Raw genomic sequence first — 288,358 nt, 5'->3', positions numbered from 1 at the left:
CAATACAAAACGGGCTTTCACAAAGAGACGGGTTGGGCGGAGGGGGAGGGGGGTGTTAGAGGGACACAAATAGAAACTTTTGGGCCTTCAACCAAGCAAAAACAGAGCCAGAGAAGAAACAGAGCATAGCCATCAAAGTACGCTTCATTAAAATAACATAATACACCTGATAAAACAACCTTTCATGTATTAAAATACAAGAATGCAGACCGACAGTGGTGAATCCAGCCACCTGAAGTCCTCAAACAGCCAAATTAACCAATCCTACTATTATAATGAAACTATATTCATAGGATACATATAGTAAGTATATAGGCTGCTGCCTTGGCCAGGTCTCCCTTGTATAAAAGAGATTTTTGATCTCAATGGGACTTCCTGGTACAAAAAAAGGTAAAATAAACAAACAAGTAAAATTTAGTAGCAGGCTGAAAAACTTGGGAAGTTGTTAAAAATTTCAGTTTCTCTTTTATGTAATTGCATTAAATCTATTAAACCCATGAAATTACTACTTATTGTTTTAGCTGTTAAATTAATCTAGCTTAACATTCAGTTGATTTTCTTTTCGAAGAAATGGTTTGATTTGAGTTACCCAAACTTTACAATGTTTAATTACTTTGCACTAATAAAAATGTCCCTTTTGTTTAGGGTCATTAGCAGCTGTAAGTAATCACCAGCTATTTTATCATTTAGCTGACTCGTTGTTATTATTCACATGGAGGTTTCCATTACCTAAAATGGGATTTCAGATTTCTTGTTAATTGCATATACGGTCTTTGCCAGACACGCTAACTACCATCCTCACATGTCAGCTGGGTCTAAATAGTCCCAAAATGTGGTTCTTGGCATGTGATTACTTTGGATTAATCACCTGCTAAAACAAACCTGTTTTGACCTTTTCCAAACTTCCAGCTTTAACACAAGCCAAAGCCTATTTTTTTTTTGCTATGGATGGGATGGAATATTACTTTCAACTAACACCAAAAGTAAAAAGTAAGTTATACACAAAAGTAAGTTATACACAAATAGAAAAACCATAGAAGTACTGTAAAATCATCCAAATGCCAAACACAGCACCAAAAAGCACCTCCGGCTACATTTACTTGACTTTTCTTTTGAGACGCATCATACATCATCTCTGCCCCGTCACTTCATCCATCTCTGAGGCTCATATAAACAGGAACCACTCCGTTGTGTTGACAGTGGAAGAAGGGCTCTGTATACATCTGTCAGGCTACAGTTCTCCATCCTGCCACCAATGTTTAGATCTTCTCAGAAACGGATGGACCAGCCAAGAAATGGGACCCCGATGACGCCCATTTCCTCCAACCACACAACTCCTGACAATCTGCAAATGACCTGCTGCAAGAGCACACGGACATAAATACACCAAATTAATAGCTTTAAGTATCACTTGCTCGATGAGAATGTTATAAATATTGAAGAAATGTCAAGAGGATTGTACTTTTACTGCCACTCAAGTTTTTAACAGCTAGTTTAATGGCTTTGTTAAAAGGTTAGGGATTGCGCAATCATAGCTCTCTCGCACTTACACTCTACAAAAGACTGTTCAAAAAGGGAACCACTGAAATCTAGACATGAAATAATGTTCTTAATCATCTTAACAACAACAAAGCAAGGAATTATCTCTCAATTCTGCTGTAAAAATATAGCTCACATATTCTGACAATGACGGCACTGTAATGTTGAGCAAATATAAAATTAATAATTTAATATTTATTTCATTCCTCATCTTAGTTTTGTGTGACAGCAAGCTAACATTTGCTAATAGACAAAACACAACAGATGCTAATGGGAGTGACAAACTATTGGACAAATACATTTTTTTTAACCCGGTGATGTCACATGAGGAAAAGTTAGGTGATAATCAAAGTGGTTACAATTTATCCTAAGGAGGGCATGATTGTGTCGGCTGAATTTTATGGTGATCCAACCAACACAACCACAAATATCAACCTCATGTAGGTTCCAAACACATGTCACTACCATTATTCTGGTGCTTTTACAGGGACATTTTGCATGTGGGAGATGTGGAGATATTTCACAGGAAGTGAACATCTTGACCTGCTGGATATGCTTTATGGAAATTCGGAGCTTCATCAAAGTCATTGGGGGCCATGAATGTTCGTGAAAAATTGAACTGCAGAACAACAGACTGATTGAGCAACTGACTGAACAATCGTGGAGCTGCAGCACCTTGATAATAGAGAGCTTCTGTATCCTGTGAACAGCTCTACATCTTCACTCTCATCATCACATGGGTTTCAAAGTGAAAATCTGGCTCCACTTGCCATAATTAGGTTCAGTTGAAGTTATGCGAGCATTATGTGAAGACCTTGCTGTGTGGATAAAAAAAAAAAAACTAGTTTGTATTTACACTCATTTCTGGAATTCTGGTTGTTTGGTTTCCCAGCTTGTCAGACACAGCCATGCAGCATGGCATGGTGAATGTGAGCCAAAGTGTTCAGTGGCACTCGGGACTTAAATTGGAGTTCAAGTTGATGAAAAAAAGAGGGGCCGATGGAGAGGAAATTCGTGGAAGAATATCGCAAATGGGAGGCATCTCCAAGTCAGTGAAACAGCTGAAATTGCTTCGAAAGAAAGAAAAAAACTAGACAGAGGAGAGAAGATGAGTCAAACCAGAGCTGTAATCAAACAGCACTCCACCTCAGTCATCGCTCATCTACCCGTCTCTTCTCTCCCACCTCAGTACCGATGCCTCCCACATACACCATCTTCCACTTCCTCCCAAAAAGAGTAAAATGGAAGATGAGAGGAGAGAAGATGGAAGAAATACAATGCAGTCTTGATACAATTACTCCATTACTCTCACCCCTCCCATCATTCATCACCCTCTCCCTCCCCCCCTATAGCTGCTTGTTTAGACTGGGCTGAGACAAATGGGAGAGAATGAATACACAGGGAGTGTGGGGGTCAAGGAGGGCTGAGTGTGAGGGACGGAGAGAGGAGAGGGGAGGCAGGGGAGGGGAGGTAACTTGAACTGGCCGTGACTGGCTTGTAGGGAAAAATAAAACCCTGCCGATGGTGACCTGTTATGAATGGCAGTCATTGTGAATGGTGTGCAGAGAAGGGATATCTGGGAACAAAACTGAGGTGGGGGCAACGGTGGGATGACAAAGGAAGAGCAAATGATGATGGCGGTTTCACCGAGTGGGCAATATCTACGGTGCAGTGGAAGAGTAATGTTCAGTGTACTTCAAATCTGATGCCTTTAAGTAATCCCTTTAATGTTTTGCAGTTTGTTTGTTTCAGTTTTTTTTTTTTTTTATTTTTTTTATTTTTATTGCACCAAAAACAAATTGTTCTCAAAACCTGAGCTAAGTTTTGCAACCAATTTTTGTAGCTCGTCAACACATTGCAGGACGCAAGTTATGCAGGAAGTTGAGTCTGTTTGTGTAACTTTTTTTTGCCTTGAATTTAGTCGAGATAGGTTAAACTGCCTGCTTCCTACTATGCCATATAGCACTGGTAATATATTAGAAAATAGACACATTTTGGCGACGTAAGTTTGAGAACTTTCTGTAAATCAGTAAGCATTTATGGGGAAACAAAGTAGGAAACATATTAGTGGAGTTTTAAGCTGCATTCTTACCTGACTTATCCTTGTAAAAACAGTTATGATAATTGATAAATCGCATGCAGTGTTGGCAAATTCACTAACATTCTTCTACATTCTTCGACCATTTTTATATGGATTTTTAAAACGTTCACAATCCCAACATCAAACTTGGATTGGTAAAATTCCCAGAAATATGCAAACACACATTTCTCAAGGGAACTGGCAGTGATTTTACAATAAACGTGGGACTGAAACTGGAAAATTGAGAGACATAAGGAAAGGGCTTCATTATTTCGGGAAGTACACCCTGTGTGTGTCACATATGCATGTACGGTTTGATATTTCTCCTCTGGAAGCGGGAGGAGCACACCACTAACCGAGCGATGGCAGCAGAACAGAAAGACGAGCGGGGGAAAGTTGGCCTTTGCCTGGCTTCAGTCAAATTGGTCCATTTTCTTCTTAATCAAATGCAGACTGGCATGTGCGGTGCAGACACATGTGGCTTTTACATGGTAATACTCTGCAATGTGCTTATGCAATCTGGAACCATCACACTGTTTTCCATGGCTTTTACTCGTATGATTTGCAAGCAGGATGTTGTGGTTGTACATAGCACATGTACAGTTACATATGAATATGCACAGTTTTTGTAAGATGATGCCATGATGATTGGAGGATTTCCATTTGAGGTAAAGTGAGAGGAGAATCAAAGAACCAAAAAGCTCTTAACAACAGGATGATAAAAACATACAACCTAAACACAATTGCAGACAAGAGTTCAAAGTCAAACTGAGTGCATTTGATCTCAGGCTATAAAATAAAGCTTTTTAAAATCAAAGGCTGAAAAAAAAATCAAGAGGCGGAATGTAAAATTGAAGAAAGTGAGAGTGAGGAAGACCATGAAAACATTTCATTGGATTATTATTTTAATCTCGGATCAATCAGTCCTCTATATATATATATATATATATATTTTTTTTTTTTACATTTCAGAAGCTGGAGGATAGAATAGATAACACAAATTCTTAACTAAAATCTGGTTGCCGTGGAAACAGTTGATAAATTATCGTCGGCAAACTCTGCATCCATGTTGAATTTCATGAACCTGATCAGTTTCTATGCGAGCTAATAATTGTCCCTTCATCTGGAGTGATCTTTGTGTGTGCATGCGTATCAAACCTGAGTTGAGGTCTCGTCCGGGGTTGAATGCTCGGCTGTTGACGGTGGGGGAAAGTCTGTCACAGCAGATGGTCTTGGAGACGTTGGTATTGAAGTTACCATCAAACCTAAAAACACACAAACAGGCAAGATTTGAGAATTTACAGAGCGTGTCCAACTCATTTGTTGGTGCAGCAGCGCTGGCTTTTCTCTCAGCACTAACAGATTTACTACTCCACTGCTTTATTTCCTGTAAAACCAAACTCACAGGTTTACACATACCTCTGACTTTACAGCAACGGTCACGTTTTAACTAGAAAGCTATTGACTGCGCTCTGCACGACTTACACAATTATTTGAAAAAAGTGAAACCATGAAGTTAATGAAATAACATGAAACATCTGCTGAAACTAATAGACCGCGGTTGTTTCATTTGAGCTACAATGTATCACTAACTATATCATCTGTTGCCCAGACCTCATATTAAAGCCGAAGTTACAGCGGGTGAATAATACTTTCCATGGAAAACTGCTCGAATTCTGCTTTTCTCTGAACAAAGCTAATACCGAATTCCCAGAATACATATAAATGTGATTGTAAGAAGGACTGTCAGTGTAATTTGATGATTCAAAATCATCTGTCCCAACTTGTATCATCTGTCTCTATGTCAAACTTTTTATTATTTCCCTCATTCCTACTTTGTCATTTAAAAAAAAAAAAATTGACAGACAACAGAGGTTGTACAGTTGATGTGCACAGCGACCTTTACACTAATATTGCCTCTGGTTGTTCCCTTCCTGAACAGAATTCTCATGAAAGGACAATGATACGGTTGAGGTGGTTTAAACTGAGAAACTGAGAGGAGACACAGCATGTGTGAAGTCCCCTCCTTAAATGATTCCATGGATTAAGTTACCCATAATGCACCCTTGAAAATGTCTTCATGTAATTTATCAGAATTTCTTTGATATTGCAAAAGTTAGCTATTCTCATGTGTCAAAGCAGTTTACATAATTTTTGAGAATCGTTGCTGTCCATCAGTTTCTTATGAAACCTCGGTCACAATTCCAAATTTAAATAACCTAGACTCTTCACATGGTCCTCCTACATACAATAACAATTGAGCCATGATTACATGGAACAGATTGAACTCTTTTAGAAAACAGGACCCAAAAGACCACTGGCTGACATGCAGAGGCTCTTCTACGGCCGAGTTTAGGGTTACTTTAAACATATGGCATACGAGGAGATGAAAGTGGATGGAGAATAAAGGGTGGGCTCATAGAAAAATGGAAGATAATTGCTTTAAACATTTACATTGCCAACCTCTAAACAAACACACAATGGAGGCTGACGAAGAGGAAATGTTTGCTTTCTCTATTGTACTCAAACTTGTGTGGCATTTTCATGTATTCCTTCATTTCATAAGACTAAAGAAGAATTTAAGAACTTGATGAAACAGTTCTTTCTCCACAACCGGACTGAGAGGCTGATTAAGAGAAATGTAATTAAACAGAACAAGCAGATACTCATATGTGGGTAAGGGCATCTGCAGGATGCATACTGTCTGATCTCTTATCTGTGAAAGGCCTTAAGGAAGTCAGACAGAGTGGACACACAGAGACAGAGGAGAAGTTTAAGGACAAAGTGTGGGGGCTTCAAGCTCTAACTTGGATTTGTAAGTCCAACAGGTTACAATAGAAAAAAAAAAAGGATTAATCAAGGTTTATGCAAGAAAAATAATAGTGACCTGCTTTTGAAGTTCTGTACGCAGGACGGATGGTTGTAGTTACAATAAACTGTTTTGTCTGAGATGTTTAGATGTGCGTTTACTGCAAAGCACCATAGGGCAAATTCAGGTCAGCTGATTTGAGATACTTTACTCCATAATAAATCCATGGATCACTGTGAAGGAAGTAATTTTACACATATTCCAGGACATACTTTATTATCTGTGGCAAATAAAATGAGCATCAATTTACAGTATTTTTTTTTTTTTATATATATATACTACTATGTCAGTGACACAAATGTATCACAAAATTGGGTGGAATTTCTGCTGGTGGTTGAAAACCATCCTGTACGTTTGTGCTTTAGATAGTGAATGCTTTTGTAATTTAAAACCATTACACAAAAGCACAAGCATACATACATACATATGTGTCTCCTGGTATGATTAGAAATTTTATTTCCCCCTTAACAAAACAATGATGATTCCTGACTGTCAGCATTCAGGATACATCCCCGATGTCAGTTACACTCTGGCAACGCTCTGACAAAGAAGAAGATGGGCAGTATTTCCGTTATCTGTAATGAGCTTTAAATGAACAAATTAAAAACTCTTGTTAGTCATTGTTCCTCGCTTGCATTGGCTGGCGAGGCTGGCTGTTTTAACTGGTCTCCACAAGGAGCTCTGGTGTGATATGAAAGATGTGGCTGCAGTGTTGTCCTTGAGCATACACACACCCAAAAGTGTTAAAGAAGTGTCAAGACAACGAGACACGTATCACAATCAGCACATCTTTAACACGCTGGTGTTCCTACAAATATCACGCATGACATAGCCGATCATTTTTCAGTACTTCATTCTGGTGTTCAGCAAAAGCATAAGCAGCGTTATTTTAAAATGTGTGTGTTGATGGTGAAACCTGGTTTCCAAAACCCACAAAACAAATAGAGGGAGGTATGCAGAGGAGCCGGCTGCTCTGCACTGCACCAAGCCTGAGAGCTTTGATCCTTCCATTCCTGGACTCCCCCCACCCCCTCTGGCTCAGCAACATACAGGCACACATGTGCACACCTAAACACATGCACACGCTACACACTCTTTGGCTCTCTCTGCTTGCAGACCTGGCCCTGGCCAGTTTGATTGACGGGTGCTGTGATGTGCAGGCTGCATTTGAACTTCACTCATTTAGAGTCCCAAAAGGCCAAAGTCATTACTATTCTCCTTCAACACACTCTGCATAGAAGTCTTGGGCAGGACGCTCAGCAAAATGTGTGCTAGATAAAAAATACATTTGCAGCCGCTTTGAATTTCACATCAAAAAACATATGAGGGAGAGAGACAGAGAGAGCGAGGGAGAGCGAGAGAGAGCGAGGGAGAGAGAGCTTCGAGTCTGATCAGACATCTTAATAAGGGCACCAAAAATCTGGTTTACAAAAAGGCAGGACTCAACAGACACAAAAAGTATATATATATACGAGCTGGATTTGATAACTGAATATAAAAATAATAGTAGAAATTCTAATTATCCATAAATGTTGCAAAAAGCTCTGTACAATTCTTCCAATTATTCTTACAGAATATGCATATTAATAATGTATGGAAGGAATGCTCGCATCATTACCATACCTCCCAAAAGGGGAGTGTTCTGCAGTAATCAGGAGTGAATCCGAAGATAATTCAACAAATAGTTAACCCCAAAGACTATAATTTGTCAAAATCCCTCATCTGCTGTTGATTAAATCCATCTTTGTTCATAACAATTACTTATTTTAAAGTTTATTTAAGGAAATGCCTTAAAGTGGCTTAAAGTGACACCTTTGCCTTCATTCAGTACACACAGATCTATAAACATGCAAATAGCCCTGGCCTCTGTCTCCACCCACGCAACACGAGCTGGAGGTTTCATTGACGTGGAAAGCCCCGCCCCTGCAACTTGATGTGATTGGTTCCCCAGGTGTGTGATGTATGAAACCCTGGCTGTCCAAATCTGTGTCTTTGAGATTCTCATCAGTGCAATGCAGTTTCAAAGTGGAAATGTTGAGTCATGACACTGACAGCTCATTTCACTCATGATATGTCTTGTAGCATATTAAAAACACCACATTGTATTTACCCAAGTTAAAACTTGATTTTCATTTGAGGGTCTTTAAAAGTCTTTGAATTTTGACATTTTTGTCTTTGCTTTTAGCCCAGAATGAAACCGAGATTCATCATTTTTGAAAAACCAAAGGGGAAAAAAACCAGTTCCTTTGAATTTTAGAAATATAAATGTTTGTGAGGACACGAAGAGAACGGACAGGAAGCCCAGAGCCTTGAAGCACAGAGAGTAACAGAAAGACTCTTCTAAATAAGGCAGCACCCGATGCTTTCAGCAGTTTCTCGCCATCCAATGTTTATAAAATCCTCTTACATCAAGTTGCACCCAGCTGCAGGAACCATGTATATCCACAGAGGATGTAGTCCTACACCGTTCAGAAACCCCAGTGAGAACAATTACCTTGAAGAGGCCTGGTGTTGTGTGAACTCAAACGTCAATAATAATATAATTTCTAATGTGTTTGCAATCCCTCAGCGGTAGAAGTGGTAAAGCAGACAACATGCTAGCTGGAGAATCGAGAGTGCCTGAAGAAGGCCTTTCATGTATCTGGCTCTGGATGACAGCCCTACCCAGACAGATCTGACTGTAATATCAATATGCAGAATTAAAAACAAGTTCAACTGAGAGGTGTCTTTAATATTCTGGTCTCTCACTGGTATGAAAATAGTGGTGGACACAATATTGGCAACACCTTTCAAATTAGTACCCCTCCAAGTCCTCCTAAATTTCTGACACAGTGACAACAAAATATAAATATTTTTCTAAAATAATCAGGGTTTAATTGCTCAGCCAACTGTATTAGACTGTACAGATGTATATAGTCAATTTATGACAGTCAATAATGTTATAGATGTAGGGCAATGTTGCCTGCAGATATACAAAAATAGCAGGGTGAATGAAATTAGCAGAGCAGGTTAAAAAATAAAGCTGAGATTTATTTTAAATTCATGGAAATATTTTCTGAAAACATGGATACTGCTGCACATCTTATCCAGGTTTCTGAATACTGAGTGACACGTGATGTACAAGAAGCAGAAACAATAGCTGCAGTAAAAAAAAAAAATTCACTTTTGGAGCAATGGAGAAAGTCAATTTAGTCATTCAGTATTGAATAAGTTAAATATACTCCATCATTTTGAAGATTTAAGTCTGTAGAAAAAGGTTACAGGTTACCGGAAAGATTAATTATTTCAAATTTGCAGCTTTTTGTTTGTGAACACAGCAGGCATGTATGATTCAGTAACTAGGATTTATCACAATAACAAGATGCAAAACCACATTTCTCCGTGTTTCACGGAAATGTCATATCCCAAATATGATCAAAACCAGGATTAGTCTCTTAACCTGGATACTCATCTCGATGTGAACACACTGTTGCATAATTTAATTTGTTCTCAACACCGTGTTCACAGCTTCACTATTGCTTCCAGTGAAAACTTCAAAGGCCAACTGCTGTCTTCAACATTTAATGAGACAGCGGTTTAGCTCGCTGCATAGCTGTGCACCTACACGTATAGTGATGACATACAACCACTGCTAACACTTTAATGTTGATCAGTTTTTAGATTGTTTTTCTTTTTGGAGAGAGTGGCACTTTTAATGGAGATGATGAATACAAATTTACCACTATTGTTTTTAGTTCTGGATCGTGACCAGCCATGATGAGGAAATGGGGTTCTGGCTTCTAGTCATATCAGTCCTGCCCACTTTCAGTCTACTGGCACACTAATTGGCTTTTTGTTGGACATGCACAGTTTTACTGGATAAATTAATTTTATTGTGAATGAGGTATTGGTTAATATACATGTATGACTCATTATAACTCATATTAGTTTGTAAATAAGCACTGGTGTTTAAGTCATCTCACTTAATGGCTGCGTTGATATGCTGGGGGAGAGTAACACTGGGGACACTTCTGTATTTACTGGTTCAATTTGTAGGCTACTGATACTACTACTACTACTACTACTACTACTACTACTACTACTGATGCTACTAACCGATTTATTGGTGTGTTTGCTCAAGTGAGGTCTAAATCCCACTATTATTGTTTGACTAAAAGCATATTTAGGTTATTGATTTGATGTTTAATATGTGTTTGAAAGTACAGTCTTGTGAGGAAAATAAGTAAAGACTACATATTTGAATGTATTTTATTGTTATTAGTGTGAAGGTTGTGTTTGGGATGCTGAATTCTAATGATTGAAGTTTGAATGGGTTAAAAAAAAAAAAAAAGAATAGAAAGAGGCCATATAGTTGAGCCCATGTGACCTCCCTGAATATGAGTAAAGGATGGGAGGAGGGCCAAAGGCTGAAAGGAAGGTGAAGATGAAGGAGGATAAAAGATGAAGATGAAACGAAGATGAAATAAATGTAAGCAGGTTAAAAAAATTGGAAAGTTGAAGGGAAGCAAGGACAGAAGGACAAAGAGGAGAAGAGCCAAGGAGGAGGAAAATTGACATTAACAGAGGCTTAACAGAGTTCTGAACGTGGCCCAGCATATACACCTGCTGGGGTCACTTAAACAAACCCCCTCACAACCTGCCATCTCCTCTTCTGATATGCAAACACAGATATCATCATCTTGCTGACTGAGCAACGAGGACACCAGAAGATCAGCTTGATCTGAAGCACGAAAGACTGAGCAGCATCTCACCGGTGCAACATATACCCTTGAATTGACCTGTAGCTCTGCCAACAGCTCAGATAGTGAGAATTCCTCTTTAGAAACACGAGCTAGGCACTAGCACTATGCTACCGTTAATCTTTATGTTTAATTTATGAGGGTAGATATTGAACTTCTGCAATATCACCCCTCATATGATATTGCTGCATATTGTGAAGCACTCCTGTGATCACAAGGAGTCAATCTGGGCATTTGAAGTTGTGTTCAGCAACCAAATAACATTGAAAACAAATATATTTTGTCATGTACGGTGTTTGCAAAAAAGAGCTTGAAACCCAGTGTGTGTACACATTTAACTGAGCCACCTGCAGTTAATGCACTAGAAATTCTGTACTAACAGTTGAACTTTTAGGAAAACAAATGGACACAAGCAGAAGATTGACGTTTGATGGATGCAGCAGCAATGAAAAAAGATCAACGAGTTTGCACACGCACATCTTCTGGACCAAATTTGATGAAGCAGTTGGCATAAATTGGACGAACTATTTATGTTTGATTCCATAAAAACAAAATCCCTCTTAATCACATAAGGTACATTTCAAGCCTGTAGTGTTGGAAGATCAAATCCTGATCAATGAAGATGGATCCGTATCTGTCAGAGTTAAGAGCCAGGTTAAAAACAGTATTTCTTAAAGCTACAGCTGAAGTAGCAAATGGTCAAAGTGCATAAGTATCACGAATAGTTCTGCTCCAAGTGGAAGCATTACCGTGAAGTTTGGTGCAAACACAGATTTTTCCACCTAGTTCTCTAAATGAAGCACTGATGTTTAACACGCCGCTGAGATGTGGGCATGCCTGAAGGCATCAGTCGTCTTTAGGCACACCTTGCCACATTTAGCTTTTTTTCTGTCTTTCTCTTCTCATATTTTAGTGAGACATTTGTTTGTTTCCCTCATAAAAGAACTTTTCTGGTTGATATTAAAAGTATTTCCCTTTAACAGCCCATTTATTAGTTTACCTCTTCAAGATCTACTGGTGAAAAGAGACTATTAAGTGCCATGTGGGCTGCTGCCAAGCACACTTCTCACTTTTACAAGTGCATAGCAGAGGAACTGTTGAAATGAGCACCTGGAGATCGCATGTTAAAAAATATAAACATACAGACCGATGTGCACCCACACCGGTTCTACGAGCCACATACACTTGCTATTTTCAGGTCCGGCCTGCCGTTGATGCAGAGTAGTGATTAAAGCATACCACTGAGCACTAAGCACTGCCCTCGGTGGCCTCCCTGTGAAATGATAGCCTGCCAGCTTGACGGCTAGCAGACATGGACACGCTGTGAATCACCTGATCCCCCATTAAACTGGCTGACCTGACTGAGACCCCCACAAGCAGCTGATGCCCGAGACCAGTGAAGGACATTCTGAAGTGGACGACACGGAGCGGAAGTCCAGTCACAATGCCGGGCTAACTCCCGTCCAACCAGCCGGAAAGCACGATGTAATTTTTCCAACGTGATACTGTACGATACAACACCCACTTCAAGGCTTGATGTTAAGCTGATTGCCCTTTTCTTGCAGAGTTTGATAAGAAGATGGATACTATTCTTATATATGTCTGTTTAGTATGTAGCTGGAGACAGCAGCCCGTTAGCTTAGCCGTGCATAAAGCCAGGTAACGGGGGCGGGGGGGGGGGGGGGGGGACCAACTAGCCTGGCTCTGTCCAAAGGTAACAAAATCTGCTACAAGCATAGCTAAAGCTCAGGCATTTTCATATGCTGTTCCTTTATTCACTACAAAAACTTAAGTGTATTGACAAGTTGCAAATTTGTGGGATGTTATATACTCAGACTATTTTTGGACAAACACCCTTGTGTCAAAACAAGTAACTGCATTTCCCAAAATGTCAAACTATTCCTACAAGTTTGAAGTTCTGTCCTGTTGTCTATGAACAACAATAATTTTGTTACATCCAAGAAATAGAGCCCAACCTAGCTTTGCATGCAACTTATCAGATCCTGATTTTAATGGGAAGGAAAAGTTGTTTTTGATATTTTCTCATGCAGCACTCTCAGGAGGGGAGACCTAAATTCTTTAGAGTACAGTCCTTAAAAATATCTCGCGATCCTGTATGAACCCAAAAAATGAAAGCGAGAAAACTCTTTGCCTTTTGCCTCCCCTGAGGAAGATCCTTTGAAGTTCAGGGATCTATCAGACTCCGCTTCAGTTTGGTATGTCCTCCACCACCACCACCACCACCCTTGTGACTCCTCCTGCATCATTCCATCTCTCATGCCCAGGTCTTATATAATCTTTTTCCTCGGGAATCTTTTTTTTTTTTCTTTTCGCCTCGACTGTCTCTCAAAGCTGTAAATCCGGGGTTTTAGAGATGGCTTTACAGGGCACATGTTGGGACAAAAATACAGCGTGTCTGTGCGTGAACGAGTGTTGAATGTATGTGCAATATGTCATGCACATGATTCAGCTACAGGTGGCCGGTGGCCCTGAGCCAGACAGCCTGGCCCTCTGCATGACAGGAGCAAAGACAGGTGACCTTGCAGCCTGTGAAGTCTGCAGTGCAAAAAAAACCTTCAGAGACCAGTAACTGGCCTCATCGGCTGATAAAGGGGAGGAAGATAGACAGAAATGGAGAGAGCAGGGATGAGGGGTAGAGGCAGCTGCTGCTCTGTAGATTAGAACTGAAAGCACCTCTCTCTCTCTCTCTCTCTCTCTCTCTCTCTTTCTCTCCTCTTTCTCTCCTCTTTCTCCCCCCCCCCTCTCTCTCTCAGCTTTGAACTGTGTTTTTGCCTGCTGCAGTCGGTGATTGGCTGAAAAGCTGGGTCTACACTGCAGGCTGGGCCAATTTTAAACTCTCTCAGCATAGGACTTAAATCTGACATTTTCAATCCCACACCCAGTTTGATAAAAGAAATAGACACAATTGTCATGTGGGCACCCTTTTCACAAAGCCCCATTGCCTATTTACACTCTATTCATAAGAAGCATAATGAAGATAATCGTGACACTGAATTTTGTGTCAATAATATTAGCCTTTATGCTACAAAAGGTTTAAATATCATGATGAAAAATCCAGTGAATATATCTATGCCAACACAACCATCACATCCCGGCTTTTCAATAAACTTTATAACCTATGAAAACACCAATATCGTTATGCCATCCTGGGCTCCAAGTCCCATAAAACTTATAATTGTTGAGGTACACTGCAGCAAAGCAACAACAAACATTTTAATAGGTTCTGAAATGAGGGAAGAGTTTAAAAAGGCGGCCAAGTATCAAGAGCATGCTAGTATTGCTCATGGCTGTAAATGATGGGATTTACACACAGCTATAAGTCATCCAAGGATGATCAAAACATGTTTAAACACGGACAAATGGGGATTTGTGCATGTAGTTTGAGCATAAAGCAATGTATAGAGAGCTGAGTGCAGGTGCTAACAGTGGGTGGTGGGTTTTCAGTCAGAAACCTCCTGCAGAGATTTTTGTGCAAGCATTATGATACAAAGAAAGAGAGAAAAGTGTGATTTTGCATGCGTGTTAAAAGGTCCCACATTGCATAAATTGAGGTTTCTTTTTTTATTCTTTAGTATACAGCAGGTTTAGCAGCTATGTGTCAAAACACTTAGTCCATGGAGAAAGTCACACAACCCATATGTAGCAACTTCACTGTTGGGACTTCTGTAAGCTTGTGATGTCACAAACCCACTCATGTCATATTTCCACCCTCAGGGCTTTTATGTGGAACAAAATACCAAGCAATCATTGCATCGTGGAGCTAGCAAATGAAAGTAACAAATAAAACCTGTGATTGGCCTGAATGTGCGTCATGCAGAAAACATTCAGCCAATCAGATGATAGGATCATTAATATCAATGCACCTTAAAGGCACAGACACAAATCAGCCTGTTCATGGTAGAGCTCTAGAGAAAAGCTTAAGATGGGAGATGTAAAACTATGTAGAGATTTTTTTGGTGCTTAAAACCACAACATTTTCTTTTTATGGAAATCAAATCAAATAAATATAATACATGAAAAGTGCGGCTTATGGGACCTTTAAAGACAAAAGTTACTCACTCCATCATAGACACTGGTATGGAGCAGCAGTCCTGTATTGCAGTGAGTGGAGAGGTGAGGTGGGCCGTGTACGAGGCCTCCACCACCTGTTTGTTCCTGTTCACCACATCCAGGTACCGGTTAAACTTCTCCCGGATCTTCTTGGCCAACTGCAGAAATGACACATAGACATGGAAATAAGATAACAAGTAATGGAGACAGTTAAATTCATCACATACCTTTATACAGCTTGAAGCATTTCAGCTACGTTTTTCAGTCATCCATGTCACATATCTGATGGAACAGCTACATTCCTATTTTAATCACTCATACCATCTACACAGGACACATAATGCTTTTCATTTAGAGATGACTTCTAACACAAGCAGCAATGACAAGTATTCTTTTGTATAATACAGTCGTAAAACGTTGCACATCAGTGTTATGTGTCTGAGGCCAAATGTTGGAGCAAAGAAGGGATCAATTCATGTAGTTCTGTAACATGATGGGCTACTTTTGCTTGTATTACACAGATAAATATGTCTTTACGACAGCTGAAGTTGTATTTAAGTCTTTATAATGGTCTCAGTTAGACAGTTGGAGAGAAATTTCAAATTAAAACTATATTATTGCGGATCTCTTACAAAAACAAATGTAGACACGCACAAACATCTTATATAATGTTCACTAAAATGTTATAATATGTCGTGTTTATATGTGCATGTAAATACAGTTAATCTATGAAGCTATCCTAATCAAAATGTTCTCTAATATCAAAGCCAAGTAAAACAAACACTGCTGATCTCAGAGTGACACAAAATGAACTTACTTTATCACCCATTTGCAACCCAATTTGTCCAGAAAACTGCAAATATGTCAACACTGGTTGGAAGTGTTGGTGTAAACTGATATTTAAATGTGTCCATGTAAACATAGAGTGACACTTCAAGGCAAATGTGTCCATACTCCCTCCTGCATGCATCTGTAGAACCTAAAATAAACAATGTCCTTAAATATACGCGTGTACAAACACACACAACTTAATATTCACAAAGGAAGCTGAGCAATATCAAAGATGCCCGGACTGCGGGCTCCACTAAGTGTGAAATCCATCACTGTTAAAGCAGAGCAGAATGATGGATGTCTGCGGCTCAAACCCTCTCCACTCCCACATGGAACATTCTTCATCATTTAATATGAAAATCCATCCAAAAACACAGCACCGGGCCAATCGAAAGTCAAACTGTGGAGCCGCTGGGGCAGAGTAAATATTTGTGGTGAAGAACAGCCCTTGTTTAAATACACTGTATTCTACCACTCATATGCAGTGTATTTATTATGTGCTATTTCTTGAGATGATTACCTTGGAAAATATACTACTTACTATTGAACTTTTTGGGCAATAAATGTTTTCTGTGTTCACTTTATTAAAAAGGAGAAGAAAAAAAGATTAATTTAAGGTCCCAAAATGTCCTAGGTGAGATAGAAATTCTGTTTTCGGGTGTGATTTACCTTGAGAAAAAAAAGAGTGAAAACCAGCAAGCAGGATTAAGAAAATGGTGTTTCTGAACAAAGGCAGCAACAACAGCAAATTCAGCTATGTTTACTGGGGCCCTTCATGCTGCCCCCTGAACAAGCATACATTCTACTTTGTCTTTGTCTCTGAGGAACCACGTTCTGGTTGAGCACACATATCACAGTGCTCTTTCAAAACGGGGATCCAGATCTTTGGTGAAACTAATAGCCAGCTCTGCAGCAGCCTCCTGGGGGACATTAATAACCAACGCACCAGCAGCTCTTCATAATGAACTCCTGTTCTTGCTGTTGTTTGCCAAAATGCCTTGAAAATGTTTTATGGAGAACGGTGTGGAACTCGCATCCATTTAATCTGAGATATAACGTGTGTAATCTGTCCCAGATTATCCTGTTAATTTGAAAACTGTCATAATCCACTGCATCTGTTAAAGTACTAATCATGTCCAATTACTTTAAGATTGGCTTTTCATCTAATATTTGTACAATACTTAAAAAGGTAGGTTCTAAACCTTAAAACCATTGTCATTTACTGAAGTGAACACCAAAATCTTTACTTGCTGAAACCTTTCCTCTTGTTCATATTGGCTAGAGTCCATCCCAACACTCCGTGAATTAGATTTACACATTCTATAGTCCTTCCTGTGACAAAACATAAAGATAAGAAGGATATTTACTTGAATTGACTAAATCAATTTGCTGATGCATTATATTAAACTTGGAATATAGTTTTACACTAATCTAGGACCTTGATTTTTGTCCCTCAATACCTACAATGGAAGCACCATAGGACAGGATGTCTTAATGGCCTTTATGAATAGGGGCAATTATTATACCAAGTGAAAACCGTGACCTATTGTTCTTAACAAATTATCATCAAGCAGTGAAACATGTGTATTAACTGATGACGAGCCAAGCAAGCCTGCTTGTATGACACATTTAACGGCTGTTTCAGTGGTTGTATATATGGCGGGACAATGAGAGCACTTCAGTGAAGTATGAACTACTACGAGCAGTTTATTCACATATTTTTTGTTGTATTTGTGTGGAGTTGGCCTTTGTTCACCAAATGTTAATAATCTGCTTCAATTATTTTTCAGGGGTATAAACTAGGGTTGGGCATTTCAAGCAAAAACTGGGAACTATTGAACTATTGCTCATAGATCACCCCAACAAGCTCACCAAATACCATCAAACTTTAAAAACCTTCAACTTGGACAAAGCTGATGAGAGGCATGTCTTTAGATATCATCTTTGCTCTACAACTCTAACATAAAATTTATGATTCAAACTTTTGACTGCTGATCTGTGGATGGACCCTCTACTTGGTGCTTCACTGTCTAATGATAATATCTGTGGTAGACTTATATACTAGCTGTACCGAGCAGAGTTTTCACTGCACACTAACAAATTCACTAACAAATTTTTTAATAAGTTCCACAAAGAACTTTTTGATGGCTTTAGTCATGTTTTCTGTTTGTAATGAAGCATCTAATCTCAGTGTCACACGTTTTACCTGAGCCAGGTGGTAACATGTCATTTGGCAAAAAGCTTTTAGGTGGTGTACCGCCACCTACTGGTGGTAATAACACGCTACTAACAAGCACGAGTAAAATCAAGGGAAGTCAATCGGTGGGTTCCAATCAACTTCTATATCAAAGTGATTAAACACGTGCAAACTAAGTTTCTTCATTTTTAGATTTAAAACGGTAGAAAACGGCAACAATGACAAAAAATGGTGGTCTGAATACTTTCCGAGGCCATTGTGAGTCACCTCCTCAGCCTTTGTTGGATACAGAAAAAGGCTTATTTCCACAGTAACTGGACCCCCTTTGTTCCCATCCCATAATTACCGCTGCCTGCAAAAAGGCTGTGATTGAAGCCAGGAACAGGGAAATGTACCGCGACCCACTGACCGCTGGTACACCTAATCAGCCCGCCGCCATTCCTATTAGGGTTTGAACAGGGACCTGAGGCACAGCCCACAATTACGGCTACTCCACCACATGGAACGTACACACCAAGACACTAACATGTCCGCCCTCACACAGGGACATACTTTAAAGTTAAACACACAAATGTTGTACACACACTACTGTCCATGCGTGGCAATTAGCTGTGGTAAACTTTGTATTAAAAAGGGAAAAATGGGCCAGTGTTCAGCTGGGGAGTGTTTCCATAGCTGGGGGAGGGACGGAAAGGAAGAGCGAAAGTACGGCTGGAGTTTTAACAGAGTGACTTAAGAGAAACCAGAAACTTCTAACTGCAAGTTAAAGCTTAGGGTTACAGTCTGCCACAGAGCAGCCAAAACCAACCTGTGCTCTGCAGATTAACCACACTCTCCAAAACACACGGACCCATCGGACCAGTCTGGAGGGTTTGCAGCACCCAGTAGGGCTTCTTCAGCCACAGAACTGGGCCGAGCAACACGGGTGCTTTCTGAAGTCTAGTGTGAAAGTTTTAAGGTTTGCCAGCCAACCTTGAACCACAGTCACTGGCAGCAGAGTTTATGGCACGACCAAGACTTACTTTGGAGTGCAGAGATGACGTTAATACATAGAATACATTGATGCATAGAAGAGCGATACCAGTCTGCTCTGCTTTCTTGTACTCTGGTGTAGAAACTGCACCGTGCATGTTTTGCTTCTCCCTGTATTGACTTATTTTGTTATTGAATTACTGCATTTGCACTGATCTGAAAAACGGACGTGTTGCTTCCAATGACGGTCAGAAGTTTACTTCGCTTTTACACTGCTGACTTTGTTCACTGTAGAGATGGTGACGTAACTATTCAGCATGATTTGATAAACTAAGGAAACGTCTTTTAATGAAAATATGAAACATGATGCAGATTACAGGAGAACATCATAATTTGACATTATTAGCTTGTGGAAAGAACTAAGACCAACCCACAACTACATTAATTACTGAACCTACATAACATATAACATTATCTGATATCAAGCTGAGATTGTGGATTGTTTGCTACCCATTTATTTTTACAAGCCAACAAAACAAAAAATTTGACATGAATTTGGACTCGTATGGCAACATCATAAACTCCAAAGAGAACTGAGCTGCCATCGTCTAAATATCAATGGTGTTACTATCTTGACTTGTTCTACTCAGTGTAGGAACACATGCAGTAAGCCCAGAAAATGTCAGCAGTAGAGAACTCAAAAAATGAGAGGACAGTCCAAATCTAATATTTGACTTCAATAAAAAACATTTCTGGTTGTCCTTTTACTTCCATTTCCTAAATGTCACCATGTGAAGGAGACTCCACCTGGGCTGAGAGTGACAGATGTAACTGTCAGAAAGCCAGAGTGGCACACTGAACTGTATAAACCACTGGAAATCCTCTGTGGGTAAGTACTTAGGTAACCAGTTTTTTTAAGCTCAATTGTGTGTGCATTTGTGTGACAAGTAATTTTCTGATTTTTCTGATTTATATTAAACTTCTGGAATTTGGCTACATGTCACACCAAACCACGACATCAGGTGCTTAAAGTCTTGTTGAAAATATAAATAAGCTGAAGTGTAGTACTTTCAGATCATGTATAATTTGCACTGTTGAAGCTAATGAGCTTCAATATTTCTCTTAGAAGTTAACACACCGTTATAAAACTAATGAGATACAGTTCAGTTTAGATTATTAACTTAATGGTATTGGCCGTTGGGGCCCGTCAGTGCATACTTCATCGATCAAAGTAGGCTATTTAAAGACAGTTCGTAACTACACTCCAAAGTTCTCAATGTAGGCAACAATAAAAACACTCCACTGCTCTGTTTAAACAATGGAGTCTCTTGTTAATGCAGTGTCCTGCACATCCGGCTGGTCCAGAATAAAAACAGTAATAGCAGCCAGCAGTTTTAAATTAATGATTACCACTCTGACAGTGAGTGAAACAAGGAGAATACACTCCTAGGACAGATTCAAAGACAAACAGAGGCAGACAGAGGGGGGCCTGTGTCATTAGAGAGGGACAGATGTCTGCGTGTCTCTCTGAATAATGAATTTCCAGAGGAGAAACTTGTTGAAGAAGCTGGGGGCTGCTCTCACGTCCTCTGCAGATACCCTCCTAATTGAGCCTCGCCTTGGCTCGGGGACACAGCCCCTCTGCCCAGAGAGAACAAGTGAGCCAACTGTACCAAAGCTGTCATCTCAATGAGTTGGAGCCTGCCTCAAGAGGCTTCTGGTTAAAATACATGGGCACTCTTTGAGCTGGCCAAGGAAATAAAATATCTGCAACACTGACCCAAAATGAGCAACTTTACTCTGGGATTGGTGTTCATTAAAATACTCCTACAGCTGATGCTGGTTTGCAAAGAAAAGACTTGTTTTTGTTTAGTTTGGATTTCTGTGAAAAAACCTACATCCTTTTGGTGTGAAATGCATAACGGGTTATGACTGATTCTCTTCAGTAAGAAAACACCAGATTGAACACTTTCTGTTTGCAAGATGTTTTGGACAACAACATGTCTATGGAGAACATCAAACAGAGGAATGCTTCAAGGCCAATTTGAACTGTCGCTGGAATTATAAATATCTGCAAGGTGAGAGATACTATAAATTTCACACACACACACACACACGGAAATACGCATGCACTGACACAGATGGATACACCAGTGCACACACAGAAACACGGTCACGGGAGAAATGCAAACAAACATCAACCTGTCTGTTCTTGCTGGTGGCTGTTTATCAGTCTGGTGTTTACTGTCACTTTTCCAAGATACTTGACGCAGGGGTGCAAACACACACACACACACACACACACACACACACACACACACACACACACACACACACACACACACACACACACACACACACACACACACACACACGCGCGCACACACAGGCATGTTTGACTTGACACAGGATCCGGCTTCAATCTAGGGCCAAAATGCCGCATGTAACTGACTTGTGCATTGGCGGCCATTTAAAACAAATCTCGCATTTTCCGGCTGTGGTCTGTTCATCTCTCCTTCGAGCCTTCTTATTCCCTCTGACTGAAGCTTTGCGCTCATATTGTGAGCAGAGGGAGGGAGAGAGACGAGAGAAGAAAAAAAAACAGACAGAGAACTTCAAAGCCAATGAGATAGCAACTGTAGAATTTTAATGAACCCCCTTTTTCCTCTGATGGCTGGTGCATGTGTCGGTGCCGCTGAATTGAACACTACATGACACCAGACAGACAGCGTCCAAGGCACATGCATGCACAAACAGGTAGGCGCGCACACGTACACACAGGACAGCAGAAGCCTTTGTTACTCACCTGCTGCACTTCTGTCTCTCCGTTTGATGTCTTCTCGGTATACACAAACGAGTTGAAAATCCTCTGTAGAGAGAGAGAGAGAGAATGAAGCAGTGAGGTTAGATCAGGAGGAACGAATGACTGGAAACCATCACCTAAAGAAGTGTCTGTGGAAACATTATAATTTCAGGTGTTGTCGAGAGGAAACATTTGTCATTAACATGCTGGGTTCAATACATCTACAAAAAGTCTTTCAGATTTGGGAAAGGAGGGTGATTTCAGAACTTTCCCCGAGTGAATTAGCAAACTAACGCTTCATTACCACATGGCTACTGAATAGTTCAACCATCCACACCTTTTTATGCACGTGCCATGACTCCACCTCCTCACATTCGTAATGAATCCAGTCACACTTGTAATTAGGCCTGCCAACTCTAATGAGGCTGCCACTGTGGCTGAGCACTGAACTTTGAGTGCAGAACAAAGAGCAGTCAGAGGTAAAAAAACAAAAAAACAAAACAAAGAGAATTTGGCACCAAACTCTTGGTCAAAATCCCCCTCTTATTAACATCTTCTTTGATCACTAATTTCCTCAGTGAAGTTACAATTTTGTAAATGCGATTCTGCATTTTATTGCGACTTTATTTTGCGTGTTGTTTGAGTTTAAACGTAACAATCAAATTGAATACCGTAATGCGTTACATGATAATCAAGGTAAAAAAAAAAAAAAGTTTAAAAAAGTAAAAAAAAAAAAAAAAAAGGAATCATATTCTCTGAATAATTTTTTATTTATTTTATTTTTATATACTCTATTAATCCCCGAGGGGAAATTTATTCGCTACAGCAGGGGGGCTCTCAGGGGGGAGCTGCTGCAACAGGCTGCCACTAGCGCGGCACCAGGTAACCTGACCTGAGGTGCATGTTTTTTGGATGATGGGAGGAAGCCGGAGAACCCGGAGAGAACCCAGGCAAGCACAGGGAGAACATGCAAACTCCGCACAGAAAGGCCCAGGACCGGATTCGAACCCGGAACCTTTTTGGTGTGAGGCGACAGTGCTAACCACTGCACCACCGTGCCGCCCTAAGGAATCAGAAATGTATAATTTTCACAAACGTCCCCACAATAACCAAAATCCTGACTTCAAGCAGGTAATTCAGTCTTGCTGTTGAACAAGTAAGGAGTAACATGAAAGTAAATCTTAAACCTTCAGTGCACACCTTTTGTATGCCCTTTCTGCCAATGAGAGGAATTACAAAAACATGCTGACATCGTAGGCTTATGCTGTAAACGACTCCATCAATACTGCTGCGGCTGTAAAATGGTGGATAAATTGTTCGAAGCGTCATAACACCTCCGCCACAATACCACTCGTTTTACGATCACAGTTTCACCCATTTGGTCCGATTACATTTGGAAAGTCTAGAGGAGAATTACCTTACACCTATTCAGGTTATCATGCGGATAACCAGACCTTAGACAGCTCAGTTGGAAGGAGTCTCTGGTGCTCATGCTCTGTCCAGAGATCATGCTCAATATGAATTAATTCGGCCAGTGCAGAAATGTCACTCCAGACGCCAATTGAAAAAAACTGTACACTGTGAAATACAGACAGATCTACCTGGCACTGAAAGGCTTCATCAGCATTGTGTGAACTCGTTTTTCAAGGGCTTAAATGTAACGGACGTTCATTCATACATGTGCACACTATCTAAGTAATAGCCACACTCCACTCAGGTGTTTCAGTGCCGGGGCTCTCGTACGGTGTTGTGTATTTTGGCTCACTGGCACATCTGAATGTGGTGAAAGCCATTAATGTTATTTTTGTCCAGCTGTGCTTTTACAATCAAAAGTCAGAATGAAGTTAAATAGTTTCAAAAATAAAATTAAGTTATATATTCACAATACTCTGGTATAACACACATTATGAAACTAATCAGATGTAACAAAGTTAGAGGTGATGTTTAGATTTTTGATCCAAGGAGTGAGGCAGAGACATCAGTAGTACTGCTGAGTAGTAGAAGTGCATCTGGAGGCATTTTATTAGTGGTCCATAGAGAATGATAAACCTGACTATCTGCCAAAATAGACTCAGACAGCCTGGTCCTGTCATTTACATCAGTTTGTTGGTAGGCAGGGAAAATGTGTCATCTCTCCGAGTCTGGAAGTGCACCATAACACAACATTTATGGACTTCCTTGAAGTGCAATCACAGGCTCCTGCTCAATTTCCCAGTTCACCTAACTGCCCGAAACTTTTTAATAGTCCCTGATTTACATTGTTAAGTGAATAGGAAGTGGAGGGGGTGCATTAAGGCATGGAGAAAGTGAGTCCTGGTGTGACCTCAGCGCTCAGAGAGCCACAGAAAAACACGGTAATATGGACCTGCTCAAACACACGTTTATTCAGACGTCTCTTGAGTCCCATCAGCTGAATATTCTCTCTTTCTTTTATACCCACTTACACACACAGACCTCTCAAACACAGGCAACCTATTATGTGGGAGCAACAAACAGAGTAAAGCTAATGTTTGTGTTGAGGGAGCAGGTAGGCAGGTGTTTCACTGTATGCTGCCCCACCGCACATAAAGCCTTAAATGACCTGGTTTTCTACCCTGCAACCATTTCCTGCTGCCTGTCCACACCTTTTGTCAGGCACATTCCAGAGGGCACATATTACCCAGAATGCACCAGACAACAACAACACAACAAACCTGGAGATACCTGCCAAAGCGATACCTTTCTACTTTTCAACAGATCTTGGGACAAAACAAGGTTTTATTGGTGTCACATAGTTACAGGCCAATGTGAGCTTTAAGACATTGTAGCTCCCTGAACATCAGAAGAACCTGCATTTTCCTGTCATGTTACAAAAATGATGCAACTTTTCCCCCAATTCTGGCACTTTACTGAAGAGGACTACAATTAATAATTATATTCAGTTTTTATTAATCTCCCACATATTTTCTTAATTAACTGATAACTCATTTGGTCCATAATTTACCAGAAAATGCACAATTTAACAATTTCCTAGAACCCTAAATGACATCATAAAATGTCTTATTTTGCTTGGCTAAACCAAATATATTCACTTTTTTTCTAATTGACAGCACTAATACACAATTGGATGAAGAGCACACCGTTTTTGATTTAACGCGTTGATTAATCAACTACTTGTTGTGGCTCAAATTGAAAGATATCTTCATTGAACAAAAGGAAAAACAGAAATATATTGTCAGGCAGTGACAGACGCAAACAAACAGATGCTACTGTTCACTGAAATCGTTCCACAATGCCCTCTTCGGGATCATAATTAGTCCTTTCTGCTCACACTCTGGTAGATTAAAATTAAATTTCTGCCAATCTAATTATGTCTAATGTGACAAATAAAGACAGGCTGGCAAACACAAACAATGTCTTTAAAAAAAAAAAAGAATTAACTAAGTGCTCAGTTTTAATCCTGATTGTCTCGATAGAGAGAGCAGTCCAAGTTATGACTGAGAGTTTTTGCTCATATTCATTTCATTTTACAGGCCACGTGACTAACAGTGCTACACAAACAGTTTCATTATGTTATTACTACACACACACATACACACAGCTGCATATTTCACTACTGAGTTATTTGCAAAACCAAGCCCAGACAGTCTACTGTTCCACACCCTTCGGAGTGGAAAAAAAGCAGCTCTAAGATGTCGAACTGTCAAATAAACACGAACAAGCACACACAAACAGAGCTGCCACTACTTAGTGGGAATCATGTGCTTTTTAAAACTTAAAACTACACTAAAAAAAAAAGAGAAGGAATAAAGGGGGGAGAAACAGGCACTGAAAAGGGGGAGAGATTACATTGTTCCATTAAGCCAGCAATCTGGAAAAATTGGGAACAAATCCTGAGGTGAGCGAGAACTCCTGTTGTTGATTAGACACAGGTTAGCTGTCTTTCCCCCAGTGCCTTGAGTGTTTGTTGTTGGAGCTGCTTTGCGGTTTTCACAGCTATGGAGCAGCCGGGGAGGAATGCTCGGGTCTGAAACCTGAGAGGCCTGAGGGCTGCCGGGGCCACCGTGGGCCTGTGGCCTCCCGTGACCCATAATCAAACACTAAGCACACACAAAACTACATAGTGTCGGGCATCCTCAGACTTCCCTATACACCTGCTTACCTCTTCTGAGTAAAGCTTGGCATTATGGGAAAATAAATACCGGAAAGTGTAGGATGTCCGACTGATGTCCAACACACGAACGGGAGGTTAAACAAAACCTTTTCAGAAAGCACGGAGGAAATTTTACTAATGTGTTTCATTGTATATTTATGATTGTATTGTTGCACATTAAATGTTAGGTTTAATGGGGACAAGCAGCAACCAACCTTGACGTCACCCAGTGGTTCTATGAACTGCTGTTCTGAAGCTTCGAGTTCGGTATCGAGGCCAACTTGCGATTTTGGAGCCAGAAGTGACTGTATTTCATGAGAAAAGTTGAATACGAGTTTATGGACCTAGAAGCTTTTTGGAGCCGAACCCTAGTGGCCCTCCGTGGTATTGCACTTTAAGGCACTTCTGTAGTTTCCTCACTTTTCAGACCCGAAAGCTACATCCATGGGACAAATACATGGCATGAACCAGTGACATTTAGTTAAAGCAGATTTAGCTTAAGATAGTTTGTAATGGCATATAAAGTGCATAAAATGTATATATTTTCCTATTCTTGGCAAACAAAACCATCTGTCTAAACTCCAACATATGTGGGGAAACAAGCATATTGTCCTGAATCACCATCGCTAAATTTTAGACTGCAATATTATGAACCTTTGGCCTTATTTATGAAGCTGTGGAATAAAATCAACATGTCAAGTGCACAAACAGTAGCAATCTTTTCGGTTAACTGATAAAGAGAACAGATAAACAAACCAGCTTCAATAATGCCCAATATCCGTTTAGTCTTTAATGTCAAAAGGAGCGCCATAAAATGCTCACTTAAAAAGATCCTGGCTCTAAATAGGGAGCTTTCTGACAACTAAGCTCTCAAGAAATGCATTCAAACTGCTGTCCATTGATCACAGAGCACCAGCCTTTTGTCTCATTAGGCCAGTTTTTAAATCCATCCACCTTGGGGTTAATCCTGACCACAGTCGAGTGGGTCGCAGGAATGGCTAAACCTCAGTGAAGCTCAAACTGAGTTACAAAGGTAAATACTAGTTTTTCAATCTGGGGATTATTTTATTTTTTTGGTGTTGAGATACCATATATATGGTTGTTTGTTGGTTGGTTGTTGAGATATGCAGAGAAATGAATGACTTATCATTTGAACTTTTTATAAGCCTGAGAATTTAACCTGCTATCCTCTCAGTTGAGGGAAAAGAGGAGGATTAAGACCAATTAGACTTAAAACGTCACAGGAAAACCTTTGCAATCCTGTCAGTTTTAGAGTACTTAACTACATGCTATTAGACCGTATACTGATAAGGTGCTGAGTCTTATGACAAAACCAAACCTTCCTTTATCGTTTTGTTTCTCCTCTTTGCCTCCACCGTCCTTTTTGCACCCCCGTTACAGCAGCTTATATCAACAGTTAAACCACGGAAACCTTCTATGTATACAGCATCCATTTAATTGGGCCCTGCCACTTCAGCTCTTCTGTCAGGCTCTCTTGGGGATGCCATAAACCACCCCAAGAGCCTCTTCTCCTCTAAAGTGACTCTTTTGTTCTCCGTGGAGCAGTGAACAAAATCCAGATGGATGACGGATGACTGAAGACACCAGCCACAGGATGGAGACACTCATAGTCGCTCGTGTAGGTTTTTAGGGGAAACAAATGGAGAAACAGGCACAGAGATGTAGAATAACAAAGAGAGAAATTGAAGGGAAATAGGGAGCAGACTGAGGGAAGATGGCGGTAGGAAGATAGGAAAGAGCAAGACAGGAAGTGGGAGGTTGGACTGAATTGGGAATACACCTATTAGCAATTCGCCCATCTTCAAAGGCCAGAGTGGAGCGGTGAGGCACACTAATTTGTAATTGGAGAAAAGAGCCTGCACACGCACACCTACACACACACACACACACACACACACACACACACACACACACACACACACACACACACACACACACACACACACACACACACACACACACACACACACACACACACACACACACGTTAATCCTGTCTTCAAGGCTTCAGTTGTCCAATGATCATCTGTGAACGCACTGGAGGGCAAAAGGGGAGCATCCCTCGGGTGGAGCCAAATTCAAAGCCTCTATGTGTCAACTGTGAATCAAACACACACCACGGCTATGCATTAGAAAACCTGTACAGGCCTAATGCATGTGTCATCGGCTGCTCATTGTGAGAACTGCATATGAAGGTGAACATCCACACATTATAGGCTATAGATGTTTTGGAGCTGATGTCCCTGAGAGATTTGTTTCCATGCAACTGACTGATGAAAGTCTGAAGTCCAAGGGACAGTAACTGCTACTTCTTCCATACTGCTGCTATAAAAACCCAGCCTCTCTCCTTCCTTCAGTACTTTAGCCCCCACCCCCCTTGGCTTTTCCTCCCCCTCCCTCCCTCCCCCAGCCAACTCTCCGCTCATTGCACTACAAAGGGCTGGAAGCCAAGGATGCGGCATTAGAGCTCGGCCTCTGATGTGCAAGCGTGTGTTGTTTTTCCTTTTCTTTTTTTTCCTAGACTCTTGCCATGTCTTCATCCCCAACCTCGCCTCTCATCTCAATTTTTTTTCTGAACGTTTCAAAGCAGAGACAGGAAACAGGCACCTGGGAGGGGAAAACTGAGGGCGAGAGAGGGAGCACAGTTGCTGTATTTTCGCAACACAACAAAAAAGGACTGAAATAATTGCACCTGTTGTTTACAGCTCTGAATACACAGGTCAGAACAGTGGAGGAGAAAAAAACCATTTGTATTTATTCATTTTTCTATGGGGATAACCTTGGTGCACTTACCTAAAAAACACAGAAATGTTTTATAGGATGTATTTAATGTGTTTCCTATCAATTATAACTGTGCAGCACAACTACTGGTCAGTTAGAAGCCAAGTAAATGAAAGCATGGCTTCTGATTCTCTTTTTAATGAGTGACACAAAATGGACGTGGCAATAGTGTAAGGTTACAGTTTTTCAAAAGGAGACTGATAACACTGTTCAGGCCTCAAGCTTAAACGATTGAACCAGTCAGCAGTTTAGCACCAGTGAGAACCTTCAAAAGAGCTTCAAAGCTGCAGCAATTAAATTGCTTATATAACAGATACTTCAAATGACTGTTTAATGTGGAAAAAAAAAACTAACTCTGCAATGCCCTTCAGCTCTATGGAGCATTTTAGCAACTTTCAGCTCAATGTTCTGGTTTTGTGGCAGCTTTGGGGTTTTACTGGTTATTACTCCGTGTTACCAGTAATGTGAAACAACAATCAGACAAAGTTGGCATCAAGCTGGAGACCAAAGTGCGACATGTGGCAGCCAAAGAGCAAGATATTTCCCTCGTCGGTGGAGACCAAAATAAAGCCAAAATGAAAAGTACTACATTTACGTCCATCAAGTAGACAGAAACACAGCTTCAGAAAAATGCAAATGTTGCTGTTTTTTTGCTGTATGTGTAAATGCCATAAGGTAACATGTCAATAATGGGGTAATAGCTTGTTGCACGGCACCTGTGGCCAAAAAACAATCCATCCCATCCATATATGATGGGAATAAAAACTGGATTGAAGGACACCAACATCAGCCGATGGAAGAGTATCAGTTCAGTGCCTTGTACTTCAAAAGCAGATGTTGAGCCTGGCAAAGGTTTAAGTTTTCTTTACTCTTTGAATGCATTTCTCTGTCGCTGGATAAAAATCAGGGCACCATAAGTGCCAAAACTGAGAGAAGAATTTCTTCATGCAGAAATCGCAGGGAGAACCTTAGGGAGGGATACTGGCCAGTCCCTTCGTGGAAAAGTTACTTCGACATATCTTCATTGTTAACTATAGATTTGGTGAAAAACATGGCTCTAAAATATTTTGTCCTACCATGAATTCAAAAAATCTCACCTATGCTGACACTTCCTTAGCATACAAATAACTGACAAATAATTGTTGTCAGCTTTCCAAAGTGTGCTGAAGCTTCTATGAAAGGAATCCAAACTCATCAAGGTTTTGACCATGGCACAGTAATAAAGAAGGGATAAAGAGGAAGGGGTTGAGTAGAAAGAGGCATGTCAAAGCTGGATCTCAAAATGTCACTATAATGGCCATATAGAAACCAAACCCTTGCTAATTAAGTGCGTCTCTATTTCAACCCTGTGGAGCAGGTTGGCTAATTAAATGACTGGCCGTCAGTGTCTGCCAACTGCTTGCTGCTGCATTCGGAGGGTCAATTTAATTTTCTTGAATCTAACTAACGGACAACTTGAGGCAATGGCTCCAAAGCCCCAGCCCACACACTGCGCTAGTGTGGGGAGTGCATGTTTGTGTGTAGCCTGCCAGTCAAAGGCTTTACCGTAGTTATTTCACATTCACTATGCTCCACTTTGTATTCTTCTATATGTGTGTTTGTGAATGTCTATGTGCAGTTGGAAAAAAAACTGAAATGATTGCTGCCACATGCAGAAATGATTCCCAACCTTTATATGTTCAAAAAAACAGAATTTGGTTGTCATGGGAAAGCTGTAATGGATAAAACAGTTCAATGGGCTTTTTAAGGCAAACACTAAACCCCAAACGGCACTGGGTGCTCCATAGAAAAACTGAATGATCACACATTTAGGCCTGATGTCTATTGTGAATCCTCCACTTTCATACCTCACTCTCAAACTGCTAGAGCTAGAGTTCAATCATGGTTTAAGCAGAGACAGAAAAGTTTGGATCTTGTGTAAGCAATCACAGACTTTAAAGAAGTAACTTTAAATCCTGATGTCCCCACTTTGATATGTCCAAAGTGATCAATGGATACCTGCTCTAGAAATACCAGATCTGCAAATTATTTGAAATTTCTGAAAAAAGGTACACTTTATTAGACCCGGATTCAAGCAGTAAGGGTGTGGTGGTGGTTTCAGTCTGCTGTCGAGAGAATCGGGCTTTGGGGACTTAAAGTGAAGACTGGGAACCTGTTCAACGTCTGACAAGTCTTAAGCCACGTATGATGGCTTTTCATTGTGGAGCAACTTTAAAAAAGCATTGCACAACAATGGTTTTCAAACATTTTCCACCAGAGACCCTGAATCCAGTTCTCATGAACTGTCAGCACTCAGAATGATGTGGCATCTTGCTAGCAACTCATATCATTTAAAAAAAAGAACAGTAACTTGTTTTGTTTTTTTACCCCCTCAACAGTATTCATTTAATTCATCGAATGGCAACAATATACTGATCAGTACCTTCAGCATTTTAAAAGAAAAAGCCTTGATATGATAGTAAGGAACGTTGTGACTCCACCATATGTTACCTACTGTAACGTCGTTTTAACACACATTTACAGATGCTACAGAAATGTAGATATGAATTGTACTGGTGTGCAAAATGAGCCAGTGGCTGTACTTTGGTGAACTCTAACTGGACTTTCTTTATCTCCCTCCACCTCATTCAACCAATGCGGTGGGAGGGTGAAGCCTGTCAGCTACTGGTTGCTGTGGTTCTGAAATAACAAGACCCCCTTTTGTCCAAACAGCGTAAGGGCCGAGAGAGAGAAAGAGAGAGAGAGAGAGAGGGACACCACCATGCAGATCCAAAAATCCCCTCCTCCTCCTCCACCACCACCACCACCACCACCGCCCCCCACGCCTCCCCGAGAGGCTCTCAGTCTCGGCCTGGGATGTTTGCTCTCCCTCTCCACCAGACAGGATATAATGCTTTCCACATGTGAGAAAAAAAAAAAAGGGAGGGAATGGAGGGTGGAGAAGAGAAGGGAGTAAAAAGGGGGATGAGAGAAGTGTGGAGAAGTGGGGTGGGGTCAAATGAGACCAGCAAGGAGACAAGAAAGAAAGATAGCAGAAGCGTAGTTTGATAGAAACTTTTACATCCCAAAGCCAGGCTTGATGTTTACTAAAAGTTATGTCTATAAATAAAGATGCAGACTCTAAACATTTAGTAGGATTGAGCCTCTGGTAGTTACCGATGAAGAGACACTTAACATATAGAGGGCTCGTGGAATGGGTCTCATTTCAGTTTATTTTGGTCATGCAACCAAATAGCTTTGACCGTATTCAAAAAGATGTGTACTTTCATTTTATGTTGTCTTTATTTTTCTTTTCTTTCATCCTGTTGCAAGTTAAAGGTTCCGCTTTGCAGTCAGATCTGAATGTTGCCAATTTAAGGAAATAAAGTGCAGTGAATCAACAGTAAACATGACTGTAGTGGAGCCCTGTTGGACATAATTTACTTTACTTTCTTTCTTTACTTACTGTCTGAGCTGCAGTCCAAAAATGAAGCATTGTGACTCAAACCAGAGTCATAATCTAGCAGCGTAATGGAAGTGAATGAGGTTTCTGCCTCTTTGTCTGTCACTGGGTGTTAAGTGACGATGACACGAGTGTTATGGATGCTCAGCATCACATAGCATAAATGAGAGCGCAGGACAACAGGCAAACGGACAGATAGTCTTCCAAAAACTCTTACAGGTTCTTGTCAGGAGTCCGGTTTTCCTCCGTTTTGCCCCCGATCACCTCTCCTCCTGTGTCCCCTCAGTCCCCTGTCTGCTTTTTCTGTGTCCTCCTCTTCTCACCTCCCGTGGCCACTCACCCCTGATCACCACCTGCAAGTGTGCTGCATCTCCCTGATCACCTCCCCGGACTAAATGTACCCTGCCCCTGCACTCCTCTGGTTGTCGGTTCATTTGTTAGTCGCCCATCCGTCCTCCATCTGTTCTCCGTCCGTCCTGTTCCCGTTCCCCCGGCTTCTGTTCCTCCTGCGGAGCTCCCTGTCGAAGTCACCAGTCGGTGGAGTTGCCCTGCCGACTCGGAGGATTATTGACTCCGTTTCTTCCAGCGGTCCTGTCCGCTGGTCTGCCGGCTGCCCTGCCAGCTGTGTCTCCCCGGATCTGTTGGTTGAGTTGCCCTCCCGACTGGAAGCAAGTGGACACGATAGGTGCCACCTTTTGGTTTGTTTGTTTGTTTTTGTGTTGATTGGAATAAAGACTGTATTTTGGAACCGATACCCAAGTCTGTGAGCCTGCATTTGGGTCCTGGTAAACACCACCTCATGACAGTTCTGACAAAAACACAGGGCTCAGAGTTTCAACGCTCTGACGGCATCCTAACGGATCATTCAAAGACCATAAATCTGTCTTGATTATCCAGGTTCCTCCTCTTAGTATGAACTGCGGGGTGTGCCTGTAAGAGCATATGTCAAGTGCATGTGGTAAGAGGCACTGGGCACAAGGTAATGACCTTATGGTTTCCACCACACAAGGTCTTTGAAGTCCAGGCAATCGAGTCATTAAAACAAGGCCTCAGGCCACAATAACCACATACTAATCATGTCTGACTAATTGGACATAAAACTTCACAAAAAACAAATTCTTAATGGTGACCTTCCTAATATTCCAATACAATTATAATTATATTTGTCTGAATAAATTGTACAAGGCTCTAATAGGACATCTGCCTGACTTTCTTTACTTTCTGGATTTAATCCTGAGAGCAGCTATACTTATAGGCTACTATGTATTTGCAGTAGTGCCTGGCCTGCAGTGCATTATAGGAATAACAACTTGCTGCTAAAGTGGAGCCAATGTGAAAATGTTCCAAAGACTGATCAAGGCTGCATACCTGAGCGCCTCCATTAAGGTGATAAAAATCTAGGAGTGAAAGAGGACGAAAACAAAACCTCACATGCGGCGGTCAAATTAGTTCAACAAAGGAATGCACAATGAGAAAATTCTGTATTTTTATAGGGGCTTTGAATGTTTCTACATGGCAAACAGCCCATAAATGATGGAGTTTGTGTTCACTTAACATGCCTAGGACTGATTGTAGTTAAAACCAGCGAGCACTGTGCAGCCATGCACTAAAAGTCGTCAATGATTTGCACATCTTGTAAATAAACGGTCGATTAGTTGGGAATTGAATTAAGTACGGTGCTCATTTCACATGACCAACTTCATGACAAGAATGCAAGTGAATTACTATGGGGATCAGGGTGTTGAAGTTTTGAAAAATAAATAAATAAATAAAAACCTCTGCTGCAGTCTCTAGTGTCTAGTGTGGCTGCAGTGTCTTATACATTCTTTTAACTGTGAGTTGAGATCTAGATGTGTTTTCAGTAGATACCTGTAATAAAAGACAAAGATACTGACACTTTCAGGTGAATATTTCATGTTTGCTGCTTCTTCTGACACTTAAAACTAATGACAGACCTGAGGGAGGGAAAAATATTTCATATCCTTAAGTGCGTGCATGATATTGACTCCATGCTTTGTGCCTGATATACTTTTTCAGCTGGATTTTATCACAAACTAAAAATGAACTCTTTAAGATGACCCGTTACACAGCCGACAGCTCCGAGTGGAATGACAAACGACACATCTGAAGCAAACCGGGGGCTCAGCCGTGGAAACCAAGCAACGTCTCCAAAACACTTCACCTCTGGACGCCGTTTCAGCCACCTCGGGCCTAACGCCAGCCTGCCAGCCGCCTCTGGCACCACATGTCCCAGTCACACTCTGGTGGTACACCCTGCCAGGGCCAAAACTTCATAGTGGCTCCTTTAGCAGGATTTACAGATATCAAAAGGATCAGAACGAGTGTGTGAAAGTGCTGAGACTGATAAACTGGAAGTTACAGAAAAACAGACTTAAGTGAGGAGCAAAGGACTCGTCACCCAACACCAATAAAGTTCAAACTTTGATATATGCTTCCGGCTGAGGAAACCCTTCTCTTGGCCAACTGAATGGATGTTCAGATGGGGCGTCAACACTGTCTGCACAAACTAGCCTGGATTATCTTCACATTCCTCTGCTGTGGACTCATCTGTAAGGGCTATCACTCGCAGTTTTCAAACATTAGTATTCATGAAGACAAGTCACATTGGAGAGAAAATATTGTATCCATAATAACAAAATGTTTTTTGTTTTTTTTAATTTGCACCAGTATTATCTTAAATATTCCTTAGTCTTGTTTTAACAAAAAAATAAATGGGATTAGAATAACCCATAAAAGGAATCAAATTGGATAATGACCAGATAACAACAAAGGTAATAGAAAGGTCTTGAATGTGTTTGAAGCAGGTGAATGTGGGGGAGAAGCAGAAAGAAAGCAGGCAGGCAGAGGAACGGAGAGGAGAGATGGTAAAGAGATAAAGAAGAATAAAGGACAGTGGGGGGGGGGGGGGGGAATGTTCCTGGGGTGGTCTTCGTCTCAGGTTTCTGAGCACGATGTGAGATCATGTCTGGCCACTGTTATAAGGTCTCTCCATAGACAGGGTGCTTTGTTCTAATTCATGTACTCTTAGGGCAGTTACACGCACTGATTAATAGAAGCAGGGGTCGCTCTGAAGAGAGGATTAAACTACATATGATACTGGTTTTGACTCTGCCAAGCTAGACTAATGCAGCCTAGTCCTGCTGACCCTTGTTGGCGTGGCCTATACACAAAAACTCTCAGATATTTGAACATGGTGTCATGAGTTGACCGAACAGGAACAAATATCCTATGCAACATTACACTTTACTCACATCTAGGCAGACTGCTAGTGTAAATATTCCATTGGTCGCTATTGTTTAGAAGTTCTGTGTATGAAACTACAGTTGCAAAGCTTGATCTTGTGGTGCCACTAATAATCTAAAATTACCTTGTAAAAGTGTGTCATGGTGCAAGTAAGTTTCCAGTTCATTGGGTGCCAACTTAAATTTAAAGCAGTCAAAAATTAAGAAAGAATTGACTTTATGGGAAATTTTCAATGTTGAACTGTACAGCCACATTATACTGTCAGGTGTTTCATATTATTTATGGCAGAGCAAAATATTTGAAGCATTTCTAACTATAATGCAGTATAATTCAATACACAGCACCTGTAGCCACCAAAACGACCATTAAACTGTTTCCACACAAACTAAGCAAAGCTAAGCCTTGGATGTATTGCAGAGCTATTGTATTAATCTGCATTGGTTTTATAGACATACATGCACCAACTAAAATGGTAACTCTACTCATTTACCATTTTATTTGGAGTTAAAGGAGTGAAGATCAGTTTCAGTATGACTACACTCTACCAAATAGATGCCTCCTCAAATCCATTGCTTATTCACATTGTTCCTTTAAACGAGATTGGGACAAACTGGAACAAAATATACCCTTCATTCATCCACAACAATATAACTTGGCCACATCATGACAATGCAGGATGCAAAACTGACATCCGGGGTAAAGGGAGTATCATTTCAGAAATTTGCACCATTTACAAATTACAGCCAAATAGTTTGAATCAGTGCAGCCGCTGCTTTTACACTCTTATTTCCTCACATTTCATCACCTGTCGCATCACACGTTTTATGAAAAACACACCGACTGGCCAAGAAATATGTTCGGGCTGTGAGAGGAGAAATGCTTTTTGTCAGAGAGGCTCTTTCTTACAGGACAGATGAAGAGCAGGGTTTTTTTTGTTTGTTTTTTACAGGTAATTCTGGTACGAGCCCAAATAAAATTGTTAATAAAATGTCACCTATTCCCTTCCTGTTTCAGCACCAGACAAAAACAAAAACAACACGGTTTGAGTTAAGTTGGGTTTTCTGTTCACACATCTGTCCAAAGTGTTTGGGCTTGTAGGGCCTTATAACTCCTACTGGTAGATTCAGGAAGCAGCACATTCCCCAGGCATATGATCAGGGCAACAGGTATCAACCATAACATATAAATGACAACATGGCAAAAGGAATTTTCCAAATATGCTATTACTAATATAAAATGTCGTTACTGCGCAGAGTAATGCCTGCCATAGCGTAACACAGCGCAGCACAACATTAATCTTTATGTCATGAGGTGATTAACTGGATGCAGGATTTGAGTTGGCTCTTCAGCGTGCCAAGGGGACGCAACCTGGGAGCTGTGGTGAGGAAGGAAAACATAAGTCCATGCTTGGCTAAATTACAGAAATATCCATACAAGCACATTTATGGAGCGTCATATAGACGTACACATAAAGATGGAACAAATAACCGCTTGAGACATCACGCATTGAAAAAGCTTTTTCGTTCTAGTTTGACACCTGACCTGTCTACATGGGCACGGCTCTGCAGCTGCACACAAGTGCATTCAAAAGGCGCACCGTTTTTGAGTTGCGACCCTCATTTGCAGCAGGAAACCACAATACCAAAGTACACGCGTAAAATACACGCAAATACACAAATCTCCTTTTTTCTGTCCAATCACAGAAAACTGTGAAGAGAGCAAAGCAGCCCAAGACGAAAATATAAATATTATAAGTAGACAAGGAGGAGAGACTGAGGCGAAGTACATATAAAAAGGAAGAGAGGATCAAAGTAGGAAGAGGAAGAGGAAGAAATAAATGATGATCAAACAGCTGATGACCGAACCTTTTCATAAACTGACTTATCAGTTTGAGAAAAGAGAGAGCTGGTGTTTGGGGTTGAGGGCCTCTGGAGAGATCAAACGCAAGGAGGGACAAAGACGGAGGGGAAAAAAGAAATGCAAACCAAAAGAGATTAGAAATGTGCACCTGTTGGTTTTGGCTCAGGTGAAGCTCAGACAATATTGCAAGACAAACTCCCATGTGGAGCTTTTGCTAGAAACACAAATCAACAGCAAGAACACGGACGACACTTTGGGAGAACCTTCTGCTTCAACCTCAACTGAGCAGTGCTGCTAAAGTAAATTCACTCCAATGTTTCTGTCCCTTCTGTCTGCTGCTCCGAGTTTGTCTCCTCTTTTAACTGCAGCTCTGCTTTTGCCAACAGATTCATTTCCTCTAATTAATTTTCCAGGACCACGCTTTCTAGATGTTAGGCAATAAATGACATCGAATAACTCCTGCACATTATTAGGTGCAATCTTCTCAGGCAGAGGCAAGAACTTAAGCGGATGGACTTTAAATGCAAAACAATCCAGCTGTTGGATTTACATCAAGAGAATTTAATAAATACAGAAAATTAAGCAGCTGCTGTACGTGCTGGATAAAGCTTACCAGTTAAAAACAGCCTTTAGAAACCTGTTGTGAACGAGTCCTGCTGCCATTATTCAGGTCTTTGACAGGACAATGAATTGCCCTGCAGCTTTTTGTTTGAAGTCTCCTGCAATATGTTTTCTTATATAAGTTACAGTGTGCAGTATTATATTTTTCATCAGAAATGTAGTCTGCATGTGCCCCCCCCCCCTATTATTCCAAAATAACTAAAGAAATGCCTCCTGAACCAGCTGAATGAAGAGAAACTTGAGCCACTGGCAGATCTCCATGTGTGACTGTTTCGACAGTTTTCCCACTACAACCCAGATATGGTAATTGTCAAGCCCACTGTTTGTGACATAATTAAAAAGAAGATGGTTACTAAGGTCAGGTTATTTTCTGAGGGTGTTTGCAGCTGTCACACATCAACGCGGGAGGAAAAAAAGAGTGAACCAGATGCATCAGTCTAAGTTTCAGCATCACTCAAACTGCAGCATCACTCAAACTGCAGGCCTGCGGTGAACAGAGGCTGGGTTTGAATTCACAGATTATAGCGTCCGTGTCGTTCTCTCTCCCTCGTTAAACATTACACTGTTAAGTACACGGTTCACACAGTAAAGCACAGAAACACAACGTTCGGGTACTCTACAAGGAGCAAAAGAATATGAGAATATATATAGTTTGCATTCATTAATACACACACACACACACACACACACACACACACACACACACACACACACACACACAGTGTCTGTGTTTCATGTCAACTGTGGGGGATGTCAGCTGCATATGCATCAGGTTTTTTTTCTCCCTGTGCTGTCTAAACATCGGAAACCTCTCCTATTCAGATTCATGAGTCGATCATTGCTGTGTTGAAGAAGCTGGAGCGCGAGTGCTTTCAAAACAGAGAGCCAGAGAAAGAGAGGGAGAGAGTCCCCCAAGGACAATCACAAGTTTCTGGTATGTAAATGACGAGTGGCTTTGCTGTTGTGAATGTGAGGAGGGGGAGAGTGCTTCTTTAATGATGTATGCGGGAGACACATGACAGCTCCCCTCAAAAGAGGAATCTCCCATTTGACAGTCCTGCTGTGGCGGTCAATCAAACTGCTCGGTTTGGCGCCTCATTAAACAGCAAAACAATATTCACATTCTGATATGACAGCATGCCATTTTATATATTGATATACTATATAAATATATATAGTATGGAGTTTCCCGTTTCTTTTTTACTGTAGCAACCCACGGGACTTAATTTTCTGAGAAAAGGCTGACCGGCATCCTGAAATATTGTGGGCCACAGATAAATCTCAAAGGCCTCAGAAAAAAAAAGAAAAAAAAAGGCTACATGGACTCTTTAACTAATATTTACTATGTAGTAAATGCTTTACCAGAGTTATGAATTTTGCTGTAGACAATTAAGATCTCATGTTTAGATTGTTAAAGGTTATAGTGTTTGTTTTCGCTTTGAAAAGTGTAAACGCAACTGTTTCGTTTACAGAAATCTCTGGGCACCGTGCATGACTAGGGATGTACAGGACGTGTCTTATAGGGCGGCACGGTGGTGCAGTGGTTAGCACCGTCACCTCACAGCAAAAAAGGTTCTGGGTTCGAATCCGGTCCTGGGCCTTTCTGTGCGGAGATTGCATGTTCTCCCTGTGCTTGCGTGGGTTCTCTCCGGGTTCTCCGGCTTCCTCCCATCATCCAAAAACATGCACCTCAGGTCAGGTTACCTGGCGCCGCGCTAGTGGCAGCCTGCTGCAGCATCTCCCCCCTGAGAGCCCCCTTGCTGTAGTAAAGAAATTTCCCCTCGGGGATTAATAAAGTGTATAAAATCCTAAAAAATAAAAATTCATCACAACCTGTTTGGTATGTGACATTAGGTTCAGGATGAGACTGGTACAAGCTGATAATCTAACACCATGTCAGAAATTATAATTTACGTTAATTTACACTCCCAAGTAAATGGGCACTGAACATGAACACCAAGCTCCTGCTGACTTCGTCCATTAATAGTACCAATAAAGTTTATTCAAAACTAGATGCCTGTGTCTTCCAAAAAGAGATAAAAGCAGCATTACCTTATGCAGTTCTAAAGCTAAAATTGCACACCAGATTTAATGGTTCATTTAAGTTAAATATGTCCTGTCTTAGTGAACATTTTTTGCTTGATTTTATACTTGATAGCATTGATAGCAGCAGTTAAGCACCTTTACTTACTTACTACTTAAATCAAAATTATGGAACTTTTATGCCACTTTTAATGCTAAAACGATTATTTTGGGGAGTTCGCCTTGATTAGATAGAAGGAATAGAGATGGACAGGAAATGTGGAAGAATAGATCAGGGGAATGACATGCAGTAAAGGTCCAGCCATTCGGGAATCAAACCAAGGGTTCACTGCTGATGACATTTGCGCGCATGTGGTATTCACCCTATCTACTCAGCTATAAGGTCACCCCATTGCTTTCATTTTTTTATATTAAAAATGACAAAAATAATATCTTATGCGTGTCTTTTGTTTTCTGTATTTGTACCGAAAACGTACAGAACAGTGACTATATTGTAATATATTTACTTTCTATTTCTAAATTTGATGGGAGGACCATTTGTGTTGACTTTTCTGCCCCTGAAATAAATTCCAGACAGATCAAAGCGCGTCATCGCACTGGTGCAAAAAATTCTGCAGATCTATTAAACGGAGATCTGGAAGAACAAAGCAAAATCACTGCCACTTGATTAATTTCTGTTGTTTTACAATATACAGTATATCGTGACATTGCTCAACCTAATCCCACGGACATGCAAAGGAACGTAAATCAACACACCACTACCTGTACACACATGGGCACGAGTGCACACAAAGGCACACACAACACCAAAAATGAGCACAGGCTTCTGTTCCCACAGAGCTCAGTATCAGTCTAACAGCCCTTTCACACATAGACTGAGTAACACTGACGGATTAACGTTTCCGGAAGAGGGAAGAGATCTGGCTGAACCCGTGTGACTGGCAGTTGTTAAAACAGAGCAAGTTTTGAGACTGCTACGTGCTTCACTTAAAAGGACAACACAGGCCAACACCATCTGAGACTTTCGGACAGTCACATTTGAGAGTTTTGCACCCAAGTGTTTTTTTCTGAACAACCTGACTGCCCAAATGTGTGTTTTGTCACAAATCCAGATAGAATTTTCAAAGTCTAGACTGCAAAAAAAAAAAAAACTACAGGAAATGCAATTTTTGCAAATTGGATTCAAATCAGATTTCTACAGGTGCACCTCAGTCCGGATTTCTTGCGTCACTTGCAATGTCACACACAATGACGACGTAACTTCCTGAGTGGCAGAGCGAGCAGAAACTATGCTGCTAGTAGCAGAGCGCGATCACAGTGTGGAGATTTTAGCGCTGTGGAGGACAAACGGAGACCAACAATCCGCGGACAGACGTTCAATTCGATTATCCGCTAGCAAGACGATGGACCTCCATTTGTCATGCTTCCGTGTTGGAAAGCAGTGTCACTAGCCTAGATATGCGCATGTCGTTACCACAGTAACACACGCAGATGGGTTGGCGACACCGAATTCATTCCGCTCACTTGCAGATAACAGTGCGGACAGTCTGTCCTAAAGATCTGATTTGAGAAACTAATCAAATTTGCCTGCAGTCTGAACAAAACCATTGTGTTCCAAGTGGCTCAGTCTCTGTGCTTTTTTGATTATTAACTCAATGATTGTTTCACATAAACAGCTTCAGTCAGAACATTTTTTCCTGAAATCATGTGAACATGAGCCAGAGACAACTGTGCATAAGACCGTTGAAGACCGTTGCAAATTCACACAAATCTTACTTTGTTTCGCTACATATGCAGTAAAAATTGTAAGATTACAAGAAAAGTGTGCAAATTGCATTCTCAGACCAGTTTATGATTGCACAGATGTTGATGTTATCTCAAAGAAGTTACATATTCATACATTACTAAGTCAAAAATGCCAACAGGGCAGCACAGCCACTGCTATCGTAAACAGGAATTTCAATTGCAGATAAGTGCTACAGGCTGCCACGCAGTCAATGGAGAACCATCTTGATGCAGCACGTAGCCCGAGCAGATTTTCTGGAAACATGTATTTACATATCAGTGTTTGAAAACTAAGTCCCATGAAATGTTCAAAAAAGCTGCACATTGTCTCCTGTTCAGCTGCGAAGAGCTGCCAGCAGAAACCCCAGCTGGTTGATGGTGCAAACGCCTGGGCTAGACAGACTGAGAAGAGCTGGCGCGCCACCAGCCAGCCAAACCTGGCAACAAGCTGCTCTTCTGGAAAGAAAAGGTCTCCGAGATAAAAAAAAAAAAAAAAAAAAAAAAAAAAAAAGTTTGGAAAGACCCAAAAAGACTGGCTAAAATGAGAATGTAGTGTTCTTGTAGAAGGAGTTAACCGGGCTACTGCCTGAGGTAAATACAAATGAATGCTTGAGTAACGAGACACACCAGCTTGCGAGGCTCAACATTAAGACCTCTCAGCTCGACTGCCAGTGACCGATTTTACAAATGTAGACGGTCAGTTTCTGCTAGACAGGAAATTCAACACCAGGTCAACAGCACAGCCATCTTCACGGAAAATCATCACGTTGTTTTAACGCACAGTACGTCAATTTCTCTCAATCAAAATAACAACACAAGATGGATGATTTTGTCAAATGGTGTGGGATCATGGGAGTCGTTGTGTAAGACAAAAGAGTGGCTCGCAAACGTTAGCCAATTCATCGAGTCTCCTGCTCACGCTGTGACGTGTTATCTGGTCTTGCACGAGTTTCCCCGTCAGTTATAGCAAGTATAGGGGGCAAAGTAGATATGATGCCTTTGAAAGGGGCCGTACCTTTGAACATTGTCAGAAACATTTGAGATAATGTACAAAATATATTACATACGACTGCATGTTTCTGACATTTTCACATAGAACAATTTTTTTCAATTTTTTTTTATGGTTTAAGCAGGCACTACTGTGGTGTTTCAGAAATCAAACATCCCTTTCAAATGATGACAGCGGTGATGCTTAAACTACTGTCAGAAGTTCATTTAAAAGGGTCACATACGGATCCCAAAAAAAAGTTCTCCGCAAGTAAGACATTCGATTTTAGTAAACAAGTTTTTGATTAAATTTCAAATGACAGGGGCTTCATGCATGATATAATGAAATGAAAATTGGGTAACAGTATACCTGTCTACTTGACTGGAAAGAAAATAAATGTGGTTAACTGGGTGTTGAGTTTACCAGATTATGGCTCATCAGAGGATACAAACTCTTTGTCTTGCATGACACATTTTCCATTGATGTTCTGTTAATATATTTTTTTCCATTTGGCTGATTCCGCCACGCTGTCTGTCTGTCACAGTTTACCCCACCCCCCCTCAGTTCTATGAAACACTCAAACCAAATCGATGCTGCTGCCAAAAACCTCTATCTTTTCAAAGTGCACCAAAAAATCTTAACAATAACTGGTTTGAGAGAAAGAGAAGAGTGCAGTCCATGAACCAACGAGGTAATGCACACAGACCAGATGATCCTATCTGCCCGATACACAAAACAATCAACTGTTAGTTCTAACTAGGCAGTGAAATCAAACCAGGGGAGCCCACAAAGAGAACCTGGACAGGTACGCTAAAACAACCAGGGACAAAACAGAGACATTTTAAAGATGGTACCTATGCAAATAAGAGCAACATGTTTTTATGAGTTAGAGACCTTCTGCGAGACACGGTTGTCATTTGGGCACTGAGCATGGCCCAGTTATAATATCTCACTTAAATGAGCTCTGATCTCTGCTACAACGACATCCCATTGGGAATGAAATGTAATGTAATACTGAGTGAAAAGCTGTGAAAAAAACCCGTCATTCTGTACTGACACATCTACAGAAAGGGCATATACCTGGATCTCTGCATTATTTAATCAGAATAGCAAAATAAAATGGATGTCGGTAATTCAAAGAGTTGCATTCTTTGGTGATCTTGAGTAATGTTGACATGCCAGCAGAACAAATGTCCATTTCAGTGTTCAACCCCGAGGCCTGTTGGCGTTCCTGAAGCTCATCTTCCATTACTTTTGCCCAGATCAAATAAGCTACTCGTTTGGCAGACACATATCTGAGCTCAAAGACACTGATAGTTAAACACGGTAGATGTAGCTTTATATGCGTTTGTGTTTATAGGTAGACATAACAACAGCGTAAGAGTCTGACTTGAGGTGCTTGCATTCGCTTGGAACGTTGTGCTTGTCGTTTCAGAGTCTACCCGTGTTTCATCTCGCACTCAAAGCGCTGACACTCCTCCCTGCCTCCTAATTAGCAAGCTGTATCCCATTTTCCCCTTCGCCATTTTCTCCGCGAGAATAAAAAAAACAACAACACTGCATCCCTTTTCATCTTCCGACCAGTCTTGTCTTACAGGGACGGAGGCCAGAGAGGCCAAAGTTCAACTCATTAGCCCAGGTCACTTCCTGACTCATCTTCAAAGGCGGAGAACCAGCAGCCGACAAAAGGGACTGGACAGGGTTTCACAAAGCACCACCCGCAGACACAATTACAGCGAGAGGCAGGAGAAGATGAAGATGGTGGAGATAGACAAAGAAGAAACGAGGTACAGCGAGGCAGACAGCGTCTTGTCAGACTGCAGATGAGACACAAAGAGTTTAACTGTTCCAGCAATGTTGAAACCAAAATGTAACAATAACTAAAATATGAACCCATTTCCCCAAGATTTTGTTTCATTTCCTTTAACACAGAACAAAAGCTGAAGACAGTACAGTAAAACCACTGGCAGCTGTGTCAGAGAGCATCGTCATCAGTCAGGGATAAAACGTTTTCCCAAAGACCACATTCATGCTTGTAAAAGTTGCCCTGATACCAATGGATCGTATTCTTACATATAATCACCAGAGCAAAGACAATTCTTCCTTTAACCACGAACGATGCCATGCCAAGTGACATCAAACCTGCTTCTCGGAGCTCTCAAAAACCTCCCACACTCCCAGTGGGGTAGTCCTAGTTTGACAGGAATTCAGCTGTATTCCCTAGCTCAGAAGTCTGAACTTTCCCTCATTCCAGTTTTTCATGAACGCACCACTCGTCATGTGACCAGAACTCTGATATTACTCAGCATTTGCTGTATATGTTTTTTGGTAGCAGCACATAAGCCACAACAACTTTATGAGGTGATAATATGTCACAGTTTTTGAACAGTTTGTGGCCACAAATTCAATTATTTCTGTTTAAATAAGATAAAAGCAGATGTAACCTGATCTTTTGCTTTTTCGATTCATGTGTACGGCATTGGATGCTTACCTGTGAATTCGCACTATTTCTTACATTTATATTGGTGCACACATGTTCACTCTTTTGCTGTTGTTGTTTTTTTTTTAAATAATCCACAATTCAGAGAAGTCACTGTCAGAGAAAGTTGAAGGAGTAGCTGAAATGGGTTTTTTTTGCAATTTTGCCTGAATGGGTCTTCAAATTTCTGATGATACAAGACCTGTATGTTGCAGCAGCAGTTATGACTGGCTGTGAAGAAAGAAGTTAGACTAACCCCAAAGCTTGCCGTTACATATGCAGTCAGATCATCGTCGTCCAACACCCCCCACCCCCCCACCCCCAACAAAACCCGCACCTATCCAAATACTTAAATACTGCAAACAGGCATAAAAACACAGCTGGAAACTCAAGGCAACATCGGAAACAGTGCTTCTCAACAACTGTGAAGTTTGGGTTTACTGTGAGTTTATGTATGCAACACAGAGCCCTGGGAGAGAGGTGTAAGCAGGGAAAGAGAAAAGAGGAAGAAAAAAAAAGAAAAAAGAAGTCTGATCTGCTTCTCCACAATAGGAGCTCCAACTCTGCTCATCGAGAATGCAAAGCCTCTTCTGCAGGAGTGTGTGCATGCATGTGTGCATACTGAGGGGGATGGGGGCCTTACAAATGCATGTTGTCTGGGGGAGGGAGCTGGTCCCTATATTCTCCTTGCCCTCCCAAAAGGGTGTTTTGCTCACTGCCCCCTTTTGGCCTTCCCCACATGCCCCCGCCCCCTTTCCTTTCCCTCCTCCTGCCTTTCAGGCAGAGTTCATTTTGAGTTTTTCCCATTGTGGCGAGTGAAGGGACTGACTTGCTAAAGGGTGGCCCGGGGTCCCTTGGCTCACACTGCCAGGTCAGCCCTGTTGGAGCTAACCAAGAAACATTGGCAGGAATCTGGAAGAAAACACAAAGCTTGGATCACCAATAAAGATCCTTTCTCCCTCTCATTGAGAGCATTTGTTATCGCTTTTTGTGTATGAGCGAGAGAGAGGCTGTGTGGGCAAGACAAGGCAGAGGGGATGATAGTGAGGGAGATAAAGAGCGAGAGGGGTACTAGAGAAAGACCGAATCATTAAGAAAAAGTGAGAATGAGCCGATTAAACACAGCCAGTTAATTAGTTCTCCGCTTTAATAAGCAGTGGACAGAATTAGCTACTTTTACTGAAAACCTGGAGGGCTTTGTCTCCACGAAGACAGGACTCAGATTAATACACAGAAAATGATTGCTTAAATGGGTAATCGGTTGACAGAAAACTCATTACTAGCAATTTTCATGATCAATTAATCATAAGGGTGATTTGTCAAACAAAAACCCTAAATATTTTCTGGATTCAGCTTCACAAGTAAGAAGATTTTCAACTTTTCTCCCCAATACGTCACTGGTAAGGAATTATATCAATATTTTTTTTTTAAATACATGAAGGGTGATTTTATTTAGCATTTTATAGGATGGATGGTTAATCAGTCAGTAAAAAAAGAAAAGAAAATCATCTGTGAATTGATGAGACAAATGAGCCAGAAAGAGAACATTATCAAAACATATCAAAAAAGGGAGCACGTATACAATAATTATATCCTAAATTAAAGGGAGGTGAACAAAAACTTGAATTGTGATATTTAAAATAATTCATAAATCATTAAACAACAATTAGCAGTTTTGCCTTTGTTTGCCTGCAGTCAACTTGCGGTTACATCGATGTCTGTCCAGACTCATATTAATTATGATAGAACACAAAGTCGTAGCCATGACAGCATCCAAATATGGATGTTGCTGAAAAAAAAAGATACAAATTCTAAAACATAATTGCTTTACACAGTCCCCGCAGATTCGTGACACCAATCCAGTGTCCCATCAAATGTGAAACACGGTCACGATCTCGCGGAACGTTTTATCCAATTGAAGCTGACCTTTAACCATTTAGGATATCAAGTGTCAACACTTCATATTAAGAGAGAAACTGGAAACTGGTGAATGTTTGAAAAAATGATCACAAAACAGACACGAACATGTGCGTCTTCTGCCTGCAGAAGTGCCATTCTGAAGCTTGCATCAGGAAAAAGCGATAAAGACAGAATGTTTACAGCTGGAAAAGATTTTTTTCTCCCCGATCTGACCGTGTTTGTCTTTTTTGCCCTCGATGGCAGCCACTCTAGATTCTTAACAGTAGCCTGGCAATTTAGGGCAGGTCAGTACGAGAAGCACGCAGGGAAAGATAGAGAGTGAGCAAAAGCAGACACAAAAATCTGGAGGCTGAGGTGGCAGCAAACACACTGCAAAACCAATTTCAGTCAAGGCCCAACAGAGAGAGGCCCTTCTTCAACTGAGAAATGCGGGAATCGGATCAAAAAGCGGTCAGATAAATGATCTGGCCACGACAGTACAGACAGATTTAAACCACAACAGCTGGTGCAGAAGGGGAAGAACATCAGTTTCATGCTCCGTCCTCACCGCAGTCCAGCAGGAGCCAAGAGACGGTGCACTGGGCTGTACTTACACTGGCAGAAAAATTAAAGGGATTTGATTGAAATGAATGAGAGCTGAATCGTCCTAACGCTCTGAAGGAAAATCTTTGAAAATATTTCTCCCCGTATCTTTCTTCCAACAAACTTCTGGCACAAAGTTAAATGACTGCCGGTGGATTCAGACAAAAATCTGACAAAATGATGCATGATATTTTCAGCTCTCTGTAGATTTAAAAAGAAAAATATTACAAATGAACATGGCCAGGTGAAAACCAAATCTGTTGCGTAGAAAAGTTCACAGATGTTGTGGGAGTCTTTTTCTTCTTCTCAGTTTTTACGATGATGTAATATTCAGTTATTATTGGCACTTGAGTGAGATAGGTGCTGGATTAAAAAATGATGAATGTTTAACCTTCACATTGCAGAACAATGTGCAGTTTGACTCTTTATATATTAAATATTTGCACAATGTAATCTTTCATCTTTTTTGTAGAAAAAAAACATCTGAAGGAATTTATTATTCCAAGTATTTTTATAGGTTTTAAAACATGGCTTAAGAGAATAATGATGTTTCAGCCGAGTCTTTGATCCACTGAAGACCAGTACAGGGTCAAAATGTCACTAATGGAGCTCTGGTTCCAGATTGCCAGTATCTTTTTAATGTATTCAGTCATCCGCATACAAACTATGAGCAACTTGGGCAGCAACAATACAAGGATCACCTGACGTTTCCATTTCTACAGCCATCGTGTGGCTGAAAGATATAATATTTACACAACAGATAAGAAAGCATGGGCTTTTCAGTCTTGATTACATTTATTATAGATGTAATGCCAGAGTCCATGAGGCCAACCAGAGACCCCATGTCCAAATTTAAAAAAAAAAAAATTAAAGATTTGACAACTTGAAAATAAGATTGTTTTTCTTAAATCCAGAAGCAACAAGGTTTCCATCTGACAGCAGCACTTAATTCCAAGTCTTGTCCAACAAGTCTGGGGACTTCAGCGTGTCTAGCATATGTTGGGTTTGCAGGTCGGAGACACTGCGGTTCTAGGCGGTTGGATATAACGGGCGCCACAGGCTCTCAGTGCCTGGATTTGGGCCAAAGCATACAAGCAGTCCTACATTTAATAAAAATGTGGCCCTTTGCTCTGTTCTCTCCTGCATTGTGACGGGAAGATAAAGGTACGGTCGACAGAACTGGGCTGTTTCCCTGGGTTTTGGACAAGCCAAGAATTTCGAAGACTGATATGGAAGTCATTCCAAGTTTTGAAACACTGCAGACGTCGCTGTTGGCAGAGAACCTGTATTTTTCCAGAAAGATGAACAGAAGAAATAAAATTCTTAATTTCAAAGTTGGAGTGTAACTTTTAAATTATAGAAAAGTTTAGCTTGGAAAAAAAGTAATATAGACACAACAGTGTATCATATCGGTCCCTATGTTCATTTCCAATTCAGCCAGAATAGAAATGAAAAATAAAAAGACATTACACTAAAGCACATGCGCAAACAAAACAGTGGAGCTTAGAGTTATAAAGTATTCATGTACCAGTGGCAACTTGGGAGCAAGAATCCAATAACTGTGTTTGAAAGCAAAGAAGTTTAAAAAACCCAGAAGAACTCCCCTTGCAATAACAGTTTGGAAAAACAGCAAGAGTTAAAATGGAAAAAGAACAGAGGTGCAGATAGTTCAGCAGAGCCTCCAAAGGCTCATAAACTGCTGAGGCTCATCACGATTTATGGTTGGTGTAAAAAAGAAGATTTCTGCCCTCGCAATGCAATGCAGGGCTGACTAATGCAAAGCACCTGTGGGTCCGTCAACATGAACATCCCATACATGCAAAGAGGTGAAGAGTGTGAAGAGGTTAAAACCCAATTTGGTACCAAATCCTGAACACAATTAGGGTTAAACACATCTGATCTCATTTCTGTTTGGTAAGAAAATCTAAACACAGGTGGCTATGATCCAACAGAAACCCCACAGTAGATACGACTTTCAGTTCAGTCACTCATAAATCTTACTTGTCTGGGCAGCAAAGATTTTTGAACATTTTTTTTTTTTTTTTTTTTAAAGAACATTTCAGCAGACCAAATCACACTGCAGAACATGTAGAAAATGTGCAACATCTATTCTTGTTGTGCTTTTGGGGGGGTAAATCGTAAAATCTATCTCAATCCGCACTTTCCATCGGCTTATCTGCAAACTAGGATATTGATAAAAGGCCCATTTTATATATGACAATAAATTTAGCCTTGGTAAAATACTGCCGCCTTACAGTAACACCTGGTAGCGCTGCAGTAACTAGAGGCTTGTCTGCGCGTAGCTAGCATCTACTGATAGCATGTGAGGCATTTGTCATTGGTAAATTGTAGCACCAAGCGATACCTTCATTGTGAGGCGTTTAGGGAACATCTGTCAATTGTAGCAAGAGAAAATATCCTGGGTAAAACTTAAAAATAAAAAAGTATCATTCAGGAACTGGTACCGGTCTCAAACATTTTGAACAATACCCAGCCCTATTTATTATATAACGTAGTTTAGGCTATGTGAATTTAATTAATTTGGGGGAAAAATTAGGAATAGCTATCATTCATTTAAAAATTAAAATTTTAGATAAGTAACTGCCCTTGTATCAGCCACTTGAGCTACCGTTATAAAAGTTTCAGATTCCGTAGTTTTTCCTGAATAGGAGTTTTGATGGATCAAACACAAAACGAGTTTAGTCAGATAAAATGTCAGTATCTGAAAATCATATGCATACCGTGAGATGAACAGACTCGGTGTTTAAAAATAGTATAATAAACATGATTAGAGGGGATAAAATCCTCTTCCATTAACGTTTACATATTCTATCGTATGCAACAGTGTACGACCTGACGGAGAAAAGCTGGTTATATTATGTAACCTCTGTGCCCTCAAGAAAGGGAAGGGGAAGACAAGCAGAAAGAGCCACATTATAGCCACAGCAAGGCAAGTGCAAGAATGTGCTTAGAGATACATATGACACCCACGTGTTCATTTGCCCTTTAGATGAGCTCTATTGTAAAGAAAAATGTTGCACATGTCCTCTTTTTTGGCGGAAAAAAGAGGTTATATCGACTATAACATATCCAACTAAACATTACAAGGCTGTTCAGTTGTTTATAAACAAATTTGTATCATGTTCTTCATTAAAAGATATGCTTGGACATGCACACGCGGAGGAAAACGTAGACCCAAAAGTCAAAAGAGAGAAGGGATGAGAAGCAGTAATAGTGCCAGATGAAGCAGTGGGCCTGCGAGGCTCATAGTAACCTTGACTGTTTGAGCACACAGCCATGCAAGCAATGCAGTAAGAGGCAAGAAGGCTTTGAAGCTGTACTGCAGAGAGCCTAGCAGGAATTCTGATGTCCTGCTGTATATCCTCAAACTCTCCCCCCTCTACCTCCTCGCTGTCTCGGCAACTGATTCAGTATAAAGTGAGGAGAAGAGGAAAAAAACACAGCATGTGCAGCCGAAGGCCGATAAAAGAGAATGTAGAAAAAGGTGAATAAGGAGAATAAAATAGAGGCAGGTGGAAACAAAAAGAGACAGGGGAGTGTATGTATGCTCAAACTGCCTAGTCCAAGTTAATGGAAACAACAAAGCATCACTCTGAGCTCTGTTGCCATTGGAACAAACCCAAACCAGAAAATCACGGGCTAAAGACAGAGCCAGAGCTACCCCAATTTTCTCTTTAACTACACAAACCTCCACCGCCCTCAAAATATTGTCAATATTCAATTAGGGGGCCAGGGATCCTGGATGGGCTATCCTCAATAACAAACCACACTTCTCTGTGGATTGAGGCCCTTAAAACTAACAGTGAAATTTCCTTTATGAATATAATCAGCCAATAGGGTGTAAATACTCTCAGTAAGATTGGGTCATGGACCTTTAACATACGAGTTTTCTCTTTTGGCTGCAGTAAAAGTCTCTGCATGCTTTTACACATTTCTGTTAAAGAGTGTAGCCACAACTGTGGGTGGAAACATGTAACATGGTCCCGGCTCTGGAGAGCACCCACATGGCGAGGGTAACACCAAAGCCTATATTTCAATAACATGAAAAAGGGGAAAGAGATTAAATTTCATATTTAGATCCAAGTCTGAATCCAAATTGCCATGTAAAACCTCCAGCTTTAAGCCGCAGAAAATCGAAGTGAAATGCTCATTAGTTACATATATCAGTGAAGACTGTCTCCATTCAAAACAGCCACAGAGTCGCATGGTAGAAATCTGTGTCATACATTATCCACAATGATATGAAATTATTTCTTGAAGTAAAGATTGTCCCTAAATTTCTGATTTACACTTTGTGAACCAGCAAAGTCTGAGATAACAAGCCAGACAGAAACAAACCAATGATGCAAAAAAAAAAAATGATGTATGATAAACAGCCTATTTGGGGCTGTTTGAAATAAAATAAAAAAACAGACCAAAGCAAAGAAAATGTCCTCTGTAAATTTAGAAAAAGTAATGGAAATAGAATGTAACAGTAGGATGAATGGCGCTTGAGGCTATACTGTTCAAGATACATTATGTAAAGGATAAAAATCACCTCAAACTAAAAATTAAAATGAAACCAAAAGTAATTGTGCGGGGCTACAACTAACAATTAATGTGCTGATTGTTTTCTCAATAAATTTCTCAATTTCGTGCAAAAGATTGTGAGCAAATATTAACATATGCTCACAACAATTTCTCAGAGCAGGAAGCTACAGTATGTACAATAATATTCAAAAATAAACTACAACTCTTCACTACATGTGAGGAAATAACAGCGTTGGTGTCGTGTCAATGATGTTTATATATTGTGTTGCACAGATGTCTACCGAGTTTAGCATGCCCGCCTCGTCTCGTATTACCACACCGCACCTAAAGGGGCGATAGCGAGTTGCTGTAGTGTCCAGTCTGCCCCTCCGTCCAACATGAGACGCTTTTGGTAAAACGGAAGCTGAACAACAGCTAACATCGGCGTTTCTTTCCACCTCCAGACACAGCACATGATGTTGTACAACAACATTACTCTAGCTATCTACCAAGCTGAGGCAATCCGATGCAGCAAACAAACCAGGCGGGCTGAACTTTTTAGAACCATTCAAAATGGGTCACTAGTGCAGCCAATGACAAAACAAACCATACAGAAAGAAAAAAAAATGCAAATGCCGTTTATATATGGGTTTGCTTTGACTGTTTTCTGGTCATGCAAAAAAATGGAATTAGGAAAGCTATAATGTAAATTTTATGCTTAACCGATCACCTTTTTTTAGTCGACCCACCACTGGATCCATACAGTGTTACTTTCCAATCATCAGCAAGTTAACTATGATTGATAAAACAAGTCAACTGCTAACCAACGGCGGGGCAAGAATACGCAAAATTGGACGCCGACATTATGTAAAGGGCTGCTACGTTATGGACCCTAATCAATTATGAGATTAAAAGCAGCTGTACATAACTGGAGCAGAATAATATCTTTGACAATAATAAAAAAAACTTTGCACGAGAACTAGGTTCTACAATATAAATCTGAAAAAACAGCTTTGGAAACTTGACCTTTCAACTTAAAGTGTCAACTGTAGACCCTCATGTCCCCTGATGATTGAGTAACTCAATGACAGATTGAACAAGGTTGACCCAGTGACTCGGCGAGCCTCAAATTACACATCTGCCAGAGAATGAGGGGTGGAGTGGAGCGGGGTAGAATTACATTTTAAATGGGGATGCAGGGATGTTCACTTGATAACAAAACCCTCAGATCTTTTCCGAAGGATGCGTTGAGTGTTGATGCCCTGAAAAGAAAACACAGGATTCCTCTGAAAGATAATGGATGCCAGCTGTGACCCTCAAAATAAAACGTTTGGATAAAAGCGTGGTGGGGGGGGGGGGGACAAAAATCCCAAAGTATGAAAAATCACAGCTCCCCAGGAAGGAAAATGCCAAAGACAAAAAGATCCAGTTCAACTGGCACACATGCAGATTTCAAGTCAGGCTTCATCCGAGCACCAGAGCACATGTCCACACAACCAGCATGGCAGACAGATTCCTGCAGTTTGTTTCCACAGACCGATCCGGAGTGTTTCATTGGATGCACATTTTTTACACTTGTGAAAACCAGTCTGACAAACCCATGAAATCTACCACTTCAATCGACTTACATTAGCTTCATAACAAGTCAGATTTTCCCAGCTTATACAACAACTTGAGAATTCAAAACGGTTTTCCCACGATACACAGAAATGATGCTGAATGCTGTATTTTGTCTGCTGCGGCATGAATTTGAAATTAGGCATGAAAATTTAAGTGAGATTGACAAAAGCCGGAAATTATAATTACATCTTTGTAGCTGATGTGAGACATTTTATTGTCATTGGAGAAAAACAGTCATTAATTCAGAGCATTTACACCACCAGGAGAAGAAAACAAGAATAATACAGATAAGAAAAATGACTGGGGAAAAAAAAACAGCTGAGAAAATGATGGAAAGAACCAAAAATAAGACAGCGAGAGCACAAACTGGAGCTCGGGGAGGGATGAGCAGTGACAACGACGGATCCGGTGGGATCAGACGGAGCCCTCAAAGCCGATTCCCAGATCCGGGATGAAGGCAGCTCAGTGTGGAAGCAGAGAAGATGAAACACCATTTGGGGCCTGGGCTCCCCCGCTGCCTTGCCTGAGTTCAGGGTCTGTGAGCTCCTCTGCCTCTGAAGTGCTAAACACCCTGAGCACCCGCCACCACTGCACTCCCTGCACCTCCTGCCATTTGGTGGCTCAATGCAGCTCTGCACAGATGGATATGGTTGCTGTGTTCATTGTGTATTTACAATCAATTAGGACTGCAACACTAATTTCAAAAAAACATGTGTTCGGTCAATACAACATGCGGATACACTAAAAAATGTCCAATAATGTCACATTGAACCAAGGTGACATCTTTGATTTGCTTGTTTTGTCCCAGCAATAGTCCAAAAGCCCAAAAACACTCAGTTCAATATCACATATGACAAACAAAAACAGCAAATCCTGTCAAATTGGAGGCTTAAGTAAAGAAATGTTTAATATTTTTGCACGAATAAGACTTAAATGTAATGATCTTAGCTTTCAAAACACATTTTTTTTCAATGTAATTTCCGCTCTGATCGATTCACTTGTCAGAGCAAAAGTCGATTAAGACACACAGCATTTAGTTGTGTCTTTTAATCGTTGTACTTAAAAAGTAACAATAAATTCAACCGTTAAAACAACTAACCAATCAGTCTTCTAATAGTTACAGCTTTAAAATAAATAATGGGTGTCCTGTCTGATATAGAGCAGGAATAGAAAACACATAATGAACCACCACAAAAACAGTTGCAGTGAAATCTGAAAGGATGAACTGATTTATTGATGTGATTGATAACTGACAGAAAATGAACCGAAAACTATTTAAGCAAGAATACTCTCCTTTTTGTCAGACTTAAGCAATCTGCAGATGTGACCTTGAGCTCTGGGAACATGTGGAAGGACATGTTTCACCATTTTGTGGCATTTTATTAACTGAACGATGAATCCATTCATCCCAAATTAATTGAGACTATTCAATCATGAAAACAAGCACTATGGTTGCAGCCATGGTTGCAGACATTTAGGATCTAACGGCTGCTGAGACCGTGTGTTTCTATCCACATGATATGCAGGAAAAATATGATTGTTTGCATTTAATCATCAACAGTATCGGCTGTAGACGTTCCTCCAGTGAAAAGGAAAACCGATTTGGTGAATGGGCCTTCCTGCTGCAGTGAGAACGGACAATAAGTCTGCGGATAACTGTGCAGGATATCTTAAAGAGTTTAGAGACAGACTGGAAGGTACACCACCCATTTTGATGTGCACGTTGACATGTCCTCATCTGTGTAAACCAGACATAAACCATATGACATAAATCAGTCTTCAGATGCATCTATCCGATATTAGTCGTGATTATTGGGGACATTCATTTGTAAGAAATCTGCTCTGGGTTCTTATTGAAGGACAGTTTATGCCGCTTTTCAGGACACAGACGAACACGCACTATAAAAAAAAAAAATAAAAAAAAAAATGTGTGAGATGTACAATCAAATGTGTCTAGATTAGAAGACTTTAAACCATCAGCCGCCCAGAACACCAAACCTCCAGCGTGTTGATGTCCCAGATAAATGCGTCCCAACTTCAAAGCGCCTGTTGTTGCACTGCAACACTGGCACCATACGAGCTTAGTTTCGAAACCCTCGAATCATTCTGTCCACAAGTTTCTCTCTGTGGTTATTAGATTATTTTAGTGTGTAGGCCTATTTTTTTTTTATTTTTTTTTTTTTTTTTTTTATGTTTGTGCCATAAAGGATCTGTAAACCCGTTCCAACTCCGAGTGACACGAATCATACAAATCTAAAAAATTTACGCCAAAACAAATTAAAAAGGCACCACATCTGGCTTTTACCTGCATAGTGAAGACTCCCAGCTCCTGAGAGGACAGCTTTTTCATCTGCTCGGCCAAAACTTGCGCTTCTTCCAGGATGGAAAACTCCGTCTCAGCTGAGCAATATCCACAAGAAAGAGCCGAGCACATTAACACGAAGCTCCACGAAAAAGCCGACAAGCAGCCCCTGTGAAAGCGAAGGTGTTTATCCCGAAAAGCGGCATGCGTACTCGGCGTCAACCCCAGAGGTTTCTCCCTTGCCCGCCTCGCCATGATGGCTGTGGGTTCACAGGCTGGAGAAACACCGAGTGTGAACTGGTGGCGGAAAAAAAAAAAAAAAAAAAAAAAACTTCAAGGGAAACTACTTTTTACAACTTTGCAGCGTAGAGTACGTGTGCCCTTTCTCCCCGGTACAAGTCTCCAAGATTTCCTGCAACGCAAACCATCGCACCTCCTTGAAATCCCTGAAGAGTAGAAAGCAGATCCATGCGGGAATGAGGATACGCTTTTTCTTTTCTTTTTTTTTTTTACGTTGTCGGTGTTCCCTCCTCGATTGGTCGCTCCAACTCCTGGAAGTCTGGCAAAGTGAGTGTGAGCCGGAGAGTCACCACAATGGGGGTGAAAGTAGGAGGCGTGGAAACTCAAGGAGTCCAACCGGCGCCTGGATCTCTCGATCAATGGATCAGGGATTCGTGATGCCTTCAGAGGCTGCAGGGAAAAAAAAAAAGGTCCGGTGGGGAACGACCCTCCCAATCGCCAAATACGACGAGGACAGTTTTTTATTTTTAATCGAGCTCATAAGTAGCCCACTACAGCGGGGTTTTTTTTGTTTTTTTTTGTAAAGCAACCACCATATTCATAGCGAGGAAAGTAGAAATGCAGATAACTGCCATTTCTCCGAGTTCTTGTGAACGACCCATCCACCACGATCCCCTTCAAAAGATTTCTGAACAGACACCAAAAAGAAAATCTCTTGGAAATGTTCATCATATATTATCTTAACTGTAAATTTGGTTTCCCAATCTTGAGGGCTCTATACTGCAACAGGGAATATAATAATGGTGGGGAAATAATAAATCATTTTAAGTTCAAAATCACAAATTTGTTTCAAAGGGCATTGCACTGCAAAATGTAGTACCATTTATCCTTAGAACAGTTTGGATATGAAAAAAAAACTCTATGGAGGAAAAAGGGGAAACCTAAACTCAATATTCCTCTTGCAATTTACATTTAAAGTAAATATGGCGTCTAAAATACTGCAATCAGCCTTTCGGTGTCAGATGGTAAAATAGTGTATTTGCTTTTATTGCAGGTATTTAATTCTTCACAATGTTTGTTCTTTTGAACAGGGATGTGGTGGTTGTGGAACAAAGGTAACAGGAACGCAATGGTAAGGTGGTTTTAAAAGATCGGCTTGGCAGCCAAATTGTCCTAAAAATTATTTGATAATTTGACCCACTATTATCTTGTTTTTTTTTTTAGTTCTGTCTTGAAGTGGAAAAAAACAGCTAAAAGAGAGTTAATATGTAATTAATATTCATCAGGTTCCTCCAACAAGTTGGCCTTCTTAATTTTTTTCTGCAGGTTAAAGTAAACCTTTCCTTTGGTTACAACCAACAGTGTAGTGGATGTAAAAATCCACAAGCAGACGCTGTGCTTTTAGGCATGACACTAATAAACTTGTGATTTTATGTGCTCTCACATCTCTGTGAAGATTGTTAATTTCTCACCATATAATAATTGCAGGTATATAAACTACAGAAGAACATGAATGAAAGCCGTACAGGGTAAAAACCCACCGATCCTCAACTCCTGTAAAGCTCCAGTTCTTGTTTTCACTACAACCTTAATTTGACTTTGGCTGGACTACTCTGAAAAAGAGCAGAAGCTTGGTGCATTTGGCCAATTCACATTTGGATTGCTGACTGCAAAATAAAGAAGTATGACAGATAAATGGATCGTTAGGGAATCTTGTAGTCAAAGCTGATGATGTGAGGCTTTGAAGTGTAACAGCACTCCAACCCATTCAACAGCTGACCTCTAATCAGTGCTCTCTCTCTCTCTTTGTCTCTCTCTACTTCACTGGATTGCAGAGTGGATTTGATCTGCAGCTGCACAGCTGGCTTCTTCTCTTCCATCTCACTGCTTCTTGGGACTTTTTTTTTTTTTTTTTTTTTTTTTTAGATATTCTGGTTATCCAACATTTAATTCCGGCACAAAAAGTCAGTTTCACGGCTGTTGGATGGGGAAAAGTACACATTCGTTGGGATACTCAAAGTAAGCTCACTCAGTAGGCTCATTTCAAAGGCCATTTTTTTCCATTTTGTTTTGTAAATTTGAGACTTAAATAGCCTGCAAACACCCTGCCTAAATGACATTTCACGAAAGAAAGCCTTTACCATCAGTCGAGTAATAGACAGCGTTGGAAATTTTGGCTTGATAGTCCTACTGAATATACCTCACATACACCTTACAAGTTGATTTTAGTAACTAGTAGCTGTAAGTAGCTGTAACACTATGTACATCCAGTCTTGTCCATCAAAGTGCTTGCTAGCACCTTGAAACAAAAATTTGCTGAGAGACCCAGAATAAATGATATTAGAAAATATCAGAAAGGTTTTCACTATTGGACAACTGAAAGAGAAAGTGAGTGGGTGAGGCGGGAATTTCTGCTTGATGGAGTTATTTGTAAAATAATTAACTCACAAAATATTGCTCAACCATAACAATATATTGCACTCAACATGTTCCTCCATAATGTCAGAGAGAAAGACAGAGTACAGCTCAGTGTCTCGATATGTCCTTCCACATTTCAGATTTCCACCGGGGGTAATTTAGCTCTTTCTGCTAAATCAATCCCTAACTTTTAGAGATAGCCTGCAGAGACAGAGGGGATGGCATAAAACATACCTTCTGTCCAGCTCTGTTGGTCACGTAATGAGGCCCTCGGTGGCATTGTACTGCTTTTTGCTACTGTATGTCATTCACGCAAGAATTCGTTTCTTTTCAGTCTTGATCCCACACGTACTCGTACAGATTATCATGAGTTACTGTTGAATCAATGTTGTGCTGCAAGAATAACCAAACATGACAGCCCTGTTACAAAAGAGTACTGAAACAACTGGGTGTTTTTCTCCATCTGCAGAAGGTTTGGTCTAAGTCCTCCAAAAGTAACTAACACCGGTGCATTGTAAGTCTGTTTAGCATCAGCTGTCTCAGGATTATTTTTTATTTCTTCATGATGTGTCCCTTGCTGGAGAGTTGGCATATTTAAATATGATCGATACATTCTATGTTTCAATGAGTCAGTCAGTCAACCATATTTAGTTATGGCTTTGATCATAATGAGGACAGACAAGCTTCCGCGCTATGATTCACATTGAAGCCAAAATAACTCAACAAAATTACTTTCAGTGTTTGTCAAATGAAGAAATATTTGTAGTTTTCAGTTTTCCGTTTAGAGACAGAAAAATCTATAATCTCTTATTGTTACGTGAGTGGCAATGAGTAATTGCATTGGAACAAGTCATTTTACTAAATGTTCAAATCCTAAAGTGAAGGTGATGTGCATTTAAGAAAAATATTGATGGTGTGGCTTCTGATGCTGCCTCTTCAGGACATATATTCATTATTGGGGCACTTTCTTTCATTTTTGGAACTTTTCTTTTGCTTCCAATTGTCCTCTGAAGACTTCATTCACAAGAATTGCTCTGCTTGTAAAATGCAAGTGTGAAACACAGCTTTGCAGTCTGCAGTCTGCAGCAAAACAGTTCCCAACTCCAGACATTGCTGCGCTCTTGAATGGGTCGCCTGTGTATGTCTTTGGCCGCAGACTCCATCAGATGTTTGAATGGCCGTCAGATGCTTTTGGACACTTGTGAACACAAGGATTTTTGTTGAGAGGACAGATGTTAGTGTGTGCACCACATACATTATCAGTTCCCTAGAAAATCCCTGTTTTCTAGGGAGTGTTTTGTTGCACCGTCAACTCTCAGTTCCACAGGCGAGTGTTATTTATTTGCAGATTGTGTTTGAATCCAGCATTTATACAGGCAACAAATAAAAAAATTTTTTTTAGGGAATTCATTTCCTGAATCAGTAGCTATATTTGCAGAGTAGAAAATATATGAAAATCCTTGTGCAAATATTGGAAAGAAATGTATAAATTTAAATAATTTGATGCAGACTTAAATAACTCAGAGTAAAATTTAAATGCCACAACTTTTTTACGCAGTCAATTTCACTTCTACTCTCCTCTCAGCCACAGGCAGAGCTGACCTCATCAAAGCTCTTGTGGTGGCGGAAGAAATGTTTATGAGTTGGGAGGATTTTTAAAACAACTCTCTCTGCTCCACACCTGTTATGTTGCAGGTGTGTGTGTGTGTGTGTGTGTGTGTGTGTGTGTGTGTGTGTGTGTGTGTGTGTGTGTGTGTGTGTGTGTGTGTGTATATGCTCATGTTCGTGTGCGTACTGCTACAAGCAGGTGCATTCACAGCAATGACGCAGAGATGTTCAGAGAGATGGGTCAGGGTCACGGTCCTGTCTGGACTTAAATGAGACGAGGGATTGGTTATTTAAGGACTTGGTTGGTGAAGTGTTGATACGTTAATTCTTCAATTTTACACATGTCGGAAAGTTTAAAAGCCTTCCCAAAGCATAGAAAAGTGAGTTTTATTTCTGTGACATCATCCTGGTGTAAAAATCTATGAACTGAGCTGGAACCATAACCCTCCCACAACGTAACGACTAAACAAAGTTAAAGCATTCTTCCCACTGATCTAATCTAGCACCAGCCATGTCATGTTCAATTTCTTACCAATGTTATTGTACACTAGAGGCACACATCTGTCCTGGTAAGGTAATGGTGACTGAGTCACTCTGTGCTACATTACTTATAATAAATAATAAATTTATTTTCACAGCATCACAAATTACAGCCTCCAAAATAACAAAGTTGAATCAAACATGGTCTTAAAGCCTGAACACACCAAGATTCATACATGCTGGAATTATTACAGGACTGTTGTGTTGGATTACATTAGCTTCAGCGACAGGTCCGTCATAAAACAGCAAGATAATGTAAATAGGAGAAGACAGAGACAGGGGGGGATTATTCAGGATTCTGGTGGCATTTAATTTTGATTTTTCAAGTCTATGTTGGTACTACAATGATATGTGGCAGTAAACAAGTTTGTAATTAATTGTAATTTTGTACATTTTGATTGGGCAATAGAAACGTCATGTTTCATTTAAGATTGCTCTGGTGTTAATTTCATGTGTACAATTCTTGCTCGATTCCAATAAAAATACAGGTAAGGAGAAATGTCTTTTAATGTATCCTTCACTACAGAGATCTTTTGCTTATAAAGCAGAAAAATGTGGTGTGAACTGTCACGCAAACAGGAACCGCAACACCAACTTCATTTGCTCTCCCTTGTTTTTTCAACTTTATCTCTTGGATCATTTTCAGACTGCAGCTCAGCCAAAGAGTCTTACAGTAAAACTACTAATCTGAGTGGCTGTGTGACTAGCATATCTCTGTGGAGAGACCGATGCTGGTTTATTCAGAGACAAATATTTAATTACACAAGAAAGCAGTCAGGGGTCTTCATTAACAGAGACAGTAGGATTTGTTTTACAGGATTTACCCCATTTGCATTTTTTTAATTACAGCGCAGACGCACAAGGCAACCTGGTTTGGGATGATAAAGGGGAGAAGAGGAGAAAGTGAGGCTGATTAGTGCACGATTCAAGATTTATGAATACATTAAATGACATTTGGGGTGAGATGCAGTGAGGTCTTAATCAAAGACAGACAAGAAGACACTGGTGTTTTTAACATCTTGCTGCAAGACTGTAGGATTTGTTTTTGTTTTTGGTGTGTAAACAGGAAAAAATTGGCTGAAAATTCAATATTACCTGTTATCTGTGGAAGTGGTAATCTACAATCAAATTTGGAACCAGATTCTGTGCGGTTACACTGCTCTTAATATAAAAACAGTGTTCTGTTAGGGTAGGTGTCTCTGTGTGTGGGAAGTAGACAATGCTACAATTGGATTTTCCCGTGCTGTGTAAATAAAGCCAACGCCAAATGCAACTGACTGAGCATGACAATCCCCCACTGCAATAATCACTGCATACGGAGGTTGATAGTGACACTTAGAGGCTTGTTAGACTTTTACAGCCACACGCTTCCTGAAAAAAATAAGGCTTTACCTAACATTGTAAGCATGGTACACAAGTAAGAAATGGCAGGTGAAAATAAACACAGACACTCAAGAATCACACAGATCATCTGTTGTGTAGTGTATAGACTTAGTCAGAGGAAATATATGCTCACATACAAGGCAGTATAATTTAGATCAGTCCTTTAAGTATAGGACTTGTACACAAATGGAAAGGACTGTTTGATCACATCTTTTGACACAGGCAGGCCATTAAAAGGTAGGCTTGTCTGTTGTAATTTGTAGGATGGGGGCACAGCAGAGATTCATATTTACAAACAGCAGACACCAATAAAGTGATGTGATGAAAATTGGATTCAAACTTTTTAACATTTTGGGAAATGCACTTAGTCACCTTCTTGGCTAGAGCTAGAAGAGAAGATCGTCTAGGCCAACCTGTTTTCATCCCAAGGTGTCAAATACTGTGGGTTTTATTACAGGCCGCTGGCATTTCACAGACACACACAAGGTGCCTCAGGTTCAGGCGACAAAAAACACATGGTTAGGTTAAAGAAAAGATCATGATTTGGGGTAAACGTGGTGGCAGTATGGTTGGGTTAGCGCACCAAAAATATTTGGTTTACATACTTGTGTTACTTTTTAGAACTCATGCTTTCCCATGAGCTCAAACACTGGCCCACTGGGTAAAGGTCCAGTGTTTCACACCATTCAACCACCCTTGAGCTTTAGAGGAGCTGGTAGGCAGCTTTTTGAATTGAATTGAATTGAATTGAATAGATTGATTAAATCTGATGGGTATTGCTTGTTCTGTACCATGATGTTTCAGTTTTACTCCATACTGCTTGTTGTTTATTGGTCCGTATCTTGCAGATTCAGTAGTCCTCTTTCTTGGTGCATGTACTGCATGCAACAGTGGACTGGCTGCAGCTCCACAAAGAACCCTTTGATGAGTAAAGTCTGGTCACGTTTCATGTTGAAACAGATTAATAACATAGGGACACACTACAAGTATCGGCTGTAAAAATAACCGATTGCCGCTCCATCCGAGCATAAAAAATGTCTGTAAACATCAAAATCAACCCGCTATCATTAATTATGGTAAGGTGACTAACTGAAGGTATGAAGTTGCCTGACCCTGATCCCCCACCACAGCTCTTTCTTCCCACACGGTCTTCGGTCAGCCTCAAACCACTTGGAGGAAATGCTTTGGGTACAGCTGCTCCTAATGCTGCTCTCTGGTTGAAACAACAACACCATCGTGTTAATGAAGATCATCATCCGTCCTCTCTTTACGTCCCGTCAGGGAGAGAAACAGCCAATAATAAGCACAGGAGGACCATAGCAAAACCATATGTGACTTATGACCCACTCAAGCGCTCTAAACACCGCTTACATACAAGTACAGAGAGTGATCCTGACTGACTAACCTGATTTCCTTTGTTGATGACCAGGACAACAGTGACCACCCCGTGATATAAACAGAAATGACTTCAGAAGTAAACAACTTCCTAGTTCCCAGCTGACGTGAACTGACTGGGTACCCGTCCATCTGCAGACAGGAAACGTTCCAGGAACAAACTAGCTAGACCCAGTTCTTCTTAACGCATGACAGACCCCTGCGCTTCACAAGGCCATGAAAAGAGGACGGAGCCACAACAAAAGAAGAAAGGAATGGATCAACTAAGCAGAAAGGATCACTTTGTTCTGGGGTCACAGACGGACATGAAAACATTATGTTTGGGTGATCTTGGAACCTCAGTGAATCATAAGCATTGACCTTTTGAACAATAATAAAAGAAAAAGCCCCAAAAGCACTTTGGTTCAGGATAAGGAAAGACTGTGTTTTGGTTGAACATTGACACGATGGATCTCAATGTAAGTCACCGTGGACTCTTTCTAAACCCTTCTCTTCGATCTTTTTAATGCAGTACTCTCAAGGAGCATATTGTATTGCAATATTGGACTTTTCTAGTGGAAAATTATAGAATATGCCACTTCTTAAAGTTTGGTGTCAACATTTTCATGAACATACAGGTGGCCTGATGATTCCTTCATTTGGCTTTGCAAATTGGTTGTATATAAATGGAATTCCAAGGACAAAAGGTTACTTTGATTCCAAAATCAAAGTATTAGACCTATTAAATTGTTGACTGTCACTAATATGAATGAGAATTCATGGCAATGAATCTGTTCTTTGTTGAGATATTGCTATCTGTATCAATTCACAGACCAAGAGAGACAGAAATTCATAAAATTACAAAATTATCATGTGAAAATAGTTGTATCAAAGCAGATCAGGAAAACTTTAATAAAATGTAAGCGGTCCGTACAACAAGTTCCGTCTCTTAGCACTTTGAAAGAATAAAGATTATAGTGTTTAAAAATCAACTCAACAGCCAATGACAGCAGCACAGCAAAACTTGGTCTGCACAAATGTGAAAATAGTTTTTTTTTTTTTTAAAACAGACAGAGTGGGAGATGGATCTGATTACAAATGGAATTTAGATCCACTGGTGATGAAGTGATAGCATTTCATAATTATAGGGCACAAGACCCAAACATCAGTATAGAAGAACGTGAAGAAGCAACTCCAGAGCTGCCAGATAAGAGAGAATCAAACATTTTTCACAGGGTAACTGTGCTAACTGCATTAGCTGCTAACCCTATTGGGTTTTAATTAGCTGCAGCCGTACCCATCACTAAAAACATCAATATAATCTCTGCTGAAGATGGAGAGCAACAGTATCCATGAAAGAGAAGAGAGGGGATGGAGATGGAAAAATAAGTGATTAGGGAGCGAGTCTGCCCCCTCACCGTGCTTCACTCCTCAGCTGCCATCAATTTTTAAGAATACATTTGCTACATGTATGTGTGTTGGGGGGATGGGGGGGGGGATGGGGCTTTAAAGCAGGCACCATACAGTTACCATGGCAACGAGAGTCTTTGAAGTTTTTTTTGCCCCCCCCCCCCCCCCTTTTTTTTTTTTTTTTTTTTTTTTTTTTACAGCTGGATATAACAACCAGATCTGCTCTGTTCTCCGTTCAGCTTCTGGCCCCCTCTCTCACCCCTCTCCCACCATCTCCCTCTCACTCCTTTTGCTGCATCAAAAAAAATTCTCTTTGAAGACTTAAGCCGATTCCAAGTCAAACCCAATGCTATTTCTGGCTCTATTCAAGACTGAGGCGGTGGCTTTGTGCAGTGCTGTGTTTGACATCTGTGTGGATAAGAGATGTAAAAAAAAAAAAATATGACTCAGTGTGCTCGTGTATGAGAGGTGTGTGGAAACCTGAAGATATATGTATGTGTGCAGCACAACAAACACAAACAAACAGTAGCCTATGAGTACAAAGCTGCCTGCTGCTCAGGACAGATAATGAGACATGTTTCATGTATTTGACTGTGTGTGTGTGTGTGTGTGTGTGTGTGTGTGTGTGTGTGTGTGTGTGTGTGTGTGTGTGTGTGTGTGTGTGTGTGTGTGTGTGTGTGTGTGTGTGTGTGAGGATACTTGCTGCATGCAAGTAGAGACACAGATGTAAAAAAAAAAAAAAAAAAAAAAAAAAAAAAAAAGAAGATATCAAAAAGAGTAGGAGGGGAGAGAGACGGAATGAAAAGAGAACGGTGGGAGCAGAGATGAAAGGAGGACAGGAAGAGGAGAGAGACAGGAAGAGGTGGATGGGAGGAGGTAAATAAAAACATGCTATGTTGTGTCATGTTTCCAAATCTGTGCCCCACATATGGGTAAAGATAAAATATTAATTACAACATCCACTTCCTGCTCACACCAAACTTTCGAAGCACAGGAGCAGATCTGAAAGGAGTTTGCTTGAATGCCTAAGTGACCTGCAAGAAAAGACCAGATGACTTTAAAGATTGAAAGGGATTATTTTCCTCATTCGCTTTTCTTGCGAGATTGATACCACTTTCTCAAGAAAACACATATAGGTAATCAAATCTGCATACTGTGTATATCACACATTACTATGCTTTGTCTTGTTCGTTTTACACACACAAAAACTGAAGTGTCAAAATGCTGAGTTGTAGCTTTCTGAGGTCAATGAACTTGACAATTTTTCATCTTTGGAGAGACTTAGCTGCCAGCTGCTTTCCCCTGTTTCCAGTTCATAAATTTCTTACCATAAAGACTATAAATGGTGAAATAGCTAGCCTGGCTCTATCCATAGGTTTACTCTTCCACTTTCCACGGACTGACGGACTGATGAAGATAAACAGTGTTACTTTGAGCTTTAGAAATAGGCAAATTATTTCACCTTTGAATGAAGCTAGGCTGTTTCCAGTCTTTAATCTTTGTGCTAAGCTATGCTAACTATCTGCTGCCAATAGTTTATTATTTTTAATTTTTAAATTTGTCATTTTAACAATCACATGTATAATTATGTTTTGTAGGTAATAGACTAGCCTACAATTTTTTTTTTTCTGATTTCATGAAGTGTTTCCAGTCTTTATTGTCGGCTAAATTAACTATCTGCTGGCTGTAGTTTCTCATATTCACAGTTCTGACATTAGAGCAGCATTAAATTCCTAAAATGTCAAACTATTTCTTTAAGAATACAGGACAGACGTTCATTCACTCAGGATCATCAGGATAAGGGAGAGCGATGATAATCACAAATATGATCTCAACAGTTCTGCACAGTGAAGTTGAAAGAGGCCTTGAGCCTTATGCACACAGCACACTCACTGCTTTTAATCCAAATCAGGACTTTTCTACAAAGGCGGTTTTGTTGAGACGGCAGTATTGCGTTGGTCACAGTGTGAGGAGGAAGATAAAAGAGGGAACATTTCTCAGAGCACAGAGCTGTATGGATGTCTCACTGCTGTTCCACAGAGCAAAATCTCCCTCAAACCATTTCTTCCATTAATTTGCTAAAACCAATGACTTTTGTTACCACAGAATTCCACCCAAAAACATAACTTTTACTTCATACATCCTTACAAATGAAAGCTAACGTTGCAATAAATATGTAGTTTTACTCATCATGTCTTCTTACTCTCATATAACCGAATTCAATTTCACTAACTTAAAGTTTCCTTAAACAGTCTAAGATCTGAGGAACAATGGAGGCCGCATGCAGTTTTAGGGTGGACATTCCCTTTGATGGCACAAGTGCATTCCTCCACCATGACAAGATGTCATTACACTGTAAAATCTCCTGCAGAGACTGGGCTGCTCGCTATACAATTAGTCTGTCTTTAAACATCATTGTCCACATGCCACACGTAGCTTTGCTGGGTGGTCTGTATCACGCTCAAATCATTTATCTTTAAAAGAAATGAAAATTCAAAAGTGTAAAGTAGTTTCCTAATGCAGTTTATTATGAATTTATTATTATAAATGTGTCTTATTTTGATTTATCGATAAACTACTTGGGGCTTAAATTGTCATAAAACATTTAAAAAAAAAAAAGCTCTAATCACCATATTGCTATGGTCCACTCTTCTTCAAATTGACTGATCAACAAGTCAACACCTAAAGATACTTGATTTACTATAATTAATAATAGTGAAAAGCAGTAAATCATAACAGTTGACAAGCTGGATAAAGGGAATAACATTTGACATTTTAACTTTTTGCGTAAAGAGGTTAAAAGATAATAACAGGCACACAAGCAACACTGAAGACAGCTGCATGAGATAAAAGCAGAGAAGAACTGCACACACAATCAAACAAAATTATAACAAACTTGAGTAAAACCGAAAAGAAAAAAAAAGTGTTTATCAGAGAAAGGCATTTTGGAAAAACTGTTTCAATGGTGAAATTTAAAAGACTGAAATGATCAACTATAAAACCATTATCCAAATTATTTTCAATCAACTATCTGTGGATTTTTTTTTTTTAATTTTTATTTTCACTGAAGTAGAAGGATGCAGGACGTGACAATATTTCTGCCAAACACCCGATTAATGCATTTGTTCATTCAAGTAAATGAGAACAATGTTTCAAAGGGAGGACTTAAAACACATGCAAAACACGATGTTCTGAATCCTCAGAACCCAAATAAGACCTGGCACAGAGTCACAGAAACACAGAATCCCAGAACGAGACAGAACATGTGTGATCTGCATGGAAATGAGATTTGCTCCTTTTGTCTTTTATTTTAATCAAGTCAAATCATAGATGGTGCCTATGTGGTGTATAAAATGAGTTCCATTTTTTGTGTGGATATTTCTTATTCATATCTCTTTAATAAGATAAAACATGAATAGCCCCATAGATCACATTTGATACTAAGGCCAGGTATACAGGCATTAACTGTGTTCAAATAGTCCTAGTGTGGATATAAGACACGAGCTGATTACTATCTGATCTGCAGCCCCACCATCTGTGTCTAATAAACTAATTTCACCATTTAATTAATATTAGGGTGAATTCAAATGCATTATTTAATTCTATTTTAAATGTGAAGATCCTAATGTGCAGATAATGAAAAATCTTCTTGTTTTGAGTGTTCTTAATTTAAGTGTTAATTTCTTATAAATTCTTGTAAATTATTCTAGTTGGGAGTAGTGACAAACTGACTCACTGATTCAGAGTGACCCAGATCCAGGATCCAGGATCCAGGATCCAGGATCCAGGGAGAACAGATCCCGGGGCCTGGCCGACCTCCCCCTATTGCCTCAGGCCAGGAGGGGCCCCAGCGTGGAGTGAGATCTTAGACTTTAGAGCTGAGTGGAACCAGACTCTGGGTTTTGTCGGAAAGGAGTTGAAGTGGAGACGGGGGGAGTGAATAAAGAGTGGCAGACCTTGCCCTGGGAGCCCCACTACTGATGCACACAGATGGAAAGCATTAGACCTCCATTCCAGCACAAAGATGGATGGATTATTAGATAGAGAGTCTGAGTGGAGTGGGAGGAGAGAGACGGAGGGAGAGGGGAGGGAGTGGAGGCTAGACGAGACTAAGAGAAGGGGAGATGACGAGTGATGGAAGAGTGAAGGGGGAGGAAGAAAAGGAGTGTATTTACTGATTCAATTTTAACAACCAAAATACACATACAGGACATGAGAATATTCTGAAAATAATGTACGTTAGAAGGTCGAGGACCATATGAAATCTGCTCTTTGTATAAATATCTTCTATAGGCAAAACACTACAAGTGTAAAGATTTTAACTAACAAACATCACCATGAAATATACTTGATCACCTATATTAAGACAATATTTTTTTTCTATTGCAAGTTTTCTTAAATTTTTTATTTCAATAATCAAATTAGATATTATCTAAATAAATATGCACAAATGTGTTGTCCAATTTTATTTACATATTGAAGTCAAAGGTTTTTACTGAAGAGATTGTTGATTTTGTATTATTCCATCAATAAGAAAATACAGCCAAATGTCTACAGCCATAAAATAATACATTTTTGCCATGTTTTTAGGAGTAAGAGGTTAAACATACAGGCCATTAGTGATATATAAATGACCCAACGCTCTTAAAACCTTCAGAATATAGATGAGAATAAAACTGGTGAGTCTGATAAGTGCTGCTGAAGTGGAAATTTCTGGCTCAGAGTAGAAGAAAAAAACCTCATTCTGTGAAACATGTTGAGTAGAATTAAAGGCCATTTTCTCAAAATGACTCTTTTCTTGTACTTTGAGCCAGAAAGTTCCACTTCAGTAGCACTTACACACACCAAACCCCAGTTTAATGACTATATATATTCTGAAGGTTTTTACAGAGGGGTTGTTTTTTTTTCCTTTTAGAAATGGACATTTTCTAGATGTTTGTTGCATTATTGTGTAAACATTTGAAATGAATCTCATCTAGTCTGAACTGTAATAGGTTTATAATCAATGCCCCCAAAACAAGAGAGGGATTAATGCCAGACTAAAACATATCTTGTCCTACTTATAGATGCTTTATCGACTATCACTGCTTTTATCCGTCACGACTGAACTGCACAGCCAGGTCCTGCTAGCAGGTACAGCGTGTGCACATTGTTGAGAACACGCAGCGATGTTTGCTTTTTGAAAAATCTTGTGGGGGAATATATGCACACATACGTCTTTGTGCACATGCATCATTTATAGTTGAGGTACATGCTAAAGGCTATTTATGGTCTTAATCCCAGAGCTATTTATACACTTCCTCTCTGTACACAAACACACGCATTCACCTTACTATTAAATGTCTTAAGATCTCCATCTCTTCACCTCTAACAGAGGTTTGTTTTCTGAATCTGAGTGCAGCATTTCACACACACACACACACACACACACACACACACACACACACACACACACACACACACACACACACACACACACACACACACACACACACACACACACACACACACACACACACACACACACACACACACAAACTGAGAATCCATGCGGTCGCTGCAGTCATTCAAATCTCATTAGGTTGTGCCGTGTATTCAAGATACACGTACTGCTCTCTATTTATGTTTGAATAAACAATCACACATAGGCTACTGAAAACCCTTTAAGTTTAAGGTAAAGCTGTTGAGACAATTATAATGACGTTACTAGAATGGATGAATGAATATGTTAGTGAATACACATCTGCATGAAATGGGTTGCTCTATTTAACTGACACCGACACCGTTTTTCTATCTAATAACATGATGTACACCATGTAAACTATTTTTTTTTTTTTTTAAAGGACAAAGCTGGTAGTACTCACGACAGAGAGCTTTTGTGCCCTGGCTGCTGCCTCAAGGAAAGACAAAGCATTTAGCTTTTGTTGGCTGCCTGTTTGAAAGGAAGATCAGAATCAGGAAGACTATATGTATGCATCATTCACTCACAATTCTTTCTTCCCGCTTCTTCTAATCAGCTGACTGAAGCCCACAATCTCGGTTATTTAAGCAATGGCTTTTGCACATCACTACTCACACTCACCCACACACTGCATTCATTACTGACGTATCATATTTACACAATAAATTAAACTTTTGAACCCTTATTCATTTTGACAACAATTTGTCTCTGACCTACTTCTTTTTAATTCATTATTACAGATGACATCTGCTATAATATGCAGCTCTGGTGCTGCCATTGCTTCAGTACAGACCCTAAAAACTTTTAGCATTTCATTGCAGTATTAGAATGAACAGCCTGACCTCATTAGTCACAGGGTCCCTTATGAAATGAAACTTGTAAAATCTTTTCAACATTTGGGCCATTTAAGGGTCTTACACTCCTGTCTAATCAAAGGATGTTGGATGATCTGCAGTGCGACTTATTCACATCAACTCCAAGTGTCAGAGGTCTCAAAAGCTTAAAATAATAGTGGAAAAAGTGGAATCATCATTCTTGACTCTTCATTTTTTGAGAAATCTAGAAGTCAGATTTTTCTGTCAGTTTCCACAGTATCAAAAATGTTTTGTCTTGAGATTATAGTGATAAAACTAAATATTTTGCTTTGCTTCTTATTCTAACACTCATATGACAGGATTCATTTTCAAGACAAGCTGACGTGGCAAATTTGATCACAGTGCAGTTGACATTTTTGAGAGAGGTCATGAGATGTCGGACCCATCAGACAGGAGAAGGAATGTGGATTCATCTTTCACTCTATTGTTCCCTTCCCGTCTTTCTAACTCTGCAGGCATTCGAGTATCTGTTTGACAATGAAGAGGACTGTTTTGGTTAAAACTGCAGAATGGTTTCGAACCTCAACAATGAGTTTCAGTTGTCAAGGACACAGTTTGCACAGCGCTTCAGCACTTCACCAGGTAATGTTACAAACAGGAGGTCAGGTATTAAATACAAGCAGCCATGTGTGATTAGGATTTGGTTGGATGGATGGTAATATTGGTTTGTTGGTCGGCCCAACACTTTGTTCCAGATTCAGATATCTCAACAATTGATAGATGGATTGCAATTAAATTTGGTTTATTTCTCTAAATGATGTTAGTTTGGAGATCACCTGACATTTTATCTAAAATAAAGATCTCCTAGGCTGCTGTTGCACACTCCAACACACAAATGGGATTTCTAAATGATTCCTTTACATCTGTTCTTTCTGGAAGTACAGAAACACGGGCACATCAGCTTAGAATGGCTGAACACGGTGGGCTGTCAGTCTGCTGACTGATGTATTAACAACATACTTGCCCTCCCGTGGTTTGACCGAAGGAACCAGAAACTGTCCGTAGTGCCTGTGTGCACTTTACTCACGCAGTTTACGGGCCAGACTGTATGCTCGGTAACTATAAATTCACCTACTAAAATATGGCATTAGCTTTTGCAATGAACATATATCAGATTACGAATGAACAAAGAAATAAAACTAAATTAAAACTGCAAGCAGTGGTATGCGGGCCCTCGCACGCTGCACGTCAGGGATCCAGCGGGTCGGGGCCGCCGGCTCCCCGACGTGCAGCACGCAAGGGTCGGCATATTCCCGCTTGCAGTTTAAATTTTTTCCTCGAACTCGTTCCTTATTCTACTTTTAAAAAATTGACTTTTTTTTGGCGGCTTTAACATCTTCAAAAACTCATGAAAGTTGGTGCCTGACTCATATGCAAAGTTTCGTGAGGTTTGGAGCATCGTTTGACCTTAAACATCAACTTCCTGTCTCACTGCGAAACATCAAACTTGGCCGCATCGCCCTGGCTATACTATATACTATATGCAATACTATATACTATATACTATACACAAAAAAATATTTTGGGTCACTTTTTGGGCGACATACTTCAGTATGACTTTTCTTTCAATATTTTGGACGACATACTTTGGATATTTTGGATGACTTTTTTTTTTTTATCACTTTTTGGAGTATGACCTTTTCTGAACTCACAAGGATGCCTCAAGTTACTTCTCACTGTGAGGCAACTGCTCTAACCAGTGCACCACTGTGTTGTCCGAAATATGAAAAAAAAAGTCTCTTTTATTTTGTATTGTTGTTGACCTTTGGTTTGGTATTAGTATGACTGCATGTACAAACCCAAACCTGTGTGACTTACCCTTAGAGGGGACTCACCCTCTGTGAACCATGTGGCTTCTTAAGGGGACTCAACCTCCATGAACCATGTGGCTTACCCTTAGAGGGACTCACCTTCTGTGAACCATGTGGCTCACCCTTAGAGGGACTCACCCTCTGTGAACCATGTGGCTTCTTAAGGGGACTCAACCTCCATGAACCATGTGGCTTACCCTTAGAGGGACTCACCCTCCATGAACCATGTGGCTTACCCTTAGAGGGACTCACCCTCTGTGAACCATGTGGCTCACCCTTAGAGGGACTCACCCTACGTGAACCATGCGGCTTATTAAGGGGACTTGCCCTCTGTGAACCATGTGTGTAATACTTTGAGCGGGGCATGGACCCTTGTCTTCATGAGGTCCTTTCCGGCTCTGAAGCAGTGTTGTAGACTGTTGGCCTATCTTTGGCCAGGTTCTTTTTTGACTACACCAAGGTTGCTATTAATGGTTCAGATTCCACCTTGGCCTGTTTATTTGTTTGTCACAATGCTGTCTAACTCTTTGGAAAATAGGTGGTGCAGTGGTTAGCACTGCTGCCTCTCAGCTAGTAGGTTTGAGGTTCCATTCCCCCCTTTGTCATAACTTTAAAAAAAAAATAATCCTTTTTGGGTCACTTTTTGGCCACCACACCACGGGCACACCGATTGCTGAAAAAAAATTATTTTGATAACGTTTAATTCCAAACATGTTAAGAGTGCACAGACTAAGTTTCAAGTTGGTCCGACAAAATCTGTGGATTTTGAGGAGTTCGTTAAAGTACAACATGTGAATCGCCAAAAATGGTGGCTAAATTAAAAATGGTGGACTTCCTGTTGAGTTGATGTAATGGTGCGTTGGAACTTTTTTGTACATCTTGGTGTGATACACATGTACGCCGAATTTCGTGCAGAGGTAAATGTAGCCACCAGGGCATCTGTTTAGGGGGCGCTTGCAACTCCACTAAAATAAGAGATTTTTAGCCATCGTGTACCAACTTTCATGAGTTTTTGAATATGATAAAGCCTCCAAAAATGCAGTTGTTTACAGAGAATAATAATGACACGGAATGATAATTCCTTGAAGAGCAATAGGGCTTTCGCACCATCAGTGCTCGGGTCCTAAAACCAAAATAATACATGAGTATGGGTGGTGTCCATTGTCCATTACACCCCACATTATTTTTGGCTCTTATACAAAACACTGCAGCATCTTAGCTTGCTGACTCTGTGCACGGCTTTGTAGAGCTGCTACATGAAAGTAAACTCATAGTTTTGTTAAAATACAAAATATTATTATCATACTAATAAATCAGCATTCATTGTAAGTTCTGGCGTGAAGGCTCTTGAGACTTCATCATAACTACAGCATATCCGGTTATGGTCCCTTTTCCTTAAACCTTCGGTTGTGGTATACACAATGGCCATTTTCCATTTCTTTTTTGCAAGCTCTTTTAGATCAAACACCTCAGGGTCAGAATTTTGCAAATAAACACAGAATAAACCAACAGTTTGCAGTTGCAAGGAAAACATTTTAAAAATGTGTCTCTATAAAAAAATATTTAGCAGAACTAGGCAGATGACTTCTACAGTCTTCATGATCTATCCCAGCTCTGTCCAGGCCCCCGGGGGAAATTAAACCGGTCAGTGATAGTTCACTTGACAGCGTTCAAAGGCTTCACTTCACTTCCTCTCTCCAAGGTCAGTATGTGGCTGCGCGGACAGCGGAGGTCAAGTGCCTGTCAGCCCCTCAACAAAAACAGCTCATGTTTCCCAACAATCAAGGGCTTGTTAGACGCTTCCAGCGTTGCCATGGCGGAGTGAGAGGACGGGGAAACTGTATCCCTCTAACTTCTCCCTCCCTCACCCTGGTTTCTGCAACCCATCCTCTCAGTCATCCTATTGTCAAACCAGCAGCTTTTCATTTCACCAGGAGTCTGTTGATGTGAGCTGCATCTTTTATTTATCTGCATCAAAGGGAAACTCTCCCACCTCATGTAATGTCCTGCTGAGGTAAGGGTTAATGGTGGACTATGTTTTCTTTTTGTGGATTCATATCAGCAAGGTTTATTTTCATTTTTCAAAACACATTTGTTTGACCTTGGGGAGACATCCTGTGAGAAAACTGCATGTGAACACAATTGTTTTTAAACTAATCTCCACTGAACTTTACCTGTATCCCTCTCTTTCCACCCATTATTCATCTGCCTTTCTTCTCAAGCCAAATTCCCCCCTCAATCTCTTCTTCAGCCCTGCCTCTACCTTCAAAGCCCATTACTGCCCATTACATCCTGAACTCAGGGGGCTAAATGAGGCTTCTCTAGCAGAGAGCTCCCTCAGAGCTGGTCTGTCATTGATGAGGAGGGAGTGGTCGTCCTCAGTTACACTGTCTGGCTGCAGGAAGTTGCCACTCTGGCTTTGAGGGGATTTGAGCCACGGGACAGGACACACCCATCGCCACTCCACCTATCAATCAGAGGCTCAGAGCCTGGCATGATTATTTCCATTTAGTGCTGGTGGAAAGTAACTATATGTGCAAATATATCCTCTTTGCCTAAGCTTAAGTTTGAGGTATTTTGTACTTCTATTCGACAACATTTCACACAAAAATATTGCATTTGTAATATTGCCTTTGTCATTTACCTGACCGCTATAAATAATAAATATAAATATAGATGAACGGCTTTTATGAACAAGGTTTCAGTGTGTAAAATACAATGAAATTTAAAGATCAATTGATTTGTGACCTCATAAAATGGCAGTGCCTTGAGTGCTGCAGCAAAGCAGGCAGACACAGTCAGTGACAAGTGAATATGTGGAGTATTTAGCAGCTAAACAGCCTGATGTTTCCCTCAAAAACAATAACAGAGCAAAAATAGTGTGATTATTACAGTAAACTCCCCAGATGGCCAGAAACACAACTTCAAATGTATGACATGTTGTTTCAAGGGCCAAAAAGTGGACAGAAATATCATTCATTGCAGGTTTGGGTCTAAATACTTGTGGCAACTCTGTCATTTAGTCTGCTTTTTGGCATCTCAGGAAAACACGTAACACTGATAAATCATCAGCATCACAGAAATGAATCACTTCACTACATTTTATGGAGCTCTAGTGGAACAATTTGTGCACATTTGTTGCCAAAGGTCTGATTTGTAGTGTGTTGCTGGCCCACAGTGCTGCTCCCATTGTATCACAATCAGCAATAATAGTAAGTTATTCCCAATAACACACAGGATGACTGCAGTTTTTGCCCTCATCACTTTTAATTTCACTTTTTATGATATGGATGTCCTGTCCATAGTGATGGTGATTGCAAGTCAAATGATGTTTAACTATTTCATTTGAGGATAGCGATTCATTTTGGACCACGGGGCCACATGCCCGTGATGAAATATTCAAACTCAAGGTAAACTGATTTTTTTTTTTTTTTTTTTTTCTTTGCAAACAGCTGAAGAAGTTTGAAAAATATAGCCTAAATCTCCAGAAGAAGCTAATAGGTGCAAATGACTATCAATTACAACCCGGATTAAAATTGTTCTGAAGCTGTAAATTCAATCTCTAAAAACCTCATCAGCTTCAACAAAATTTTGGTCCCCTTTTAACCCAAATTCTTGTAAAATTCCCAAATCTTCTTGGCCAACACAATGCAGCAGCACACACACAGCATCAGTACTAAATGTCACAGTCCAAAATGCCTCCCATGATGTCAGTGACTCAGAGTCTCTGACGGGATTCTGGCATGTCACATCAGACAGATGTTGGTTTCTATCAACTACAGATGCCTCCTTTCTTCTCTTCTGTCTCCTTCGCCCTCCTCCTCTCTCGCTCTCTCTGGCAACACTTGCAAGCATAACGAAGGATTTTAATTCTTGCCTTGGGAGAAATTACATCCAGTAGTTTCAGAGGGCCAAGCCTCTGAGGAAGAGGTCATGAGGGTTTACTATCCTGCCACTGTTCCTGCAAGAACACATCCAGGAAACATCAAATGTTTTCCGAAGTTTGTATTACTGCGAATAGCTGTCTTTTTCTTCTTACTCGCACACAGATTCCCTTTGAGAGGGTGAGAAGGAATGAAAGGCTTCGACTTCTGTACTGCGATGTCTTAGTCAGTATTTAGTAGTCTATTGGTATCTGCTCTGGGAGACAGTTTTGGTTATATTTGTCAAATGAACAGTCAAATAAAAAATTTCCTTCTGACAGTGTTTTCTGCTTGAATTAAAAAAAAAAAAAAAAAAAAGTCAGACTATTAATGCAATCTGAGAAAGAAAATACTTCTGTTTGGTAAACTCATAAATATAGAAAAACAGATGAGTTCACTATGACAGACAGCTTAATTCTAAGGTTCAAATTCTGTGTTCTGATCTATTTCTTAAAAGTAAGTGCAATTATCGCAAAACCAAACTATGTGCATTGCAAGATCCCTGCACAACGAATACACTTTTTGTAATTCAGGTAAAACCAAAACCAGAATACTTCAGGGGTCAGGATCTCAACAATTACCGTCTAATTATTTCTATATATGTACAGCATTACATCTTTGTCTGGCATGTATATATGCAAGGTCACAGCCAGTCTGCTTCATTTGTAACCTTTTTTGGATTCATTCAATGTGCAAAGTGCGAGTTTGAGCAGGAAATGAGAGGAAACACACACAAGCACACGGTAATACACACAAGTAAGCACAAAGCAACACTATACCCGAGTCAGTTTTCCACCTTTGGCAACATTCTAGCAGGACTGATATTATTTCCAGCTGTTTTCAATCTGACGTCAACACTAATCAAACGGCTAAAGGGCACCACCACGTGGTCAACAATGGTCACTGCGATTACGAGGCAAACAAATTCAAGGCTAGCCACAGAAAAGGAAATTTGGCGGCACCCAGTGGATGATAATACAATCGACAGCAAGATTAACCAAACAACATCATTTAATAAATGATTTTGCAATACAAAACATCTGTGCAAAAATATTCAGACAAAATACAAAGACAAGGCCTCTCTTGGTCATTATGCATGTAAACCTTCTGTAATGGGTACACAGTTATTGAAATATAAATTTATTTGCATGTTGTTTCTAAAAAATAAAAAAGGACCTAGAATGAAACAAAAAAGGCACAATAATGATTTTTTTTTTTTTTTTTTTTTTTTTTTGCCAAATACATAAAATACCAGGACTTGATTAAGATTCACAGTCTTGTGTACAAGTGGTTTTTGCACTGCTATATTAGTACTCATACACCCTTTACATGCTGGAGGTCACATGTACAAACTTAGATGACTAGGTAGCTCAGTTTGATTCAGAAAAAAACAAAGAACAAAAAAAACCCACTTGAGGCAAAGAAAAAAAGAGTTGTGAAATACAAACTCAACGGGAAAACTTCAAATGATTAAAATAACTGGAACGAATCCTTTCCAAAGATGAAAACGAGAGCATCCCCTTCATTAATAACAGACAATGAGCCTTTCTGTTGACCATATCTGGCTTGAATTTTTTTTTATCTAGCCACAGACTAAATACAAGCAGATCTATAAAGTGGATTCATTTCGATTTTGGGTTAATTTAGTAGTTGCTGTGTTCTTGTAGTAAAAACACATCTTCGGCATGTCGTTAAAAGGGGATGAACTAAACACTTAAATGAACAGATTACAGCCTCTTCCATCTATATTCCACAAATGTCAAATTCAAACTTTACCATTAAAAAAAATGCACTTCAGGCAAAAAGCCGTCCTCACCATCCTTTTAATTGCTGCATGTCCACAGTGAAAAATAGACGCCATACCCTGATGTCATGCTAGGTGTGCTCGATAAGCAAACACAGCTGACTGACAGTGTGGTAGTCTGTAAACAACAGGATAGAGCAGCCGAGAACACTCGTTTAAAAACTGGTGATTGTCACCTACTCGGGTACTGAGGGGGGATTTTACATGAATAATCAATACGAAGATCACAAACTGTTCTGTTACTGCTGGTTTCATGACCCAAAGCTTCATACTTTGCCTCTAATCAACCATCATCATCAAATATTAACAGATAGCTGCGACATTGTTTGTGTGGTTACAGGGCTGAGAGTTAATCATTTACCAAACACACACTTCTTCATATCACAAAAGGACATTAGCGTAAATGCCTTTAACCCATACAGACTACCTGCTGCTCGACGATGGACATGTATATAAAATGCAGCTGTAATTAGAGAGACTCAGTGGACAAAATGGTCAGATTATTTTCGTTCCTTTTCATTTAAAACCCGCACCTGCTGGGCAACCTGCTGGGATCCCCTGCATGTCAATACAGTTGGCGCCGAGCAGTCTAAAAACATCTCCATTTACTGATAAAGAGCCAAGTAAAGACAACATACTGTACACGAACCTCTCAGCACACGTGATTACAATCTGTCTCCCAGCTAATCAAATAAATCCTTATTTAGGTAAAACATTCTTCTGTTCAGGCATTAGGTGGGTGCACATTTTAGCACATCAAACAGGACATTTGTACATTTGTCTATGTACACGGCTGAAACCTTAGAAAGTACTATAGTAACATCTTCTATAAGCACTGAAGCCTGCTATCATTCTCCATATTTTAAATGGTATTTTTTGCACAATCCAGATGCAAAAAAAACAAAACAGGCGAAGACAAAGACATATGAAGACAAGCACGGGCAATAAAATCTTTACAAATTTGTCTTGAAAATCAAACACTGTAAAAACTCGCCTGAAAATTAAAACATCTTATCCAATCAATAGCGACATTTCTTTCAGGTTGAAATTTTTGACATTAAAATGGGTCCCAGATTTTGTGTGGTGAATGAAATGTTTTCCCAGATTAGCTGTGGAGGATATGAGCGCTGTGTGATTTCATTTGTAGATCTGTAGCAGGTCCTCTGCAGCCAACTTGAAGTTAAATGATGACAAAGGAAGGGAGTAAGGGGAAATATTGATGAAAATCATCATAGAAGGGAAATTGAAAGGCTGTCCAATCAGATAAACTCTCAGCTTCTTTGTTTCTCTGCCGGGGCAACTTTAAGGACAGTTTGTGGACATGTGGAAAAGGCCTGTGTCCAAGTTACAGAAGTCTCTGATAGTCATGTTGAGGTTGAAGAAGAAAAACATTCAGCTGTCATTTTTAAAAGGTTATTTTGTGTGAAAATAAAGATGCAGCATCCTGCTTTCCATGTATTTTAGCCAACGTATCACCTGCAGCCCATCTGTATTTATTTGAATTCCAGCTGCTTCATTGGGGGTCGGTCAGAAAGCCTTTTACTATCTGGCTGAAGGTTTCAGGGTCCAAAGAGCAGAATATGTCACATGTATGCTTTGTATATTGTTGTATTTGAGCAGGTCAGTGTTGGTCTTCTCAATAAAAGCCACCTGCTGCTCCCATTCTTGATCGCTCGGCTATTTGATTTTTGTGTTAATACTTCCATTGACATGTAAGTCCCAGTACTGCTAAAAGGCACCTAAAGGTCATCCCATGAATGTCTCCTTGAATCATGCATGAAACAGTCCATTGACTGCGTTGTCAGCACAGGAACTTTTTGACAGATTGTAATACAAACCATTTCGTGAGGACAGAAGATGGACTCGCTACGTTTTCACCTTTAAAGTGTTTTACTTAATAAAAAGTTCTTTTGAATATATATCTTTGTATTTCATTCATTCATTCAGGACGTATGTACCGTATTTACAGAGAGGTTAAAAATAACAACACAACATTTTCAAACCATGATAGTAAGTACACTTGCTATAAACAGTAAGGCATTACAAAGTCAGACAGCTGTTTGTATACTTGTGTAACTGTGGCAGTGTTTCTTGCACACACATGTGCGTACAAGCCTGTTTCTGTTGGGTCTCAGTATGACCAGAGTAGAACTGTGAAAGCGGGTCCCTGGGCGAGAGACTAAACTTCTCATATCTGGGTTCCGAGCAGAAAGAGAGCGAGCATCCGTCTGTCTATCTACAGGTCTGCTGTGATGACCGAGTCGTTGTACATCAGTACCTCACAGTCAGGGGCGAGCAGCGCTGATGTGTGTGACATGTGGTCCAGCTGCCCCATGCCCTTCTGGGAAACTTGTCCGTACACGTGAGTCGGCCCTCCGCCGCTCCCCGGCATGATGCAGTGGGAAAGCAGCGGCGTGTTGGCGTCGTGGTTGGAGCCTGTGGTGGACGGCACACCGCTGACGTGACCCGTGCTGGTGGAGCCGCTGGCGCTGCTTGGTGAGCGGCTTTTGGGAGGGGGCAGGTGGTGCTGGATTACTCTGGTTGGCGGAGCAGGGGGCGCAAAGTGAGCTGGGAAGGCTGCGTATCCTGGTGGGATGGGGTATCCATTGACGGGGATAAAGCGCTGGTGGGTTTGGGGCACAGCCATGGGTGTCCAGGCTGGCATTGGAGCCATCTGCCCTGGTGTTGGAATAGCCTGGGCTGGGTAGAGGTACCCTGCAGTGGCGGCAGCAGCATAACGAGGATTGCTGAGGTTGCTAACGGGGCTAGCGCTGAGCGAGGTGGTCTGAGTGGTGGCGTTGCCTCCTCCACCAGAGGGCGTGCTGGAGCTGGCATGGGACGACAGCCCCTCCCAGGCTCGCAGGCGGGCGTGGATGTCTTTGAAGCGGGTCCGACGTGCAGGTCCTTCCTGCCAGCATTCAGTCATCAAACCATAAAACCTAAAAGATAACACAGTTACTTTGTTACTATTTAAAATAATTGTCAGATTGAGTGAGTGAGTGAGTGAGTGAGTGAGTGAGTGAGTGAGTACTAAAGATAAAGCATTTGTTGGGTAAATGCTGTGACTTCCTGTTGCCATTTCAAATGAAAAGCCCCCGTTTCAATTTAAAACCCCTTCAGCATTTTATACATGGTCTAGCCAGGTACTGTGTTTTGACCTAGTCTAGTTAAGTTTGAGATGGAGAATTATGTCTATATGATAAAGAGACTGAATAGCTGTAGAAACACAGCATGTAGTGGGGATTAACAATTGAGCTGAACTGGTGGCCTCGCTAACCAAACATTCAAAGTTGTCCTAAATTTAAGTACAGAGCGAGGATACAGTTGGTTGTGTGATTTGTAACACAAGATGAGGATATAGAGATGTTTCACTACGGGTTATCTGTACTCCCTTCTGAAACAGTCTTCTCATATCTGCAACGTACCTCGGAGGACAGTCCTCTGGGCAGGGCAGCAGCTGCCTCTTTCTCACCATCTCCATCACTTCCTGGTTGGAGAAGCCATAGTAGGGCTGCAGGCCGTAGCTGAAAACTTCCCACAACACGACTCCAAACGACCAGATGTCCGAGTCTGTTGTGAACTTGCCATAGGCGATGGATTCAGGGGGCATCCATCGGATGGGCAGCAGAGTTTTAGGCTGGATGCAGTAGTAGTCTGAGGAGTAGATCTCTCTGGAGAGACCCAGGTCAGAAATCTTGATGTGGAGCTGTTCACCGACTAAAATGTTCCGAGCTGCAAGGTCTTTATGGATGTAGAAGTGACTGGCCAAGTACTCCATCCCAGCAGCCACCTGAATCAGAGTATTTAGAAGAAATTAGTCAAAAATGAATGACATGCAAACTCAGTGGTGAAAAGTGCCATGAGAGGGCAAAACGTCATGACTAATCAAACAGCGACTTAGAATTGAAGTGATTACATTCTCTACAACTTGCATACATCAACATGTTCTAATAATAAGAACAAATATGTGTAACATTCATAGCAGTTACAGTCTAAACTGGCAAGAAATTTGCAACTTGAGAGTCTCTTTGGTAATTTGAAAGACTGTAGGTTTATGTTTTCAGGAAATGGATGCAAATTTTCTAACTTTTTCCCCCCATCAGTTTCATATGGGACTATTAAAGTGTATTTGTCAACCTCTGCTGTATTAAAATAGACCTGGAGATGCTTCATTGTTGCAATTGGGAACAATATAGTTGCTGAGTTCCTCTAACATTGACACACTAAACAAATCCTCTATTAAAATTACTGAATGTTTTGCCAGGTTTTTTACATTTACTTATTTTTTTCAAAATGTATTTCGTTAACACTTGCCATTATTAGCACATACAAGCTCAGTATCCAAATGTTTGTTGTTGAACTGGTCCTCAGGAATTTAGTTTAGGTACACAGCTTGTATCTTCACTTTCTAACATAGTTGCTTTTGTTATGCTAATTTAACCAGGAGATTATGACACAATAAAGCTAATATGAGCAGGCACTTTATTTCCTGAAACAACTCCTTCCACTTTCTTTCTCTATAGAGGGACAATGCACATAATTCACAAGATCTATATGGGCTGATGTAACCCGTTACCTATATCACATTCCTGCATGGGGAAAAAAAAAACGTGACTTTCTTCTTTTAGCTGTATTTTAGATTTAGATTTGAGTGTTTCAAATCCTACCTGTATGGACATATGCAGAAAGTCGCCGTGATCCAGGCTGGATTTCACCGTGCCGTCCTCATCACTGCTGCAGCCAACGTCAGAGTGTGGTGAACGCATGATGAGGAACTCGTGGAGGTCCCCTTGTGGCAGAAACTCAAACAGCATACAGACCGGCTGCTCCTGGATGACCACACCCAACAGGCACACCACGTTGGGGTGCTGCAGCTCAGTCAGCACTGCAGCCTCCTTTGATGGAAGTCAGATAAATGATGGTGAATTTCAAGCAAAGTTTTCTTTTATACAAAAATTTACTGAGGATTATTTTACATATTTACTGAACACTCAAGACTTGAAGTGCTAAAATGAAGCTGTAATCAATCTGAGTTTGAAACATTGTGGCCTCAATAAGTAGTTGTAAGAAGTTTGTTGAAACTGGTTTCATAATGGCTCTTTATTGGTTTTCTACCAATTATAAAAGAAAAAGATTTGGGCTATAATGTCACTTTAAAGGCAGACAGTTCAGGTCTGCCTGGTATTCTGTAAATGGAAAGTGAGGATTATGTTTTACACATGTCATCTGTTTCAGTCATCCATAACTTCTAAATTTATCTGGACAACCTGCCATTTTTTACCGTTTATTTTTGGAACTATTTCCATCAAACTCGTCTACAGCTCAGTGACTTTTTAGCCATAAACAGTCCAGTCGCCCACCACATCTACCTCCTGTGGAAATATAACAAGACACGCCACACATCTTGTGGGTCCACGGACAAAGTAGTCTCTTGTACCTTTTGAAAGTAGATTATTTTAGTAACCAAGTTGACACAAGTGTGGCTTCTAAAATTACTATTTAACATCAGAGCTGCTGTACAGGTTGTCATTTTCTTCTTTTTTTTTTAACATATGTATATAGAACGGAACTCCCTTATTTAAAGGGAATTATCAATCTATCAATTATGGATATGTTTACTACAATCATGGATCCGTTCCGCACCTGTTGGAATTCCCCCCAGTGCTGGGCGCTGGAAATGTCTTTCAGAGTCTTGATGGCCACAAGCTGTGCCTGGTCCATGCCAGGCAGGTACAGGTGACCCTTGTAGATCTTCCCCAAATTGCACTCTCCTAGCTCCTCCATGAAGCGCACAGCCGACAGGGGAAGCTCTTTGGCTTTACTCTGGAGAGAGAAGAGGAGGAGGAGGGGAAAGAAAAAGAGTACCATGACATCAGTGGGTAGAAGAGATGTGACAGAAAAATGTGATAATTATTTTCTTTGTCAGGCCAGTGCTCTCTCCTCACTATTATCCTTGTATGGGAAAGAGAGATGATGACATGCAGTTTACATTGCTGCTTCTAATTTGATGCAGGCGAACTGCCTAATATAACACCAATGTTGTAAAAAAAAAATTAAACTATAGCCCAGAGAGTTGATAATTGTCATAATCAGACTCAACCCATTACATCAGCTCCTAATGGTTCCCCTTACGCCTTTGGAAAGCGATGTGGGAAAATCATGAAATCTGGCAGCACGTCCACAGCTTAAACATGTCTTTTAGCTGACAGATTAAGCTGCATTTAGGAGGACTATGCAATTAATTTTCTTGCCAGTAAACTGTAGAAATAACAGAAAACACGACAGCGCTCTTTGTGAGGGATGACTTTGCCTTTCTAGCCTCTTATGTCCTCTGAGGATGACTCACACCAGTGGTCTCCAACGGGACTGAGCTGAACTGTGGGGTCTCAAATGTTCTATAATTAATTTGGAGTTAATCATATCTACTTCCTAGTTAAAGGTAAGGACAACTTAGTTTTAGTTTTAAGGTTTGCCCTTTTACAAATTTAGCAAATGCAGTTAAACCCAGACAGCTGATTTCTATATCTATTTATGTGTGTTACAATGAACACCAGTGCATAGACCGAGTGTAACTGACACCGTAATTATTGTTTAAAATTATACATGGAAAGCTTTTTACTTGGTTATGATGTAATTTAAATTATGAGGTGGTGTGAAAGCAAACAATGCCGGACTGAAGTCAGACACAAGAACAATATAATTAGTGTATAATGATTAGAAAAAAATAAAAGATTGAACGTCTTTTTAATAACCTCTGCAACTGAGGCGAAACCAAAGTAAATATAAAAAAATAATAAATATTCACAAATCAATGACACACTGTGGAGCATTTAGTGTCAAACCGCCTCTGTGTGTGTGTGTGTGTGTGTGTGTGTGTGTGAATGAGATGGAGCTGCTCTAGGTGTGTGTGTGGATATACTTGGGAGGAGATAAAAGGTGAAGAGAGGTTGGCAGAGATTTTCAGATTCCAGGAACTCTTGAGATGAATAATGAAATTCTTCTGAGGACAGACAGATAGACACACACACACACACACACACACACACACACACACACACACACACACACACACACACACACACACACACACACACACACACACACACACACACACACACACACACACACACACACACACACACACACACACACACACACACACACAGATCTGTTTGAGCTCTGAGGGGGGTGGTGAGTGTGTGTTGTACACTCTGAGAGACAGATGTTTTTAGTTATGGGTTTGTTTCACCCTTTCTCTCCTCCCCACACCCTAAACCTCAGATCCTCTTCACACCACTGTACATTTGTGTGTTTGCGTGTGTGTGTGTGTGTGTGTGTGTGTGTGTGTGTGTGTGTGTGTGTGTGTGTGTGTGTGTGTGTGTGTGTGTGTGTGTGTGCGCGCGAGTGTGTGTCTAAATGGATTGTCACAGGCAGTGGCCTCTGGGTGACCCTGCAGCAAAGCCTTCTGGGTAGGAGCCTAACCCTAACCAAAGATAAAGTTGTAGATAATGAGAGCAGGAATGAAAGACACTTAATTTAGCACTTATCAAAGTTGTTTTAAAAGACAGAAATCATACAGAAATCCTCATTTAGTTCAAATGGTCTTGTAGTTTATTAGTATTTAGCTAGGTAATTAGATGTATGTACTGGAAAATAGGTGAGAACTGCACTTCTGTAAAAGGTTTTTCAGTCTTACAGAAAATGGTTATGCAGTCTGATGTGTGGACTCTATTTCAGATCCTTGTTGTCCACAAAGACCATTTCAAATCAACTGTATAATTCCGTAACTGCATGGTTGTCCCCCTAAAAAAACATTCCTTGATCTCCTCTTAAGCTGGCTCTGTGCGCATATACAAGGTTGTCATCTAAACACAGCGAGGAGAGACTCCCTTTTTAGGTCAGTGAAACATTTGTTCCAATCCAAAAAAACAAAATAAACCACAGATATTAATGGCTTCTGACGCTCCTGTGACATTTTGCAGCTCTCTCTACAGCTGTTGATATTATACACATTACCTTGAGCATCAGCTCCAGTTTGCCAAGGCAGACACACTGTCTCGATAACCACACACCCACCACCTCGACCACAAAACTTATGTGGAAAAAGACAAACAGACGTGCTATAATTGAGTGTGCAACCTTGAAAGAAACACGATACAGATCCTAATGTGAGCTATGTGTTGGCTGCAAGAGCGAGGAGCTTGATGATCTACATTACAAAGAGGTTCTGTGAAAGAGGGAGAGGAGGAGGACAAGGGGGGAAAAATAGATCCGGAGGTAAAGAGAAGGAGGGAGAGAGACAGAATAAGGGCAACAAAGTGAGAGCAGGAGGGAGAGGGGAGAGGAGGAGTGTGAGGGAGAGGTGTGGAAAAAGAGACAGTGGGGGAGAAATAAACAGAGAGGGAAAGGAGCTGCAGTCGAACATTCCTGGACCCGCTGAGCTCTGATGATAGAGATCTGAAGCTTTGCCTGACACAGGTCATTTCCACAAAACTCAACCCAGTAACCCAAGCATGCTGTGACATATGCACAAAATGCTTTAAGTATACAACTAGTTGCCAGTTTATTGGGTAGACGGAGCTAAACCTAATGCAGTGTAAAACCGCAACAGCCCTGCAATGAATCCTACCTTCATCAAGGTTATGATGTTCAGTTTTTGTTGTTTAAAACAAATAGAGCAACCTGATATCACATCAGTTTGTAATACAGCTGTCAGTCCACTAGCAGATACCGTGTCACGTTTACCTCACCTAGACGTGAAAAGGCAGGTGCCTTCAGTTTGGGCATCACAAACCACATCGTTAGGTTAAAGAAGACATCATGGTTTGGGTTCAAATAATCATTTTTAAGTAAGTAGCATTGGATAAATTACGTAAGCTATCTAAAGTATGTTATGCAAGTTAAATACATCACACTACGTCAGTAACTTTCTAACGTTACTTAAAATCAACTTTTGACTTTGGCTTTGTCGGAGACGTGACACCGGTTGTCCGGGTGAAAGCCCTGTTTTTTTCCAACACAGACTTTTCTTGCTCTTTGTATTTCATCATATGACCTCCAACACATGACCTCTTTATTCTCCCCTGGTCATGCCTACGTATACTTTTAACGCCTATGTGAGGCAAATGATACTGACACAGTATCCTCTAGTGGACTGACGGGTGTATTGCATGCTTTGGTGTGATTCCAGGCTGGATCAAGTGTTCCGTTATACTTCCAGGTGTTTCTATTATTTTGTCCACCCTATTGACATGAATGAGGGTACGCTTCGTACAGGCACAGAGAAACCATCCATCGTTTTGTTTTTTCCCCATCCACAGTGTCCCGTGCTGTGACTGTGCTGCTCTCTACCTTCGGCTTGTACACAGTCGTGAGCATGGACATCTCAACGTTTTGTCCTCGGACAGGTTTGGGCTGCCGTGGCGCAGGAGGCCTGGCGGACTTCTGGTTGTTGCGGCACACACAAATGAAGAAGAAGAGCAAGGCGATGGCTAAGGGGAACGCCACGCTGGGAACCAGGATGTACAAGATCTCCATGTTGCTGCCGCCTGACTTGTCCTTATGGTCTGTATAAATGGATGGAGAGAGAGCAATCATGTTATATCAGTAACATAGGCTACATCACAAACTCTCTCAGTATAGACTTTATCGCATTCCAGTGTCTCACCACAGATGGGTATTTCGCAGAGCTCCATGCGGACCCCCTCGTCCAGCGTGAAGCACCAGGGGGCCTCGTGTTTGTTCCCCGGGTTGCGGCAGTAGGAGTGTCCACCGTTCAGCTCTGGGTAGCGGACTGCCAGGTAGGTGTGGCTGTGAGGATACTGGGAGTTCCACGGCTGACACTGACGCCCCGACTTGGTCATGCTGACCGTTCCTCTGTAGTCCGCCCCGCTGTTGTTGTAACACTTGTGATCTGGGGGGACAGAAAGATGAGGAGCATACTACCTGTGCAGCACCAAACATCACACAGACCAAGTTAATGACTAACTAAGGGGAACAAAGTGGATCATTTAGCAGCCCAGGAACCAGATATTTCCCTCAGGAGTTAAAATATTGAAAGAAGTCGCATTTGATTCCAAATAAATGATAATCTTGCTCTGTGTCTACCAACTGTAATAATAATAATAGTATCAGCAGTAGTAACACAGTAATTCATACATTTAGCAGGAGAACGCTTCTTACTCTTGTTAATGGGCTCGCTCATAGGGATCCCAATCCTCAGACAATTGCCGGCCGCAGGGCTGTCGGAGGCAGCCAGGTCCTCACAGTTTGGCAGTTTCAGTCTCTTTAGAATAATTGGATTCGAGCGGGCAATGATGTACTCCGTCTTACACAAGTCATTCTCCAGGATCTCACATTCGTCCTTACAAAGGTCCCGGGGTTTGTCGGTCCCTGTGCTGCGGTCACATGTCGGGAATGCAAAGTGGCAGAGAGAAGGGATGGCAAACTGGGAGCATCGATCGGATAAATGGTTGGATGTGCCGATCATGGTGAAGGCAGCTGGGAACGAGAAAGAAAAATGAGTTTTAATCATTTGAAACAACATGATCAGATATCAGAATGTATCAATAAATTTAGCATCAAAATCATATTTAAAAGAAAGAAGACTGAATAAAAACAGAATATATTACACAATTTTTAACTGATCCTTGTTTGATTCCATTGATGGAGACAAAAAGAGTCATCAGACAAGAAGAGTTTACAAATCAATCCTGCTCTGTATTTATATTGATTTTTGAGAATAAAAGAAAATAAATACACAATCACATATCCGCTGGGCTCTTTTAGCATTTACACACATGACAGATCAAAGAGGAAGACTGATGATGAGTGTTGCATTATTTTTAATGTATAACTTAAAGTGATAATGTTCCATTATTGCAAACATATGCTTTTCTGTGGTTGTCATTATCACTAAGGCAGTTGTCTGCATGTTGGATAGTGAAGTTAACTACAATCCAAATGTTCCGACAGCACATGTTGCTTGAATAAAATGATCATAAAGATCAACACAGGTGACATTAAATTTAAAATCCTGAATGTGGACTCTTTGGCAATAACATTTTGATTTACAGTCCTACTGCAGGCTTATTACGACTCTGTGGCTTCATAAATCGCAATTATCGCTCGTCCTAGATGTTTCAGATTAGAGTCCGGGTTCATGGGCCCCTTCGTCCCCGAACTGTTTCAGAGGGAAAAAACTGACAGCTGCATGGATGTAATCAATAACGTACACATTAAACTGACCTCTGAGGACACATGAACGCCAACACGCAAAACAAAAACACAGAGGCTGAGACACAGACACGTGTAACAGTATGAAACAGTATAGAGGCCATGTGTGCTCTATACAGAGGTAACTCTACTGAACTTCCTTTGAACTTCCAGTGAAGTCATGTTCTGCTTTCTTCCTAATACACATTTAATACACAAGGTAATTAATCGAGTACAGTAAGGTTGCACTGATTTAGGATATGTAGCGAAGGCACTTTTACAAAGATGCTCAATCAGCATAAAAACAGGCTGCTGAAGACACACGTGAGCAGGGTTTGTCTCGTCAGCATTGAAATGCTGAGTCATGGTTAAACTAGTGATAAAAATTGGCTGTCAGACACATCTTAGAGCGAGAAACTAGTTTTTCTACAAGAACAATTTGAGGCTTTGTTGAGCTGACAGCATGGACCCAGAATGTATTGAATACAACAGTATATTTACTGCTTCTGATGATGGTGCAGTTTCAAGCTGCACCAACATAGGTCACAAATCATCAGTGTCAGTTGATTGCTTCAATTACACTGAAGATGTCATAATATCATATCATGTCCATATCATATCACCAACTTAACTTTTTAGACCTCTTAGCGAGGAAATTTGTGTCCGCAAATTAAATATATGTCATCCTTGAAGAAGCAGGGTGATCTAATACTTTACTTTGATCTATTATTTCTGTTTTATATTGTTCATGAATTGTCTCCAACTTCCTTTTCAGATATGAAGTCTGTTGGAACTGAATGTTTCAAAAATACTGGTTAGATGTTTGCATTCTTTTAAATGGTCATACAAAGCAAAAATACGACTATGCCATGACAGAAAATGTTTGTTATGAATAGAGGGCATTTGGACTAATTTCTCAAAATCTCAAATGTAAACAAAATAGAGTTTTAGAAGGCAGAAATGGGGTCAAAGCCGCTTAAACACACTGCATTTTTCGTACCTGTGATCTGGGTTTCGATCTCGCCCTGCATCTGCAACGAGTCGACGAAGATGCTGCGGTTACCGATGAAGCGGGCGCAGGCTATGCCTCTGTATGGCTGGCAGAATCCGTCCTCATCAAATTCCTCCCTGAGGGGGACACAGAGAAGGGCAAAGGGGAGGAAGGGGGGGGGATTTAATATTTAAAGTTGTCTGAGCAATATTAACATATTTATGCACTGGTTGTTCTAAAGGAGGAGCAAAACAGAAATCACAAATGATGAAATGCACAGAAACACCAATAGAGGTCAGTCTGTGTTTGAATATCTAGTTTTCTGTCAGGGAAAAGGCTCTTCCTTGTTGCCTTTGCTTGGCTTAAGATAAGTCACACTCATGTCAAAGGTGGAGATCTAAAACACACACACACACACACACGCACGCACGCACGCACGCACGCACGCACGCACGCACACACACACACACACACACACACACACACACACACACACACACACACACACACACCCCAGTCCACAGCACAGATGTAAACCACATTAGGAATTAATATTTGGCTGATGTTTGACTTTATTCCTCTCATGGCAGAGAGATGTCACTATGAGCCATAATTTGAAACACATGCAGAGAGGAGAGAGCGACCATGTTTTCACAACTATACAACTTTTACTTCATTCAGTAAATCTTTTTTTTTCAAATTTTCTTTGTGAATTTGTCAATTCTTGCTGCTTTTTAACCGACTCATCTCAATCTGCCTACATCTTACCGCACTCTTAAATCTGTATTTATACACATGCAAACACACATACAGTATATACGCACACACACACACACACAGAGAAACCATATGCTCACAAGCAGGCTATCCGCTCAGTGTGAGATCACTCTGTCTGTCATGTGCTTTAAGTCGAGCCATATGGGGACTTTAAGACCAGGCACAACCACAACATAACGTATAAGAGTGCACATGATGCCAATGCGCATAGAGACTGACGTTATTGGCTGACGCAAAGCGTATTTCTCATGCTTCAGACAGCGCTGCTTAAGTAATGACAAACAGAAGCTCTCCCTTTGAAACTGACCAGACTGTCAAATTTTGAAAAATAGTTAATATATTAAACTACAAAGTGGATAGATGCAGTGCTCAGCTCTGATGGATGGAGGAAAAACTCTGATAGAGTTATATACTTTAAATTATAAAACAGTAACTTACATCTTTATTATTCTACTTCTAGAAATCACTTCCTACTGCATTGCACTTCTTCAAGCTTTATTATCATCCAAATAAGCCTGCTGCCTTTGTTGATGAGAGTTGGGTTATTTGCAAAGGATGTAACAATTAGTCCACAAACTGTAAAACTGCACTAAAATGCTGTAAAGATCCAACTGAAAACAATGTTGCTGGCAAGCACACATAAATGCAGGAGTGTCAATGTGGGCACCATCACACAGCCCACACACTTGTGTACGTACACACACACACACACACACACACACACACACACACACACACACACACACACACACACACACACACACACACACACACACACACACACACACACACACACACACACACACACACACACACACACACAGAGCCCAAGGGTGTGCGAGTTTGGTGTGAGTATGGGGTCAGTAGGTTCCCTCTCTCTGAGGAGTGTTAAGTGACTGAAGGGCCAAGGTCAGTTCCCTCTACCGCTGTCTGTGCAGATATAGATGGGCTTTCCAGACGTGGACACACGCACGCACGCCCGCCCGCCCGCACACACACACACACACACACACACACACACACACACACACACACACACACACACACACACACACACACACACACACACACACACACACACACACACACACACACACACACACAGAGAAGAAGACTATAAAGCGGTAGTCTGCATAATGCCAATTCCACAGATATGGTAACATTAAATTTACAGTTTAATACAAGTTTAAGGAGATTATATCCTTAGAATATGTAATTTCCTACTAAAACATAAATATCAGTAATAATGAGCTCATGTTGCGGTGTGCCTGAAGAAAGTTTAGCACCCCTTCAACAAGCCACAAACTGCTACATCTTCAGATATTTTTTTTTTTCCTTTGGCGAAGAGCTTCATCTCTTTAGGTGAAAATAATACCCAGCGCGAAAGCATTACTCCTGAAATAAAAAAGCTGCCACTGTGGAAACCAGTTGAATAATTTGAGGGATGTCTGATTGATTGGGTTGGTACCCTTCCGAATGTAATGAAGCGGAATATGAAAAGGCAGCTCAAGCATGAGAAAACACACACACACACACACACACACACACACACACACACACACACACACACACACACACACACACACACACACACACACACACACACACACACACACACACACACACACACACACACACACACCTAAACTCAGGATAAAGAGTGAGGGCTGGAGCATGTCCAGGCAGCCTAGAGGTTAGTTAGGTTGTGCGTCACAGAGGATGGTGGACACACACACATCCACACTAGCATGAAGCCACACACAGACAAGAAAATGACAAGGGAGAGAGAGACGATCCACCACAATGCAGTCAGATCCCCATGGGCAAATTATAACTCTGGCCAGTCCGAACGCCATCAACCAAACCAGCTCAGCTCAAATCAAATCACAAATCTCCCCTCACTGCTGTCTGTATTTTAATTTCTTTCACTACTTGGAAAACTAACTTAGACTCCAAAGCTTGTCTGAGAGGCCTATTAAAATGTCTATGTCTTGTCACGTGCAGTATAAATGACTTATAACACATCTGAAGAGAGAAATGGGAGGGAAAGACACATCTAAAAAAAAACAACCAAAAAAACGAATCACTGTGAGACATCTGAGGTTTAGCAAAAATAATTCTTGACTTTTGTATCCATTTATTCCTGTGTGTTTGTGTGTGCGTGTAAGCTCTGTCAGGCACGGGGAGCCAACTGCGGTTGCTATTTGTGCAAACACTGGATAGCTGTTCGGGCCCTTTATTTTACACACTGACACCACGGGGCCTCTGTATAATGTTTTATAACAGTTAATTACAAGGAGAGGCTTTTCACTCTGAGACTCGATCTGTAATCCAGATATAAACAGAAAGGCGAGCCTCACCACAGAACCTAAACAAGGTATTGAGGACATTGATTCATTGTCCAATTAGATATTTTCCAACCTCATTATGTATTCAAGGAAGCGCTTGCTCAGCAGCCACGCTCTTTTTCCTCCACCACCACGATTCACATCCATATGGTGACATACATTCATACCTGGGTGATGCTGTTCAGTGAAGTGTGGCTCTGCACAAATCATAAAACGGATGTCTATAACAAGGTCGATATAAAAGGTTTCACATGAAAGTCAGGTCTGATGAGATTTGTTATGGATAGGAGGAAAGACGGGAAAAATCCTGAATCAGTCAGACGTAAATACGTTGTGATCTTGTTTTCCATGACTCACATGAAGTGTTGATATAAAATTGCTAAAAGAATGAAATAGTCAAAGGATCATGAAACTAAATACCAAATACAAAAAGGTTAAACTGGCCAACAAGCATAAGCACAACAACAAGGCTAGTAGGGTACAGCCATTTAAGAGCCAAATGCGAACATACGCATCCTCGCACACTTATTAAAACCAAGTTAACATGCTGAAGTTAGCCGGTATGAAATTTACTTGTTATTACTTTATATTAGCACGCTAGCATTTCATGATGGAGCGTGGCCAGACCCGTAGACTCATGCAATTCATTTGGGACACTGCCTCGAGACAAAATGAAGCGCTTGATGACAAAAGCTAACAGGAAAGGGAGAAAAGGTTGAATGTTAAGCCCACAAAAATGGGTGTGTTGACTCCACACTTGATCATCTTCAAGAAGTTCAATTTGGCATTGATCAAAATGTCAAGTCTCTCTTTCCTCACTGTCTCCACGCGACCTGCCAACACCACCACAATTGTCTCGACAACACGAGGTCGTCTCTTACAAAGATGACTTTTCTTCAATTCCATCTGCTTCAATTTTTCCACAAAGATTTCATTCAGAGATTAAATAAAGCACAGCACTGACAACTGACAAAAAAAAAAGCAACTACAGAAAGGGAATCCCACAGGATATTCTTAAAGAAAATGGAAAATGGAAATTAATCTTCTGCCTTTTCCAATTTTTTTGTTATTTTTTAACTGATTAAATAATGCCACAGCACCAAATTTTAGGCAAACCTAGTGTTACGTTTGAATCAATCACCTAAAATAAAACCACGCTATATGTGAATATCACACCTTTTTTTTTAGCATGGAAGTATTCTTTGACATCTATATAAAAAAAAAAAACACCTTTGAAAGAGTGTGACATTACTGTAGCATACACTCTGTTTATTCTCTTGTTTGTTGAGATGCTATACTTTGGTTTAGGTTTTGATTATGGAATAAATCTTGAGGCCTTGAGGATGTAAACTCCGGTATTTCTCATCAAGAATCTGTTGGATGCGTTGACGGGTTTGTGTTGAGCTTTGAGGTTGAAGGGATGTGAAACTGAATGCGCTTTGTTGGAAGAAATATAGAAAGGATGGGATTTGAGGGCGAGAGGCGAGGGGCGGATCCTGATGACATTTTAGATTTCAGGGTTTCGTTTCCAGGAGCTTTTGTGGGTGCTGAGTGAAGAGGGGATGAGCTGCCGGCAGCATGAGATCACAGCCGTTTCATCCCGATCGGGGATGTCCCTCAGCTTGTGCTACATGAGGGTTTATTTAAGACGCTCCCTGGTTTTCTTTAAGTACACAACAGCATTCCCACATCTTAAAACGTCTTCCCAGCTCCCTGTTGATGTTTTCCAAGTACTCAACTGTGAACCGTGGTGACTTCTGAAACAACAACAAGCTTTAACAGGGCTCAATATGCTTTCGCTCCCAACTGACACATTTGTGGGGGAATAAATCCTGTACAATTTTTATTATCTATTACATTATATGTAATCATTTTTGTAAAATATATTTTGGTGTTTTTATGTAGCCGTCATTCATTTTCATCCACTGTAGAAATCTCTTGAAAGTCTCTGGGGAGATGTTTGATCAACAGTTCATATTTTTTAAATGATCTTAAAGGTATTAACTGCAATCACATACAAATGGAAGCAAATGGGTTAGGACATATAAAACGACTGAAAATTATGTTTGTACTTTTATGTTAAAGTTTACTTGAGACTATCATGTATATATATATATTTTTTTGCAGTCTGTAAAGAAGGTGACATATTGGAGAAACAACAACCGATCCATTTCACGCATCTTATTTAAATATGTTCTTGAGCTCACTGAATCACTGCTGTTTGTGAATGTACGTGTACATGTACGTGTGTAAGATGTTGCATTCGAGGGAAGGTGCCTAAAAAACCAACAACATCATCAACAACAACAAAAAAGACTGGGTGTGGAAAGGAACAGATGAGGAGCTATGACGAGAATAAGAAAACACGAGACGATTGCCGTCCTCTAAGTAAGTACGAGGAAACAAAATCAATTCCACATTATTCTGTCAGTTTACAGTAATGAAAGGTAGCGCAGATTTAGTACTTAGCTAAAAATGCATTTAACATTGTTGTAAGTCTCACATTTATAGAGTTATCCATGTAATGTTGAAATAAATATAAACATCTATTTTGCAACAACCAACAACAGCTGGAGGGCAGTGATTCACGTGTTGGGCCCTCTGTACTCGCGTATACCAACTGACACAGTTTCATTATCATAAGGAGAACTGCTGGTGTGGTTGCAGCGTGCAATGATCTCTCACTGACAGGGTGCCAAAATGGCCACCAGAGGCTGAGGTTGACTGAGATCTATGGCTGCCAGTGGCCCGTGACCACACCGGGAATGAACAGCGAGTGAGGGCAACTGAGGCGCTGCGTTAGGATACAATGGAGAAAGAGAGGGCCCTGTGGGTCCTCATGTTACTACTGCTCACTGACTGCAACAATAGATGCTTCTGTCAGAGGGAAGGAGTTTCAGGGCATACTAGGAGAGGAAGGAAGCGAGAAGAGACATGAGGGATGTATTTGAGGTGGCGGGTTTTCTTCTAATTGGTAGGGTCTGATAGACAGCTCCGAAGAGGAAATTCAAGTTTTTTTTTTTCTATATAGCAACATCTTGGTAACATGACATTATAGTCACAATGGTCAGAATGTCCAGTTTGAATAAAAAAAAATCCTGGAGTTTGAAGTCTTATGCTTGTGCCAAAACTTTGTACAAAGGTTCATATTTGTTGTGAAGTGGAGCTTCTAATGAGCACCAAGACACGTCTCATTCAAACGGAACAGTTTACTGTCCGAACTGCAGTATTACAAACTGGAAACACAGTGAACAGAACGCGCTCTTGCACCCGACATCTGGTTTCCTTCGTCTCATATCAAGTTTGCGACAAGAAGCCACGTAACATGCTACTTCCTGGCACTGCCAAGTAAAAGCATTTCCTGTTTGTCGCTTTTCACAGTAAAAGTAAATCATCTCGATTAAGCTTCTCACATTTACAGCTTAACAAAGTAAACAGTGTCCTTCAACATTTCTTTTATAAACTGTTACTCAAAGCAACATGAATCATATTATTTATGTTATGTTAACCAAACAATTCACAACAATAATATGATGAGGAATTGACTTCTCTGTAAAGTTATAACGGTATACATAAACTGTGTATAAAAATGGATGTAGCCTTAGGGTCTGTATAGTGAAGCCAATGCGGATATGATTTAAAGAGCAATACCAATGAGGGCCACTAGGGGCGTGCCTGCAGCCAGAAATGTAAAATCTATCATTTTCAGTGGGTTTAAGAAATTTTCCCAGAAATGACGTAGCAGGTAGGCAACTGGTGGATTTGAACAGTGAAAGCTGAAGCTTTTTTATGAATTTTATAGAGAATAATCATGCATTTATGTTAACATTTCACCAAATATAAGTTGAATGATGAGCTCATCTAAAACAATGCACTCCCTGACTCCTAGATATACCGCATTGGCTGGTGTTTGATATGTTGCATGGCGCTCTGCTGAAGAATTTGTTGTAAGGCCCAGACTTTGCCCACACAGGCTGGAAGTCACAACTGTGGGTGAGGCTAAAGAGTCCTAATAACAGGGTTAACGCATACATGTCAATTCAACATGCAGGAATGGACCTTACATCAATCCCTTCACTCCTCACAAAACTCCTGACCTGGTGACATCACCTCCCCTGAGGACTGCAGGGAATAACAGATTCAGGAGTGGGGGAGGGGGAGTGTCAATCAGCCTGTCAATTAGAAGGATAGGAGGCAATATGTCTCGTAAAACCTAACATAAACCGAGTGGTGTTTAGACAGACACATACACATACAAACAAATGGAGCACGGGGGTCTGATAGGAGACTACAATTAACTGCTGGAGAGGTGATGTAGAGTCGGAGGAGGGTGTGAAGCTGTTTTTTGACAAATCACTTTTACATTGAAGAGATAGGAAAGTGTAAACATAGGAAAGTAAAAGTAAAAAAAAAAAAAAAAAGTGATAAAGAAGTGGGAGAGAAAATTGGGAGACTGCATGCAAACATTAAATGCAAGTCTCACAGTAATTGATACAAGTTTTAAAACATTACAGTGTGCCATTAAATTTACCTGACAACCCTGATATCTCAAAAAAGTTCAATATTGATAATTTTGATGACGCCTTTAATTGATTAAATGGGCAGAGTCAACAATACATGAAAAATACCTTTAAAAATGTTGATTTGCCTTGAAGTTAATCATCTATTTTTGTAAGAAGTCTTTCCTGCCCTAAAGCAGTATTACAAACTTTTGTTCTGTTTTTCATTTTTGTTGTTGTAAAAATTCCTTTATCTTTTTTCTTCATAGCATTCCTTGAATTGACTCCAGGCTGCCTGCAAACATCCGTGTGGAAATAATAATAATAGGAAAAGCAAAGAAAGCAGAAAAGAAAGAACAGGGGAATGAGATCGCCAAGAGCAAAGCAACTTGTGTGATTTAGACAGCATGCACCCCCCCACACACACACACACACACACACTTTCCTGCATGATTTACGACGGCATATTGCCTAGATCACAGATCCCAATCTGAACACACAAAGGCAGACACTTAAAAAAGACAGGAGGACACATGTTTTGGCTGACTGGCTACTGACGGTGCTTCAGCAACAAGAATGCACTCGTTTTAAACGCAAGCGCAGCTTCCTGAGGAAAGTGGAATAATCCTTGATGAGAGTGATTAAGAGTCACTAAAGACATGTATGGTGGGAAAGGAAAACGATGGAGCCTATAAATAATCCCTCTTTACACAGTAAGCTGTCAGAAGTGTCTTTAGGACACGGAAAACAAACAAAAAGGCTTCTGTTTGATTAAACGATATATCCACCTTAAAACAATTTCACATAGTCAAACAAAGCTGCTAATCAGCAAGACACTTTAACTTAATCCAGTGGATCAATGTTATGTTATGTGTACAGATATAAATCATCACGGAAAATAACTGATTTTAATGCAAGTCCCTAAAAATCTGATAATCTTTTTTTTTTTTTTTATAGCAGAATGAAATGCAACCACAAGAACTATTCATGACTTTTTCTTGACTGAAAAACCTTCCAGAGAATTATCATCTTCTCAGAAACACATTAAACCCACAGCTGACATTCACTGACTTCAGGCATGTTGCGTAAAGTTTGTGGGGGATTATGGGCAAGTAGTAAGAATATCTCTTGATGAAACTCAAGTAGAAAAACCAAACTAAAGGAATGTGGGCACAGAAGAAAGGTAATTCACAACACTTCATCAGAAAATAACTCTTGGAGTGCACCAAAGATCGCAGTCGGTCATTTGAGTGACATTAAACCTTTGCTCTGAGACAACTTGTGTGCAACAAGTAATACTTTTGCGGGAGGATTACAGGGAGAATTACTGTAAAAACACAGATGTTGATGTGGATATAAAAACATACAAGGCTGAAACTAAACATGCGCAAGCGCTCACGCGCACGTACACACACACACACACACACACACACACACACACACACACACACACACACACACACACACACACACACACACACACACACACACACACACACACACACACAAATAATCTACTGAAGAGTATATCGCTCCTGAATCTTCCAATAAAAAGTAATTTATAGACTCCTGCACTCTTAAACAAGCTGGACTCACCAGGATGTTTTTCACTTGTGCCAGACAAACTCTCTCACAGTTGTCACCCATATTTACAACGTGGTCGATGTGTGCACGTTGACCCTTGAGTATGTTTATAGGAACTCTTTTGTTGAAGGTAAGCAAAGAATAACTGTTTTATAAAGGAATGTTTTTTTGGTGCCTATCTCTAATGTTAAAGACTAAAAATGTTTTCACAACAGAAAATAAAATGTGAAAGAAACATAACATCAAGAGACAAAAAGGTGTTTGTGCATGTGCAATTCATTTGCTCATGCTGATGGTTTATCATTTAGCTAGCCAGTAACTGCTTTACTGCTTTATGAGTGACACTCAAGAGATACAAAAGTCAAACATTTCTACCAGCGGTACATCCATACACCTTGTCTCATTTTTTAAAATTATTTTGGAGGGTCATTTTGTTGCTTGTTTTGGGAAATGATTAAAAGGAAGCATTTATTTGATGAATCTGTGGGAATGTCAACCATGAAACTCAAGTTATAAGTAGCAAAAAATGGACGTGACTAAACACAAATCCCACAAAAAAATCTGAATTTGTCTGTCTAGTCAGAACAAATCTCGCACAATATCTTCCATAACAAAGTTGAACTATTTTGAAATTGCTCAATAGGAGGCGCCACTACTTCCAAACATGTGCATGAGCCTCATACAAATTGTGCTATAAATCAAAGAGATTATCCAATCATCACAAAACATGGTAGCTGTTTATGTTGAACATGCTCATTGCTGCTTGCGGCTTTAGTTTTGGGAAATGGAGCTGCTTCCTTCTGTTGAGCACAAAAGGGCTTGCACCTGGCAAATTGACACTTGCCGCTATGTTTACTGCTTAATTCGTTTTTTGATGGCCTAATTTGCTTTAATTCTATATGCCGTCTTTTAATCTGTGCAGCACTTGGTCAGTTTATGTTGTGTTTAAATGTGCTCTATAAACAAGCTACCGTAAGTTAACAATTTTATTTTGTGTATATTGTTGTGTGTCTGTCTTTGTGGTAATACCACTCAGTAGAGCAAGGTGCCTGTAATGAGAATCTCCACCATCTACAACTGCATTAGTGTTCATTCAACCAGTCCACTCTTGTTTAAACTTGGCATCCACATGTATTCCTTGTAAAATCTTATCCTGAAGGTGGAAGGAGGTGGGAGCTAAATTCAGAGAATGTGGCTTTATCACAACCTAAAATGTCTGCTGGTCATATGCAAGCAATTTGAAGGTCGCCAGTACCAATAAATACAAAACGGATTGATAAAGTGACCTCAACTGATAAAAGAAAAGATCATCATTTATCAACACTCTCAACATCAAACTGCATTGATCCTGTTATGCTCTACAAATTACGAAATATCCTCTGGCTCGCAGGATACAGGTCCAAACTACAAACAAAAGCTTCTATTTATACTAGAAATGCTCAAGGTACACTGTGCCTGGCTCTGTCTCCCTCACACACTCCAACACCACCATCAAGGGCAAAGAAAGAACACTTTCTGTGCATACATGTCGGCATGTATGTCTCTTTTCTCTGCAGGAGTGAGTGAGTGAGTGTGCCTGTGTGTGTGTGTGTGTGTGTGTGTGTGTGTGTGTGTGTGTGTGTGTGTGTGTGTGTGTGTGTGTGTGTGTGTGTGTGTGTGTGTGTGTGTGTGTGTGTGTGTGTGTGTGTGTGTGTGTGTGTGTGTGTGTGTGTGTGTGTGTGTGTGTGTATGTGTGTTCATGGGAGATTGAGGGCAGAGTTCAGGGAAACCCCACATATCCCAGCTAGGCCTTGTAACCCTGAGGGAGAAACCATGATTCACAAAAACACACACACTTTCTCTTAAACCACTGACGTTACCAGACCTGACCTTGACCAGACCTGCCAACATACTCACCAACAGACAGACACAAGGGAATCTGGGAAACAGGAAACAGGAAGTGGGCCTTGTCCAAGCCGAGTGTGAAAGCTCTGTTCATAATGAGTTGTGTATGAAACTCGTGGTGTGTGGTAAAGTGTGTAAAGACAGACTTGTGCCCTTACTAATGCCTAGTATTGTAAATTACTTTAATAGTTGCTGTCTACATAGTGTGACAGCTCCCCAAGTGTGTGTGCTCATTTGTGTCCGCCGGTATGTGTGTGAAGCCCCCTGACCTGGGCAGCATTTAGCAGAGAGGCAGCTCGGCTTGTGGGAGGGGGCTGCGATGGGATCTCTGGTTTCAAACAGTGCTGGTGCCCTGGGACCAGGCCATGTCAAAGGGCCTGTCCCCGATGAGCCATATTAGGGCCCTGATCCCCAATCAATCAGCACCATGCTAAAAAGAATCCACAACAGGACGGCAATTAAGCCCCGCCGAGGACTTAACCAAACATGTGTGAGAGATAGGGTTAGTAAGTAACTGTGTGCCGTTCTTTGACTCTGTGTTTTATGTAGAACTGCGAGTGTGTGCGTTTGCATGGCTGCTTGTGGGTAAAAGGCCCAGTGTACTCCGGAGGTGCGAGGACAGAAGTGAAAAAAGTACCAGTAGGATGTCTTGGTTTTCAAAGCAGTACGGCACACTCACGTTTAACAATTGAAACCCAGTCAAAAAGTGAATGTAAGCATGGCCAGAACACCATTTTATACCTTTTGCCAAGAAAGTTTCATCACTTCATTTTCCATGTTTGGCAGAAAAGTACAAAGCAATTGGGGTATCTGCAACAGCTATTTCTCTTACTTACAGTTAAACTACGGGTTAAGAAAACTCACAGAGCCCGTTGTTGGCAGGTTTGAACAGTACGAGACATATTTTGTTAACCGGATCCCAAAATTGACATACGTTTTGGAGAACCCCTGCGTTTGTCTGACGTGGAATGCTAAAGTGAATCAGCATGTGGCAGAGGAGGAGTGCATCCAAAAATTGAGTGGGCCTGTCATCCCCTCAGTCTGAATAGGTGCGATGCTTGTGGTGTGGAGCGAATCATCATCAGTCCTGGCCGGCATCTGAGAACCACAGCAGTGTTGACACTGGCACCGAGGTGGGCAGAAGTGAAACCAAAATCCAGAGTTTTCTCAATGCAGCACACACGAGTCCACAGTCTCACTTAAGAGCCCATTGTGACCAAAAACAGCCCAAAGTCTACAGCGCTGCGGGGCTGTTGGGTGAGTGGACAGACTGGGATTTAAAGGGCGGAACTTGATTTAAACTGCATATTGTATCTCTCTGGCTAAATTGTCCTTGAACAGGACCATATTGTCACCACCCTAATGTCTGCACACTAAATATGAAGCTACCGCTTGCAGCCGTCAGCACAAATCACCATAAAGACAGTAAACGGGAGGGGGGGCAGCTAGCCTGGCTCTCAAATGTAGTGACATATACAAGTTCTACAGGTCAAGATTCATACTTTGCAATCAAGTGTAAAACCACCAATATTTGTTTTTACATGAGGTTCTGAGTGGGACTATTTCTTTGTCAGGATCAACAACTTCTGGGAGTACTTGAGGCATTTGCACAGTTTAGATAAAAAAAAAAAAAAAAAATGTGTATGGCTTAAACAAACAAGATAAAACACGTTAATTGATGAGATTTAGAGGTGCTGGTAGGTGGATTTCATTACCTTTGTACACAGCAAAGTTGGCTCTTTCTTTGTTCCCAGTCCTAATGCTAAGCTAAGCTAACCACGTGGTGTAGATTCATTTTCAGCATGCAGGTTTGAGAATGCTATTATTCTTCTCATCTTACTTTTGTCAAGAACGTACATAGTACATCAGTAAATCTGCAACTGCAAGAGTCAGGTTTGGGTGGAAAATTCTCGACCTCAAAAATAAACAAGCAAGAGCTGAGGGGTTTGCGAAATGCGCTAAAAACATTTCAAGACTGTTCCACAGTACAGTAAGGGTGCACACCCCAGTGGTCACAAAAACCAGTGCAACAAAGCTGCTTAAGATTATCAATTCACGTAACCTGGACTACTCACGAACGTTAATGCTTCTTCCTGCTCCGTGTGCATTAATGTGCTGCACTCCATTCGTGTGCAAAAGAAACAGTTTCAGAACTTTTTGATCACAGCTCCTACTAAGAGAGTAATATTGAGAAAAAAGATGGGGGAAAAAACAACATGCGATTGTGGTGAAGTGTAGTTGCCAAGTCAGCTGGGAGATCATTCAGCTTGTTGGTTTGCATGTGGGTCAAAATATGGAATGCGGAATGGGGAATATGCAAGATATAGCTGAGAGCAAAAGAATCTGTCATTGGTTTTCTTAATAATTATCTCTCTTAAAAGCTTACATGTGGCTTAATTTTGGATGCTTGGCTGATTTCTGCCTGATAAAACCTCTATAATTTCAGAACACAACCTTAGGCATTCAGTGATTGTGTAATTACCTGCCGTCTTAATAAATCATAATCTAATTACACAGACATTGTACGAAAAGCCTTCCACAACAGCTGCTGTATATGGGAAAGAGACACGAGATTTTAGGGTATCAATCAGCCTGTTATGATTGCTGTACATACATATTTGAGCACCTCAATTTAAGCAAGCCTGAGCACGCTTGAGGTTCAAGTTAGTGTGACATCTCCAAGTCATTACACATTTTGGAAACTACTGCCTTAAACTAATTTGTCAATCAACTCCCGCAGCACCGAGGCTGAGACACACACGCTACAGTCCTGTCTACACAAAGTAAATTACTCCTTCCCCTTTAACGCTTTGATGCTTCGGCTGCATAACTGGATTGCCAGTGAGGCTAAAGGCAGGGCAATCCTCACGTCACGTTGTCACATCAGCTCATAGGTCAGTTCAATCCAGTGTGTTGACAGCTGGCTAATTACAGAGCCATCCACCTTGTGTAGGTGGGTTTCTTGCCACAAAGCCACATGCACACGGAAATATACAGGATATATACACACACACACATGTCGGAGGAAAAGTTATGCTGAATGTGTGTTTATACAGTGTTACAGTTAAACACACCTGATTGGAGTAATCATTCTTGTCGTCAAGTTACACCCAAACAAGATCTCAACTGGCAAATTAATTGCAAAAAGTAAATAAAGGTGTTACTGTATTACATAGATGTACAGATCCACATAAACATATTCACATATAGTCTGTTCATTAACAAGCCAGCACAGTAAAGGCGGTTTGAATAAATACAGGAAATTATGGTTCCAGTAAAATCTATTGGTGTTTGAAGGACAGTAATGAAGACAAGACCAGCCGAGCACAACTCCCATCAAAAAATATCAACCCTCCATTTCTTAAAAAGGAGGATATGTCGAAGCAAGTGACAAGAAGATTGAGGATAAACAAGGAGTAGAAAGGTCAGAACATAGACAATCATAAGAAGCCAGAAAAAACAGAGCAGAGGGAATCTGTTCTTTGTAAACCTGTCTTTCCTTTTGTCTCCAGTAAAGAGTTGAGAGAGGAGAGGAGAGAGAGGAGGAGCAATGGAGGGAAAAGAGGAATACAAAAATGAAGCTATTTTTGAAATTGCTTTTTTTTTTTTTTTTTTTTTTTTGTCAGTGCTGAGAGAAAAGTGGAGGGGAAAGTTTGGAGAAATTTAAACAGCCACGACAGCCAAGGTGTAGTGTTATTAATCTTTTCAAACAGCGAGAACACCCCTCTATTATAAACACAGACAGAGACTCCGGGCTCAGTGGCCACGTTGCATAAAGTCTGTTTATTGCTGCTGTCAGATTAAATACTTCTACATCCAGTAAATCAAAAGTTTTGGAAATTGAAAAGCTGCTATGTTTTACAAACGAAAGAAATTCTGAAATACATTCAGCCCTTTGGGAGCAACGGAAACAAAACTATAAACACAACTTTGACATATGATGACCTTTTTATATAGCTGACGCCAAGCAAATATAGAATTCAGTTGGAGTTGTGTTTTTTGTCAACTAATAAATGCAAGTTCAACATTCATTCTCTTTTACCTCCGTTTTGTTCTCCACCAGCTGCTGAGGGAAATACGAGGCGGTTTAGCTGCTAACTTTGTCTGTGAGCCATTTGGTGCTGAGCAGGTCTTGTATATATATATATATTTTTTTTTTTTGGCTCAAGGGCCACTTCAGACGTGACAAAATGAAGCTAGCAACTTCTCGCAATTCACCAGGATGCCACATTCTGAAACCTGCCAGTTTACACCAAAGCAACAAGACGAGATGGTGTAACATCTCCACAGCAATGACTTTCTGTACTTCTGTTTCTGCTTTTGTGGCTTTATTGGAAGACAAAATAATTTGTCTTAAAACATGAATGAGTATAGAAGAGAGCGTGCAAAAGTTGCATTTTGTAATCGTGATGAAACTGCATAAACACCCAAAATTTTGAGAGGGTCGATAATTTGGAGCTTCAATAGAATATCCCCCTGGGGCTTGTGACAATTTATGCTATTAATTTGAAACAGACTGTTTTGGCAACTTCTCCTGTCTATCAGCTGGGCTGAGTCGAGCTGAAATGGGCCAGTTCACATTGTTGCAACTTTTCCCTGCAGTGTTTTGTGCAGTATGGTCTTTTCAAATCTTCAAAATGTTCTTAAGAGAAGAAACATGAATTTTGGGCCAAAAGCTCCACAGAACTAAGAGGAAATGCAGATTAGGGTGATAATGCTCTGTGGCAATACCTTTCACATTTACAGCTGTTTTAACAATTAAAATTCAAAGGCTTTTTGCAACTTTTAGGTTGTATAACGTTTTACCAACCCTAAACATGCACTGAATGTCTTTTATAATTCAGGTTCAATATCTGCCTGCTTAACATGTGTCTGATGCAAATCTAATTAATCTCACTTAGTAATTGGATAAAAGTAAAGAGAAAAAGAAAAGAGAGATGAAAAACAGCGTAAATGGACAGTTTTCGGCTGCTCTGTCAGAGGAAGGCCGTTTGCATGCAGGCCTCTGTAAGGAGTTATTATCTGCCTCTGATCTGAGCTTACAGCTAAAACTCCTGTCGGCTCACACAGCTAATCACACCTGAGCGCCGCCGACCCCGCAGGACCCAGGAATCAAAGAAAAACATGCAACCCCGAGTGTTAATGGTACCATCCTCCTCCTACTCTCCTAACACTGTTTTTCTTTCACTCCCTTCACCCCCCCCCCCCCCCGCCGTCTCCAAAGCGCTCTTTTTTTTTTTCCCTGCAAATGAAGGAAGTATGGCAGCGCATGGAGAGAAAAAGAGAGAAACATATAAAGTTGGGGGTCTAATTTTGGCAGGCCAGACGTTTTCCCCCTCACCCTGTGTTTGTTCTGGCTTTATGAAAACATCTCCAAGGAGGAGAGGGAGGGAGGTAGCAGGAAGGTGGAGGGAGGGGAACGTAGAGGAGCGTCGACACACTAATCTGCTTCTTAATTAGCGCGAGCTGCTGATATAATGATGAAGTTCGAATTGGAAGTTAAACTGAATCAGAGCTGCAGATGTGAAACTTAAACAAAGAGTCAGACTCAGATCATAAAAAGCTGGGCCATTGACGCATGCCTTGGACTGCTGTCGGGCTTGTCTTAAAATAATCTTTTGACATTATAAAGAAAATGTACCACTCTTGTGTCTATAAGCAAAGATGAAGCTACCACTTCATAAACAAATAAACAAAAATTAACATATCTTTTGTTTAACCCCTTAACATACACTTTCCTGATTTCAATTTCCCTTTGGTAGCTTTAAAGGTATAGTGGGCTGTTATGTATAGATCTTTGGCAAGGCCTTGAATCAATACACACAATGCTGATCAAGCCAATCACTACCAGATACATCTCTCAGTATTTTACTGTCCATAGAGCCTGCATCAGCTAAGAGTGCAACAGAAAAACCTGTAGAAATGTTTCTGAAGTAGTTGCTCCTGATTAAAAATAACCTCAGTGTTCAGAAGAAGGATTAAGAAAAAAAAAAAAAGACAGCAATTGACTGTATTTGTGAAACATTTGGAGAGTAGGCTATGTAGCTATTACGAGCTTTTGTATTTTCTCTCGCTACCAGAAGGGGTCGACAAAAGTTCCTCACTGACTGAGTATCTTTTTCCACCTCTTCATTATCACACGGAGAGAAACTAAACAAGTTTTGGATTCATAGCAAACAACAACAAAAAGACTTATTAAAGCAACACATTAAGGTTTATATGCCAGACTACAGTGTGGGATTCCTACAGTCTCCAGTAAAGAGATACGGCTTTTAATTAGTTAATCTTATTTTGTTACCTTTGGACAGACCCAGGCTACCAGTTTCCTGATTATGTCTGGATTTCATGCTAAGTCCAGCTATCTGAGACTGGTCTAGTCATGAGACTGGTATCAACCTTCTTATCAAATTGTAAGCAGGGAAGCGAATGAATATGTTACCCAAAGTTCAAACTATTGTTTTAATAAAGACATGACTTCATTGGAATGTTTGGCTTTAAAGTCTTCAAGCTTTGACCGGGCAAAATCCTGGAAAAAAAACAAAGATGAAGAGACAGCAGAAATAGATCGGCCTCACATTGGCACATACCTTACATATTTAATTATTAGGAAGAACCTGGTTTCAACACTATGAACACATGATCTGCAAGGAACAGGGATTTGAGACCTGACATGTAGAGTCTTGAGTCTTGAATGACTTGAGACTTTAAATAGATTTAAAACAAGGCTGAAATCTAAAAATATCTGTGCTTGAGGAAAAGTTTATGCTTTAAAATTTCACAATACTTTCCTTCCTTTACTCTTTCTCTGTTTTTCTCAAACATGCTCTTGCTTTCTCCTTCCTGTATTTCAGATCTGCTTTACTGTGCTTCTCTGCTCTGGTCTTAGGCAGCTACATCGAACACGAGCTGTCTGGATTACAAGCTGAAACCTCCAAGCTGTCAACTTTTACTTGGCCTGTGGCTACTCTCAAAAACCCAATCCTCGGGATGCATATGAACGCGCACACTGTAATGTTTTGCGCACCGCAGAGTGTATACTTAAGCTCTACGTGGAGGGGATGGAAATCAGAGCACAGACCGAAGCAAAGACAACACGGAGGACCTGAAGTTCATCTTGTGTTCAGGTTCAACAAGGTGGGTGGCAAAAAATGTTCCGCCAAATTTGTGAGTAATATTTGTGGCTAATTCATCCCAAGAATACGGAAGTCCCTCTGGTTGCTCGCTCTCTAGGGAGTAGGAGGTGAAAAAAAAGTAGTGCAGGGCAAATGAATGCATTTCACAAACTGACAAGCTTTTGCACCAGATGTCTTTCCAAAAACTTTGAGTCGAGGGGCAGAAGTTCTGATGCTTGAACAGCTGTGGTGTGAGGTAACCGGGCGCAGGTCATCATGTGTCATCATTAGGTGACCTTGTCTTCTTGATGGCTGCCACCCTAACTTTACAGCTAATAAGGTGGCTGTGACACTAATGATGAGCAGCAGTGACAGTCAACCCACCACTACTGCAGTTCCACCGCTGTCAAAGGAGGCCCCAGTCTATTTAAATGAGGTCTGTAATGACTGTAATGACTCAAGAGCCCATGTTGGTCTCCGCTTAACTGCAACTCCTTCCTTTAAATACTGGCAGGAAAGAAAACAACACGAGGAGAAGTTAATTTATACGAACACGTGACGTGTAATATGGTGTTTGGTGTGTTGAAGCTGTGCCTCCATGAGTTTGAATCTTTCAAACCTGAGACTGAAGCACTCCTAAATATGAGCTGAGAAACAAGTCTGAACATCAGAGTATTTAACTGGAACCCATATTTATGAATGATATCATCATCACAGTGAGCTTCGTGGCATCAACTCAAACTCTTGACTGGAAATAGAAGAACTTAAGTTAAGATTTTTATAAAACTTTACAGCCTCAAAAATTACCTTAAAAATGCAACATAAACATGAAGTGACACCAGGAACCCCTTTTTTTTTTCTTCTAAATTTGAAAATATAAAAGATGAGTCCAGTACAATTTTTTAAATGTCCAAACAATAGGATTGTTGCAAGGAGTCTTGAAATGAGCACATAACTATTAAATATTCCTTTTGTCTCGAGTGCATGAAAACCATTTGTCTGATGTGAGAAATTGTTTTACGAAATTCTCATGATCATAAATCATGTAAGCCTGGGAATGTCATCCTGATAATCACTTATGTTAACATGTGAATAGAAGCCTATTTTAATCCTCATTTAATTTTCCATTTGACTGTGTTTCCAAAGTTTGTACAACTGCATTGAGACTCCAAAGTCTCTTTGATTTTTGTCTTTTATTGATATTTCCCCGGAGAAAGTGCATTGTGATTTCTTTGTGAGCCAACTGTCTCATCTATGAAATAAGCTGTAATTTGGTCGTGGAGGAAAAATCAAAAACATGTAAACAAAGGAATGGCAGAAACAGATGTTTGAGAAGCAGCACATGCTGGAGTGTGTGTGTGCGTGTATGGCTGTGCATGTATCCGTCTCAGCGTGTGAGTGGATTTAGTAAGTGTGTGATATCCACTTCGTGCCAGCAGTTTTGATTCACAGAACGCCGCATGGAACATGGCAGGGAGCCTTGCCATAATGTCATTGGGGAAAAAAATCATCCAGTTTAACTCCTTTGATCCTGCCAATATCAAACGAACTGAGAAAGTTCAAGGAGTTTTACCCGATAATGCCGAGAAGACGTCAAAACAAAGCGAAGGAAGCGCGCCAGACTCAAACAAACTTTTGATTTGGGCAGCAAAGAACGCGCCAAGAAAATGAAAACGTTGTCGTTGAACGTATCTTGAAACTTTATGTATCGTTTGGTTTTCCTTGCTACTCTGAAGGACCTCCCACCTTTAATTTGATATGCACGTTCATGTTAAGAGTTCAGTGCTGTGGTTAGTTGTGCTGTAACAGTCAGAAAGCTAGCAGCTAATTGGGTGACTACAACAGTAACCACGGAGACAGATGTCGATTATTTTTCTATACTGCTCATTTCAGACGGCAGTGTTTCAGTTGTAACATGTAACACATGATCCAAGTGTAGTAATCTTATCCTGAAAGTATTTTAGGAAGATTTTAGTTCATCAACTAAGCTCACTAGTAGACAGAGCACTTACACTCTTAACTAATTACAGCCCTGAAACCAGATGAATGTCTCATTATTGCCCTCAAATTGAATTAATAGGAAAGGGTTTGAGTTTTGTCAACATTTTGAGTCATGTCCTGTGTTCTGATTAGAGCTGGCTGTGAGCAAATTAACCCAATTTCTCCAATGCTACGCGGATGAGTGTGTTAGATGCTATGTGTGCACGTCAATGTCCACTTCAGGCCCTGATATCGGACTGGTGTACAGTCCTGTTCCCGTCCAACAGTCCACATGGTCCCCATTCCAACTGTACCTCATGGCTGGTCGAGTATTCAAATGTGAACCATATGAGTCTCATTGGTTGGGTAGAGAAGCATCAGAGGTTTGGGATTTAAAGGGCCGTATTAAATATTAATTTCGCCATGCTGAGACCTGCACCAATAAAATGTTAAATTACAGACCAGGCTTTGTAATAATGTGAATGATTTCACAATGAATATGCTTTATAGGACTTCTGAGGATAGCTCTTTGCACACAGTGATTTAGTATGGCGGAAGATACAAGGCTGTATCAGAACACTAGAGACAGCATGTCAGAATACAGTAGGAGTATTATTAAATGCCCTTTAATCCATTTACTGAACTGTCTTTCGCTTTAGTTGATTTAGGGCTTTGTACCACACTTTCATACTTGTATTGCACCCATCGAATTACTCCTATCTATCAAGCATTGAAAAAGGCCTTTTCAGTCAGTACCCCAATTTGATACCGAAGCTACATCCACACAAACTATTTATCTATTATCTAACCATTTTAAATGCATAATTTTTACTACATTTATTCCCACATGGATATAATTACACACTTTCAACTAAGTAAATCTTACATTAGAGCGCTTTATTTCAAACCCGAAATAACAGCGAAGATTGTAATATGTCAGCAAGTGCACTAGAGGGCAGCATGAAAAACACAACACGAAACCACACAAAAGAAAAAACACCAAAAACACACATCCACACGGTTTTCTTCCACCATCCCAACAACGATTTCAGAGCCTTTGTATTTCGCCTCTAAAACCAATGTCTGTTGACATGCGCCTCTCACGCCAAGGTGACAGCAGGCGTCACAAAGACACGTTGCCCTCTCGTGGATCTGGAGGCTTCTCTGTGTGCAGCCGGCTCGCTAGTTTCTACTGATAGCAGCTGAGGCGTTTAGGGAACATCGGTAAATTGTAGCATCTAGTTATAATTTGCATTTGAGGTGTTTCAGGAACATCTGTAAATTGAAGCTACAAAAAAAAAAAACGTTGGCGCCACTCTCCCCCTCTAAAATGTATGAAATCTAAATAGTTGTACTGTAATGTAATTTTCTTAAAAAAGGATTTTCAAAATTGGCACTAAAAAAGTACCATTCAGGAACCAGTATGGAAAATTTGGGTTTCATTTATGGACACATAGTTAAGAGAAATCAAAACAGAAAACTAACTATACTTGAGACTTGAGAGTACGTCCTCTGTAAAACTCGTAAATCTTTCTGCATTTTTCAGAGTATAATAATCTATAAAATATGATGCTGCCACCATTTGCAATCTGAGTGTGAGGTTCACTCACAAATCACTCCTCTGAAGCTGTATTGCATTCTGGTAAGTACAGTACGAATAGACTGACAAAGAGAAAAATGGATGGAGGAAAAGCAACTTACGTCGGCCTTCCTGGCAGGGGTGTAGGGAGTGGATCTGAGAAAGGAGACAGGGAGATTTCTTACTACAGGATAAGCAATATTGTTCCCAGATTTCTGTCCGAGCAAGCTGCCAGCTACAAGAAGGATCCGTTGAGATCAGTGTTGCTATGAGGAACAAAATCTCAAGTAAAAAAAGATAGATAGGAGTTTTTAAGTGCTTTGCTGGCCAGCTTTAGATGCAAAGATGCTTCTGTCATCACTCTAACTCTTCTTACCAAATTTGACAAACAGCACGCCTGTCGTGGACACGATACCCTGCGTGTTGGTGGCCACGCACTGGAAGTAGCCTGTATCAGTAGTGTCCAGGTTGCGGATGCGGAGGCGTGATCCGTATAGCGTGGACCTGTAGGAGACCCGTCGAGGCTCCTGCACCACAGGGGCGTCGTTCTTCAGCCAGCGCACGGTGGGTGGCGGGTTGCCGGACACACGACAGAAAAGCTCAGCTGTATGGCCCAGGGATGTGGTTATGTTGTTCATGGGAGCGTCAAGACGGATGAAGAAAGATCCTGGAACACACAGAGAACATACGTAAGAAGAAAAGGGGAGAATTAGAAAGAGAAGGAGGGCAGAGCGGAGAAAGTTGGGAAAAAAGTTAAAAGACATTTTAAAAGGACGGCACTTGAGAAGAAAATCAGGAGTGAGCAACAAAAAGAGAGAGGAGACATTGTATTACACAAGGCCAAGAATAAAGATATAAATCGAACAACACTTACTGTGCTACATCAGAGCCAGATATTAAATCAAGCATGCTGCTGTATGAATGTGGTAAAACAACTCTGTGTTTTCAGGCACACATATTCACAGCCTGGTTTTGCAAGTTATTTTGTGGTTGCCACCGTCTTGACACCTAATTTTACTTTTCACCATGGCTGTATGATGCCAGAGGGGTTTCCCCGGCTTGTGTATGAGCTTTGAGGCAACATCACCTCTTCTGATTTTGAAGAAGAAAAGAACAAGCTTTAAAGGGACAGGTGTGTCTGTTTCATTAAATATACAAAACAAACAGATCAAGAGTAAGTTACAGTCTTCAGGACAAAATTACAAGATAAAGACAGTCAAGGAGATGACACATTGACATTTTTTTTTATAAATCTTAGAAAACGTATCTACTTGATTTAAACAAGTAAAATCTGCTTTATTGTTCATTTTGGCACCTAGCTGACATTTTCAGACAGACTTCAGACATTTTGACACTATTCTCAAAAGGTAAAGCTACCAGAAATCATTATAATACCCCAGTATGGCCCTGTATTGCATTGGAATATAGAAGTATTGGAAAAGACAAAGAAAAACAACACACAACAAGTGCATGATTATCTCCAGGACCATATTTTTCCTCAAGGTGGTCAGAAAAAAAAAATCTGGAGGGCCACCTAAGAGCTTAATGTGCAGGAAAAACATTGGTGTTAATGTCATGAAAAACCTCTGGAAATTTCGCTCAACCCCAAAGCCCATCTTAGGTATGCAGAAATGCTCCTGGTTACACAAACTTGCCAAAACAAACCAAGGAGGAAAAGCACATACAGGGGAATATCAAATACTATTCAGAGAAACCTGAATATGTGTGAATGGAGAGGTTGATGATTAAAAATAGAGGCTCATTCTTAACTAATGCAAGTACACCCACTCATTTGAACCTTTACTACTGTATGCCATGCAAATTAATTACAGGGAAAGTTATCAAGAATGTTGCTGTAGAGTTGGAGAGTTGTTGGGAAATTAACATCCAACTACCAACAACATTTAAAAAAGCTTCCAGGTCTTGCCCCCTCACAGGAGTTTTTTCAACAACGCCATTTGCTGTCTGCTCCAACGCTGCTCCTTCTTCTCTCCTAATATAATCTCTGTTGTTGAGCACTGCATACATAAGGGGCAGTTAAGTGGAGTACTACTACAGAAAATTACTGTAAGTGGACAGGAATAATTCTAATTCTCAGTTTAAGCTGATTATACACAATCAAGAACATGATTATTAATATAATATTCCATTTCTGGCAATAAATCTCCTTAATCCTAAACAGGGAACCTAGCACACCTCCGCACCGCTGACCAATCACGGTGTGAAGTGTGTGAATGTTACTGCCAGTTTCAGAAAGATACAGAAAGTAACTTTCAAAGTGTGTTTGGCAGGCAAACACTTACACTGTCCTCCCTAGAGCCCCAGGCTTAACACAGCAATGTGGTACTAACAAGTGTGTGACAATATGAAGATACTCCCACCATCGACCACACCACCACTCTCCCCTCACCTCTCCCCCCTTCTCGCCCACTTTTTATCTGTCCTCCTTTCTCCACATGCTTTACACAACTCTCTGTCTTGTTTGTACAATCCTGTCTTTTCACATTTCAGCACTGCAGCCAGACCAAAACCTCCAGCAACTCAATGCTTAAGTCAACTGGAACCATATTCTTATTTTTGGTTATGTCTACTACTAAATAAAAAGATTTATCTTCTACTACAGAAAACTTTCATCCTTTTCCTCTTTCCTATATTTACTCCCCCACTCCATTCCTGATGTGTGAACTTCACTTCAAGACACAAAAACTATATCTCACCAAGGTGTGTGGGGGAGATGCTTTTGCATTACATCATACAGACAGCATGTAGAAGTCACAGGGCTTGCAGTAACCCGTGAACCTTTTTTTGGTTGACTAAATGAAAGAAAATGCTGAGTGCAGCAGTTTCTGCACTTAATTTGTGTCACTTGTTTGTTTTCACAACTTGTTTACTCAGCTGTTTTGCTACTTTGTGTCTTGTTTCACTTTTCAATTGAATTTGTCGAGACTGGTCATGTTAACATTTGTAATCACTTTATAAGTCATGAGACGGCCATAAGAATACTGAGATGGCGGGCGAGATTACATTCCATCGCTATCAAAGTCAATTTCATGCACATCAAGTAACAATATTTTCTCATTTAAACTCCCCCCCTTCTTTGAATTGCCGTGATAGCAGATGTCGATCATAGATTGTCTATAAAAATGGATGTAGTCTTCGGGTCAGGTCTGAAAAGTGCAAAAGGGTCTTCAAGTGCAAAAAAAAGTAAAACTGATCAAACTTGTGATTTTAAGAGGTTTCATAATATGTCTAAGGTTCGACTGGTCAGACGAGCTCTGACAGGCAAATCATAGCAAGAATCCTGATACTTATCACCACTGAAAACCACACTTCAACACCACACTCAAAAAACTACCATACTCAACATGTAGTGCTGAAACTAATCACAGAGGGGTGCAAAGAAAGGTCAAACCTACTGGGTGACACTTTTATCTTTATGAGGCGACATGACAGTTTATCTGTCCCTTCCTCCTTCTGTGTGTGGGTGTGTATTTGCGCTCTGATTTGACTTCCAAACTGTCAACAAGAAATCATGGAGGTCTGTTGGGAATATGCTCCTGTACACTATTATGAATTTAATGAACGCAAATCCTGCCTACATGCTGATGTAACACTTCACCGCCTTAATGTGCCTGTTGGATCTAACTACAGGATCTAAAAACAAAACAAAACAAACTCACTCCAAAAAGATACCAGTGCTCAGCCAGAGGGAAGAAGGTCAAACAGTGAGTCACTTTATCACCGTCTCATTAGTTGAGTTGATGGAAAAGAAAATGGTTTCTGGAGCTGTGTCTCTGCACACTTCATTAGCTGTAGTAATAACTGACAATAAAGCAGTGGGGAGCGGAGTGAGGGGAAAAAAAAAAGAGACAAGACGAGAAGACAACAGAAGTGAAGAGGAGAAATATGTCCTGCCAATGTCTGCAACAAAGCCACTCTGTATGTAATTGTCTCGTGGTGAGTGTTGTGGTATTTGGCACCAGGAGCATGTTGAAACTCAAACCCTTTGCTGCGAACTGTCCCTTTAATGTGGCAAGCGACTAAATGGTGCCCTGTCATCAGCCTCCATTTTCTCGCAGGAGTTTTGTACAATCAAACGCTCACATGCAGGCACACAAATGTAAACACACGCACACCCACACAACCGCAACACACACAAACTATGCATGCTCAGAACAAGACACGTTACACAATACGGTTTCATTTCACCAGCACCACTGTATTTGGGGATATTAGCCTGTATTTAATAACAGACATACAGTAAGGCTGCGTAGGCCAGGCTTCTCTCAGCAAGACACAAGCTCAGAAACCTGAGTGGCCGGCTGCACAGCTAACTAAACATACTCCGTAGATACACTGAGGACTGTAGCACTTCCAGCTATGGCGAAAGGTGAATTTCATTAAAGCTGGGTCACTCTCCAACAGAGAGAGAGGAAAGGAAGTCAGGAGAGTGGAAAAAAAAAATCCATATGAAATGAAACAAAGACACAGAGGAAGACTGAAAGGAACCTTGAGGGAAACCGAGTTCAGAAAACTATCATCACCCCTGATTTCAGCCCAATAATGAGCCGCTTTCAGCGTGATAACTTCCTGCTACTGATGCATACTGATAGAGCCACGCTACCTGAATACTGTCTGTTTGGTCAATCGAAACCATTCACTGCCTGCAGACAAAACAAGTGGTGTAATCACCATCCATCCATCAGATAAGAAACAGATGTTAGTCAGGGGCTGAGCTCACAATGACACACAGATACACTAAGTTTATAAGCTTTTCATATTTTATGTTGTGGAAAAATAAAGCCGTCTCTATGATTTGTTTGGATCGAGTCCTCATTGTATTTGTAATGCTTTAAACATCCTTGATTGGTCACCATAATCATTATGTTCACAATCATATAAACTACTGTCTTTATTCTTCCTGTGTGTTTAACAATGTCTGTTTTTGTGTACACACAATCTGTTGTGGGAAGGATGTTGTGGGAGATTTAGCTTTGCAAGAGACAAATTAAGCAAAACAGACAAAATGAGGGAGCAAAAATAACGGTCAACTTCAATAAAGTCTTAATGCTGAAGATCTTTCAATTTGGGGTATCTTAAGCGGATTAAGCGGATGTTGGCTCTTCAAACCTCGAGAAAACCGAGGAGAGGGGGCGAGATTTGACTGATAACTCTGGGCAGCAGTATTGAGAACATATTCAGAGAACTTTATGGATCTGACTCAGTTGTTTCCACAGTGCTGACAGGAGCATGGTCATTTTAAATGCTTCCACTGTCAGGATCTGATGATTTAAACCTGGGCAGCTCCAGGAGACGTGACTGTTCTCAACACAAAATAAATCTTTATTATAAACTGACGAGTTCTTACTGATCAAAGAAGGCTGGAAATAAACTGGCCAAGTCTATGTGGAAGAACTAAGTAGCCATTAAGGCATTTTCATCTTCTTACAGTATCTCAGACAGACAACTTTCATTCGGATTTAAACTGTACTCTGCAAGTGTAGACGCCATTGGAAGTAATATTCATCAGGGTATTGATTAATCAAGTACAGGATCCCCAGTCTGAAACAGAAACTGGCTAAGATGACCCTGATGTCAGGTGAAATGATTGAAGTGGTGATGGATATAGATCTTAAAAGAATGTGATCAATATCTATACATTGATGTTGGTAAAAAAGCAAGTTTATCTTCAACCTATGACCTTGACAATCAACCCTCACAACAACATTTTAGCAACGAAAATAAGTCTCAGCACAACAAACAACTGAATAAAAAGTCAAAGCAAGTTCTATGGGCTTCTTCAGAGGGCGTTAAGGGTAAACCAAAGACACCTTTAATTCTGAAACAGAATAGTTGAACTGAAGCATGTCTTACAGTATCCATCACGTGTTATCACACCAAACCTACAATCTCTGTCCTGTAATCTGCCCCATGCAGCACATCTGAAAACAACTGTGGGTTCCTGAACACACTTCGTACTTCCCGTATTCTCCTCAAAATGGGATGGGGGTGTCCAAATACGAGGAAATCTGTGCAAGTTGATACTATGGAAGTCAGCACAAAGATCATTTTATGAAAACATGGCACACAGATATACAAAAAAAAAAAAAAATGTGGAGGATTCACTGAAAACTTTTCGCTAAAGAAAGAAGTAAAAGTAGGTCAGTGGAAATTAGACAATTGCAGTGCACCTGTGGCTGTACTGCCGCATGTTGAGTAGATCAATGTGTAATTCGTTCCTTCAATTATCCAATGCAGTGGCTCACACTGGGATGATGGGTGTTGTCTGGGTTGCTGAAGGTGACCGCTCAGAGGATGTGTAATTATTAACACTTCGTTGAATGTAACTTCAACAGCACGTGTGGGGGTTACAGTTCAACGCTGCATGTGTTAATTTGCACCGTGAACATATCATCATGATATGAACTATAACAGATGTGTTCACAGCTATTATAGTTTTGCTGGAGAGAAGTTTGTGAAGAATGAAGTCCTGATCCCTGCTTTCGGTGTGTGTGTGTGTGTGTGTGTGTGTGTGTGTGTGTGTGTGTGTGTGTGTGTGTGTGTGTGTGTGTGTGTGTGTGTGTGTGTGTGTGTGTGTGTGTGTGTGTGTGTGTGTGTATTTACCATCACTAGAGGTGTTCCATGAGGTGGCAGCTAGCACACTGGGGTCTTGGGGAGAGTCAGACCCTGTGAACAAAAGAAACAGAGAGGACTATTAGCATGGGTCTGACTGCTGGCCATTAAAAGAGGTGATGTTCAGCAGGTGGTGAACTTTAATTAGTTCCATTGTTTTTGGGGACTTGAATGAGAAAAAACACAGTGTGAAATGAAATACTTTGTCCAGACCCAGTACAGTGAGAAAAGAACTTCTCAATCAGAGCGGAGTTTTTACATTACCAGCTCAGTGCTAAACACACTTTACTCAGTCAATGTGTGAACAGGAGGTCACTCCAAACAGAAGAAAACAGAACTTCTTGGCCAATGGGGTGCCTCGAAATTTAACAAAAACTTCAGAAATGTTAAATATGCAGTTATTACAGTCAAGTAACTAGGTGAACATCTGAAAGGCTTCCAGTGCTGCTTTATTGATTATAATTTTGAAATATCACAATGTTGCAGACACTTTTCTATCGAAAATCCTTCATACAGCCACATACACACATCACTTCTTCAATGCAAAACAACAGTGGTGATAGCGCTGTACATTTGCTAGTGCAGATCAAAGCTCTGAATGTACAACAGGGAGCCTATCAACGAGCCATGTGGACCTAATGCTCCGTTATTACCAGCTGACGACAGAGCCGCCCTCTGCTTTTCATTACAGGAGAGAGGAGACAGAAAATGGGGCTTCAGCGTGCACCGCTGCCGGTCGTAGGCGATTCCCAACCAACTAAAAGTCAAACACACAGGACTGACAAGGAACCCAAAGCAGTTTTTATCTTCGATGCTTCTCAGAGCGGCACACAACTGACAAACACTCAACTCGTACATTATCGCACAGTTGCAATCAGCTAGAATCATGTGTGTGTGTGTGTGTGTGTGTGTGTGTGTGTGTGTGTGTGTGTGTGTGTGTGTGTGTGTGTGTGTGTGTGTGTGTGTGTGTGTGTGTGTGTGAGAGAGTTTTGGTTCAGCCTGGGATAGTTTAACATGATGAATGAGCAAATGGCTTCCAGCCAACAAAGAACAAGCTCCCCTAGTCACAAACACATACAAAAATGCAAGCATGTGCACTGACACAGCTGTACACAGAGATTTGTCTGCAAACCTCATCTTACATGTAGTGTGTTTATATTTGTTTTACACACTAAAACGGAAAACAACTTTAAAAAAAATGATATAAACATGGTTACTTGTTATGCGTGTTGGATGCAGGGTGACAGTCAGGGAGTACAAGGAGAGAGAAAGTCTGCAGTCAAACAGGACTAGGAGCCCGACAGGGTCATACTAATTGGGTGATAATGTGTTGTTTCACACGTGCCGTCAGGATGGTAACGACTGTGTGGTGGTGCTTGTGAAATGAACTGTGTTAATGAGCAGCCCTTTGGGCCTCTGCACCTGTTGGTGGAGGATTCTGGAGGCTTGGCAACAGGCTCAACAACAGGCTGGCAGCTTTATGGGTTAAAATCAAGATTGAGACTGATATGTGGCAAAGGGTGGAAGTACAGTACGCAATTATTTTATCTCTTTACTAAACCGGTATTTATTTTGTGTTTCACATGCTTTTAAGGTGTGCTGCAGTTTGGGGTTGAAAATAATTTGCTGGTTTGTTCCCAGGGGCTCTGACATGACAGTGCGTTACAGCGAGTCTGGGCCCCAAGGTGAGTCTAAATTTACTTTGTGTTCTGTGCTGATAGACTCCAAGAGGTCCTGAGCTCTGTGGTTTACAAAGGACAGAGGAGATGGGACGTTGCAGCTCACTAGCTTCACTAACACAAAGTTAGCCAAGTGCAGCCGGGTGAGAGTTCAATAGAGAGGGCTGAACATGGGAATAGTGAGGGAAGGGGGAGGAGGGGGACAGATGATGGAAGTTGTACCATGACACAGTTTATAAAAAAAACAATATGAAGGACTACTTTGGAGAAAAGAAAAGATTTATTTCAGCAGCAGAAGTTTGTAATTTTGCTCAGGAGCAAAATGGCATACGATGGTTCAATTGAAATGTTGCGTGCGGATAAGACAATTGACCAGCCTGACTCAGATTCTTTTTAGGTCCAATCAGATTTGACTGTTCAATTTGACTGCCCCCATCTGTGCCCGCAGACTTCACCTGGTGGAGGCCAACAGGGACCCGTGCGGTCCAACACACCCAAGATCCAGATCTTGATGCCGACAAGACCACTCTGTGTTCCTCCCCTCCAGCTCAAATAGACTTGACTTAAGGAATCTCAGTCGACTGACGGGTCTCTGACTGAGGATTTCACTCGTTGACTTTCATGGGTCAGCCAACCAACTAGACTAAGAGACTATCCACTCTTGTCTTTCCATTTCTCTCTCTTCCACTGTATCTCCTCTATTAAGATCACATCTGTTCTCTTTCATGGGGAATATGTGGGATGAATTGCAGAGCAATTCTGAGATTCGCTTTCTAATATTTCTCAGCAACAGAGGGAAGTATGAGGCTCATTTGTTAATAAGGGCATAACACTAGGCACCTTCACAATGCTTGTGTCAGTTTAGATCAGGGGCTCTCACAGTTGGAGTTCTGCCCCATGATTGGACCATGATCCTGATACCGATGGTTAGACCCATGTGTTAACTGGGTCTCTGTATTATTTGAAGCCTTGTCTGTCAATGTGGGGTTAGGGTTAGAGTACTGCGAAGGCACGCGACCAAGTTTTATATAGTTAAGAGAACTTGTTGAGCATGCACAAAACAGATGCACATATGTATAAAACAGTAATCAATAAATTCTCATTAATTTAATGTGGGCATGACAGTTCATTCTCAGCTGTTAAAAACCTTAATCTTAAAGTAATTTTAAGTACCTTCAAAGACAAGCAGTTTAACCTGGAAAACAGAGCTGCGAACACATTTCCGTAGCATGTCAGCAGTGATATGTTAAAACAGTTAAAGCAGTGATCACCCATCAAAACTCCGGATTGCTGACCATCTTTATTGTTGTATCACTTTCCCTGATTTACTGGTATGGCACATTTCTGACAATTGAAATCTTTGGAATCTCTTCATTAAGGCTTGTGGCAAAATATACAGTAAATAATTAACATGAAGATGTCTGTGAGAAGCCCAGACATCAAATCTCCACACAGAAAGTTCCATGAGAGCAGCCTCTGATCCCCATCCAGCTGTATTTGGCTTATGATGATAAAAATCACGCAGGGACATGAGCTTAACCCCTATAAAGCTCTCAGAATTTGGTGTGACTTTACTGTGACGGCAGCATATGGGAATTAGTGCAGAACTTCAAACCCGGGGGCTTGGGAATGAGGGACAGGAAAGAGGTAAAGAAAAGCGAAGAAGAAAAGGGAGACAGAGGGAGCCACAGAGGGTAAAGCTGAACCAAATCAGAAATGTTCAATTTGAGCGGTTATGCGCAGCAACTAATATGCTGTTATATGGTCTGAGGGCCCGTGTTTGGAGCCAGGGTGGTTGGTGTGGTGAGTGAGACTGATGTATGAGCTCTCCCGCTCTGTTATTAGGGCCTCTCCCAAGGTCCTCTTCCATCCCTATTAGCTGGGAAAACTGACCTGACTCAGAGGTTATCTGGACGAATGGCAAATCCACCATTTTCACAGTGCAATATTTCTGTCTTAAAGAGAGGAAAGACACAAATGTGCAGATGAGGAAAATCCAGACATCATAATCATCTCTTTCTCCAATTTGTCTTCATCAGCTCAGTTTCCATCCAGCAAGTCTCTATCTCATCTGTGTGCTCACTCACATTGTCTTTCTATCTTATAAAAGGAGATGCTTCTACTTAACAAATCCTGATTTCCTCTACAAACCACTATCTCCTCCTCCCTTGTGCTTAAAGGAAATCGTTAAAACTTTGAAGTCAACTTCTACTCCCCTCATCTGTGCAATTGTAGACAATAAGAGGAGCGAATCAAGCAGCTAATGCCCCAATGTTGCATGCATATAAACACAGTTAAAGTACCATATAGGATTTGAGCTGCCTTAATGAATTATTAGCGCAATTAGGGTCAAGCTTGGAAAACGAGCAGAAAGTTATAGTCATAGCAAAAGGACATGGATCTGAGGGAATAAAGATGTTTCATGCCAAGAGGAGGATGAGGAAAACGAGTGGTAAAGAGTGAGGACTACAGAGGAGAGGAGAGGAACCGAGATAAATGGAGGGAAGACAACTTGGAAAATGTGAGAGAGCAGAAAAAACAGACAGCAAGAGAGAAAAAGTAAAAACTAAATAAACTGTCAGTGAAGGCACTCGTAAAATGTGCTTTTTAAGAGGTGGGATTCTGTCCCACTGAGCAGAGTGCAGGTTTATATTGGCTGGGTAGTTTATAAACCGTCATTGTGTCAGATGTGAAAAACTGCTAAGCCGGTCATACATGGACCTCTTGGCGACAGCTGACCAGAAGAGACAGAAAATACAGTAAGGTAGGTGGAAAGTTAGTAACTCAAGTGGAGAGATTATTGTTCATTGCACGTGCACATCTTGCACACGTGCAATTATGCAACTTAAAGAAGATAAAACCTGAATCAGGACGTCGGTATGTAAACTTTGGTGTGTCTGTATATATTGTTTGACAGTCGGGGTAATCTCATTAACCTTTCATTTGTATGGGAAGTAGGAAGAAACTTAAGTTGAAACGACATGAAGGTCATCCATTAAAGGGAAAGAAGGGAAATGGACAGTGGAGCGAGAAGAAGGATCATGTTGTGTATCTGTGCGTGTGAGTGTGTGTGTGCTTGTATAGCTGCACCTGCTTGCTAGTGTGCAGGTGTTTGTTCCCAGGCTCAACCGAAGCGTAGAGAGGAATAAAAGCAGGCCCAGTTCAGGGAGTGTTCATCTGAGGACATCATGGACCAAAGAACACATACTAACTCATATACATATACACACACGCACACACACACACACACACACACACACACACACACACACACACACACACACACACACACACACACACACACACACACACACACGCACACGCACACGCACTCCTGCATCGCCTCAGAAAGTTCTGCTTTGTAACCTTATAAGACCACAGACAGAGAGAGAGAGAGAGAGAGAGAGAGAGAGAGAGGGAGGCTGGGGGCTGGAGGGACGGTGTGAACGGGGTAGATGACAGGAGGCTGCATGATAGGAGCCTTTTTGGAACAGAACAATGGACAACAAGAAAGAAGGAGCTCATGTTGCGGCAGACATTTGCTCTGACATGAAAAACACTTGAAAATAGAGTAAGACTATTGTTTCCCTTCCTAAAACCACACAGAGCTGAACAGCTGAAATGTTAATTGAATGCGTGCTACAGGTTTTGGAAAGGTGCACAGCATGTGGGATTACTGTCTGGCCCCACCACAAATTCTCAAAAATCTCATTCTTGATGTGGAAATCATGCTAAAAGTCCAGATTTGTTTAAAATAATATTGACTAAAGTGACAAATTTCTGAGGAAACTCAAATTTTTTATTTAGGTTACTTTCTTAATTCAGTTTGAGGGAGAAAGTAAACCAAGAAGTGAAGGAGACTTCTCCAGTCATAGCTTTGAAAAACTGCATCTTTAAAATAATTCTGCACACTTTTGCTGTGACCAGCAGTGACTTCAATAAGTATAATTCATCAAATTTGGACTCCAAACCACTCTAGAGGCTTCTTCAACTGCTGCAGAGCTACTTTAGAGGAAACCCGAGCACATCATGAAGAAGCTGACACAGATCAGCAAGTTCTGAGAAGATCCCTTCAAACAGCGTGAACCTCACTCTGACAACTGTCACTACCCAGCATTCCTCAGTCCTCTGTGGAACACGCACTGCTGAGTACACCATAATTCAAGGTCATTAAGAGAGATACTGAATCCTTTCAACCTGCTGAAGGTCTTAACCTCTGACCTCTCTGGTTGTGACAAGCAAAACAAGAATTTTCATACAGCCATCAATGGGAATTTTCTGGTTGGTGTTTTAATTTAAACCAGTAGTTTAACATCCTAGATCTCCAGCAGCACGCTGCCAAATCATACGCAACACAAATTATGTCCAGTGGAACACTATACCAGGATCTCAGTTAGCGAACAATAGAGCCAGGCAATAATCTGAGATGGTCCTCTTCCAAAAAAAACAACTCCATTCATCTTTTGTGCAGGCAGCTTATTATGTCCCGCAGTCACAAGCGACCTCTAGTTGTTGCATGAATAATACGACAATCTGGTGTCCCGGAGAAGTGACGCAATTCAAATGACGTCTATATAATGTGTGTTTTCTTATCATGAGGAGGAGGGTTGGCTCACTGGTTAGATACAGCAATGGTCCTGGCTGCAAGAGACCAGTGTTCTCTTCCTGTTTCCAACCACCAGTTGGGAGACATTTTTAACACATTTACTGTTACCGTGACAACGAAGGTTGCATAACTTTAAGTAAGTAGTAACTTCAAGTTATCATTTTAAACCAAAGCATTATCTTTTCCAAACCCCAACCAATACAAATTTAATGCAAATTTAAGAAACAATTATTGCATTTTTGTGGAGCTGAATTATTATATAGTCATGAAATTTTTGCAGTTCTTTTTTTACACGAGCTGATTATCATGAACATGATTTTATGTGACAATTTTGCAGGCATCTGCTCAAGCTATTGTCTGGATTTTCAAATAGTTGTGGCAAATTCAGAGTCTCCAAACCACTAGACTACTACTAGTGCTTGAAATATGGGTGGAAACCTAAATATACAACAGAAACACAAAAAAGTATGTATGTATATGTATGTATGATGGACTGTCGATTAATGTAGAGATTCATAATGCTGTTCCAATTTTTCCGTTCATTGAAGGTAGACACCAATCCAACAGACCTCTTCATTCCCAAGCTGCAGCTCTCTCTGTATCAAGTTTATATGCTGTGAAAATGGATGTCAAGACACTTTGCTCTTAAGGTGATGTCATGCTGTGCTGATGGCTCTGCAGAAGCTTTACCCTCCCACATTTGGCTCTGCTGTCCCTGTTCGGCTCTGCAATGGAAGCCGTGGTGATCTATACGGCCTGGTTAGTCCATTTTGGGTGAGGCTCTCCTCGGCTCCAGTTACCAGCGGTGTAAGCAGACTATTTTGGAATGTGCACGAGCATGTTACCACCTACTGTGCAGCTCATCCGTTTTCACCTGACAGGTCTGGCACAAGTGTGTGTGCAAGTGCTCAGCTTTCTAGAGAACCTGATCGCCTCCGAGCAGATAGGCAGAGCCGTGAGACCTTCACGTAATGTGCAGAGGAAGCCATCTGTCTGTTCATCTGTCTGTGGAATACAGTCATCACACCTGCATGTTAGCGTGTCACTTTGTGCGACTCAGAGCATTGTGCAGAAAAAAAAAGCATTGCATTTAATAATGGGACTATAGATCCGGTTTATGTTTTATGTCTGTGTTGAGATGTCTGTCGTGGGTCATGAGTGGAATGTAAGATTTAAGACCTAAAGTCAGTCCGGCTGTCTGTGTGCGGGACATCAATATAGTCATCTCACCTGGCATTCTGTATGTGACTTTTCTGTAAATAGAAAGTGTGGATGGTGTGAATAAGAAACATGTCATGTTACATCTGCCTGTGCATGTGTGTTAAAGAAGAAACTGTGTGCGAGTGCTCAGGTGCTGCACCCAGAGAAACGCACTCGCTGGCCGGCATTCCCAGATTCCTTTAGGATGACAAATTCCAAAGGAGAGGTCCCAGCGGATGGAATCTGGGAACGCCAGGATAATGCTGCAGGATTTCAAACGTGATTCGGATTTAGACATCATGTGACTACAGTTGAGCTGGGCGCCATTCCAGAACTATTCTTTACGTCTGTCTGCATTTCCTCACTCGCCAGGCTGAATTTCTTCTTGTCTGTGGGATGTATAATGACTGAAAAGTGTTGGCAGGCCAGCTTAAATCAATGAGAGACAGGTGTATTTAGGCCACATACTATTACTGAAACACAGAGCGTGAACATTTCAAGCAAAGAGTGTTTGATTTAAATGACACGTCAAACACAGTGATGGTGTCATTTGGAAAACATTAGCATCATTACAGAGTGCTGCTGGTCTGACTTCTTTCAGGCCATGGTCATGGGTGTTTTCACTGTATGGCACAAATTAATTCAAACACAAAAAAATGCCTACACCACATAGTGATAGACATTTGAGTATTTTTTAAATGCAATTAAAACAAAAATAGTTATTAATCCCGTTATATGTTTTTTAAAGGGGAACTCTTGGGGAGTAGTAGAAAAAAGTTGTATACGAGAAACTTTTTGAGGCTCCTGAGGGAGCTTTATACAGTTGGGTGAAGTGATGTCACTTCAAATCAGCCTTGGTTGGGACTGAAGACTTACAACTTTTGAAAATGAGAAAAAAATCTTGGCTGTGTAATAAGGAAGAAGTGAGTTTACCATCTCTTCTAGAAACTGGTGGCTCAACCATTACTGGCAAAACACACCTGAATCTTTGACGAAACAGTGTCAGTGGGTGTGTTGCTATGTGGCCAATAGGAGCCATGTGTTGTCAAAGAAGAATAAAAAGATATCTGTGCTTATGCAAAGTGAGGTTTATTTTATTTTTTTAAGATCATCTGCAATCCAATTATGTTCTGCTGCAATGCTAAAATTGGAGGAGTAGCCTTCTCTTGCATGAAAAATTCTTGATTCATTTAACTACTGTGGTTTGTGAATTTTCTCGTGACTATTACCGTGCTGCACTGAACTGATTGACCGGATGAGTTAAGCAGCCCACTACTTGCTGGCTTCTGGCTGCGCTGATAAACTGTCCTTTATAATTGTGGGATGCTTCTGGGAAACTGGGTGTGAGACATCATGTCTCCATCAACTCATGACTGAGTCAGCTCCCAGTGCCTGATGCTTTCGGATAGACGCAGCCACAAGAAATCTGACTCCAGGCCAGAAACAAAGTATAGCAGGGACAGAGGAAGGAATTGAAACAGAGATATTAAAAGCACAAGTAGTTGGGGAACACAGAGACAGGAAAGTGAGAGAAAAACATAGAGCGTGCAAAAAAATATTCACTCCAGCAAAAACGTGCTGTGTTATTCTCGGGTTTTCCAGGCCTATATCGGAGACCGTGTCTTGGCTGCCAGGAGTCTGAGGCAAACAGAGGACCTCTGAGCGTTTCCAGCATGCTTCCCTGTCAATCATGCAGATGCTCTACAGGAAGCCTCTCCTTGTTGCAGGTTACGAAAATAAGCTGCAGCATTCTTCCACTTGTTTAGACTAAGGGATAGCCAGCTAATGAGGAAGACAGGAGGATGGAAGAGAGGGGGAAGAAAAGTACAGGATGAAGGAGGTGAGTGGTGGGAAGGAGACGCGAGAGCTCTGTGTCCCCAAAGACACAACTGAAAACAAGCCAGAGAGACAGAGCCACAGTGTCGCCGTCCAAAACACTTTCCACTACAGTCGTAAAATATTTAGAGCCAAGGAACTCAACTGGAGCTTTTCCGCATACCATACCACAATTTGTTTTTATTTCACATACATCTGAGAGTATGAAACAAAAGCCTCAACTGTCCTACAATGTTAGCTGTTCAGTGACAGTAAAAGTAAGTAACAATAACAAAAAACACTGGCATGTCCAAAAATTTACGCAATCAAGTACAAATAATACAAAATATATATATATATATATATTTTTTTTTTAAATGGTTCATGGTGTTTTTGCAAGATTAATAAATACTTAATCTTAAAATGACCTGCCTTATCAAAGAAAAAAAAGTTACGTTTTGCATCACTTTTTTAATTTAGTAAAATATTTACTGAAAATGTAAATTTGTATGTGAATCCTCTAATTTGAATAAAGAGCTGCTAAATAAGGCTTGCTGCTATGTTACCTGATGATTCTACTCAATTCTGGTCACTCAATCATTATAAACTTGAGGCAGTGTCTTAAATATACTATTTGAATGGCTAAAAATATAAGTAAATATCCCAAATATGTTTCTGCTTTTAGAAAGGATATGTGCTCGGTTTAAAAGTCAGACTCCGGCTCTTAAAATCAATCTTTTTCAATCCAATCTAACCTTTTATAACTTCAAAAGTCACCTTGAAATCCAATGTTAGATTTCACAACGACAAGAAACTAAAATACCAAATCAAAAATACATATGTGTGGGAAATTACAAAAAACTTTTGATAGATACCGTGGAGTATTCAGGTGATTCAGGGGCCCATAAGTCTCATTTAATAGCGACGATTTGTCAAAAGGGATTCTTGTTTGATGAAATGTCCTCTGCTGCATTAATATGCCAAGAACCAGATGGAACACAAGTGTGTGTGTGTGTCTGTGTTTAAGTAGACACTATTTTCATGTTAGAGAGACAGACTCCCGGGTTTCTGATTCCCCTTTAGGCCCATCCTGAATGTCAGAGGGATGAAGGATAACGACAAAAGGGAAGACACCTCCTCCGGATCTGTTCAGTTTGGGGGGAAAAAAAAGAAAAAGAGAGAGAGTGCAAGCAAAATGTAAAAAGGGAACAAAGGAGAAAAAGCGAAGGGGAACTGTGAGGCAAATGTAAGTGAAGAAAACTTTACACATAAAATGAAGCCTTTTATCAAGTTTGTTTTTTCATATGTTGTAATTTGCACCAAGAACATTTTATGAAGATGATAATTCATATTGGATGAGACTTTAAGGACGCAGTTCCAAATAAATCCCTCTCTAGGAGGAACCTTGATGTGGTTTTCCATTGGCTGCAACTGTGATTATAAAAACACTTCTCACCCAGCGTCATCCTCGTGGACTGAACAACAGAATTTCTTTGAAAAGTGCAGGGAGTGGAGATGGTTGAAGGATTTAAAAAGCCTGGATTTTTTTTTTTTTTTTTTTTAAGTGGGCAAAATTCTGAGAAGATGCCAAGAATGCCAGAAAGAGAGAGACACAAAATCTACCACAAGAGACAAAGACGATCAGTTACTCTCACATTTCCAAAGCTTGTTGTAATTTCCATCTCATTTAACCAAATGACGGGTGCGGGGGCTGACTAAGCACACCTTGTAAAGCATCCCAGCTCGCTTCTCCAAACACTGTCTCACCTCACCTCCCATAAACCTGTCTCTCTCCAACACACACTTCATAACTGATCCACCACCACCCCAGACGATGGAAAGGAGGATAGGCAGATGGCGGCGCAGAGAGGAAAGAGGTGTTAAAGGAGCACTACAGGCACAAAGATGTCTATTATATTACCTCATTTCCTGTTCAGATCTTGCAGGTTGCAGAGATGAAATCTGTTAGATCCCTCTGAGTGCAGGATCCCACAGCCTGCGACGCACCATATTCCAGCTCCTTTCGTTCATCAGTCTGCCAGACCTTTGAACCTGACCCTTAGCTGTTTTGCTCAGTTTTCACTCTGTCTATTAACAAGTTTATGGTTTATTCATTACTTGTCTTAGCTAGACTTGTTATTTTTAAGATAAACTGTAATTATGTAAAAGGTTATAGGCAAATATGGGGGTTGATTTATGTGCTATGCTCCAAAGTGCCACCATAATTACTGCGGTGGCAGAGTGGAAGTGAACATATTTACACTAATAGCGAAAATAGATTGCGGTTGGCAGTCGTGTCCTCTGACAGATCGAGACGTGTGAATGTAAAAAATAAAAAAATAAAACATTTTAAGACTGTACACAGGCTTTGAAGAAAAATGACTAACTTCTGTCTGACCACTACAGTTGGAAGGGAAAGTACAGTGTGAAGTAATGAATTAAACCCAACTGGGATTACTTGCTATCTTAAAATTAAAAATCATCTCATTCAAGCTGTTTCATTGCTTTCATATCTGAAGAAATGCACCAAAAATTATCATCGGGAAAGGTAGTATCCAGCCACCGAGTTGTGGATCCCCTAATAATTTAATAATCATACTGTCAGTGTTTCGGTAAATACAATTCATGGAACTGAAATTTGTGTGGTTTAGCTACATTTTCCCAAAGCCTCAGTTGTGAGAGCACCTGATAACTGCTCTGCATTTCATTTAAAAGATTCAATGAATTCAACCCAGTATTACGCCAAAGCGTGTATGTGAACCGTCAGTCCATTGGATTGTACCGTGTCAGTGTCATGTTGGGCCTCACGTAGGCGTGACAAGCAAGGTCTTTAGGTTTGGACATCAAAATCCACATAGGTTTAGGAAAAGATCATGGTTTGGGTTCAAAATAAGTCATTTTACATAGAGTGAGTAAAATTACGTATGTCAGGTAAATAACTTAATGTACGTTACGTATATTCAACACAGCACATTTTATAAGTAACTGCTTCATCACAAATTCAAAACATAGCTTTCCTCGGTGAAAGTCGTGTGTTTGTTCAATCAACCACGTCCCGTTCACATGGATTTCCTCACTCTCTCTACTTCGTCACATGACACGGTATCATCTCATGGACTGACGGGTGTATTACACGCTTTATCATGATACAGAGCATGAAAATTGTGAAGAAAATGTGTGGCCATTATATGAGATCGTTAAATATTCATAGCACTTCAAAACAGATTCACTGATTATACACAAGATGTGTAAGAAGGGGTTTTGATCATTTATGAAACTGTGCGTTTGAATTCAGCACACAGAGGTTGATAGATGAAGTGAAAAGGTTACTTTAAATACTACTAATGGTTTCTAAATGATAATAATTTATCCAGTTTGCATCTCACTGGCATCAATGTTACATGGACTATTTATTATCAATGTTTATGAGCCCGCTGTGGAGAGAGGGAGAAAGGGCGGAGTGGGAAAATGTGTGCAATATAAGCCTTCAAATGTGGTGAGCTGTGTGAAGGCTCTTGTCATGTGCGAGCCTGTATGTGTCTGAGAGAGAGTCCGTTCACGTGCAGAGTCTATGTGTCAGAATTGGCAGCAGTTTGGGGGATTCTGGCCTTGATTAGGCGTCTCTTTGCCGTCCACCAGTCGCTGAGTGAAGCAGTGAATTACGCTGCAATCTCGGTGGTGTAATTGGGGACACATGCAGCCTTAAACCCCACCTCCATCCCTCCCACCCTCCATCTTTAGGTCAAAGCAGCAGTAAGATCAAATGCTCTCCTCGGCGGAGCATTCCTCAATAAAACAACAAGCGAGCAGGAGAGAAAGGGGGAAGAGAGGAAAGGAGCAAGAAAGGAAATCAAAAGAGATGGGGTGAGACAGGCAGACAGGGGAGGAAGAGGAGACAAATGTGGAGACAGTGCGAGCATATGGAACATGTTTATAGTAATATCACTGGGCCCTGATGTTATCGTGGCGCTTCATTTGGTGAAACAAAACTTCTCATCAAAATGCAGCATTGTCTATCCTTTTCCTTTTTTTTTCCTCTTTTCCACTCTTTGTCATTTTTCCACTTGAGAAACACGCCCACACACTTTTACTTCTAGCAGGAATCCCCAAGTCCGTCCTGGTGTCTCTCTTCTATACACATTACGCAGCGTACTGGGTCCTTTTCAAAGCAATAAAGGCATGATGGGCTCAGGTCTGGTTCATGCTAACATAAACAATCCTCCCTCCTCTTCAAAAGGCGGAGGGAAACAGAGTTTGAGAAATGGGCTGCTAGGCTACTGAAAGTCTGCTCATTTGAGATACACAGTGACAAATGTGGACACAGAAATAGTCCGGATCAAAGAGGCTGCATAGTTTTTAAAAGTACAGAGCAGTTTATCAACAGTTTAGGACAAAGATGAAGGAATTTTTCCCAGCTCTATCCAAGTCTTTGATGATACAGTTGGAGTGTAATGACGCACGTGGTGCTGCGACGTCAGAATGATTCCATTGGTTTCTGAGTGGTTTTATGAGAGGCGTCAAACTGATGTGTAAGGTGGAGAAAACCATTTAGGGGATAAACTGCACCCAGATCTTTTGCATTAGGTTTAAAGGCCAGTTGGAGCAGGTGAACAAAAGAAGACTTACATATGGAGACAGAGAAAGATGAGCTTTAAGCTATGAAGTGGAGAGATGTACCATTAGTTTGACAGATTCCTGTCTGTGTGTGCGTGCATGTAACCTGACGTGTCGGTGTGGGTGTATTGCATAGCTGCAGGCTGCAGACAGACAGCACAAACGCTGCAGTGTGTCATACTCCACATCTGGTGGATGGGCTCCGTTAGCTCCGTCTGTCCGCCTGTTATTATATAGCATGAAGCCTTTGAACTGAGTAGCCACTGCTGACAATCACCAGACTCCAACACACGGGGTCAGTTCCTGCTTTTAAAAATGAAAAAAACAAAAAGACAAGAGACGGTGCATTTCTTTCTCACTAAGTGTTTTCAAGCTGTAAAGAGATGGTACAATATTTGCCTTTTCCTCAGACAATGAAGTTGTGAAGAGTGAGTTTTAGAGGCAACAAGAAAGTCCCTGTTTTGCTTCACAAACACCTGCAGTCCAGCTGGATCTAACAGCTATTTCTTAATGTGCACCTGTCATCAGTTTGTCTGGAATGGCCTTGATATATTGAAGAAGTGCTTAAATACATCTTGATATATACAAGACGCTCATGGGTTTTCCACAAGGGGAAAGAAAAGGTGGTATTACTGGGTGGTTCCTGGTCGCTGGCAGCGTTTTGAAAAGTACGGAGGCGTTCAACTCCTCATGTTCGTATAAGTTAGTCCAGATTCTTTAGCAGTCCTCAGAGTGACAGTTTAGACAAAGACTTCCTCGGAGTTTAAAACTCAGCAGACTTTGAGAGATTAAAGACGTGTAGCTACAAACTGCACTGAGAGATCCTCCAAAAATGAAAAATATTTAAGGCTTAACAATGAAACTTAGAAGTATTAATCCCTCCTTCTTGAAATAATATGTCCTGAATCTGAATACTCGATTTAATTAGTGATTCAATAAAAAAAATTCCTTAAGATTATAAACAGCCAAGAGTCTAGTATAAAACATTGTCGGTTTGTTTTGTGTCCGGCTTCACATTTTCCTGTGACAATTATAAATACATTTCTTTGGTATATCCCTGAAGCTTCTCAGTGGTAGATATGAACTCCTCAGTATCTACAGGCTGAGGTTTGTTGGGTTCAAGGCTCGTCAGCTGATGTGGTGCCTCCCTTTTGATGAGCTGAAGCACATGCAGCAGAGCAGAGAAAGCAGAGTCAGGCAAGTGCTGATGGCATTTACAACCACACTCTGTCTTTCTGAGTCAAAATCTACACAGTAAAACGGTCCACCATAAAATGTGTACTCTGCCTGTGCATGCATGGACACTGCTCATCATGTTACTCTGCATCTATATAGCAAATTTGTACCATATTGGCGTACAAAACACCATTCCCCCCCCCCCCCCTCACACTCTCACACCAATGGACCGTAGAGCTGCCATACCCATGCAGAAAAACACTTCAGCATGTGGAGAGGAGGAACCAGGGTTTGAACCAACAACCTTATAATCAGTTCAACATCTGAGCCACAGTTAATTAGGTTTATAAATCAAAGGACATAGTTTACATTCAGATCACATCAAAACAAAAGCATATCACAACCGCAAGCTTCTGCACACTACTTTTTACAGTATGGAACGACACATCAAATTAAATTGAAGGATTAAGGTAGTTACACTGACTGTACAGCAGTTTCGAACTAAATTGAATTATTAATCACACTATTGTTGTTTACTGCTTTATAACAGGGTGTGGCATTGATATAGTGGACTGATATAAAACCCTTTACGAGAGAAAGTTAAGGTAGAAATGGAGCTAAGTAGGCTGAGATTACACTAGGTGACACAAGGTACTGGTTTATCCCTGTAGCTCTGATGGACACAGTTAAATCTTAAATTCCTTTACCATCCTGGTATGCGGAGACTGACCTGCACTCACATGCACACATAAGACACACTGACGCAAAACAAGCCATTATAACCTACTATGAAAAGAGAGGGCTGTAACACTGCCTTTTAAAACCGCGACATTCAACATGTCTCTGTAATTTGTTTTACACGGACATGTTGTCATAAATTAAACCACCAGATAAATTCAGATAAACAGAACTTTCATAAGACTAGGGAAGCGTCTCAGCTTGCACTCAACGCTGAGCACTGCACACCCTGAAATATTAAAAGTGGAACTGGAAAAGATCACATGTCGATCAACTTCCAGTCATCTGCACATCACAATGCATGAAGCCGTGTCTACAAAATAAGAGGTTTGGACTAGATCACAGTATTATTTCCGCATGTGAAGGGATGAAGCAGAACAGAATTAAACTGAAATCTGAACAGTTTACTTGTCACATCACCAGCCAACTGCAGCAGCTGCAAATTTACACTGGTCGTTACAGGGCAGCGCGTGTGTGTTTATTTTTGCATGAGTGCATTTTCACACATACACACACACACACACACACACACACACACACACACACACACACACACACACACACACACACACACACACACACACACACACACACACACACACACACACACACACAGGTTTAAAAAAAAAAAATAATAGCATAATGCAGTGAAATGACTGCGGAAAAAGTGCACGCAAAGATACAAACACACACAAGCTCGGTCACACAAATTCCTCCTGGATAACACTTCCTCCATTTGCACTGCAAACACTCCCATCTCTATGAGCATCAACACATGTATGCTAACACAAACCACACTGTATTGTCAGCCCCCTGATTTAAATCACTTGCAGGCTCAGAGGTTTTTCCTTTGTTTGAATGAAACGTGATTTGAGCTCGAGCCCTTTTGCATTCTTTCATTCTTCTCCAGTCAACACAGAAGTATTCCAGAGCGACTCTGTGATCCACACTTCACTTCTACTTTATACATTGTACTTGGTAGAAATTGCTATTCTGGCTGGCACTCTCATATTGGTTCAGCACGGCTGGGGAGGCTCTGCGCAGAGCATAGTGTTGCTCAGAGATGTTTGATAAAAAAAAAATTTCCACAGGTTTTTATTATTCTTTTTTATGCTTTAACTTTACCTTTAGATTGCCACGCTTCTCTAAAGGTTTTAAATTCTACAATCTTTGGTTGGTTTGGTCAAGACTGAAATATCTCAACAACTTATTGCTGCTGCTGCTGCAATGAACATTTGTGCAAATATTCAATTGTGAAATATCTTTAAACTGACAGGATTAACCCTCCTGGTTATAAATACACAAGTATCTGCAAATTATTTTGGATTTGATTTGGAGATCACAGTTACTGATTCTCACATGGATCACTGTAGTAATATTGAGAACTCAACTCTCCTTCATTTAGTTGGTGGGCTCCATGAGGCCCCTGCAGCCTCCGTAATGCCGAGCTGGGCTGAGAATCTCATCTTTGTCAAGGTCACTCCAAGGACAAACCATTAAATATTAGGAGCCTTCATACTCTGCTTTTGCTTTCAGAGCTGATGACATAACAGGATACATAACCGTGGCCTATGAAGGCACAATAGAAGTAACTGTCCCAGCCATGACTATCTGACCTTTCATTAAAACCAGAGTGACAGTGAGGCAAGACAGCTGGGCAGAAATGAGAAAATGAGCAGTCACTCAGGCTATGAATAGACCTTTGTGTCATCCTCTCTGTCTAGAGGAGGAGGGGGAAATTAGGTTGATGATGACTGGAAAAAAACAACGGAAGAAAAAAAAACTAGAGAGGAGAAAAAAAGTGAAGACAAAGAGGGACAGATGAAAAGGCGTAACCTGGATGGTGTTAGCAGATAGCGAGAAGGCTCTCCAGTGTAACATTTAACCAGTTGGGATCTGAGGGATTCTCACTGCTATAAATCCACTGGTAGTCTGAGCGTGCCCGCTGCCTGGAAAACAAAGCTCGTGTTTTCCTTTAGCCCTGTCGTCTAATCACTTGCACATGAGGGGAGGAACAACAAAGCTGGAACAGCAGAGGCTAAAAGACAGAGAAGAAGGGAAGCACTGGGATGAGAAGAGGAGGCCACTCGGGGCCAAAGCCTTTGATGCCCTCTCTGACTTTGAAGCTTTCCAACAGTTGGGGAGGACGACGGAGACACCCGAAGCAGGCGCGCGGTAAGAACAGACAACAAAAAGGCCCAAACAAGGAAAGGATTGTGCACAGAGACAACAAAAGTAGAAAAAAAAAAAAAAAGATGCAAAATTGAGTCATATATAGGAGGTGAGATAAGCTTTATGTACTGAGAGGATCTTTGATGAGGAGCTTTTAAAATGCTGTATCTCTAAAGGTAACTGATATGACCATCATCTTGACCATGAAACCTCTTGACACGCACACTGCATGTCACCCTGCTTTGTCATAATCTCCCAAAACCCTTAAAATCCAGCCTATTTTTGAGTACAATCAACAGGTGAGTATGTTTCAGGATCGTGAAACCCAACTCTCCATCGCGCCCTTCTTCAAATAACAAACTCGACTGCATTAAATCTGACAACAATCCCTGTGTAGGGGTTAAACACAGCAAATCCGCTTCACCCCAGGAAATCTCTCTCCTTCCACGACATATAACTCCTGCTTTATATTCTGGCTTGGCTCGCTCCACTCGGGTCTATCCCAAAGAAAACACTGCAAAAAATAACAAGCAAAGAAAACCAGGAACATCGTTGTGAAAATCAAGATCATTTTTCATCACTTTATTTCATTAAAAATATTATCTTGTTGTGCCTGTGGGTCGTTTGGTTTCATGGTAATTCAACATCTTTCAATATATTTACTTGGAATTTGAGTCAAAAGCCAAGTTTCTTCTTTTTAGATGTTTTTATTTGTCATTACAAAGTGATTAAGTGTGTAATGCCATTTATGAAATGGATTCATTTGACATGAAATATCCAAAAAGGAGCATAGGTTTTCATTTTGTGTTGTTTTGAACTGCAGGAGTCCATCTGAGATCTTTGCAGTTGCACCAAGATAGACAATTTGCTCAGATTTTTAAAGCTGATGGTTTCAATGACTAAGTCAACAACCAAAGGAAAACTTTGACACTTTTTATGTGAGTTTGCCAACAGGAATCAACTGCTGCTGGCTATGAATGATGGCGAAAAGGCTGCAAATGTTATGTATATTTCAAATATATAAATGAGTGAGCAAAACCATTTACTGCTGCACTGTGAAATGAGTTGGAAATACTGCACTTGAAGTCCAGCAGCACTGCTGTTAGAATGAATTTAAACTACATTGGCTTACAGGATTCTCCAAACACCTTTCATGCCTTATGTTACATTTTATTTATGTGTCTGCGATGCTTCCTCACTTCTCAGCGCAGTAATCCACTTCTGAGAAATCTCCTCTCTTTCTTTTTTATCATCATTCCTTCATTATGCTGGATATTTCACTCATCACAAATCATCACCTTACCTGAAAACCTGAAGATTTAAGACCGTAATTTATGCCGGAAGTCCAACACAAAGACAGGAGCCATGCGTTATGAATACAGCAGAGGGATGTAAAAGACACATGTAGATACATAAAACATCTCATAGATTCAGCCTGAGCTCTCCACACACACACACACACACACACACACACACACACACACACACACACACACACACACACACACACACACACACACACACACACACACACACACACACACACACACACACACACACACACACACACACAACACGCACACTTTATTACTTTTCATTATCTTTGATGGCTATCTGTGCTGCCAAAACCTGCTTTGTGTTGTATTTTTGGCTGCGCAGCACAATGCTAATCCAGTGTCTTGGAAGACAATTCTTCTGCAATTCAGTTTATACTTTGTCTTTTATTGCATTTAAAACTAAATCTTTATGCTGAGCAATACAAGCCAAAATTAGGCTTAAAAAATAGCCTCTGACCTCTTTTTACTTATTCTAGAACTACCAAGAACATTTTCAAAAAGTTAAAGCCGTGCTGCTATTTCTTCTGCTGTTGTAAAATTGATCACCAACAAGGATTAATACAAATCATTACGTGCTGTGACGTGCTTGCACATCATCTTTAACATTTCTAAATGGATACAATGAACCTGTCTACACCTTTAATGCCCAGCTGAAACAAGAGTACAGGTCTCGCTGCCAATAAAAGTACAAGGCAGCCAAACCTAAACACCCTCACTGACCCCAATAGGAAAATCTGACATGCACATTTCATATGATAAGGGATTTTCACGCGGCCCTGTGAACAGGCTCCGCGTTCCTCATGCTTGCCCTGATGTTCCTAAGCCTTGTGTTTGTTTGAGTCTTCTTGTCTCCAAACCCTGTAGAGAACTCACTATTCTGGAAATGTTAGCCACCTCAGGTTATTAGAAACCAAGAAAAATCCCAATGCACCCACCCTGGGGGCCAAACTAGGCCACTGACTAACGCTGAGAACGCCAACCATAACACTAACAATGCTGGACTCGCACCATTACCAGCCATCAAGTGCAAAATGATGGCATGACCAATAAAGTCAACTTGTCATGGCGTTTAGCCAGTGTTATTAGAGAGCAGTCATCCTTGGCCTCTGGTCTGCTGACCCTCTGTGCTACAGAGTCCACATTAACCACTACTCCTGTATGGAGTCAATTTGGTGCGATATGACCGGGACACCTTATTGTTCCTACTACAGTGATGGCCATTGTTCCACATCAAGCATCTGGGCCAAATTAATCCTCCATTAATACTCTTCTCTTTTCTCAGTGACATTAAATGCCTCATTAAGCTCTGTGGCCAAAACATTCATCCGCCTATCATCTGCAGTACTTAACCTGACCAGAAACTGACCAAAACAGCTTCTTCATTCATTTTCAACTAACTCTGTATGGAAATTCACCACATTTTCATTAGATTCTTTTTGTCTATTCATTTGCCTTGCTGATGTGAATTAAATTATACACTATTATGCAACAAGAAGGAAAAGCAGGAGCCCAAGCTTGACAGAAACTAAGAACAAGAGCTGCAGAGAGAAAATTGAGAGGGGTAACATATTTTTCAGGGATTGAATTTGAGACTATAGGGCTGCCAATAATATTTGTTCCTTTTTCAATTCATCATTTGGCCACTTTAATGTAAAAAAAATAGTGACATCTAACCAAAATGAATTTGTCTTTTTAACTGAAAATGTACAATAATGTGCCTGGTGGAAAGAAATATAAACTGAAAATACTGAACAGCTAGAACCAGACTAGTCTCAGTCAAAACATGCACCAGAGAGAAGATCCAGACTGTGTTGAAGTAATGTAGCTCTGCCTCCTCCTGTATGTACGGTAATTTAGGCAGCAGAAACCATACTTTCACATAATGAGGGTGCAGCTGTAATCTACACCCGATTGTTCACCCGCCCATAACTCTTCATCCAGTAATGTTAGAAGACCTGGACCATTAAAAAGCAGAGCACTGATCTCACTATTTATGTATCTTTGCCAGTGCCAGATGTTATAAGGTCCTAAAAAAAAATGGTTGGGTCCCTATGTGATGTTAGGTAATATAGATTTGTGGCAGGCAAATGCAGGTAGTTAGGCCATAAAAATAGTCCACACACTTGCAGAGTCTGGGACTGCAGAGTATATTGTGGGCTGTTAATGTTGCTCAAAGGACCTTTCAACCCTCTGACTACCTCCTGAGTGTGCCAAGGATATTGGTGTTGCTGGCAGACATATTAAAAATCATACATATTTGTCAGTGCATGTGTGTAAGCGTATCTTTTGATTTATCTTTATCTGTGTCTCTGATTTATCTCAGCATATAACATCATGAAGCTGTTCCAAGTTTTGGAAAAGACTTAACTTTCTCATTTTCCATTTTTTTCCTCATGTAGAGAGATGTGACAGCAACAAGCTCTGACTGACTGCTGCTTCCAACCAGGACAGTCCCACTTCTCAGTGCAGTCCCATAAAGCAAGGCCTCCTAAACTTTTACAGGCTGACAACAGCCTGGCTTCCACTACCAGCCCTCTGTGCAACAGTTTCAGCAGTAGTTTAACCAGAGGGCCAAATAGAAATCTAAATGACCAAACTGATTAAGCAGCAGCCACTCTACTGACACCACTGTGGTGTCTCTGAGCAAAGTACATATCACAGCATCCCAAGAACTGTGAGATTAAAGCAGGATGTTACTGTAAAAGAGACTTTGAGTTAAGCTTAAACACATTGACTAAAAAGAAGATACTCTTGGCATGCCTTGACTGTTGTATTGTGTGGGAAACCTGCTAATTTATTTCATAAAGTTGTACAAACTGTGAATTTACCGTAAACACAGCACTGAGTGAAACCAGGCTCGTGCAGTTTGACCGTACTGCACGTGAAGCACCACACAGGCCAGTTTGGATGCCGCTGCATATGAGGCTACTTTACACTTGAGCCCCTGCTGAGTGGCAGTAATGATTGAAAAGGTGTCACTCCAGCAGAACTGCTATAAAAAGCAGAAGCATAATCGCCAGTCTGAATAGCCCAACTTATGGAAAAGAGCTGTCTTTCAAGCTGCAGTCTAACAGATTTGGCATCGCCCTGCATCCGCCTGCTCAGACGCACAGCCTGGCAATGCCGGGCAGCGCAAAGCCAGATCCGATTGCAGGGTTTACGCACGTTACTAACATTGTCATTATCCCCGGAGGCCTTCAGAAATCCTGTGCCCTGGAATAACTGCAAATAATAATCAGGAATAACTGAGAACGGCTGGTCATTCCTGCGGTGATTTATGAATGGTGGCTGACAGTGTGTGCCATCTGAGAGCGATTGTATATCTGTATTTATGACTCTATTTTTCTGGCTGATCAACACTTTGGCTCCCCATACCTTTCTCAGTCTCTGGAGTAAAATCAAACTTTTGATGGGAGCTTTTCACATAATCAAGAGGAGATTGTCACATGGTCGGTTTTAGTCCAGGTTGAGCACTGCGGAGTGAATCATCATGTTGTTTTAATGAGCCATTGAAAATGGGATCAGAGAATTGAGACAGAGGTCTCTAAACTGTAAACCATATCTGGGGGAGACCAGAGGAGGAGTCAAGGGATGGGAGACAGGAGAAAGTAAAAACAGAGAGACAGAAGGAAAAGAGCAAAGACAGGAATGTAATGACTAATCAAACCAAACTATGTGTCACAAAGTACTTTCACAATCACAGCGGGAGATGGAGAAAGCCGAGGAAAGACTGAAAGGGGGAAGGGGTGACCGAAAGAGAGAGGAAAAAGTTAAAGAAGGCTTGTAAAAGCAGCATGCATCTCTTTAATTTTCACACTCGCTGTGACTTTTACAAGCTGCTGTGGCAGAGCAGGGAAGCGGGTGAGTAAACGGGGCAGGAGCGAGGCCCCAGGCACCCACATCTCACTGCAGCACACGACCCTGCTAAGGCTATAACGTGATCACAGGTGGGGCAGGTCCGATCCTGAGCAGCAAAAACATTAAATAAAAGCAGCAGTGTAAAAAGTATGTGTCGTTTTTAACACTCCTGCAAAAGGGTGTTCGGTGACAGTACGTCAACACACAAGCTTGTGTTAAGGACAACAAATGAAAGTGCGTACATGGAAATCGGACTCATCTGCTGATGCTCGGCATGATCTGCTGTGTTATCTACAAACACGACACGCTTTTACAACAAGCAGGTATTTGTGAGCTCATGTGTGCGGTTGCGTGTGTGTCGTGGGGGGCCGGGGGTGGGGTGGGGTGGGGTGGGGTGGTGGGTGGGGGGCAAGGTAGGTATACATTGTGAGTCGGGGCTGGCAAGCTGTGTGGTATTTAAGGGATGTGTGAGCTCAGTGAGGCTTGGCGGCATTATGTGCTGCAATGAAGTGCATTTGTGTGTGTGTGTGTGTGTGTGTGTGTGTGTGTGTGTGTGTGTGTGCGCGCGCGCGCGTGTGTTGAGAGAATTATTCTTTGTTGATATTCAGCCCTAAAAATGGTGACTGAGAAGTTGTTTCTCTTGATTTCCATGATTTCATGCTCCGAAGTTGAGATCCGGGTTGTTACTGGATGGATGTCGTGTGTTTAGACAAAAGAGAAAGAGAATAGTTTTTGCACAGCTCCATGTGCACGACCAGCTTTCTTTGTGTACGAGATAAGAGCTACTTTTAGAAAGAAGCCTCAAGGTAATTCTGAGCTACTAAATCTGTGCGTGTTGGTGGTGTGTGTCAATCTAAAGTCTCTTTGGTGAGTGGAGGACAAGACACTGATGTCAAACATGATACGGCAACAGCTGGAAAGTTCACTCTACCTCCGCCCTCTGCACGCTCTCTCTCTCTCTCTCTCTCTCTCTATACGTCCCCTCAGGCGGTTGTTCTGGATGGCATGTGGCTAATTTGGCTAAGTTCTACCGTCTGTCTGCTGTTCTGGGTTCATTTCTGCGTGCGTGTGTGTTGTTTTATATTCATTTTATTATCCCAGTTCGTTGTTGCACAAACATTTGGGTCGGATCAGTGTACATTTTTTCCTAAATAATCCAAATTAAAATAGGTTCAAACTGAGGTTTTATGGAGCTGGCAGCTTTACACTTTCACCGGGCTTCAGTCCAAAATTCACGCAAATACACAGTTTTTCTTAGTGTATATATAGGCAGGTCAGACATGAGTAACAAGATAATCACCTCTTCTACATGAGTTCACTTTGGATCTCCATTACGTCCATGTGTTGTTTGTGCTCTGACCTCCATCGCCAAGCACTACAGGGAAATACAAGCTGGATGAGACAAGACACTGATGAAAACTGAACTGTTTTATTTCATTTGTGTTTCATGAAACCAAATCTTTCAGTAATGCTTTTGCCCTCCCCGCCAACAACATCTAGACATCTCCAGCGTCCGTTTTGGTGACCAACGGTGCCTGTCAGACGAAGGCCAATCACGCAGTTATTTACTGTCTTGTTGGGCTTCTTCGCACTACTCCCTGCTGCAACTTGAAGTAAGGTAGGTCTTCTTTTATCCTCTCTATCTGTCTCCATCTCACTTTCTTTACAAACTATAGGGTAAGATGTGTCTCTGAACTCTGCTATTTTCTTCCAGTCCTCCTGTCAGTCTGACCACATCTTCTTGTTAAAGAGATTACATCAAGGACCTACCTGCAAATAAAAGCAAATACAAGGATGATCCGTATAATCTCGACACAACCAGCCACCTCCTCTCTACTGCTCCTCACATCTTCCCTTTCACTCCTCCTCTCCTGTTTTCCTTTGGGGGAACCCCTGTCACTGTCATTACAACTCCCACCCCGATGAAAACCTCACAGGACCCAGCAGCAAAATTCCTGCTTGTTTTACAATCTTCTCTCTGCTAATAGCTCAGTATCCAGCTGCCTTCAAATAAAGCCTCTGTCATTTTCACTCTGCCTGCCGCTGCTTTAAGTGCACACATACACGTAAATATAAACGGTACAAATGTAAGATATGACATACCCTTGCCTTATCTGTCTGTTTATCCTCTTTCCATCTTTTTCTTGGCAAAGCATCTTGTTATTAATTGTCGATCAGGGGGTTCTGTTTCTTGTAGACACAGGAAGAATGTACAAAAACAAGATGGTGTTTCACATCTGGGATTTAGAGGGTAATTCATAATGAAAGAAAACAATAGGCCTTCTCTAGCAGCGCACGCACACACACACACACACACACACACACACACACACACACACACACACACACACACACACACACACACACACACACACACACACACACACACACACAGATGGGAGACAGCAGGACTGGAGACTGATGCTGAATGCAGTTTTTGTGACATCAATTCCAATCTAATTAAGTTAAGCTGATGTCCAGCTAATGGATCATCAGATTCCCAGAGCCCCGACCCGTAGACTCACTCCGTCAGAACAATCAGTACTTCAGTCTCTGCATCATTGTCTCTCACAGATGTGTCTGCAGTCAATAACAAATAGACGAAGCATTTACATAACTGAAAGTGCCGATACCAGCAGATTTGGAATGCCAAATTCCTTATTTGTTTAATAGGGAGTGCGCAGCCATCTGTTACCTTTTCAGTACTTGCTGTTCTTTGCCATTTCTTTACCACTGGTTAGAGTCTACTGTGCAGGGTCGAAAACAAGAACCCACAAACACAGACAATCAAACTAAAGCATTTGAACTGTGAGTGAAGTGGTCACAGTCAAAACTGCAGGTCATATCAAGTTAATAAGTTCTGGCCATTGATGTTTGTGGGATCCAGCCAGGGAAGAACAACTACACATCTTCTGGCACCAAACTATGAAGAACTTTCTTTTGTTGTTGTTTTTTTTGGACTATACTCCTGCTGAGCAACCTTTACTTGTTCAAGCATCTTGACACATGATGTTAAGTGCTAATCCACATTGCTGATGATTTTTTTTTTTTTTTTCAAAAGTGACATTGTATACATATTTTGTGAAAACAACAACAGTCATCCCCACCATATTGTTGCAGTATTGATTTCACAGTATTTGGTTGAAAATTGGTTGATTCGGTCTCCAATGGTAAAACAGTATAAAACTGTCTTGACTCGTGGTTCAAACACCGGCCTGCTGCACCCAAGTCTGTTGTTGAATCAAACCATCCACCCAACAAGGAAAAGCTGACATTATTTAGACGTCATCTGAACTGTGTCACGCTGCAGGACTCAGGGACAAATAACGACAAATTGTCGATATTTACAAAACTCCAAATTTAAAAGTTAACTTCTGGGATAGTTTTATGGAGCAGGACAGTCTCTCACCCCGGTACCTCTTATGTGCTCTATTTTAACAAACGTATGTAAAAACACAAAGTTAATAGTCATTGTATTGATGCGTGACAAATCAAAATGAAACTTCAGACACTGAAACAACTCATCCCAGCAGCATTAGTGCAGACGAAAAAAAGAACTACACTCATTTCCACCTACACCACTGTTAAATCACATCTTTATCACATATCATTAAGACTGCCAATGAAGAGATTTCGTATTTCCAGGGTCACAAGCGTACTGCAGTGTAAATGACAAATGTTTCATTCTATCAAACTCACTACCCATCTCCAGACATTATATCTCACTTCAACACACGCACACACAACCACACACACACACACACACACACACACACACACACACACACACACACACACACACACACACACACACACACACACACACACACACACACACACACACACACACACACACACACACACACAAGACAATGGGTCTATTGAATGCAGTGTGGTAACAGCCCTTCATAATAAAGACAAGCCGGAGCTGACTGAAAGAGTAAGCACACAGCCAGGTCCAAAGTCTTCATGAAACTGGACATACGATAGCTGCTCGTGAGGCTGTTTGCGTGAGATTGTGACACTGATACCCTCTAATAAAACAGCCGACCGCATCCATGCATCCAGCCAGTCGAAAGGTCACTCCTAATAGGTCAACCTCGGACAGATGGGCACGGACAGAGAGGGTGGTGTCAGTGTGTGTGCGTGTGTGTGTCTGTATTTGGGGGTTTGTTCCCAGAGAGCTGTTTATATTTTTGTATATATAGATATATGTGTGCAGGCCGGATGAAGGAGACCACAGTCACTTTTGACTATTTAAGAAAAAATATTGGTGAAGGAACAATAATAATGGCAGGAGGACAGAGTCTGTATGATTGTATTCTGATGCCTGTGTCATTTAAAAAGAGGCTGTGTGTGTGTGTGTGTGTGTGTGTGTGTGTGTGTGTGTGGGGGGGGGGGGGGGTAATTTTTGTGCCATGGTGCGTTTATCATCTTTTTCTGGGGCCGCTCCTGTTCTTACAGCTCTGTTAAATTACTCCCAGATTTGGGATCAGTTAACACACACACACACACACACACACACACACACACACACACACACACACACACACACACACACACACACACACACACACACACACACACACACACACACACACACACACACACACACACACACACACAAAGTACAGTATGGCATGTTTGGAGAGGGTGTATTATACTCATCTACATCTCTTGGCCAAGTTCTGACAGGTAATATATTTCTATTAAGTTCGCATGAATGTTCATGTGATCCTTCACTCTGGACTTTCTCTGCAAAACATCAAGAGACATTGCTTTGATCCAAGAATCACATATATTGCTGGAGGAGAAGTCCAGAATGCTTCCTCTCCTATTTTAAGACGAGCATAACTTACACTCCATGGCATGTAATTTATTTTTGTGTCAAGGAAGAAATGATATGATAAAAAATTGTACAAACATTCTTGGGAAAAAAAGCTAATACGAGAGGAATCTCAGAGTGCTAAAAACTCGCACACAGTTTTGCTCAACAGTACCAAGCAGACAGTAGAAGAACAGGTGGAGTATTGAGGCTATCCTCCAACACGGGTCAAGGGCCAAAACCAAACACACATGATCCATGTTATTTGCTTTGCCTCGCCACACCACAGGGTAGCCTCCGCTCATCATTTCCTCCCATTTCCCTTCTTCTTCTTACTGAAGCATGAATGAATGATGCCCTGGTGGAGGCAGGGGAGGGGGAGTGGGAGGGGGAGGGGGTGAAGGGGTGCAGCTCAGAGAAAGTCTTGGCTCAGGTGGAGGAAAGTCCACATCTGGATGAACTGGGCAGATGTGAGGTGATGTGAGAGGAGTAAAAATAAATAAGGGAGATAAGACAGAGGGAGAAGAAGAATAGAGCAAAGACACAGAGAGGCAGCGTTTGGAGAGCTGCTCTGCTATTTCCACAGGGAATCATTGCTCATTTTGAGGGGAATTATTTTTATAGGATAAAGCCGAGAGCAGCTACATATTAACTGGTCAAATAAATGAGGCTGCATTTGGAAAGATCCAAACTCATGCAATGAAGTCATTCCTTCGTTCCCTTCTCTCTAATTCTGAATATGAGTGCCCCCTAAAAGAAATATATATACAGTTTGTTTTATGTAAGTGTGTTTAGTGCTTCCGTCCATTTGTGTTTTTACATGTTAAACAAGTAAAAGCTTGCATTAAAATACTTTTTTACCTTTTAACACATGCTTTACTGCAAAGTAGCTCCCATTCGTATTGTATACTGTAAAGGCCCAGATTTCTATTCACACTATGATTTGCAAGAGCTTTCTGATCAGCTACCCCATTTAAAAGGACCCAACTAGGGAAGCATAAATTCAGCAGCCCACATATAATGTCCAAAGATATCTATGAAGATTATCACGAGCTTCAATCCCTATCTTTGACTTCTTTGGATTGACCAGTCCATCAGCACAGCGTTTGAACACCAGGGAGGTAAGTCTGGAGGGCTTTTTAAGGAGATAAGAAAGTCTGACCACTCCAACAGAGGTCAAGCCTTTCATCTCGGAACGAAGGGTAAGATGAGTCATGAAGAATGAGTGTGTTATCAGTGCCATATATTTTGAAATACACTGACAGAGATCCTCTTCTCTGTCTCTTACTTTCTTACTCTTTCTACCCTAAATTGTATTATAAAGCAAATTGTATGAAATGCACCATATAAATATACTTGACTATTTTGTAAAGTTGTATTATGTTATCAAGTTGCCTAAAATAAGACCTCATATGTGGATATTACTTCTCTGAAACCTAAAGCACTGCCCTAATAGAGAAAATATGAGGCAAAATACAATTAACTAACCTTTATTGAGTCACTGTAGCAGTACAAAAAGTCTGATCTCAATAACATGCCCTGATGGATGCCAAAACAACACATCACCACAGTTTTGTCACCAGTTTCCAGCAGCTCAAACTACCTAATGTAGGGATCTATCAAAGCATGTCACGGGTTCAAACATGAGCCACTTACAGCGTCATTTGGCTGGACACAGCAGATGAGGAAATGAGGTCTTTTCCCTTCAGCTGGTTACAGTCAACAAACATCTGGTCGCAAGGAGCCAAAAAACAAGCCCTCAGAGAATTTTTTAAGTAGAATGATGTTCAATTAATTAAAGGTTAAACATCACCAGATCTCTCTCTGGCCAACTTGTGAGGGTTGAGGAAATGCAAGAGAGCAGGAAGCCAGGGAATGCAGGAGGAGGATGGAGAGACAAAATCTCTTGCAGGGAGTTTCCAGACATAAGATTTCTGAAAAGTTGACATTATATCCCAGTCTAATATTCAGTAATGAATGCAGTTGGTCGGATGGGTGTACAATATAGAGTTTCTTAAGGATGTATGGTTGAGTTTCCATATAAGTCCAGGGGCCAACAACCGTGACAGAACTTCTCTCTCATGTCAGGCTGCTTTAGTCTGGGTCATGAGTTTAAAGTAGGGGTCAAATGTTTCCTTTAAAGACCTTGTGAAGAAAAAAAAAAAAAATCACACTTGAGTTTTTACTTAAGATACTTCAAAATGGACATTTTAACTCACTTTGTTGCAGACAAAATATCATCTAAATAAAGAGAAATGTAGACAGAGATCCCTTTTAAGGCTTTGTAAGATCAATGAAAAACATAGTTTTAATTAACCCAGCCTATATACTTATAACATCCACCTGCAGTGTAGAAGTGAAAGTGTGGTTATACTGGTTATGTCTTTGTAAGTGTCTGCATTTGTATTCACACCTACAAAGAGAGAAAAACAGTTTTGTGCCTTAGTTTTAGTTCATGTAATGAAAAAAAAGTCTTTATGCGTGTACCGTATCTTTTTGTAAAGTCTTATTCAGTGAGCTAAAATTGTGCCACAACTGCAAAGGTGACTAGCAATGACAATCACTGAAGGGCAAAACTTATTATAACCGCTCCTAAAAAAACGAAAAGACACAACACAACGATAAACCATCATGACATTCACATCAAAGTCATGACACAACAATTTTCACTGGAGAGGAAAACGGGAACAAAGACTCGTAGGCTAAAAACAAGCAGTGGAGGTAAGCTTTCATCTGGTGCTGCTGTTATCTGCTCATCATATCACAACCCATGAGCTGCAGCACAGCTTCAGTCACATACACAGAGCTCTTCTTCTCTGGCCTGCATGGATGTAGCATACCTGGCATTCCTGTGTGTGTGTGTGTGTGTGTGTGTGTGTGTGTGTGTGTGTGTGTGTGTGTGTGTGTGTGTGTGTGTGTGTGTGTGTGTGTGTGTGTGTGTGTGTGTGTGTGTGTGTGTGTGTGTGTGTGTGTGTGTGTGTGTGTGTGTGTGCGTTGAAGTGAGATATAATGTCTGGAGACAGGTGGGACGGAGAAGTGGAAGAGAAAACTAGTGGTGAGACTTACATTTTAGTTTCGTTAGTGATATATTTCCGATTATTTTTTTTTGATTAACCATCTGTAAAATGTGGCAAAAAATGCTCACTTTCTGGTCCAACCACCAGATCAAACACAAAAGTACTGAATTTCTAAAAACAGAACAGAAAAAAAGCATCTTATTTTTGTTCATATTTTTTGTTTCAGAAAACTGAGAGTCATGAGTCTGTTGAGGAAGAACGTTCGTGTTTATATCTGTGTGACAGCTGGAGAGGAATATACGCACAGACTTGTCTTTTTACGCCTCTGAGATGGCACCTCAGGGTCGGATATGATTTCTCACTCACTCACACACCTTTGACTCACTGCTCGCTCTGAGACAGATTTCACAGATTACACAGGCAATATACAAATCCTCCCCCGAGGTTTTTAAATGGGCAGAATTCAGTGAATAGGAGGTGAAGACAATGTCACAGCACTCATAACCAAACACAAGGAAACTGGGGGCTCCTTCGACGCCCTGGGCGAGGAACACATGCCAGTTAGCCTGCATGGTGTTTCGGATTTTAGAAGTTGCAGATGTTTTTTAGGTAGTTAGGAAGGAAAAAATTCCTCTGAGTTGAACAGAGCAAAGTCACCTCTGGTTTCTGGAGTACCTCGATTACATTTAATAGTAAGTGGGAACTGGACATTTTAGTTTTGCATTTTAGGAAACCCAGGAATATATTGTTCATGCTGCATATTGTACCTTTTCTCTTTCCCTTAATACTCAGGTCTTCCTAAATAGCCTATAAAACGTGAAAGCTCTAAACAACCATTTTTGGCTGAAGCATTGATTAAATTTACTTGTTACCTCTTTGAAAAGTAACTTTAACATCTGTCCACCTGATTTTTATCATAATTTTTCAAATCCAATTTTTACCAGATTTTCTAAACACAAACACTGGTTAATATGGATCTCTTCAGTATAAACCTCTCGTGTACACCACCACCTGACATTGCCATTGCTTGCAAAGTGAAATTGCATTAATGTAAACTTCTCCACCTATGTGACTGAACAGATAAACACAAAGTTGAAGGACAGGTTTTCCCACTGTGGTACTGGGCCAGAGAGAAGTGTGGAGAAATAAAAAGAAGGTGGAAAAGGAAAAGTCAGGGCGCAACAAGAGAGCAGAAAGACGGAGGGAGATAAATGGTTGTGTTTTCGCTTAGAGTAGAGCTCTTCCAGGCTACATTTCTTTTTTACTTTTTTTTTTTGCAACAGCGGTGTAAGGTATCCCGCTGTATAATCCTCTGGTGATGACAGACACAGAAAGATGGAGGGAGTGAGGGATGGAGATGGAGGTGGAGGTTACGCGTGAGTGTGGCTGCATGTGCGTGAGTCCACATGCTTTTAGTAACGTTCATTTGTCACTGTGTGCCTACTGTATGTCGATATAGTGTGTGTGTGCGTGTCTGTGTGTGCGCATGCATGATTTGACAAGCCATCTATCCCCCTCAGAGCAAAGTCTTGTTCACCCTCTGAGTCCAGCTCTCTCTCCATTACGCTGTAAAACCCATTTACACTCACTTTGCACTGCAAAACCTTCTGGGTCACCTTCAAGTTCTGCAGCTGCACAAATACTCAGTTTAAATCACTTGTGACTCTAAGCTGATTAAGTGGTTTTTTGAGTTAGAACATCTGAGGATATCATGGCTGCACTGACATGGCTGTTCAATTCAGATGAATCTCTGAGACAGTTTATCTTTTTGTTGTGGAACACGTGCATGTTCAAAACTGTAGGTGAAGTAATGAGACCAGTTCAGGGCTGCTCAATCTGTTATTTAAAAGTGTTCATCAGAATGGACCGTGTTATTTCGGTATTCCATTTTTTTCTAGTGGTCTCTGCTGTAGTTTTAACAATAACCCCACAGTAGGTATGTTTCCATCTACCTACCTAAAACCTCATTTTTAATTTGTAGATTAACAAAACATTGAAACTCAGGACATTTGAATTAAAGGCTCGCTTGATGGGGAACGATTGATGCGTCAATAAAAATACAACTAGTGCCACTCGCTTTTTATATCAATGCACTCAACCCCACACATATTACACTCATTACACTTGTGAAAAAACACTATGTTTTTTTCTTTTGACAATTTCTGGAAATTCAGCTTCCATTTGGACATAAACAGGATGAGTGAACATGATAAGGTGATTTTAATTTCTTCAGATCGCTTCAGATCAACTGATTGAGCTCACGGTCTACAAAAAATTAACTCAGGAAATTTAAATCCTTTTGAAATTTACATTTATGTAATTCATTTTATTTGATGCAGGGTTTTAACTTGTGAGATTATTGAGTAAACTGTGGAATAAACAATTTTTCTTTCTTTAAAAAAAAAAAAAAAAAGCCCTGGCACAACAACAGATAGCTTAATTTGTCTGTCCTCATCTTCTCAGGTTCTGACCCAGTCTATTTTTGCCCATCTCTGTCCTAACCCTCAAGAGACGTCAGTCATTCACATACACAGCACAGTCCTTATTCACAAACTCAGCAGCCTCCTCTTCACTACCTGTGAAGACTCTTTGGGGTACAGCGGAGTAAAAACGATTGCCTACACTTTCTTCAGGCTTTGCTCAAGCAGAGCTGAAAAAGGTTGCCTGGGGATACTTTTGGAAATTTCAATTTACTCAGATTTAAGAAAAAAAGAGGCAATTAAGAGTTAAAAATAGCTTGTTACTAGTTATCTAGTGTGTGTGTGTGTGTGTGTGTGTGTGTGTGTGTGTGTGTGTGTGTGTGTGTGTGTGTGTGTGTGTGTGTGTGTGTGTGTGTGTGTGTGTGTGTGTGTGTGTGTGTGTGTGTGTGTGTGTGTGTGTGTGTGAATGAGTGAAAAGAAACACAGGGACACAGACAGGAATAAAAGGCCTGTCAACCTCGAATGCCATCATGATTTCATGGCTGGATCAGCGTTGAGGTGAAAAATAGTCACCCTACTTCTATTGATTAGAGCGCTGGTAGGGAATTAGCTAAATGAATGGGCACACATCTGGTCAAACACACATAGGCAAAACTATTCACGAACCAGGTAAACTTGAAAAGACCAAAGTTAGGGCTGTGATTACTCAATAGACCGGTACCCCCTCTGCTCCACGGAGACGTCCTGAACAAGGAGGTGCTGTTTCAGTAGTGCAAGGAGAGTGCACGTTTTGCACCGAGCAGTAATAATTTACTGTCTGTCATCTGTTCAGTTCATGATATAAACAGAAATGACAGATCAACCTAAATTAAATTAATGAATTGATTTATTTATTTTACAAAAAAGAAGTCAATGGCGCTAAATAACATTAATAATGGACATGGTAGCTCACTGTGACTGCTTTATTTGAAGAGAACGTATACTCTCTTGAAAGTATACTTTTCTCTTTTTGGAGACGGATGTTGAAGAAGTGGCTCTCCATTTAACCTTCTAAGGTTTGGAGGTAACAGGATCACGGTTAACGTGCTGGTACTCCATCTGTTTGTCTGTATTTATGCATAAGTGTGCGTGTCCACCTATTGGCAGCCTATGTCTTCATGTCTGAAGTCAAGCCAATAGGTGGTCTGGTATTCTTTAATTGCAACCAGGGAAGGAGAAAGAGACCGCATGCTTTACCAGACCGGTGCAAGTGAAGGACTGGAACGGTGTTCAGACCAGAAAGATGTGAAACTGCAAGTGTTATTCATACTTTTCAAAAGTCTTTTTTTGTTGTTGTTTTTTTGTTCTAATAATCGTGATAAAAAAAAAAACTAAACCATTATAAGCATTTAGAGAACAAACTTAACAACTTTGCAGCATCTGGTCAAAATGCAATTAGTTCACCTTAAAATGACGGCAGCATACTGTCTGTAAAAAAGCAAAACTTACCTCCTATCGTCCACATCTCAGTGGAGCAGACTATCAGACTGTGAGCCCCATCTCCATTAAGAGTGGGCTTTTTTTCTGAATGGGATGAGGAGCAGTAGTACAGGAGGGCGACATTAATCACCGACATGAGCACGGAGGTCAGCAGCAGTTCACGGGTTCGAGAAGATCGAGGCGGAGGAAGGGACCCGAGATAAAGAAGAGAGGCAAAGTGGGAGCATGAGGCAAAGTGGTTTGAGTGCGTCAGGAAAAGGGAAGCTAAATACAGAGAATAACAGAAATAACATGACAGGACAAGCAGCATGAACTGGTTTTAGACTTCTAAAGAGTGAAATTACTCAACACTGATGAAATAAGTGGACCTAAATCTTGAACACTACCGTCCTTTTGAAGTCTTGTGCATCCCTCTCTCTCCTATTTACTCGTTCATTTGCTTCCCAACTGCATTATTCCCATCATTGACTTTCTTCAGTGTGTTTTTGGTATCTCTACAAGTATGACATGAATGTGATCTGCAATGATGAATACATTCACCTTGTCTGAGAAGTATACAAAAGTGGACGTAGCTTCCAGGTCAGAAAATTAAGGCCGATGCAGAAGTGCCTTAAGCTGCAATACCACCGAGTGCCACTTAAGGTTGGCTCCAAAACGCCTCTGGCTCCACAGACTCCCTTTCAACTACTCTCATAAAATTCTCAGTCAATAAAATTTGTCCTTGTGTTATTTCGGTTTTGCTAGCTGAAGTCGCTCCTTCTCATTCGTTTTCTGGCCACACATCTGAAAATAAGCTTCAAAAAGCTGTGTTTTTGGGGGTTTGTTTGATGCCTGTGGTGCAGTCAGTGTTACGGCTATCGGTGGGTGGGACATAGTATCGGGGGATATCCAATCAGGTCAGGTCAGATCCACCATCCACTCCCCCCGAGCACATCCAAATATGGTGACTACCGGCTGGAAACCATTCAGAACTAGCGAGATGGCGATGGCCAATTTCCGAACTCGAGGCTTCAATAACGGCTGTTCACAAACCAATGGGTGATGTTACTGCTGGTTGCCGCTTGGACTGCACACATGTATTTAGGTGTGTAAATGTTCATTGTGGAGACCCATACGTGCAATATGTCAGATTTACTGCAAACCACATGTACTCCTGAGCACATACATACATACACTATGAAGCTAATAAGGCCTTTGTGTGTCTCCCCTTCTCTCTGCTTTGCTGTGAGTTATCGCTCCCCGCTGAGGTGTATTTATTTGTTGGTTCGTTCCCAGAGTTCCTGTTTGCGGAGGTGAAGTTCTAGACGAAGCTCACACAGCAGAACTGAGGATGCACTCACGCAGCCTGCGGTGATTTACGGCAGGATAAGAGGGTGGCGTCCCCTTGTTACCGTAATTTACTGTAAGCTTTCCATATTTTTCAGACTCCCAATTTTAGAGAGAAAAAAAAAGATTTTCCTCCCTACCACTTTTCACCTTGTTAAACGTGAGAGCAGAGCAGCCTGGCTTCGGGTATTTTTGCACAACAAAGGTCACTTGGGACAAGTTAAAGACTTTGCTGCCGTGTTTTCATTTGACTACGCAGCCCACAAAGATTTCTTACAAAGAACTTCTCCCTCTATATCTGGACCTCGTCTTGAACTTTGTTTGAACTTTCAGGCGATGGTCAGGTCACTGTGCTTTTGTAATCCTCCCCTGTGAGTGGGACTGGATCGGTGACCGTAACAGACTCCGTGAGGCCAGAATGAGCAGGCTATAACTTTAAAAAAAAAAAAAAAAAAAAAAAAAAAGGAGCGCAGGGAATTCTGTGCTCGGTCTGAAAAATGGCAGGGGTGAATATGAGTGGATTCTGACACACAGACCCACATATGCACATCTATACAGGGCTGGCTCCATTGGTCTGCGCTGGATCAAATTAAGCTTTGAGCACCTAGATTTATCAACGTTTATGAATCTTAAGACGTTTGAGAGAAAACTGTGAGAGGTGGAGTACGTTCATCGACTGGTTCCAGATCCGCTCCGTCTAACGGTGAGCTGAGGAGTTTTCAGAGAAGGAAAAAGATCATAACTTATCTCCAGTAAGTGAGTGAGTGCAGAGTTAAGGCTGGGAAAACTACAGCATACTCAAAAAACAGTGGGAGAAAAAGACGTGTTTTCAGTCAAGTCGAATATTATAGTTTAGTAGAGGTATAAAGTATCAAATATTAAAAAAGAACAAGCATCCCACTCGTACAGAATTAAGTAATGCTTTCCCCGGCTGGATCTTCATAAGCCAAAAATGTCTTGAATAATGGATGACGATTTAAATCCAACTGCACAGCAGAGGTCAACTATAAAATGTCTTTAATTACAAATGTATGAACTAAACAAATCATTCATACTAAAGCAACAAAATATGAGAAACACCTGCTATCTTTTTTTAATGGCCCAAGTCTTGATGAATGACTGTGTGAAAAAGTGAAGGAACTCATATTTGATCTGGAGTGAATTAGAGGGGGAATCAGGAAGATGGAAGAAGGGGGTGGGGGGTGGGACCACGGTGTTAGAGGCCAGCTGACCCTGCCCGAGGCTTGAAGCCGGGGTTGACGAGGTGAGCAGAGCCCTGCAGAAGAGAATCTGGACGGCTACAGTATGCAGGGGCTGTAAAAGAGCCATAAAACGGGGTCGAACAGAGGGGACACCGAGAGGTCTGGGAAAACGCACCTAACACACTCGGCATCCTTCACTCCCTTCTCCGCTCGCTCGCTCGCTCATACATACATCCACATTCCTACACCGTCTCTCACTGTGTCTGTATCTCTTTTCTCAAACCACCAAATCGATCATTGTCTCATCCCTCCGCTCCCAAACTCTCCCTGTACTCATCTACACTCATTCCTTTTTATTTTGCAATGCCAGAAGCCACATTAGCGTTTCCTTTACAGCTAGAGAGATTTAATGCTTCCAGGCGGATTTAAAAAAAAAAATCAAAAATAAACATTAACCATCTGCCCTTTCTGCACAGCTGGTGCCAGTTACAACACAACTGCACAGATGTCAAATTAAAACGATCCAATGGAGAGCTGTCTTTCACAACCAACTGGCAACCGACAGACTGTGTTCAAATGCCAAACATTTGCAACTTGCACCTTTTCAAATGTGAAAATGTACAGCTGTTTTCTAAATTTTCTAATTTAAATGTGTGGGTTTTGGATTGTAGGTTGGACAAAATGTGAAGGAATGCAAAGAAATCACATTGAAATGGTTGATTGATTAATCAATTAGTCTAGAGCAAAAAAAAACAAAAAAACAACTATGCTTGATTAGTTGATTTAAGGAAAATTTATCAGACAATTGATTGATAATTTAAAACCGCAAAACATCTGATGGTTCCAGCTTCTCAAATGTGACAATTTCTTGCTTTGATTGATCTCCCATTTGTGTAGAGTGTATGTTTTGGAATATGTTATGTCCTGTGGGAAACTCAACAGTGGATGGAGTTAGGAAAACATTAGGCAGATTAATCTATAATGAAAATAATCATTAGATGCATTCTAAAGTAATCCATCAATGGGAAATTAATAGGCAACTATTCTGATTGTAGATTAATTGTTCAAATCAAACATTCAATGGTTCTAACTTGTTGCTGTTTTTCTTTGTTTCATGTGATGGAAAACTCTTTGGGTTTAAGACAAATAGTTGGACAGAAGAACTTGTAACACATATTTTTCCACTTCAGAAACTGAATTTGTAAAAAGGCCAAACTAAACACATTAAATGATTAACTAAATGCAATAATCAGCAGGTTAATTAATAATGAATATAATCCTTTGTTGAAACACGAATGGCACCTAAAACAGATCAACAGGAGATGCAGAAGTTTTCTTTGGCTTGTCAAAAATGAAAAAAGCTCTGCAGTGAACCCCAACCCTTGTGTAGCCTCGGTCACTCAGCCATTGTATTGGTGCCCTCCCTTCATTCGTACATCCATCTCTGTGTCCCTCTCTCCTTCCCTCCCTCCCTCCCTCCCTCCTTCCCACATGTAGATCCAGAGACTGATAAATACAGCTCCTCCATTATCCTTGACAGCCCTTTTACCCTCTTTTTTTTCTTTTCATCCCTCCCTCCAGCATTCCTTTCCCGCGCATCCTCGGTCTCCGTCTTGAGGCCCGCTCTGATTACCCATAACCCATCCTGTCCCCTCCTTCCTCCAGATGATGTGTGGGCTGCGCTCAGACCAGGGCTGTCTTAAGTTCATGCTGATGAATGGTGATTTGACATCATATCAAGATAAGCTGGTAAAAAGATGCCAAGGGAGGCGTCGAGTGCCTGACTCAAACCTGGCCAGCTGTCATGGAGAGCTTTTGAATGACAGCACATACCTGGATGTACTGTGATGTGTGTGTGTGTGTGTGTGTGTGTGTGTGTGTGTGTGTGTGTGTGTGTGTGTGTGTGTGTGTGTGTGTGTGTGTGTGTGTGTGTGTGTGTGTGTGCGTGTGCGTGTGCGTGTGCGTGCACGTGGAGCGAGGGGGTGTATTCAGTAGGTTTCACTTCATTTATCTCTCTTCTGATTCTATTTATTCCACATTTACAGTCTATTTTTGCAGACAGCTTTCTTTAATTATAGCTAAATATTCTACCTGAGCTTTTTTCCATTGCGATTTTCTCTGTTGACTCAACTTTGCTCTGACGTCTTCGGCTTTGCATTTCATTGCATCACATCACACCGCTAATATTATATGATCCCACATCTTTAATAAACATTTACGATTCACTGTATCCGCCTGTAGGTTCTCATATTTCAAAGATATGGACCTGGAAAAAGTGTAAAGCTGCACTTTCAATAAAGACATTTTTAAAATGCACGAACGACTTTCCGACACACCAAAAAATACTGTTGAGTCCCATTTTTGGAAAAAAGTACCAGCTCAGTAATGAAAAGGCTAAAATGGCATTAACTTAAATTGCAATATCGGTCCTTGCCTGCTCCTGATAAGTCTCTGAGAGCACACGGCTGTCCCACTGTAAAATCCACAAGTGATTTAGGCCCCTTTTACAAACACTGAGCCTTTTATTCACATATTTTCAAGTCTGCGTGTGGATGTAGCTCCTTAAAGAGGCAGGTCCGCCTTCTCCCTAAATGAATCAAATTGGAATTATAAACTCTGGATCCAACCAATGATATCTAACCAGACGTTCCACCCCACCAGTCAACCAACAACTTCGTATCTTTAGTCATACAGGGATTAAAAAGGAAAAATTACAACGGAGTCATTTTTTTTCTTCTAAAGAAGGCATTTGGTTTGGGATTATACTGAAAGTATAGAAATACTGGAGCTCCCCCCAAGGACAAAAAAAAAAAAAAAAAAAACTTTACTCTGCAACCTTCCCGAGCAAGCTCACACAGGACACGAGTGAATTCTCTAGCCTGGGAGATTTCACAGAGGTGGGGTCGAAATTAAACAACTACAAACATCTGAAGCCTCGGTTTCAGATTCGACCACAAAGCTTAAAACACACTGTGGAGAAAGTATCCCAGAGAGCTACACTGTGGCCACTTACCCACACTCCCCTCTTAACACGGAGCCCCGATGCACCCACACACCGACTCCCACCCGCCCCAGCTGGCCTTGACTGAGACGTGGCGCGTTCGGCACACAGCCCTCCTCTTGCCACCTGCTTGTGGAATGTTCCATGTGTGCAGCTGTGTGTGTACGAAGCTCTCTAATTGGCCGGCAGCAGCTCAGGTTGTTTTGTTGAGAACTCTAATTGACTGCTATACAGACTCTGAGGGTGGGTGACTGAACGCTCATTAGTCCCCGAGGGCTACTGGCCCATGACCTGGCCGGGTCAAGCAGTGGCTGCCTGCCTGTTTGAGCCACTGAGGTACTGAGGATTGAAAAGTAAGGGAAAAGGAATTAGCTGCAAGAATGAAAAAAAAACAAAAAAAACTGAATGTATAAATTTATTCTTATAAATATATTAATATAAATAAATATAAATGATATATATACCCTTCAGAGCGTTTATCACTATGAACCGACTAGGTGTATCTGACCTGTGACGTTGACCTTGAATTAAAAAAAAAAATCCCGCTCATTCTTGTCGCTAAAATCAATCACTGATGAGTCCAATTGCTCTACGCTAACATTAGCATAACGCTAAGTCGGACAAGACGTCAGCCGACATGGCTACGGCCGAACTAATCTTGTTTTGTTTTTTTAAAGCATTTTAATGATTAACAACTAATTGTTTACCTCATTTTAATGTGATGTGTGCACGTACCAACTCTTGCGTGCAACAAAAACAACAATATTTTGGACTCGGGCCAGTTGGGAGTGCAATTGTCAGGCCTTTCGGGGGCACACATACACAATCACTGCTCTAAAAGTATGACTATTTCACTCCGTTTCGGACGTCACTGCCCCGCTTCCTGTTTAATGTGCGGTCTTGTTAAAGCATCACTGTGTGTGGCACTGTTGTGTAACTCGGGTCTCCAAGCATCGAATTCCTCGTGTTTGGCAAAGACATTCAGAATCTAACATAATCCTTCTCAATGACTACCACAGTAGAGGTTGAGCTCTGACTGCCGAATTAGGAAACAGTTCTGCTGCTATTTTTGCAAACAAACAAAACACACGCATATAAATAAAACACTTCGAACCACAAATTGAATAAGTTATTTTTTTCATCTCGTCTTCCTCTCATCACTCAGAGGCCACAATAACTCAATGAGGTCACGCTGAACAACCAGACTACTCATTCCCATAATTTTCTTTCCATAGAGCTCACCTGCCTCCCGACTGCTGATAAAACACAGACCTCTGCTTGTGCCATTCATACACACAAGCGAGTCAATGTAAAATAATGATTGACATGTATCAGATGTTTGTCACAACGTCTGACCTCAGCACCAAGACGGCTTCTTTGGTTCGCGTGCTGAGCATTTTGCATCCGATGGGTGAGCACTCAGCGCGCGTAAATATGGACGCAGACGCCGATATCGTTAATTGAATAACCTCATACAGTCTTTCAGATGTTAGTTTGACGTGTGTGACTCATTAAATGCTGAAGTATTGCATCTGTGCTAAACCTAACTCTGCTGAATGGCAACGCGTGTGAATGAGCCAACGATTGAGGAATGTGGGTCACACATGATGCAAGTCAACATGCAGGCCTGACCACACACACACACACACACACACACACACACACACACACACGCTTCACACTTTTTTACCAGGCCACAAGCAAACTCAGCCCACAAGTTCTGTCTAGTACTTGATATGCATATATGCGTGTTCAGCATATTTGTATTTGTATGAAGTGGGTTGAGTTTCATTTAGGTCACTATTTCTACGCCGCCCTGTTTTCAGCACTTTAAGTCTGACATGCTAACTAGATACTTTCACTTTTACTCTACGTGCCAACAGGCAGTTGAGGAGAAGGGCCAGCCTGCTGCCAGATTTAGACTCATTAATGACAGCTGTTACGTACGCCATCAGCACCAAGAGAGGGAGGAAGCGCGGCAAGAGTCAACGAAGGACACAAACTTAGTGGGAGAAAAATGAAGGAGAGCTGATATAAAGGTGGATGGAGTGCATAGTTTGGGGGGGGGGGGCTTCTGGGTTTTAGGGATTAACCATCTCTGAGGCTGGCAAAGACATTAAAAAAAACAGGAAAGTACAGCTTAACCTGTCATCATACAAGTGTTTTAAATATCAACCCTGACCAGTGTCTCTGTTTAATCTGCCCTTGGCCCTCCAGACTTTCAAAAAATCAAATCCAATAATACGTCTCTCGGGATTTAAGACAGGCAGTTCTCATAATCTACTCCCATGGAAAACATGCGGATAAGTTAAAAAGCTGATTGCCTCTGGGCCTGGTGGTTTTCGGAGTTGGTGCTTGAAGGAAAGGTAGCGGTGTAGGGGAGGAACAGTGCAGGGCAGAGAGGGACAGCAGGCATGAATGAAGACTTTGTGGAGTGTAGGGTTGGTAATGACATGCAAATACAAGGTCCAGGCCACAAAATGAGAGGACAAATATCCTCCATTTACTCTGCCTCTACTTTAGCTGTCTGTCAATGAAAGTTCCCCCCCCCCCCCCGTTCCTTTAGTCTGTCACAGGAGGTGTCCGTCGGCAGGTAAAACACCACTCTTGATCTACGTAAAGCTTGATGTGATATGGTTTCAATGACAAAACAGGAATGAATTTAAATGTAATTGAATTAATCAAATGTAAATGGATTTTCTATCTGATTCTATAACCTATACTTTAGTACTGCGCTCTTGTATTGATAGAGCTTCATCTTGTCCTTTTAAAAAAAAAATTTAACCACAGTCCACTTGTGTTTTAGCTTTGATTTTTTTGGACTGCTCCACTTTATCTTTCCATGAATTCCTTCCAGGAAAACGATCGATCGAACACACAACCCTTATTTCTGCAGTTCAGTCCCTGCATTTTCCACCGTGGAATATTTTCTCCTGCAGACTAACAATTTTGATTTTCTTTTAATAGACCTTTTTGCTGACAGATAGCGGTTGTGCACTCTTTGCGGGGCTTCTGTTGGACAACGAACACGTTTGTGGCCGACAGTCAGTGAGGCCTCCGAAGGGCGGGAGGACAGATGACACCCCTGTCAGCGCTACCACCGCAAACACCATGAGAACATTCAGACGACTGTCCCGTCCTGCGGCAGGCTTCCCCTGTGCTCTACTGAACATCTGTGTTGTTCTGTGCCACGCTGAGCAACCCCCATAAAAAAAAATAGATATGGAACCTATTAAGACCACTTGAGACTGTATTTTGGGACTGTATTATTTTCCATTGCAAAGTCGAAAAACACAAAAATTATCACGTCTCTACATTTTACGATTTCATATTACCCACTGAGAGGAACCGGGTCCAGAAACTGTCGCCAAAGGTCTTTTTCATGCTATTTATTGGGAAACTGGAAAAGTGAGATGAGGGGTGAATTAGTGGACTGTGAAGGCACCCAAGGGCCCCTGTGGTTACACACAGTAAGAGACCTTTGAGAATAGACACATGGTACAGGTAAGTCAGAACAATAAAAAGTATAATGAGAAATGTGCTGACAAACTGGTAAAAAAGATCAAAAAAAGGGTTCATGTTTTTTAGCTGCGTGGTGAGATCACTGACACACTGTGACTCATAGGATTGCAATTTTTCAGACACCGTTTGATAATAATGACGTCAGGTTTGAAATATCATCTAAATTCTAAATACAGACAGTTTCTAAAACACAATGGAAGGTGATCTATCCCAAAAGATTGATCTTTTAATAAGGGACTTGTGATCTGAGTTCTTATACATAACGGAGAGAATAAGCACTTCTTCGAAATGCGGTTACATGCTGTTGAGTCCCAGCCAGGTTCTCACCATGCTAAAACACAGTTTTTATCCTTTAATATGGGGGCTGTTAAAATTCTTCATTCGGAGACCAAGAGGAGACGCTTAGTCTTTTGCCTCCGATCCAGAACCATGAAAGCATATTTCAGCACGTGTCATGAGAGGAGAGGGACCCAAAACAGGTAGGCCCGCGGCCAAGTGTGGCTCCCCAAACCATAGTTTCAAACATCAACATTTGATACAATCCCACATCTACAAGGGGAAAAATAGAGCTTATAAAGAGAAGAGAAGTCGACTGTTGAAGCACTTCCCTTTTGATACTACCAAAAAGGGGCAAACTCAAGCCCCTAAGAACAATGCTCGGCTGTGCAGCAACTATAGGCCAAATGGTGTTACTACAACTTGTAGTAATAGTAACTTCTATATTATAGTAAAAATGACTATATTTTTATTAGCAGAAATTGAACCCTTCAGTCCTGTAAGATTTGTGATAGTATCAAAGAAAAGTAAGAAAGAACTTTATTTCATCTTGATCATGGGTGTATGGCCAAAAAAAAAAAAAAAAAAAAAAGAAGCTCTTAGCCAGCTCGACTGGAGAAGGATGCAAGCATTGAAAAGGCCAAAAATGCAGACGCGAGCAGAAACATGGTGGAATATTTCTTAAATTTTTACATCCGCTGAGAAACTTTCTGAGGAACGGATCAAGTGCCGTCTTTGAACACAGTGTCCAGATCTCCTGATGCACTCACGGTAAAACTGCTTTAGGTCAGCTGGAGAAGTGCTGTCTTAAGAGAATCTTGTGTACCAGATGTCCGATATTTTGTAAAAATGAAGTGCAAATTTAAGCATGAAGTGAGCACATCACTGGACTTTTTAAACTTTGTTGAGAGTAAATAAATGTTTGGCGACACTTACACCAGTGATTCCTGCAAGCTACAGGCCGGAACGGGAACCATTTCATTCTGAACTGTTCTGAAGCACGAGGTTTAAATATTACCACATTTAAAATCCTCATGTAAATAATACCCGGGACATACTGTATGCATTTCAATGCGATGTTACAGAAACTTTTTTTGTAAGAGCCAGTTGTCTCAAAGCTTAAAATTAGACTTCCTTCTGTTTATCTGTATCTCTTCATTTTTTTTTTATTTCATATTTAAACATTTTTTTAGGAAAATCGGTAAATGGTTTTATCAGTTTTTATCCTATCAGTATACCTCAAGATAACAGTAAAATTCCTCAACATTTTGTATATTTGGTCCAAATCTAAAAGTTAATTTATAGAGCCCTATTTTTCCAGCTCTTTATGACCCTTTAGGAAATTTGTGCTGCTGCTGTGTTGTTGTTGTTGCTGTAGTTCCCATAGGAAGGGGAGCTTTCTGTTCTCTCGTGTGGGTATGGTATTAGAGGTTTGTTCTTCTGGCATTAGTCGGTCTCTCCTCTCATTAACAACCCATCTATCAAATGGCCGGTTGTCATCCTGTGCTGCCACCCAGTCATTTAATTCACAGCGGAGCTCCTACACATTACTACATTACTCTCTTAAGTTTGAAAAGTGAAAGCGCATTTTTGGACAGGGTGTTGCACTGTTTTTTTGTTTTTTTTTAAATCACAGCTTGTGATGTAGAATTTATGTACATGTGGTTTCTTAAACATGCTTTCACATCCATTACATACCGTACCAATGGTAATGTCATTGCTGGGGGCAAATCTTAATCAAAAAAAGAAGAAGAAAAAACCCAGAATGTTTAAAATTTAAAAAAAAAACTGCTTGTAAGTTGTAGTAAAAAGCACAACATCTAATTCAGGGAGAATGTAGAGCATTTTGAAGTGGCTTTTAAATGTGGTCATGTGTGGTTTATGTGAGTGATGTTGCTTTCCCCTGCAAAGGTTGAGGCTTTGTCTAAGTTGGGCAGACGAAGATGTTCCCCTTTAAGGCGCACAATAAAAACAATGGTCTTCTTTGACTAATGCCCCGATGTACCCTTTACCATACACAGCGTGAGTTCAAGTGAGTCTTCGTGACTAAGCAGACAGTGAAATAAAACAGAATACTGTGATGGTAAATTAATGCGGGTTAGATTTTCTACAACTGTGGCCAATAAGTAAGTGAAAGAATGACCAGCCTGTACGGGAGACCTCGGTGTGCTCTCTGACCGAGACAGGACACACACACACACACACACACACACACACACACACACACACACACACACACACACACACACACACACACACACACACACACACACACACACACACACACACACACACAGGCCTATCTCTCTCTACCTCTCTCTCCCACACAGGGACACAATGCACCTGGTCTCTCTCCCTCTCTCAATGGTTGCAATGACACACTGCAGGTCTCAGACTCCGGAGTCCAACAAAAACAGCAGTGTGTGTGTGTGTGTGTGTGTGTGTGTGTGTGTGTGTGTGTGTGTGTGTGTGTGTGTGTGTGTGTGTGTGTGTGTGTGTGTGTGTGTGTGTGTGTGTGTGTGTGTGTGTGTGTGTGTGTGTGTGTGTGCAGCACACTGTGTAAAGCATGCACGCAATGTCAATAAACCAAGACGATGCAAAACCAAACAGAGAGAGCTCAGATTGAATCTGAAGTGCGTCTATCACCCTCAGAGAGACGTTTCAGGACTCAGTTTCTGCACAAACTCAGGATAAACAGCCACTATCACATCTTCTCACTCAAGCACTGAAATATATTTTGTACTTTAATGACAGAACAGCAGAAGGAATGGTGCAAGAGTAGACACACATGACATGACCTAGTGTTTATGGAAATATGTTTTGGTTGAGGCGTGTCTCTCTGACTTGGCCAGTCTTTAAATGGCTCTCCGTGTTCACACACAGTTGCTGCAGATAAGTAGGCTTTCCAGCCAATGACACGAGTCCATTTAGTCTGTATTTCTTTAGCTTTATTGCCATTCATTACCATTTTAGAATATGCAACGCTCAGTCTCAAAACATTTCTGTGAAAACTTGCACCTCACAATGTAATTAGATCGGCTCTCATACGTGGGACCAAACAGCAAGATATATGGAAGGGGGGGGTTCAACATAAAAAAAAAAAAAAAGAAAACCATAGTACACTAGATGAGAATAAATTAAGCTGATGAAACATGTTGAATGCTGCTTGAAAATGATTAATTCCACTATTTCAAAGAAGCTCCCAGTACGGTAAAAGTGTTTAGAAAAGAATGGAGAAACGAAGGCCAGGGACTGAAGTCATCACACGCAGTCACTGTCGATTATTATTCTTTTGATCAAAAACGAGAAAAATATTATAAAACATTTAGCCATGTGTGAAACACCTGCACATTAATACAAATATTCTGTATTGGGAAAAGTCTTTTGTTGCCCTTGCTCGCTGATAGTTTGACATTTCTCTCCCACTGGTCTCAACAAATGTTCAGCATGATGGAGAGAATCACTTCCTTCTGAAACACGAATAGGACACCTCCTCAATTGAAAACAGGTATGTATTTGGAATACACTTGACCAGCTTATGTTTAAAATCGTTTTATTCTTTTCAATGCCGAAGCCAAGCCCTCCGTCTTTTTCTCCCCCGTCCTCCCCTCATGGTTCAAGTTAGCCGGAGATGCCTGCATTTGATTAGGGCTTCGATGTCAATAACGGCTGTTTTGAAAAACACCCTCAAAGGGCCTGGAACAAAGATGAAGAAGAGGGAAAACAGTTGATAAGGAGACCAAAAGAGGGAGAGATTTGAAGTCAAGAAGAAACATAATAAGGTGACTTCATGTGCAGTCCACATGTTGCCGCATTGTGTTTGTTTGCCCATCAGCGTGATGATATGACAGCTCCACTTGATTACAGCCATGAAAACAGGACAAGACAGAGAGAACAAAGTTACTGCCTCGCCTCTGTACGCCTCAAGTTGAAGTTTACATCCATGTCTGTCCAAACTCATAATATACTGCATGTCGTGGGGACTTTGAAGGAATTTGGCCAATAAGTCTGATTCTGATAGAAGACAAAGTTGTAGCCATGACATCAGACAATACATCAAAAATGGATGTTGCGGGGGTAAACACCCCAGACTAATGTACCCAATTCAGTATCTGACCAGATGTGTAATATAGACACAATCTTCCTTCTGAGTTATTGCGTTAAATAATGGCCATAAAAGTGTTTTTTGCATGATGTCACAGTGAAGTTGACTTTTGACCATCAATTCAGCATTTTATTCTGTTGAACATTCCTATGACTATCATCATGGTTACATGGTTGAGCTATGGCCACAAACATGGTTTACTTTATGTCACAGTCACCTTTGAACACAAAATCTTCATCATTCATGCTTAAATCCAACTGAATGTTTGTGCCAAGTTTGAAGAAATTTCATCAAGGCGTCCCTGAGATATGTCATTCATGAGATCATGACCAACGGGATAGGCGGAAAAAAAAATACATTATACCTGCGGCCACGGCTGTGAGTGGATTGTGGAAGCATGCAGAAGAGACAGATGAATAGGAATATGTATAAAATGCTGATGTTTACAGATGGGGACAGAAGAAGAAGTCATTTTGGCCACAGTGGTATTGAAAAAAAAAAAATTATGCTGTAAATTTTTTTTTTTTTAAATCTTCAAGATTTTACATAAATGCCCATGTGTTTTAATTTATCAAAGCACTAAAGCGACAGAAACAATAAGTCAATCCTTACTGATTTCCATCGCACACAAACACATTGGCTGTGCAGCATTGCTTTGTGAAGCTCTGTGAAGCTTTTTCTGGGGGTTGTTTTAGCCCACCCTAAAACAAAACAGCTTTTTGTTTTTTTTGAGATTTGAGTGAAACGTCGTGATGGTTGAATGCTTTGCAGCTGAAACTCCCAGCAAACCACACGTCTGCATGTCGGGTCATGCTGCAGTAGTGTGTAATACTGTGCGCTTGGCACTTACTCTGCCAACAGTAAGTGAGCCAAGCAGTCGCAAGCAATCATCAGTCAACTGATTGACATATATGGAGCAAAGTGCTCATATGGGATTGTATGTTTGAGTGTGATGTTGTATTTGGGTTTCACATATCGTACATGTGTGAACAGACATACTGCATGTGTGTGAGGGTACACACAGGACACCGCCTCCATTATCAGAGCATGTATGCTTGTCTAAAACAATGCCACAGTGGAGGTGTGTGCTTACATTTGTGCCAAAGAGAAAATCCTCTGCATTGCCCCATATGAGTGACTGAGATAGACCGAGTGTGTTTCTACACTGTGGGTGGTCCTTTCTGTTTTATCCACACACGCACACAAAAGAAAAAAGTTTTGGCCCTCGAGGAAAATCATATGATATTACAGCCATCAAACTGTTACCAAAAGTTCATGTTTCTTCTCTATTAAAAAAAACAAAAAAAACAAACGTAGTTGTCCTTTACACTGATAATCCTGATGCATGTGTTATTTGTGTCTTTACATACAACCTTGTGTCTCTGTGGATCTGAACATTATTTCTTCAGGGTGGGGAAAACAATGTATAGGAAAAGTACAACAGGAAAGACTTTAACCTCGGCTTCAAGTTCAGCACACATCATGACAGGCATTCACCCTCCAACTAAACATCTGCAGATATAGCGCTCTTAACCAAACCCGCAACCTCCAAATACACTCGTGGCTGGCTTTGATTTTTTTTCATTCCACTATAAAAAAAAATTAAAAAAAACTTTCAAAGGAGCGACCATGAAACCTGTCCATATCTCAACACCAAGGGAAATCAGTATGTCTGCTGATGCCTGCCATAGGGCACAAAACTGTTTCACAAAAGAAATATTAATAAAGACAACAGAAAAAAGTTTTGCTTTTAAATCAGAAGTGGTCTGAGCACATTTCAAATCTTCAGGAAGGTTAAAGTGCTTCACAACGCTTTGAACTCTGACCCTGAGAACAGCAACCAGTCCAGATGGCCACAGAGGTCTGTGCAGCTTATAGCATTTATACTTTTTCTCCTAGACTGAAATGTACTCATGAATGCATAACGTAAACAATGATACAAAGGCAGAATATATATATTATCGGAGAATAAGGTGGCGAAAGAAACACAACTGTCAAAAACGTTGTGTGGTTAAATCATATTGTGTGACACATTAAAGCAGCTTTAAGAAGATGAAAGTATGCTCAACATGGCAGAGATATTTAACAACAAGCACAGCAGTATGGAAACTCACAGAATTAGCTCTAATCAAATGCATCAAACGTCCTCAAAGCTGCTGGATCTTTCTGGAGACAACAACTGTCTCACAGCAGTGAGCATGAAATATGCCATGGAGAACTCCTGGCCACGCCGGCACATATACATACTGTGAGCACTCACACATGCAGTGGCGGGAGGGGTAGAGGTGTAACACTCTGTGTCTCCCCTAATAACATACCAAATCCATCAAGGTTCCCCAGCATCCAACACTGAAGGCTGCCACCGCTGGAGGCACAGTAGGTTTAATAAAACAGCACCAAATGAAGACTTTGAAGGAATAAGGCACATATAGTGTGTCGAGCACATGGTGGAGTTGACCAATGATTATCATACATAATCCCATTACTGTCACATACTCTTTAATTCAAACATTTACTGTAGTTACAAGTACCAGCCTTTATTATTAAAAAAAATAAATAAATAAAAAATACTTATAAAAAGGAAAATATGGAAAGTTGTGTGGAGACCGTTGAAGCAACTCCAAATGCTAAACAACTCCATTCAAAAAGAGTAAAACAAAGTAGCAGTGAGGAAATAACCATTTTAAAATATAAAACACTAAAATGCATATGAAATTTAAGACAAAACAGGACAGAAAGTTATCCAACAAAAAGTTCAACTGTCTACTGCATAATGAAACACCTTAAACTGCATAAATGCAAGGCTGCACATGAAGACTTATTCTGCTTTTTGTTTAACTCAGCAGCACATACTATGCAACACAGTAGCAGCACTTAAGAAATGAGCCACCCACGGGCAGAAAAATACCAGTGTTTATCTAACTCACAAATCAATTAAAAAAAAAGAATATTGCTCTCATAATTAAAAACAAATGAGATTACTAAAAGTCAATTCACTTCCTGGAATGTGGCTGAGCTCGGCAGGGTCAGGCCGCTGGACTCGGATGTGCAGAGCAGTGGGATCCAAACAGCAGTGAGACGGGGGGAAGATGATGAGAAGAGAAAAGGAAAGTTTTACACATGAGCAAGTCTTTGTATGATGGCATTGATGGAAGCCTGCTGAGTCCCATTTTTTGGCAGATAAACATATGAATATTTGTCTTGGAGAGCTGTGGAGGTGAAATGCCCCATGTTGGTTTTAATAACTGAACTCGCATGCGGAATGATGATGATAAGGATACTCCACTACCTTCATGATTCCTAGGTTGATAAGGTTTTCACTGGGATATAAATTCCACCTCAGATGAGACAAGATGCGAATGGCTTTCTTTGAACTATATGTGCTACAATCCACTGTGAAATAAGCATTCTTCTCTATAATAATTAGACCTAAACATGATTTCTGGCTCTGTGTGGTATACTATAACTTAAAAAAAAATATCTAACTGAACTTACTCTACTCGTTCACTAAGCAGAGTATTTAACTCGACTATAAAGTGAGAAGACTGAGCATGAAACTAAAACTAAGTTTTCTCCCCGCTCTTCACTTTGTTTGTTTCCTGTAAAATCAGATGTTCACTATCTGACCAACACCAAATGTCTAATTTGAGTAAGTTAGCCGCTAGCTGGTGAACATAGCGGAAAGTTTAGCAGATAAAGAGCTGAGCTTTGAAGACAAAAATTGAGCTCACAAAAGACTGTGAATATGTGGTTTATATTTGCCAGGTGGCCAGTAATATGACTCTGAATAAATGATAATGTGACTCTGGATCTCTGGAAAAAGAAGGAAACGGTTTGCGGACAGGTGGGCATCTAAATGTTCTGATCCAATCTTGTTCCGCTGCACTCAAATAGCCAAAAATCAATTGTTGCAGGTGTCAGTTAACCGTACTCGATGAACGTTAAATGTTATCTAAAAACAAGCAGCAGAAAATACATATTACAAATCTCATGCAAACTCTGAACTTGAGAGCTTTTAATATGCAGCGTTACATCCTCGTGAATACACAAGGTTAATTTGTGATTTAACCGATGAGTCAAAGCCTTCTCAAACACCCCGTTCGACGGATACACACCTCCAACAAAAACAGTTCGCAGTCAGGGGTCAGACCTGCTGATGAGCCAGTGTACTATATCCTTAAGGTAATGAAAGGGCCAGGCAACCCAGTGAGCCTCATAATGGGTGAACTGGTCAGGCAAAAATAACAAACTCTATTCATCATAATCGGCTTTTTTCGGTACACATTATACTGACATTAAAAGGTTACAGCTGCTCTTCTGTTTTCTCTGGAACAGGAAGACATTTCGGCAGCTGTGTACAGAGTGAAATGCTACAGTAAACATCTCCACAGATCCGATGAGTTTTTCTAATATAGCAGTTCGGAAAAGTTGTTCCAGCTGCAGGCGCAACAAACAAAGGTCTGCTCTGACATGTCCTACGGTCACCCTTATCACACCACAGCTCTGATCGGTGCTCCTCCATGACACATGTGCACACGCAGCACATCTATCTCCAGGGAGCCTCTCGGCCTGCTACCCATCAACAGTCCTCCATTCACACTGTCCCCACTGCTGTGAACAAACATTTAAAAACACACAAGAGAAGGATTCTTGTGAGGAAGTACAAACCCACACATCATTGCACACTACACACCACCCCCTCCCTGCCTGACACACACACACACACACACACACACGCACACACACACGTACACGCACGGCGTCTGACCTGTCCGCCTGTCAGCACACCAAAAGGCTCCTTTGTCCTTTGATAACCCTTGTCCAGCCGCCTCTACAGGAGGCTGTCTCTCTAACAAGTCTTGCCCATGGCAGGAGCTCTGAGCTGAGGCCGGAGAGCAGAACAATGCCCTCTTTCCTGGAGTAGGACCGCTCACACGGGGTCCTCTAATGAAATCCATGTCTCACCAGCCTTTCCCAACCTCTAACATCCCCCTCCGCCTCCTCTTCCTTATTTTCTTAGCTTCCTCTCCTAATATTTCCTCCTGTTGAAATTTGTGCTTCATCAAGGACTTAATTGATTTCAGAAAACTTAATATCTATCAAGCCAGAGTCTGGGCCCTCAAACAGCAAACCGTACTGTTGCTGATGACTAAGTGCACTTTCTTTTATTAAATCCTGCAAATACTGAATAATAAACTCTTTCCTATCTCCTTCTGTCGAGGTAATCAAGAAACAGACATGAAACCAGCTCTTGGCCTAACGTAGGGAGAAGGCTTTAACTCATCTAGCCTTCTGGATTTGACTAAGACAAATTTCCTGAGCCAAAAAGCAGAGAGAAAAATGGTAAGAAAGTCAGAAATCAAAAAAGACAGCCCGAAAAAGAAGTAGGAAGAAAAAGCACAGAGCGGGGAAGAGGAAACGTTGACCTCGTTTGTGTGAAATGGGGTTGTGAGGAGTGAAAAGTGGTAGGATCATAAAAATCCTGTCTTCAGTTTCCATCCGCTGTGGAAATCCGTCTGGACCAGTCACCACAACAAACACCGAACTGTCCATGAATCACATTTCTCCACTTTCTCCTCTCAATTTCTCCTTTTAAACATCTCAACTTGCAGTCATAACTGAGAGACAAATCAGGGAACAGTTGTTAAATGGTTTAAAATGATTCTACCATAGAAATATACTGTGTGCTGTTGTACATGTATTTAACAACTGAACATAAGGTAAAAAAAAACACACAAAAAACACAAAAAACGCCAAAAGGCACGATGGCAGCTTATATTAACAGTTAACAGTATGATCATGACAAACACTGGCCAAAACCAACATTACCATTTTTCCCAATCCTTCCCCCTAAAGATGCTTTAAAAATCCCTATATTTCTTATTGACAACAGCTACATACTCAATGTAAATTTCTCCTAAACTAAATTTCTCCATCTTCTCCTCCTTAAAGAGTCTTCTTGATTTTTTTTTTTTTTTTTTTTTTTCCAGCTGATATGAACTCGCCTTCATCCCGTAACCACTCGTCACTGACGGAGGCCTTTGTGTATAATGTCTCTGTCAACACTTTAAAAGAGTTGGCGGTGTTGTGAAAAATGAGCCAGAGCACATAGTAAAGGGAGGTGATTTCCCTCGAGCTGCTTGTAATTGCTTCAAGCTTGGACCAGACAGGACAAAACCAAGGAGGCCTGGCACAGGAAGCTGGACAGGAAATGGTTTGGATTCAGCCACCGAAGCAACACGCTGGCTTCTCCTATAAGTGGAGCGGGTAGATGTATCATGACATCTTTCATCTGTAGGATGGTGCTCATATTTATTTTAGAGTCAACATGTAAAGACTAACAAGCCTATATAGAAACATTAATGACTTAGAGACAGACACATCTTGCACATCGTCTTTTAGACGTGCTCAGTGTTCACATGCCGTTGGTTTTCTAGGTCATTTTAAGTTGAAGTCCAGGTTCCCTGAGCTCCCAGAGGTCTGGTTCCTATCTGGGGGGTCAATCTGATGCTGCAGTCCCTCTCCAGCATTCATACAGAGACTTTGAAGATCTGCTTTAAATCAAAAAGGCTCAGACTCTCTCTGTCTTTTCTCATGCTTGGATTGAAAATATAACCGCTCATACGAACGCACTCACTCGCACAACAGTATAACTGTCTTCATACAGACTTGTAAACTCTTAACATGCCCACATGCAAAAACGAGTAAATATTTCCAGAGAAAGAAAGATGTTTCTCTTCAAGGAACAGATGCGTCTGAGGCCTTGAAATGTTTTAAAATTCTCAGCACACTCTACTAAATATGCACAGGGAACCGGTATTGGTTTAATTGACTAAAAAGGCCCGATCTGATCTAAAATCCTCCATCCAGTCATAAACAAAGCAGGCTGAGGTAGGTGTTTGTTTCAATATAAATGGCCCTTGAGGGTGAAAGTGGCATTATTCACTCCCCTCGAGTCTAAAAAGACAAGAGAGTGCTGGGCCGTGCACGCTGAGCAAAGCTGATCTAAAGGACTTCACCTCTCAAATAGTACAGCTGTCTCATTAACTCCCAAATGCCTCGATAACTGAACAGAGACCAGTTGGACCACCAGCGAAAAACGAGAACACCCTAAAGCCATAGAGAGAAAGCAGGTGAAAGTTAGAGCGAGGCCAGTGAATGGGAAGAGGATTTTTTTTTTTTCCTCAAGCAACCCTTTCCATTTCTGCCCAAACCCTGAGACCTTCCTTTGCCATCTTTTGCATCTCCTCCCTCTCTCCCTCGCTTTCCACATTTTCCCCTTTCTTCAAGATGGGATTAGCTCAGCAGGACACCAGCATTCCTTCTCTACTGGTAGTCTTTGTCTTGACATTCCCACTCCTCCCAGTGTCCTCTGCTGCCCTGCGCCCAACCAAGTAAACCAACTGTTCAATATACTGGCAACAGGTTTTTATTCTCATTTTCCCCTCCAAAATGTAACCAATTTCAGTTCAATACAAGAATTAAATTTTGAATCTCTGTTAAGCCACAAGTCAAAGTGGTGGAGAGATCTACACGGCTGAACGTCCTGCACTAACATTTAGACAGGGTCATGCCTACAGCGCTGCAGTCCTGCTCGATTCACACTCGAGGTTGGGGGCAGCCGCGCAAGCGACTTTGATCTGGAGTCAGTTTTGCACTGCTGACTACCTGTTGCGAGGTTTTGCAAGAGGGTAAGATAACTGATACACAGTCCGTAGTGGGGGGTAGGGGGGGGCAGCTGCAGCTCCCCACTGGGGTGCCCCTCCAGGAAAGGTCAGCATATTGTTGCAGGCATGTGCTAATCCTATTACTCCAATTTCTGTGTTTATATTTAAAAGGACAATCAAAGTTTAGGCAACAGGTTCCTTCTTTTGTCAAGTTTTAGAACCACTATCGCCTTTAATAACCACCGAGGAAATGGACTTTTAGACATCTTATGACCAATCTAATACTTTTTACAGTTGACAAATTAGTTCCCCTTTCTGACCTTCTCCTCTGACCTCAGCCACTGATCACCTTAAAAAACATCCATTCCAAGGAGTGGTAAAGGATTTAATTGTAAAGTCACAGATTTCATTCCTGCATACATACTGCATATGTTATTTTACATTGAGCCCTTTCTGCATGTTGGCTGCAATCTAATTGTCAAAGGTTTCCGTTTTCCCCCTTTGGAGAAAGGGCTGTCAGATTTAGCCAAACTGCGTAATGTTTAAAGGTCTTTGTGGGTCGGATACAGAGCTGCCCGAGACCAAGAAAAATGTTTATCAGGGGCATGTGGTTTTCCAGATGCATAATATGGTGATATTTTCCAGAGGATTGTTGCATGATCAAGCTACCGTAAGCATTAGCAAACCTTTCCTGACTTATATTCTAATTGTTGACTGTTAGACACCGATTTCACGAGCACACAAAGATTCCTTGAGTATCAAGTCAATTGTTGTTTTGATATTCATACGATACACTGTGACCGTATCTGTACAACACGTGTCATGCTACCAGTGGATACCAACAGCCAGCGAGGTTCAGACGAGCAAGGATTTACAGGAGCAAGGGGGATAAGGAGACCACAGGTATAAGAACCAGCTGCGCTCAAGGAAGACACTGCATTATAACAATATGACAGCTGTCAGCAGTGATATACCAACCACAGGATACAGTTGGGTTCTCCATGCAAACACACAAGCACGCACACAAACCCAAAAAAGCACATGTTGCGCTGGAGAGCAGGGAGATGGACAGTTTTTAGTTTTATATTCTAGTCGGGGCTGAAATCAGTCTATCACGCTACTTGACCTCAACACATAAAACAAGACATAAAAAAAAAAGAGGACAACAGGAAAAAAAGAGAGAGAAAAAGCAGTGATGGGGAAATACAATTGAAAGTAAAGGACAGACAGACAGACTGTAGCAAAATGGGAATGCTGGGAAACGGTGAAGACAAAAGGCAACTCGAGAATAAGCAGAGATGACAAGGAGGCAGATGACTGATGGAGTATGATGCCTGGGGCCTTGACCTATTACTGTTTAATCCTTTTCACCTGGCCTTAACAACTGTGCGCACAGCTATGGAAAACACACAAACATCTATACTGGATGCAGACAGAGATAAGCTCTGGTGCACTGCTGTTCCACATAGAAACACAATAGTCTCTCGCAGTTAGCTCTATGTTTAATTCTCAAACAGATGATAGTTTTAATAGAGCCACTAATTCTTCCGTAGGGATTTACTTCTTAATTTCCATGGTGATGTGGTTTCACCGCACTCCTCAGCATGTGTGTGTTAATTACACAGCCAGAATTGTTCATACAATGTCCAGGTCCCAGAAGGTCCCGTGTGTGCGCACCGCTCTCAAGCCGCCAGCTTAGTTTACACAAGAAGGTCATTTTAATCAGGTGAATACCAGGCCGCCAAATCTGCAGGTCTTTGCCTGAGCATAAACAGAGGATATCCCCCGGCTCAGCCACGATCACATACCTGCAGTCATGGAAAAGTCATTTCTGGAGCTGACCGGCGCAATCCAATAACCTCCTGCCCTCCTGCTCAGCTCGCCCCACCCCTCCCCCCCACCCCAAACTCTGTATCACAATCACCTCCATGTCTCCTCGTGACTTTCCCTCTCCGTTTTATACTTCCCTTTGTTCCCCAGTTTCATGTAACATTATTATCGTAAGGCTGGCTCACAGGACCACAGGGTCAAATTTACATAAATGTACAAAAATAAAACACCTTTACAAGCATTTTCCTCATGCACAAGTACGCATTCTATGACTTTGGCTATGTTTGGCCCATGGTTCCAAACACACCTAAAAAATACACCACCTCTTGGGAGGGAATGTCAGACTGAAAGCTGCCTAATATTTCATTAACCCTCTTATCAGGCTTACAATAGCAAACATGTCCTAATGCACATATGGGGGGCGGGGGGTGAAGGGTCACTAATGGCCTCTATGTCTCCTCTTTGGCCACATTGTCACTGTGGATTAATATAATCTGACAATATGTTAGGCATAACTGTTGTTTTTAAAGAGATAATTAAAACCAGAAAAAATGTGATTAAGAAAACAGGAGTTCAGTGTGCAAATGAAACCCAGAAGCAATTACTGTTCATTTTGGAACATTGGAATTTAACCATTATTAAACAAAATTAAGTAAACTCAAACATTGCAACAAACACAAAATCCCAGATTTTGTCTAATCTAATATTAAGAAACTCTGATATATAACTAGACAGTCCAGCAAACTGGCCAAATGTGGGGATCTTGAGCCGAAGGGGAATTCAAATGGGTTCAGTTTTTTCTCTTGGGTCTGGACATTTGTAGATAACCCAGATCTTAATTAGATTTGGAAAAACTAGCTACTGCCTCCTACTAGCTCCTAGTAGCTCATTCCTGCTCAAGGAATGAGTTTTTGCTTGCTCAGCAAAAAACACTTGGAATTGGATAGCTTTCAAGGAAAACTACCTCACTGGGGCTGAAAATAATGCTTGTTTTCATAAGCGATTCATCTTTTGATTTTTGTCTACATTAATCAATTAGCTGTTTGATCTCTGAAACATCAGAAAATGCTGATAATGTGTTTCCAAAAGCCCAAAGTGCAGCCCAAAATGACAGGTTTTTTTTCCCCAAACAACCAAAATATATTCAGTTTATTGTCATGGAGGCCTTAGGAACCAGAAAATAATAACTTATTTGCTGTATTCAGAGAATTTTAGGATTCTTTCACGAAAGAACGACTCAAAATAATCAATTAATTATTTTTATGGCAGGCGATACATTTTCTGTCAACCAACCTATCGATAAATCAACTAGTCAGCAGCTCCAAACTTCAAATTAGAACTGCAATAACCTTCGGGACGCCAGGGGTCCAACAAACTACAACTGAGATGGAATAGAGCAGAGCTAAACTATTGTTGAGCACTTCTAAAGCATACAGGGGTTGGTACCCCTCCCTCTCTTCTGTAACTTCTGCTGTCTGGCATGTTGCCTCTCTTCCTGTTAGTGATAACGTATCGCCGAGGTCTGGCTCTTTATCACAAATGGACACCAGTTAAGGTAGCGCAGCCGCCATGAAGTGGCAACCTTGTTATCACTGTCTGATTTGTGTTGAAGTAGGTGTGTGTGTGTGTGTGTGTGTGTGTGTGTGTGTGTGTGTGTGTGTGTGTGTGTGTGTGTGTGTGTGTGTGTGTGTGTGTGTGTGTGTGTGTGGCGCGCGCGCTACAATAGGGTTATTAATATCAGATCAGCTGATAATAAAGACATGGAACCACTTATTAGAATAAGCTTTAAAACATTATCAATACAAAAATACCACAATGCATTCTGGCAGAAGATGGAGCTTGAGGACGATGGGAAACTCGACACTGGTCCTGATTAAAGACTTAAAAAAGAATGCAGTGAATTGTTGTGGTTGTTTCTATTCTGGGTCATTCCTGTCTATCAGTCCTGCTCTCCTCTGGAGGGGATTGGAGCCTCTGACGACACTGCATCACCGAGTGGCCTCTCATTGACTTGACGTGTATTTCAATCAATGTATGTCGTAACATTTTCTGAAAAGGTGGAATTCCAACCTAAAAGCCGTTGAATACAGAAATCGGTGAGTATTGAAATGGAAGTGCAGTATCTTAAAGCAGACATTATAAGAGACAGTGAGAGAAAGACTGAGCCAGAGATGAGACAGGGACACAGACAAAAGGATTCCCAAATTCCTTCATCTTCGCAAGTAAGGTGTGAGTGTGTGTGATGATAAATGGTGATTCAGACATTCAGGCAAACAAAAACACATCTATGTTTTTCTTCCAGATGTTTTACTGAAACTGACTGCTGTCTGAAGTTGTTTGAGGACACAAAGAGAGGAATCAGTCCCTGTGAATGCAGAACAAACAGTGTTTCAAAGGCTAAAACATCATCCTGTATGTCCGCAAAGACATACACGCAATACATGGTTTGGCAGACCAAAAGATACACACTTGTCAGTCATAGAAGTTCCGAGCACTTGACTTGCACTGACTGTGCCCACACCAAACATGCCCACACACCACTCACACAATGGAGGCTCTGTGATTCATGCTTCAAGTTGTGGGTCAAATAAAAGCTGTAGTGTCTGCAATTAAGAATCCCTCTTGACTCATCTATCAGAGACACTTACAAAAACAACAAGTTCTTACAGTGGGCATGCCATGAATCAGTCATGTCATAGATGTCTAAACCTTGGTACACTGACATTTCCATGCCACAAACCTCTACTTATGATGGAAATATACTTGCTTTTTAACTATGTTTGCGTAGACAACTATGTTTGCGTAGACACTTGGCTAAGTCACAAAAGTTATTTTGCTCTTGCTGATGTACTCCATGTCTTACTGGAGGATTACACAAGGGGGCACACTAGAGAACTGTGGATACAAAGAGAACTTCCGGATATGCATGAAATAAAAGAAAACCATGTTGATATTATTGTATGATTGGGTGGGAAATTGGTCACAGTGGATCACACTGATACAATTGCTCAACCTGTTAAGGCGTTGGAAGATTTGGAGATAAAACGCACAATCTGCACCCGCCTAACTCTTGTTTTTCCAACATTTCCCGCCATCCGCAGATGTACCGATCTCAGACTTGTTTCCACTTATCTCATTCCAGCCATTCTGACAAGCTTATTTGTTACTGTGAAGTGGCTTTCACACATCATACAGGTGCAGGTAAATGCCAACTTGGTCCATTAATTTCTCTTACAAACTTTCCACTATTGCTGTCACTGCCTTTTTTCGAGCCTTCTGACATTGTTACATCTCCATGTCGCCCATACGGTTCATGTGCATATTGCGTCATATTAATTTCTAAGGACATGCACAGTCAAAACAGACAGCTGATGTAAATTAACTTAAACCACTCAGGACAATTGGTATAGTTTTAAAACCAACACAAATGTTCCATCAATATTTCCTGAAAATTCAATCACTTAAGTCTAAGATATTATGTGTGAAAGATAAAGTGAGGCTGCTTTAGAAAAACTGAAAAAGGCATCTTAATCAGGAATTACTGCACATAAATACTATAATTAATCTCGGAAAATGTGAAAGTGAATAGCCAAAAATAAAAGCATTTGGAAGAGATGCTAAATGCATCACATCTAAAAGGACAAAATGTATAATAACGGACTGATTTCATTCCATTTAACAAAATTACAAAATTACATCAATCATGCGCTCCCTGTTTTTCCAGCAATCAAAACTGGATTTGTGTACGACTCAGCCCTGGTCTTGAGGTGGATTTTAATAACCTCTGGAACACGATGAGAGAACACGATTTTTAAGTCAATCCAATCTAAATTAATTTGCCAGCTGGGTCAGGCAGCGGAGAGCAGTGGGAAAGCTGTCCATCTGCTTAAAGCAACAGGAGCTTTATACGATTTCAAACCACAAAGCCAGGTGGTCCTGCAGCAATGGGGAAAGCACACAGGAGAGACCATGGAAAGAAACCTGGGATGAAAGGAAAAAGAGTACAATTTGGTGGGATAGATTAGATCAGACGGATAAGGTGGTTGGATAAGGGCTAACAAAAGAAGGTAAAAGAGAAAGAGGGAAGTGACTAACAAGTGTCTGTTCTTGGTCTAGTTTTCTGAACTCTCAGTGGACTGCTGTTGGTGGAGTGAACTGGAGTAAAGAAGAGGTGGGGGGTTGTAAGGTTTGTCATGGAACACCTGCCTCCACTTAACCCCTCTCCCTCTCTTTCTGCTTGAGCTGCCTCTTTCAGCCATCTCCTCTCCACCTTCCCCAGCACCCCCTTCTGTCCCGTCATTCATTCACAGGGTATCCTACGGACTCACAGGCCAAAGGCTCCTTCTTTTCCCAAACATGGAAGGGCCTCATATCCTAAGCTGGGGGCCTTACTATCCAGACACCCATTCAGCTAGTGAGCAGTGATTTCTTAAAGCACTAGTAAGTCGTATTGATATTAACACCGATTCAAATCCATTCTTGTCCCGAGAAAGAATTGCTATTACTACCAATCCCACTGAGGCTCAACAGGTCCGTCGCTGTTCGCCCCCTTTTAGAAGCGTTTGGCTCATTGTTTTGGTTCAAAGGTATATATGTTTTTTCCTAGCAATGCTGGCGGTGGGCAGAAACTCAGACAGATAGCATGGACTCAACATTTTCCAATGACAACAAATTGGCTATGAAAAAAATGGAACATCCAGTGATTGAGGAGACACTGGTCTTTTTCTAGAGGGTTGGTAGAACCGGGGCTTAAAACCTCTTAAAGCCACAATAAACATTGGATTTCAATTGATGCTCTGCTGAATGTGTAGGTAGGAAATTACTTCCAAAGACATTATATATCATTATATACCTCTAAAACTGTTTTAGCAATTTTGACAAATGTCTACCAAATATGTTGAATACACTTAAATCCGAAAATGTATTTACACTTTTGTTCAACCATCCTGAGCCAGTAGGCTAATCAGCCTTTGTGAAAAATAACTGTTGCTATTTTACTGATCGTGCTTTATGGATCTTGCCGTTTGTCATGCTGCAGAATGAATCTGGGACCAATCGACACCTTGTTGCTCAAAGAATGACCATCTAAACCTTTAAAGTGCCTAAAACCTCTGCACAGTTCTGTGCATACACATTCACCACCTAATTATTTGTGATGACATAATATGTGTAGTTTATCACTTTCCCACAATACACCTAACCTTGCACTTCATCCAACTGGTGGTTATACCAATTAAAGGCCAGTGTCAGGTCAGGAGTTATTCATTTAACATTAAAGAGGACATGGGGTCCTTCTATTCAGACCCACCACAGGCATCAATTCCCCTCTCTCCTCCTTTCACCCCGTTTTCCATGCCTCATAAAAGATTTGCCCCTCTCTCTTTCACTCTCTTGTTTGCTCAGTCTACCTCCTTCATTCACTCATTTTTATTTTTTTTTTCCTCTCACATCATTCTCTTCAGCTCTTAAATTACCCACCTCTCATAGGCCCTCGTTCCCTCATCTACTGGGGTCCACTGAAACTTACGGTCAACAACAGCACATCAACACAACCAGATGTTAAAGTATCATATTTAAATAATTAACCATAAACATCTCCCACTCTCCCTTTCTTGTCTGGTTGCTCCCCCTTTTCTACCCGCCCCCATTTTTACCGTGTGCTGGTCTCGTCTCTTTTCTTTTCATTCATGGATGGTGAATTAAAGATTGAGCTGGAAGCACCACAATTAGACCCGTATCTGCAGAGCTGGTCAGCATGTCCCACTGTTTGTATTTTAAAAATAGAGGATAAAACGATGAGCTTCTGCACACACACATACTGTATACATAGACAAGACATGAGCTGGGGAGGAGGCGGGGGTGGGGGGGGCTCACCAGCTCTAAACAGTATGTTTTACAGTAAGTCGCCCAAAGGTGCTTTATTCAAGACAGCATTCAAAACAGAAGCACAAAGATGCAGGCAGTCTCTCTTTGCCTGCTTAAATGCATCATTGCCTGACTGACGGTCCAGCAGCTTTTAATGTCCTGTGAACCTACTTCCCTTTAAAACACAGAATTCAACAACAACAAAAAAACACAGACAAAATAGCTGCCATGTGGACAAGAATTAGTGGGAGCAGGGGACCTGTAAATGACTGCTCAAAATATAGATGCCAAGTCAGGTCAAGTTAAGTTAAGACGTTGTCAGCTGCGGATATAGCAGTTTAATGTGGTTAGCTGACAGAAAGGCACATACACGCATGGAGATAATGGTAAGAGGCAAGATTAGATGACAATTGGCGTTGGGTAATTTTTTTTAAATGACACAAGAGTTGTCTGTTTTCTTGGCCTATTGACTCCTGTTTACTGTAAGCTAAACTAAGGTAACAAGTTAATTAAATTCTTCAGGTGAAACTAAGGTCAAAGCCATGTTTAAGCATACTTACTTTTGGAGGATATATCACAAATAATTACATAATATGTCATTCAGCAAGTTTATATGTCCAAAGGAAATGAAGGAGAGGAAATGTGTAGAAGATGACAGAGCCTAAGAATAATGTAGGGCTTTGAGCGGCATGTCCTGCAACTGCATTTGAAGAGACTAGCGCTAGATAGTAATGCTCAGTCAAGGGATTTCCCACTCCAGAAAGACTGTTTCTGTGCAGCTCTTCTTTTTTTCTTTTTCTTTAAATGGAGGCTCGTCAAGAGGCAGATCTTGGTGGTCCGGTCGCACTTATGGGACTAGGCTGAGTCAGATTTTGAGGAAGTGTGCCGATTTGCATGGGCTACCTTATAGATCCCAGTAGGGACATTTTCCTTTCATTTTCCCTGCGCTACAGGGACACCAGAGTGCAGAGTCAGTTAATGAAGAGCTCTCCAAGGGCTGGTAGGCGTTCACGGTCTTGTTCAGGGACACTTGAAGGGTGTGGGTGTGGGTGTTCGCCAACATAGGTCCTTGAACTCAGACCCTGTGGTTAAACAGGGGCTTTCCTACTCACTACAGCACACCACCCTGATGATGATAGATGCTACTTGTACATAATTCAGTTTAACAAGCAGCACAAAGGCAAAACATATCATTTAGGGCAGAAAACTACAGCAGATTGGCGTCCCTTGGGTAACGAGAACAATAACATCAGTGCGAAGCAGGGATGAGGGTAAACTTTGGTTGCATCTTAAAAACCTGCAGCAGACTCATTTTGATAGTTTGCTTCGCCTGAAATCCAGAAGAGATTGTACAGCGGTAAAACTGAAACAAACAAACTGGTGTTAGCAAGGGCTTTTAAGAGCAAGGCAGGGTACCGACAAAAGTAAAATCCCTCTATTACAGTAAATCTTACGCAAGAATGCCTTATTTTACTCTTTTCAAACTCATACTTAGCCACATACCTGACTGAGTTGCGTGCGTTGTAGTAACTGAAGGCATCTGTGTGCATACCCAACAAGCTAGCATCTACCGATAGCATGTGAGACATTTAAGGAACAACAGTAAATTTTAGCCTCCAATGATAACTTCCATGTGAAGCGTTTAGGGGACTGACATAAATTGTAGCTACAGAAACAACACTGGGTTACACTCTCCCCCTCTAAACTGCATGAAAAGATTTCTAAACCAATGTGTATTGTAATTAGATTTTTTTTTTTTATTATTATTATTTTTTTTAAATAGATTTTATAAAAAATTGCCGTACAAAAAAAAAAAAGTATTGCTCAGGAACTGGTAACAAGAAAGTATAAACAGTAACTAGCCCTAAACAAAAGTGACCCGACATGTATGAATTAGTATACATGTAAATATGAAAGAGAAGGTCTTGAATATGTATATGAATATTTATGGTTCACCCAACCAGAAGGAATTAAACTATCTTTTTGTAAACAGTGTCAATATATCCTCTATGTCTTATTTAGGTCTGATGAGATTACAGTTACTGCTTGGTGTACTGTATGAGGTGACTGTGTCAGAAATCGTGCCTCCCTCTCCTCGTGGCTGTCATGTGTTTCCTTGTTTATCCTGCTTCCAACTAGTGTGAATCCTGGAACTACAGAAATGACGGGTTAAGAGCGAAAGGCGGTAAGCCAAATAAATCTCAGTTGTAAGCCGTGCTTTGATAGACATGGTGCCGAAAATTGCTCTGCGGCTGTGGTAGCTTTCTTCCTGTCTGGGCAAGAACAAGAGTAGGAGTGGGTGAGATAGGAAGACAAAGAAGTTGTGGCACACAGGTCCTCCGTTGAGAGGAAGGGAAGACTGTCAAGCCATTAAAACAGAGAAGGAATAAAAGTATCACAAAGGTATGAAAAAGGTAGATAGATCACATGAAGTAGATTGAACAAAGGGAAGAGAAGAAAGGATAAAGAGCCGACAGGTGCCGATAGTAGCTGTTGATGGAGCCTTATCGGTGCAAAATGATCCAGTCCAAACCGAAGGCAGAAAAGGGTTTGCATGTCTGACTGTGAAAATACATGCAAAGGCACTTCTTAGATCTTCTCTCTGTATTAAAAGTGAGCAGACGTACGCGATTTATATGCAGCTTGGAAATAACTATGGTTGAGATCATAAATTCAACCTGGAGACTGGAGTTGAAAACCTTGCAAACTTCTCTCTTATTCTACCTCTCCAACATGGAGACAAATCATCGGGAGGGTTGCCCCGATGATTTGTCTCCTCAGTCAAGGTCACTGTTAATCTACAAGGTAAAACTATTTTTACAACTGTTCCGTGTTTGATCTATAGCTGGCAACAGTTCCGCTTTGTTTACTTTTCATTTCAAGTCTTTCATCTTGTTGATTTTTTTTTTCCCCTGCGCACTCCTGTGTTTCTAGTTGCGTCGTATAGTTTATGATTTGCTGATAGACAGAGGTCTTAGAGGGTCGCTGGAGACAAAAGCTGCTTTTCAGCTCTCAGGGCTGATATCTCCCAGCTCTGCTCCCTTCAGATAGCCAAAGTATGCCGGCTGGGGGTTTTGAGGTGAGGGTGTGAGGGAGGGGGGGAATGCTGCTCCTGGCCTCCTCTTCCCACAGCGACCGGGGTGTAAATGACTTTACCATGTGAAGAGGCTGTGGTCGCTCCTGCTATGCATGTAATCCTGCCAAACTGTCTTTCTCGTCTTGTCTTAATTTGACTGCTGAGGTTATTCTAGGGCATAAGAATATAATATACCTACTTAAGAACCTAGTCATGTTTAAGGGCAGGATTTCATGTTTGTGTACCTGCAGCCCGAAAGAAAAGACAAATTGTGATAGGGGTTGTGAAAAAAAAATTGAGAAAACACATAAGGCTGCTAAAAGTGTTCCTGTGCGTGTGCATGTGTGTGTTTTTGTCGAGAACAATGTGCACAGAACGCGAGAGAGAAAACAAGGACGGCTGCACCAGGTGAGTTTTCCTGAGGGCAGCTGGGAGTATTTTTCCCCTCATTTACAGTTCATGAAAAAAAAAAATGAAAAAAAAACACAAGCCGCCAGATGTGACGGCGGGTACGCAACCTGCTCACACACTGTAAACATACACACACGATACAAAAATTCACACACAGAAGGGACTCCATATTACCCTGTGCGAATATGTGTGTGGCACCGATTTACTGTACTCCTACATAAAGTCAGAGGCAGATCTCTATCGGGGGCAAGTCAGTCTCATTAAAATGAATGTCAGGTGAAGTAAACGGAGGGTGAATACATCAAAGAGGTCTGCCGGGAGCAGAATAAATCTGGGTTTAAACTCACTACGCACCCATTTACATCAAGAATTTGACGATGAACCCTAAGAATCAAAAAGTCTGTTTTTTAGAAGCTGAAAAGGTTGAAATACACTTTTTTTGTTTTGTTTTGTTTTGTTTATGTATGTTGCAGTATGGCTGCTTATTAGGATTTTTATACGTGACTTGTCTTATCGCTACGGATTTTATCATTAATTGTTAAGGGACAATAAGATTTGAAGTATTTTTGTATAAAAGAAAATAGAGGTAAATTAGTCCTAAATTAGCTTCAAATATGTAGCTATTGTATTTATACAACATTTTCGGTGTTGAACTACACATGTTCCAAAGAAATACGATGGCCACAGCGCGTACCTACGGCTCGCTGCTGACCTACATTCCCCTTTGTTATTCCACGCATATCGGCGCTGTGTAAAACCGCTGGCTGCTAATTGCTTTCACATTACAGAGCAGCCGGGTGATCTTGGTGGCTTTCCAAGACCACCAACACTGGGACGTGGGGCGTGCAGATTTACGAATGCACACCACCAATCACACTCCGGCTACGTTACTGTGTAAGCACAGGCCGAGGGCAAACGTGGAGGCTGCTATCTGCTGCGTAACCAGCAGTAAAACACTTTCCTGCTATTGTCTGGCCAACTCCTAACTACTGTTTTTCTTTAAGTTTTACTGCACTCCAGCCAGGAGAGCCCGAGCAATTTAAGAATGTATAATTGTCACATTAAAAGTAAGGAGTCCTCACCACACCTTTCTGAAGACACTTTGTATGACATCTTAGTGATGTGACTCATTCAGAAAAAAACACAGAGTGTGGCGATTTCCTCAACATATTTACAAGCTTCAAGTACACTCATTAGCAATGGGTTATTTGCACCAATTAAACATGGAGGGCAGTGGGCAGGAAAATTGTTCCTTCCCTAAATAATCACAGAGGTCTGCAGCTTACATGGAGGCACTTTCTACATATGCACCTAAGCCGTTTTGCTCTTATCTGGTTTTGGAAAACTATCAAACCAAAGCCAATTAATTCCTGTAGTTATTATCTGTTTCTGAACGTGACCCTATGAGATGCCGTTTTTGTGCTTTTAAACTGTCTTTTTTCAAATGAATTAGCTTAATGTCGTAAAAGTGGCACTCTGTAAGCACTCTGAGTGACTAAATCTTCAGGCCATCACAACTCTGTTTTGGTCAGCAGGTGTGATCACACAGCAGTCACTTGACCATGGAAGGAATACTGTTTGCATGACCCACCAGTGAACACAAGAGTGTCAGTTGTTTGTAGCAGCAGTTTTTAGCAATCATAAAGAGCAGCGTCCCGCGTTAATGTCGGTAAATGTGTTGGAGAGGCACATCTCACGTAGACGCAGAAACAATTATCAAGAGGTTAAGATAGCTGGATGGAGTTAAATTAGGTTTAAATTAAAGAGTCAATGAAGTGACCAAGCCAAAGCTGCCAAGTAAGAGCAGAGGGGGACAACGGGTCGCTGTTGCCTGGTTGAGGACACGGATAACTAAAGAATTAACAATAACACGGAGCCAGAACAGAACATGCTCCAGGGTTTAACTGAAGTGCAGACAATACAAACACTTTTCATGACAATCCTACTGTTTTGAAGAGTTTTCTGAGGATGAGGACAGAGAGGAAGAGATGTAGACAAAGAGGCAGATGGGAGAAAAAGTGGAAGAAAGCTGAGGCTCCTGCTCTGCCAAAATCGAACCCAAAAGATCACGCTGAACAGTACCAGCAGGGGAACTCCCACCCAAACAGTCATGAATCACAGCCACAGCGATCCGTCTCGCTCAAAATGATCAGCACCAGCCCATATTGAATCACCGTGTCCACCGAGCATGTCAGGAATAATAAGACGCATTACGCCAAACCGGGATTATTTGTTTTTTTTCTCTTCCAATTTCACTTCAGCAGGTTGCATATATACAGAGAGGGGCCGCAGCCCTCTTGCAAAACATCATTACACTATGCATGCAACCGTATAAACAGTTGTGAATCTCAATGAAAAGCTCAATAAATATTCTGTTTAAGTGCACTGTGACTATGGCTGAATGTCTGGAAAGATGCTGAAACGGTGCCATTTCTGCTTTGCTTCAATTATGGTTGTGATGACATGACAGGTTTTATGTCCCATTAAAGATCACTGTGGGACGGTGAGATGCTGGGAATCTGTTTTTTTCCTGCTATGAAATAATAGTGCCCGCATCCATCGGTCAACATTTCCAAATTTAATCTTGTAAATGTTGCTATTTTGTAAGTGTTGACATGACAGGAGTTATATTTGTATTTTTAGAGTATAAAAATGTTCCACATATCACATCATATTTTAAGGGTTTACCGATGTACATAATCAGGGGCTCTTAAAGCCATGCTCCAGCTGCTACAATGGCAGGATGAAATAAGTAAGAGATGGAGGGAGAAGAGGTAATGAGCTCTTGTGGTCAAAGCTTAGCACTGCTGAGGCAGCCACGCAGAGGTTAAACAAACAGGCGGTGGGATCACGCGGGCTTAAGCCTCTTATATAGGCCCCTCAGAGGAGAAGATCATTGACTTCTGATAGAGGGATGAAGGTTAGGAGGGCCACCGGTCCTCGGCTGCAGAGGGCCCTCTTTCATTCTGTCGCTCAGTGGCTGTTTATTTCTGTTTGGTTTTCTATCATGTGTATTTTTAATGAGCCAAATCGTCCAGCTTTTTGACTGATAGGACTGGCGGAGAGTTAATCTAAGCCTGCTGTCAGTCAAACGTCTCTGTGAAAATATTTTCTCGTCTCAATAACATTCGTAGCCTTCTCAGCTTTCTGTGCGCTGAGCCCGGTCCATCCCAATCCTCACTCAGCTCCTCAGACGATCAATCTTTTCATCCCTTTCTTTAGAAAAAAAAAAGTAGTATTTGGACTTCTTTTACTCCATGAACCTCTTCCTCTTTCCCTCCCCAGGTCCCCCTCTCCTGCTGGGAGTCGCGGGGCAATGTAGTTTCATTTCCTGCCCTGCTGAAATCAATGCTTTCTGAGGAGAGGGAGGGGAAAGGGCTAGAGACTCAGGGAAGGACAGGGACAGATATATGGAGACAGGAAAACAAGCGTTAGGTGTGAGAGGACTGCTGGCATGCAGGACACAACCACATCAGTACAAAGACCTTAAAACTCGGGTGGGTTCCAAGTCAGTGTCAGCTTTGATAAACATCTACCGGGAAATAAAATAACTGGTCAAAGTGGAAATATGAAAAACAGGCAGACTGCTTTAATGGGTAAACTCAATTTTCTCCTCAACACTCCCCATCAGTTTCTTTTTATGCGCCTCAAAGAGGGACAGATTTTACAGAGAGTAAGAGCAGCATTCGGGATCCCACAGGATAAATGTATGAATTCCTGGTCAGAAGCGTCCGAGTTGACAAGATTCCTCTCCACCCGACCCGGGTTACTTACAGAGTTCCTCTACATGAGCTCAGTGAATGAGAGGGACATGAGAAGTGGAGCAGATAAATTTTGTCACAGTAAGACAAAGACAGATTCCTTCTCTATGACTATTCCATACCCTTCCATTACCATTCCTGCAGATTTCACCACAAAAAAAAAAACACAAAAAAAACGCAGCCGCTCAGACATCAAACACCGGGCTCTGGTTAACGCATCTCAACAGTCAGAAGCTCCAAACGACTGACTGCGTCCTGCCGTTCTTTTTCCTCACTTGTTTCTGCTTAAAACAGGCCCACAATCTGGACAGTAAGGCTACAAAGAAGTCAAAAACTTTGCCTTATGGTGAGGCCATCAAGCCAAAATGGATTTGTGAGTGACGGTGTGAATATCGTAAAAGCTTTTTCGCCCCAAAACTATGAGGAAAGCTTTAAGGGTTTGCCAAACCTCTAAGCAAGTCATACTCTGCAGAGACTCGTGTTACCTGCGATAGTTTCTACAACAAAAAACTAAGTGGATGCAATTTTGAATGTCAAGCTAGAAAAAGTCAGATGGAAGAAGTTACAAGAACTTTGACCCAAAGACTGGCCCAGCCGTTGAACATTTTCCCTTCTGCTCTATCACCATATCTGATTGATGAGAGAAGACTTGACCACATCTAATGCCACACAGGGGCAGTGATTTCCCGTTTGGTGCTGAATTAAGCAGACACCGAGCCAGCAGTGGTTTGCTAGATGGGCATTTAACTAACAGTACTTCAGAATTACATCCAGTGAGACCTGTAACTCCAGATTCCTCGGTCAGTGTGGTCAACACAGGATTAGAATGGATAGAAAGGGAATTTCCATAAGTCCAATTTCTCATGGTCTTTTGTGCCTTTTTCTATTCATGCTAAGTCACTGTTTAATTTATGGTTGCATGTTCCCGTCACAAATTTTGTCCCCGAACATTTACTGTCACAGTTTACAGGCATGCTGGACATTCAGACAGACCTGATTTTGAGCAACCATGCTGGCAAACTGGAGCAGTGCCGTTTCTAGTTCTGTCAGAGAGACTAAAGGCAGTACTTGTCAGTCTAATGTGAAAGTTTGAGATCCCTCGGACAACACGGCTGCAGCAGCCCCTCTTAAGTCTTTTGTGTGGATCAAGTGGTTTGGTAAACACTAGCTGCTGGTTAATAGGCTGCTTGCACAGAGAACAATGTGATACAAAGACTTTGGTTAAACAAACTCTATGGCCATGTCTGCGCTAATGCTGAGAAATTTAAAGACACTGTTAAAGGAAATGTCTGCGCTGAACCAACAACTTCTGAAAATTCCATATGTGGTTTTTTTCATAATCCAAGAGGTGCTTTTGGAAAACCTTCCCTCACTTTTGTTAACTTTGCCTTCCTGTATGGATGACCACACTGCATAGCTGCTGTCAGTGATCTGTATATGTGTTTATGCTGTCACAAACAAGATGACATTGATTGATGGTTTCAGTGTGGCAAAAGAAGCAGTTCAATTTCAAGCAACTTCTTTGAGTAATAACTAAAACAACAATAACAAGCATACATTTCAGTTGACAGCATTGATACTTTGGGGGCTTTTCTCTGGTCTAGGGGCTATGACAGTTGAAACACACATATAACACAGGCCTCCCAAACATTTTCAATGGAGCAGAAAAAACATATTGCACAATAAACAGTCCATACCCACAGCAAACCAACTCCTCTGATGGGAAAAGGACAATGAGCAAAGTGGGTGAGCTTCATCCTCTTCCAGCAAAGGGAGCAATAAATCGAAGAGCTGCTGCAACACTGACAGCAGGCTTACCCACATAATGTATACCCTAACTGTCTGCGACACAGCATGCAAATCGATAGCCTCAGTACACAAAAGACACACATGCAGGGGCTAGATCACAGGTTTTTTTGATGAGTAAACACAATCTATATCGAATACACTGGAAAAAGTGAGATCAGGAAGAGTTCAGGAAACATCCTTGACTGAAAACAATAAAAGGAAAAGGGGCTAAGACAGTTAGTTATTATTTCAGCAGATCTTTAAATCTATTAGGTAGCCAAGTAGACTTTTTAAACTGGCAGCTTTAAAATAAAACCTATTTCGAGGAACTAATCTTCAAACGGTAAAATTCTTCAACTCCAGGCTACAACAGGATTATAGTTTCTGTAGCTACTAATAGTAATTACAAAGTAATAAAAGACCAAAGACAGCCAAACACGCTTCTCTCTACGAACATAAAAACTTCCCCAATGGCTACACGAAGTAATCAAGAGCCCTGACGAGCAAATCCGACACAAAACACATACATTAAAAAAGGATGAACAGAGTTAATTCACGCTGAACACTAATCATTAAAAGCCCCGTAAAATTCAATTTCCTGGAGTCCGAACGTCTCTGGTTTAGCAATTCCACAAGAAGAGTGAAGTTTCTTTGCTGAGCACTTTCCACATTACACAGAACTACATTTGTATTTTTGTGTTGGAGTCCTGAAAAAAATAAGGGCAGAAAGAAGGAAACATTATCATTAGAGCTGTGGAACTGACAAGAACAATTTTGGAAACACATAACTGTGAAAAAAAAAAATACACGTGATAATGTTCTATTAATAACTGCAGAGTGATACGTTTCCACAAATGTCTGGAACACAAACGTGGAGCTGATGGTCCAATGCTTTTGAAGGGTAACCGCAGCACCACACATGCGAAAGATCTGACATCAAGACTGGTATTGAAAAAGCAAAATCTTGACTAAAGAGCCTTTTCATAATCTTCATAATCAGCCCCAAGACTGCAATGAATGAACTAAAAGTATGGAGTGTTTCTGCATCAGCTGACAGAACAATTCTGACAAACATCTGCCAGAGGCCTGTGCTGTATGGGTCGTTATCTTTCTGTCCCTGAAGGAGCGCAGGAGCTGTTGTGGAGCCACCCTGCTCTCAGTTATTGTTGAGTAAACACACAAAGCTCAGCCAAGAGCAGCATGTCAGTCAGCCAGGGGCCAAGTGGAGGAGCCACTCAGCGGCCAGAGTGAACTGCCGAGACAGAGAGGGAAAGAAGACAGTGTGTGTGTGTGTGTGTGTGTGTGTGTGTGTGTGTGTGTGTGTGTGTGTGTGTGTGTGTGTGTGTGTGTGTGTGTGTGTGTGTGTGTGTGTGTGTGTGTGTGTGTGTGCGTGTGGGAGAGAGAATACAGCCAAGAGAGTGAGAAGGAGGGCAAAAAAAGAAGAGCGTGCGACAGAGCCAGCGTTTGTCTCGGTGTGTGTTTGCCAGCCAGATAAGAGGAGTGCCAAGGAGTGTTAATGTCATGCCGACGGTGGTGGGGTGACGGAGAGGTTGACTATTTTCTGATCTTCGACAAGAAGAAAGTAGGTCTATGTGTGCACCACTGAAAACATTCGGGGATGCACAATATTTCCGAAAAACAAAGATCATTTGTAGCCACAAACTTGATTCCCCACTTATGACCTTTTCACTTTTCCAAGTTGCGTAGCTGTTTAGAAAGCAGCAGGAGATGGAACTATACACGGGTGGATCAATAAGTTCTGAGCCTGCTGCTGTTGCGCATGAACGACAAACAGCACCGTGACGTGCACAGAGCAGGAAGAGGGTTTAACCCTAATGAGTAAGTGTTACCAATTTTGTCACTTGATCATCAGTTCGTGAGTTTTCTGAGCACTGGTCTGTGCGCACAGTGATTTCTCCATGGTGGATTAACTAATAATGAAAATGATCTTCAATTGCAGTCCGACACTTAATAATTTTGTGAAAAGGATGAATATGTTTCTGTGTCTATATGGACACAAATTGAACAGTGGCATGTCTTTTAGTCATAAAGCTGATAAAGTGAAAATCTCTTTTTTTGGAAAATAAATATTTATATTTTCAGCAGAGAAGCCCGTAAAGTTTGGGGTATTTAATACCTTGGAGGAAGTGTGGTGTCGCACAAAGACCTAATTGTGGGTGAACGGAGATCTGCCCGTCTGCCTGCAGTGGGAGTTTCTGAAGTCTTTAATGCTCCGCAAACAGGGTTTAAAAAGATTTACTCTGACACATATAGGGGAGCTTAAGAAGCCGTGTTTCATCCTACCCCCTATTAAATGAAATGTAGCATGATCCCCACATATTAAGCCAAAGCAACGTTAGCTGTGGAGGACACAGTAATTTGATAAAACTCCAATGAAGAGTGTTCTCAATGAAATTTAGGGCTCTTTAAGCCACTACTATTCCCTACTGTCCTCAACATGAAACCGTGCCAAGTCCATATGGGAAATTGATATGCTGTATGTGTGGCTTATTCCATTAGACTCATTAAAGTGTCACTTTGTCATCAGAACACTCTCGCACTTACAGCTTGCCTTACAACTGCAGCAAAGGACTCATTGTATTGTGTGTGTAAAGTACAGCAGAGAACTTTTTTTTTACGTGGCAGGCGTAATTTGTCTTCCAGGCAGCAGTCGAAAGACATCAACACAGAAAGTATTGAATGAAAGCTATAGAAAGCTATTTTAGTTTGGAGCTGGACATATATAGTCCAGGTCCATCGATGGAAAGGGCAAATATCATTTTGTACTTATTAATTTACCCTGTACACTTTAGCTGCACCTTATTTCCCCACTCCGTCCAGACTTTGTTAAAGTCATTGGAGTGCCACACTGTCATTGACACAATGGCTTCTCAACTAAAAACCCCCAAACCAATGTTTTTTGTTCCTTTTCTTAATCCAGCGCTGCATTTCCCTGAACCCTGCCGAGGTTTTTCTCTCTCTAACAGGCTGACCTCCTGTGCAGACACTAAGTTGCAGGAAAAAGGTTTTCACGCTTGGCTACAGTTTGTAGTGGCAGAAACTTTATCAAATGTCTCCAACGAGGATCTGAGCAAACTGTGCCTTTGATTAAAAGCTGCCTCTCCAAGGAACTCTGACCGCTGAGAAACAAGCGCGCTCCAGAGTCTGATTTGTGGTAATAAGAGCCTTCTTCTGCCAATATTACGTAAATGCAGGAAATTTACACATCTTACCATTCACAGAAAAGTTTAGCCTCACTTGGCAGAGAGAAGATCTACAAGAAAGGAAAACTTAAATCTGGCTCTCTTTACAAAATTCCTCTTTCAACCAAGCATTGACGACATATCAGGACAATCCTCCAGCAGCTCAATCACACAACATAAGGAAACCTCTTCTGAATCCTCTAATTTGTGAATCCTGTAATAATCAATGAGGTAATCCTGTTGAGGAAACAGCAACCACAATAGGAGAGGGATGAGAAAAAAAAAAAATCAGAAAAAAAAAAAATCACTCTAATTGTTATTTGATATGTTGATACTTTTTTTTTTTTTTATCACTAAGAGGAAATTACCTGCTGGCTGTACATCAGTTAAACAATTAGCACACAATATTCTTCAAACAGTTTGCCCTGTGGCAACAGTGAGACACGCCGAGCCTCGGTGAAAACACATGTCCTCAATAATGAGTGGGAAGCAGGTAATTGCCCAGTGCACGACGTCGTTTACACACCAGTGTTTTAAATCAGTGACATAAAACAGAGTTGGAGCATGTATGATTTATGACTATGTGCTGATTGAATTAACATCTCTGATTTTCCTCCCATTTCACACTCTCAAAATGGAGTCTGATTTTTTTTTTTGTTTGTTTGTTTGTTTGTTTGTAAATCAAGCTTCTCGTCTCAGAAAAACACCATACATCTGTTTCACAGATTCTATATTCTTCTGTGTCTGCCAAAAGCGTTTAGGGATGCACAGCACTTGATGCCTGAGTAAGTGTAGTGTGCACTGTGCAGAGGGGGAATTGAGTTAAAAACACAGTGGAGTCGTCTATATGAAAGAGATGTAGCACTCAGACCGTGACGGAGCCTGATACCTCTCAGAGCATCTGGATAAAAAGTTGATGATCTGAATATAGCTATAAATAAAGGCGATATTGTAGCAGTGTGGCAATGATGAGCAAACTAAAAAAAAATCCCCAGAGGGAGGAGCTGATTTGCACAGATTTAACAAGGATGTAAAAAGGAAATGCTCAATTTTGATATCTTGTTCACGTCTTGTAAAAATAAGATGCTCGAAGACATATAAGCGTACAGACAGATGTCTCGGTAGCAGAGAGAACAGTACAAACTCCTACAGACTCAGCCTGTAGTACCAAGTGGGGTTTTTCCAGGGGTGAAATGCCTTTATTGTCAACAGTGTCCTGATGAAAACTGAGCTGAGGCAGTTCCTCCCAGCATGATTTATAGCCTTCCTGAGTGTTATTAAAAGGCTAAATGCAACTCTAAACAGACTTCCAATAGCCGTTGCCCTGCAGAGGACCTTTTATGTTCAGGGGTGAAAATCCCACGTTCCGAAACATTTACACAGTTTACATAAATGGAAAACATTGTCCCCATTTTATTTTTATGAACGTGTCAGATGTTATTACCTAGCTAGAGTGCAGTAGCTGATAGATGGGATGAAAGTGACCATTTTGAAAAATTGCTGCAGCTGTGTGATGTTTAAATACTGGAAAAAGCACAACTTTTGATTGTTCTCTATTTCAGCTCAAATCATAATTCCATGCTGAAAAAAAACCTGGAATCCCTCATCACGGTAACTGATTAAGAAGAAACCCAGTTGGCTCAGCAAGATTCACGTTGGGAATAAAATTCAAAGACGTTTCAAACTTTATGAGGGTTTTAAAATGTTTTCAACTGTACACAAATGGAAAAGGCTACCAGAGGAGGACAGATGTGAAGTAAAGTATAAAACCTTATGATCTGTTCAGCATAAGTCCAACCATCCTTACAATCAAGATTGATAGAGATGCCTAAACTGAAGGAAAAAGGGAAGGGCTGACAAAAGTCAAAAAACGTAGGTTACTTGCAGTATTGAAATGTATCTATCTATCCATTTATTTATGCATGCATACATCTATCCATTTATCTGCTCACTTACTTTCATGTACAAAAAGCACTTCATTAGGTTAAATAAGTTTTTGAGAGTGCATCCAGTTGCCTAAAAGACATCAGCCACGTATGTTTATATTGTTGATTTACACATCATTTGTCATGTCCGCCATGTAAACGACATTCCTTTCCTGTGGCCAGGGGAAACCCTGATTGTTCCTGGAAATGCTTGCATTTGAAGAACAGTGTCAGACCTGTGACCTCCGACCTCTGGCTCTAAGCTGGCAGACTGACCAGTAAAACCAGACTGCAGCAAATAAAGACAAACAACAATGCTTTTTGGTGTCTTCTTTGTCACGTTTTCTCAATTGCTTCCAAAATACAACCTTATTACAGCCACTGGCCACGGATCACAGGGTGTTAAAGTCCTGTCCACATTTGATTACAGTTGAAGCACGCTGTTGTTCTTCTCTGACTATTCCCCTCACACTGAGCCAGAGAAGAGATAAGACGCCGAGTGTTATCATCTGCAAACATATCCTGGAACTGATTCATAGGCAGTGACTAAGCAGTCGAGTTTGACAAAAAAAACACACAAAAAAGCACCTTAATGGGTACATTTTCTTGTCCATGACAATTAATTTAACAGTGAAGCTGTTTCTTTGGACATACAGTGAAAGTCAGAAAGTCATTACACACAGTGGTTTCAGATCATCTCTGGTAAACAGAGACTGAAGCCCTTCATTCAGTAGTTTTATAGGTTCCACCAGTGAGAGAGAGTACAAAGCAAATCAGTTTTTCCTCATGAATATCAGTATTAGCGTATCAAGTGTAATTTTCAAGATTTGACCTCTAAACTGAACTGCTAATATATATGTTTTAAATGCAGCCATTTCCACTTGTCTGTTCCCAGATATGAAGCAGCAGCAGAGGCAGGGTTTTGGATCCCCTCCACTCCATATTTAACCATTAAACTCCATTTGAAGAAGTCATAGCGAACTCATCCAGTTAAGTAATGTGGATTAACATTCCACCCTGCCTCAGAGCAAGAAGGAGAGGCCCGGAGATGCAGAAGAGATGGGAAAAGAGGGGCGACGGCAAAAAAAAAAAAAGAAAAAAGAAAGAAGCATTACGCTCAATGCAGCATATATTGCGCACCTTCACTGTAAATAACAGCGAAACGCATTTAAGGAGGACAGAGAATCCAAACAAACTATGAAAAACCTTCCGGAGATAATTCATCACTGCCCATCTGGATGGGGAGGATTGTTTTATACTCGCTATACACTCAAAGGACAGAACCAAAAAATGAAAATGCCTTCCATAAACAATTCAAGTTGAATTCAAACTGAGTTCAATCATACTTAAATGAGTCATCCAAAAGCCAGCAACATATACTATCAGGCCATCTTTTCTTTGAAATGTTAATACCACACATGCAGCTCATTGATGGAAATAAGAGTATAATTATGGAATGTGCAAAAGATAAACTCTTCAGTTTTTACCACAGTGCAGACAAATAAACTGAGGAGTATTTGTTTAGAAAAAAAAATTCAATTAATTGTTGCAGTGTCTCCTACAGACCAGAGGCTGGACTACTTTTCCAGAAGTTATCCACATAGTAAAACTGCAAACCAAACCTAAATCTTAAATGCAACAGTGTTTGTCTTTCAAATTAGCCTCCTCCCCCCCTTTTTTTTTTTTTTTTTTTTTACATCCCTTATCTTTAAATTGATCTAATTTTTTTAGGGGAGTGTGGTTCAATTGCTATCCAGCTGACTAGTTAAGAGCTCCCCTATTGTCTGCCAATGGAGTCAAGTCTTTCCCCGTGTGGAGTCTTCTGAATGACAATAGAACGTTAATCTAGAAACCAAAGAGCATATTTGCATGTGAGGGGAGACTGAATGATGGCAAACAGCTCTGCTTTAAGATGGATGGGCCGACAGCTTGGGATCATTAATGAAATTATTTCAGGAGCGAAAACAAACAGAGGCGTCTTAAAAAATATACTACACAATATAAACATGGTGATGGATGAGTGAAACTGTGATTAAAATGCAATTTAAGTCAGTTCTGCGCACGTTGGGGACATGCTGGATGTCCAAACTGATTTCTCGTCAAGGTAGGCAGAGTACAGAGCTGAATACGCATGTGGGGATGAACTGTGAGTGAGTAAAGCCTCAACAAAAGCAAGGGGAACGACAGGAATGATTTCCCAGCGAAGGAAAATGTCTCGAGACTCACCAGACGCGCTCAGGTCCTGGACACTTTGGAGCAGCAGGGCGATCCACAGAGCGCAGGCTGGACATCTCCAGAGACGCTGGCTCGCCGCTGCCCGAGTTGGATACATTCCTCCGGCTCTGCGTTAAACCTTTGCCCGCTTTTCACATCCACTGCACACAATACTTAATTTCGAGTCCCTCCACAAAAAAAAAAAAATGAACCACTCAAAATACAGTGTCTTGATAAAATGTGCACTATTTTCCTCCGCTCTTTCAAAGCGCACCAAAACTCTCGATACAAAAAAAAAAAGGCTTGACGAAATTGGTCTCCTGGCTTCTGTCTCTTTCCTCCTCGCCTGAGCCCAGCTCACTTTGCTCCCTCTCTGTCTCTTTCTCCAACTGAGCGCAATCCTTCCAGCAAACTTCAGTGCAAAGCTTGTGCCCACAGGAGCCACATGGCTCTGATTAGCCAAGTGTCGCCACCGTGTGTTCACTACAGGAACTATTACAGGACAGGGAGAGGCTTCCCAATTTGTGTGCCAAATCTTCTATCTTTGGTTTTTCAATTTGTGAAATTGTTTTTTAAATGTGGGAAATGTATTTTGTCTAATTAAGGTGGACACAAGAGCCTTTTGGGGCCACGAGTAAAATTCCAAAAGCTCCACTGCAGCTAATGAATGAATCTTGTGGGGAGATTTTGTCAACTTCTGCTGCCATGGTCAAAGGTCAACAATTGATTTTCCACCTTAACCTTTAAGCAAACATCGACTGGAGGTTCTGAAAGAGCTCAGAAAAACATTATGGAAATTTCTGTGTTTAGGTAACTGTATGCTTTTCTTTTCTATATCAATGATGGCTGCATTCCATCTGTTGGAGGTCCTGTGTTTGTGTATGCAGGTTCACTGTCTTACAGGGCTTACAGGGACACCTAATGGAACTGAGCCATCATTAATACACCTGTGGTTTCCAAACCACGTCAAGTCAAAATGTCTGCTGTAACAAAGTACAACTACACAGCAACAACTTACAAATCATGACAATTAAATGGGATTTTTAGGGAAAGAGTGTAAATGTAGAAACAAGCATAGAAAAAATAAACAAACCAATTATTTTCCACAATAAGATAAGTCTTTGTTACGTGGCCCCTCCTGCAGTTATCAACTTTGCAATATCCCGTTAAATTTGTTAGATGGGATTTGTGGATGCTCTTGACAATGAACCAAAACCAGGGAGTATATTTTTAAATAAACAATGACCAAAAATGAACAAGGTAACGCAATGAAAGCTCCTCGGTCCCCAGCAGGCGGCGGGGCACCAAGCAGCCATTTTGTTCAGGCTGTTTCTGGTAGGCGTGATTTACAAGGTCCAGTGTTTACAAGAAGGAAAATATTCCGTAAAGGGAAGAAAATTTTTTTTTTTAAATACACCAATAATAAATTTAAGGAGTGTGAATAGTGAATTCAGCCTGGCCCTCTGCATGCACTTTATTGAGCTCATAATATTTCTGAGAATATTCCTATTTACACTCAAGATTTTCTGCAATAACTCCCCATTAAAATGTACTTTAAAATTTTCATAAATTTGAACATCACTGTACATTTGATGCTACTTGTGATGAAAATATGCATGTTTTCACACACTTCATTTGACTAAAATAAAAATCTGAGTTATGTGATTTAAACTGTTTGAATTGATCTCTCTGGATTGTTCAATAGTGATCCATCTGGTTTTGTATAGTATACCTTTTTATATTTTAAAAAATTTCCCCTCGGGGATTAATAAAGTATATACCTACCTACCTACCTACCTATTAACTAGATTAATTACCTGCATATCCAAATGTTATACTCATTTGTTTTGCGTCCATGCATTACATGTTACAGAGATAGATGAAAGGAGGAAAGAGGAAGTCGAAAGAGAAAATACAATGGTCTCTTGTGCCTGTATGTTAAACAGCAACACACACTGTAACACAATTATGAACTCCAGAGATTTACAGTATAGTTACCCCACCTCGCTTCTCCTCTGTAACTCCACACCTTGTTTCATTTTACTCGACTCACTTCTGGATTTTGACACATACTTTATCTTTTGCGTGTGTGTCTGCGCACAGAGACCACTTTGAAAGACTAATACCGGCATTTTTGTGGGGGCAGGAGAAGAATGGTAGCAATTTTACATCTCCGGTTCTCCCATATTGTGACCTACCTCTGCTCATTAGAGGGAAACATCATCCTCTCTGAAGTATGGTTTGATTTAACTGTTGCAGACAAAAGGAACAGCATGCATGAATAATGCTTTTGACTGGATTACTTACTATTGAAGAAGGTGAAATGGGTTGCTGCTAAGTGTCAGGACTTCACCTCTGATGTCCCTGCTCTTCGTCCAGGCCCAGGAGTCCATCTGGACATGGTCCATGGCTACCTGTTGGTGTCCCCTTCCCCGTGTTTCCTCCATATCATCCCTGGAGAGATGCTTCTAACTAGAGGCTTGAAATAACAGTCTAAATTTCCTGTGAACCTTCAGACAGCATGAGGGTGGGTACATTGTGTTAAGTGGTCTTTCATGTTGAATTCCAGTAATGCTGCAGACTGTACATCAACACATCTTTTCAGGGTCCCCGGTCCTGCTTCATTTGAGTGGCTGAGGAAATTAAGAATATGGTGATTATTACAGTTGAGGGATACAAAGCAGCCAACTGCAATAGCTGCCAAAAGCTCTGATCAAAACCAGTGCTGCGGTCAATTCAACATGTAAATAGAGACTGTGATCCATTTTCTAATGATGCGTAGCGTTCAGTCTCACTTTAACACATTGGACATAACAATTCCTTCATGCCAGAGGTATGGATTATGAAATAGTGGAATATCTAAGAACATAACTCTTCTCGATTTCATTTAATTGTGTTTAATATATGTACACTCTCAGCTGAAACTTCTTAAAGCTGCAATGTGCAAGTTCAAGGACTTCAAGTGGTTTGAGTGCCGACTCCTGTTGTATCTGAGCTTCTTGGGGGACCGCAGACAGAAAGAGGCAGACCCAAAAGTGTGTGTGTTCGCATGTGCATGATTTCACATAACATTTCAATTAACACAACAAAGGACTTTTGTGCTCCGGCGATATCACACAGAGAGCAAATTCAAACAAAGTAACTCGAAATAACTGTCAAACCAGAAGAAATTGGGCATGACTGATTGCAGTGTGGAGAAACGTGTGAGGTGATGTGCATCACATGTAAGCTATGTTTCCATGTGAGGGACCCCTTTACATTTTCAGTTGAAGCAGACAGATGAGTTTAACCTAAGCTGTGTTTAGGTGGTTTTCTCTGTAATAAGGAGCCTCAGAGGAGTGGAAGGGGATTCAGTGGGGGAAGACCTCACCGCCGGGCCGATCGAGTGCTGAGATTATTTCTGACATTGGCCTATTTTTTTTCTCCTTGATGTCCATCGACTTCATTTTGCCTAAAGTAGGATACGATTATTAAAATTGCAACCATGCATGGTGAAAGTCATCTAACTTTCATGTTGGCGTGGATTAGGGTTCTAAAGGTCTCTTTGAAGAGCAGATCCCTGGAGCTTTCTGCCGTGGCCACAGCACATGGACAGGGAAGCTCTTTGTTACAAAGTTGGCAATGATGTCTTAGTCAATAAAAGTGAATGAGAGGATGAGGCTGATGGTATAGCCTTTTCAAAAAATCTGCTACATCTTCTCAGTATTTTCTGCTTCTTCCAAACTTTCTCTCTTTCCCTGCATATCCTCATGACACTAATAATTTGTGCTTATTATATGATTTTCTTTGCATCCCCTTGAAAATGTGTTAGCACTTTGCGCATTCTTCAATCAGCAGATAACTCAGGACAGTTTCCGCCACAGTTTAGACGGCCTTAAACGGCTGACAGATAGTATTTGCCTCATTGAATCGCTTGTATCTCCAAACCCCCACCTCTGTCAAAACCAGAATGGCTTTGGAACAGATTGCAGTCAGTGCTAATATATAACAAATGCAGGACTGCCAGATACTTTTCCAGATCACTCTCCTTGCATTAAAGAAAAGGAAATCTTCACTAAGAATAAAACACTATAAAACACCCAATTCTCTGCAATTTATCTCAAAAACCTCTCAGAAACTCAAGATAATATATAAATGTATGCTCCAGTGCCAACATACTGTCTTGTTCTTCTCTGCAGGCTCTTAAATTATGTGAGGTTTTAGTCAGCAAATCAATAATGACTTGCAGTTGAATGCATGCAGCACACAATTCATTAGGGGGTTTACATTTTCCCTGTTTTGTTTGTTTTTAGTGCAGCTCATTGGGGGTGGGGGTAAATGGAGCTACGAGAAAGCAGCTATTTTGAGAATAAATCAGGCTAAAAGAGTAAAAGCACACATTAGCAGTAAAGTTTCCATTTTAACGTGTTTATTTACGTTACAGTTTTAAGCTTTAATATATACTTCATTTAAAATTCTAGAAAAAGGTGCAGGAGATCTCTCCATCAAACACACACTCCACAGGACAATGAGCCATATAAGTGAGCTGTCTCCTGAAGTATTTGTCCGCTTATTGACTGAGAGCCAAAGTAAGAATTGGAGACGATACTGGACACAATCCAGTCTCCTTTTCACACCACTGGGTTCAACCGTGTGGACAGAAACGTTCCAACTCATCTCGTCCCGAACAGTTTTTATGGCCTCACACATCATCCTGTGCACTTCGGCTCCAGACCTGGAAAATTTAGAGATGGTGATGACTCATGTGCTGCCTCTACTTCTATTAATCCTGGGTTTTTTGGGATTGCCTGAGACTTTGTTAACCTCACACACTCTGTCAAAGCTTGTTCAGATCTAACGGGCAAGAGGTGATATCATGCTTTAACAAGGTTGACCAGTTTGGATTCCCGACTTTCTTGTTTTTGGCACAACATCATTCAGGTTTACAATTAACACACTAAAGTTCCTTAATAGTAATACAAATGGACGTTTTTCAGGGAAAAAAACAAAGAAGTGGAATCTTAAATTTCAAGGATACATATTCTCAACTTTTAAATGGACATGATGGATTACAAGAAATTACAGGCAAGTATAAAGTACATCCATGTACATTCAAGTATGTTCATGGTAAAGCGTTTTCATTACAAAAGCCTAGTTACTGTTAGGAAGGGGGTGCTTGTTATCAATCATTTTTTAATTATCAATAAAAAAAAAAAAATCCTGTACTGTGTAAGAATAATTTTGCTTAATGTTTGTTGACTCAGTTACTCGCCTAGTCCTGTGCTATTTCTTGCAGGTATTCCTGGCACTGGAGCTGCTTGTGTTTATTGCGTCTCTCTATGCTGTTCTTCTCTCTCTCCGCTCTCACCTCACCCAAACTGGCAGAGGAAGATGGCCGCCCAGGTCTGAGCTTGTTTAAAATAAATAAAACTTGAATTTAACTGAATTTGTTTTCTATTAACAAGTAATGGTGAGAGATTGCAGTTTTGAATCTAGCAATTACTAATTACTAAATTAGTCCGAATTTTCCACTTGTCATTACTCTAAAGAGCTTGCTGCAATAGTGGGGTCTCTTGTTGATGGTTTCAGACTGAAAATCTTCGTCCAGTACTACTGCCTTTCCAGTGGGAATATTATCTGAGATAACTGTTGCTCAGCTGAATAACTGGACATACAGCATATCATAAAATGAGTCCTTGGTATTTTGGAAACCTGGCTTTGGATTTCATGGACGAAAAGTGATGGTATCTAAAGTTATTTAATGATGATATTAAGTGGGAATTTAATAATTAGTTTTGTAAAGGACAGACTGGGATAAGTCAGGTGTTATGAAAGCTTCCCTTTTCTTAACTGTAATACTTAATTACTTATGCCTGAGTAGAGGAAACGTCTCCCACAGGGAAAACCACAAGAACCAGAGTAAAACCTCATTGCTTTCCTTGCTCCTTATTTGAGGACTTTGAGAATGATGTCTTTGTCCACCACGTTGCCCTCTTCCTGCAGGAGAGCAATGAACAGGACGCTCTAAAAACACACGGCTCGGTGCCAGCTCCAGAGAAAGCCAGTTGGACATCTAATAGCTGTGGACCAGGCCAGCTTAATGTAAGCCTTATTGTGATTACCTGATGTAATGACAGCCAATCCAAATGCAGCCTGTAAGCCATTACGAGCCAAACAAGAGGAACACATTATACGTTGCACTACGTTAGCCTGACAGGGCCTGAACAATGTAGGGTGAAAAAGTTTCCACCCTCTTACTGACTCTTAAGGGAATAGAGAGGAACTGTTTATAGCAGTTATACATCCCACGTGACACAGATTTTACCTTTGAAGACTAGCAGTCGGCCTTAAAAGCCCCATCAGCAATCTTAATGTAAACACAGAAAAAAAGATTGTAAACATTAATTTAGATCTCGCTCTTTATAGTCAGAAATGCCTCGTAAAACGTGTCTGCTAGAGTTTGTGTCAATAAAATCACAGGAAATGTAAATTAGCAGTAATAGTCAGCTGTAACATAATGTCATCATACATCAAACTCTGAAGATACGCGACAGAAAATACAGCTTGATTGGTCAATTAGTTCCAGCTCAGGAACTTAAACTGTTTGCCATGTATTTTGGAGGTAGATTAGAGAAAACAGGTAGATTGAGCTGATTGTGTTGCTTTAGAATGAGTGATACAGACATACATGACAGAAATTGACGTAAAATGTGTAATCTGCGGTTTGCGGCCAATTTTCCATTTCGTGTTCAGCTCCCTGTGCTGTGCATCGGTGCACCTGATTTTCTCCCCTCAGTCCAATTACCTAAATTGTAGTCAATTTACATCCAAACATCCGAGTTGTGAAAAGTTGACACCAATCCAATACCTGCAAATAGTTCAAGCTGTTTCATTCACTCATTCCCCTTGTGAAAAACGACATACAAAAAAAACAACTTGCTTCGGCTCATCTGTTTGTCTTTAGATATAGCCTGTGGGATCCCCCGACCTTCTGACACTTATAACTATCCTATAGCTCCTATCGTTAATCAGGATTACAGCGACTATCTCATTACACAAAGAGACTTGCGAGGGAGGGAGAGAATCCATCAGTTTATACTTCTCTGCTCGCCTGAGGAATGTCTTTTGAGAGGCACTGACTTTTTTTTCTTCGGAGCACTTAATTCTCCTGAAAGCTTGTCCTACGACTTGGCTCGCTCACTGCCGGACAGGATCTCTCGAGAATAATTTCCCAACTGAATAAAAGGCTATCATTAATACCACCCCACACAGTCTTGTTTCAGGTTTCTCTGGTAAATGCTCAAGTTTTTTTTAAATCCTGGTCTGGTCAGGCGATCACAGCTGCTCTGAACAGCAGCTGTTTGTTTGTTTTTTTAAATTAACGTTATCGATAAATATTCCTGATTGTGTGACATTCATCTGCCCGGAAATTAAGAGTTTTTATTGTGTAACCAGAAATAAAAAAATAAAAAAGGGGAAATGATTTAAAACATGACCACAGTTCTTTTATGTAAGGTTCTTTTTTTATTAGCGGTGAATGTGTTAGTTGTCACGATTTTATCTGTGGTTCAGGTTGAGAGGCTATTTCGGTGGTTTTGGAGGACATAAAGACGGGGAAGGCACCAGGTCCGTCATGGGAGAAGTGGGGGGAGGGGGCCCCAAATGGCTGATTTAAATTTAGTTTGGTATTATCTCTATTTCATGATATCGTTCAAGTTAGAGATAGAGAGAGAGAGAGAGAGAGAGAGAGAGAGAGAGAGAGAGAGAGAGAGAGAGAGAGAGAGAGAGAGAGCGTGCAGAGGTATCCTGTTGCTGAGCGTGAGTGGAGGCAGAGTGGCGGAGGAATCATGTGATCACAGTCGGGCCGGTGCGTCCAGTCCTCTCCTGGAGCTGAGAGACCTTCAGGGCGATGTCAACCAGGGGAGCCAGCATCACCTGGATGAGGAGATAACCCGAAGAGCAGAGAACATGAGGTCATGTACACACATATACACATCCTTCAATACATGCAGCCCTACTCCAGTTCAGATGTTTTCCTTAAAATAAGTATTCAAAAGTTAAAGCTTAGCATAAAGCACAGGGGAGACGACTAGCCTGGCGGTAGCAACTCTAAAAAATTTAAAAAAAAACCTCATTAACTAGAATATTAGATCTCATTTGTTTAATCAGTATAAGTATTTTTCATAATTTTACTTATGGACAATGCCAGCCAAGTTTCACCCTTCTTTCAGAGTCTAAGCTAAGACATGCTAAACATTTCTTAGCGTTAACTTCATGTGTAAATCACTGATAGGAAAGCAACATTTCCTAAAATCTCAAAAATATTCCTTTGAAGTGATGCTGACATAAATCAACTATTTTAAATCTTAACAAATTACAGAATTTGTTCACTCACACAACTAGACTCAAGGTGTCTCTGTAACATTAACATTATTGACTCAAGGTGTCTCCGTAACATTAACATTATTGATTAAAGGTGTCTCTGTAACATTAACATTATTGATTAAAGGTGTCTCTGTAACATTAACATTACTGATTAAAGGTGTCTCTGTAACATTAACATGACTGACACTGAAGTTGATTAAGACCCAATGCAAGACTTGAAGGTGGCCTTCTGTGCAGAATACCTTTTATTATCAGCTAATCATAAAATAATCTGTGAAACATCAGCTTTTGTGGTCTTTCCAGAGATCTGCCAGAATAAAATTACCTTCTGAAATCTGTCTACAAGAATATAAACAACACAATGGTCATGATTGGCATAACGCAATGTGATTGACAACAAATGAACAGAAAAAAAAACTGATTCACAAAACTTGGTATGAACTACAATAACTGTTTTCACAAAAAAATAACTCACAGATCCAGAAAGGAAAAACACATAAAAACTAAATGTGAAAATGTTAAGATTTCTGTCGTGTGTTCTCATCGATCTGCAAAATAGTTTTGGTGAAGTGCTTTCTTTTCTACTCTAAATCTGCTCATATCAAGCGGTAACCCTCTGGGTGTGTAAATCAAACGGACCCAAAGTCAGCAAACTGAACCATTAACCCAGTGGCCATTTATCTGTCAGGTTAAGATTCTGAAGTAGTATGTTTCTGCTTATCTCTTCATTGATGGTGTCGGAGCACCGGAGAGGATAAAGGGCTGGAGTAGAACATTTATTCACATTTTTCTTTCTTGTCTTGCTCTCTTGTTCTACATCACCTCCCTGTCCACACCCGTCAAAACGACTTTATGAAGTGTCTCGTTGGAACTCGCGCTCTTTATTTTTTTCCCTCGTGAGAAGTCTCCCTCTCTTCATTCTGGCCCTGATAAGCTGCCATAACTCAAGACTTGGCCAAACATCTCCATCATCTCCCATGTTGAATAAAATCTCTGGAACTCGTTTTTTGTTGTTGAGAGCTCCACCCAATGCAAGCTGGCCTTCCGGCACTTTACAGATGATTCCAGCCAGCCTGAGGGGGATGTGAGGCCCATTACAGCAAACATGTGCCTGCGGTAACCTATAGGCCGATGATAGAGTAACAAACGATATTAACATCGTTATTTTTTCTTTTCTGATTTTTTTTTTTCACCCATAAGAATATTCACAAGAAAAGAAAAATCTTTTGTTCTGGTGCTCGTTCCACGAATGTTTATATTCCTATCTGATGACATCATTGTCTAATATTCTTGCTGGATCTCCCCAGCTGGAGTTACTCCACATTGTCCTGACCTGTGGGTCCTGGTAAATTTTCTGGGGATCCTTCTCATAGCTGTCTATGTAGAGCCTGACGGTTGCTCCCGCACTGCCTGTACCGCTGAGACGGAAAATGATCCTGGAACCATCAGAGAAGATGATCCGGAGGCCCTGAGACAGCGAGAGACACAGAGAGACACATAGAGAGACAGAGGATGATGATCAATGAAAATTTACACATGTGGCGGAATAATGTATGAGGTGCAATTACTCACACTGTTGCATGCAGTTTGGATATGACTCCATAGATATTTAACTGAATTTTTGAATGACATCATTCCTATTAATATATCATTTTAAAACATGGTGGGATCACTTCCAAATATCAATGTTTGACTGTAATGACGAAGCTCTAGTAGGACTTGAAGCGAATTGGACAGATGTGACATTTGAGTGTGAGCACGTGGGGATCCCGAGCCCGTCTTAAACATCAATATTGAGGGGTAATCAAGGCATTTTTTTTTTTTACTCAGCTATATTCAGCCCCGCTCCTTTGTTTTATGTCAGCTACCGCGGGGGTGTCATCCACTGAGACGACAATTTGTAGCACGATTCAGAAGAGTTTTCTGACAACTTTGAGTTTTTCTTGACTTTACTATCAGATTGGGATTCGGTATCAGCAAATTCGACATATTAAATGACTGGAATCGGGAGCAAAGACACTTCAATCAGGATATCCACAGAGCACAACACTGTTACGGGACATGATCTAAATAACAGACGGTGTCTGATGATGGATGGAAAACGGAGAGAACACAAGTTTTAATCATCTCTGTTATGCAGCCTCCCTACCTGGTTTTTGGACACACTTCCATCCACAGGATCTGTGTAGGCGAAGTTGTCAGCAACAGCCACCTCATAAGTCTTATCGCCCGATGACAACTTCTTTCCTACAAAGGATGGGTCGAACATTGCCGTCTCCAGGTCCTTAATCATCTTGTTGGCAGCGTCTGAGTCAACCTCCTCATAGTCGTACCTGGATGTAAAGATGGACATGAGATAGCTGGTGATTTGTGGTCGTACGATAATTGCTTTAACTTTGATTTTAAGCTAGCTATTTGAATTGATTCTCATGTTCTGCAGTTCTCTTATTTGCCACTGGAAGGTGCCAAAGTACCATTGAGCATCCTACATTCCTGCATAGTCCCAGGAACTTTTCTTAAATCTGTTTCAACAAGTCCTTGGGACCAACAATTATTAAAAGAAATATTTCCACCTCTTTTGGCACTCAAGCTTACATTTCATAAACTGTTCTACGGGCATCATTCCTGACCTGGTGAAGAAGTTCCTGCCAAACTTCTGCCAGTGATCCTTCATGATCTCCTCCACGCTCTGTTTCCTGGTGGCTAAGATTGACAACCACGCCAGCACCGCCCACAAACCGTCCTTCTCACGGATATGGTCTGAGCCTGGTGGGCAGCAGAGAGAGGAGAAGGGATGTCATCAAGTAGGTAAGTGAGGGGCGCTGCCTTCTCTTACTGGAGTCCGAGCCACATCAATCTGACGACTCTCTCTCACCAGTGCCGAAGCTCTCCTCTCCGCACAGTGAGAGTTTCCCAGCGTCCATCAGATTCCCAAAGAACTTCCAGCCAGTCGGAGTCTCGTACAGCTGCATCTGCAGAGCTTTAGCCACACTGGAACAGATTGGCACACATAATAAACCACATGAGAATAAGCAGATATGTCACTGGTGGGTGTTTAAGCACTTTTTCAATTTACTGAAGGAAAACTTCAAATAAGCCGTTAAGTCGAGTGTTGTTTTCTTTCTTTTTTTTTTACTTGTCAAGGGCTCCACTGGTGGGCATACTGCGGGCCAGTCCTTTGACACCGGTCTTCTGGAAGTAAGGGATGCTGGTAATGTTGGCAGCGATGACAGCCACAGAGTCTGATGGGTTCACAAAGAAGCTGTGTTTACCCAGCACCATGTTGCGGTCCTGAGGAGGAGTTAAAAAAAAAAGAAAAAAAAAAAAGAAGAAGAAAGGTGGCACAGAGATATCAGGTTCAACAATCACAAATAACTGACGTGACTTACGAATACGTTTTCTGAGCTGGTAAATATTTGTTCAGTAGTGGCAGAAGGTAACTTCAGTCCTAGTGCTTCTTAAGAAGTTACTGAATCCCATCATATGCTGAAGATTTCAAAATTCAAAACAAAAACCTTCATCTGAAAGTATTTCTTAAATAGCTATATGAATTTTGAAGGTAACAGAAGGATGACAAATTGAGTAAGTATGCCTTAATGATTTCTTCTTTTTTTTTCAATCACATTGGCAGCACTGTTATATTTTATCTGTTCTTTTCATGAAAAATGAGATAAGTGTCTGGGGGATAGCTACAGAGACTGCTAACTGAAAACATTCACTGTCTTCATTAAATGTTGTGCCAAAGTCAAAATGAGTTCAGTTCGGTCTCACCCTGGGACCCAGGCCCATTATTTTGATTACTAACTCTGGTTTATTAAGGAAAAAAAATTCAAAATTAAAATCATAATACACCAGAGTTTATTACATTCATTTTATGTGAGCTGACATCATAGATTCAAATCCAGTTCACCAACTTCACAACTCTGCTCTCACCTCTCTCCAACACGCTGTCTGATTTCATAGCTGTAAAATCATTTTCTCCGGAAAAAAAAAAAGAAAAAAAAAGCTACACCACTTACACCATCACCGTCGAAGGCGGCTCCGAAGTCATACTCTCCGCCTTTCATGGTGTTGACCAGGTCGGCGGCGTAGGTCAGGTTGGGGTCAGGGTGGTGGCCACCGAAGTCCTCCTGGGGGACACAGTTGACGGCTGAGTTGGCAGGAGATCCCAGCTCTTCACACACTATCTTCTTCACATACGGGCCGACCACTAGAGGGAGGGAGTGTGTCATTAAAAGGTGCCATCATATCACAGCCAGGGACATTTGAGGAATAAAGCACTCAACTCCTTTACACTGTTATGCGCAAAAAATGTGATCTTTTCTTATTATATGCTTCTCCTGTTGTAATTTTTTTCAGACTAATTGAAGAACCCAGTTTCCCCTATCTGCAGTTTAGGTCCAAATCCCCTCTTTGCTATTCCCCCCCCCCAGTCACAAAGGTCTAAAGTTGTGAAAACCTGTTCCATACCTCCGTGCATAGCATCCAGTCGGACGTTAATGTGGCTGGCTCCAGAGAGAAGCTCCTTCAGCGCAGCGAAGTCAAAGATTCCCCTCAGCATCTCAGCGTAGGCCTCAACCGAGTCCACGATCTCCACTGAGACAAATCAAGAGGACACAGAGCACAATTAACATGGCGATAGATGTTGGGTAACAAATTCACAAAAATAATATCATTTTATGAATTTCATAAGTCACCAACTGGATTATTTTAATAGTTCAAATGACCAGATCATGTTTGAAAAGAGCAGAGAATAAAATAAAAAAATTTAAAAAGAAAAAAAAAAGAATTTGTTATTCAATTTCAGGTTTCTGGTATTCATTTATTGAAGTGGAATAAACTGTTTATCTTTAAGTTGAAGGCAGGACTCTGCTCTCCATGCTGATGTACCTGTGAAGGGCTTGAAAGTGTCCACTTCAAAGGTCTGCTTTCCGATCTTGGACAGATCCACTTTGAGCTCTGGGCAGATGTGATACTCCTGCAGGCTTTTGCTGATCTCGAATATTTTGTTTGTGATGGCCTCCGGAGCAGGGCCTGAGGACAAAGTAAAAGGATGTTAAATGTACAGTGCAAAATATGAAGTGGTGGCCAAAAATGAAGTGGCCAAAAAAATGTAACTGAAAAGGACATTTTTCTCCATTGCTTGGACTGAAACATAGCGATCTGTGGGTCTGTGAACTCCTCTCACCTCCACTGGAAATGTTATACTTGATGCCAAAATCTCCATTGGGGCCTCCTGGGTTGTGGCTGGCTGTGAGGATGATACCACCCACTGCCTTTATCTTGCGGATCACACAGGAGACTGCTGGGGTGGACATGATGCCATTCTGACCGATCACCAGGCGATTAATCTGCAGGCAGGGACACAAAGCACATGCACGGATCGATGCACACATGAATAAACTCACAGACACAAGGGGGGGGGGGAGAGAGTCTACAATGGTCTAATCTAGTCTTTCAAAAAAAAAAAAAAAAATTGAGGTCGGAATATGACCGATAAATGTATGTGGACTGCAAAGTTTGATTGATTTAAGCGCACCAGTGAACAACATTGCAAAGCCAGAAGCAAGATTATTCAGCCCATTCATTGGTTTGAGGGAATCTCTGAAATCAAAGACCATCTGTGAATGAGAAGAATCAATAATATGCAAATCAGAGTGCAAGCTGAGATTCAGATACTGACACAATATCATGGTTACCTTAATTGAATTTCTTTGTTATGATGTTACCAAGACAAAACAACAATTATTTCAATACTTTATTATTATTTTTTTTTACTTTTCTGAAAGGGTTCATTGTTGCAGAAGGTGTTAAATAAAAATAGTGTGTATCTTGACTCCTGTTTTAGTTCTGAAACCATGCCTCTATCTCAGTATAGGAGCTCTGTCTACTCAAGCGGGGAGTGGTTTGCTTCGTGTAAACATGTGAACAGCGGCGCCTCTGTCTCTGCAACTTAGTGCGTGAAGCCATTTCCCCACAACCTAATTTCCCAACACCCAAAAAAAAAATTGCAAAAAGCAGCCCAGATCAGGCATCGTTGTGCAACGTGAACCTACTGGTTTCACGGACGAACCTCGCATTTAAAAAGATGCTTCTTTGCAATAGCCACAACAGAGACAGGGCGGCTGCCTCCAGAGAGAGAGAGAGAGAGAGAGAGAGAGAAGGTCACAGATTATAAACGGAAACCATCATATCCCGTCCAAACATGGTGACCGAGGCTACCTTGTGCACGCATTTGACCGTGTTACCAATGACACGAGAGCACGGATGACTAAAGGGCTGAAATTAAGAATACAACGTAAATGTATTGGATGTATTGTATTGTATGCACTTGAACGTGCAGTTCCCATCTGTGCAGCCGACATATGCAGGGCAACGTGACCAGCTGCACGTCACGCCCCCTGCTCTCCTGCAAATCCTTTCAGGCAGCGTTGAAGGCAGCCAGTGGTGGCCTCCCATCACAGCTCCTTATGAAACAACACAACGTAAAAAGGCCATCATGCCTCCGTTAACAACCTCCAAAACGAGTTTTGCTCATTTTGTAGAATTGTAAAAGACTAAAGCTGCGATTGTTTGTGAAATCCACAGTAATAATAATAATAATAATAATAATAATAATAATAATAATTTTAAAAAAAAACCAGGGGGTTCAGTCTTCTACACTAAAGCCCAGACGTCCTGCCAGTATGTAAATGTCAAAGGTAGGCGTTTTTTTTTATACAAGTGGCCTCCTTCGTGCACTTTACCCAAAAGATCACTGCGGTCAAGCAGGCCACCGGACACGGGAGCTGACGACACCTGCTGTCAGGGGGCTCACTGACTGCTCCGGACCCGACGAGAGGCGTCAAGGAGTTCCCCGTAAAACAGCATTTTTGATGAAATTCAGGACGAGTGTTTACCACACTCGTAAAGGCAGAAATGTAGAAACCGCGCAGGGGACGAGGGAAGCTTGCAGGAGCACGCAGGTTTAGTTAGCTCACGATAACATTCATTTAAAAAAAATAAAATAATAATAAAATAGGTATTTTGAATGACAGCAGAACTTTCACAGGAAAGCGATGACGTCGGCCACGTCGCAGGATCTATTATGACATTTGCCAGCTAACAACGTTATAAATTGACAGTTGGGACAGTTAGCACGAAGCTAGTTCAGTCCCTCGACCCAAACTGTTTTTAAAAACAAAAATAAAAAAAGGTGAGCGGTATGTCCTTCTGCTACTGACCCCGTTGGCAGCTGCGATCTGAACGATCAGCTGAATCGCGTCTTTCATGAAAAACCTGCCATCCCCCCCGACCACCAGGGTGGCTGCCTGGCGCTCGGCAGGCTCGACGACGGAGATGGTGCTCTGGATGAAGTTTTCCGCATAATGCTGGTTCTGCTGGAACACCGTCACCCTCTTCCTCAGGCCGCTCGTCCCGGGCTTCTGGTCCGCGTACGGCTTGGTCTTCACTGTCGTAATTTTCCCCATTTTCGATCTCTCCCCCCCCCCTAAGTGAGCGCCCTATGTCACCCCGGCAGTCTCGTCCGAGGAGGAGACGACTCACTTGCAGAGCCAGAGCAGCCACACACACACACGCTCTCACCCCGGACAACTCCCTCCTCCCTCCTCCCTCCCTCTCACCCTCTCACCCCCGCCCTCTCGGTTTAAAGGGCAAGTAGGGACCACGGAGGATTTCCTCAAATTTAACAAGCAACTACAGAGGCAGATCGTTTTAATTGCCGTCAAATATTCTTCTGTTTTTGGATATTGGCGAAATCTAAACAATTAAAAAAAATAATATTGTTGTGGTGAGAAAATGTACAATATTTTTTTTTTGTAGCTCCCCTACAACCTCCCCACCACCCTTATCTTTGACATTTCATAACATGAAAGTGAATGAAAATCAATCAAATAGGGGCGCCTAAGTCTGCCTGCCATTGTCATTAAACACAAATGTAATGTACACAGTGTTGTATTGTGAATACCCTGTTTTTAAACCTCCTACTAGTCGACCGATGTTGTAATCATTTAACTATTGTGAGTTACAGGGATATGAATCTTTCTCATCGCTATCATCCATCCCATATGATGTGAACATAGAATTAGTGTCTGAGACCCAATGGCCACCCAAACCAAAACCCCAAAGCAGGTCCGTTCATTTTTTTTGTTATTTGGATGTTTCATGTTGAATTTATTTAGTTAAATGTTTCTGTAAATTTTGCTTTCCAACATAATGATGAAAATGCTGTTATGCAAAATGTGCATGCACACTGCCAGGTAAATACATATATGAGAAATGCTAAAACTTTTATTTGCACATTTTAATTTTAATTCTTTTATTTAGAACTTTTTCAGACACCCATCTCAGGAAATATAGAACTAAATTTTGACATAAAGTCTTCCCATGTTTCAAAACTACACATTCGCAAAAACAAAATATAGAGGACAGGTTCTCAGTGGTAGCTTTGGCCCTGGTGGTGCAAAATAATATGCACCCAGCTTAATGCTTAATTTCTGTATGCAGCCATCCTGTTTAAGTGCAGCTGAATAATGTCCTGTAGTACGCAACATTGCACTCTTTACTTATTTTAGAAATGCAGGTTTAAAAGAAAAGATGGCAGACTTATCCTAATGAAGGATCTATGAAGCTTCACATTTAAGTCATGCTTGAGGTCAAATAATATGCACAGAGGGGTCAATGACTGCAAGGCTTGTTGTAACCTTCTCACCAGTTATAGAGATCTGAACAGAAGAGTAATAACATATATAATTCTCTATTAGGTGAAAATAATTTCAAGTTGGCAAAGTTACCAATAAAGTTCTATGACAGAAAGGTATTGCAATACAGCAACACTTTATTTCAGTGGGGAGAATTTTTCAGGGAGAAAGTTGTGAAATAGTTCACATTGAGACACTGCTGTTTGCCTGTTGCATCAGAGTGTGTTTGATCATCACAGCCAGTACAAAGTTTACCTTCAAGATCTGTCATCATAACAGTTGGGCATATCTATACATGTATGAGTGTGGAAGTTAAACCATGAAACTCATCTGTATATATAGTCAGGACAAAAAAAAAAAAAAAAGTCAAGTGCAAACCAAAAGTGGAATTAATTCATTCTCAGTTCTTTCAGTTTAGTCAAACTAGTGCCTTATTTAGTTGTGAATGATTCCCATTTTACAATTTTGAATTTTTTTTTTAATTTTTTTATTTTTTTTACTGAAGTTAAAGTGAATTACAACATAAAATTAAAACTGCAAGCAGTAATATACGGGCCCTCGCACGCTGCACGTCGGGGATCCAGCGGGTCGTGGCCGCCGGCTCCCTGACATGCAACACGCCATGGTCCGCATATTCCCGCTTGCAGTTTTAATTTTTTTCTCGATCTCATTCCTTATTCTTCTTTAAAAAAATTTTTTTTAAAAAACATTTTTGGCGGCTTTAACGTCTTCAAAACTCATGAAAGTTGGTGCCTGACGCATATGCAAAGTTTCGTGAGGTTTGGAGCATCGTTTGACATTAAATATCAACTTCCTGTGTCACGGCTACAATCAAACTTAGCTGCATCGCCCTGGCTATACTATATACTGTATAGTATAGAGTATATACTCAATGCTCTATGCTCTATACTATATACTATATACTCTATACTCTAGTCTATACTATATACAAAAATGAATTTTGGGTCACGTTTGGACGACATTACTTTTTTTGAATATTTCGGACGACATAGTGACTTTTTTTTAATAATATTTTGGACAACATACTTTGGATATTTTGAATTACTTTTTTTTTTTTTTATCACTTTTTGAAGTATGACCTTTTTCTGAACTGACATGCATGCCTCAAGTTACTTCTCACTGAGGCAACTTTTCTGAAAAATTAAAGCCTCTTTTGGACTTTTTTTTTGTTTGAGCTTTGTATTGTTGTTGACCTTTGGTTTGGTACCAATACAGTTCATGGCTTACCTTTAGAGAGACTCACCTTATGTTCAAACCCTTGGTGAACCACATGGCTTACTCTTACAGGGATTCTCTCTGTGTACCGTGGGACTCATCCTCTGTAAACCATGTGTGATATCTGAGGGGGGCTTGAACCCGTGTCTTCATGAGGTTGTTTTCAGCTGTGTGTCTGAATTGCAGACCCCTGGACTATCTTCGGCGCCAGAGGATGAGATGCGGCAGGAGAAAGTGGTTCACGGAGTTCACTCAGAGCTTCCAGAGACTGAACCGATAGTCTGGTTAACTCAACAGCTAAAAGATTCTACTTCACCAAGGTTGCTATTAATGGTTCAGATTCCACCTCGGCCTGTTGATGGTGATTCAACTTTTAGTGAAGTTGAAACGTTTGGAGAAGTTGAAAAAGTTTTGCATACACTACACATTACAGGAAGATATTTAATATCACTGCAGACCCCCTTGAAAACACATATATCTACTATCCAAAGAATGTCTGCGGCATTTTGGTTGCATTTAAATGAATGTTTGTAGATGGTGGAGTTATAGGTTGCAGTGAGCCAAAGATTTGTCACAATGCTGTCTAATGCCTAGGAAGGTTGGTGGCGCAGTGGTTAGCACTGCTGCAGCTCAGTAAGGAGGGTGGGGGTTTGATTCCCAAAGTTTTTCACTGGGAGAGATGTGTGTACCAAGTTTCATAAGTTTTTGAGTATGATAAAGCCTCCAAAAATGCAGTTTTTTACATAGAATCATAATAATCTCTTGGATAACAACAGGGCTTTCGCACCATCGGTGCTCGGGCCCTAAATATACTACTGTTAAATCTTTCTTAAAACACACAAAATGTATTAGGATCTTAGGCTCGACAGTTCCACAAAGTATATTTAAAATAGCTCACAACACTGAACCTCAGCAGCAAGCAGTCGAGTGACACTAAACCGCTGTGTTGGGAAAAGAAGAGCAGACGGGGGGTCAGGACATTAAAGACATCTCACATGCCATGTGACATTTAGTTCCCCGGCTCTACTATTTCAACAGAAAAAGTCAAAGGGCAAATAATGGCCTGGGAGATATAAATAGGAGGTCAAGCCTGCACTCAACGAGAAAGGCCAAGGGCAAGTAAAGTTTAGACCTGAGCGCAATGCAAAGGAATGCATTTCATTGCCAACCTTAAATCCCCACAGCCCTACTGTATGAAGAGTATCGAGACCAATAGCTGCACATAGATTTCATTCAGGACTGACACAGATCGTAAGTAAGTTGAGAACTCTTGATCTCAATGTGAAAATCACACCGAAGCATTGACATGGAGTTTTGAGTCCAAAAGTCCTCTCGGGTGAAATTAGGTTGAATTTGTATTATTATTAGCTTCCTCACATGTCCAACAGGAAAACTGGACATAGGATTTTTATAAGTGATATCTGTTCCAACTTGAATTAAAAAAAAAAGTTTACTTTTGATTGAGATGTCGTTGCAGTCACCTTTTGTTTTCTATGTGAATTAACTGCTTTGTATTTGTAAATCCAGCTTCCGCTTCATCAAGTAGATACAAATGTGCTGACTTTCCAGGGAAAATTATTCAAACGCAATAAACCTGCAAGATCACAGAGACTTAAAGACACAGTGAAACAGCTTTTCGAAAACATCTTCCATTATTTTATCCATTTTCTATTGAAACAAGATGCAGATGTAAAGCATGATTATTAACAGAATCATTCAAAAGTATAAATCAACAAGTTATCAGTCAAGGTAAGCCTGTGATAGCAATATTGACTGAAAGTCTTGATTTACATCAACTGTTACATGAGGTGAGTATAGCAAATGAATCATTTTCAAAGTTAAGAAAATAAAAAGCACATTTAAAAAAAAGTTTGTGTCCCTAATGATTACATAACTGTATATTGTGACATGAAAACCAAAAGAATTTTTAATTTGTCATGTCAATGTAATTTTGGCAATTTAGCGCATAATCTAGGCTTTCTATGTATGCGGTATATATGGTAATGCATACTATAAAAAAAAATCTCTATATTAATCCAACATCTATTAAAGTGACAAAGGCACATTCAAGGAAGAGTAAAAGAAACTGCAACAATGTAAGGAAAACAATACCATCAAACCAAAACAGAAAAGAATTACTGTCTCCATTATTAATTGAACCTTGTGTGTTTGTACAAGGTTATCAACTTCCTGCAGTTGGGACCGACGAAGCAGTTTGCAACCATCAGCTGTCTCAGTTCTGACAAAGTATTACAGACCAGTTACAACTAGACACATTGGAATGATTTTGCAATGGCCCATTTCAAACTTGGTAGTTAACGTAACAATCATTTCAACTTTGCATTCACAACATGATGCCTGTAGATTTATAACAAAGGATGTCCCTTATTTACCACATGTAAAACCCTGATGAATAAAATTTAGCCCCTTAACTTCTAATGTAACAAGGAAACAACATCTGTCTGTTTTGGGAGAACAGTTCTATGTGCTGGGTAGTATGGTCTCCACACAGTTGTAGGTCCAGTCCTGTTTCTCACTGATGGGAAGGACATGTTGGCACACCTAGTGGAAAGCACATGTATATTTGTATTAACATCCAAGACACCACATAATCATTAAAATCAATCATTTACTTGTAAAAAAAAAACAAAAAAGGATATAAAGATTTGAAGATTGTTATTTTCTTCTTTTTTAATAATAATAGAATAATAATAATAATAATAATAAAGTAACAGCATTGTTAAGAATGTGTCTTACCATTTTATTCCTGGCTGGCACTTCTACAGCAAACACAGTCATGCCTCTGCTGCTGGAGCAGTTCCTGCTCTGCTCGTTGTTTACATGGACAGTCACTTTCTGGTTAGACTGCAAAACAAAGCGTACCGGTCAAGTTTTTTTCACAAGCAATTCGGGAGTATGATTGACAGGACAGACAGGGCTCCATAATCAAAAACAATAGCCAGTAAAATTGAATAGAGCAACATGAGGTAATCTGCCGTTTATAACTTCAATAAAAAGCAAATCAACCTATAAACTCTCATGATAACCAGGTGCACTGTTTCCTCTGCTCAGTAGTTCCTTTGTATCACCAGCTCATTCTTTCAAAGTGCCTCTTGTTGCTATGAGAATGGATACCACTGCTGCATATCAATTACAAGTAGACTGAATGGTCTGGAGCCAACCGTAGACTGTACAGCTGACTGTACTGAAACAGCACGTCTAAGAGTTGGGAATGTTATCCTTATCAGATATAAAGGTATAACATATATATAACAATATTGGTAATATATTTCAGTTATTTTTCACATATTTTACATCTACCACTGCATGGATTTATAACATAATGTACATACAGTACTCATTCATTCAAAGTGAGACTATCATTCCCCCTAGTGGCTATTAGAATACAGGGCAACTTGATAATGACATTTAACCAGGATTATTCAACCACCTGTTCTTTGCAATACAGCTGAACTGTAGAGGCTGCTTTAGATCTATGATGCTGTTTGACCTTGTGCCACATTTAAGATTTCATAATTTCATAACAAAACTACTAGCACAGCCAGGTAGTCACCTTGTTGGCTATGAGGGAGGAAATCCGGTGCTCTCCTCTGTAGGTGTAAATGAAGACATTGTCATGCCCCCTCAGTGCTTTGGCCCCTATCCTGGCTGTGATGGACCTCTGGAGAGCCTGGTTCAGAAGCTTGGGCCCTGAGTCTAAAATGAGTGGCTGGACGGATGGCTGAGCGCCTTCACAGTGCACGTCTATCTGGAATGGACAAGCCTGGCAGACGGGGAAGAAGGATGAATTCAATTGGTTAGTAAGGATCAAGTCTGGAGGTGTTTTTCTTGGTAAATGTGTGTTTGTGTACTGTACAGTCAAGTCAAGTATAAACTATATAATACCATGTCATATCAAGACTGAAGTCTGCATGTTTTTATGTGTTTTGAGTGAAATCAGATGTGCACCTCTACTAGCTCCAGCATGCGGTTATAGCCCATAGCTTCAAGGATGAGCCAGAGGTCAGCAGGGTCTCCATTTTTTTCTGTGGCCTCCATCAGGTTCAGCTCCATGAACCCCTGTCGTGTCAGCTGGTTCTTCCTCATATCAAAGTTTTCTGCTCCAACAAAAAGAGTAGTGAGAGCCATAATGGACCCCTTCCCTCTGACTTTGATATTTCATGTTAATTTTGTGGGAACAACTTTCATGTGATGATTACCTTTGCAGACCGCCCAGGCATCCTTGTCACACTTCTCTCCACTGGTCCTCAGCTCAAAGAAGTTGTACTCCTCCAGGCTGAGCAAGCCATTACCATCCAGGTCTATCACCTCAAAGATGTCAGACAGCACCTCCCTGTGGCCAAAACAGAACAACACAGAGAAATGTCAAGATGACGTTCAGCTCCTGTGGTAACAACAGAGCCAGCAAAAGCCTGGATCCACAGCTGGTGACGGACGGAGGCAGGCTCACCTGAGCTCCCTAGTAAGGTCTAGTTCTTCAGTGTCAGTCGTGTAGACCAACTCCACGGGTTTAGTCGAAAGGCTTTTTTTGCTCCTTTTCTTTAATCTACAGCCACTGGTGAAGGGAAGCAGGTGGTACGTCCCAGCATTCAGTTCTCCTTTCCAGACATACTTCTGTAGAAACAAAGGAGGAGCAAAGTAAATTAAAAGCATACCCTTGTACACAGAACAAATAAGTGTCAACCTCATTGTATCGGAAATGTATTCAACTTTTATAAACGCTGTTAAAACAAATGAACATCTCTGAAAACACACAGAAACCTACTTCTTTGTCTTTTGACTCAGTGAAACACACTAAAGTTGAGTCCTCTTTTGTTTCACCAGCTGACATGACAAACAGAGCTGTGTCCACTGTCATCCACGATGAAGATCTGTCTGAAAAACAGAGCAACATCACAGGAATACAGTAAGATTTTGACATTTTAGTACTGCATACATTCTTAGACTTGTTTATGCAACACAAACAAAACCACATGAGCAATACAAACATAAAACTAAAATTTTTAGGGAAAAGTAAAAACAAGCTAAATGTATGTTCGCATAATCTTTTTTCTGATTGTAAAAAAAAGGATCAAAGGAACTTTACAATCTGTAAAGACTTTCTACAACCTACTCTCTGCTACTGCATGCTCCAATCATAAGAACTGAAACGCACCCTCTTCACAAATGTTCACTACTGAGCTGAAATACAATCTGACCTGATGCCACATGACGTAAAAGACAGTGAAATGGCAAAAAAGGAAGTCAGTCTTCTTTGTGGTCTTATGGTTTATGATTTGTAATCTGAAAACTGCTTTTATTTATGTTACGTGTTTGCAAAAAGCATCCTTAAAACCATAAAACTGCAGTGTAATTAGTATACTAAAACAGCAGAGAAGCAATAGGGCAGCAAGGTAATTAGAATATGAGACTTTTAAGTAATGAAGTCCACCAACACCTTCAAAGTTATCCATTTTTCCCCCAAAAGTTAATAACAGCGGAAAACCTACCAGCTCTGTTGCTGAGGTTCAGTGGTTGGATGGTCAGGTACACGTTGGTCATCTGGGGCACGTGGAGCTGGTACTGCAGAGAGCTGAAACTCCCATCGTCCTCCAAAAAGAAGCATCCTTTCATATAACTGTGATGCCAATCCTGGAACAACGGAAAATATTTCTGCTTAACTTAACAGTCCCATCACATTTATACAGTGATATAATGTGGTTAATAAACCAGGAAAATAATAAATAATAACCCAGTGGTTGTTAATATGATTTCACTTGATTGGATTCGGTTCAGATTAATTTAATTTAACTTAATTTAATTGAGCTTTATTGGTACGAAAGTTTCAAAAACAATGTTGCCAAAGTAAAAAAAAAAAATCAGTTTGTCTATTTTCTGTCATTTTTGATTTAATACCATTAAAATGGAGTTAATACAGCATACTTCACTTGGTTATGTGTATCCTGATGTTTCGTTATGTGTCGCCTCTCTTTTATATCCCGACATAATCTCAACCAACAGTTTTGCTGTTTGACAACAAAATGCATTTATTCACTCAACAGAAACCAAAACTAATTTGCGGTGGCTATTAAAAGGAGGATTGATCTTGTGACAGAGGAGTATATTTTGGCATGAAAAAGTGAATTAAGCAGTCACTCATAACAGTGAAGCAGCTCATTTGATAAACAGAAACTGCCATTGTGATAATTACCACTCCAATCTTTAGGGGGAATATTTATTATAACACAGTTTATGTCAGCTCAGCAGCATGAAAACACATGTCGTACACATGCTGGTCCAGAGGAGGGCAGAAGTGTCACACTGTGGTTCTGCTGCAGGCTGAAGTAAACCTCCCTCTTGGACCTGATATGGCAAATTGGAGTCCATTTAACTTTGATAAATACAGCCTTTTCATTCTTGGGCGAGCGGTCATTCAAAACTATCAAGAGGCTACCTTGGCAATATTTATGCATTCTAATATTTCTCTCATCCTGAAATTTTGTTGTTCCTTTGTCTGGCAGCACAGCTGAAATGAGGTAATAATTTGAAATTGAACAGGAACATCAACACAAGGAAGTTTTCATTCCACTCATTGGAGACGCATTAAATGAAAACACAGTTGGTGTGGACACACAGTAAGAGGACGTTGAGGGCCGAACAGGTCTGGAATAGACTATATATCCTTTTAGTGGACAAATAAATCACCAAGTTAAACAAAGAAAGTACCATAAAGACGGAGCGTGTCACTCCTTCAGAGAAAAGCCATTTTCTCAAAGTATTTATCTTGGGCTGTGAGAGGCATAAAAGATCAAACCATAACACTTCAGTGGTTTGTCCAGACAATATTGAATGAGGGAAAATGCCATGGGCACCCATCCACTGCTTAAAGACATCAGAATTAATGCCCCCGTAGAGAGAGGGTCAGCCTGCAGACTAATACAGCCGCTGTCATCTGCTCCGGCCACTTGCCTGATTTACTGCTTCGCAGAGGGTCGAGGGACACCAAAGCAGCCACAAACAAGACCACATGCACACGCACACGCACACGTACACACACACACACACACACAAACACAAACACACACAAACAGCATCCTTTCCATTTTCTTACATTCTAACCTACATACAGACAAATGTTGACAGAAAGGAAGAATAACCTTTACTTCGTAGGCTTCTGTTCATGAGGACATATTTGCATCCCATAATCCTCACACACAGATACACACACTCACAGTCCGACCGTTACAAAGAAAACAGATCCCACCATCCCCCCACCACCTCCCAATTATTAGCCTGTGGCAATACAGGAGCCAATATAGCAGGCTGAACTTCCCTCAGAGGTAATCTCTGGACACACATTCTTTTACCTCGATGATGTCTGGCCCTTTCCAATCTCAATGCTGGTGCTTGGACCCGAGAGATGGAGCAGGGGGCTGTTGTCTTTGTTTATTTATTTATTTACTTTTTTTCCCCCCTCGCTGTAAAGCAAACCAGCCGAGGTTAAGCCAAAAAGAGTGAAAACAAAGACCGCGGGATCAATACAGTGTATATCTATCCACCCTGGGCTTAATTCTCCCATCAAAAACACAGCGCGACAGAGACACTGGGCGAGCACTGAGACCGCAAGGTCCCTTTTATAATGAGTCCCTCACATACTGAGATTTACAGTGATGGTGCGAACATTAAATATTTGAAATTCATAATATAGCATGTTGCATATATTGTAAATGATGTAATGGAATTATTTAAAATTTCCTAATTAAATTATTTTTCTATCATCGAATGCCCTTAAGACATAAACAAACTGGTACTAAAAAGGGAACTGCGAGTTTACAACTGTGCTGATGTTACTGCTTCGTTTAGGGGTTTTCAGAGAAGTGTGTTTCATAGGTGACTGAAAACCATATGTATATACATGCACAAGTCTGGATGTCCTTATAATTTACAGCTGAAACATTTAGTCAGTTCAATTCATCAACTAATGGAAATTCCACCAGCAAGGATATTGATAATCATATACCTGTAAACCTGGAGGCTCTGGGATTTTGCCCGTTTTAGCGCAGCTGGACGACACCGTGATCGAATTCGACAGGGACGACCGTCTGCTGCGAGCCGAAGAGGGACGAGAGGATGATCTGCTGTCTAAGAAGCGCGCGCGCACACACACACACACACACACACACACACACACACACACACACACACACACACACACACACACACACACACACACACACACACACACACACACACACACACACACACACACACACACACACACACACACACACGCCAGTCAGAAACAATGCTCTCAAAATACTGGCAGATTAAGTGCCACCCTTACCTCTCTCCAAACAGTAAACAACCTTTCAAAAGAGAGATGAGGTGAACAACATAATTGACACTGTAATCTGTCTTCTCAGAAGTCCATTTCCAAGCACAAGTGAACATGGCTACTTTCACATTTGGGTTATCTCAAGTTCAAGGTCCCTTTAATTAATTATAGAGGCATTTTAAATCACAAATGGCATAACACCACCCTTCCAAATCCATTATCTCACACAATTTTTTTTCCTTGAACACTAATTGAAGCCAGAAAATATCAATTCACTAATGAGGGCTCTGATTGTTTCTAAGACTGGGAAATCAAGATGCAAAATAAGGTGATAGGTTTGTAAGCAAATTTCCGTAGCATAGAAATAAATAGAGCCACTGTCATGGTATTTGTCATGGATCTATTTTTGTATCTATATCAGTCTTTTAATCTAGAGAACCAAATTGTGGCGCTTTTGTGAGGACAAACATGCAATGAAAAGCTTCAGTGTGAGCATATATTGAACGTTGGAGTCATGTTTCAGCACTAGTTGTTCTCTGGTGCTGGAAATGATCAGAGAGACACAATGGTAGAAACTCTAAACACATAATTACTCTTCTCAATTCTTGTGATTATTGAAAAATCAGTCAAAATTCCCCATTTTTCAGTACAGTTATTTCTCAGGGAGGTTTATACTGAAAAATCTACGACCAAATGAGCAGTCAAAACTGTTTTTGAGTTCCAAGAATAACCCATTCAACATGTGCAACCACGTAGCATCTTGTGTCAGAGCCTTGTTAAAATGTAACGGGTGTAAATCAATACATGGGAGAGGCACAATAATGTGATAATCCCGACTACTATCTGGGGGAGCTCATTTGTTTTTGCAGTGGTGGTCGACTGGGCCTCCTCTCTAATCCCTCATCATCTCCCCAGTGAGAAGTGGTGGAATCCTCCAAATCAATAACATGAACATGGACTGACCACTTAAATCAACCCCATCTATCTTCCCACCACGATCCTGTCCCTGGCTCGCTCATCCTGGATCTCAGTTCAGCTCTACTTTCTTCAACTCAGTGATTCTTGGGTAAAAAAGTGTTGTTTTACGTTCACTTTTGAAAAGATAAATTATCGATGAGGTACATGCTCTTCATGTCTGGTACGAAAACCAGATGCTACAAAAATATCTGGATCTCTAAGTCTAACGTGATAGTTGGAAGGCAGCATTTTTCTAAAGGGTGCAGAGAGCTTTTGTCAATCTCCTGATGGCAGAAATGATTACCCAAATCAAAACACTTTCGAGTCTCCTCCCTCCAAACAAGCTGCCCTAATTGTGTGGCTATTATGATGTATGGTCTGTCTTAATGAGGTGATTTGTCATAGGGGGAGTGAAAAATCGATCAATAACAGAGCTATTATTTATTCATCAAAACTAATCGGTGAGGCGTATTGGGGCAAGCAGTGTATGGGTGTGCATCTAAATATAAGACTGGAGTGAACCTGCTGTAGCTAACATAGGCTGCTACTTTGGACGTTTAGTTACTGCCGCACAAACTTTTTTTTTTTTTTTACTTGACTGCTAACATTCAGATATTTTTCCTTTACGGGAGATATTTCCAGGTAGCCGCATGTCGCACCTTTCTTGAGCGCCGTGTCTGATTCTACCCGTTGAGTCGCTGCCACTTGTGCTGCTGTTGATGATGCTGATGACGCTGAGCTCTTTGGAGGGCTGTATGATTGACTGCCAAAGTTCTGTCTCTTCAGCTTGGCATCAGCCTCGAGCCTCTCCAAAGCAGCCGTTTGACACTGCTCTGCTGTAGACACAAGCAATCTGCAGAACTGACGGAAACAGAAAAGCAGATGATACATGAGCAATATTTTGAGGCCACAAAGAGGGGAGTAAATGCTCGCATTCTGGATAGAGAAAATGTTGAGCGTAAGACATTTAATGAAGACAGCTTTGGAGCAAACATGGGAAAGATAAACAGTTGTTTTCTTTTGCACTACTGAATTGTCTGTGCCAATTTGTGTTGTGCATTCATGTTCTGAACAAATGAAACATAAGAAAAGATATTGTAACCTTAACTGTGCTGCACTTGAATTTATAGCAAGTAATATTGAGGTTGGAAGACTTCAGCTGCCATAATTTTTTTTTATTGGAGGTATAATTTTACCCTCATCCCTTCCAAAGGTTTTTCTACTCAGAGTTTGTGATAGCAGGCTGCACTAAAGTAGTGATTATCTTAGCTGATAAAACAGGTTGAATGTAAACCTGTACCGTGATGTACTGCAAAGTGGTAACAGGATCAAGTCACTTCTTCACATACTTGTTTGAACTTACTTCTGCATAATCCAGTTTGTCATCCTTGTTGATGTCGGCTAATGAGAAAATAGTCTTCACCTCCTCAGTTGTCATTTTCTCTCCTCTCTGGAAGAATAAACATGTTGCCTTTAATTCAAGAAAATATCACAACAAAAATATCGACTTTGTTTCAACATGAGCCATTCACTAGTTTTAATTATTTCCTTTTCAGGCAAATTACATCTGTAATACTGCAAATTAGTGCAGCCACAGCTGCTGTAAAACGTATGCAGGCTGATAATACTACCAAAGCAAAATGTTTACTCAAAAATAAAACGTGCCAAAAGTAGAATATGAAAATTAAAGTATAAAACAAAAAGCAAATAATAGCCATGTTGTTGCAAATATGTCAAATACAAAATGTTTTACTCACAGTCGTTAGGGCCTTCTCCAGTTCACTGTGAGTGATGTAGCCGTCACGGTTCGCATCCATCTTTTTGAAAGCTCTCATCAGCTCAGTTTCTTCGGTTTTCTTCTCACGTTTGAGAATTTCACAGAAGTCATCAAAGTTCAGTTTAGATGTTCTGGTAGTCCAGTACTTATTGAGCGTGGCGTGGGACGGATTGCTACCTGCCTGCTGGAGAACTGAATGGGATGAATGAGAAAAAAAACAACAACAACAAAAAACAACGTCAAATTTACAAGCAGCAAAGGAAGATGATATCAGGCAACGTAGCACAAGGAGTCTAAATGACATGTACAAATGAATACCACACCGGGAACAACTACAGTAAACAACTCAACATCGAGTTCAAGGTATTTTATAGCCTTTTCTATCGGGGAAGCCAGATTTTTTTTTTTTCTTCCTATAATTAAAATCTCCAAAGCTGAATTAAGAAGAAATTAGTACAATTTTATAAAATACATCATGTATATAATGGCCACTTCATGCACTGTCTATGTAGATTTGTATTTACTCCCCATCCTCCCCACACACTTATGTTATAATAAAAACACGAGAATAAATGGGTGTTTCAGTTGCATCTTTCCTGTAAGTTGACAAGGTGGTCCTGACAGCTGGCTCGCTAACAAATTAGCAAGCCATTTTACATCTTACCACGACATAACTGCTGTTTCGAAGCGATGTTTGTCAAACTAGATCTGAACACAGCTAGATACGCAGCTCTGCACTGCATGTAGAAAGCCTCTTCCTCATCTGATGGACGAGGTGACTCCCGAAAAGACATCTTTGGAGGCTCGACCCGCAGTCGAGCTGTGGCATTTGCCACACACTATGCTATCTCCTGCCTGTTGCTATGTAAACAAAAACTCAACGGTGCGCGTCGAAAAGAACACGGACGAAACAAACTTTTAAACGCTCCGATTGCTATTAAAACTAACATTCAGCTGTATTGGTCCCACAAAGGGGATTTAACAAATAAACGTAACAAGTAAAATACAAATAGATTTTGACAAAAAGTGGCTGACTTGTCGGTTTTGTCATTTTTCATAATAAAGATATATCCGGAACTTAATATATGACGGTAACGTGTTTCGCACGAACTGTTTGAATGTAGCAAAGGCGCCAGTTTCGAAGCTGGCAGCAAACAAATTTCTGGAGTCTGCGACACTTTTGAACTAAAAACAAAAAAATGCCGTGAGTATTGTTTCCTGTATCTATTACATCTGTTGTATTTATTACTAAAGCGACTTCCATGGTTACTATTAAAACTTGAAGTCTAACTTACTTCAGAAATACTCATTTTTAACTTTTAGCACTGTTTGCGAGGCACAGATTGAGGCCTTCCTGAAAGATTTGAAACTCTTGACTTTTGACTGAATGTCCGATATATATATATATATATATATATATATATTGTGTCAGACCTCAATAACGTTATAAAAGTACTATATTTTGTTGGTATTGTTGTTTCCCATCTAAATTTGTAGAGGTAAATGTGTTGACAGCCCCAGTTTGTGTCGTGTTGCAATGATTGTACACAAGAAGCACAACCTGGAGAAGACCAAAGGACATTTTGCTGCATGGTTGTTTAATATACATTTATTTTCTGTACTTCAGTAATTTTATGATGCATTAAATTGTCCACGTGTCACTCGTGTTGCCACTAGAAAGTACTCAGAAGTTTCACATTACCAAATATGGCTTGGAGTTTTTTTTTAATAATAATATTAAATAAAGAAGTCCATTACCACTTTATTTTTTATTATCATTATACCTCAAGAATGTTTTTAAATTTTTTTTTTTATAGCAGATGTGCTGACAATTCAAACATTTTCTGATCACCCATAGCCGACATACCGTGTTTTCACTGATGTGTAAAAGTGATTTTAAAGTTTAAGCTGTCTCTGTCTTTAAATAGTCATTGCCTTATTCTGTCAATATTTTTGTCTTCTGTCTTTCCTGAATAGCATCCAGCTTTTGAAATACCAGCACCTGCCAGAAAGCTTCCCCCTTTGACTGAGACTGCAGGTTCTCATGCAGGTGCGTTGACAAATGTCATTGCTGATCTCTGAGGAGTTAACCCTAACCACCCCCCCCCCCCCCCCCGAAGCATCAGCTACATGTAGAAGCAGAACGCATTTTTTTCAACAAATTAGCCCACATCCTTTTTTTTTTTTTTTTTTCCTCAGGCAAGTGTAAAAATGTCCCTAACACTGGTATATTGAACTTTGTCTTCTCTCAAAAGAATAAATGGTCTGTTTTTATAGGTAAAACACACACTTAACTGACTACACTCACCTCAAAGCAAGCTGCACATCTCAAACTACAAATGTTATATGTGCTTAAGTTTCTCCCAGGTATCATGTGAGGACCGGTCACATCAAGTGTTGGCACAACCTCAGTTACATGGAGCCGAATCACAAGATACGTAGTACATAAACTCAATAATTTCCCTTTGAGCAAGCACAAGGATGAGAGGATTGTGGTATATATGTTAGAAAAATTAGCTTTTGATGTGAAAATCATCAATTTATTCCATAGCGTTGGGACTTTATCATCTGCGTGTGGAATGACTGAACACTTGAAGACCCAATACTAAGAACAGTATACTGTATTTGTGACTGTGAGCCAGGACATTACTGGAAAAGTACATTTGTGCTTAGTGACTTTATTCTGCATAAATGACCATTTTAAAATCTACTGATTTAACATTTAAAGATGAGATGTTTTCCAATTTTTCTCTCACAAACTATTCAAATAGTAGCAAAATGATACACTGCCTGCTGCCAGATGAATTACTTAAATTCACAAGCTCTATTCTCTGGTGCTCCTTAAAATGATATGCATTTGTGGATATTCTGCAACAACATTTTGTGACTGTATATTTAAATCCTATTGTGTGCAATGCGTCAGTTCGAAAAGCAACAGTTACTTGGATATGCTGTACTTGCCAGTGTAGTCTTGATTGTGTTTTTAAGGATGTTATTGTGTCTCACAGACAGAATTAGAAAATTGAGTATATATTATTTTGGAAGATTATTTTTCTTAGATTGTAGGCCCCAAATTTAAAAAAAGAATTTCCCAGCTAACTCTCAACACTTAGAGAGCCAAAGTCTGCATAAAGCACAGAGTTACAGCGATCTCCCTTTTACGAGTTGCTATATTTCAATTGCCACACTTTCCTGATGGTCATAATGACATATCAGAATTTAATGACAGGAGACACGGAATGACAGAGATCCATCACTGGCCAAATTATCAGTGATTTACATAGCACTAAAAATAGTTGTATAAGAGTCACTTAACACAAGAACCATTTCCTTAGCCAAGGCAGACATTTGCTATCAGGCCCATCCATCAAGACAAGCATTAGTTTTTAATTTTATAGCGCCGTGTTACACGAGCTCGGTTTACAGTACATTCATAACACTCACTTGATTATGTCACATTAGGGTCATTTGGGGCACAGGTTATTTCACATGAATTTCACAATATATTTCAAAGTATTTGGGGAAAAAGTGGAAACTCTCACTGCCCAAGTAAAAACTTTTAAACCTATAAAATGCAAAAAAAAAATCACAATAAAACACAACAAAAAGGGAGATAAATGACTGAATTCAGAGATTAAATCAATAACTGATTTACCACACGGTAATTTAGATAATCAGTCTTTTAGTTGGAGATAATTATTAAAATCTTAGACAACTACTTTTTCAAAATAACAGTAGCACAAATTTAAATAGGTTTTGGTGAATAGGTGTTCTATAACTTCTATTGTATCTTTAATCTGTACTGTAATGAACCCTTCTTTTGAATTATCTGCCTTTCCTTAATATATATGTAAGATATTATAATATGTTCTTGAGGCTTATTTAGGTTTAACCGGTTACCTACTCTTAGCCCACTGATTAATATACTTTATGATAGAAAAAGGAGATCTTAATCTGACTTTGCTGCTCCACTGTCTTGCTTTGACCCGACTGGAGTCCTTGCGATCCAAACTGGGGAGATCAGCGGGTGCATTCATCAGCACCAGGAAAGAGCTGGAGGAAATATTCACCAGAAAGACTTTTTCTTTGGTATTAAATCTTTAGAATAGGCGGAAATGTCTCCGTCTCAATCACATCTTCAGACTGAGAGATGATGGTTTTTATTACATACTGAATATTCACTTCTGACATGGCTTTTCCTTTCAGAATAGCTGCTTGCAGGGCTGTGTGCTTTTTCTTTGTTCATTCATTTCCAGTGCGACCTTCATCCTTTACCCGTTTTCTGACTTTTTTTTTTTTTTTTTTTCCCTTCTGTATTTTAATTAGTCAGCAGAGGGCAGCAGCGAACAAGGACGCTTCTCCGGATCTTCTGCTGATTTGAGGACAGAGCTTAAGACATACAGAGAGCTGAGTAAGTAGATAAAGAGCCTTTCACTGTTAAGTAATAAATATGATTGTGTGAGAAAGTCATGTCCAAACTGAGGTTTGGTGCGAGATGTGTGTTACATTTAGTTTTTAACGACCCAACTAAATATGAAATTGGTGACACTGATTTATTGTGCTTCCAGTAGAAATGGCTTTAAAAAGAAAACCAAACATTTTGGGTAGGGATCAAGTCTTCTCAGCATCTAAGTACAGCAAATAAAGGTAATTTATCTGCTTGTAAATGGAATCAAATCTAACACGCTGTAGAGTAAACAATCTTTTACTGTTTAACATTCATAGCTTTTACGCCATCAATTACTTTACTGTACTAGACTTTTATGACCCTAATTATTGAAAGGTTTTATGGCCACGTGCTGAGTGGAGCTGTGGATTGAATCATATCACAAGATATTCTGATGGTTGCCACATGTTTAAAGATAACTATAAAAACAACAGCTACTTTCTTTAAGGCTGCACTGATTTTGGACTGTTCGACTCTTCGTACTTCCCACCTGAAGTTATGTGCCGGTTGTATTCTTTATTTTTTTGAGACAACTGACAGTTACAGCACTGATGGCAGAATACTGGTGTTCCCAGTTTAGGCTTAAATCCAGACTGTTTCAGGTGACGGTATATTCCTTCACCGCAATTCAATTTCAACCACTTTTATTGTTGTGGTTGTCTTCAGGTCTTTATAGGACAAAAATAAAAAAAAAATGTTGTCCCAATTGTCTGGTTGACTTTGGGATGAGAAGGAAAACCAATATAGTCACGAGGCCGGTTGTTTCCCAAGGACTTCCCCATACGCTACTACTTCACTATTTGATTTTCTTTTTGACGCATCTTCTTTGCTACTTAACATTAACGGCATCAATGGATTCTTGTTTGAGTTGTTCAGATAAATGTGTGCTCTGTGACCTTTGGAGAAAAACAACAATTTTGTTATGGTTACACAAACAAGTCAATGAGTGGATTTCCTAGGGAAAGAATTAATTTGATTATTTTAGGCACATATTGTGCCCGCAGCAGAGCAATTCTTGTGATTCAATCATACAATGGGCACTTGTGGAAAATGAATGGAGGCTATTGTCAGGGAGCGAGCTTGTTTTCCGATAAGGTTGTTAGAAATTATTTTAATTAGTTCCAGTAAGGGAGCCAAACATACATGATACATTGTGGGTCACACCCCGGGAATGTCACATTTTTGTCACATGCTGGATCTGTGAAATGTATCCGTTTTGCACAAACCTCCTTACAACAACAGACTTCATAATGTCAAGGCAGATAGCTGTGGGAGTGAATTGGTCTTCTATGTGCATTGAGACACACATTTTAAGTAAACAAACTGTTATTCAAAGCTACTACACAGCTCTGGCCTATATCTGCTGGGGGTGTGAAATCCAGACAGATGATGTTGACGGTATCTTAAAGCATGATTCTGCTCTACTGTCAAATGTTTGTTCAGATTTACTGATATGGACTTTGCACTTTATCCATGTGCTGAATACAAAAGGAGCAATGTGTAAGAAAGTCTGTGGAAAACACTAAGAGCCTTATGAGGATACAGGGTGTGCTGTTTTTTTTTTTTTTTTTTTTTTTTTACTTGTCTTGACATCAATGGGGATACTTTAGCATTTACAGTCTGTGTAATACTTGAATGAGTATTTATGGCCAGGTACACTGCTTTGAAGAACTAATATATATGTGCTGAAAATGGATTTAACAAATTTCCCTGCTACAACAGAAGTTCTCTTGAGGTGCACAGTAGTGATTGATTGAAAGATCATTGTAATTGACTATCTTCCACTCATAGGCTCAATACTGAATGGAGCCAGAGTAAAATTTTAAATTGGATTATCTTACCCTCACAAGAAAATCAGTGATGGAGGACATCCAACTCAAACTGAGTGATCATTAGTTCATTTACTTAACAGCTAAGTGTGTGTGTGTGTGTGTGTGTGTGTGTGTGTGTGTGTGTGTGTGTGTGTGTGTGTGTGTGTGTGTGTGTGTGTGTGTGTGTGTGTGTGTGTGTGTGTGTGTGAGAGAATATGATTTACAGAGGTCTTCACAGACCGACCTCAAAGTATTTTAGGAGTTGCGACATAGTTCCGGGTGATCAGGGAAAGCATCCCACTACCTGAGCAATGCTAATACTACATTAGTGTCGGTGATGGTATTTAAAAAAAACATTTTTAGATCAATCTCATTCAAATCAAAATTTGTACATACTAATCCTGCAGGTGTAAAAAAAACTTCTTTTTTTTTTTATCTGTTTTTCCCCTACAAAATGAAGACCACAAGTCAAACCTTTATTGTTTGTTGCTACCTGCTCTCTTTCCTCTGGGACCTCTGGTTGGGGAGGCGAATAGGCAATAGCAGGAGATGACTGACAAATACACATTAACATTTATGGTTTTATCCTTTAAAGCAGCTACTATGTGACTTTTGTTAAATGACGTGCACATATCCAGAAGTGACAATTCTGGAATAGTGTGACATGGCCCTAATAAAGTCAGGAAGTCAGTGATCTCAGGTGAGTGACCGCCGCAATATTTGTCTTAATCTGTCTGTTACAGTTTTCTAACATTAGTTTAGCTCAGCTAGAATAGGCTACCGGTTATAACGGCAAAGTAAGGGCAGGTGTGTGCATTAAAACATAGAAATACCACTTACATGGTTACAGGTAGAAATATGGTGAAACAAACTTCCATGGTAGCCTTTGCATACCAGGAAGAGCCCCTTTCCACTCTGGACCCAGGGTTCTCCTCTCTTTAGCTGCCAAGACAAGCCTCTAACCTCCACGGCAAGGTGTCTAACTAAATCCACAAGGACACTTCAACCTTAAATGACCTTCCTCCTACTTCCCTTCCTATGTCCTCCTCACCTTCTTTCCTCCTGCCTCGTCATCTCCTTTTCCACCTTGTGCTGTGATAGTTAAAGCTACTTCTTTCAGTGTGAGAGTGCAGCGTTAAGAAGCGCTTACGACTGTCCTTTAAGGTTAACAAAAGTTTCAGTAAGCATTCTAAAGAAGTCACTTTCAGTGAGCAGCAATCAGGCTCGGGGCGGGCATAAATCCTCTGGGTGTAGTCGCGGCATTACAAATACCCCCAGCGCCTGTATGTGCTGATGACTACAAAATTGAAAAAGAAAGGCCCTAATAATTCTGAGGCAAGTTTCCCTCAGCAGTAGGTATTGATTATTTGTGTGTGGTGAGAGATTTGGAAAATTCAATTAAAGGAGTTGTGCAAAGGATTCATAAATTCAGCCCCTCCAACCCGTATCGAGACATGGTTATGTTCTAAATCAATGCTGCACTTCACAATATATTTTCTTAGGAACATAAAAATAAATAACATTTAAACAGTTCTGCTTACTACAGAAACAAATTTGTATTTTCTCCGAAGAGTTTTAGTAACAGTCGGGCACTGACTGGCGCGCATCTTCAGAGTGGTAACGTATTTTTATTGCAGTTTTTCCCATAAGAAAATCCTATATAATATGAATTTTGAGATGACAAAATGAGGGGAAAGGGTACGGCTCAGCAGTGTAAAAATTGATCAGGTCATAGACGGGGCCACGTTGGGGAAGATTTGTATGTCAGCAGCAGTAATGGGCTGCATTAAAAAGAGGATTCCTTAAGATGTGATAAAAGTGATGGGGCCGTGTCGCAGGTCGTGAGCTGCTGGCCCGGACGGATCCCACATTCGGCCACATCAATCGTATGAGAGCTGGTGGACAGATGCCACCTACCCACCGGGAGTTTTATGCTTTCTGATTGAACACATGGTCGCAATTAAAGGGGAGAGTTGTATATTAGACTGTTTTGGTCCAGCTGAAGCCGGTGGCCTTCGATCGACACCTTGGATTGCAGAGTATGCAGTCTTTTCAGATGTGATTTCAGATTTAATAAATATCCATGCATTTTTATCTTGGGGAGCAAAAAAATATACTAAAATGTTTCTTTGAAATATTATTATGGCGAGCAGTTCTGTGTTTTTTCATAACCAAATTCTTTGTATATGACTATTGGATTGACCTGTTTAATCAGAAAATGTTCCTCACAGTTTGATCATGCATTTTACCGCTTAGATCTGCCTAGCACAAGAACGTTATGCTCTCTTTGTTTTTTTTTGTTGGTGTTAAATCAGGTTTTATACTTGATCACAATAATGAATGTTAAAAAATTTAAATCTCTTATGAGAAAAATAAAAATGCAGCAATATACTTTTCAAACTATATAATTAGTAACCCCTTTAAAGGACTAAAAAGGATGATATATCTGTGTGTTTATTAAGGTGTTTTACTTTTTTGTAAAAATCTGAGGAAGAAAACTGTCTTCTAAATGTAGACACTTGTCACTTAACATTGATCAATTTTAATCAAGAGAATCAATTATTTTTATTTTAAAAGTTGAATTTCTTGCAAAAAGCCAACAGGAACACTTGTAGAGCGTCTGGAAACATGTGGTCAGAATGGGATTAAACAAGTTCAAACACCAGTTTGCATAATGAAAGGGTGGATTCTCAAGGGGTCGCAGTTTCACTTAGATTTTTGTGACTTAACTTCCAATCATGTATTCCTCGAGAAGATTTGTGTTGCCACTTGTGTTGCCTCGATTGCAGCCCAAATAACTAAAAGTAAGCGTTCTATTTTAAACACCGATCTGCAAAAGTTTGACTCCAGATTTCAAAATGTCTTTATGGGCGTAGCTCCTCCAACCTTCTGAAGTCAATTATGGGCTGAGGTGCAGAAATCCACTTCAGCTCTTAATTTTGGAAGACGTGTAAAAATTGTCAGAACCCACTGCTACATGTGCATCTTGGTTTGTTAACAGATCGCACTGGCTCATGCAAAATCTGCCTCCTGTTAGCTCGCCTCTTCGTGGACATCGAATCTTGACAGTGACGACAGTGTGTGTAATATCACTGGATGCCAGAGGGGTTACGATCATGTTTTTTCTCTCCCATATTCCCCAGGTTTTTGTTGGCGAGGCATCTCGGTTGTTGACAGCTAATGGAATTGCTCTTCGCCTCTTGTGCGTATGATCCCGCGGAGATAAGGCAGGAGATGAATATGGAATCTGCGCTGTCAGTTGTGAGGCTGAGACGTCTCGGAAGCCGTCATTCACTTGTGGTAGAAGTGTCTGAAACGGTGGGGAGCGAATCCTCTGACATGTTAGACCCACGTCTCTCCGCCCGAGCCTCTGTCTGGCAGCTGACAAATGTTGATTCTACATTAACCACAATGCTGCATCGCTGTGCAAATAATGTTCTTTCAGATGGCAACCCTCATCCCCCTTTATGGCTAAAACTATGCAATCCTTCTCCACCTGCGCAGTTTAACACCTTTGAAAAGTAAATGGTGTCGGGGAGGAGGGGGGGGGGGGGGGCAAACTGTCTTGCACAACACAGTAGTCTCTTTATTTGGCAGCGCCTGGGAAGGCCGAGGCCTCTCGCTGCCCGAGTCGACCTAAGCAACAGCTGGTGTTCACAGCAACATTTCCTATTTCTGCCGAAGGTGGATCGTGTAGCTGTCACTTTATCACCCTTAGAGGCCACGTGAAGGACAAAGCCAGCACGCCCATAAACAAAACTAATGTTTTGATACAGGCCCCTTTGGAGATTGATAGAAGGATCCGTGGTGCTTTGAAGACCCCCCTACCACCTCTTACACATCACAAATATGCTCTTAAGCATACCAGTGGTTCCCATGAAAGGTCGGGATCTAAAAGCTCTTCTGACCACAGTAATAATATGTTTGTAATTTAGACACCCTGAGGGAGATTTTTTAATTCCCCAATAGCAAAGCTTTAGTTCTGAGGTTACAATATTTACTTGCATGTCACTTGCCTGTCAATAGTCCAAAAGTCAAAGCCATGGTAACAAGGTACAGAGCATCCTGGAGAGTTGTTCAGCGGCTAGGTGGTGACAGAGGCCTGATTTTTTTTTTACTGTGTCTTGAAATTGAAAAATTCTCGCTGTTCTGTAGTTATTTGACGTCTTTTAAACGCTGGGAGCACATGAATTTATTAGTCTATCGCAGACTGAAATTGTTGAATATGATATTTGTACATGACTTTACAACAGCAAACCTAATATGACTCAAAGCAGTTGCAACAGAGCAGTGTAAACACAGCCACACAAGACAGTCTGTTGCTGCAGTGAGTATTATATTTCATGATTACCGTCTGTGACTGGGAATACGATGTCACATAATGCAGTGTCTTCTTTGTCTGGTTTTATACTGTAAATACATTTAGGTTTTTTATATATCTATTTTTTTAAACCGTGTCTAACACAGATTCTCAAATGTTTTGATAATATGGAGATTTCACAATTTTCTTTACCTGTTTTGTCCCTACAACAGACAAAAACCCTAAAATAATGATATTACAATAATATAAATCACAAAGGGCAGAATATTATCAAATTTAAGAAGCTCAAAATTTTTAAGATATTTGCTCAATGATTGACATAAACAATCAAACTGATTATCAGAACAGTTGTTAATATATTTTATGTTGACAAAACAATCCCACCAAAAATTCCATTAAGTGTCAGATCTGCGTTTTTTTTTTTAATCCACCTTCATCATCAGCTGACGCAGTTGTCAATGAGTTGATCTTTTTTAGCCCCATTTAGTTCTAATAAATTAGACCAGGAGTTATTGTTTTTATTCTGCAGACGTGTTTACCTGCATTTTATTACTGGATCCCGTTTCAGGAGCGAAAATCAGTCCAAATGAACGGTCATGACGTTAAATAAACACGTGTAATCGAAGGGCAAGCCAACGCCTTTCACGCAGCCTCTAATTGGCCCCTTGTGTTCAAGTCCCATCGCAGTAACAGTTAACTCAGATCTTGGGCTCCTATTTGTCCCTGCAGCCCATTATTGGCCGCCAGCCCAGAGCCTCAGATGCACAGGCAACCTTCGCTGACCTGATAACATTTATAGTTGTAATGGATTTTTTTATGCCTGTCATTAACTCGCAGAGAGATTGGAGAAAGAAATTGCTTGTACCTTTTTTTTTGTGGTATTTCAACTTTATAGCATTATGTTCGGATATGTCACCGTCCATCATCTCTTTTTAAGGCCTCTCTCGTCACTGCTTTTGTTTTAAATGTACAGGTCTTTTGTGCAGGACATTTGTAGTATCAAGGACCTGTAATGAATTTTTAATGATGTTGAGTAAAAGCTTGGAAAGATTTAATTTCTGTCCAATTATTGGCTCTGTCTCTGCCAGACCTTTAGGGGTGATTTAGCAGACTACTTGGTTAATGTAGACAGTTTATATGAAGCTGCTTTGAATCAGATCATTTAACGACTTGGCAGTAAAACCGGTGTTCACCTTGGGTCATTGAGATATTTGATTTATTTGGACAAAAACGAAGTTTGTACAAAATAACTTTAATGATGGGTGAAAATGTACAGTAGAAAACTGTAAAAAAAAAAAAAAAAAAAAAAAAAAAAGTTCACATGAATAGATAACGATCAGCACTGCTGGACCTGGGTCCCGTCCATTAGGTGTGCGTTTAACCCCTCAATGGTCCCAACAATAACTGAACATTGCAACGGATGTTCCTAATATTGTGGCCACCTTCTGTAACGAGAGCATACAGGCACAAAGCAGCAGGCTACTTTAAGTGAAGCATCAATGGTCCAAGAAAATACAGTTTAAGAAAAGATGGTAGCTTTCACACGGCTCAAGTCATGATTAGTCAAGCTACACCGAGACAACGCAGAAGTTTCATCTTGGAATTGCTGTTCCAGACTGGAAAAATAGTCTCGTTAGGAAATAGTTTTCCTTTCATTTGATGTCACACCTTCTTTGAATTGGCATATTTCTGTACAGTACTTTTCTAACTAACAAGATATCCATGATCACTTGTTCTGTTTTATAGTTGGTACACAGTGGCACCGGTGACAGGCCTCTTTAACATTAAGAGCAGATATATCCCAGAGTGTAACATGGAATGTTTTTGGAGAGAAGAAAAACTCCACCTTTGGCGCGATTTAGTTGTTCTTCTTCTGACTCTTTCTGCTGGGTGGCCCGCTGAACTGAACAATGTTAAAATACAAAAATGTTCCCAAGAAGTGCAGAAAAGCAGTCGAAGACACCAAGACGGGAAACAAGTCCGGTAGATGTGGTGGAGGGACCAGAACTACACTCGCGATGCTCAGACCAGCCATCACTGCAATGCTGATGTAGAACTGTAACAGATAGAGACAAGATCATTTAAAATGCTGAGTTCACAATAAGAGACATAAAGGCTCAGGGTAAGGTGAAATAGTCATGATCAGGTGCTACTTTAGAGCTACAAAAAAAAAGAAAGAAGGACGATTTAATCTCACATTAGCCTTAAAAATGATCCCAACTCAAATTCATTTTACGAGCCAAAGCTTTCAGCTGCATCGTCATTCTTCACGAGCAGATGCAGATTGCTCAGTTGTAACTTAAGTCACATCATGACATGTGGTCATAGGCGGGGGAAAGATCGCCACAATAACACAGCAAACTCTAACATGTGATTGAAACCTTTGGAAAAGATAATAAGTTCGCCCTGGATGAATATTATTTTGTAACAAAGGTCTTTGACTCATCTGTGAAGGACCTATTTGGTTTTTGGTGGTAATAATGTAAAGAGGCCTTTACAGCTGGATGTCACGGTATTCTGCTTCAAAGTGCTGCTCACTGCTCTTAACAAAGAGGCTAATCATAGTTCATTATGTAGGCAAATCTTTGCCAAAACAGTTTTAATGATGATTAAATTTGTGGTTTGTATCTCCTATCAAAACAGTGGAAAGTCTGGGCGACTAAAGCTACGAACAAAGGGTTGGCTTTTCCCATAATTTTACCGGAAACCATAATATCAAACTAATGGATGATTTTAATTTAAAATAGCTCCCAAATAACATTGAATATCTGTCACTGAATGGCAGGCATCATATTGGTCATCAAAGGTGCTTTCAAGGAAAGACTGAGGCTTTGTAATAACATATTACAACCGACTTTAATGTTTTGACCTGCACAACTAGTTTTTATGGAGCCATAAACAGATGCGAATGTAAGAGTAAGATCGTTCATGTGTCTGTCTGGGCTTTATGACCCAGAGATAAGTCTGGGAGTGAGATGGAGGAAACACCTCATGCCCACACCCGCCCTGCCACCCAAAACCCATGAAACCTTATAGCTATCATCGGGGCTCGCTATTTATGCTGCTTGTGTAAATAAATATATCGAGGCAAACCTGTGTTAATGACACGCGCTATAAAAAGACACCTTCTCTTAATCTCTGACACCCTACCGGTGCCCCTGTCGCTGAGGGGCTGGCGGTGAAGCCACTTCAGACGCTGTGGAAACTTAAATAAGTGATGAATAATTCTTTGGCCGGCGGCGGCGTTCATCCCCGGACAGCTTACGCAGCTTACGGCAGCACATGATATTTATTTATACAGTTGGGTATATCTTCTCACACGTTTGCAATTTAGGTCTAGTCCCACTTTCAAAATGCAGGCCACCTGGGATCCTGAAGTCAGCACCCTTCTTCTTCTTTTTTTTTTACAAACACATCAGCTGTACATCCTCCTCCCTCCGTGAACGGGAGCAGACACGAACTGAACGCAGTGAAGCAGCAGCTTCTTTGCTTGGTTTACTGTTAGTCACTAAGCGTGCGCTTCACTCAAAAAACACGACACCGTTGTTCAAGTTTTAAGTAACCCGTGTGGGTTTTAAAGTATTTTTATCTACTGTTTATGTACAGTGTTGTAACTGCTGTTTGACCCTTACCAACATTTATTAGAAACTAATTGGAACTGTAACCACACTGTTGGTATTTACCTCCACCTAATTACTGAGACTCCACCACACCCACCCACCACCTCTGCTGATCGACCTAACTGATATAAACCAGGAAATCACATTTGCACTAAAATTCGCGTAATGTTAGTCCTTCATATTGTTATTTAGTTTAATCTATAACAATCGGAGATGCTGAGAACTATAGAGAACTGCTCAATACTGTGTAATATATGTCGTGTAGGAGAAGTATAAAGTATCATACAATGGAAGTACTCGAAAGAGGACTTGAGTGCCGTATTAGAGTAAATGTAACATTCAGCACTGCTGGGAACACAGAAGTTCATTAATGTGCTTTCCATCCGGCTAACAAACGGTCGCATGGCTGCAAATTCTACGTTTTTTTTTAGTTTTTTTTTAGACATCTATGTTACTAATAAGTTTGTATATAATGGCTATATGTCAATGACTGTATTGTAAATAACAGGTCATAATTGCATACTTATAAGTGTTACTTATGGAGTCAAAATACCTTTGAAAGAGTATGAGGCCAAAATGTGTCAAATTTCTTTTACAACCAAATTGAACGGTTTTAATACTGACGCATGGATTTCTGTTTGAACTCAAATCACTGAATCGGTGCAGTACTGGGAAGTGCAGTTTATAGATACACACTGACCTTCCATCTCACTATCCAGGCCAGGTCCATTTTGGGTAGGCAGAAAAACAGCTTGTTGTAGGCTCCGAGTTTCAGCTCGTCCTCTGAACAGTGATCCAGTGCAGACAGGAGATAGGTGCTGAAGACGAGGAAGGCCACGGAGGTCACAACGTAGGGCGCCAGCAGGCCGTCCTTCAGAAACAGAGGCAGCATGCTGCACAGAGGGACAAGGACACAAACAAGGGTGCATTTACAGTTTACAATTCAAGGTGTTTTTGCGAAATGTCTTCTTGCACTTCTGTCTTTTCACTTTTTACATATACTGTGCGGAGGGGAGGGGTTGACACACTGCTGCAATAATAACAGTACAATTTTGAATATCAAGGACATTCATCGTAAAGAAATCCATTCTATTCCGCGGCCGCTGGACAGCACGCGCATTTTCACGAATGTCCAGCAGCACGTCATTAAGTTGGGTGCCATGTTTGTTGAGAGCAGGGCGACAGCAAACCACAGAGCTCTTCCCCTGCAGGCCTGAACAAGCAGTCTGTCCCTCGGGAAAAGATGGCTCATGCACAGCTTATCTTAGTTTAGCAGAGGGGCATAGGCAAGAACAACAGTTGACTCATAGTAAATGGCACATCACCCCAGCTCATAAAAACCCATCCACTCACAACATACCACTTATTTAGGTTTGTACTCCGACAAACAAGTCCCATTCAGTAGATAAATGTTTAACATTTCAGAAATACATACTTCCTCAATTTTAGCAGACTGACTGCATTCAGTCCGCGAATAAAATGGCCGCAATTGAGCATTCATTCAGCCAATTATGCAAACAAAAGATGTATTTTTTGTTTGTTTTTTTGTTAATGACAGAGTCTGTAGACGATGCAGATTATGTGAACGTCCGAGTCGGACTGTACTGGGAAGCAAGCGACAGAATGACCTCCTGTCCCTGCACAACACACTTAGACAGCAGGCATGCGGAGTATGCAGTGTAATCCCCAGATATCCTTATACTAAACCACACGCACAACAATTAGTGCTGCCGGAAGAATTTAACAACAGCTGGTGAAAGTTAGATGGAGCATTTGCAGCACTACTTGTCTTTTCCATTCATGGTGCGCAGCTCAACCCACATCATTTAGCGTTTGAGGATTATTTCTATGGTGTTTCTCATTCGATTGTTGACAATTGCGAGAGACGGAGAACACTAGGAGAAATAAAGAGACAACATGTGACAAAGGGCCGGACAATGTGCCAGTTTAGCCACCAGTACGTCCCACAAAGTTCCTCTCCTGTGATTTGTTAAACCCCTACAAAAAAAATGTATTTGTGCTCATCTATTTGTCATATATCAGATGTAACTCTACAGCTTTGCTGTCATTCTGTGCTTGTGGATCTGTGAATTGTGCAAGTAGCCCTCACTTCTATCTCCACCCAACCCTCCACCGCTCATTTTGATATGGAAAGCCTCACCCTTCAAGGTGAGGGGATTAGTTCTTTAGTTTTTGAGTGTCATTGGTACACCACTCCACTCAGCCGAGGTGTTGACTGCTCATTTTACTCGCGTCTTCCACTATATAAAAAATACTGCATGTTAACAAGGTTAAAAACTTGATTTTCATTGGAGTCTTTGGCCATCAGAAAAAAGTAATAAAGTGAGCAAACTGACTGTAATGTCAGTTATAAAGCCATGTGTTGTTAATTCTTCAAACATGAGCTACCATAGTAACCAGGCAGCAGTGGCAAAACCTCTCCTTGTACTAAAATGACAAATGATGTGTTTTACTGTTCATGAATTTAACTCTGCAGCTGTAAGGGCAGAAATGTGTAAATTCTTCATCCAACAGTTAAAAAGCCTTTTGCTCCAACTTCAAAATGTCAGGCTACTTCTGCTTTTATTGACCTTGTCTGAATGATCGTGCCGAGTTTGATTTGACCTAAAAAAATAAGTCTTAAAAACATCACCACCATCAATGCCTTATAACGACTGACAAGGCTGACATTGTGCTTTCATTGTTCCCGGATCCCACAAATACACAAAATTTGTTGTTTGTTTGAAAACAGTTATCCAGCTTCTATTCATCCAATTTTTGGATTTAGTTAGCGGTTCACTGTTTGGAACCGACGGTCTTTTACTTCTTACCTGAACGTCGAGACCTGCAGGAACCAAATGACAACCAGAGGGAGGTCGTTCAGCAGGAGGCAGACCGGCCTAGGAAAGAACAAATTTAGGTATTCATACCAACATTAAGCCTTATTTTACATCAAGATGAGAGCTGAAGCCATGTCGGGGCAGAGCTGGACGTGAAGTGATATTATGCGTGTAAAATATTAAAGCTATCGATCCAATGAGACATCCACATGAATCGATTACAGACCGACGCTCACAAGGGAGTCGGCGCTTGTTCGACCGCACCATTTTCTATTAGTATGTGACTTTTACTGTGACAACTCTGGCATGTGTGATACTTTAAAACTATCGGGGCATATCTGTCAAAAATCGAATTTACAGCTTCAATTCAGTTATCAGTTTCAATAATAATACCTGCAGATGTTTTGCCAGGAAGTTCCAGTGATAGATTTACGACTGCATGCCTCACACTGTATGTGTGCATCTGTGTATAAGCCTATTGTTAATTGAACCTGGTTGCCTGCGCCGGTGCTAGTTGTAGACTGTGCTCCGAGGGGGGCACTTTCCATCGGTCCCTGAGCCCATAATTACAGTCAGTGCTCTTTGGCGATCCTGTTACAGCCCAATAATTGATCCTGCGCAAACAACACCCCGGGCTGCCGCCTGCCATTCTTTCCTAATCCCTGGACATGCATTACTGATTGATTCGGGGGGACAGGTGGGAGATATAACTCAATAGTTAATAAAGCAACAATCTACCCTAATCTAGATTAATAGATGAGCCCAGATCTAGGAACCAAATCCCAGGCTTCACTCTCTACCTACAGCTTCATACGTAAGCGATAATGAACCACGCACATGCACGCTGCCGTGCGCACGTGTGAGAGTCCTGCATTTATCCTGGATAGGACCCGACTCTGACCAACCCCAGCACGCATCACAGCAGTGGAAGCTAGGTTTGTGAGAGTGATGACAGAGGTGAAGAACCTCTCCATTAGCAAGACCACGCTTAAACAGGACTATTGCTCTGCAGCTCTGCAAGTGCAGCAGCAGGATGACGTCACTTTTTACAAAGCGCACATGTATTCAAATCATGAATAATCTGCAAGACGAAGGCTGAGATTTGTGGTGCAGACAAGGTGAATGGCTTCTTTGAGACTCGGAATTAAATCTATACTCATGAATATTTTAGATATCACTACAAGACAGAAAGTACCATTTACATTTGTCACCCAGTGAAACAAACCTTAAGAAGTTCCAACTTTCTTCTCTGTACTTACAAGGCGGCCAACAGGATGGACTTCTCATGGACTTGATAGGAGAAGAGGAAAAATGCCAGAGAGGAATTGACCTAAATGTGACAGTGAGAATACAGCGTTAGTAAAACTAGCATACTTTTTTTTTTTTTTTTTTTTACACAGAGGTATCATGCATGTTCACGTTGAAATTGGCTGACAATATTTTCTCAATAAAACTTAAAGTTTTTCAATATATTTTAGCTGGCTTGTCACTGGTTGAAAAACAGGCCTCGTCTCTCTGTAACAGGAGTGTCTGTACATTTGGCTCACTAGTCTGACATCGGTAGGATGACAAAAACACTCACCAGAGCCAGTTTGAAGTGCCAGAAAGTGGGCTTTGTCAGCAGTCTGATAGAGGAAGGTAGAACTGCCAGGACAGTGAGGACTAAACTGAAAAACAAAATAAACATGGGAGATGAAGTTACTGCAGGATATAAAAAAACAAAACTAAAAAAAACTAAAAACCTCAATCTGTCAATCTTTTCTACAGTGTTGACATGACTGAATGGAAAAAAACTTACAATGAACAAAGTAGTCAACCACTTTTCCAAAATAAAGCACAAAAAAAGCAAGCTTTGTTTTCAGTCAGTGGCACACGATCTGATTTTGATAACAAGTGCAGACAAGCAGTGCATCAAATCAGGATTCAACTGTATGTCATTATTTTTTTTTTAAGACACTTACTGCTCTGCAACCGATATGTCTGCTGTGTAGGAACTGACCAAATAATGGTTACCAGGCATTAGTTTAACCCCTCAATTGTCACCTGTTGTGGGGGTAGAGTTACCGGAAGAGGCTGACTACGTGTCAGAGTGAATGTGTATGAATGTAATGAGAGGTCGGCCGGAGAGTTAGTTCGAGGTGTGAGGGCAACAATGTGTTTGTAATACAAAGGTGACGGAGAGAAGTGAGTACGCACAGATAGAGGCAGCGGGTTAAAGAGACAGAAAGATGGACGGTAGTAACGAAGGGCCAATAAGTGGGTATTTAGTGTGCACGAAAGAGTGTGCTATGCGTGTATTATGTGTAGGGCAGGGTTTTGCGGTCCGGAAGGACATGGATCACTTTTCACAGCTGATTCATTTTATGTACACAGTACACCCACACCAGGGCATTTAGCAATCCGCTCCCTGTGCCAAAAAGACAAGAGTGTTTTTCATTTGTTTGAAATTCACTACAGTAAAAGAAGTCCGAGTTGATCCCTGGACTTAGCAGTCTGGCAGAAACGTGTCCACGCTGCGAACATCGGACTCCTATATTTAGCGAGCTGGGTTATTTAAGCAGGCTCCACCATGACACAACTGTTGCATCAAGTTTGTATAACCGTGACTGCTTCGGCCCTCGGTTTTGGGATGGAGAATCTGAAATTTGTCTCCCTGTCCAATTTATAATATTCCATCATCCAATAAAAGCACATGATCCACAATGCCCTTTTTAAGTATTCCTCTGGCAATTTATCGTCTGGTCACTGCAAACAACAATTACTTAATGTTCAGAAGTTCTTCACAAGATGGTTCCTTAAGGGATGGTCTAGTTTCCACTCGCTGCCCTTCAGTCTTTATCCACAAAAAGCTCGGATTTTCCAGGAAATGAAAAGAGGGAAAACAACGGGCAGGAGGGAGGGAGTGAAAAAAAAAAAAAAAGTAGACTCGCAGTAAAACTGAGAAGGATCAATGAAAGATGGAGGGGAATGGAGTGAAATTTGTAAAACAGATAGAGGGATTACCTGAGGTACAGCTGAGAGTCAGCAGACAGAACGGATCTGATCTTTATCAGGGTGTTCAGGCTGCACCATGTGTTGGCCACCTTATCCTGCAAGCGCACACACACACACACACACACACACACACACACCATTTGGCTAAATGAGAAATGATGCCGATGCCTGCGTTCAAAAAATGAAACTAGAAATTTAGTTTTGAAGAAAAAGTGAGTAAGTGGCAGTAAGTAAATGAGCTGATGTAAGTAATGGTTTCCCTTATGAAAATGGGCAACAAAATTTCTCTCTTTCCAGATTCCAGAGGGACATTTGTAAGTAACACTCCCAAATAAATTCCCTCTCCCGTCATAAAAAGTATGGGACTTATTTGTAAACTTGGGGACACAAGGTCAAATGTCAAGCCAGAGTAGCTTCTGCATAACCAGCAGACACAGACCACCTACAGAGCACTGGTTCAACTGACTCAGAACAAAACAGAGAGTTAACATCTTCAACATTTCTATAATTAGATTTATTTGACTTTTGAGAAAAAAAACAAGATACTCGCTTACTTAAATTGCATTAATTTATGTAATTATGGAACAATCAAACAGTAATTTTCTTATTTACTTGCTTTGCTTGTAAAATATGCAAAGATACGTGAAAATAAAAATCATTCTCAGACTCCAGTGACATTTTCAAATTATTTGATGATCACAGTCGAAATATAACAGTTACAGTATATGTAAAAAGAAATAACTAAAGCAGGAAAATCTCAAATTTGGGAAGTTTAAATTCAGAGCTTGTTTGGTATTATTTTTTCACGAAAAATCACAGAAATTAATCATGTTTGTGATGAAAATATTCCACATTCATTCATCAGCAGCAACTGGGCAATTAATAGCTCTAATGAAAATACAGTTTGTGTCACCTCTATATTGTTTATGTAATTACCTGGGAAGTCACATTTTTAAGCTTTGTAGGAGTCATGAAAGATGCATATGACATCTATAAGATAGAAGAGCTGAAAGCTATGAGCAGCTTAAAACGGAGTTTAGATGAGGCCGTCGTGTATGATTCAGTTGATTTGAGTGCTCGAACAGTTGTGAGGGGATCTTGAGGCCAAAGCCACAGGAGTTGATGATATCACGCAAACAGAGACAGCATGTGTAGATCAGCTTTGTGATTCCACTCTGGATGTTTTCAGTGAGACCCTATCTAGAAAATCTATTTCTGGCCTGGTCTCTATCTCTCGCTCTCTCCTCTGTGCTACAGCTGCTCGCTGCACAGCTGTGTGGATCTTAATGGCAGCCTAGTCAGCAGCACCGGGTCGTCCAGTGTTGTGTTATCTCGGCCCCATCCCTCTCTTTTCCCTCTCTGCTTCCCTGCTCCAAATAACCACTACGGGAATGTTCCTGGACGCCGCCTGAAGGCAACACATGAACGACGGGGGGCGGGGGCGGGTGGGGAGGCTCTCGGGATGGGGGGGGAGGGGAGGGGTCCGTACGACATATGTAAAGAGGGGGCCAAGAGCGGCGCGGCTCCTTCACCTATGAGCGAGCATGGAATTTCACAGGGAGAAGCATTTGGTGCCATTTTTGTGAGCAGGCAGCAACGTGAGACTGCAGAATGCAGCTCGGTGGGTAAACTTACAATTGCTCCCTCCCAGAAGCCGCCGGGACCACCAGTCACCAGCCCTCCTCTTCCCCTCCCCTCCCCACGCCCCTCTCACCCCTGTCCCCTTGTCCAAAGCGTCTGCTTACGTGCACAATTTCACAATTAGTTCAGGACGACTCACCCCTCCATCCACCCCTCCCTCCCCCCTTCCGGCCTCTCGAGCTGTCGTCACACGGGAGTATAGTGTCTCTCACACCCTGTGTATTATGTTTGAATCATTTCGTTGAACAAATACTGCCACGGCGTGCACTGCCATCCGCTCCCCTGGTAGAATTTTCAATTACTTCTCACATCCATGACACCTTGTGGTGGGTGCCACCTTGGGGGACCCGGGACAAGAGAGGGGGGTGACAGGGTTTCTGAAATGAGAGCTGCAAAGCTGAGCAGTCGGTCACACACGCAGGCACAGAAACACACTCGGTTAACTTTACCAAGGCTTCGTCCATGACAGCTTTCAACACTGCGACGGCGGAAGTGTTTTCAGCACTCTTGTTCACTATCATCACTTTCCTTTTTTAATTAATAACGTATTCCAATGATTGCGCCATAGCTGACCGACCACAGATTACAAATATGTGCGCGTGTTCTTATAAAACAGTCAAACGTGTCTGTTTTCCAAAGATCGGCAGGCAGCAGTTGAATTCTAATGAGCCTGTAAGTGGAACGTTGGCCCCACTCGTCAGTCCATACGACTAGAACATGGCTGTACTATGAAGTGCTGAAAAGAAGCCGGCCATAAATTAATGAGATTTATCTATATCCTTCTACTGTACATCCTGAACCCCAACACCTCCCAGAGATAGAGTGAAACTGATCTCCTGACCTTTCACTGTTTTATTCCACTGTTTTCTTTGATCCTGCAGGGTATCCGTTTCCAACTGGCTAAGCACTGGAGGCTGGAAGGGCATTCACCATGCTGTGCGTGCAGAACAGTGTGTAGGGAACGAGGAGTACCACACGGTTCGGGTATGACTTTTTATAGAAGCACTGGCAACAGAAAGCCATTAACTTTTATTTCTTAGAAAAGAGAGAATCCAAACAGATCCTGCACAAGAAAAACAAAATCCTACCAAAAAAATCCTTAAACGTCAAACAGCATGTTTCTCTAAAATAGTGCCTCCCTTGGGTGTTCAATTCACAATGATACTAACCTATATCATACTGACACTTAAACAGGAAGTCATTAATCACAGGCTGATTGATTGAAGGATCCGATATTGAGTAATATGATGTTATTGGAAGGTGCTGATTGTAAGTCCTCAAGGTCTGTATGGAAATTATTGGGTTGAGGAGAGGGCTGAATCTTGAATTTTACTTAATAAAATAAGTGTTATTAATATTTTGTCTGAACAGTTACCCTCCTCCCATTGTCAAAAAAGAATATATTTATGGCAAACATAAGAGAGTGGTGAAAATACATCTATTCTCTTTGCTTGGAATGTATTAGTTACAAATAAATTTAAAAAAATAACACAAATGTAACAATTTCTAAAATACCCAAAGTATCTTTCCCTTCAACATGTTCTCTAAAAAAAGGTTTTCATTTCAGACAGCATATACGGCAATAGATATGTGACTTGCCAACAGTTGATTAAATCAGCCAATTAATAAATCAGTCGGGCTCTAATGGAAACTGCAACACACTGAATGAGTGAACCAAGAGAGGGAAAGATAAATATCAGCTGCAGAAAACAATTAAGTACATTTACTGTAAGTACTGAACTTCAGTATGAAGTACTTGTACTACTACTTTTGTATTCCACAACATCTATTTGATTACTTGAGGTCTCAGTTACTTCTCCGATCCAATTATCAATACAAAATATAAATAAACAAGTCAATTTGGGTGCATTGGCATAGGTTAAGACTAAATAATACTTAATTGATCCCTGGGGAATCAGTAAACAAATAAACATCATTCTGAATTGGGCCATTCTGTATAATGAGTACTTTTCCTTTAAAAGGTATTTTTGTAAGATGTCCCCCTGCTCTCCCAAAAAGTGAAACTAATCCTCCCTTTGGCAAAATAAAAAAAACCTAAATAACCAGCTCCGGTGTTCTGACCTTCTTTGGCCTCATATTTTTGTACACTTATTAACTTTGATGGATTAGTAAACACCTGACTTCTAAGGCCAAGCTGTTTACTAAATTTACTCATGAAGTGTTCCACAGTCCTCTATCCTTAAAGAGCAGCCACGAACCAATGCAGAGAAGATATGAAGTTATTGATACCATGCACAGCGGCTTGCTTTTGGGTAAATAGACAAATAACAGCAACTTTGTTTGTTCATATCCCTTTTATGATGTATTTTATGTCACTGGTGGTATCTGAAATTGGATTATATCTAATTATTATATGTATTGATGAAGTTTTCAGAAATTTCCCAGGAATACACATTCTTAAGAGTTCAAACCGTTAGTGGGAAGAGAAACCATCTGCACCACCTCAAAGGAAAGAAAGGCTTTATCACATGTGACCTGTATGGATCCTAACATAGGTTAGCTCATGTACAAAATAAGTCAGGAGGCGTTTTCTTCTATTCTCAGATGCCCGCATGATGAGAGCACAAATGTTTCCTTGAAAAGAGTCGGTCCCACAGGAAGATTAAGCTTCTCAGATGTGGGTTTTTGAGGCGAGGTTTTGATTGAGGAAAGTGTAGCGTACCTCAAACAGACCACGAGCCACGGGAAAGATCCTCCTGATCACCTGCAGAGCCTGGCTGGGGTCAGACAGGAAGGGCAACCAGCAGAGGGCAAAAGTCACCAACACTGTCGCAGCAATTCTCACCAGCAAGAAAAGCCTACATGAAGAGGGTCACACAGAGAGACAAGAATCATCTCTAAGGGTGGGAGGTAGAGCTAAACCATAAATAATGAAAAAAATAAGCCGCTTACTGTCATAATAATTTGTAAAAAATAGTGAGTATTCAGTATTTCTACTGGAGATTCCTCAAACAATTAGTGCATACTGTCTGCAAGTCCTAAATTTGGGGTTTGACCCTAGTGCTGAGGAATGCAGTGAAAGCCATGCATCAGCTGAAAGTCTTCAGTTAGGTCAGGCTATCTTGTCAGCTGTAACTGTGAAGCTGCTGGTTAAGTTGCACACACGGGCATAGCTGAGGAGTTTGGGCATGGCGAGAGTGTCATCTGGACATATCTCCCCCCCCCCCTCCGGGCTTTCTAATCCAGCTCTCCATTTGCTACTAAATGCCCTTGGTACATTGTTACTAGATAAACAGACACTGGACACACTGGTAACAGCATCCAATCTGATTACCTCAGTCATTCTGGGACTCTCCTGAGGACACTGCTCTCTTATGCGCTGACATTACATATCTAGCGTGGGCAGTCAGTTCACACCTCTATGTACAGTGGCAGAACAATATGACCAACAAATGTACTGTTGGATTCTAACAGACATCCATATAAGATATCCTATCGGTCGCTCTGGGATGTCAGAGCTTTTTTTTAGTGATTGTTGCATTAAAACTTGTATGGATTTTACAGCAGCTTTTCTCAAAAATTGCAATGCAGTTTGCAGATTTATGTGATTTTTTTTTGTTTTTTTTGTTTTGTTTGTAGTTTTTCAGTCAAATTGCTGGAATTGTCAAAAATAGCATGCAGAGGGGGGAAAAAAAACTACTACAGTGAACCCTCGCTATAACGCGGTTCACCTTTCACGGTCTCGCTGCTTCACGGATTTGCATCGTGCATTGAAATCACATTACGACTATATGTAACGTAGATATATTTAATGTCCAGTTCTATCTATTTCAATTGTAAAATAAAGGTTACTACTTCACGGATTTCGCCTATCACGGTTTCTATTTGGAACGTAACCCCCGCGAAAAACGAGGGTTCACTGTACTTCCAATCATTTCCTATGATTATAGGCACACTGCGGGAAATGTTTTAGTTCTGAGTCTGTGACAGAATATAGAATAGTGTAAAGTATCATGAAAAAAAACATCCTGGCTCATGTTTTTTTAAGTTCAACGTTTATCATTTCCCCAATCTTAGTTCAGCATATTTACATATTACCGTTTTCTAATTAACACTAAACACAGAGTAGAGCTGAGACTGATGGGAATGTTCTTAGTTTTGCAGATATTCAGACATAAACCAGACAGAACAAATATAAAACTTGTTGATTATGGTACTAAATAAAAAATAACCAAAATTACAAACCATTCATCCTGAGGGGAGAACAATCATCCTCTTGGTAGAGAGAGAGAGACATAAAAAAATAAAAAAAACGACAATAACGCAAAAATACTTAAGCTCACCCTCGCCCCATCAGGCCCACTTTGATACACTTTCCCAGCAGGTAACAGAAAAAGGGCAAAGCGTGGTACAGCTCCATCTGTTTGTAGTTGAGAGCCAGGCAGAAAGCCAGGGAGCCGAAAGCATCCCAGCCCAGACCCAGAGCCAGAACCCCCCACAGGGCAAAACCCAGGCTCACTCCATTGTACCTGGTGCTGTTAAGGTTCATACTGGAAGAGGAGGGTCAGGTTTGTGTTTTGGAAAATATCTTATTTTTGCTGATAAAGTACAAGCAATCTGGAAAACAATAGCTGATCCAGGGTCAGCTCAGTTCAGAGCCTCAGTCTACAGATACAATCTGAATAATAAATTAATAAATGGGCATTTTCATTAATGACAACAGCACATCATGTTCAGAAATATCAGTAAACAGTCTTATGTGATGTTGCTGTGGGGCCAGATGTGCAAATATTAGTTTTTCGGGAACTATGAAGAAGCTGTTTTCACATTTTTCTTTCATGGATGCTGTTTAGAGGATAATTTACATTTGGTGTTACACAACTGAGGAAAATACCAGCACTTGAATTTTCCACTTCAATAATTAATTAAATCAGAAGTTGCTGGAGAGGCTGTGGGAAAAAAATACGTACTTAATATACTCATTGATATACTATTTTAAAATTGGCTGCTGGAAGCCAAGTTGCAACTTTATAGGTCAGTATTTGCAAATACTAAAGTCAAGAACAAAAATTATATTGAAATAAAACAAATCTTAGAAATGCACCGTTACATAAAGGATACTGGAAGTGGCCGTAGTCGATGAGAATTAATCCTGGGTAGAGGAGAAAGCAGAGCACAGTGGAGACCTGGGGGGGGGGGAAGGAAAACTTTTGTCAAAGCAGAGATTTGAATTAATCACAGATGGAACATCCAACATTAAACATGAGCCAGTATTTACAGCGTCAAACCCTGAGACCGGACCATTTACAGGGAATAAAGCCATCGTTAATGTTATTAATTACATCTGTGTAAAACAAGAATCTATTAAAGTCGACTAGTTATCGTTTATAGAAACACGCAAAATGTTTTGACACCTCATGAACATTTGCATTTGTTATATAAAAGAAAAATGTGAATAGGTAAGTACAGAAGGCAATGCATGCTGGGATAACCTGTTCTAGGTCTTCCCCTAAAAGACCAAATCTGCTGCAGGTCTTTTCTAACTACTGATACTGTTTAACTGTTTGATACCCTCAAATTATCAGAAATTATCCCTCCAAATTAACTGTACTGTAAATGTATGAAGACCCATAGAGATGTAATTATATCATATTATCATAATTGTATTGGAATAATGACTCCATAATCCCCCAGATTGGAGGACCGGTGCTGTAATCTGTTTAAATAAAGGCGAGAGAAAAACAGCTGATCCGAGTCTGTAGTTGAAAACTGTTAGACGTCGTAGTCAGGATGTCTCTAACCTTTTTCTTTGAGGATCCTTCAGTCAGGTAAAAACAGTATAAAACCACAGCAGGGATGTAAATCAGCACATCTGACACCAAGACTGAAACGGAAAGAAGAAACATATTATATGACGTCTAATCCATAATCTAAATACAAATGTTAACATGGCATGGTGGATGTATTTAATAATAATAACAACAATGAATGATTACAGTAGCTACAACTACTTTTAATGAAAAATGGTATAATGCATCATTACTGTAAGTTAATGATTGTTGTTTTAAAGTTGAAGCTATGGATGGTGGATGTTTTTCACTTTCTTGTCTCACAGTTAATGTACCTGTAGATCTCATGAATAACTTGTGCGCCGGACTTTCATAACCTCTGGACTGATGGAGCTCCACCCATTCAGGATTTATTATCTTGGCTCTGCAGGAAAACAGATGTGATTTACATTTTTATTTTTGTGTGTAATTATTACTGTTCTAAACTGCTGAAATAGATTAGAAAATGCCCAGGACGCAGATTACGTAACTCTATAGACTACCTAGTTATGCCATACCAACATTAGACACGACAACATGAAAACTCTCCTGGTTCCTCTGATTCTCTCCGAAATGAACATTCATTTTCCGTGTAAAATATTGTCTCTAATGATCAAGGTGACTTACATGTAGGCACAGATCCAGCTGTGGTAGGCAGTGAGAGGAGGGTAGTCGAGACCCCAGTAGTTCAAGTCATTGTCAGCGGTGTCAAAGTACCTGAAGGAGCACAAACGTTTACGTACGTGTATTTTGAAACGGTGGAAGACAAATTCTCATTAAGATGGGTGCAGCCACAGGTAAGAGGGAGACGTTGTGGTTTGCACAGTTTCATAGAAACACGGTTATACAAATAAGAATTATTACAGTGTCAGATGTTGATTTTGCCTATGGTGGTATTTCGATTTTTTTTTTTTTTTTATTTTTTTTAAGAAGTGGTATTTACAGTGGTTAACTTCAGAACAACGACATACTAGCAGTGTGTGTTTTGAGCCCCCCTCCAATCACAAACATTTTCAGAGATCTACAATACGAGCCAGTTTATATATATATATATAAACTGGCTCGTATTGTATAAAATATAGCACCAGAATCGAGCCAGACTGACCATTCCTGAAGAGGGAGGTTGTAGGTCACTTCTTGCCAGTGCCTCTGGGCCTCATAGTCGCCAAACATGGGATGCTTCCCCGCCCCTGGAAGGAAATCATTCAACTGTCAGACTCACGAATCGTGCAGCCAGCTGCATGAATGAATGACAGCAAGAAGCTAAATACACAACAACAACAACAACAACAACTTCCCAAGCCCGTGAGTGGATACTGAAGACTGAAAGTGGCGCTCTGTCACGTGTAAAACAACTTTCTGTTCATAGAAAGTTTGTCTGTTTGTGGAAAAGCAAAACGAGCTGCCCTGAAACCAGCCGCGCTGAGGACCGTCGGTGGAGCATGTTAACACACTTCCTACCTGAATATGAATTCAACGAGACTCCCCATCTCACAACAACGCCGAGTAAAACGCAAATTGAAACGAGACTCCACGTTTGCATCGCTTTGACCGGTAAAAACGGGCTTTTGGAGGAAAAATAAAGCCATATAAATCCGTTCATTGAGACATTTCTGAAATCCGTTTATGTTTCCTGTACACGTCACCCACTGAGGCTTCGTCTCGGCTGCTCATTGGTCACTGGATGCTGACGTTGCCGCTGAGAGTTATGAGGCGTTTACGGACCACTGATGAAAAGGAAATCACTCAATCGGTAATCAACGATCGCAACCTTAACAAGCGACTTTTAACGGTTCCTTTGCAGGTCGACTCGGGAGTACTTTTAGTCTTACGTCAAAGGTGTTGGTAACTCACCACCACCAGTTTTTGTTTTTATTTATAACAGTTATCAAATGGTACAATCAGTTACCCCTAATTTCCCGGGCACTGGGAATGCGTCACAGATTGAGATGATATTTATGTTAAATTGATGGATATTATGCATTAATAAAGGTCTATTTCTTCAGTATTATCCCATATTCTGGCGGCTTATGTTAAATTTAGAGGTCAGGAGTTGCAGCTGTGTTTTTAGTCTGGTAATAAATGAACACTGCCAAGAATGCTTAATAATATGACAAAATAGTCTGATGATACAATACAGGCTGTGGAACAAAAAGGATAAATGGATCAGTGTTAAGAGAATTATCTCCTATTATTGTTGCTGGTAAAGCTGTCTTGTTTATTACTTCCTTAGTTATCATGTCTGGATCAGTCTTTTTAAACTTGGTCCTAAAAAGGTATAATAACTGAATACTACAATATAACATTTCTACATTTAGAAATATATATTTCTCACATCTGTAAAAACAGTTGTAGGTGTAAATTTAACCATGAGATATCTTTGAAATCCCCCAAATTGTATCCGACATAGTAAAATTAGAAGAACACTAGCCTGTATTTTTTTTTTTTTACATTATGTGTAAGTGTGTAGTGGAACAAATCCAGAACAATTGATTAACACATAAAACTGGTACATATATGGAATAAATAACTCTGGCCATTAAAGAAGCAAGCAGCAATGTGACATCAGACATGTTTGCTGTCGTATAGGAGATGCTTGATTCTAAGTTATATCAACAGTATTTTGACACTTTTGACTTACATCAACACGACATAACAACATCGCCCACATGTAGGCTGCAGTCGAATGCGTAACTAGTTCGTTGTAACCTTCTGTACACAGATGTGGATGCAGTTAGAACAGAATGCCCTTGTCTTCCCGTCACAGTGTAAATCTCAGCTCGAGGGCATTTTCTCCTCTGTGACCTTTTCTTCTGTTGACACCATCATCTTTGTTCCCAAGGTGTTGGGATTTGTTGGGCGAGACATGTTCCTTGTGGTTCTGGCATCAATTATGCATAAATAATAATAACCTCGGACAACTGCTGATTTGCAATGACACTTTCATTACAACAGCAGCAGCCTATAACTCACTGCTGCCCATTAGTTATTAATGCCCGGCCACGCCAGCTTTACTTTGTCATTTATTGCTTCATCTCTATGCCTTTTTAAATATTCAGTAACTGCTGTACCTACATTTACTGTCTGTAATCTCCGCCCAGGAGAAGGCTATAGCTTGTGGTGGAGGATGACCTAGTTATGATGGAGGCCTGGGCCTTGCTTGCCAATGTCATTGTAGTCTATCATACCTGCAGGCAAGTTTTCAAACTTGATCTTTTCTTCTCGTCTGTCACGTGTTCGACAACTAACATAAGAACAGATCAGACCTGGAGATCAGAATTTGTTAAAAAAAAAAAAAAAAAAAAAGTATATTTTTCTATAATGTCTGCAAATTATTGAGTTTAGGAATAGTGTTCTTTATGTAGATGTATTTTTAATCATATTATAAATTAACTGTCTGGAAAATCCAACGGTATTCATATGCACACAGCTCCGTTGTAGGCTTTGAAGGGCCACACTGTTTTCCTAAGCAGAATGCGGTTCTGATCCAGTCTCTTCCTGTGACACTCAACCTGCCCTCTTTGATCCAAAGATCACAGTTTACACTGAAACTGTTTCCCATGAAAAATATTCATTACCCAGATGTTTAAAATCCTGCCTTGGTCAAGTGAACAGGCACTCCTCGGCTACGTACAGCACACCCATCTTCATACCGTACCCCGTCAATTGTGCAGTATACAGACGTTTGACTCTGACGGATCAAAACGCAAAACGGCGGTTCTATAAACCCGGACATGGTAGATAAAAACTACATTTAAATGACATTTAAAGGTCATTCTTGACCGTGGAAGCAGCATTTGACAAAAACTTAAAAGTTGGTTGAAAATGAAAATTTGAGGCAACCGTTACATGACAACAGCCACTTGAGTGCTCGTGGTGAGAATGTTTTTTGGTGAACTAAATATTGATGAAACTCTCTGACGAGCCTCACTGCAGGTGGTTGAGTCAGTAAACACACTGAAGTGCCTATAGTTTAGTGTTTGGACAAACTGGGAGGTTTTTCACGCAGCATTATTTGTGTTGATTTCGTCCCCTACCAGCTATAATTGTTATTGGATAGTTCATAGTTTGTGCACGAGTCTAATTCACAATCTTTATACTAAAAGTTTGTAAAAAGCCAGATCACACAGAAGTGTCTGCTTCACTGTCCAGGCAGCTCTAATTTATGGTATACACTAATCAGCTGCGCATAAACACTGTTATAAACTGCTAATTTTCTTTGATTTCAATATGTTGTAAAATGGACACATAATTAAATTTGGACAAAAAAATCTAGATGTTTCCGTCGTTATGAGCCGTGATGGATTGCTTTAATTCAGTCGAGTTGTTTATGTGAGAGAGTAGAATTGTGCCTCTATTTTTCATCTGGTTCAGCTCTACTCAAACTCGAGCAAAGCTGAGTCTGTCTACTATGAGCACAAGTAAACCTGTATAATTTAAAACAAAGTTTTACCTCCTCATCATTCAATGCATTTGTTTCTGGGGCTGCTAAAACCATAATAACCCCAAGCATATGGATTACATTTGTCTAATAAAATCCCTTCTTAATCTAATTTTAATCACTTTCCTTTCAGACATGCTGTTTAATAATTAATCGATAGTAGTGGAAAGTAACAGAATTTATTGACTCAAGTACTGCACTTTACAAATACCTTGAAGTTGTACTATTACTCCACTTACTCCACTACATTTATTTGACAGCTTTAGTCTCTCTAAAGATGCAGATTTGACACAATGGACAGCAAGCTGCTAAAATACAGCACTTTATTAAAGATTAAAGCAGTGATTTTCAACCAGTTTTCCTTCGGACATCCTTCAAAATGCACTGAGTCACATTTCGGATGTCTATTAGTTGTTAACAGCTGCTCCAAACAGTGATTTTTTTTTTTTTTCCCCTCTAAATTTTTCTCATTACTTAATTTCAATAAATCTCAGCAAAAATCAAAAGTCTTGAGAAAAAAAAAAGTCCAAAAACTGAAAACAGATTTGTGTATCTCACTTGTTTTCTTCTTTCCCCTCCCAGTAACCATATGAGGACTCCTCCCATTTATCTGCTGTCCTTAAAACTGCATATAAAGTAGTTCAAACTAGCTCCACCTGCAGCTGCTCCAACAGTAACATGCTGCTGGCACACCGATGCTTCAGTATGTCATACATAATATTATATCAGTCAAAGGGACCAAACCAGGGACTTTTACTTGAATGACTTTAAATTTATTTTGCTGCAAATACCAATATTCGAAGAATATTTTTATGTAGGACTTTTACTTGTAATAGAGTATTTTTACATTTTGGTAGCTACTCTTTACTTCAGTAAGAAAAAAAAAAAAAAACAGTGCTTTTTCCATCATTGTGTATTAGGAGGTGGTTAAAACTATTGATAAACTGTAGCTCAAGCACTCCTAGAAAGTCTAGATAATCTACACCTACATCCTGAAGAACAACAACAACTATTTTACATCACTGTTAATTCATTGTTGGCAAATTTCAGTTCGGGCTCTGCCTGCTGATGAGTTCACTTGGTGGTAACAAGTCCGGAATCAAACACACGGTGTGAACTTTATGGTCAGACTAATATAGGTTGTCTGGTGGAGCTGTGGGAACCACAACCCGGGCTTTTCTCCATCTGTGCACAAGCACGTGCAGCTGCATGGGTCGTTATCGAGTGGGTCTGTGTTTGTTCTTGAAATGACGGTCTTCCACCATTCAGCAAATTGTTGCCTATTATTAGCTTCGTAATGACACGAAAACACACACACACACACACACACACACACACACACACACACACACACACAAACAAACTGCGCTTGTTTTTGATTCAACAACGAATAATTAAAAGGATACGATACTGTAAACTGCCTTAATGGATTTAAACGAACTGCTATAGTAATATTATTACCTCCGTGTCCCCCAATTAAGAATGTATGTAAAATATTATTTGGAATCAATCTTACAGTATTTTTTTTTTATTTTTTTTTAGCGCTGCTTTCAGTTTAGGACTTGAGGGTTTTTGTCAATCAGAAGGAATCTGCTAGCCGAGATTTAGACATCAATTTGACCCTTTAGCTGAAACCTTAAAGTGAAACCGATTAATATCAGCAATTTCAATTTCACCCACGGAAAGATATCAGGCTCAAACTGTGCATACAGCCTACCCATGTATGCTTTAAGGCTGTGAGTATAGGCTACTTACTGTAGTAGGCTATATGGGTGAAATATGTTGTACATCATACAGTGAGCTGTTTTTTTTTTTTTTTAAAGTAGATTACATCAGATATTAATTTATTTTAATTCCACCCTTCTGCCTAAATAAATTCTCCATATTGTATATTGTTATATTGATGAAACTCTAAAGATTTATTCAACCAAAACTGTGGGGGGAAAAAATAAATAAATAGGATGTTTGGAAATCCTCCGTCATTTCAGATTTTCTAGATCTTTCTTTTATTTGTAATCTCCCTAATGAAGAAGCAGAGGTGTGAGTTAACGCCCCCTAGCGGCACAACTGTCCTCCGAGGTGTTGACAGCCGGCAGCATCACCGGTGAGTGCAACATCACACACTGAGACATCACACGGAGACTGCATGTGCACTTACACTGTGGACACTAGCTGTAAAACTTGCATGTGAGCTCGGCTTAATGTCGCTTTGCGGAGGCTCAACCTGAATTTGTTGACGCCTTCCTGCACGGAACTGTAAATCAGAGATGAAAATAACGCGTTTGAGCAAGCGCACGTTTGACTTTTTGGTGTTTCAATGATTTAATGCTTTCTTTCGAAATGCTATACCCTAAAGGGACACTCATAAAGCTGTATTTGAAAACATCCACCTTTAACCGAAATTGCTGACTGAAACTGACCTCAGCAGGTACCCGAATGTCTCTTTCACAGCCACTTTACGCTGTTTCTTAGAGTGAGTGTATCAATAGTTCATCATTTTTAACATTCACAACAGCATCACGGCAGAAATCATAAAGAATCCGTGGAACCTGCAGTTTCAAAATGTCCATTTCTATTTTATTCTAAATTACATTATTATAAATTAGTGCGCTGCTGTGAAAACAATATCATTGTGGCAATAAAACAAATTCTATAATGAAATAATAATACTACAATATACATTACTGTGGCTACAATCTGAATGATAATATCAATAGGCTGATAATAATAGCTCGATGATAATAATGAATTTAGTCAGTGGACATGCCATGGTGACACTAGAGAAGCCTTTTGCATCATCAGCACCTTCTTCGGTGTCTGAAAGTGAATTGAAGCAGAGCGAGAGGCTCCTTTCTCTTTCCCATGGGGATCAGATAAATATAGCGGCTAAAACCCCTCTCTCTCACACACACACACACACACACACACACACACACACACACACACACACACACACACACACACACACACACACACACACACACACACACACCATTTGCTGTTTGTGTAAAAGTGATTAGCCAGACACAACTGCGAAACTGTTACCTTTATAGTAGCCAAGCCGCGGAATATCCTGTAAAACGATACTGCAGTGATGTAATGGTAAATTAAAAGGTATCTAAATTGTGACCTCCAGCCAGGGAGCAGGTTCAGAAACACCACCGTTTGCACCGTTTTATCAATGAACCTACTCCTTTGTATATGCTCTTCTATTTCCCACCTATTTGTCTTATAATTTGTTAAATATGAAGGCAGTGAGAGTCATGGCTGAATTGTTTTTGTTTTGTTTTTATAAATATTTCGTATTTTCACTAACACGCTCCTTTCCAACCCATTTATTTTCTTTTCAATTGAAATTACACATTTAAATCACTTTTTTTTTTCATAGGCTACCTTCGGAAACAATTATTATTTAGTAATTTAAAAGGTAATCGACGCGTTTGTATGAAGTTGCAAAAGGCTACAGGTAAAATAAAAAAGAATCTAACGATTAAAAAGGGTTATATGATTAACTGTTGCCGTAAAACTATAATTTAATTTCCTGGTGTTACTCCTCCGATAAAATAATTATAAAACAACTGAAATGATTAAAAACAAAAATGACAGTAGGGAGTAATTTTCATTCAAATGTAGGAAGGTTTTTAACATTGTAAAAAAAAATGGATTCTATTCTATAGGCTATATTAAGCCTAGACATAAATATTATATCAAATAACTTTGATTTTATGTAATAGGCTAAATCAAATTGTATATGCTGATATTTAGTCGTCCAAATAAAATGTTCTCTTCTTTAATTTTTTTCTATAGCCTATCACCTGTATATCGTGATGAATTAACAACAAATATGATTCGTATTAAATCTGGTATCAAACCATCTAAAAAATGTCAATAATGAAAACTGATTGGAATTCTTTCTTGGATTTATTTACAAATAAATTCAGTTTACAACACAATATAGCTACATAGAATTACATATATTTCTTAGTTGTTTTTTTTTTAATTATAAACAGTCTATTATTCAGAGTTTTTCGTGTCTTGTATGAAAATGAAGCCAAACATGTTTGTATCCAGTTGAGCTTCCGATACAAAAAGAAAATGTCAAATAATTATCACAGATCTCAAACAGGAACAAAAGAAGGGAAAAAAAAAAAAAAGGCAGGTAAAAGTCAAACAGGTTAAATCATTCTCTTTTTACAAATATTTACAAAGGTTACCTGTACAGAAATATCTTCTTTTTCTTTTGTTCTCTGTGTTTCAACAGTCTTTACATGGCTTTACAGTCCAGTGCTGCCTATTGATTTGTGCTCTTCACACTTCCCAGTTATAATGTCTCTATAGAAAAATAAGAGTTCATTTTCTCTCGGTTTAAGTCACTGTGAAGGCCATTTGGACACCACCGTCGCTGAAGGTAAAACGTGTCCAGAAAGAATATTTGAAGGTACGCTGAGGATGGGAGCGATAGCGGCTGAGGTCCGGGACAGAGAGAGGGACTGCGCGCTCAGCAGGGCCGACTGGACGGTCACAGGAGGCCGCAGGAAAGCCTGGGCGGCGCCCGGTGAAGGCGAGGAGGCGCTGGACACCCCGATGATGTTCTCTATACTGAAAGACGGTCTGTTTGAGGGCTCCGATTTGATCATGGACGCTGTGCTTAGACTGTTGAGCTGAAGTTGGAGGCTCGGGCTGAGCTGAGAGTTGAACGCCTTTCTGTTCAGCTCCACCGAGGACAGGAGAGGGACGCCCGGGGGCAGCATGGGACCCACAGGGGGGATGTACGGGTACTGCAGAGCCGCCGGATGGGAATACGCAGCCGGGTGAATCCCGTAGTGTCTCCCGTAGGGGCCTCCAAGGCTGTACGCCCCGAAACTTTGCATCATGAGCGCAGTCTGGTCCCTCAGCAGGTCTGGCTGAACCCTCTTGAACCTTTTCCTCCTCCTGAGGAAGCTGCCGTTGTCGAACATGTCCTCTGAAGCAGGGTCCAGGGTCCAGTAGTTTCCCTTGCCGGGGTTGCCAGGTTCCCGGGGGATTTTTACGAAGCAGTCATTGAGAGACAAGTTGTGGCGGATGGAGTTTTGCCACGCCGGGAACTTCTCCCGGTAATACGGGAAACGGCTGCTGATGAACTCACAGATCCCGCTGAGGGTGAGTTTTTTCTGCGGGCTCTGGAGGATGGACATGGTGATGAGGGCGATGTAGGAGTAAGGCGGCTTTACCAGGCTGTTTTTGGGCTTCTGGATGGAACCTCCCGACGCTGCGCTCTGGTCGTTACCCTCTCCCTTCCCGGTGCCCGTCTCTCCCTCCCCGGAGCTCTCACAGCACGGGCTCCCTCCACCGGACCTCATCTCCTCCTTCTCCACCTCGATCTCGTCTTCCGCCTCATCGTCGCCCGTTTCTCCTCGGAAGTCGCGCAGGATGCCTCCCCCCGGGCTATCGCAGTCGCTGTCCACCCGCTCCATGCCCTCCTCGTCTCCCTCACCCACCACGTCGATATCCACGTCCTCCGCTGTGAGCACAGTTTGGCCGGACATGTCGCTGGCTCGTTCGCTGCCTCCAGACAGGGTCATCTCACGGCTTACTTACACTTTTTCAATAAAAAGTCTACCGGTGCCAAAACAGCCGAGAAGCCGGGTATGCCGTGTGTCTGCGACCACAGCGCGGTCAGTGTGCGCGCACACGGCGGGTCTGCTCGGACGTCTGCTCGTTCTTGTCGAGAGGTCGGCTGTCTCCCAAAAATCTAAATGCGATTGAACCGTGCAGCCAGGCGGTCCAGCCAACGCAAAAAAAAAAAAAAAAGTCAACTTCTACAAATATTTCCCCACTCGGTGAGCGAGCAGGCCCTGGGAGCGGTGCGTCTCGCCTCGAACTTGTTTGGAGATAGCGCGACTTTCTTTGCGCTCTTTGACGTCTCCTCTCGGTGCGTATATTTCCTACGCGAGCGGTATTTGGAGAACCGAGTCGAGATGACACATGCTGCTTTTAAAGGCCGGAGCTTTTAACAGAACTGTCTGATAGATTACTTTTCCCAGTATAAGATATACTATCGGCGCTGGACACGTGGTTTGGTGACGACAGACGCCCCCTTCTCGTCTCCTCTCCTCCCTCCTCCTCCCTCCTCTCCTCTCTCTGTTAAACCATGCAAACTGGAGTTGTTTCATGGATTTGTCAACAATGGGACATCAGCAGTGCTGCTTTCCGCTGATTTCTGTGTTCGTCCGTCATAGACCATTTAACGGTGGCGGAGAGAGGAGGAGGAGGAGGAGGAGGAGGAGGGGGGGAGGGGGGGGGGAGAGAAAATTGGCCCGCTTGATTGAAAGATCTGATGCGCAATATTGTGGCTGCGTAAAAACAACCCAAACCTTTAACTTTCCTAATGCGAACTCTGTTGACAGCTGCAGAACGAAAACGACGACAGCTAAGTTGAACCCAAATCTTCCTTTAAATTCTTTCACGCGTTGACTTTTTAAACTGTGAAATTGTGCATGTGCAGGATTTTTCCGACCGTTTTAATTTGTACCCGGCGTGCGCGTGCATACGTTACTCCGCGCGTACGGGCACTGCATCAGAGCGTAAGGATCAAACAGTTTGACGACGTTTTATTTGGCGCACGCCTTTGATATTCCCAGTTTTACAAGCGGGTAGTGTGAATCCAAGATGCGAATGCAAAGCATTGAATTCAAGTGTATTTATTCCCGCAGGATTAAGCCGAAGGTGGGACGAATATCGAGCAGCCAGCCAGCAGCGACAATGAAAGGAGAGTATAAAGAATTTCCTTAACAATTTGGAAGAGGTGCTAACGAACCCAATCATGGCGGGGTTTTTTTTTTTTTTTTTTTTTGAAAAAAAAAAAAAAAAAAAAAACCGTCGGAAATGCTGGCAAGCGGGTGAATGCAAAGAGGAGAGCGTTTATTCACGAGCGTGAAGGTGAGCGGTGGACGGCTGGGCTCAGAGGGAGGATGTCGGAGCCGACCAACAAGGTTCCCCTGCGTTGTGTGAGAACATTCAGAGGAAGAGGAGGCTTTTGCGTTCAGGCTCGCGTTCAAAGCGACTGATATTACAGCGGCGTTTATATTAATTCCAACAGCAGGATATACAAACGTTGATATTTTTTTCCCCACGCGCCACGAGCGATTTAAATGAACGATTGATTTTTTTTTTTATCGGAAGTCTTTTAGGAGGTTAATACAGATATCTATAATCAAGACCAGTCAATTATTTGTGTCAAGGCTTCATTTAAATAAATGAAAACATTAGAAATGAATTCGAAATTTAGATGTATTCCAATTAACGATTATTTGTCTGCTATTCAAAACACTGCATGCAGAATACATTTTCATTTAACTTGTGATTATTTATTGTGTCTTCCCGGTGATAAGATAATTACTTATTTAACTACTTCATTTACTGGCAAAAACGGAATAAATCTTTTTCATTATCACTATTTTAAAGCGTAAACAAAAAACAAAAACAAAAACAAAAAAAAATCTTCCTGGTGTTTCTGTTTGGATCTTATAGTTTGGGGAGTAACTTTGATCCTTTAATTGCCTTCAGCGGTGTGCAGAGGTGCTGCTTCTCCGACACCTCTGCTCCCGGGATAAAAGTGGGATTAATCAAACTCTATCATTAATAATGCGCGTATGGGTCAAAGGACGGAAACGTGATTTCCGATTAGACTCGCCTCGTGTTAATCTCTCTGTGACCTCTGTGATCTGGAGGGCCGTCAATACGGACTACTTAGCAGATGAAACCAGAGTCTGCATCAACTTTTATCCTGCTCATCCGCGGCGCGCGTGTGTATTTAAAGATTCACGTTTTTTTGTTTTTTGTTTTTTTACTTCGGTTTCTGGTTTTCTCAGGTAATAAATCAAAGTGGATAAACTGTTTAAAAAAAAAAAAAAAAAAAAAAGGTTAGTTTGTTTTTAAATCGAAAACTAATCCGATCACATGTTTATTTTTGTCCCCTTTTAACTGCTGATTTGACACATTTCATGCATTTTTAACAGAAGTCCAAAGAACTCTTTTTTTTCCTTTTTTTTAAATTGAAGACTTTATAAATAAATGGTTCATTTCTTTCAACATATAGCTTTGTTTTTGCAGCTTTTTATTCTAGCAAACCTCCTTTTTGGTGTCTTGTAAAGCAAGAAATGTCTTAAAGCAGCAAAATAAGAGAGCTTTATGACAGTTAGTTTAGTCTTTTTTCTTTTTGCCATTTTCTTCCTAATTTTTTAGGGATATTTTAGGCAATCAGATGTTCTTAGAGCAACTGTTTTAACCAACCTTTGTTTCCCTTTCTCTCTCTCTCTCTCTCTCTCCGTGTTGTGTGTGTGTGTGTGTGTGTGTGTGTGTGTGTGTGTGTGTGTGTGTGTGTGTGTGTGTGTGTGTGTGTGTGTGTGTGGAGAGACAGGTGCAGGCAGCCTCCATTTAAAAAAAAAAAAAAAAGCTCCCAGAGTTGCAGTGTTGTGTGAAAGGCGGCGTAACTGCTGATATAACCTGCCTGCAACAGCACCGAGAGGGGGTTTCAAACCCGTCCTTCCTGTGATCTTTTGAAGCCTCATAAATCCGCTTTTATACCTCCGCAGTTTGTTAATGAAATGTACGTTTTAAGCACACATGCACGGCTTAGCGCGACAAAACCTTTTAGTATAATAAGCCATCTCGCTCCTGCATGAAACCATTAGGGGTGAGGGTGGGGAGGGAGGGGAGGGGGGGAGGGGCGGCAGACGGAAGAGACGGCAGCAGCGGCGGCAGCAGCGGCGGCGGCGGCGGCAGCACAGGTGATGGAGAGGAAACAGCCACCACATGTGATCCCTGCAAACTACCAGCAAGGTCACCGAACAAATAATTGTGATCATAATAACGTGATGCTCCGGTGATTTCTGAGGTGATTTTCCTCCCTCCCTCCACCCCCCCCGCCCTCCTCCTCTTCCTCCTCCTCCTCCTCCTTGCGTGTACCTCTCTTACGCGCTGGGGTCAGAGGTCAGGGTCACCTGCAGAGGCAGAGAGGGTGTCAGTGCTGGCTCAAAAGACACCTCCGCAGGGTGGATGGTTGACGGATGATTGGTCTACATGAATGAAGGTGACGAAGAATATTGTTCATTTATTTGATTGGTAACATTTTGGGGAGAAGGCCGAAATATTTGGTGTTTTCACTTGAACTCAACTGTTACAATAGTTTTTCTTCCGTGTGATATTAACAATGATGATGAGTTAAAAAAAAAAAAAAAAAAAAATTTAAAACTTAAATACTGGCCATACATGCTCACTAGTCTGGCGAGAAATATGTCTGGATATAAAAAAAAAATTATGAAGACTGACTTGAAAGCATTTCAAGGCATTTTTAATGCAGCGTATACCTGTGTGAGAAAAAAAGATGGTGGGCTTTCAGTGGGAAAAAAAAAAAACGTTTGGAGGTTTATGGAAAAGGTGCATAATAATAACAAATATTGACACCCAGTAACTGGGAGCAGTTACATGAGTATAAACAGGTTTCGTTGTCATAAAAACGTCTTTTGGACCAAATCGCTGCTCAGTGGTGAAATCAATACTGACTCAGCGCTTTCTCCTGCTTTTAGTCTTTTGATTTCTTGAAAATATGTATGCAAAAAGACCTTCAAATGTGGCCCAAATTTATTAGCTTCTAATTCAGCACGGCGTAGTGGCCCGTGTAAGATTTATTCAGAATCGGGCTGCACCAGAATTAAACAAATTGTCCATTTAAACCGATCAAATGTAAATCCATCTCATCCAAATGCTCAAAATACAAACATATTATGTCATGACACGTTTGCGTTGAAATCCGCTGTTTGTAAAAAAAACAGATTTTTTTTTTTTTTGAGAGGCAACTCCTGTAATTAATTAGGTGAGAGAGCAGTTGGGGGGCAGCAGCAGCTATTACAACGATATGATAAATTAATGCATTGTTAGCGCGCCTGTAATTACGACCATTATGTTAATTATTTTTACACCAGTCGCCAAATCTTCAGCTTGTCAGGTTTAATAAAAAAAAAACAAGACGATCAGCAAACCTGCGCGCCAAAGTCATAATGTCACACAAAAAGAAACACCCCCCCCCCCCCCCCTAAAACTGGACTTCTCAGTGGACTGTGTGAATGCTGCAGGCATGTGAGCTCTCAGCTGTTTTCCTTCCTTTCTTCCTCTTGTTTCCTGGAAATCACCATTTACAGACCTTCTCAAAGAATCCACTCTATCAAGCTGCGAGTGTCTGTCAAACAATATGATGGAGCTCATTTTTAACCCTCCCTCCCTGCTGGATCAGCCGGAGCCACATCTCTCCGTCACATCAAAGCACCAAGGGCCCAAAATAGAAGACACTGATCCACGTGTGTGTGTGTGTGTGTGTGTGTGTGTGTGTGTGTGTGTGTGTGTGTGTGTGTGTGTGTGTGTGTGTGTGTGTGTGTGTGTGTGTGTGTGTGTGTGTGTGTGTGTGCGTGTGAGTGAGTGACTGTTTGTGTATCTGTGTGTGTCTATAAAGACCCATTTCAACAGGTCAGACTGTTACAGCTGGAGATCGTGAAACAACATCATGTCTTTACTCACTTTTCGTTTCATATTGGCGGGCTGGGATAGTTTACATTATGATGGATTATGATGAGCGATATGATAACAACACGTTTAGGCCTAAAGGACAATAACGCACGCCTTTCCATTGATTTTCTAGTCACCAGTTGTCTTCTACCGTCCATTGTTTAATGTTTCAACAAATAAGTGTTGGCAGGTGTTGCAGAAAAAAATAAAGCCGAACATTTCTTTAAGAAACAAGAATTTTTGTTTGGACTTTTTTAGGTTAGCAGTATAAACATCAGGGTATTTGGGTCAGTGTTCGATATGTCCAATATTTCTCAGTTTTCAGCCTCTCTTTCTGTTTGGACCACGAAGTAAAAGTCCAGTATTATTTTCGACAGGCTGCATAATTTAGTGGTAGGCCTTTATCAATTCAAAAAAAATAAATAAAATAAAATAAAATCGTCTGGATTTTTTTAGCCAGTGCCACATATAGTGAAATATAGATAGTAAAATAACAGACAATTCTGTATAGTAATAATGTATCCGTAAAGTAAGAAATACAATCATATTTTCATGTACACAATTAATAAATGTAGTTTTCTGGTGATCGTAACAGATTTATTTGGCTCCAAAAAGTCTCGATGTGAAATCTCGTTAGTTAACCAGTCAGTCACTTACAAAGAAGGGTCGTTTCAATAAAGAATATCTTCTATTCCATCTTGACTATAGAAATACCATGTTAAAGTCTCTATTTCATACTCGTCTTCGATGATTATACGGGCTATTTTCCAGTTACACTAGCTCATCAATTCGTTTTCATATAATTTTGAGGTAAAAAAAAAACAAACAACAAAATAAAAAGTGAAATTAAAAACTGAAAGACAGTTTTCCCTGCTAATTTGTTTATTTATTTACCCAAATTTGAATTAAAATGACTAATATCCAGTGTCCTGGTCTGAAACCACACCGAGCGTCTCTCCACGGCTCCTCCGCCCGCCAATCGCCGCTCTTCCCCCACCTGTCCCGTCAGTGAGAAGCCCCCACCCGCGGGTACTGGTGGGAAAGTGACACCTACGGCTGAATGCGGCCGGATTACCACGCCAATGTGTGTACTACTTGTGTAAATACGTGCAATGTCACCCAGTTTGTAAGGCTCGTGTTTAAACTGCCATTCAGGTTTAAAGGGCGAAAGTTGCACACGCAGAACATCACCGCGATGTGTGAGTGCAGCGCTGCGTTTCAGGCCGTAAACGGTGCAAATTGGCCCAATATAGCGGGCATTTAGCGCGGTGTCAAAACACATGTAAGCTGGCTTTGCGCCAAATCATTGTCTGCGTGAAACGACGGTAAACAATGTGCTAATGCGGACGAGGGTGTCAAATAGCTGTGGTAATTGGAGTATAATAAATTGAAAGCAGCAAATGCCAAAGAAAAGATCTCAGAAATGTATATAAAACAAAACAAACAACAACAACAAAAAGCATCCAGGACCAGTCAGCAAAACTGTCTGCTTATATAGGATAGTAAAATTAAATTTAAATGTATATTTATTTATTTTTTTATTATAATATCCCTTATCTTAATAAATGTAGTTGAATTTAAGTTAGTTGATTTGATAAATTTATCAAAGATTAAAAAAAAAAAAAAAAGAACTGATGCTTATTTGTGTACAAAAAGTAAATAAATAAAGACAACTTTAACACAACATGGTTCCCCAAAGAGGCGTTCAATGAAAATCTCCACACGCCAATATTAATGTTTGCATGTGAAGCAGCTTTTCGTATAATTCACATGAAAGGGAAACTCTCATTCAGCGCGACCCCTGAACTCAATATCCTCTTGCCTATTGATGCATACATATATGTAACATCACAGTAAATTACCTCCCGCATCCCGCCTGCTATGCCCATAATAATATTCCTTCACATAATCTGTCAACTTCTTCACTGGGAGACACTTTACCTCTTCTCGAACCCAATTATTGTAGAGGAGGAAGTTGATGAGAAAAAAGCTTTATAGACTTGGAGGGGATTTAAATTTTATGATTGACAGAAATGTGTGTTTAAGTAAAAAAAAAAAAAAAAAAAAAAAAGTGTGTGTGGTTGGAAAGCCCTCAGTTTAAATAAATTATACTCTCTAATATGCTTATTCTCATGCAGGCCTAAAATTATCACCTTAAGGCAAATGATTTACTTCATCTTAAAACATAATACTTGTCCTCTAATGTGTGGCTTACACTTCATCTTTTATTTGTTTTATAAAAGTGTCCTTGTCTGTTATTCCAGTGGGGAAGTGCATATCACACATCCTAATCAAAGTCGTGGCGCTGTCTCTTGAAATTAAGGACTGCACCTTTAAATTGTCAATTACTCTGAGGTTAAGTGGACTGAATAGACCCAATGATTCAAATCAGGTGTTACAATTTGCTGCACATCCCCATCCGACTTCATTTAATTTTGGCCGCAGTGTCCAGACAATGAAGAGCATTTCTTTTTTTACTCAGAGGAAATTGATCACATAAAATCCATATTGTTTAATAAATAACATATTTCCCAAAAATGTAAACTGCACATCAGTAGACTGCCTGGTTTCACCTCCATCCTTCAATTCTCTTAAAATCCAGACACAGGACCAACACAATAAACTTTAGCAGCCCTGGCATGTTTTGACCCCATTTTCTAATATTCCTTTTGAGTTATTTACACATGAACTACAGTTACACACAACATGTTTACTTCTGAACTGTCATTTTTTTTAATTTGTCTTGGTTATCTTTTAAGTTACCTTTACTAACTCAAACTAATGGTGGCATCTGTTAAGCATACATGTGAGTATTTTTTAGTGTACGGTGTCACATGCACATCATTTTATATGACTAAACATTTGTGACATATTGTTGTATCTAACACTGGACCATGAAGTATCCACATTCTTTATACTTCATCACAAGTACAAGTTATGCACTGAATACATTTTGTATTCCAGCAAAAGGTACTTAAATCATCACAAGCTGAAGCGTTCTGTGCAGAAAAATAGTCCATGTGACAGATATATCATTCGAATATTATTATCCCTGTCGGCAACCTTTCTTGTTTTTACCTGATCATTTGGAAAACATACAAAATATTAAGTTTACTGCAATTTAAGAATAAGAAAGACAGCAAATCTTCACATGTGAGAGTCTGGAACTGTCAAATGTTTGGAATTTAGCATGGAAAATGACTCAAATGGTTATTATTATTAAGATAATGTCCATTTTTCATTGGCTGACTAATCAACTAGTTTAATCAATAAATAAACATCATATTTTTGATAAGCTCCTCGTGTTTTGTGGGCAAAATCTTAATAAAAGTAACTTTGGCTGCCAAGTAAGTGAAGTAAAAAGTACAAAATGCTCCTCTGTACTCTAATGGAGGTAGAAGTATAAAGCTTGGAATGAAAATATTAATGTTATAGTTCCTAAGTAAATGCATTTAGTTACTTTCCACTATATTTAGTATTGTAATAAAATAACACTAACATGGTGCCGGGTAAAGTTGATGCCGTCTTGTCTCAAATTTGGTCATCTTGTAAGGCAGTGATTTTTATGTGTGCTTTACTTTTGCTCATATTATTTACTTACAGTTTTACAAGATGAAACATCTGTAATATTGTAAAGCCAACAGCTAAACTGCGTTAACACCCAAACCAAGTTAGCACCCTCACACCCATGCTGGGAGTCCAAAGTCAGCTACACAAGCATCAATATTTTACAATCCCTCAAGAATCCTCTTTAAAGATGCAATCAATGCCTCCTATTCATTATCCATGTGTATGTCTTCTAGGTATGGCCTTTGTCATTAAGCAATAATTCTACCCTCTGCAGTCCCACATTACTTTGCTGCTCCATACTTTTACAAATGCCTCGGGGCTATAAATACTAATGAAATCTCTTTGCTTAATTTGATTTTGCTGGTACACTTGCAGTTATGGCTGAACTTTCCCACGAGAGAGGCTGATTGAACACTTTCAAGTCCTTATGGAAGCAGGAAAACATTCCAAAGAGCTGGGGAGATCATTTCCATAATTACCCCGATTGGCAGCCTAATGACCTTCTGTGACAATAAAAAGATCTCTTGTTAATTCCATTTCTGTCGCTGACATTCAAGAGATTCCTATCTTACATGTTTGAGGGTTCACAAGATAACAAGTGTACTTTTTTTCCCTCCCGTTTTCAGTGAGCAAAAGAGCAGCCCCATTCAGCTCAGTATCCCCCCCACACACACACCCACCCCCATGCCCCCCCCGACATACTGCAGTGATGTGGCTCTGCTCTGCCTGTGAAAGGGATCCGCTTGTGCCTGCACAGCTCGTCCACCCTGCCTCAAAGTTGGATAATTTATGGGCCTGGGGGAGATTATAAAGATGGATCTTTGAGGCAATCAATTCTCATGTTGCGTTTTGAATGGTGGGATAGAAATGAAGTGCAGAATAATTAAAAAGATCACAAGTCCCCCCTCGCATGTAATAATGAGAAGCTCCGAAGGCAGTGGGCTCTGCCACAGTGCCGGAGGAAGCGCCTTTGATTTGACTGAGAGGACGCCCGGCTCGGTCCAACACACCACCGCACAATGGGGGGGTTTCACCCAACGCCACACACTGAGGCTGCATGGCAACTCACGCTCTGTGACTGCTTGACGACTGTGTGCTTGTCCACCAGCGGATCATAAGCAGATACTGTTGTCAGAGGAAACGGCGGGGGTTTTCTGTTGCTTGGATGTCAGGATGACTCAGAGCTGGCATGAAAAGTGACGGGGGCGGTTGTTTGGAATATGTTTTGCAGTGACCACAATGCTCAGAGTGTTAAGGGATGTTAAAATAAAATCCATCCGTTCTCTGCATATGAATTGGTGTCAAAATGTACCATCAGCCCTCTGAGTGCACAACTGTGAGCTATTGTGCCCTCGTAAACTCAACCAAAGCCTTTTTATACTTCTGAATGTATTAGACTAAATGTGAAATGAGCATTTGTTTTTCATTTGTTAGAAAGTTTCTTGCTCTTCATTTTCTTTTTGAACGTGAGACAAGCATCTGTAGAAATAAACTTCTGATTCACCGGTCCGCTCAGATTGTGTTGCAGAAGTCCTGTTCATCTAGCACATAACACACTGTTTGGATGATGGTAAAGAGGAACAGACTTTACGCAGCAGCTTCTCATTTATCGTGACGTGATAAAGTATAAAAAGGACACTGCTATGAGCCGGTGAGGGCGTCCTGCAAACAGATGGCTGCATGTTTGACTCCTTGTCTCTGCTGGAAGGAGAAGTGTAATGACACCTGGCAGCAGGCTCACACTCAAAATCATTTTTCTGGTCACTTGGTCAACTCAACATTGGCACACTGCACACACTCCCAGAGACATGGAGAGCTGCAGGCAGCAGTTGATTCATCGGGGATTTGTAAAGTTGTTAACACGAGTTCAGACCTTAGACTTATTTGTTGTACTGCGCAAGATCGAATGTGTGTACATCTCGTGACTCGACCTGCACCATCTCTAAAACTCTGCATGTTTTTGAAAATGATGGGCTATTTTTTTTTTTTACCTTTACCCAGATGAAAGTTGGATGATAAAATGATCGAGAATAATTCCCTGGTTGCAAGTTTTAGTGAGGAGATATCGGACACGACTACAAAGTTTATAAACTTAAAGTATTCAGTATAAAGTATTCAACCATCCATCCAGACCTAATTTAGATCTAATCTAGACCTTATCTGTACCTAAACTGGACCTTTGTAGACCTTAATACCAGATTCGAATGATGCATTTGATTGTGCATGTTGTGGATTGTTTTGATGTCACATGATACATTTACAAAAAGCCTTCCTAAATTTTCAGGCAGCAGAGAAATTCTGTGATTCCCCTCCACCCCCCGAGGACCGTTTGACTTATAAATCAATGACATTTTTAAGTGTTATTTTTGTTTTCCTATTGTTCATTCATTTTTTTTGTTTTAGGGACCTAGAAGCAGCACTTTTTTTTAATTTTTTTTAAATTTTTTTACATCCAATTAAAAGCCATATGCATGTGAATACAACAGTTGTGTGTTAGTATTGCAAAAAGTAAAAACTTTTTTCCTACAGGTCAGTGGAGAAGCACAACAATATCTTAAAAATGATTGATACAGTATATGTGTACCACTGACCTGCTGAAGACACAGTGTCATGCCATCTGTTGGCTAGAACAGGTAATGAGAATAATTGTGAGCTAATGCACAGGATGTGGGCTTCAGTGTGAACGGTTTTCAAATCTTTAACACATCTCATTGGAGCATGTTGGTGATACGTTGTGTATAATAACCTTGTAGAGCGCGTCAGTTGCTTGAAAAAGAAGAAGAAAAAAAAAAACTTCAATGAAGCTCTTGAATCTGTTTGTGCAACATACAGTATGTATATGTTAATGATCAAAATCTTCAAATAAACTGCAGGACAAAATTAATTTGTACTACTTTTCACTTCTGACTATAAACAACAACATCTGGTTTCTGACTTTCCAGCCAGGAGCTTCTGATTCAATGAGGAAACTTGTGGAGAGTCAACTCAATTGTATCACTTAAACATGTTAGAAAATCATCAAAGTGCTACGGTTATTAGTTGTTTGGCCAGATTCTTCTCGGCCTATAATGTCACAGCTCAAGAAACCAAAGGAGAAGCTAAACGGCTAATGGCGCCATGTGACTGGACTGAAGAAAGCAGCTCAGAACAGCAAATTCAATTATCATGTTAGAATTCTTCATGAAAACAATCTATACTAGAAATTAGAGGTATTCCTGTCAGATGACTCGTGTTAGTGGGGCTAATGTCATTTGGAAAAGCCTTACGCCTTCTTTGAATGTTATCAAATGTTTACAAAAGAGCTTAATGTGCTAAAATGCAATCAGAGAATCCGCTGTGCCCACATCAACATTGAGCAGTGATTTGCTAGGACAGTTTGGTGAAGCATTGTTAGTAACAAACATTTGGTAAAAAGGTCCAGGCTAAAAAAACAACAACAGATACAAACAGAATATTCAACCTATGTTCTTTAATTATTATTTTTTTAAGGAATGTACCAATTCAAGATAAGAGTTTAATCTACTCTTTGTACTTTTTTGTCCATTTTATGATAAGCGTGACTGGGAAGGAGGGAAGAGCAAGAGAGACAGAAACTGAAATGCAGCAAAGAGCTCATTTCCAGCTGAACTCGAAACTTTATATCAGGAATATTCAACTTAAATAGCAAGTGGGCCAAATAGAAAAATCACTGTGGGTCGGGGGCAACTCAGAATACTTCGTCAACTAACTTTTACAGTATAAGGTTAATAGATAGCATTGCATTTGTTACACACTAAACACACCAGCTTATTACTTGTTGGTCTCTGGCACATTGTATAAATACGTTTGCAATTTTCAGAATCAACTTTACTTCTCTGTTTTGAAACTTAACCCCGCCAGCCATCAGAGCAACGAAAGGCACAGTGACTGGGTGCTTTCCTGTTGCAGTCAACTACAGCACATGTGGTGGTGTCTCACAATAGTTCGGAGATGTGCACCTCAGTTTCATCGATCACATCACACGTGCTAACCTGATTTCCAGGCAGCCTCTTGCACGTCACAGAGAAATTCAAAAGGGCTGTACCTGGGCCGCGGGATGCTGGTCGAAAAGGTCTGCTTTACATGGTCAACATTCAACCAGCACAATGCCTTGATGATTCTGCAGTGACTGTTCCTGCTCAAACCCGTCAGGTCGCTGTGTCTGTATATAAAAGTGGACGTAGCCTGTGAGTTTGATAAGTGAGGCCCGCCTTAAACCGCAATACCACCAAGGGCCACTAGGGGTTGGCTCCAAAAAGGATCCTGCTCCATAGACTCCCTTTCAACTTCTTTCATGAAATACAAAGTCAATTTTTTTTTTCCACGAGTCAATTTGGTGTCGTTTGCTAAAGTCACTCCTTCTTATTCGTTTTCTGGTGGTCCATCTGAAAATTATCCCATCAATCATTAGATATCATGCCTTAAAAAGCGGTATGTTTCGGCGAGTGTCTGTTTGATTGACAGGTCTGTGGTGCTGTCAGGTCTGTGCTATCGCTGTGCGGGACGTAGTGTCCATCGGGTTTCTGATCAGATCGAGTCAGATTCACAGCTCACTCCACTTCCAATCGTCCAAATATGGTCACTTCTGGATCCAGAATAGCAAGATGGCGACAGCCAATATGCCAAACCTGAGGTTTCATAATGGCCGTTCAAAAACCATTGGGCCTGCAACCAACCATGCTGTTCTATAATAACATCAAAACAGTGCTTTAAGCTGAAAGGTGAATGATTTGTGTTTAAAACTGCTTCTCCATGACACATGTTTGATTAGACTGAATGGTACATGGAACATCTTTTTGTTTTATTTCACCCAGGTGGAGTCTCGGCAGCAGCATGTTTGACTTCATTCTGCTGCCACAGCAGAAATGACAAATAACCTTCATTTCTCTGTCCAGCCGTAAAATATAATATCATGGACATGAAATAATAATGATGATATGGACGAGCATGCATGCTGTCTGTGAAGTCTGCAATATGTATGTACTGCACCTTATTTTATACATCTTTATGGCTGAGAGCTGACATGAGCCACTCAGTAAAAACACCACTGCATACACACTTCTCATCTTGCCAGGCAGCACTACTTTCACTCTTCAGTTTGCTCTTCTTTTGTTCCCTAGTTATTAGGGATTTGTCGCAGTTATGTAATGATTACTTACTTCCCCTAAAGGGGACTAGTCGTCCTGGGTCAGGTTTTGCCGCATCCTGTGAGGTGCCTTCAAACTTTCGAAGGCTCACAAAGGCCCCATTCTCCTCTGTGTTGCTCTTCTTCATCATCCAGCTCCAGGGCATGGCAGATCTGCTCAAACCCCCGTATTGTCTGGGCAAAACCACATATTAAATTTTCCCCACATAAGCCATTTCATTGAGCGGCAGCAGGAATTCCTTTGCTGGGTCATCCATCTGTGTACATGGTTTGGACACACATTTGAAACAAAGCAAGCCAGTCAAGGATAATATTGAGGAAGTTACATACATTTCAAGTTTTGTAGCATATGTCATTTCTGTTTTATGCTCTTTTGGCATTTGAGTTGTCGGTGCAGATTCATGCAGCGGGAACATTGTGAAACTTTGGCTGCGAGCGATCCAAAATTTCTCTTTGCATATGTAATGTTTTGTACATCATTAGGAATTCTGGATTTTCCCCATCAGGAATGTCAACTGAATAGGAAGAGAGGGCAGCTAAGAAAGCTCTCTATCCACAGCTAACAATTAACAATGAATAATAAACAGACAAAGTCAGATTCATGACAACCAGCGGTCCTGTGGATAAGTCATCAGTTCTGTATTGGAGTAATGCAAGAGCTGTTCATTTTTTCTCTTCATTTTTGTTGTGAATAAGTGTTTTATTCCATATCTGTAGCCTCATCTCTGCATCGGCACAGCAAAGCTTATCTTATTACTTTATAACCACAGAAAGGATTTATGTTGTGCTGCTTGTCTTTGCTGTAATCACAAGAGTATAGATTTATTAGCTGACCAAATAAATCAATATTATCACAAACCTGCAATGCCTTTTAAGATACATGATCTTGATTTGTGTTCAGTTGATCTTTTATGGTTTTGTGATCTCACAGGAGAATATTGTGTTTAAAAGAAATGGAGCCCTGGAGAATGTCGTCTCGGTCCAGAATATAATTCCTCACGTGCAAAACTGTCTGTGGGATTATCAGTTATATGAATTATAAATGAATTTGAAAACCAACCAACCATTTAGCTTTGTGAAAAAAAAACGTATAAAATCATGATCTCAACATATGCACTGCAACTTAAGAAAACACAAATAAATAGACAAAACACAACCACACAAGGGATATAAAAACCACACTGCCAGGGCATTTCAGTTTTGATTACAAAATGCACATATAATTGCATTGGATGCAATAATGTAATAATTCATTGATATACCATTGCTACTTTGCCCTCATCCATGCTTGCTTCCAATTTACACCGGTGGTCACTTCTGGTACTGCACCGGAAAAAAACTCCCCATGACCCCCAAAAAAGCATTTTTCACTAAAAAAAAAAAAAAAAAAAAAAGGTTTAATAAAAGAGACAACTATAAAACCTCAAACTGCAGCCCAAGTCAGTAATTGGTTTATGTATTATGCATTTTTCTATTTGTAAACCTTTCCTATAGTCTAGAGAAGTGACTATTTGCCTGACATGATCCCCACTCATGTGGGAATTGTTGAATTATTGGGTTTCTCTGTCTCATGTTGTAATGTTCTATTGTAAGGACTTTACTATGTTAAGTGCCCTGAGATGACTTGTGTTGTGATTTGGCTCTGAATATATTAAATCGAATCGAAATTGAACACGCAGTCTTTTACAATGCTCTTAGGTGTTGCTGAGAGGGAATCACCACCACACTATACCCACCACAATAAACTAGCCTACCACTGAAGATTCCCCTCAATTTAGCACATTTATGGCTCTGTAAACATTTGATATATTTCAAAGACACTTCAAGTTACCTTAAATCGCATTTGCCTGAAACCAAAGTCATCTGACAGGAATTCCTCTGTTTGCTGCAGCTGCAGTCCAAACACTAATACAATCTAATTATCCTAGCTGTAGCAACAGAACATCAGAGAGGTGAGCCGGCGACGCTGACCGTTATCATCTCACATGATGGGCTCCCAGTTGTGTTTGCAGATCAGTGTCATTTTACAATAACGCATTAAATTTAAGACCAAACTCATTCATCACTGGCCAAGCCGTAAAGTATATGTAATTAATGTGGCTGAAGCTAAACTTAGAGGAAGCAAATAAGTGCTGTTAAAGGCTACAAAACCAGTACAGGTTCAGAGGCCGGTTTTATTTCTTTATGCTGTGTTTACAGCCTAGTTTTAACCAAAGCAGTTTATGTAGCTTTTCTAATTGCCAGTTGAAGTTTAATTCAATTCAATTAAAATGTTTTTAAAAGTCCTCTACAGAATAAAATGTAATTGAACAGATTTGGTACAAACGTTCACTTGGACAGAAGAATGAACTAACAAGAAGTTACGGTTCAAAGGTCAAGCTCACGGTCGCCTCACGTCTGTCCCATTCTTATGAATGCAAGATCTCAAACACGCCTTTTTTCAAATCTGGCACAAATGTTCACTCGGACTCAAGGAACTGAGTTTTATTCAATTCAATTATTGAATAGAATTTGGTGATCAGACGTCAAGGTCACTGTGACATCACATCCATCCCATCTCTCCGCCCCAGAAATTCTTATCTCAGTAATACACTGAGGGAATTTCTTCAAATGTGGTACTGTGACCTCACAACACATGTTTGTGGCCATAACTCGAATGCATACTGTATTCATAACAAAATTTTACACAAATGTTTAATGTCCAGTAAAAAACAAACCCTTGAAGTTTCCACAGAGATCATCTTTTTTTTTGCCACAACTTTTATAGGTTTGCTGTACTGCCGTGTCATTCTGCAGAATTCAGACCTGAGGAACGCCTGACGTAGCGATCTGCTACCTTGTTTTAACGCTAATGTCCTGTCCATTTACAGTGTCCACTGGGGACTCACATGTCCTGACACTGCTCACACTGACATGGTCCATTCAGTTGGCATCTGTCCCATGATCCCTCTGTGTCACAAGGTTCACCTTGTGCTTGGGTCCGTCCGGTGTGCGTCATGATCCACTTCACTGTAATCTCAGGAGAAATATCTGTCACCTTTGTGTTTGTTACCATTTTTCTAGACCTTGTGTGAACTGTCCGATTTGTCCCTTTACGCCATGCAAGTCACAGTGTCTTAGTTTTCTTTTTGCCAAATGTGTGTGCATGTCTGCATGTGTGTGTGTGTGTGTGTGTGTGTGTTTGTGTGTGTGTGTGTGTGTGGTATCATCTCCCCAGTGTATTCTAGGCCTCTTACTCAACTCTCACATGAGGATGACACGGGGCTTCTGGTTTCACAGTAAAATTAGGTTGACATCGATAGAGTCACAAATGTCACCATGTGGCCACTCTGCTCTTCACTACAATACACAGAAGTTACTGTAAAGAAACTCCACCGCAGCCCTTTTCCTCTCTTCTGTGTCCGTCTGGCAGTCTGTGTCATCGGCCAAAACATGCGGGGTTCGCCACAATCAAATCCTTCTCTCATTTCTCACCATAAATTGAAATGATTTATTTGAAAGTTCTAGTTGTCGTTGGAAGATTTCTGTTGTTGCCGCTAACAGAACTTACCCGAGCTGTTGAAGCTTTGTTGCCACAACATACTACCAGCTCGGCTCTATTTGCCTATGGTACCAGGTAGTTGTCTAGATTTCACTGTCCGCGTCCGTCAAATGTTACCCCCCTCGGTGTGGCTGGTTGCCATAGTGACGCCTGTCCTAGTGACTACTGTAGCGTCATCTAAACGTGATACTTAGAGGATGAAATGGAGGATATTGAACGGATGGTGTTTTTGACTGATTCTGGACAAATTCTATTTCAAAGGGAGTTGCAATCGCGATGGCAGGTTTGTGCAGGACGTCCCATGTCATGCAATGCTGACACAGTAACGTAGTGATGAGTCTGGTGACGGTTTTCTATGACTGGTCAGTGGTCTGCAGTGTTTTCATGTCACTTTTTAGTATCACCTTAGCTTACGTGGAACCTCGAGGGAGGTGATACCAAAAAAAGTAAAAGTTTTGCCAGAGAGAAAACCAATAAAAGTCCAATGGAGTCAAAGATTTTTTGGAAGCAGCAGCTAACGACCCTTCTTGGTATTGCACTTTAAGGTACTTCTACTTTCGCTTCACTTTGAAGCTGTGGTTGTTGGCACTTGGTTAGTTCTCATCCTATAAGCCTCATCTTATCTTGTCATGCCAAATTTTGTGATGTTAAATATCTGTGTAGCTTGTCAAATTTCTTAATCGAAGCAGCCATAGATGTTGGAAATAGGAGTGCAGCATCACCCCTTTCCCCAGCAACAGTTTCTCTTCACTGCACTTAATTTTTCCTTAGATTTGTCTGAGTTTCAATTCTGCCTTTCATATTTCCTTGCAACATACACATTTTTCATGGATATAATTTAGCGTGATTGTATATGAAAAAGATACATTGAAAAAGATTCTCGTGTTGAACAGTTTAGCTGGACACAGTAAAAAGACAACTGAAGACAGCGTTTCCAACCAACTCATGAAGCTAATGGTAGCTAGCATTAGCTAATACCGTCTGTTTTTTTTTTTACAATTGTCATTCAACTGGAAAAATCCTCAGACCAGCTGAAAAACCTCCTTGTGTCTTTTTCTGTCAAAGTCCGGGAACAGCTGTTTCAAAAATGACTCCAAGAACGTTAAGGATCAGTTTGTCAGTTTCATTCAGTGATTAAAGCGCATCAATGTGAGGCGGGTCAAATGTTGATAGGATCTAAAAGCCAAATGTTGATCTTTTTTGTGTTGGGTGGTGATTTGTTGGAGTGAACAATATCCCGGAAAACATGGTCTTGGATCATCAGTCGAATCCTCTTGAAAACGGGGATGTCCAACCGCTCCTGTAATACAAAGTAAACCCAGCAGCTGAGTGGTGTTGCACCGCCGGCTGTGAGTTGTTGCCCCTCCCTGGCCAGATCATTTGTTTCCAATGGCTGAAGGTCTCTGTTGCCCAGTCTGTGGCAGGACCAAATTAAGAGGTGCATCCAAGATGGATGAGTACAGAGCGAATGAAAGATTGGCGGGCCGGCCGAGATTTTTCCTATTTTCTCTCCTTTTTTCTCCATTCCTTTTGCAGCCTTCTGTCAGATAGATGATGTGAGAGGGAAATATTATTTGTTCTGTTTTCACTGTTGATTCGCTTGTCCTCTTCAGTGTTGCGAACTCAATTTTGATGACAGAACCATGAGGTGAAGCCAAAATAGAGGCCCATCTTAAATGCCGGCTGTACTGCTGCCGCTCTGAGCTCAAGAGGAATAATTTCATTCTAAACTGCTTTTCATTATGCTGAACAATCTTAAACTAAGGTTAGCTTAAGATTTGGCAACTATAATAGTATAATTAAGGTTAATCTCAGGTTTTTGTCATGATTACGTAAACAAAGTCATTTTCTGAATCTGAAATCTCCACATGCATCGGTAAATGGAATCAAGGAAAAGACATAAGCCTCGCTTGAAATGTACTTGCCTATTCGTGTCTCAATTTCCACACATTTACCCATACATTTTTATTTAAATATTTTATTGTCATACTTGCTTTAGTCCTGTGTGCCTCCTTTGCTGCTCTCTGATTCATAGAATATCCAGTTTTAGGTTCTGTTACATATCCATATCAAATCTCATAGACTTCATAATACAAATCCAAGACCGATGTTATGTTTCGTTGAGTTACGATGACTGTCGGTCGGCTTCTTTATGATTTATGCTACAATCTGCTGAAACTCCCCAAAATGGCTGCAAGTTGGAGCTTTGGTCTGTAATAAGGCAACCAGCATTGTGGACATTGTGTTTGAGAAAGTAGAAAAATGGCTAAGACCAAGAGAGAAAAACATTGTGCAAGTGTGCAACAACTCCCAGTCAGTGTTTACAGGTCTGGAGCTCTGTGCCCTTTGGAGTGAAGAGGCCTTTGCTGCACTCAGGGTCAGAGGTTACAGCCCGGTCCAGATGAAATACTTTATAGCTGGTAGATTTCCTGCTTGGACAGGGAACGGGGGTAGGTCACCAAATATATATTGATCCAACTCTGACAAAACGACTGACTGTTGTGTGTGATGAACTGTTAAAAAAGTAATAAAACTGATTTTGTCAGGTAAATTGTGAAGCTGAGATGTTAGGCCAGCCCTATAAATGTCTGTTACAGATTGAGTTAGAAAGTTCCACGATTGGTTGGCTACATGCTAAAGCTTCTTGTATCTATTTCAAATTAAAAGCTCTCGTTTCAAATTAAAAGACCTCTGGCATTTCATACATGGTTCGGCCATGTTCCAGGTTTTGACCTTGTCTTGTTGATAATTCGAACAGTAATGCTTTTTTAATAGGCAGGCAGTTTTAATGTGCAGTTAATTGATTTAATATCATATATGTTGTAATGTTATGGAGTACATGCTTTGAGCATTAATTATTATTACATGATAAAAACTTGACTTTTCTACTGTTTACTCTCACAACAAAGACTCCTAAGTAGCTGTTCTGTAGCTTTCAACCATAAAACATGATCTTTCTTTGCAGACTGAATTTGCCTGATTATCATTGAATCATAAACGATTACATTTCTGTTTTTCGAGGCACTTTAAGCATTTCCAGTCCATTTTAGCATAAATGCTTAGTCTGCGAATATATAATATATGCCTGCTTTATCCTTTAAAGCTCCAGAACAGCTACTAAATGGACTTTGGGGTGTGATTGCTTTGTCAGTCTATAGAGATGAGTGATAACTGCTTCATGGACGTAAATATATTTTGTTTCATGTAAAGGATTCATTTCTATTCTTTACCTTATATTATTTTTTACTTTCTTTAAAAACATACTGAAACACTTGGAGATGAAATCATCGATAATTTCCTGCAAGATGTGAGCTACACGGCTGTCACGTATGCACAGTAATATTCTTCCCAGAAACGGTGACAGAAACAGTCATGTGACTGTGTTGTTGATGATTGGACTGAGTCAGTCGCTGTCTATGAGACCATTCTATAGAGAAGAATCATCAACCCCAATCGCAGAAGAATGGGCTATGTGTTGCATTTACCACCACAGCAATTGAATATGTGTGTTTCCTCTCATTGTCAGGCCTCGTTTTACACCCATCTGCCACCATCATTATCCTCACCTCCACCACTAACCTTAACTGTCACAGGCCTATCTCCTAATGGCCAATTAAATACCTTGATTTTAGCCAAAATGGCATGTTGAGGAATTACTTACCAGGGCTGGCCGGGTTACTTATCTGTAAATGGTGGTTCCTTAGCATTTGGTGGCATTTGGGGGCCCCGATCACAGGATAACTGCAGGTCATTTGTATGTTAATGACTCAATGATATGTAGTTAAGTTAGGTGTTTAGCTGAACGCCTCGCTGGAGCAGAGAGTGGGCGGAATGCAGTCAGAGAAGTATAGAATAGAATAGAATAGAATAGAATAGAATAGAATAGAATAGAATAGAATAGAATAGAATAGAATAGAATAGAATAGAATAGAATAGAAAACCACAAGATATAAATTTGTTCTTCACAAAGAACAAATTTACAAGATATAATGTATGTCTCACGTCAAGGACCTATTAGCAAGTGTTCTGGATCGTTCACTCAAATCACATGGTCATCATCAACCAACAGATTTTATACATGCACGATAGTTCCTTAAAATTTGAGCATACAGTACATTTCCCATGGCAATAGGACAGACTCCATCTGCTGAGAAAGATCGTGTGCCACATGCACAAGCTTCAGCTCCTAAACTGATCTCATGCTGAGAATGTTTTGTCACCTGTGGTTTCAAGAATCAAATGTAA

At 40.7% G+C, this 288,358-nt stretch overlaps 6 protein-coding genes across 6 annotated transcripts in view; all 6 read right to left on the bottom strand.

The window, feature by feature from the left end:
• cachd1 (cache domain containing 1) overlaps positions 1-57,049 on the bottom strand; it is an 86,772-nt gene extending 29,723 nt beyond the window's left edge. The window contains 4 exon segments of the mRNA XM_069704782.1: positions 4,778-4,884; positions 15,308-15,456; positions 22,105-22,167; positions 56,475-57,049. Coding sequence (XP_069560883.1) covers positions 4,778-4,884; positions 15,308-15,456; positions 22,105-22,167; positions 56,475-56,726 — 571 coding nt within the window. The 5' untranslated portion in view covers positions 56,727-57,049.
• A 21,513-nt stretch (positions 57,050-78,562) lies between these two features.
• On the bottom strand, positions 78,563-200,399 carry ror1 (receptor tyrosine kinase-like orphan receptor 1). Its single transcript, XM_069704818.1, has 12 exons — positions 200,040-200,399; positions 119,911-119,973; positions 113,663-113,953; positions 113,409-113,442; positions 91,533-91,660; positions 89,501-89,818; positions 88,986-89,231; positions 88,670-88,884; positions 84,962-85,141; positions 83,986-84,213; positions 82,744-83,108; positions 78,563-82,257 (listed from the first exon to the last, which is right to left on the bottom strand). The coding sequence occupies exons 1-12, from the start codon at positions 200,143-200,145 to the stop codon at positions 81,555-81,557; spliced, it is 2,877 nt and encodes a 958-aa protein (XP_069560919.1). The 5' UTR covers positions 200,146-200,399; the 3' UTR covers positions 78,563-81,554.
• A 7,108-nt stretch (positions 200,400-207,507) lies between these two features.
• On the bottom strand, positions 207,508-215,906 carry pgm1 (phosphoglucomutase 1). Its single transcript, XM_069704781.1, has 11 exons — positions 215,615-215,906; positions 213,580-213,742; positions 213,282-213,425; positions 212,862-212,987; positions 212,411-212,601; positions 211,528-211,682; positions 211,267-211,382; positions 211,022-211,157; positions 210,541-210,724; positions 209,725-209,859; positions 207,508-207,941 (listed from the first exon to the last, which is right to left on the bottom strand). The coding sequence occupies exons 1-11, from the start codon at positions 215,858-215,860 to the stop codon at positions 207,852-207,854; spliced, it is 1,686 nt and encodes a 561-aa protein (XP_069560882.1). The 5' UTR covers positions 215,861-215,906; the 3' UTR covers positions 207,508-207,851.
• Positions 215,907-219,965: 4,059 nt separating this feature from the next.
• Positions 219,966-230,237, bottom strand: efcab7 (EF-hand calcium binding domain 7). Its single transcript, XM_069704780.1, has 13 exons — positions 230,060-230,237; positions 229,376-229,587; positions 228,982-229,068; positions 228,278-228,479; positions 226,347-226,468; positions 223,837-223,978; positions 223,113-223,222; positions 222,798-222,961; positions 222,547-222,680; positions 222,296-222,444; positions 221,901-222,110; positions 221,084-221,191; positions 219,966-220,888 (listed from the first exon to the last, which is right to left on the bottom strand). Exons 1-13 carry the CDS (start codon positions 230,187-230,189, stop codon positions 220,808-220,810), a joined length of 1,851 nt encoding a protein of 616 aa, XP_069560881.1. The 5' UTR covers positions 230,190-230,237; the 3' UTR covers positions 219,966-220,807.
• Positions 230,238-241,207: 10,970 nt separating this feature from the next.
• On the bottom strand, positions 241,208-258,488 carry alg6 (ALG6 alpha-1,3-glucosyltransferase). The gene is made up of 14 exons (XM_069704779.1): positions 258,320-258,488; positions 257,964-258,048; positions 257,486-257,575; positions 257,155-257,243; positions 256,832-256,914; positions 256,152-256,216; positions 255,374-255,559; positions 253,753-253,888; positions 249,438-249,523; positions 248,017-248,101; positions 247,694-247,764; positions 246,426-246,494; positions 244,295-244,487; positions 241,208-242,030 (listed from the first exon to the last, which is right to left on the bottom strand). The coding sequence occupies exons 1-14, from the start codon at positions 258,459-258,461 to the stop codon at positions 241,833-241,835; spliced, it is 1,578 nt and encodes a 525-aa protein (XP_069560880.1). The 5' UTR covers positions 258,462-258,488; the 3' UTR covers positions 241,208-241,832.
• A 6,701-nt stretch (positions 258,489-265,189) lies between these two features.
• On the bottom strand, positions 265,190-267,287 carry foxd3 (forkhead box D3). The gene has a single exon (XM_069704858.1). The coding sequence runs from the start codon at positions 266,858-266,860 to the stop codon at positions 265,670-265,672; it is 1,191 nt and encodes a 396-aa protein (XP_069560959.1). The 5' UTR covers positions 266,861-267,287; the 3' UTR covers positions 265,190-265,669.
• Between the last annotated feature and the right edge of the window lie 21,071 nt (positions 267,288-288,358).

The sequence above is a fragment of the Brachyistius frenatus genome, unplaced genomic scaffold (genome assembly GCF_029030835.1).
Source record: "Brachyistius frenatus isolate BFR_SWC_R1_liver_20210118 unplaced genomic scaffold, ASM2903083v1 Contig_52, whole genome shotgun sequence".
Taxonomy (NCBI): domain Eukaryota; kingdom Metazoa; phylum Chordata; class Actinopteri; family Embiotocidae; genus Brachyistius; species Brachyistius frenatus.
The sequence above is the reverse complement of the archived record's forward strand: the minus strand, read 5'-3'. Positions and strand labels throughout refer to the sequence as shown.

What these genes read in the sequence shown, in the direction of transcription:
- efcab7 (XM_069704780.1), bottom strand. Translation starts at nt 230,189, where the DNA reads ATGTCTTTTCGGGAGTCACCTCGTCCATCAGATGAGGAAGAGGCTTTC. An exon ending in TGGAGAAGGCCCTAACGACT is followed by an intron (nt 229,069 to 229,375) that starts GTGAGTAAAACA and finishes TTATTCTTCCAG; the next exon opens with AGAGGAGAGAAAATGACAAC. An exon ending in ACAAACTGGATTATGCAGAA is followed by an intron (nt 228,480 to 228,981) that starts GTAAGTTCAAAC and finishes TGTTTCCGTCAG; the next exon opens with TTCTGCAGATTGCTTGTGTC.
- ror1 (XM_069704818.1), bottom strand. Translation starts at nt 200,145, where the DNA reads ATGTATCCAACTCGGGCAGCGGCGAGCCAGCGTCTCTGGAGATGTCCA. An exon ending in GAGCGAGCCCATTAACAAGA is followed by an intron (nt 89,232 to 89,500) that starts GTAAGAAGCGTT and finishes CTGTCCCCCCAG; the next exon opens with ATCACAAGTGTTACAACAAC. An exon ending in TTCTGCATATGTCCATACAG is followed by an intron (nt 83,109 to 83,985) that starts GTAGGATTTGAA and finishes ACTCTGATTCAG; the next exon opens with GTGGCTGCTGGGATGGAGTA.
- foxd3 (XM_069704858.1), bottom strand. Translation starts at nt 266,860, where the DNA reads ATGACCCTGTCTGGAGGCAGCGAACGAGCCAGCGACATGTCCGGCCAA.
- pgm1 (XM_069704781.1), bottom strand. Translation starts at nt 215,860, where the DNA reads ATGGGGAAAATTACGACAGTGAAGACCAAGCCGTACGCGGACCAGAAG. An exon ending in AGATCGCAGCTGCCAACGGG is followed by an intron (nt 213,743 to 215,614) that starts GTCAGTAGCAGA and finishes CCCTGCCTGCAG; the next exon opens with ATTAATCGCCTGGTGATCGG. An exon ending in ACCAGTGGAGCCCTTGACAA is followed by an intron (nt 211,383 to 211,527) that starts GTAAAAAAAAAA and finishes AATCTGTTCCAG; the next exon opens with TGTGGCTAAAGCTCTGCAGA.
- alg6 (XM_069704779.1), bottom strand. Translation starts at nt 258,461, where the DNA reads ATGAACGGATTTATATGGCTTTATTTTTCCTCCAAAAGCCCGTTTTTA. An exon ending in CTCGTTGAATTCATATTCAG is followed by an intron (nt 258,049 to 258,319) that starts GTAGGAAGTGTG and finishes ATTTCCTTCCAG; the next exon opens with GGGCGGGGAAGCATCCCATG. An exon ending in CCTGGATAGTGAGATGGAAG is followed by an intron (nt 242,031 to 244,294) that starts GTCAGTGTGTAT and finishes TATCTGTTACAG; the next exon opens with TTCTACATCAGCATTGCAGT.